General features: G+C 41.2%; 4 protein-coding genes across 11 annotated transcripts; 2 read left to right on the top strand and 2 right to left on the bottom strand.

The window, feature by feature from the left end:
• Positions 1-67,608: 67,608 nt before the first annotated feature.
• Positions 67,609-230,644, top strand: unc5a (unc-5 netrin receptor A). Of its 4 annotated transcripts, none has more exons than XM_033633372.2 (16): positions 67,609-68,245; positions 149,909-150,121; positions 182,109-182,252; positions 183,893-183,996; positions 185,253-185,433; positions 188,761-188,928; positions 196,740-196,904; positions 202,459-202,689; positions 203,432-203,731; positions 209,367-209,454; positions 209,925-210,093; positions 212,670-212,903; positions 222,160-222,309; positions 224,158-224,322; positions 224,467-224,645; positions 226,752-230,644. In XM_033633372.2, the coding sequence occupies exons 1-16, from the start codon at positions 68,167-68,169 to the stop codon at positions 226,915-226,917; spliced, it is 2,736 nt and encodes a 911-aa protein (XP_033489263.1). In that variant the 5' UTR covers positions 67,609-68,166; the 3' UTR covers positions 226,918-230,644. The 4 variants fall into 4 exon arrangements, with proteins under 4 accessions (XP_033489263.1, XP_033489264.1, XP_033489266.1 ...); XM_033633373.2 differs by having other exon boundaries at positions 67,610-68,245; positions 202,459-202,647; XM_033633375.2 differs by lacking the exon at positions 188,761-188,928 and having other exon boundaries at positions 67,610-68,245; positions 202,459-202,647.
• A 2,100-nt stretch (positions 230,645-232,744) lies between these two features.
• pdlim7 (PDZ and LIM domain 7) lies at positions 232,745-276,825 on the bottom strand. 3 transcript variants are annotated; one of them, XM_033633312.2, is made up of 11 exons: positions 276,640-276,825; positions 273,964-274,062; positions 263,736-263,887; positions 253,832-253,859; positions 252,724-252,920; positions 239,803-239,855; positions 239,294-239,537; positions 238,555-238,735; positions 238,266-238,386; positions 235,017-235,132; positions 232,745-234,661 (listed from the first exon to the last, which is right to left on the bottom strand). In XM_033633312.2, the coding sequence occupies exons 1-11, from the start codon at positions 276,667-276,669 to the stop codon at positions 234,575-234,577; spliced, it is 1,308 nt and encodes a 435-aa protein (XP_033489203.1). In that variant the 5' UTR covers positions 276,670-276,825; the 3' UTR covers positions 232,745-234,574. The 3 variants fall into 3 exon arrangements, with proteins under 3 accessions (XP_033489203.1, XP_033489204.1, XP_078025387.1); XM_033633313.2 differs by lacking the exon at positions 276,640-276,825 and adding an exon at positions 274,926-275,084; XM_078169261.1 differs by lacking the exons at positions 232,745-234,661; positions 235,017-235,132; positions 238,266-238,386; ... (2 more) ...; positions 239,803-239,855; positions 252,724-252,920 and adding exons at positions 244,290-245,021; positions 247,165-247,201; positions 247,667-247,821; positions 248,366-248,407; positions 249,591-249,607 and having other exon boundaries at positions 276,640-276,798.
• Positions 276,826-279,402: 2,577 nt separating this feature from the next.
• cltb (clathrin, light chain B) lies at positions 279,403-284,470 on the top strand. Of its 3 annotated transcripts, none has more exons than XM_033633314.2 (6): positions 279,403-279,844; positions 280,482-280,528; positions 280,742-280,859; positions 281,050-281,161; positions 282,950-283,003; positions 283,389-284,470. In XM_033633314.2, exons 1-6 carry the CDS (start codon positions 279,676-279,678, stop codon positions 283,558-283,560), a joined length of 672 nt encoding a protein of 223 aa, XP_033489205.1. In that variant the 5' UTR covers positions 279,403-279,675; the 3' UTR covers positions 283,561-284,470. The 3 variants fall into 3 exon arrangements, with proteins under 3 accessions (XP_033489205.1, XP_033489206.1, XP_033489207.1); XM_033633315.2 differs by lacking the exon at positions 282,950-283,003 and adding an exon at positions 282,480-282,500 and having other exon boundaries at positions 279,404-279,844; XM_033633316.2 differs by lacking the exon at positions 282,950-283,003 and having other exon boundaries at positions 279,406-279,844.
• A 571-nt stretch (positions 284,471-285,041) lies between these two features.
• On the bottom strand, positions 285,042-287,572 carry higd2a (HIG1 hypoxia inducible domain family, member 2A). The gene is made up of 2 exons (XM_033633317.2): positions 287,338-287,572; positions 285,042-285,630 (listed from the first exon to the last, which is right to left on the bottom strand). The coding sequence occupies exons 1-2, from the start codon at positions 287,522-287,524 to the stop codon at positions 285,464-285,466; spliced, it is 354 nt and encodes a 117-aa protein (XP_033489208.1). The 5' UTR covers positions 287,525-287,572; the 3' UTR covers positions 285,042-285,463.
• Between the last annotated feature and the right edge of the window lie 786 nt (positions 287,573-288,358).

Genomic DNA, 288,358 nt, shown 5'->3' with positions numbered 1-288,358 from the left:
GCTAATTTAACATGCAACTGATTGCTGTTGTTTATATCCACATGATTGTGCTTTACATTTCTATTATCATTGTGATGTTGCTACCAAGGGGATAGATTGTGTGTAAGAAGTGCAGAGAGTACACTTAAGTCAGGGGTTCTTTGAAAATTAGAACATTCATATAAAAGAATTTAAATCCTTTGTCAACGACTGTATTATTAATCCACTAACCCTTAAAATAATTTTTGTTTCCTTGATTTCAGCCTGATACACATCATTGTAGATGCTGTAGTATGTGTGTCATTACTGAAAAAGAGCATTCTCCTTCACTGTCATATCCTTTGACTAAAGTTCAGTCTCAGCAGATTTAGAGACTATATAAACACTATTTACTAGTCCATACCCATTGGTAGCTTTGTCACCTTCTACCTATGCCAATCCTCAATGCCTATGTGCAGTTTCACATAGATTGACCACGTCAGTGAGTAGAAAAACGTGGGACAGACAGAATGACTGACTGACAGAATGACACACTGAGAGTTTCCGTGATTATGTACAGCATACCATACCATGACTTAGTCATACCAAAAATTAGAAAAACAACAACATTCAGCCACAGGGGGAGCCACAGCAATCTGTCACATTTTAGCCATTTTTAAGCATTTTTCTGTTGTTATAGCGCCACCCAGTTGCCAATTAGAGTTAAATTTCTCCAGTCACCTTGAGGCATCCTGTTCTACATATCTACCAAGTTTAGTAAAAATCGATATGGCGGTTAGGCCTAGATAAGAAATTAGCTCTCTAGCGCCCCCATTTTGTTTGATGGGGTCAATAATGGAGGGGTCCCCTCAGACTATGTGTGGTCATAAGCCTACAAAGTTGCGTGGTGATCGGTGAAACCCTGAGATGTTATACACCTTTATGTGATGAGCCACGCCCTCCGCAATATTCATTGCCTTATAGAAGCTTAGTTTTAGTAAGTTTTCCAACTTTTGCCAAGAGGGAACTTTAGATATTGGTCCCTAGATTATGTTCACCCAGTTTCATGCAGATCGGTCAAACTTCCTAGGAAGAGATCGATTTTAAGTGTTTTTCAAAAAATTCAAAATGGCGGAAAATCTATATAACTGGAAGTTATGGGTTCTTGAGGCAAATTTGTTCCTCATGAGGAGAGGCATCTCTGTGCAAAGTTTCATGTCTCTACGACATACGGGGCATGAGATATGCCCATTCAAAGTTTGCAATTTCAATCGGTTGCTATAGCGCCCCCTTTGGCCAATTGATGTAATATTGCTTCATTCGCATCCCCCCATGACCCTCTACCACTGTGCCAAATTTCACATGGATTGACCAAGTCAGTGAGGAGAAAAACGTAGAACAGACACACACACACACACACACACACACACACACACACAGACAGAGTTTTCGTCATTATATAGTAAGATATGTAGTCATTTTTTCAGCCCTGAGTAGTTTATGCATGTCTTGCTTTTAGGCTTCTTATGGCCAGTGCTCTTAGAGGAAAGACAGCAGTGCCAGTACTCCCTTTATTCACATGTTAGAGTGTTGGCAGGAAAGGGGGTGTCCATGAAGCAAAAGAACAAGAGTTAATCCATGGGTCTATTTGTTAGTGGTGGGTGAACGAAACAACCCAGGTAAGTGTTCTCCTTGGGTTGCCGTTTGGGAGCCAGGCCAACATTATTGTGATGTAACGTTATTCCACTATCCACTCCCAACAGAGAAAAGCAGAGATTGGGAACAATATAGAGTTATGTTGTGCCCCCAGTTCATTTAGGGCCATTTTGAATCACCCAGAGAACCTGATATGGAGAGGACAAAACAGTACCAGCAGCTGAGGAGAAGTGCTGGTGCCATGGACGTCGGAACTATTTTCTGAGAGGGAGGGTGGGATTTTTGTTGGGAGGGGCGGGGGAAGCACGCACACTTATCAATGATTGAGGATTTGATTTGAAGTTATTTTATAATAACATGCAGTTATAAGAGAACTAGAATGGATGAACACGGCATCTTTATTGTTAAGAAAATGAAACTTTGATAACTAAATCAAGCCATTTAAAGAACATAACATTATTTGTAACCTTGAAAGAAAAAAAGAAAAGTCTGCGCTCCTGACTCAGGGCTTTCATGCATTTCCAAAAGTGGACCTTCTCTCAGTTGACCTACTGATGAAGATTTTAAGCAGGGTCGCGACATCGCTTTCATCCATAAGGTCACTGTGAGCGTTCATAATGGCCAAATGTGTTAGTCTCTCCTGCGTCATGGTGTTGCGCAGCCAGGTTTTCAGCCTGCGCAAGGCTGAGAAAAAGCACTCGGATGCCGCGACAGATATGGGCAGGGCCAGACAGAGCTTAATGAGATTCTCCACCTCCGACAGCATGGGGTGGGTTTGGGGCTGCAAGGTTTGCAGGATGGACACAACATCCTGGATGCCAAGGCTACTGTATGTAGTCAGGCAGGCTGCATATCACATCAAAAGCATAGATCTATGCATTAATGATATGAAAGAGATAAATGTAAATCAGACAAATTGAGTTTAAATTCAGATTCTTTATTTTTTTTTAAAGCGTAATGCAGTGGTTAGGGAGGCTGGGGTGCGGATGGGAGGGGGTGCGGCCGCACCCCCCGCACCCGTAGTTCCGACGTCTATGGCTGGTGCACAAGAAAAAGTCACGGCACACCAAAGAATAAAATGTAGAGATCTCGGTGCTGTGTAGCAGTGATTACAGAAACTGCTTATGGGCCAATCTCCATTAGTCACATGGTAAAGGCAGCATGTATACAGAATAGCCTGGGAGGTGAAACTAGAGTTGGGTACCAAAACCTAAACAACTGGTACCTACAGGACCGAATCACAACACAGTCTTGGTGCCAGATTGTGTGAGTAGTGAGTGTGCAATCCAAAGAGAAAGAGGGAGCATGTGTGTGACGGTGACTCCTGACAGTGAGGCTGTGGCGACTGGAGCAGAGAGTGTGAAGTTAAAATTAGCAGTGCAATATGTGGACAGTTTGGGCCATTTATCAGTGACTAAATGCTACAACTCCTCAAGACCCAAGCCAAGTTCCAGTATCTTGCTTAGGTCAGATTAGCCCTTAGGATAGCGAGTGAAGTTAGCCTCCCAGTGGAACCTAACCAGGGTCACTTAAAGCTGTAGTTGGTAACTTGATAAAAAAAAAATGCTGAAACTGTCACTATATTCACACAGCACTAAATGAGACAGATGATCTGTGAAAAAACATATTCCTCTGTCTACTCTGTATCCATGTAGCACTTCTAATGGCATTACTGCATGTGAATGACAACAACCAGTCAGAGCCGAAGAGTCTCTTACGCAGCTGTCAATCAAACTAGGCAGCATTGATCAAATATAACTTAAGATTCTCTCACTGCGTCCCCGAATGTTTTCAGAAACATATTTTAGTGTACTGTTTACCTGTAAAATGAGAATGTTGAGATGAGAATCCGGCTGCCGAGTTTGACAGTTTGACCGCAGTTCATGAGCAGTGATTAATGCTGTGTTCCAGGCAAGTTTCTGAGCCCATAAATCACCACTTCAAGTCACGACTTCATAGCGTTCCAGGCAAGTCACGCCAAACTGTCAAAGCAACATGGCGGACCGTATACTTTTTATTATACGTTATCTGTGTGTTTGGAAACATATTTTGTATTGATGTATTCTTGCACTGGAAACAAGCTGTTAGAACGGCTGCCAATAATGCGTTAACATTAGGGTTATTTTTTGTCTATTTCTCACCGTGTATCATCGCATCAACACTGCATCCATAGGGGCTTACCTGATTTTGACCAACTGGATCTGGATGAGCCATTTGAATTTGATGACCACCCGTATTTATTTGTACACAGACGTACACGGATGCAGAGCTCATTGAAATTGAAGAGCGGATGAGGAGAGAGAGGGAGCAGCAACAGGCAGAGGTAACCAAAGACGTTCATTTCTCCTTTCCGTTATGTCGTCGGATAATTATACTAACAATCCGAGCCTATCTGTGAGAAAAAATGCACTTTTAGTGGACGTATTTTGACGTTGTTTGTTGCTGTCTGAGTGCCCTATTCTTTAATATAGCGCGCGTTCATGACTGCAGGCAGGTCAGCCCTAGCTTCGTACTGGAGAAATGTCACATATTGAACACCCTATCACTGATTTAGACAAAAGTAGATCGGAAAATAGGGCCCAGGTTGAAAAAAAAAAAAAAAACATTAGTTCCCCTTTATTTTATTGCAGTTGGGATATGTTTTATTTTTTGATTTATATTTATAGTGTTGTGTTTATCTATATATTTAAGTGTAATTTAAACTGTTAAGAGTTAATAAGTTAATTTCACGCTCAAATTTGCCTAGGCAAAAACAAAAAGCTGCTCTTCAGTGTCTTTGACGGCCGTTTTGTGTGTTAGTTGTTTTTTTAAAGTATCGACACAAACTGTTTAGGCACTGTTACCATTTTAAGTATCAGTCCAGCATCGGTATCAGAAAGAAAAAACAAATTATACCGAACCCTAGGTGAAACCCAGGGCCAAAAGCATCTGTAAACAACCTAGATGAGCAAATTGACATTTTTACCAATTTCGAGCTTCTCTCATCCAGATTGTGACAAAGGAAGCTTTTTGGAGACTGACAGGGACAAAAGTGCCCCACTAGTGGAAATTGCGCCCTTAGTTCGAGCAAGGTTACAAGCCTTCTCACTGTTTTGTCATCTGACTCCCATTTTCCGACGCATCTCTTGCAATTAACCCCACAAAACATCCTTGTGCACCTGTTGTAATTGAGGAAAAATTAAAGCAATTTTGCTCATGATTAGAGAAATCACATGATAATAGTTTGTCAAAATGTGGCTGCTTCCTCAGTATCGCACCTAAATTACTGTGAAGAGATGGGTTTAAATTGTATTACAGCCTTGATACTGAAGGACAAACTGTGCAGAAGCCCCGGAGCATAAAGGGAGAGTGAAGTGTTAGTTGCTTTTTGCACCTTTTTTGTTGTTGTGTGAACACAACCTCGGCGCCTGAAAACACAAAACCTGCTCCTGTAGACACTTTGAATGCTGGGACTTTGATCAGACCTGAAGGGTAATGCTGATGTTATCCAGGTTTGGATGCGCTGTGTGGAAAGGAAGGTGACTTAAGTGGTGGAAGAGCAGCAACTGAGCAGGGGAAGAAGTGACCTGAACTTTAACAGGATGGAGCCAATTCCCTGAGGAGTAAACATTCAGTAAAAGCTGAGCAGCCCATATCTGTGGAGTAAATGGGCAGTAGAGTGGAGCATGTTCTTCCCTAACAGGGCCAAGGTACACTGCCAGGGGATCTGAACTTGTAATTCCCTTTCGCTGTTGCTTGACTCATCAGCAAGTGTACCGGCAACTTTTTTTTGCTGCCAGAAAATAAGGCCATGACTCTGGTGGGGATATCCATTATCGAGATTAAAAATATGACCGTAACATAGCAGTAATATGAGAGTAGAGAAAGTATTTCAGCTCTGGCTGAGTGATGCTGCCATGGAATACATGTGAAATTGGACTGAAATAATATCAGATCCACGTAGTATCACAACCAGAGGCTATTTACTGGTAAATCAGACGCTTATGTTCATTGCTAACTTGACATTAAAGCTTTTACAGTTTGCCCTGTCTGATGTGTTACAAATTTGCTCCACTGAAGCTAAAATAAACTTTTTATTGAGCAACTTGATTCAATATTAAACCCCTCTCTCGTAGGTGTACGCTGGGGAGCTGCCTTTTTGTTGCTGTTGTTGTTATCTGACACATGTTTGAGTTATTGCCCGGCATTAATTCCTCTAAAGAGTGGGAATATAAAGCTATGCACCTCTTGATAATTGCAATCCTCTCAGGGAAGCTGAGGGCAGCCATCTGTGAATGGATGAAGAAATAATGGCATGGTTAAGAGCTGCCTGGGGGGAACCAAACACATTTATTTGTGTGAAGTGCCATGTTTTGAAAGGCAGAAATGAATCAGGGACCTTTCTCATGTACGCCTCTGTTTGGCATTCAGGTAACAAGACGAAGCAGGTGAGATGTTTTTGTTTAAAAATAGTAGTTCATCTATTTCGGAGGGTTAAATACAGTCAGCGAAAAAGCAGCAGGATGCTCTCTGCATGTAATGATGGAACTGTCCACAGTTGCAGAGTGCAGGATGCGGGGGTGTCTCTCTGTTTTGGAGCTGGAGAATTTCCACCTGCCGTATACGTGACACTCTGACAGTACCAATCCCGCCTTATCTGTCCTCCGTTTCCTTTGCCTCTTCCCCCCACTCACTCCCCTTTTTTTCCCCCCCCAACACACACCTTTCCCTTCCATCATCCCTGTCTGCGCCACTTTCAAAACCCTGCTTGTGATAAGCGTGCTGAATGAAAATGATTTCCTTTTAATTACTTTCCATATTAAGTGCAATCCGAAGCGCATGCATTATATATGTACTCCACTCTGTATGAGGATTAAACTGTTGTGGGTGAACCTTGCCTCAGGGCAAAATACACAATGCAATTAAATTAATTTTGATGGAAAAAAAAAACACTTTTTCTCACAGTTTTGGAGAAAGGGAAAAAAAGCAAACAAACCTGTCCTCCGTGTGAGAATGTGAAGTTCATTATTCTACAAATAATGAGTAGAAAATCACTCTTCGCTTTAATTAGGGTGAAGTTGTTTTGTACCTGTGCTTACAAGTGTCCTAAAAGGAATATAAGCCAGCTGAGAATAGCTATATACTGTGATTGCTCCACAGTTGCTGCAGCAGCATATGGAAACATTTGGCCGTCTTGTTTCATATTTCATTTTATGACAAATTAGCATGCAGGTCAGTTTCCTCTGAGGAATGAGCTGACTGTGGTGCTTAACAAGAATCACCTGTATAGCTTACAGTGTTCACTGCATATCAGGCTCATACTGTGTGCTGAATTTCTGCTGCTAAATCACATGTCCTTTTATATCCTTAAAGCGCAGATCAATAATGTGTCTTTGGCTGTCAAGAGACTGGCAGACAAATAGATAAGAAAGTAAATGGAACAGAGACCAATTACAGCAGGCAGATCTTATGTGTGTTGAGAGGTCAGTAAGCTCACCTACACACACCTGCCACTCCAGGCCCACGCAGCCTCGCCAGAGCTGCAGCAGCACAATCAAAGGCGCACTACTTGAACTTGAAACTTGAATTGCCCATCCTCAACCCGAGAGACATTTGTGTCTTTCAGAAACCTGAAGGGAAGAGAGTCAATCCACACATGGGGGCCTTGATGACCCACAAGGCATAACATGAATTTACCCTCCCCTCTCTGTCATGCTCTGTTTAGAGAGGAAAGACACAAAGAGAACCTGATGTGTATGGATTTTCTTTTAACGGTAATAAGACTGTCAGGGGGGCTGTACAGCTTGTGTGAGGATTTGGAGCCGTAGACAGCGGTAATTGAAACTGACAGCGGGTTGAGCACAATGACTCTGTGGATAACAACAATCATAACCCCCATAATCATCACAGCAGCACTGCATGCAGACAAAGTTCTTAGGTAAACAAAATTACCCAGCTGACACCAACCATCTTATTTCCCCATCCTCATCGATTGTCTGAGCTTCCCTGGCGTGAGGGCCCCTGAGCCATCGTGTCATCTGGAGGCACCCAAAGGCTCTGTGCCAAGGGTGTTGCATGTTTTGGAGTGCCTTCATCTTCAAACCCCTCTGGTCAGCGGTGCCACTCAGGTATTCTGGCTTCTATGTGTTGACAGACGCGTCATCTATGGTGCAGTGGTTAGAGTTTGTTCAGTAACCAAAGTTCCAGAACAAATTTCGCTGTCAATATATACTTTATTTTCAATTCGTTTTTATAGTGCACAGTTTTGGATTTTTTTTTTTATTTATTCATTTAAATGTATGACCTCGGGATTATTAGGTTCTATGAGTGGTTTTGAGCTCCCTTTTGTTGAAAATAAGGTTTTGTAGATTAGATTTCAGATTTCTAATTTTAAAAACTAATTTCCTCACTCTGCTAAGGTTTTATGAAATCAGCAATTTTCTTGGGTAAAAAAAAACCCAGACTGTATAGTTAGTTTGTTTTGAATTAATTCCTGAAAGATGTGATTTTTTTATTTGGCGAAGGCAAATGAAAAACATTTTTGATTTAGACATGCGGTCACATCAAGATTTTCACTGACTTAAACTTTAATTGATATACAGTACAAACAAATTCTAATTACAATGCAATTTAAAATGATATAAAGACGGGGTGTCTACTTACAATGTCTATTGTCTACAATTGTCTTAACTACGACAAACAATTTAGCTAATTTCATCAAAAGTCATTTTTAATGTTACAAATATTAGAAAAACTGTAATTTTACTGAATACTTGCGCTTACCTCCTGGCGAAATGTAAACTGACTTAACTCACTCTAATAACCATATTCCTACATAACACATACTTATGCACAAGACCACATATATGCTACTTGTCTACAATGCTTACCTGCAATGCTTAAAATAGGTAGAACATGATTTGTCCAAAAATCTGTCCTAAATTTGGTTAAAAGGTGTCTTGAACGAGTCACAAAAAGCATTAAATTTAACCGTCTGATACATGTAGACACCCTGAAAGAACGTTTCACTCCTTGAATATTTGTTGGTTTGCTCATGTTAATTGTTAATTTATCTCAGATTCCTAAATATTACAGGTTTGACTTAACTACTGCCATCTTCAAAGTAATGACAGTAACTTAAGTTAATAATAATATTCTTATTTATGCTAACAATCATTAGCATTAGCTGTGTAATCAACATGAGCAGGCTAGCTGTTTAGCATTGTAGTTAATGGTGAAAATCTGCTGTTTGAAAAATTTAAAAAAGTTTTTTTTTTTTAAATGATAACATTTATATCTGTATGATTCATGTCTTTAATAAAGTCATACATTTTTAGGTTTAAAACTCAAAAATGGTTCAGAAAGGAGACTTTAGAGCAGGGTTCTGCAGGGGTCTGATTTTTAAGGCCCACTCCTCAACCGTAACCACGATGTGCAATACAGCACCCGACCCACCATCTGCTCATGTGACCAGTCAATGTCATAACCCAATTCAACCCACCAACACAAGATGTGCTGCCCACCCCCAAACTGCCATAATAACAATTCAATTAGGCAGCATGTTTAAAATTACCATTTTAGGACATTTCATACAAGTGAAACTAAGATATTATATATTAAAATGAAGGCAGTACAATCTGAAGTAATATTATTTTGCTTATTCTCATATTACTGAGCAGCACATCGCCATAGTTAAATAGTTATAGTTATAAGTGTCTAGTTATAATAGTAACGTGACTGCAATACACCTAATTAAAGTGGCTCTCATATTCCAGCTGGTGCAGAGGACAGAGCTGACACACAAAGTCAGCAATCAGAGGGCTAGAAAGTTTAAACATTTTATTATCATTATTATGATTTTAATTTTTTTTTATTTTAATAGACAAAATACTATGTACATATTACCTTTTTTGTGGGTCACCTTCCAGGCACCCGTAGGTACCCCGACTTCCTGTATCTATTTCACATTGGTTTCGCCACTGTCCCATCCCTTTAGGAGATTAGTGACAGGTTCTGAGTCTCTTGACTCCAATGGGAGAAGTGAACATGAGCACAGATTGTTTCCTATTGTTTCACCCCATAGTCACTAAAATGAATACTGGACCCATTTTTGCAAGCCACATATCTTCAGAATATTCTGACACTAAAATGGCATTTTTTTAGAAAGACAAATAGGAACGAAATGACCTTTGTTTGAGACCTGTCTCTGTCTCGGCAGGAAATTCTCGCAAGATCTGGCAAAACCTTGATAGGGTCATGTACTCGGTTGTTATCAGATTTTAAGCTAGCAGATAAAAATGAGGCAAATAATGAGCAAACATTCAATTTTTACTGTATAGAGTGTTTGAATCTGCTTTCTTCCATCCACACGATATTCACAACACTTCAAAATGAGGTTGGGGAGACGCAAGCGAGAGAAGAACACACTCACTTAGGAGACAGAAAGACATACCAGGAGACGTACTATTGTCGCAGCTTGTAATGTGCTGTTTCTTGTTTAGGAGCATCTTTGTCAAGAGAATTGACACAGTAACGAGGAAGAACTTGATTGGCTCTCTTGTGAGCATTATGAGCTCTGATTGGTGCTTTGCAGGAGGAACAGATTCCAGAATATCCTCAGAGACGGCACCTTGTCTTGTGTACATAAAACGCTCCTTTTTCAAATCTTAGGGTCATTAAGTCGTAAAAGTCTAAACAAACTTACACAAAATGTGATAATTCTAACATCATGAATTGCATGTTTAATATGCAAACTCATCTGGTTACACTAATTTCGGTAATTATAGCTGTTGCATCTTGGTTCATTCAAAGCACATGCAGTAGCATTTATAAAGAGGAGACCTTTCAAACCAAATTAATTCATGGGAAAGATGGACTGTGTAAAGGAGTCAGTCATGCCTGCCTACCATTATGTCAAAGATACACACAGCGCTTATAAGAAGAAAACAATCTTTTTTCCACATTTCACTTTCAATTAATTTCTCGTTTTCATGAAGTCAAAACCTAATTGCATGTGAGTCAGAGCAAACATCTGTCCTCATCATTTTCAATAAGTGGAAGCTGTCAGGCATGTAATCAGAAAATCATGTGCTGTCAGTCATTTTCCATTACAGTCAATGCGGCTCAATTTTTTGTCAAGATGAAGGTTTTTGAATATTTCCTTGCGTGAGCAGACGGAAAAACTTCCTGACTTCTGTGTCTGCTATCAACAGCTGTTGATGTCCTGTGGCAATTGCAAGAAAAGATATCAAGCAGATATTTTTTTTTGCTGCTCAAGGGGTATCTGTTATCTCTGTTTTGCATGTCGTTTTATTCAATCAAATTACAGATTTCTCTTTTTCTTAAGATCCCAGCCTATTTACATTTGATGTGGGACTGCACAGATGTGAAATACTTTTGATGCAGAGTTGAACACATCCTATCTGAAATAACCAGAATCTGTATTCCCTGTTTACATTATGTTTTACTTCTAAACAAAGATTCAGTCACTGATCTGAGAGGAGACGTCTACTGTAAGGTCTAAGAGACACCAAAAAGTCATTGATATTAAATGTCCAGTACAAAGGATTGAGAGGTATCTGTTGGTAGAAACTGAAAAGATATTGATAACCATGTTTTCATTAGTGTACTGTATAATCAACTGAAAATAAGAACTGTGTTTTCATTACCTTAGAATGAGCTGTTATATTGTGGTCTGAACTTCAAAGCCAGTTCAACTTACCCATATCTTTTTGTTTTCTGGCTTGACTAACCCTAACATTGACCCTTTGGATAACAGGTACTACAAAGCTGGTTATCAACTAGTTCAGTCAACTCTGGGTTTTCCTATCTAGCAACGAGTGCGTTCATGCAAGAGGCAGGGCTGTTAAAGCTAAGGTCTACGTTTAGAAAGACGATGAGAAAGATTTGAAAAAAGCACACACCCTTCCCTCTGTGCTCCCTGATCCCTCATCTCCGAGCTCGAGCCCCCCATCCCTCGGAGCCTCCTAAAGACACACCCAGCCACGACAGCCAGCATTGGCATACAGTTATCTATGTCACAACATCCACAATAAAAACGAAATATTACCTGTTCAACAAAAACTCTGCTGTATCAGCATCACTTTTCAGGCCCACATCTTGCCAGAGCTTTCTCCATTGGTCAAAGGATGACCCAATGTTTACTCTGCTTTGAGCCCTGAATTTGTCGCATTTCTTCTTTGTTTCTGCCTTTTCAGAGGCAGACTTACGCCTTCTTTCGGCCTTTGCTGGTGGGCAAGCAGAGGCCGCTTGCTGCTGTCGCTCTCTTTATTTTCCATATCGAAACTCGTGTAGCTGAATCGCTCAGGGCCTTACAAACAGCTTGTACTTTCAAATGTGGAGGGGGGTTGGGACGAGGCGGGACAAGGAGCAGAGGAGTGTCAAAATGGAGCGAGGGGATTGGACGGAGGGTAAGAGAAAGAGTGCAAATTTGAGCAAGGAGTAACTCCCATGCGGACTGGATAGCTGTGATTGGTCAATTTCTTTGCAGGCCTGCAGCCGCCAGAGAGAATGGATTTTTTTGGTTCCTTTTGCTCTTCACATTGTGTAGCTAGCACTATTGGGCCATAACCACCATCTAAATGATGTTAATAATAATGATCAATCTTTCTAAGCGTAGACCATAGCTTTAATTACGAGCAACATCACCAGAACCATGAATGAAGTACTAGGCTACTTCATATGACGAGATGAAACAATGTAAACAATACTCTGTGATCTTATATCGGGAAATGTAGAAATATTAAAAATACTACCCAAAAATTCACAGTTGGTATCACTGGGCTATATGTGACATTAGTATAGAGTATTTTTTGCTCTTTAGTTGAAAGATGGTGAAACTGCTCTGAATATGTCCCATGAAACACTTTTAAGTAACACCAGCCTGTTTCTGCTACTGAAGTAAAGAGTGGGAAAGTAGCCTATAGTTAAAGACTGATGAGGTCTGTCTGACTGAAATGTTGCATTTATAATAACAGGAGCCAATTAACAGTGTGTGGATGATTTTTCTAATAAAACATTATCTTTTATTCCTAGTTCTCATCACACAGGTGTCTCCTGTTATTTTGAGCTGCAGTGAGGAATCAGAGTGTGAAATAGCAACACTGTCACTGTCGACTAAAAACAATCTTTGCATAAGTTAGAATCTTGCTAAAATCATGTGTTTAGTGTGTAAACGATCTCTCTGTTTGAAGTTTTTTGAAATCAGTGGACGACTTGGACTCTTCTGACCAGGGCTATAACAATATACATGCTACCTTTTTTACCTGAGACTCCAGACTTTCGTCCATGGATACTTTTTTCTTTAGTAATCTGATTGGTCAGAGGTGTTGACAGGCTCTGAACATAACTGGCTCCGGAGCAGCTGTTCAGCATAAGTTACCATGTTGATTTACACCAGTAGAAAGAGAACCAGCTTCGTAGTACTGAAAACCCAAAGTTAACCCTGAGGTTACCTCGTTAAATCCAAATCCTGCTTCGTAGTACAGGCCTTAGGTCCTCTCTCGCCATGTTGTTTCTACAGTAGCCCATAACAGACAAACCAAACACTGGCTCTAGAGAGGGCCATTCACTTTTCGTGTCAGCCACTGACATTCTCCTACTCACTTGCCCATAGGAGAAGTTTCAGTTTTGCAACCTCAATGCTAGATGCCACCAATTCCTACCCATTGGACGTTTACGCTGGAAGCCTCATAAAATTAACCTGGAAATCCAGATGCCCCGCCCCTAGCAAATTCAGATTTGCTCTGCACGGGGATCTGGCCCCGACGAGCAGAGCTAGCTGAATCGCCATCGGACCAATCAGATCAGTCTATCTGACGGAGGCGGGCTCTGGGCGGGCGTAACATGGTGACGGCAGTGCTGTTTTTAGGAGTTTAAAAGTAAACAGCCAAGATGGCAGCTGCCGAAGGACTGCATCCATTCAGTTTAGCTTTGGAAGAAATGCTAAGCCAACTACACTTATCTTTTTCCTTGAGAGAGGAACAGAAGACTGCCCTAGAAGCCTTCGCTTTCAGGAAGGACGCTTTTGCTGTTTTGCCGACGGGATACGGCAAAAGCATAATATATCAGTTAGCCCCACTGGTCGGCAAACAAATGGTGCTTAGTGCAATGAATACGTCACCTTGTTTTTTGCTCTGATTGGCCATCGTGCTATCCAGTTGAGTACGGCAGCATTTGAAATGCCTCAGTTAGTGCCGTCCCTTGGTAGGAAGGGTGTATCAGTGAGGGCCAGACTCAATATCTTTCTAGATTTGAGTCTGGATTTCCAGGCTACCATAAACTTAGATTTCTCAATGGTAAAAGTTACATTAAGTTATATAAACCAGGCTGTGACATAATATCTGTGACTGTATATGTGTTTATACCATTACCAAAGTATTGTTTATATTGTCTTCATTGTTTCCCTGTGGGGGGAACAGACTTTTTTTTACATTAAGAGATGTTTATTTTATTCATTTATTTATTATTATTTAATTCTCTCTTTTTTTACTTTATATAAATACAGGGTTTCCCACCTAATCACTTATTAGCACGATATTAGCATTTGCCTGTGTCACCCATGTGCTATCCAGGGTGGGGGACAGGAAAGGGAAAATTTTAATGACTGGAGGGACAAATAAAATTGTTTGGCAGTTTAATAATGTCACAACATACGCTATGTTACTTATATTTGATCAAACAAAAAAAGTAAAAATCCACAAGCAGCTGTTGTGCAAATGACTCTGACTTGCAACAGTGTTCAGCAGGAAACAAAGTTAGCCTCACAGCTTGGTGCTGATAGATGAAAGAGATGGTGAAGTGTTATTATGGCTGGAGTGTACTCAACGGAATGCAATGGATGGCCACTCTAGGGTCAACTCTGCTCACTCTGCCCTGAGGGAGAAAGTCTCCAGCTGAAGTATCACCTGCTTTGATATTGGGATGCTTGTAGAGCTTCTACCTTTTGCCTCTTACACACACATAAACACCAAAGACATGGGGAACGGTGTGCATGCATGTGTGAACGTGCACAGCTTTGCATGAGCATTAATCTAGTTATTATATATATGCATGTATGTGCATTATTCTGCTAGTTTAGCACAATTAAAATGACGTGTGGATGAATGCTAAGAAACCTACATAACACGCATTAATATTCAGCAGATCAGAGTATCGTGCATTTATTACATGTGTTTACTACAGTGCATTATGCAGATGAAGTAAGATTCTTAAGAAACGTGGTAGTTTTTGAATTTCCTGAGTCAGTAAAGTTGACTGCCGGGCAAAAAAAAAAAAAAAAATACAAGCCAGTCGGTGCTCCCAAGTTCTTCTAGTTTCTTCTTTCTGTGGTTGGTGACAGACTTCCAGCTCCCAAACAGCCCCCCCACCGGCTCTCTCTGGCTCTCATTAGCCAGAGCAGGGGTGTAGACAAATGGTGAGAAATGAAATGGATATGCTTTAAAGTCTCCGTAATGGGTTCATGCAATGCCATGAACACAGCTAATTAAGGTCAGGGGAGCTCTCATCACAGACAGTCCTACGGTTGTGTATGTTTTTATCAAGGGCATTTATTATGCATCTCTGACGAGGGCTGGGCTGCCTTGCTTCACCAGAGTGAGGAAAAGGGTGTCGCCCCCCCTGCATGCCCAGAATAATTATCTTCTACCTACAGTATTACCAATTTCCTTCAAATGGTGCTTAGGCTGTCCTGGGCTGAACAGCCATAATGCCTGATTAAATCTCTTCATTGTCCACTGTATTTTCTACAATATGTGTTTTTTTTAAAGCAAATTAGAACCTGGACAAGGCTGCAAATTATACTGAACAGCAGCGATTGTTGCAGGACAACCTGTGAGTTTATCTGTAATGCGTGTTTGTATAGACAAAGACATCGGCTGTAATTAGTTAAACAAATGGCCCACTGGTCATTTAGGAAAATGCTCCCTAAAAATGCTTAATAGTTCAGGTGACTAACAGCCCACAATAGCATACATTAGACCATACATCTATAATTTCTGACTGCCTTAATAACAGAAAGATGAGACTTTAAGACCTGGGCGATTACTGCAGAGGCATTTAAAAATTTGGACTCATCTCAGGGTTGCCATCATTTAATAAATGTTACAAAAGTTTGCAGTAAAATCGGGAGAGGTTAATGTCATTGCTATAGATGCTGCAGTTGTTTACTTGCCTTTAATTATTCAAAATAGGTATTAGAGAAGCACATGCTGACAGCACAATAACTTAATTGAACTATTCCTCTTAAACGTTGCAGTTAATGGTGGCAGTGTGTCCGAATAAAAAGCAGTAAGTAAATCATACATGCATAATTTGCACATAAACCATAAAAATTTCATATTCAAGCCAAAACTGTGATAGCTTCGTACTTGGCTACAGGTCAGATGCACTAAATGTGTTGACATCCGTTCACAAATCTTTTAGTGAATTTGTGAAATAAACTTAAAATGAACTTAACTGTTGATGCTATACACTGAAAACGTCTTCGGCATTATTGGTTGCATTGTTGTGCTCCAAACAGGAAGTTTTGTTCATCAGTCAACACATATCTGTGCTGGTTTCAGACATAATGTGCACAGTTGGAGTCTTTACATCTGTTCAGGCAGTAAGGTGTGAGTTAATAGTTTTACTATGGATTTCTGTAGCTCTTTTATGTTTCTACACAGACGAATAAGATGGTAGCCACAAAGCACTAAAGTGTTAAAGGAAGAATTGACATTTTGGAAAATACACTCATTTGTTTTCATGGTGATACTTAGATGAGAAGATCAATACCACTACTATTTGTAGGGTTGCCACTGCGCTGTGTTCAACTGGTGCGTTATCCAAGATGCATGTTTCCATGTAAAGAAGTGAGTGCGACCCTCTGTTCCTCATATGAAGATCAATACCACTCTCATGTCTGTACATATGTAGCTGGAGCCAGCAGAACATTTGCAAGATATACAGGGTTTTCTGTAACTGCTGGCTGTTGGCCGAATGGCCAGACATTAAAGTATTTCCAGCTGACTACTTCACCGTCACTTTTTAGATCTTGATCATTTTTAACTTAATCTTCCAACAGGATGAAGGATTTTCATCACTGGATGGATGTGTGGATCTTAAGTTGTTAGAAAAACATGCTGAGTTAACTATAGTGATAGATCTGCTCACAGTTCCCCTCAATCCACCCTCAATATGTTCCATGTGTGAATTAGTCTGGAACTTGAAAATTGAAAAGTTCCTTTTCAATTTTCAGAGGATGTAACTGGATAAACTTACAACTAAATAGAGCAACAAAATGTGACCTACAACATAGCAGAGCAATGAAACCTGTGGCGTAGTTGGGGCAGTGCTTGGTCTGTTTTCAGAATGGCCATCTGGTTATGAAGTTTCTCCAATTACAGCTAAATAGCACACTAAGGGTGCTTTCAGACCTAGAGTTCACTTGCTTTGGTCCGAATGAGGGACTAATTTTGTTACAAGAGTTGGTTTGTGTTCTCCCAGCAGCATTTACAAGCGGACCAGATCAAATGCCAGTATGAGAAAGCTACTCTTGATTGGTCAGAATCAATCCAGGAAGTAAACAAAAGATTGAAGAAGAGTACACTTGCAAGATAAATGCAACACTTTCTAATGTCACAATGGAGGGACAACTACGCAGGTTGATTTTAGCGCTGCTCATCGTGGACTATATTGCTGTCATTGTTCATTTTAGTCAAACCATACAGTTTGAAAACGAGGCGCGGCTCCAGCTAGAAAACAATGTTTTGACGCATTGGATGTGCTGAATGTGAATATTAAGGCAGTATAGGAGGAGATACACATTAATAATCCTCCAGGACTGTAACATGCTCATGTTTAACCCAAACAATGTGTCATGTGACTGCAGTTGGTTTGGATCGAGGTCGGAACACGTTGTCACCCCAAACAAACCGCACCAGAGTTCAGCTATAATGGGACTGAGACCACCCCTTCAAGAAGGTTTCTGTCAGGTTGTGTTAGTGCTCACCTGAGTGCGATTGCTGTGTTCACACCTGTCCAAGCAAACCTCACTTAGGGGCAAATGAACTTGAGTTCGATTGAACCAAACAGGGCAGGTGTGGAAGCACCCTAAAATGTATTTCTTAAAACATTTGAGGCCGGAAGTAGGCAAGGCAGTAAGAGAATCTTAATTCATATTTGATCAGCGCTGCCTAGTTGACAGAATGCACACAATCAGAACATACTGCTTCCTCATAACATTAGGCCCTGAACTTTGACCCTCTCACTTATATGTCCGTTACCATGGAGATAAAACAAAATGCCATTCACCAAGCTTGCCACAGACCGAGGTCAACCTGAACAGTTCTGGTGTTGTTATTTTGCAGCAAGTAATGACTGCATACATTGCAGATTCTAACATATTATATACACAATAATAAAATTACATTACTCTGTCATTGTTATTTAGTACTTATGCCCTTTTGTTGTTGGTTATATTTATGGTTATTTTAATCAATTAAACAATGAATATTCCTAATATTACTAATCAACTGGTCATCAGTCAGCTGAATGTGCTGTCATCCGTCATTAGGACTTCTGACAGTTGATGTGACGTATCGTTCACTAAGCATAGGATTGTGGGTAAGAACAGCCAGAAAATCATGCTAGCTTGCACACTGCGAGATCTGACCAGATGTAATAGAACATCCTTGTATTTTTGGCAGACTGTATTTGACATACTCTGACCAAAGACATACTAAATCTTTTTCTTGCATACCACATAATACGATAGTAAAGGTATTGGAACATGCAGATTTGTCTGGTTCCTGGGCTGCTAGCGGCCGAAATTCTGCATTGAAGCCTCCCAAATCAGTAAAGTCCATGTATTTTCATTTCTATTGTCATGCTCTCAGATGTGTCATTTCTTTTCCTGTAAGCTACTTTTCCTGAACAAAACAACGTATATACATTTGATTGACAGGTGAGAACAGGTGTTCTCACCAGGAATGCATATAATTCAATAGCGCAAAGTGTGGTAAAATCGCCTCGAGCCATTCGGAATTATCCATGCGCTGGGTAGACTATAATTTTGCCTTGTCTATGAAAATTTCAAGGAAAGAAATTGCCCCTTATTGTATTGCCAATTACAGTATGTAACGAGGGATACGTTGACCTCCACAGTTTCATAAGCCATGTTCATAGTACCTGTTTAGTAGTCACACCCTTAAGGCTTGATCTGTGAATGATTCCTTCTACATAGCTTCTGTTTTGATTACATCACACATAATTATTCATAGTTACTTTCACTGACACCAGAATACAGATGGTAGATGAAACATCTGCACTATGAATGAAGGCTACTGAGCACAATGAAGCCTTTGTTGCATCAAGTAAGCAGGACTCCTAATTATTTGATGGATTGTTGTGTTAAGACACAAACAGATTTAAAAAAAGCGGAACATCATACAGCTACCATCCCTCTAGATCTGGTCTTAAACTTCACTTCTGTTATTACACATATCAGTTTAACACTCTGATTATCACAGATATTATTTTTTGCCATCTTGTAGCTCTCAGTCTCCTAGTGATAAGTATCAGAGTGACTTATTTTCATGTTCACAATCAAGGATTGTATTACTGTCTAATCTCACGCTCTAAGAAGCAAAGCTAGATGAAGATCTGGGAGATTTTCACTTCCAGACTGTTTTCAAATCAACCATTAAGATCTCCGTCTTTGGTAATCCTTTGAATGTCATTCACTTCTGATTTTTAACGCTTTTCTGAGCTCGGAGGCAGTGCAGCAGGAAAAGCTGGGCTCTGAGTGTGCATTAGTTCATTTTGAGCCAGCCATGTGCAGTGCTTAGAGGACTTATAATAAAGGAAATACAACATGCACTCATACATTAGGCAGTATGGTAGCAGGTGTACAGTAGATTCACATACCAGGAAGTAGCTTAGTGATTTTCTCACAGAACCGACTGAGTCAACACATGAATTAAATATTTTGCTTAGCAATTCTCTTGGTTGCAACAACACTCTGCTACCGCAGCACTTTAAAACCTTTCTTTTTGTTATAAAGGTGAAGTTTATAAAGTCAGCACTCACCCTGCGCACCTACTGTGGAAAGCACATTTGTTCTCGGAGGGGATTTGAGTCAATCTGACAAGCATCCATTGATGTGAGGTTATTTTTCAAAAATAAAGCTATCATTAGGTCACATCACAGTCAGCTGCTGCCTTTTTCATGCTGTTAAATACAAATCCAGTATATTTTCCTGTTTCTTATTCTGTCTAACATGTAATATGTTCTTCATGTGTACTCACTGTGGTGGAAAGTAACTAATAGTACATTTTTCAGATACATGTCATTCTATTTTACAATACTTTCTGAGCCATTTATTTCATTTTTTGCTCCGATACATTTATTTGACAGCTTTAGTTACTAGTTGCTTTACAGATTTAGATCAGCAATATGAAATATGATCAACAAATGAATTATGATGTGGTTACCAGCTGCAACATTAAAGGTTGTATGTGACATTCAGAGCATTAAATTACAGCAAACATTACTTGCTATGTAAAGATATACTGAAGTAATGGCGTCGAAAGCAGAGAAAGAAATCATGCTCCCTGTTGTAATCAGAGCTTCTCTGTGGTTTGTTGTGGTAAGCCGGTCCTGCTGTGTATGCATGTGATTGTGTGTATTCCACTAGCAAGCTAATTGTCACCGCTTTGCACTGTGCTCATACGGCAGTTACTGCTGGCATCAGGAAGGCGTTGTCGTGGAAGCGTAGTACCCAACCTCCGGTTATTATTATGGAGTGGGCCATTCTGCATTATGAGTACTTTTTCTTTTGGTACTTACTGTAAAACCTAAATTAAAAGCCTAGTCCCAATTAAACACCCAGATCCTTTGACTAGCCCGGAGCTACACATTTAGACAAATAAAGGCCTGTCTCAATTAGACGCCTGGTCTGGTTGCCAAGCAGTTCATTTTTATAGAAGTTCGTGGATGCGTAAAAGCAGGTTGTTGACTACACACTTGAGCTATCGTTAGTTAGCTGCTTCGATTGTGCATACAGCTATAATCATGAACACCAAAGAGAACAGTAATTCCCTCAGATATACTGGCATGGTATACAACAGAGACCAAAAAAAGGTGGTGACTCCCTTGTTATGAGGCTGTCATAAAGTCAGAATATGTGTCCGTTCCTCGATTACCCTGTAAGTTATTCATATTCCATTAGTTCGTAAGCGTCCACCAAACAAAAGAATCAAATTAATCCAAATGAGTGTTGTTTTAAAATGATGAAGTGGTGTTGTGTTGGTATGCTGGGTGCCGGGACCCTCAGGTGCCGTTAAACGAGTGTCGTAACTCTCTCTGATGTGCTGTCTGTTAGAGCTAGATCAAATGAATGATTCATAATTAATATGCTATTTGAAGCCTAATTTTCATACAAGTAATATTCATTCTGGTTTGTATAAACAATTTGAGTGTATTTCCCATCTTTGCTGAGCAATAAAAAGTGTGAAAGGAATTAAAGGCCTGTCCGAAATATAGACCTGTTGAGTTCAGTGATTTACGCAATGAATAGCCCAGGCTAGTAACTGAAGTTTCACGGTACTTGATTCTAATACTTTTCCACCAGTCACCAAAGGAAATCATTGGCATTGTACATTTCTACAAACTACAGATGTTAGATTTGTACATAGGAGGAGGTGGGGATGATGGATCCTGTGACATGTACAGCATCAGACCACTGTTCAACACCAACAAACAAGGCCAGCCATTTTTTTAACAAGACGTTGGAAAATTTCCAGCCATGTTTATGGCAACCATACTGTTTATTTTAAGCCAAAACATTTTTTTTCTTAACCCTAACCAAGTAGTTTTGTTTCTAAATCTCACCACGTGTTGATCGCAGCATTGTGACAATATAAAATTGGAAACTGAAACGTTAAGAAAGGTTGAGTTTCAACGTGTCTGCTACATGTGAAATGTGCCATGGCAACATTTATTCTGGTGATTGGGTAAAAGTTTGACTGCATGACTTTCACATGTACACTACAGGCCAAAAGTTTGGACACACCTTCTCATTCAATGCGTTTTCTTTATTTTCATGACTATTTACATTGTAGATTCTCACTGAAGGCATCAAAACTATGAATGAACACATGTGGAGTTATGTACTTAACAAAAAAAAGTGAAATAACTGAAAACATGTTTTATATTCTAGTTTCTTCAAAATAGCCGCCCTTTGCTCTGATTACTGCTTTGCACACTCTTGGCATTCTATCGATGAGCTTCAAGAGGTAGTCACCTGAAATGGTTTTCCAACAGTCTTGAAGGAGTTCCCAGAGGTGTTTAGCACTTGTTGGCCCCTTTGCCTTCACTCTGCGGTCCAGCTCACCCCAAACCATCTCGATTGGGTTCAGGTCCGGTGACTGTGGAGGCCAGGTCATCTGCCGCAGCACTCCATCACTCTCCTTCTTGGTCAAATAGGCCTTACACAGCCTGGAGGTGTGTTTGGGGTCATTGTCCTGTTGAAAAATAAATGATCGTCCAACTAAACGCCAACCGGATGGGATGGCATGTCGCTGCAGGATGCTGTGGTAGCCATGCTGGTTCAGTGTGCCTTCAATTTTGAATAAATCCCCAACAGTGTCACCAGCAAAACACCCCCACACCATCACACCTCCTCCTCCATGCTTCACAGTGGGAACCAGGCATGTGGAATCCATCCGTTCACCTTTTCTGCGTCTCACAAAGACACGGCGGTTGGAACCAAAGATCTCAAATTTGGACTCATGAGACCAAAGCACAGATTTCCACTGGTCTAATGTCCATTCCTTGTGTTTCTTGGTCCAAACAAATCTCTTCTGCTTGTTGCCTCTCCTTAGCAGTGGTTTCCTAGCAGCTATTTGACCATGAAGGCCTGATTCGTCTCCTCTTAACAGTTGTTCTAGAGATGGGTCTGCTGCTAGAACTCTGTGTGGCATTCATCTGGTCTCTGATCTGAGCTGCTGTTAACTTGCGATTTCTGAGGCTGGTGACTCGGATGAACTTATCCTCAGAAGCAGAGGTGACTCTTGGTCTTCCTTTCCTGGGTCGGTCCTCATGTGTGCCAGTTTCATTGTAGCGCTTGATGGTTTTTGCGACTCCACTTGGGGACACATTTAAAGTTTTTGCAATTTTCCGGACTGACTGACCTTCATTTCTTAAAGTAATGATGGCCACTCGTTTTTCTTTAGTTAGCTGATTGGTTCTTGCCATAATATGAATTTTAACAGTTGTCCAATAGGGCTGTCGGCTGTGTATTAACCTGACTTCTGCACAACACAACTGATGGTCCCAACCCCATTGATAAAGCAAGAAATACCACTAATTAACCCTGATAAGGCACACCTGTGAAGTGGAAACCATTTCAGGTGACTACCTCTTGAAGCTCATGGAGAGAATGCCAAGAGTGTGCAAAGCAGTAATCAGAGCAAAGGGTGGCTATTTTGAAGAAACTAGAATATAAAACATGTTTTCAGTTATTTCACCTTTTTTTGTTAAGTACATAACTCCACATGTGTTCATTCATAGTTTTGATGCCTTCAGTGAGAATCTACAATGTAAATAGTCATGAAAATAAAGAAAACGCATTGAATGAGAAGGTGTGTCCAAACTTTTGGCCTGTACTGTATATATTCATGTACTGTTGCTATTTTTATTCAAGCAAAAGATTTGAGTGCTTCTGAGACCACTGATACTCGCTGTACTGAACAAACCCACTGTTTATCATGTGTATTCTCATTTATTATAGGAAAGCCTGCTGAATATATTGACAAGATACATAAGCATATTTTTTTTCTGTTGTTGCTTATCATTCATTTTTATATTTCATTTTTAATATTCTCTTTAATCAAGATTCACAGTGTCAACCCTGAGGCTATAAAATGAAGATCACTGGTGAAACACTTTTAATCCAAAAGTCATATTTTCAAATGAGCATGAAAACTGTGGCTAACAATGTTCACCAGAGTTTGCAAATATCTATTTACAAATATCATCGCGTTGTTCATGTTTGCAATATTAAAGGATATAAAAAAGGCTTAATATGGGTTCAGTTTGTGACTCGTGCTCATGCAGAACCTGCTGTGCTTTGAAGCCTTCGTGGTGATAAAAAGATGAACAGACAGGGTGTAATCAGTTCATGAAAATGCTCTGGCACCCAGCGGTTCAAGATTAAATAGATAGGGGCCACCCACAGATAATGCCAAAATAAATAAACTTTATTCTACCAGTCTATAGTAGAAAATAGCCAAGAGGAACGGACCAGGAGAGTAAACAAAAGATAAGAAATATCTACAGTAGAGGTGTAAAGAAACATTGGTGCATCAATATGAGGATGTAGCCAACAGCATTGATTTGAAAAGATGGTGAAGCAATTAGATTCAGTCAATAGCAAATTAAGTAAATTAAGGTGTTTCTTTTCATTGAATTACTTGCACAGAATGCTTTAAAAAGTTTTTATCCAGCATACAAAGACTCAGAACAAAGGCTGGGATGCCTTTTGATTTTCAGCGATGAGTAAAACTTGTTAAACAGTTGTCTCACATTAAATGATCATGAATATGTAGTCAGCTGCAGAGCATAGACTACAACATTGCATTAGAGGCAAATTATATTAATAAATAAATCCTAAAGACCTTGTAGAAATAGTTTTACATGCAGCATGCGTGTGTGTGAGATCACAGTGTAGCAAGAATCATGTGAACAAGATAAATCAAATTCAGTTATAACAAAGAGGGTTCTGTCTTGATTTGAAATACGTGCCGATTTTAAATATTGTAATAAAGTCGTTGGTTGTCTTTACCAATTCACATCTACCGCCCCAGATCACAATGCTAATAATATTTCAAATTTTTAAATGAGTACAGTGCAGGATGGATGTGTGTTAATGATCGCAGTATGTAAATGAACCTTTTCACATCTTTGCATCACATCTCTTTGTTTTTCTGCATGCCCCGTGCTCAGCAGTGGCAATGACCATGAGACTTCCCACAATGAGGAAAAATCTGGGCATGTTTTGGAACTCCACTGTCAGTGCTGAAAGGTATCTTACCAGGGGGGCTTTCTAATTAAACTGGTGCCCAAACCAAGGCTGTGGGAGACAGTACATCTGCTATGCAAAGTTCCTAGAAATCTTCCAGCTGCCCATCTGTAAAACTTTTCATCTAGCCTCCATCGAAGAAGGAGGTTTGGGAAAATGCCTTTATTTTTCATAATCCCCCCTCTCTCTCCTACTTTATCCATATTTCATGAAGAGCTCTGGAGGTATGAAATTGTCTGAAACTAATCCACTACTGGATATTTAGTCCCAGATTAAAATCACTCGCTTCACTGCCTCATAATTCTGCTCCTATTGATTGGCTGGGTCCAAATATAAGTCAAGGATGTACAGAACATTTTTCCCGGGACTTTCTGAAATTGTATCAATGCGACTTCTCTGCAATGAATCCATGCAAATGGTGCCATGCAGAGTGGGTATTTGTCAGGCTTTTGCACTGGCTCAGCACTGCACGAGGTTTGTTTAGGCTCATGTTTATATCGCCAAGACATTGTCAACATTGTCAACTAAAAGCCACAGCCGCACACCTACGCATGATTTAAACAGAATTAACAGAAAACTGAAAACAGCCCCCTGTGATCAAGATAGACAGCTGGAGATACTTGGAGTCTTTACTGTTGTGTAAAGATGGCAAAGGGGGGTCATGTGAGCATGATGACATGTTGGTGACACTCGGGGGCAGATCAATCCAATGTTGCCTGAGGTAAAAGTGCAAGTATCTTCCCACTAGTCTGTAAAAGGGGCCCGTCTGTCAAAAATGCATAATAACAACAAGGGCCTCAGATCCTACATGAATTGCAAAAAAAAAAAAAAAAAAGGCACAGGTAGTGAAATGCTTTAGAGAATAAATACAGTATATGCTGACAATGCTGCATATAAAGTACAGTTTAAAATGTATCCCCAGGCGATTTCCATTTGTTACCAATGCTGCGTGTCACTGTCATTTGGTCCAATTGTCACACCAGGCGGCAAATTCAATACAAGCTGACAGCCACAGTCTGACATTAACAGAGAGAAGCACGATGAAAAGAAAACACCAGAGTGATGCTCACAAATAAACACAAAACAGCAGAAGTCACTGGAAAGCTTCTTTCAGTGGATAACTCTGGCAAAATTCTATATTTTTCTTATTGTTAGAAAACCACTTACCAACTCCATCAGAACCACTAAAGTGTCTCACTGTACTGTCTGACTTCCCTGACTGCTATTCTGTGGCACTCAGCCTCAAGCCCTAATATGTGGTAACGGCAAGGAACTCCCTTAAAACTTGGTATTTGACCTGTATGAGTGTGGTTTTGCAGGACGCAGCAGTGGACACTTTGGTGAGCTCCATGACAGTCTCAGCCGGTGCTCCAACTGCATGGTCATACTTTATAAGAGAACCTGCACCTTTGTAAAAATGTGTAACAAAAATGCTGAATTTGATAAAAACATTGGACCGAGTAACAAAGTCTGGGCTAGTTTTACCTGTAGAGCTTGGATAATGTGGCAAACTGTGGCTGAATACTAAACACCTACAATATGAGACCAGTTTATTGTCAAGTATGAAGACTTATAGAATACACTATTGATGTTTTCTTTTAATTTGTGTATTTGGTCTCACATCTATGTACATGGAAATTGAAAGACTGCCTTGTAAACCCATTTGGGCTGGGCATATATATTGATGGAAGATACTACACCAGATATATGCCCAGCCCAAATGGGCTTACAAGGCAGTTTGGGCTGGGCATATATATCTGGTGTAGTATTGGGCATATATTGATGGAAGACACTACACCAGATATCAGAATACAGGCCCTCCCATCTGAGTGGATTCTTGTTGTTATGCCTCAGCGCCTGCAACAGCCATAGTTGGAGGCGTTACGATTTTGGGTTGTCTGTTTGTATGTATGTACTAATGTCCCATCCTCGTGAATGCAATATCTCAAGAATAGTCCGAGGGAATTTCTTCAGATTTGGCATAAACATCCACTTTGACTCGATGGTAAACTGATTAGGTTTTGATGGTCAAAGGTATAGGTCACTGTGACCTCATAAAACAAAGAATTCTTACTCCGACCTCATCACATATCAATGTTAGGTCATGGACTTTCCACGTCCACATACAGCGTGAAAGGCACCCTGGGTGCGTTGGTTGTTGACGTTCTGGGACACTGTGTCAAGTTCTGCCTGTTAAGTGCATTGTCTTCTTTCAAAATACACAGGTTTAGAAAAAAGAACAGGATTTGGCTTTAGAATCTTACTGGACGCAAACTCTCTCGGGTGGAAGTTGGTGTTTGTTGGACCCATCCACCACCCCTCCCAACCATCCTACTCAGACTTTCGCTGCCTTAACTTTCATCCTTGTCCCATTCTCCGGATGCCGCTTTGCGCCATTAAACTATAACGACAGCCAGCCGCATATCATGCCGACATTGAAGGAATCCTTTTATTTGTTGGTTTCTGACGCCACAAGTCACTGCCAAAGCACTGGATTTCGATGACTTTGGAGTGAGACTGGGCTCCATAAAACATGTTATTGGCCATAACTAAAGAATTTTTTTGCTAGTTATGAAAGCATTTAACACAAAAGTCTCATAGGATAAAACAACAACCTAAAAGGTTAAAAGTCAACTTCACTGTGACATAGTAACGTTCTGCAAAAACGCATGTCTGGTCATTACTCAGTGTCACAATCCAAGAACAGAAGGGGAGACATTTGGTAGGATGCTGAATTGGTAACACTAATTTTGGGTGTCCACCTTTCAGTGTGCTCATTGTTTAGATCTTCTTAGCTTGATGATTGGAAGCATTGTCTACTGTCATGGCTACAAATGAGTCTGGACAGACATGGATGCAAACTGTAACAGCGACTTTAATTGTTTGTGGAGCCATACAACTGCGAGGTGGTAATTTAGTATATCCATCTATATATATTTTAGCACTATTTAGGTGTACATATTTCACTATAACCTTATGATGGTCAATGATGGAGAATTTATTAGCAGTCAGGTAAAACTCGTGAAAATCTGCAGGGAAGTCTAGCCAGCAGCAAAAGGAGCAAAGATCTTGTTGTATCTTTGTAAATCGATAATCACAATGAAAAATATAAAAAATATCTCCATTTGAAATAACTGTTAGGCGGGAGGTCTAATCTTGGGTTTTAAACAAAAATAAGGCTCATAAAAAACTTTTTAGGTTTTGCTAGCTTTTCCACAAAGTGAGACACGACGCAATGTAACTGAACGAGAAGGTGCACCAGGCACACAAAACTAAAGCAGGAAGTAAGGCACTGCCACAGGGTGAAATACCAAGTTCTTAGTGAGGGACCATTTACAGAAGCAGGGTTATTATTGGTTGAGGATTGAATCAATAGTTTTGGGACAACAATAGAGATCTATGGCTCAGAGAAAGAAGTTATATATCAGTGTTTGGATACACAGACAGCACTTGTTAGCAGGAGAAATTAATGGTTTGTTTGGATCTTTTCACGGAATTTGTTTACAATAAGAAAAATAGCATATTGTCAGTTTTCTGCTTTGAACAGTGATATCTGATATTTGGAACAAAAAAAGGTGGTAAAATGCATAGACTGGGTTAGCAAATTACAGCAGCTAACTGTTAACTTACTGACACCTAAACATGAATGGATTTCAGTTTATTTGGTTTCATTTAGCCATAGTCTTATTGTGATCCAGAAACCTTCAGACACATGAAGTCATATTTGTTAGGTAAGGGAAAAAAAGTCTGTCAACATCAAATTAAGAATATGCAAACAGCTCTCCTACAACTTGAAATTGGCTCACTGGCAGTCATTTGTTAGTGGTCTGTTAAAACCAATTAAATTTTATCATGTATTAGTGATAATTGATAATTCTAAATTAAAGCAAAGCTCCTCTTGTTCTGGTGTGAAAGTGGCTGGAAAGCGATGCATACAGGTGTTAATGATGTGATAACTAGAGGTTTTATTCAAGCTCTATTCAAGGCATGATGTAACCTATACTCCCAATTTGTGTTGCTGACATAGTGTATCATATAGGAACATCTCTCCTTAATGTTTTCATGATATTTGAGCAGAGCTGCCTGGAGAAACAACAGGAGAGCCCTCTCAAGACAAGCTGCAGGGGTGGAGGCCCCTTCAGATTTGCGTTGGTGCCGTTTTCCTGCAGGGTGCTCTCCAGCACACCATCCATGAGACTCAATCGTCACAAAGCTAAAGATGGAGATGTGTTGATGCATGCCTGCCAGAAAATCACAGCTCAACTATTTGGTGCCAAAAGCCTCACAGGCATGGCAGGTGAGAAACTGAATGAAACTCTGAAACTCTGCAGGAGAACGACAGGGCGAGGGAGTAATAAGCACCAGTCTGTCACTGAGTCACTGTTTGTTCTTCAAAATCCTGTCTGAGAGATGTTAAAAAAGAGAATTTCACAAGAAGTTTGAATTGAAAACATGTGCGGCAGAGTTGAACCAAGTATGATTTATGGAAACTGAACCAATATGTTGCTTGAGTCAGTCAGTAAACCTTGGGATAATCATTTTAAAAGCTACATGTGATAAATAATTAGAAATGCTGGGTTACGCTTATGTGTGGCAACGACAGGGTGCATTCAATGTACTGTAAGATACCAGCTGAAATTGAAATTCTGCAGCAACAGCAACAACCAGCAGCTTATCTTTGTCTACAAGGAAAATGGCGAAGCACTTCCATGTGCACTTGATTAATTATGGAAATAAGTGTTTGTTTGTTTTCTCTGACTCTTTGGCGCAATAATCTGGCTGCAGATTGATTTTTACCAGGCGCTAGCTAGAGTATCATGTCTGGAATAGTACAAGCCCTCTTGTCTCCAAAGATTATTCCATCTATGAAGAGTCTGGCAAGTAAACAAAAGAACAGGTGGTTGGCTGCAAAAGAGGCAAAGGAATAATAACACGTCCGCGGTACATGGATCTGTGTCTGTTTGTTGTTCTGAGCTCCCGAGCTCTCGAGTCTCTGACTGTGAACATGGGCCTAATGACAGTGTTTAGTCATCTCCTCAACTTCAAAACCATCTGAAAGCTTTGACAATAGTGCTTTTACTGTGGTCATAAATTGTGTTTTATTTTCCTGTTCTTTCCTCCACAGTGGGTTGCATGGTTACACAGCAGCTGCAGATCTAAAACTATCTTTTACAGAGTACAGTACCTATCTCAGATTCCTAAAGGAACAGTTTGACATTTTGGGAAATACAGTTACCAGAGTTTGATGAGAGACTCGATACCACTCTCACATCTGCTTGTTGGATTTGAAGCTGGAGTCAGGCGACAGTTAGCTTAGCTCACCATAACTTGTTTCTACACTCTGGATTCTGTTTGAATTACATACAATGTAAATGCAATATAACATGCTAATTAGTGAGCGTCGGAGGTGCTGGGTGATCTGATTTCTTTACTGCTGAACAGAGTGGAGCTAGCTGTTTACACCTGCTTAAAGTCTTTATGCTAAGCTAAACTAACAAGCTGCTGGCTCCAGCTCCATTTCTAACAGATGTTCAAGTTGTATCAATTATGTAAGTAAGTAAGTAAGTAAGTAAAGTTTATTTATATAGCACCTTTCACAGATACTAGATCACAAAGTGCTTTCCAGTAGACAAAACAAGTACAACAATATAACACAACATTAAACAGAGCACAAAACAAAGCATTAAAAACAAAGCAAGGCAAAAGACAAGGTGTCTGCAAAGTGCAAAATGTAAATAAAACATTAGATAAAAGAAAAATAGTAAGAGATTGATGGGTTGACGTAACTCACTACGGTGGCCCTGAGAGGCCAAACACACTGCAATTTAACAAAACACATGCATACACACTAGGTCTGGAATTTCGTCATTTTAGGGGCAAGGCCTTTCGTATTGTCATTTTTTTGAGGGCACAAAGGCCAAAAGCCAGGGCAGCAAGGCCATACAATAAAGATTTTAAGTCCACGTCCATAATGAATTTAATTTAAGGACTAAGGATGTGAAATGAATAAATAAAATGAGCTCAAGTAATAATAATGAGTATAATAAGTAATAATGTGATTTAGTTAACAGCACTAATAAACCCAATGTGTTTTAAATATAGAACAACCAGGTTCATGTATTTATAAGCAAACAATCTTAAATATTAGGTCTAAATATTTTTTGAGTGTACATGATAAACTGATTCACTGAACAAGACTGGCTTACAATTATTTTTGATGTGTTGTTAGATAGCTAACAAACAAACAAACAAACTACAGCAGGGCTATTCAATTACTCTTTCAACTGGGCCGCATTTCAAAACCAGATCATGTCGACGGGCCACATTTTTAGCAGCGAGCAACCGATCCACTTTTTTTTGCATACATATATATATTTATATATACTGGCATGGCCCTCCTCAACATGATGCAGAAACAGAATAAAGAAGAGCTATCACTGCACAGAAGCATAATAAGTGACATTAACAGTATCTAATAACACACACACTATCTCTCTACCAGCATCTCCCTCTCTCCTCTCCTCCACACACACACACACACACATGCACACACCTCACCTCCTGATGCTTTCCTTATAGGTCAGTTACACAGGATATAGTTTTATACAGTCCATGGCAGCAACAGTCATGTTTACAACAACAAAGTCACTATTTAAAACCCAATAATATCTGACTGGAATATAAATATTCCTCCTGACATCACAATACTGAGTGAAGAAAGTCACCTTATCTCAGCATGAAGATAAACATCAGTATCAGTCATTCATCCTGTCCCCCCTCTACTGAGGACACTCACTGTCTGCAGGTCGGCTGCCTCAGGTGCATCTTCAGATAAAGTGTTAGCCTACATACAGACAGCTTTCATTTTAGTTTGTCGTTAACAGTTTGCTGTTAGCACCGCAAGCGCGATGTGCTTGTGTTGACCGCGATCATAAATCATAATAGCGGTGAATGACAGAATTAGGCTATATTTATATAAATATGGCTTTCTACATGCTGATCGCATGTATTGATAAAGTAGGCTGCTAGAGGTTTTATCGCACTTACTCACAGTAACAAGTGTAGTTGTCGTCAACTAGAGTCATCTTGAGGTTATGTTCCCTTCGTCTGCACCGCGGCCTCTCTGCTGTTGAGTCTGTGTGTCTGTGCGTGTGTGCGCACGCGCTGTGAGGGGTGACATGCAGAGAGCAGGAGAGAGGCTGCGGCATGATGATGAAACCGAAACTTTAAAAAGTAACGCCGATAATGGCGGAGCTTACTATTATTACGGTGTTGATTAAACGTGCCTTGGGTTGTTTAATACCAGGTCTCGGTACCGATCCCTGCCCAGGCGTTTGATGAAGTCTCCTGTCCGAGCGGTTCATGCCAGGCTCAAACCCACCACTGGTGATGTAGGCTACGCATGGGCTCATTTGATGTTGCCCAATAAGAATCCAGAATGTCATCAAAAGATGCATTTTTTTCTCAAAAACACACAGGTGTCAAAGCCGTGTTGACAGGAAAGGGGCAGAGGAGGAAACCGCAAAATCACCTGGGGCAATGCGGGCGGGGCATCAAGGCCACTGTGGCCTTAGGGCAGATATTTTTTTCAAGGGCACAGGGCCAAATTGGGAGGGCACGAGAGCCATGGCCCTCATGGCCCTTGTGAAATTCCTGCCCTGATACACACAAAACACAAACAAATTAAGAAAACATCTTCATCAATTTGACAACACATGTGCAGCATAAATAAAAACGTTCTCCAAATCCCACAACACAACACATTAAGAGAAAACACATGCAAATTAAAAAAAAACACAACACATCACATTGTCATGTAAACTTGAAATATGCAGTTTCTCTGAGACTTTTCGCACATGCACATAACGGTTCCAGTCACTAGGCATGCACAAGAAAGTTGACTATCACAACAACAATGGTGGACTCCCGAGCTCTGTTTGTGCTGCTCACCCTGTTGAATTTATCAACGCTTAGAAAACTGTAGATTTACTGTAGCAACTCCACCTCGTCGTCCGTGTAGAGAAACGTTTGTGCGGCTGCCATTTTGTTTGTTTTTACATCACCACTCTGTTGAAGGAAGCGCATGTGTGCAGGTGCGTGGTGTTTCATTACAAAGTTACACCACCAACTACTGGCCTGGCATGTATACTACAGCGGTTTTGGTCATTTTTGGGGATCCGTGTGCACCATGATTGTTATCAAAACATTGTCGTCTGAATGGAAACAGAAATGAGAAACAATTTCATTTTCAGCAGATCGTTTTCGTGCAAACATGGCCATAGGCGTATGCAGCGAGTTGATTGTGGGTATGTCTAATGAGCGTGTAAGGTTAGAAAGAGCTAACAGTTTACTTACCCGCAAATGCCTTCAAAGTGAGTGTTTTATAATGTATGGCTTTCGAACGATGAATGTAATGCGTGACTGAGGTATGAGAGAGGCAGACTCCACCCGCGCTGGATGTAAGCTCTACACCTAAATGCTGGATGTTGGCAGCACGGGGGAAACTGCTCTGGTCGGCCATGCTAAAGGGAAAAGGCTTTAAGACAACCAGAAGGCCCCTCAATAGACTGTCAGCGTCGACACATATTTCACGCTTGCTGTAACCAGGCCAGATATCGTTACCACTTTGTGTCGACTGTATGTTTAGACACAAAGGCATTTCATTCTGTATTCCATGCTGCGTTTTTGATACAGTGCCTGATGTAGGGCAAAGCACACTGGTGAAGGAGCCCAGTTGCACCCAGCTATTGCGCCCGGTGATTGCTACATAGGCCTAATATTACCTTTTTTAAACTACTTAAATAAAGTTGTGGAAATGGGGTAAAATATTCTGGAAAAGATTTAAAAATTTATGTGTGGGAACACTGTGTAGCAGTAAATAACTACAGGATTCCTAAAGAATTACATTGTATGAAAGGAGGATAGGATTAGACACTCCTGTGTGATCATGGTGATTTCTTTATCATGGTGTTAAAGCATTGGCTGTTTTCCTTATAACCAATCATATTACTGATTAGTTTGCCTTGCTCCATTAACATATTGTTAAATTTAACAAAGCCAATTGCTTGTGGTAAACATCTACTCCTTCTAAAAGATGATTTAAGATTTCCTCCGACCCACAAACAAACATGAACTCATTCAGCGAACATTTAACATAATTAGGTATTAATCTAAGCTACATGTAAAGTCAATAAATGTGATGTTCCAGATAATGCTCCACTTGTCAGCCTCAACAACACAGTTTAATGTTATATATTATTATAACTGCTGATTTAGTTGGTGTTCCACTAAGTTAAACATGACGCCAAACTTAGCAGATGACCCAGGGATTATCAGTTATATAAATTGGTTGTAATATAAATATCTTCAAGATGGAAGAAGTACGGCAAATCAGTAACACCTTCTCAGTTTCGGTTGAAATGTAAACAAACCCTGCACCCAGCCATTTGTGCAATGTCCGTGGGCTTCAAGTATTTATAGTTTCTGAACTGTTCACGGGTATATGCACTTACACTGTAAACAAGAAAGCTGGTAATATCTAAGTGCGAAGTTGGAGGCAGTAACGAGGGGTCAGCGCTCCAACTCTTTATCAGGTGGATCAGTGTTGTTAATGGATAATAAGTCAGCCAAACAAGCTCCTAGCATCCTTGCTGAGTTTGTCTCAATATGGTCTTCTCATTGTTTGCTTCTCCTTCTCCAGTTTTGTGATTTAATGGATTATTTCTGATTTAATGGATTACTTTTTAATGTGGTTTACTCTATCGCTCACTGTAGCTATACCTTGAAAATGGCACCTCAGTAACCTCACAGATAATACAAATATGTGACTGACTTGTGCTATTTTTGGCCAAAGCAGGAAGCTGTTTTTTGCAAAAGTGATAAAAACTCACTGTATGCCACCAGCCTAGAAAAGCAAAGTTAGCAAATACAGAGAGTTAGCAGCTAGCTGGTATACAGAAGAAGAAGATATACTGTATTTATCCCTGTTTTCACTCTGTTGTCATGTACACACAGGCCCAAAATACACACATATGCACAAACAAGACCTATACATGCATTAAATGGAGAGATGTCAGAGCGAGGGGGCTGCCCATGGTCGAGTGCCTTGAGTGGTTGGGGGTTGGGTGCTTTGCTCTAGGGTATCTGAACCGGTGACCTAACCCAGGTCCCTATGGTCTAAGCTACTGCTACCACAAGTGAAGTATTTTGCAGCTAAAGATTTTGCTACTTCCAGGGAAGAGGGAGGGTTCATTCTGATGCTAGAAAACAACCTAACACTGTGTCCTGGCTGCTGAATCAACCTATAGGTTTTTTATGCTGTGGCCTCCGTGCACAGTGTTCAAACTCATCAGGCACTGAGTACTTTACACATCCACATGCTGGTAGAAAATACTCGATAAAATTCTTTATAAGCTGCAGCAGCACATGTTGTCTACATACCAAAATGTCTCTGTGGTCTGGTTTATGTTGGACAAACCAAAAGAGCTTTGAAGACTCTTATATCTGAACACAAATCTGCAATACACACACAAAACATGGACTGTACTATTGCCCAGCACTATGCACAGGCTAGCCGTAGCTCTGCAGCACCGTGAAGGTTCTGGGGAATAGGGGGTGGCAACATTGTCAACTCACTCAGTAAGGCATACTGGATTCGTAGTCTTAACACAGCAGAGCCCTTTGGCTTAAATTACCTTTTATATTTTGTTCTTTTAAGAGCTACTTGTGTTTCTTTGCTCCTGCTGAGATTGTGGTGCATATGGTGTGGCACTGACAATGGCAACTCCCACTTGTGGATTGTGCGATAGATTTGAAATTCCATTCAACCAATTATCCAGTGTGGACTGCTCACCTGTTGTACGTTGACTACATATGAATGTGCCTGTTTGTCTTTGCTCTCTTTGACTCTGATGAAGACACATTGGTGGTGAAACATTCGTCTATTTGCACTATTAAAGGCTGAATTAAATTGATCAGTGTGCTCCAGTCCCTTCTTCTGCCTTGGAAAGACTCTGTCCTTTAGCTGAGAAGCACCTAATTTGGCTGCATGCTGTTGGATGATGCACAGGGAACGCTTTTTCAACTTAGATATTTCCCTCAGAGGCTGGTGGACACTGAAACCAAAGCTAAGGGAAGAGTGAATGCTGGACTTAAACTGATCAGGTGGCCAGAAGCACGACTTCAAATGAATGCTAATGTTGCTCCATATGCTTGCTTGCTAATAAGATCACCATATGAACTTAAATGGTGATAATAATGTCAGTGCTGTGTTCACAGCTTGTTTTCCCTGCTCCCAAGTGTCCAAGAAATCAGTTAATGCAGATTTAAAATATGAATTTTAATAGATCATTAACCATCTAAAGATTTTGAACCCACACTATATTGATATCTTTGGTAGTATTCTCCCATACTTTACGTGGCACTTCAGCCACGAGACAAGCCAACAAGGATCCATTTACTGTGGATACTTGCCGTGAGTGCCGCTGCTGTAATGATGATACTTAGGCTGCACAACAACTGTAAATCAAGACAGAAACATAACTTGCCTCTCATATTGGGTCAGGTTTGTGGGTCAACCATTTATATAACTCACAGCAAAAGACATCAGAGCCAAAACTCATCTTGTTTGCTGGCAAGCCACTTCACTTTATGTTCATTTATTGCAAATATAAAGCACAGCAGACCTGATTAGCTCTGAGAAGCGTTGCAAAGTGCATTTCCTGGCACTGCTGGTGAAGTCATCTCCTAATGACCAGGCCTAAATATTCCAGGGGCTCCAAACTGCTGCAGCATGTAACACTGACTTCAGATTGGAGAGCAAATAGCTCGCTGTATGTTCTTGTTGATTCCCTGAAGTGGAATGTTTTTTAATGAGCCCCCCTGTGATGACTTCCAGTCTCAAGGCCCTACTATACATGGATCCCGGATTTTTTTTGAGGCCAATCATTTTACCTTCATATTGGAAATTCCCCAGACGGCCGTGACTCTTCGTGAACCTGTACTTCGCTGAAAACATTACACTTCCCCTGCCACCAGATTTCAGGGGGGAAAACTCATCTGAATTTGAAAAACTGCGCCTTGTGAGAGCAGAATTCCCAGGTGCGGCGAGCGTGCCCTGGAATTCAGATTTATCAGGTTCTACTCCGAAAACAAGCGGTATCAAAGAGGGAGTGAGGATCATTCGGCAAATAGTGGGAAGAAGGTTACAATTCCATAGAGTTGTAAAATGCCTCTAAAGTCTCACAAAATAAAAAAGAGAGACTCAAAATAAGGTCAAAAATCTTTCAGGAAGACTTCCTTCAAAGGAGACTTAACAGCCCCTCCCTCCATGTTCCTTAGAAAAAAAATCCCTTTTATCCATTACACACTTCAATAATATAGTAAAACAGTGTAAACAATTTATTGACTGCCTCATTTTCATTCGTTCTTGCACATAGTCAGCCTGAATTGACAGCCACGTTAAACAAGGGAAAACACACACTTGTGAAACATCAGTTACTTCAGAGCTAAACAGTAAATTTTGGCAGCTGTCTCTGCTGCTTTACTTATCTTTCATATTCCTTTGATAAAAATGCCTGTGGATGCAAAAAAAAAAATAACGCATGCCTAGGGAAATTTACCATGACAGGACTTATAAGGAGCTAAGTTGAAGGTACTTTCAAAGGTCATCTTCTTATGACTTATTTTGCCTCAGGGTTGTGTGAGTTTGAGTTTCTCAGAGGAAATGTCTGGTTATTTTCTATGTGGACCTAATGTTCTTATTTTTTTGCCAAGTGTGTCAGCATAAGGGAATCCCCTGATGGCAGCAGGATTTTAAATAAATTCTGATGACTTTGTGGGCAGGAACCGTGAGACACGTTTCAAGCGAAGGCAGCAACATAAACAAGGACACGTGTGGGAAACAGTAAAAGTCACAGCATTTTAGAGCGACTGCCATGTGAGAGTTTTATGAGTGGAAAGGACACTTTTGCAGTGCTTTTTTGTTGGTGGTTGTGCTGGCCCCTGTGGGTGTGTGTTGGAGAGTGGCTCTGCCAGCGAACTGGAGGGATGTAAAGCTCAGCAATTTGGCAATTATGACATGTTGGGCACAATTCATTTTTATGATAGTGAGAACTAGGAGGAAGAAAGCCAAGGATAACAACAATTGGATTAATCTTGGGGATGTTATGAGTAAACACCAAAGGGACAATAGTTAATTTAGATTTTTGATGGTGTGGTTTTCTTGTTTGCACACCAGCCAAGACGACATCAGTGATGGACTGCAGATGAACTTTTAATTTTAGGTAATTTTAGCACTGTTTTAGCACTCTATTTTTCAATGGAAAGAAGATTTAAGGAGTTAAATTATGCTCCCATGACCAACATGTGTTTCCATTATGATTGCATTGGACCTGCAGCTGACTCACCTGGGCCAGACACAAGTCTTTGTTTGTCTGATTTGTTTGTGCCTCCAGATTCGCCAGGCGGTGGAATCCACCAGAACATCCAAACGGCCCATCCAAGTCTGGATGACATGATGTCAGGCTGAAATATTTCTAGTGCAGCAGCAGTCCATGTAATTCTACATTCATCCAATGCCAGGGCTTTGGTTGATGTTTGATCATAAAGAGGAAGAGGTATGAATTTATAAGCTGGTGGCAGTGAAGACCTCTGTCAACCCAGAATTTTCAGCTTTAAATGTTAGCATGAGGCTCACTAAAGCCAACAGTGCTGTTGTTTATATATCTGAAGGGTTTTCCACAAAATGAAGATCACTGTAATATCAACTGGTGTCAAGAAAAGCAAAAGTGATGGATAAATAGAGTTTGTTGTCACAAAAAATCTCATACACTGAGTTCTGACAATCTAACCCTGAGCTTTGGGCTTCAAGTGCGAAAGTTTAACCTTCAGTTTAATGTATGGCTACTGTATAAACTCTGGGCTCTCCAGTGCTAAAGTTTAGGTTAGCCCATGGGCTTAGAAGATGCCAGTGTCAAAAGCCTCAGACCCAGAGTTCAATCTAAAAGACACATGAGCTGTCTGAGATTTTGCTATGGATTTGTTGGTTGTCTCTCGTACTTAAGCTAGAAGAGGATAGTGGACTGTGGGCTGAATCTGGCCTTTCGCTAAAATTATTGATGTCTGGAATTTTCCCTTTTCAGCTCACAGCTCAAAACAGAATATTTCATTAAACTGTGCTGGCTAAAAATATAAATTTAAGGCCCTGTTTAATTTATCATCTGGTTTTGGTGATCAATACCTTTATTGTGAAGAGATTCAGGCAAACCAAGCCTGAGCTGCATTCTTCACCAGACTGTGAACAGCTCCTACTGAATGAGGTCTTGTAAACAGACTACATGAATACCACCTGAATAATATAACAGCTTTACTGAATAAAACTAAACCAGATCTCTAAAAATCAAACACAATTTTGACATTATTTTACCATACAGTAGAGAGACTGTACTTTTTTTGCCAGTGCCAGTCACAGTTAAGACAAACACACACTTTTATTGTTCATTCTTATTTGAAACTCCAGTTTTCGTGATACTTTTAAGTTTGATCAATCACAGAGATCATGTCTGATCCCTCCACATCTGTCAGAATGATATTGTGATGGCTACATATCTAAGCTGCAGAAACCAGGGCAGCTGAAGCTTCAATATCAAGCAAAATCAACCAAACAGTCGTATAAATCAAATTTATTTGCAGAAGAATATTTAGGCAGCCTAAAGTGGTCTGTTGTCTGCAGCTGTAAATCTGTGTTGTTATTGCCTGTTATTCAGTGGAAATATAAATAGATGCCAATTTCAAATTGGATCATCAAATGTTTTTGGAATGGATACCAAGCTTGAGGGTTTTTTTTGAAGACTTGCCTCAAGAAATAGAAAGATGCAATCAGAATAAACCAAGCTTCTACTAATTGCTGAAATCCCTTTATCATAAATTGTCTGGCATTTGTCTTTTTCATGTTATAATCAACAGGTTAAACAAAAATGTTTTGCCACAGGTTATTAAAAAGCGATAAATGGGAACACTGACAGCTTAAGGCCAAATACCCAACGGTACTAAGCCATGGTATCAGTGGAGATCCTGTTTTTGGTTTGGGTATAATTACACATGTTGTCTTGGACTTAAGGGTTGTCCAATATAACCGAAACCAGTCTTTGGTTACATTCACATTACAAGCAAATGTAGCCCAAATCCTTCTTTTTTTTCCTTTTTTTTTTCAATCAGATTAAGACATCTTTTATATGTGGGCCTAAATCCATAATGGCATATCTGATCACTGGTCATGGGATCGTTTTGAAAACAGTCATATTGGAAGTGTGTTTTCCCCCATACGTCCATGGTTTTTCCACATTGTACTTACTATGCAGATGCAGATAAGACTGACATTACAAATTGAAACCACAGAAGGCTGTTGTAGCCATACTGCTGATGCAATAGGCTGCTAGTTGCAAGCCAATAGAACCCGACTACCAGCTTTCTGACGGAGACAGCTTTCCTACATGCTGTGACACAACACTCGTCTTCCATGCGGAAGGTCTGGGGTCGCAAGAAGTTCCCACCGCCAAATCAAATGGGATCAGATTCCTTTAGGAGGCTTCAGGATAAGAGAGTAAATCCGGAATCTGAGCCAAGTCCTCAGTGAGGGTGCATCTCAAGCCTATTGTAGACGGGAGGTTCCAGACGTAAAAGTGGATTCTTTGTGACAGCGTTGTTGTGAGGCACCGACAGAGATTTTGGAATGTAGCCTCGGACATCCTAAAGTTTTGGAGAAACTATTTCTTCGTGAACCCTCCACATTGCAGCCCCACCACTCCTGACTCCTCTCCTGGCCACACCCACAACCCCTCTCCACATAGCTGCTAGCAATAACGGCTAATAGAGCTAGTGGACCAAAAGCCCATTTGTAAGACAGGCCAAAAACAAACGCCCAGTCTTTGAAGAGCCATTTCTCCAAAAAATAGCTTCACCCTCTCCCAGAGAAAAGCGCATGTCTACCCACTATGTAGAATGACGTCATCAGACTTACTATGGTGATCATTGGGTAGATGAAGCTTGTCCTGTTTTGCAAATGTGGCATTTCTTTGGTTGTTCCGAGCTGTATTTGTGTGACGTTATGGGTTGCATGTGAGGTGCTCCACTAATGTGAGATATGGGTCATTTCAAGCATGTGTTGTGAACAGCCTAGGCACGAAAGTAGGATCTGGGAGAATAATCAGAATTAAGCATTAAGCCTTGTTATGTGAATATATCTATACTGTCAAAATTGAAGCAGCCTGTTTGCACATATGCCACAGTGTTTGTACTTTAGACAACAATGTGTGGTCTATAATACACCAACATAAATCCTGAAATGTATGCACTAATATAAAAAGTGAGTGTTTACCAGCAATTTACTGCAGGTCTTGAACAGCAGCTAAACACGCTGGTTGCTAAGTGACACCTGCTGTAAGTCATGCTCAAACTCTTCCAGTCAGTGCAGTAATATTTAAATTAGCTGCTGTGTGATGTATGACAGGTGCTAAAACAGAACTATCCCATTATACACACTGTGTGGCACCGCTATTCCTGGCTGCTACAGGGTTAACAGGGTTAATGCAAAAAGTGCTGGCTTTTGTCCTGAAGGGAAAATGAGTTTTTCTGGTGAAACATCACACAAAAAACTAAAAAGATCAAGTGATAGTCGTCTGACCAGCTTTGCAGCCTGATTTCCAGCACCGAGTTTAGCATCGAAGCCTAATCAGGTTATTTATTGTAACGCTGGTAATGAGTAAAACAAATCCTTTAATGTGAGGCATCATACTGTGAATACTAAAAAGCAGTTTACCTCTGGGACTTGTCAGTGAGGTGTGCATAACAACCGACTGATGGATGTCTGCCGTTATTGATGGCCTCAAAAAGCTAACCTGTTTGTTCTAATGGCACCACGGTCTGATGAATACATATCCAGTAATAGAATGTGCTTGTGTGTGTGTGTGCGTCTGTGAGATCACATGGCTCATGAGAAATCCTCCATAGGGATAGGTTCCAGCAGATTGGGCTGCCGTTAGGGGGAAAGCACCGCCACATCCAAGAATTTAGTTCTGAGCCTCTAGTTTCCTCTCTGGGCGTGCGGCGGTGTTTGTTTTTCCTAAACATTGTTGACTTTCTGGGGTGTGTGTGTGTGAGTGTGTATGCACATTTGTGTTTATATTAGTTTTTCATAGATCTGACACTAAAACTGGGTGCCTGACAGTAATAAAAATTAAATCCCTGTCGGCTTCTATTCCATGAAAAATAGATTATCCCCTCGGTGGCTGACTGACAAGGTTTGTGTCAGGTCTTTTTATTTCAGGTAATGTCTACAATGACACAACTGATAGTGCCGACTATAAATAGCATGAATACTAAAGCCAACACTACTTCCTTCACTGTGAAGTGCAGTAATTAATAAGATCCAACATCATGTGTCTTTATATCATGTCACGAGTCAAGTAGAAGATGTTAGCCAATCAGGTAAAGCCAATTAGGCCGAGGTCAAAAGGCCATTTGAGGTTATTTATGTATGCGGCTGTGCCCAGCTCTGTTTATTCACTCTTTCAAATATTTGTTTTTCAAAGACTAGCCTCTTTCCCTGCACTTAATGCGACTTTCTTCTTTGGCCTCATCAGCAAATATGAAAAAAAAAAAAATCAGGCCCGCTGGGTATGAAGTAGGTCAAACTGTTAGTAGTTAATTTGGGCTTGGCTCAGACGGGCTTGAAACAGCACTTATTTTTCTGTTCACTTAACTCCCTCTCTCTCTGGATAATAGATGATGCTGTCCAAAGCCCTTAATCTTGTAACTTTGCAATATTCCAAACTTATATATTTTTTCGAAACCATAATTTCATGCTCCTGGTTAATATGAAGAGCAATTATTTGTACTGTGCGGCGCGATAAAAACACTTTGTTCTCTGCTTCATTAACTCGGGATGGTGTAATCTGGCATATGAAATGGTGTGTCGCAGACACTGAGGGCTCCGAGTGTTGTCACTGCCATTACACATGCATTGTTGATGTTGTTTCCAACCTGTCCTGCTGTGTGCGCAGCACTTGTCACTCACTTGTCATGGCATTTCAGACTCAATATCCAATCACTTCTACCACCAGGACACTTCAGTCATATCTCCCTGTCTGACGTCATTCAGTATGTGAACTATGAAATGAATGATAAGGGAGAGCAGGATCCTGGACTTCACTATGTAAATGATGAGGGACAAGTTAAATAGGTTTTTGTTTTTTTTTTTTTTTCTTTTGTAGCTTACAGCCTCACACTCATGCTGCTGACCTCTCTGCCCCCCGCATTGATAACACAGTGGCTCATTAACAGGACTTTGCTCTTCATCAGCACGGCAGGTTGATATGTCTAACGTAAGATAACTGCAGTTTTTTGTGTCATGACTTGATGAAAACATTATCACTCATGTAGTATGTATTTCATGGTCAGAATACACAAATTGTTGTGTATTCAGGTTGCCCCGGATAATCCACAGACCTTGTTGTGAGTGGTTTATATAGGAACTATTTTCTTTCTACCAGACTACACCCAAAAAATTGTTATCACCACCAGGGGTGTGCCATATCATGTCGTTCACAATAATACTGGCATAATACTTAATATAATATGAAAAACTCATATCGTGATACTTGAGATATTTCAACTTGTTGACATATTACGTCATACTGTTACCCACGGCAACAACAAGCATGGCTGAAAGCGAAATTATTACCGACTCTGCGGTGGTTCCAAAAAGAGGAGCAGCTTCAGTAGCGTGTAATAAACTGTGGTGTTCTGAATGCTTTATGAACAGCCCTGGACCTCTCAGACTCTTTTAGTGACTTACCACTCAGAGGGAACTCATTCAGCGGCTCCTCTGGCAGCAGCACAGCGTCTCTCCCTCTGCTTTCTCGATGTGCACACACAGGATTTGGGGTCTTCAAGTGATTTTGTTTGTGGTAGATTTTATTTTGTTGAACTATTTATACTGTATACAGAATCTGAATCTCACTCTGAGTTACTGTTTACAAACAGTATTTACAAACTAAAGAAATGAGAGATCATTTTTATTTAGTTTTTACAGAATATTTGAAGGCAAACTGTAAAACTATATCACTTATTTTGTTGCAATGCTATTTTTTTTAAAATTATTAATAGAATATGTTCTTTTGCTAATTTGTTATATCCTTAAGAATATCATTATTGCAAAAATATCCCAAAATATAGTTATTAGGGATGTCCCGATCCGATATTCGGATCGGTATCGGCCGCTGATATTAGCAAAAAATGTGCATCGGATCGGACTGCATGGAAAAATGCCGATCCAAGAACTCAAGAATTCAAGCAGTCCATTCCAGTGATCCGCTCCAGCTCTTACTATCAATCCACCAGGCCAGCATGCAGACACACATGGAGGGAAGGGTAGGAAGAGTAGCGGTCAACTTAGTTAACTGACTATTTGTTTTCTGCTCTGGTTTTTTGAGAGTGATATTTTTATTTGGTTTACAATCGTACTGTTTAAATAAAGAGCACTGATGGCATTGTTTCGTGAAATTGGAGCCATGGAGGGACTATTGCTTGTTTAAACAGTTGTACAATATTGTGTGTGGTTTTTTGTCCCCTCTGTTGGTCCCAGGAAACAGCAACAGTAGGCTGGCACCACTGTTGCCAACTCCTCAGTAAGAAAAGTAGCTATTGGCTGTCCTAAAAGTCGCTAGAAGTCGCTAAATGACGTCATCACCTAATTTGCATAATTGTCCATATGCATGTAATTGTAATGGCTGCTGTAGGAGAGAGGAATGATGTCGTGGGAGAGATAAAAACTGAGTAAAAAAACACCCTGAATATGTTTAGAACTACAAATGAACCTTCTTTCAGTGATTTATATTAGACAAAGAAAATTTTACATTTACATCCCGCCCTGACTGTAAACCAGGTCGGGATCAGAGCGATAGATCAGCCAGCGGCGGTTCCGCGCATGCGCGATTCACTTGCAGTCTGGATGTATAGGGGTTAACATCTCCTGCTCTGACTGCTGCTGGGAGGGAGGACTGGGCCGTCTGTGAGTGCTTTGGGGCGAGAGAGGAGCCCACGGCAGCATCCGCTGCTCGTTGAGAAGAATAAGAATGATACGTGCTCTCACAACAGAGTCTCCAGAAGTCTTCAATAACATCAGAAAAAGTCGCTAGATTTGTCGCTAGTCGCTTTTTTGAAAAAGAGTCGCTAGAGGGGTCTGAAAAGTCCCTAAATATAGTGACAAAGTCGCTAAGTTGGCAACACTGGCTGGCACTGACACTCCTAAAATAACTGAAAAGGAAAGGCTGCATTGCTTGTTAAATGTCAACAATGTCTTGTGGTGTTAATCTATTTTTTATTTATTAAGGGGCCAAAGCAGCCAAAGCAAACCAGCTATATTTTTTATTTAGTGTTAATGTTCAAATTTAAAGTTTGTTTATTAAACCCTGTTCATAATAAACAGGTCAGTTTCTCATACCAATTGCTGTGGATCATTCTAACTAACCTGATTAAGTAGTTGTTCTTGTTAGAGTGATATCGCTTGATCAAACCTTTTCTAACATGACTGACAACAAAATAAGTGAATATGTATAATACATGCTTGGATTGGATCAGTATCGGCCAAAACTCAAGGCTGTAATATTGGTATCGGATTGGAAGTGAAAAAGCTGGATCGGGACATCCCTAAGAGTTATATTATTTTAGGGCCATATTGCCCACCCTGCATCTACTCATGGACCAGAGGTTCGTAGCAGTGCAAGATATTAACACTAATGGCGTTCTCCTTGGCTGAGCTGTAATGTTAGCTAGCTGGTGTGCTATGTGAGCTAACCGTAGATGCACGCTTTGGTAGAAAGAATAATTCGGAATGAAACGGCTCGTAACAAGGTCTGTAGATTAACTTTAGCAACAGAGTCATATCTGGAAAGAGACATTGCTGACCACTTTTCAAATGTATTTTTTGGGCACTTTGAGCACCACAAGCTGAGTGCCATTTAGTTCCATTATATATGAGAGAAGGCAGACATCTCTACGGCTGATATCTCCAACACTCGGCAACTCACCTCAAAACAATCTAGACTGTCACACTACAGGTAAGAAAATTTGTACTTTTGATTTTGGGGAACTGTTCCTTTAAGGTGCTAACTTTAACTAATACCCAACAATCTACATGTTTAACCCTATGGGCCCAAACGATGCATTGTGCGTCCAAATTCACACATATTCTTCTCTACTGATTTTCTCCGTGACCATGCGTCATAGCGAGAAGCCACGCATATCACGTGAAACAGCGAAATTGTAGCTTTCCGAGAAGATCAAGCACTTGTCGGTAGTCCAATGTTTTCATAGTGAAAAAAAAATGATAAAGTTACACTAAAATCATGAATAACAGAGCTTTCATACAGCTCTGCATACACATTACTCTTGGATGGATTACTCGCGAATGCAGGCTCGCACAGAAATGCCACGCATATCACATGAAAGTGCAGGAGCAGAGCTTTCCAGCGATGCCACACACATCATTGTGCTGTCATCCCATCATGCTATAAATCCAGATTTATTGTCTACAAAATAAAAACCTGATGAATTTCTTCAAAATCCATTATACAGATCTTGTTATCAGTCACTTCATATAGTGAGGAATATCATATCTTACCACGTCTTAGGCTTGCGTGTGTTTCTCCCTGTCTATCCACATTTTTAGTCCGGCTTTCAAGATGCAAATATCTCCATATTGTCCAGTTGACACTCCATCAAACTTTGTATGACAAGACCAGCCACTTCACCTTTGCGCACCCAGACAACTGCAGCCTAATTATGCATGCATGACAGAGCTGTAGTCACCATATACATTGAGGGGGACATGTGCCCCCCCCCCAATGCCCAAAATGCCCCCCCAATATATAACTGAAACTGAAAAACAACAACAAACTTTGTTTACTGCAAACAAAGTGGCAAATATTATCTTGGAGGACATCATTGCACTTGGTTGACTATTTTTCTATGATCTTAGATGTAAATATTGCATGTTTCCTTCAGATAAAACACATTTTTGACTTGTGAATGAGTCAATGGAATTTCTTGCAATAATGAAAAAATACTGGCAATCATTTTCCGCCTGGCACAAACCACATGTTTTGGACAACTGTGAAGTGACAGAATGTCCCACCATCATGGTTCTTATATTGCCAGATTCCAGAGAGTCTCCCCTCTTCGTATATGGCAGAATATGTCTTCTTCCAACTTGCTATGGTGAGATACATGTAAAAATGTAAGAATTTAGTCACACGGATTTGTTTTTTTCATTGATATAAAAATTAATATAAAATACAGGCACATAGAAGGACATGAAATGATGGCAAATGATCTGGTTAGCCCTGACTGACCTGAAAAAAACAAGATATAGCATGTGTATGTATGACGGTGATATGAGCTTATTAGCATAGGGTTAATATAGCTGTAATTTTCTATATATTTAATTGGTTGTATTATGTTATTTGTAACCCAATTGGTGTTATAAATGGGTGAGGCTGCATGTTAAAACATTTCAGTCTATATTCATGCTCATGACATGAGACTGCAGAGAATGCCTACTGCCTAACTTCTGATCAAGTTGGGTGATACCACAACATTAAGTTTACTTTCCATTGTTTAAATCATGCAAATTAAATCATGATGTTGTTTATTTGTGTTACATAAGGAACTCAAATTAAAATGTGTTACATGATATATAGTTGTAAAGGTAATTACAGTCATTTAATACAGTTCAGTAAAACTAATTTGACCTTAGAACAAAGATTACATGTTTACTAAACAATCTTAATAGGACGTTCATGAATATCACAGTGTAGCTTCCATTTGCATATTTTAGTTATTTTCAGTCTGAAAAAAAATCATAAACTGATACAGTTCATGTTTTGTTGTGCAAGGGACACTGTGCACTGTGGACAGAATTAACTTTTGATTAACAAAAACAGACAACCATTACAATAATCACGACAGTAACAATTTTTCAAACACAAAATATGAAAAATAAGATCACTGTGAGTCACAAAAATTAAAAGCTACACAGGCGACAGTCTTTGAGGTGATAGATTACCTCACTCAGAGATGATTCAGAAATGAAACAGCTAGAACCTGAGGCTATAGGAATGAAAATGAAAATGAAAATATCATATTTTAAGACTGAATTAAAACCAAATAGAGCATTTCTCACAGTCACTTTGGGTTTTATAGTATCAGTGGTTGGCTGTCAGTAACACTGTTTGGATTGTCTAGCATCGCTGTTATGCATTAAATTAGACATTTAATCAGGCTTTACTGGCCAATTTGATGCTTTGCTACTCATTATATAACCATAAGCCTGAATGTAGAAAGCAGTGTTTTATAGTGTTAACACCATCTTCCCATTAAAAGTTAACCAGTTAAAGTTAAACTTTTCATTTATTTTAACTACTATATTTTAAAAACCAAAGGGGAGCAACACAATACAGTGTGATACATGCACAATACACGTAAAGTAACTCTTGCACCAGACTGTTCTCAGTATCACCCACATGATTCATGGTGATATGTAGCCCACACAATAAAGATTGAATCAGCCCTTAAATTTGTCAGTTGCATTAAATTCAGAAGAGTATTGACGTGATTTATGAGATCCCAAGTTAATGCAGGCAACAGGGATGCCACACAGATGGGCTGTAACTTAGGCACTAAGTGGCATATATTGGTTTTAATAGACTGAGAACTGTCACTAACGGTTGAATCCTTTGATTTAGAGCCTTTTACAGCTCCAGGTCTCAGGTGTTGCTTTGCTCACAGTCAACATTGCTGGAGATGAATTCAACCTTTATTTCTTTTTTTCTTTTTTCTACTGTCACATTAAGGCTGATGTGTAAAAACAACCATATAATATCTATCTGGTTAAAAGGTGAGGTATTTTATTTTCTATATCAAAACAACCTGCATGTATTACCAAGCTTATACAGTACCATAGCTAAATACTGTATGAATAGAAAGGAAGCAGCTAATTAAAGGAATAGTTCGCCCACAGAATGATTATTTGTATATCAGTTACTTACCCCATGTTACCTTGAATTTGTGAAGAAAACTTTGTCTCACATGCCTCCACAATGAACAGAGTATCGAGAAACCAGAAAACTGTTAATGAATTGAAGTAAAAGGGGTCCACCTTAAACGTGCATTCGTGCAATATGTAATTTTCTGCCGCTAGGGGTCTCAAACCAAAACAATAACAGAAGACTGAGTTGGATGACGTCACGAAGTAGCGTGGGATCATGGGAGTTGTAGTTACATAACAGATACAGATCTAATGTTCCTCACTCCGTGTAACTGAAACCGACCGTGGCAGTTTTTTTGGCAGAGCAAGCTTCAGCAGCAGAGAAATGCTCATGGACGAGGTATATTACTGAAGTTATATTCACTTTATGTTTCACTTTATGCAAATGGGGTCCGTCGGCCGGTGTAGCAGCCCGAGCCTATCTGGTACCTGCACTGGATCGTCAAACTCTGATCTAACTATCAGTAGTAACGTTACTTAGGCTGACCAAACGTCCTCTTTTGCCCGGACATGTCCACTTTTCACGTCCCGTCTGGGGTGTCTGGGGATTTTTTATAAACTGATTATAATGTCCGGTTTTCCGTGTGTTAAAGTCATGGTTCTCTTTTTTTAGCGACTATCTCGCTAACCTCAGTTATTTACATTCTATTCAGAAATGCTACTTACTTTAGCTGAGTGGTTAGCAATCTGCTAATTATTTGAGCAATCTGCTAGTTACTTAGCTTTACAGTTAGCGATGGCTTCTCCCTCTCTGCTGCTCTCTCTTGCTCAGTGCGTCTTATGTTTAGCTATTCCTCTGCCTGTTTTATAAATGCAGTTCATTTACCGGCATCAGCTCAGCATTATAGAAACCTCATCTCGTCTCGCTGTCCTCCGCTTATCCGGGTCCGGGTCGCGGGGGCAGCAGCCTCAGCAAAGAAGGCCAGACAGTCCTCTCCCTAGCCACCTCCGTCAGCTCTTCCGAGGGAACCCCGAGGCGTTCCCAGGCCAGCCCCCAGGTCTCCTCCCGGTTGGACATGCCCAAAATACCTCCCAAGGGAGGCGTCCGGGAGGCATCCTTACCAGATGCCCGAACCACCTCAACTGGCTCCTCTCGATGTGGAGGAGCAGCGGCTCTACTCCGAGTCCCTCCCGGATGTCCAAGCTCCTGGCCCTATCTCTAAGGCTGAGCCCAGCCACCCTGCGGAGGAAACTCATTTCGGCTGCTTGTACTTGCGATCTCGTTCTTTCAGTCATAGAAACCTATCGTTAGATGTTGTGGTTAGCCAGCCTCCGCTCCACACTGCTCCGCAGCGCTGGTGCCTCGGCGGGCAGCAGTGCTTGCAATACACTGGTGAAAATGATTAATATTTTGATAACATCAGCCAGATGTTTGCTTACCTGTCTAGTAGAACACACGCAAGGTCGGCGTCAAATTGTAGTCCTAGATTTTCACGAAGCTCTCTCCATCTCGGAAAGGCAACACCAATATTTATCCTGGATTTAGCTCTCTTCTTATCCCAAATTCTTCTGGGATCGCTAGGTTGACCAGTACGTTTCCGTTTTACCGGGTTGTTTACCGGGACAGCTTCGGTGTCAGAAGGTGCAGCAACAGTCAATGCATAACCATGATCCATGATGAGTTAGCTTAGCCTAGCAACAGTAACATTCATTCTCTGACGTCTCAGCCGGTCTGCTTCTTCTTCTTCTCCTTCATTTAATGTCTATGGTAACTGGAGTTACGCCACCATTGCGACCTAATGACACGGTCCGTAACTGTTATTAATATTTCATATTTATCTGGGTTTGAAAAATTGTTGGAAACATTTCTGATAATCAAAGTACACAACTAAACAAAATATATAATATCGGTTTAGTTGTTTTTAGAAATTTTTATGTGGAAAAACTACATATTATACCTTTAAACAACAGCAAACCTACATCAAAACATCAGTTTACAAACTCACTCACACACTCAGTATAATCCAAGTCTCAGTCAGCTAGTCGTATGCTCAGCACTTCCCAAACACATAATTTTCACCAGAACTATACTATTTAAAACTGCTGCACATGAGTAGCATGCCTGTGCGAGCGTGTGCATTTGAACTCTGCTTGTGCTTTCTATTAAATAGAGTTCAAACGCAGTTTCTTTCCCAGGCATGCTACTCATCTGTGCATGAGACTGCTACGTGGAGATGTTTTTAATAGGCCTAGTAATGTTTTCCTGAAAATGCATGAGTTTGGGAAGTACTGAGCTTCCGACTGCATTAATGACACTTGGATTACACTGCACGAGTTGCGTTAGAGTTTGTGAACTGATGTTTTGACATAGTTTTGCTGTTTGCTTTCGTCCAATTCGTCAAGAATTTCCTCCATTTTTTTAAAAATTTTTCATTCACTGTGGAAGCACGCTAGAAAGACTGCTCATTGACCATTTTGTGGGTTAAATATTCCTTTAAGTTAAACCAGTGAGTTAGCTGATTGACACAGATAATATGTATGACATGTAAAAACTGGAATGTTGCTAATGTTAAGTGCAATGTGATATTAGCTGCATGCAGATTTAGAGAAATGGTTAAGCCGTTGACCAATCAGAAACAAGTATTTTCTGTTGCCATGGTACATTGAGTGATCAGAACATGTACTACTGTTTGATACAAAATGCATAACAGATCTTCAGTTGAATACTACTTTACTTGTTTTATGAGACATTTTGGCAATGTCATTTACATATATGGAAAAGAAAACAAATAATAGACACACCAGTATTAGACTTACTGATTTTATTATTTTGTTGGTAAATTGTCAATAAGGTATTAATAAGATCAGCTTTTGGGTTGCCAGGTTGTGAAAAAAAAAACTTTCTGGCTGTTGAATTACTGATGAAATCAAGTCATCAACAGTCATCAGTAAAGGGTAATCAACCAGCATGTTGTTTGTTAATAGCAGTAGCATAGTATTTTTCTTGAGAGGAAAAACGGTGGCAGGGTGGCAAGGCGTTGGGGAGCGCTTCATCCCAGCTCTTCATAAAAAAAGCTCTCCAAGCACTCTTTAAAATAATGCACTACATGTGGGTTTTGTTTCTATGACAACAATATCTTGACATTAATGTTAGCTAAAGTCAATGGTAACAGAGATTGACTGTGCAGTTAGCAACAAACTTACAATGAGTACAGTGATTAAAGCATAACACTTGCCAGTGTCCGGCTGAGCTGCTCCCACGAATGGGCTTTACTCTTTTTGTTGTGATAGTTTGTCCTACAGCTCAATGTAGACAGTAGCTTAAGGAGCAGCAATGAAAAACCAGTGATACTCAGTTTACGGCCCATGGGCCAAATCTGGCCCCCTGATGGATTGCTAGGTGGGTCCCCAACCATTTTTTAATTCACAAAGAAAATAAAATGATTCACACTTGGTTTTTTTGTACTTCTACTGTAATTAAGGTACTGGAGTGCATTAAAAAACACCAAAGTACAGCTTAATTATTTAAACAAACAGTGCCAAGTGGGTTCCCTTGGACCCCCTGACTAAGGTCTGGGCTAAGCCCTGAATGTCTTAAAGTCCTAGAAATGCCACTGCATACACCTGACCTGTGAGGGGCCACTGCGACTGGCCCTTGGCTTTCTGTCATTTTGCAAAAGTGGCCCCTGGGCAATGCAAGTTGATTATTCCTGCCATAGACTGTAAAAATAATGGACATAGCTATCAAGACGTCACCCATTGGTTTGTCGAATCTTGTTATGAAGTCAGCATCTCAGCCATCCCCATCTTTTTTGGAGCCAGAAGTTACCATATATTTGGGCGAGAGGCTGGGACAGTGGAGGAGCGTGGGGTGGATCTGACTTAGAGGCCGAGGACACTATAGGGCAGACAGCCTGCCACTGAAAATGGACCACCCTTAATTATGCATAACTTTAAGCCAGGGTTTGGCAACCTTTACTATCAAAAGAGCCATTTTTGGCCTAAAATAATAAAAACAAGATCTGTATGGAGCCACAAAATATATTTTAGCATCATAATGAAGGTTACACAGACTATTAAATCTACATTAGCCAGTCAACATTAGCAGTAGGTCTAAATGAGCATTCATTAATAGGTTTTACCACAAGGTGGCTATTCTGCAGTGGGCAATTTATGATTATTTGGAACTTTAACTTTGCAGAGTTGGCGGTAAAAGCAAATTAAGCTATCCTCACACTGTTAGATTCTCTATTCTCCTCAGAGACTTTATTTTTTTGGATTTGGATTCCATAGGTAGCCTGGTTAGGAAGCCACCGCCCTTGAGGTTTGACAAAATTTGGAGTTGACGTAATGTTTAAACTTTTTTTTTTTTTTTTTTGGTGCACAGGTGCATAATTTCTTTAGGCCTACAACAATGATAAACAAAGATTATTATTCATTTCCATTTGATTTTTTTTTTTATTGGCAAAGCCACAGGGAGCATCTGAAGAAGGGCTAAAGAGCTACATGTGGCTCCAGAGTCACAGGTTGCCTCTCCCTGCTTTAAGCCTTAATCAAAAGTAAACCGATGAGTTATTTAAAAATTCACCCCATGTGCAGTTGACATGGGTTGGGAAATCAGCCATAGAGATCAAAACTGTTTCTTGTACCAGGCTGTAAACATGTTTATTTCTGCTGTAAAGTTGGGCATTTTAACATGGGGGTCTATGGGCATGGACTGGCTGCTGGAGCCAGCCTCAAGTGGCCATTTAAAGAACTGCAGGTTTTGCCACTTTTGCGTAGGCGTCATTTTTCAGCCCTGGAGGTTTCCGCTTGGACGAAACCAGCGCCTCTCTGAGAAGTTCAGAAATTTTAAACAGGAAGCACATGGAGCCACCGCATGGAAAAGCAGGCGCGTTCTGAAAAAAGACACTGGGTGTGGTGCTTTTTCTTGAGACAGCTGCATGCGGATACATATGCTTTCCTTTCATTGTGAAATTCTGAAAGTGACATCACTTAACTGTAATGCAGCCTTTAAAACCAGGAAAAGAAAACACTAACGATAATTTCATATCCAAAATCAAACATGATATCTAGTCTCATATCACAGTATTCGTATAATACTGATACATTGCCCATCCCTATTATAAACCATTTATTACGTAGTTAGTAATACAATACAGCATGCAGACAAACTTTTGTATCAGATAGGGTCACCTATGTGACTCAGAGATATGCAGCCCACACAATAAAATAAGTCTAAGTTAAAAATATCCAATGTATCATATAGGAGAGATGCAGAAAATGTCACCGACAAATTGTATGGACACAAAGTCAGAGCCCTGAGTCAAGTTTGTGCCATGTCATATAGTGAAATAACAAGTTTTATAAAGCAATTTTTACTGTTTTTTGGATTGTGTCACACTGTCTGTGTACAGGTATTTGTTTATACCCATTACAGCAGCCAACCACCTATTTTTTCTTTTTCTTTTTTAATTAGCTTAGTCTCACTGCACTGCACTGCACTGTCGTCTAGACCTTAAACACACCCACACAGATACACACACACACAAAGCCTTTGTCTGGTCTGTGTTTGCTTATATGCAATATAAAATACCACTGTTACTTATGTCCTCATATGTCATCCAGTCTCATAAATCCCCCAGTCCTATAAAGGGGGTGCGGAGCAGACGCATGAGGGAGAAAAATGAACTCCATCAGGAAGCTGGATAAAATTTCTCTGACACATACAACCTTGGTCCAGTAAGAATATCTCCGTATCCTGCTGACATGTGATCTTCTGAATCTATTTGGGACAGCTTGTCTCGCTGAACTCTAAACAAGTCCTTTCAAGCTGCATCATTCATCAATTTCAGCCCCGTTTGTGGGCTACAGATGATACCCCACAAGCTCAATAGCTGGCAGACATTTAACAATATGTCACACAGGCATTCTCAGACAACCTACACTTAAGGCTTTTACTAATCCAACGCTCCAGGTGATGACAACATGAAACGCTTAAGGCGTCGAGCAAAGCTGATCACATACTATTGTTACCATGACAGCACTTAATCAACATCCATCGCGGGTGAATTTTGCAGAATTGTCATTACCGTTCCTGGCGAGTGAGTATGTAACTCTGCCGGTGAAGGCACAGGTTTTTTTGTTTTTGTTTTTTTCCCTTCTTTTTAGGCTAAATCTGTCTTTGTTTGTGATGATGGTACAGTGCCGCCGAAGCACTTTTCTGCTGATGGAGAGGTTCAGCAGATAAATGATGAAAGGGATTTTCTGAGAACTGCTGTTATGGCTCTTTGAACTATTTTTACTGCCTTATTTTTCATGATTGCTGGGAGGTCCAAGTCTTCTAAGACAACCTCTCTGCACAGGCTTACAGAAAATTGTGAAGCTTGTTTACTTCTGGATGAAGATGTGGTACGGTGAAGTAATTGAGGGGCTGAATTAGTTGTCCCGGAGTTTTCTGATTCTCTGCTGTAAACCATATTTACTGAGAAGCCCTATTCTCAGATGCACGCTCGGTTAATCTGTTGATGGGTCCTATTTTATGAACAAAATTACTTTAATTGTAGTGAAACTATGGTTTGATGGGGTAACCTGCTTAGGATGTTTTCCTCCCTCGGAAAAAAAGTCAATTTATTATGTGTTGAATGAGAAATTAATTTATATTTTGATTCAACAATAATACATTTGTGTTAATGCATCCATACACTGACTGCAAATGAAGTTTGAGCCTGTTTTTTCCTGTTTCTACCTTTTTATTATATTTTTTCATTATTTAATTTTCAAATGTTTTCCAGAACTATTAGAGATAACCAAGCAAGTGCAACATGAATTAAATGGGTTCCTCAGAGCCTGGAGCAAATATGCTTGGCCATGACAGACACTTAAATATAATGTTTATATAACGTTCACTCTCTGCATGTTCTTATACAGAAGAATACACAACTATATGTTTTACTACTCTTCTAATGGTGCTGGAAAATTAGGAAAGTAAAGCAACAATAAGAGAAAAGAGTATATTTATCAGACATGCTCTTCCTCCTAATCAAGGAGCAGACATTGGGCTGGTTGCAGCAGCTGTAAACTCTAAGTCATTGGAAAAGTCTGTCGATCTAGTATGGAATGGGCATTGCAAAGAAAATCTTTCTACAGGTCTGGAACAAAGAGATATTCCGATGTTCTGAAACCCGGCTCACAGAGTTCTTTACTTTATATACAGAGAAAATACAATATGAAATGTCAGGGAGAGCAAGTTGGTTTAAACAGATATGGGAACCCTCAGTGACTTATATTTTTAGTTACACATTAGTCTTTATATACTTATCAAAATACAATGTATTAATAAACAGATGACAGTATAAACCTATGAAAATAAGTACACTAATTTGTGTTTTGTTTTTTCTTTTCTCTCCCATACATCTGTATGGAGGGCTGGGGGAGGGCGGCTAATGTTCCTTATTTAACCACTGTAATGTTTTGTCTCTTTTCTTTACACAAAAGTTTTAAGTAATAGTTTGTTTTTTTTTGTTTTTTTTTTATTTTAAAATGAAAGTCCATTTCTAGCAGATTACTTTCTTTTTACTTCCTCATTGTTTGGGGTCCTACAGAATAAGTGCAAAGTTAACTATTTTTCTTATTTTTCTGAAGCACTATTAAAATTCAATTAAAAGGCGTGGCTACACATTTTGACAAATAAACGCCTGTCTCAATTAGATGCACAGTCTGGTTGCCAAGAACTTCATTTTTATAGAAGTTCTTTGTATGAATAAAACAGGTTGCTTGAGCTAACATTAGTTAGCCGCTTAGCTCGCACTTACAAATGTAAATGTTTAAACTTTTGAAGATGCTACGTATCGTTAGCTCAGTTAGATTCTCAGTCCAGTCGTTCAGTTCATTTTACTGGAGCCATGAGCAGCAAAAAAGGCAGGAATTCACTGAGATTTACCTGCCGGGTAAACAAGAAAAAAAAAAAAAAAAAGTGGTGACTCCCTACCTCTGAAGCAATCATATAGTCAGAACATGTGTCCATTCCTCCATTACCGAGGAAGATGTTCATATTCCTTCATATTCCATCAAAAGAATCAAAAGGGTTTTTCATGAAAATGAATCCAAATTATAAGTATTGGTGTTGTGTCGGTATGCCTGGTGCCGTAAAACAAGGCACTCTCTCTCTGCTGCACTGTCTCTCAAATGAATGATTAATAATTGATATGTTACTCGAAGCCTACTTTTTATACAAGTAATATTCATACTGGTTTTAATAAAACAGTTTCATTGTATTTCCTGTCTTTGATAAGCAACAGTTTTGTGTCAAATGAATTAAAGGCCTGTCCTAATAGATGCCTGTTGAGTGTAGTGATATAAGCAGTTAATAGCCTGGGCTGCTAATTGAAGTTTTAATCATTCTTTAAATGGCCAAGTAGTCAATCACAGACAAAGACCAGAATGTTATCTAAATGTGACGTTACCTGTTTTGGATCACTTGCTGTTAGACCTCTAAAGAACACACTCGTATAAAACTCCAATAACATTCAATCATTTCAGATACCTTTTGGGGATTTGGAAAGGATAAAAACTATTGTCAACATTTAATAACAGATAAAAAGCAGATGGAAAAAATATTTAACCATGTTTTTGTGTCTGTGAGGCCCTAAATAGAAGTAATGAGTCATTCTTTTTTGTAGTTAACTCATGAAACACGTTATCAGATCAAAATCGTGTTTATATGCATGTTTGTTTTTGTGCTGTTTAAAAGGGACATAAAAAGAACCTTTGAATTAATTTTCATTAATCTAATTTTTACAAAATGTTCCTTTTTATATATTTTATGTGCTCCTTGAAACAATGGGAAAAAAGCATCTTAATTTCTTTCGTCTGCAGACCAAACTGAATCTGTTATGTACAGCACTCTGTCTCAGTGGAGCACCATACTGTATGAGGGCATAATAGAGCAGAAATATGATCCACCATCCAACTCAAGAATGTGCTGTTGAAACGGCTTAATCGGTAAGGCTGCCATCTATTACAGTGACATGGAGAGGACTCACACCAGGAGAGACTCGCCCCAAAAGGAGGCTCAAGTATTTCCTTTGATGAACGAGGTCTGTAACATCAGTGCCTGTTGACCTGCACCATGTGGTTAAGCTCTTCGGCTGGGGTCAGCGTTTCCAATTTCCATTAATATTCTGATGTGATGTATTCAGTTTAAGAGTTGTGAGTGCTGTGTTCAGTTTGTAATGGCTCGGAGAAACTCATTATCTCAGCTAGAAATCCCCCAATGTCAATATTAAGTGGGATGTGAGGCATTTTCAGCGGCAGAATTTATGTGATCTGTGCGAGTTCACCTTCTGTGATACTATTCAGAATAATTTAATTCATGTTTATATTCACATCCGGGAGCTGAGGATACAAACTGTGTTAATATCCTCTGCAAAATATAACCTTATGAAAGAAGTGTGAGTGTGTTCGTGGAGATAACAGAGGAAGAAGAAGTCAGGTAAGCCTCTCGTCTACCTTTACCACTATCCTGCATCAAATTCAAGGCTGCTTCTTTTTTTTTTTTTTTTGAATTGGCTTGATGAGTAATGCAGCCATCTGTCATTTTGGCAGGTACAGTACAGGACTCATGAGCGCAGCACTCAAAAGGAATCCGTCGTTATTTTTATGAAAGACGTCATCCGCTCAAAGTTAGCAGCACCTGTAAAACTTGCTATGTAGGATGAAAATAATCACATGGCCTTGGGTACATCCTACAGTGTGTTCTGTTTTTTTTTTCTTCACACCACAGCAATGCCATGAAAACGTGGTTTGTGTTAAAAGAGGAAATGGAGATCAAATCTTTACACAGAGCTCAGCTAAGTTAAAGATGAACGTTAAATTCTCCACTGAGACATATGTAATGTGCATTTGAAGTTTATATGCTCAGTTAAAATTTAAGCACAGTGCAAGTCATTTTCTTATCTCAGGTAAATCTTTTATATACACAGATATATAATAAATGTTTCAATTATACTACATTCATTGTATTACAGACAATACTTCTGGTTCCTCTGACACTTTTCCTTTAGTTGAAAACACGACTTCATATTTCCTCTGTGGTGTTTCTTTTAGCCGGTGAGGTTATTTGCTGTAAATGTCACCTGGGACGCTGAGTGACAAAATAATGACAACCTTTTTTGAGGCAGAGCAATTTCCCAGAATTGAATGAGCAGGATGTGTGCAGAGTGAACAATATGTGCACTCGCCTCCCGATTGGTCTCTGTCAATACCGCTCTGACATCTCTCCAAGAATGTGTTCAGACAAATAGATTGGACGTCTCACAAACAGACGCTGAGAGGCAAAATAGAGATTTAAACACATACGTGCGTTGTCCACTGGCCCCTGTTTATTTTGAAACTCCCCTTAGATGAATGCAGTCAGAGGCAGAAATGGATCACATTAAGGCAATGTCAAAATATGTTGAACCGGGTTTCTGAGAAATGCATTTCTGCTGGAATATACTGTAATTGCAGCATAAATCAGAACAGAGAGCTTGCTCATACAGCACCTACGCATTCAGAAAATATTAGTTAATTAAAGTGTCATTGAATCAGGTGGGTTGTGTGACAGAAAAATCCATTCATTCCATTAACATAGTAACTGTATCTATTTGCATGTCAAATGTCCAGGAGAGTATTGAGTTGTGATGTGACAAATACATGTCTCACTTATTCCTGTTATATGACACTTTTTACCCATGTAGTCAGTGAAGGTCGTTACATATAGGCATTTAATCCCAATTTATATATTTTGAGTCCATACGTTTGCACCATTCTTTTTTACATTATGTTATTTGTAGAAGTGTAATCTATCATGTTTTTTTTTTTAAACGACTTCCTCACCCAGATATTTCTTGGAGGCTTGAACATGTGCTAGTGAAGGCAGGTGTGTTTGTACATCTCTGGTGTTAATTAAATGGTTCACCAGATTTGAAAATGAATTTAAGAAGTGACACTCAGGATTTTTAAAAACTGTGTAAAATGTTACAAAATGATTACTGCTGTGAAAGGAGAGCACATTAGCAGACATCTCTCAAGTTGTTAGCAATGTTTTAAGATTATACTGTAAAACAAGCACATTTGCAACATAAGTGTACAGAGATCTAATCTTCATGAATACAGTATATTTACCACCTGCTCCCAGGAAGGTTAGGTACATTAACGTTACAGTGGTTAAAGGTATTGTGGTGCAAGTTCAGTAATGGCCAGTGGTATAAGTAATATACATATTCTTTTGAATAAAACAATGAACCTGTGAACAAACTTTGCGGCAAGTAAAAGTCCTGTATTTAAAATGTTACTTAAACTGGCAAGAGAAAAGTTTATTTGCTTTAATAAATCGTTATGAAGTAAATGTTAATTGCAGAATAGAATAGCTGTAGCATATTGGTGTTTAGATTGGTTCCCTACAAGCCTCACTTTTACTTTGCAATTCTATCTGCCACTTAGTACGAAATCTCACGGGAAAATGTAAGCTGACTGGTGATCCAGTCAGGCTGGGCACCACTTCAATCTGCTTTCATGTCATCATAATGGGCTAATTGAATGAATTAACTCACACTTTTGTCCTGCTTTGTTGGTAGTTGTAGGAAAACTGAGAGCGATCCAGTTGTCTTTGCGACAGCGGTGTCAAAGATAATACCAGTTGGAGACAATAGGGGTAGTTGGCTGTTTCTACACTACACAAAATTTTGACGATTGCTCCTTTTCGGAGAATTTGGTTTTCCCCTGCCTGGTTTAACAGTGCTGTCTATGGTCATGTGTGAACCTGTCCTAAAACCACCCTTAATGTTTGTTTTCAAAGCCATGAAACTCACCGAGTGGTCAGTGGTGTTCATTGACGTTCTGTCATAAAAATTGTAGCAAACTGTGGTTTCCGTGATGATTTATTTGACATTTTGTGTAATCCATTGGTTTTCTATAGAAGCCTCATTGTCCGTTGGTAGTAATCCGCCACCGGAAACGTAAAGGGGGTTGTTTATGACAAGGTTGTAGTCATTGTAGTCTTTTAGCTCAGCGAATGGGCCGGCTCAACAGTGCTGTGTGCGCTCCTGGAGGAAGAACGAGAACGAACAAAAAAGTTTTGTAATAAGTTTAAACAACTGCACGATGGATTACTTGCTTGTAAACAACCTTCGCAGTACGATGCCTTTGAACACAACGCCAGCCTTCTTCTTCTGCTTCTTTTCTGTGTCCCATTACACTGCAATGGTTTCCTGCCGGTTGGCGACACCCACGTAAAGGAGCATTATCGCCATCAAGTGGGCTGGAGAGTGTAGCGCTTCAGGGTTAAATGAACGATCAAGCGGAAGTTTACACACGGGTGTGAGGCAGCTGAAAAAATAGTTCCACAATCAAGATGAATAGCGAGAACACAGATGGAAACCATAGTTTGCTACGGTTGTTATGTCAGAACATCAACGAACACCACTGACCACTTGGTGAGTTTCATGGCTTTGAAAACAAACGTTTAGGGTGGTTTTAGGACAGGTTCACACATGGCCATAGGCAGCAGTGTTAAGCCAGGCAGGGGAAAGAAAATGAGGATTCATCACTCTATTTCATCATAAACAACACAGAAATGGGGCTCAGTGTGCAAAATACCACGCTTCTCCTTTAAGGTTCTAAATGATAGTACTCACTGACTGTAGGCCCTGATCACACAGAAAGCATTTTTTAGGTTGAAACATCAGGCACAGTACACTGCCTTTTTTTTATACATATATATATAATTGAATGCCACTAGTAAAAAACACTTGCTGGGCCTTTTTATTGTTGCCAGGCAACCACCCATTACCTCTTAACACTAACCTTATCGTAATCAATCTATTGTTTATTTTTTCACATTAATTGCTACTAGAATGAACAGGCAGAGGGTACCTGCTGTAGCTCTGGTGGAGGGTGAGAGGCTGTCAGCGAATAGTTTGTTGGGCACAGAGAAATGGAGATCTGTGTGGGTACGTGAGACCCTATAAAAGAGAGTGGATCACAGGGAGTACCACCAGTTGGTCCAGGAGCTTCACCCCTATGATGACCATTTCCGGGCATATTTGAGGATGACTCTGGGGCAGTTTGACAACCTGTCATCTTTCATCGGGCCATATAGCTCTGGATATCCAGCAACTGCTACCACCAGTCTCTCATCCATTGTTTACCAACTGTAAACTTGTTGTCATGACCACCACAGAGGGCAAGCCTCTCAAATCATCAGATTGGACAATGGGAAAAGAGATGACGTGGGCCGCTTTTCCTTACGCAGGCAGAACAGCCTTTGTCAATGTTGTTGTATTTTCTTATATCATTAGCGTCTTATCACTGATGCATTAAAGGTCCAGTGTGTAGTATTAAGTGGCATCTAGTGGTGAAGTTGCAGATTGCAACCAACTGAAACTTCTCCTGTATGCCAAGCCTGCAGAGTGGCCAACGTGAAAACTCAAAAATCCAAATGGCCCAGTTTAGAGCTAGTGTTTGGTTTGTCCATTCTGGGCTACTGTAGAACAATATGGTGGTCTCCTTGGGAGAGAATCTGCTCCTTGTGTAGATATAAATGGCTCCCTCTAAGTTAAAGAAAACCTAGTGTTAGGTGATTAAATACTATTGAAAACACGGTTGTCAATTTTATTTTTCATTTCTGCCAATACACGTCCCTTAATTGATTAATTATTTTTTCAACAGAAGAGCAAACCATTCTCTGGTGGCAGCTTCTATGTTGTGATGATTTACCGCCTTTCTTTGTTTCATATCATTGCAAACTGATCTTTGAGCTTTGGATTGTTGATCAGACAAGGGAATACATTTGAAGTTGTTGCTTTGGACTCCAGGAAATTACAATGGATATTTTTCACTATTTCATGATGTCTGATTAAACAAATGATACTTTACTAAGTCAGAAAGGGATTAACAGAATAATGGACAATGAAAAAAATAATTTATAATATCACTTCATCTTTGATATATATAAAAAATAAAGCTATACTACACTGGAATTGTTGGTTACTGTTTGTTAAGAGTATCACCAGCGATAGCCAACCCCAGATTCACTTCCATTTGCTATATTTGCGTTTTTCGGTGCTGTCCACATTTTTCGTAGGTTCATCTTGGATGCCTGTTGTTTTCGGTCTGTCTCCTGGTCGCTGTCTTTTAATAAAGTCCTGACCTCGCCTGTGTGCTGTGCTCAGGAACATCCCGACTGCAGCAAAACAAGAGGAAAATAGGAAAATACAGGCAGAGGGCAGAGTCTCTGCAGATCAATACACCGACACACACTTCCTATAGGTCATAAGTAATGACTTGGAGGGATTACTTTTGTATGAGGCCATTGTTTGTTAGGAAAATCCAGCATATTGTACCTTTAATAATGTAACAACCATAAAAAAAGTTCTATATTTGCCTCTGAAATAGTGAAAGTACCTCACATTGTAGCTGTGTACAGTTGAGTATATGTATGTTGCTGGTAATGGCAAATAGTCTATCTCTCCTTGAAATAAACAGTATATGTTCGTAGCTGAGTGGATGGCTGATGACAGATTGGCAAAATGTAAAAGAGATGAGGAAAATTAGGTAATAAAAAAAGTATTATGGATGAAATTCTTTGGTTTTTATCCCAGAATCAATGTGCAGCATTTAGAAGTAAAACTCTTTTCAAGTATTCCTTTTTTTTAAGAGATTGATCTCAAGTAATACATTTCAGGTAACATTTTCCCGAGGTTGATACATGGCATTTTGAAATGAAGCTCCTCAAATGTTAAGTGCAGCTAGCCTATGTGTTACTCGCACGCTGTCAGATCCAGCAGCTGTAGATGAGGTTCTCCTATCAGAGTCTCAGAGCAGCACTGGGAAGAACTGACACAAAAGCAGGGAGTCATAAAACATTCAACATCATTCAAAGTCTCCTCTCCCATGCACGCTTAGACAATGTGACATTCAAAACAACAAGAGGATGTCGGCCCAGGAAGCATATTTCAGGAAACCTTTTTCTTTTTTCGAGAATAATAAAATGTAGAGGAGGTGGAAAAAGAAACTCGTGGGGAAAAAATGGTTTGGCTTGACACTTTTTTACTGTCACCCATTGTCTCGTGGAGAGGTATGTTAAGCGGCATGTTCACGTTTCCAAGTTGGCTCCAGTAAAGTCATAATATTATTCTTTGTCAGGCATACAGGATTTTGAATTAATAGGCTCCCATTCGAGAAGGGGAAAGGAATGCAAATGCTGTTTTTATACTGAATCTTCACTGAGAAAATCACACATCATTTAGATGTGATTAGATACTGCTAGAGTTTGTCTCTCTTTGAGTTTTCTTGACATTTACATTCAAAATGGTAAACAAAATGTATTCCATGTGCAAATGCATCTCCTCAGAATTAAAGTTTGCATTGAAATGTGACATTTGCGGAGTTCATTTTCCTTCTTTATTTCATTGTTTTATGAGGTCTTTAAAATGTAAGTGCTCCTTTTTCTTCCTCCTCACCTATTAGCGAACACAGCTGTGAGGCAATTCTGTGGGAGAGGAGAAAAAAAAATCAGGTTACCATGTGTTGAACTGTTTAAGCGCTAAGCAGCGGGTTTGATGAATTACAAGTCAGTTAGTCCATTTTGCTGACAGAATGCAAATTTATTTATGACCCTGAGACTGGGAGAAAATGAAATCATCATATATTTCCACATGCAGTGTTTTAGATTAGGGGAATCTATTTGGGATGGAAACACATTCTATGAATAAATTGTTTGAATTCCCTTTTCGAAACAACTCTCAGAGCACTGCACTCCAACATTGCCTGGGCCCCTTTCAACAGTCAAGCTCTTGAACTCTCAAAGAATGTGAAGAATCTGCGTGAAAGTAAAAATCTTAATTTAAGGGCGCAACAGGACACACTGTCTTCCTCCGAGTCAGGAGAGTTGTTACTTTTGAATCAAAAACACTAAATCAAGTTTAATTTTTAGAGTGTCTGCTTTTGATTTATAGCCATGGAATAAAACGCGGCCCATTTCATATGATTTGGTGGTTATCCCATTTTACATTTTCATCAAACCACATTCTCGGGCCATATCTGTAAAATTGAGAAATCATCAGAGCTGAAGTAGTGGGATATTGGAAGTTCAGCTTCATCAGCAGTCTGTGCTGCTGAAATGAGGGACCTTCATCCTCACCCACCCTCCCCTCCGCTTTCTTCCTCTCTGTTTTTTAAACTCTCCATCTCTCGCACTCTCATTTGAGTTTGCTCCTCACTCAACTGCACAAGATGTGGTGAGATCACACTAAGGCTATTTTATCTCTGCTTGTGTGAAATAATTTAATTAAACAAAGTCACAGCTATGCATAGCCTATCCAGATCATAACATTTTTATTGGTGTATTGAGAGCTCCAGCGACGGATACAATGATCTGGAGTAAAAGCCTAAGTGTATTACTAATGTAGTGATGATGCTGGCTTTTATAGTACTTATAGATAACGCGCTTTAACATTGTTATCGTGAATCCTGAGTGAGGCGTATATATATATATATATATATATATATATATATATATATATTCAGTGTCATTTCACAGAGAGTGGAGGACGTGGGTCCCCTATCCATTATAATCTACAATAGAGAGTGAAGGGCCCACTGGAGATGTTATAATGTTAAAGTAATACCTTCTCATCCGACTTAACTGGGATTTGTTTGGCTCCCAATTAATTTCCCCAACCCCATATCAATAATATTTAATTAAATTGATACACTATTGATCATCACACAGTCATTTTGCATGGTAATTAATGGCCAAAATGCTGCGGCATGCAAATCTGAACCTCAATTTCATTCTCATTGGACTGCATCCTCATAAGTGGTTTGCAATGTAATATGCAATCCACTGATGGCTTATTAAGATCTTTACAGTCATTTAATCTGAGACTGTGGTCAATTATATCTCTCTGGAGTAGCATTGCAGTTTAATTTGATATAAACAAAACAATAAGCTGTGAAGCTGTGGTCATGGTGGAAGTTGATACACCCTCTCTCTGTGTCTCTGAGTCTGTGCTGGAATGCAGATGGTCGGAGGCTGCACTGCTTCCTCCTCGAGGGACCCTCAGTGTTGTTTGTAAACAATAAATAATATTAATTTCATGCTGGACACCTTCATTGGATCGATGCTTATCGACCAGGCGAATCAGTTGTCTTTATAGGCTGCATATGCTGAGGGTGTAATTGCGCCGTTTATGGAAGGAGCCCAGACATGGCAACAATCCGTAACATACAAATGAGCCTCATGTTTTCTTAATACTTATCGGTCACCGAGTCTGGTCTCTTTGGATTATAGCTGCCGTGAATAATTCAAGATGATACAAGAGAAATGGTGGTTCTGTCTTGGTTCAGTGATTGATTGCAGGAGAACAAGCCGCTTCAAGTCTCAGGATATTGTAACTCAAACCAATGACGGAGAGAAAATTAATTACAACGCCACAAATCGATGAACAACTAAATGTGTCAACTCCCCAAAGAGCTGTGATTGTTCATTGTCGTCTGATTGAGGCAGCGAAGGGGGTCAGGATGCCGGACCCAGAAGAATCAGCAGAAGAAAAAGGTTATGGGAGAGGTTGAGCCCTGCCTTGACTCAGCAAACACATCACAGGCAGAAAACACACTCTAATAATTCCTTTAAAAACAGCTGAAGCTGAACTTGCTCCCTGTAAGAGGATAATACAACTGACTATGCATTTATACAAACATACTCAGAGTATGCATTTATACATACACATTCTCACATCCTCATTTGAAATGCATGTAGTTTGGGGTGCTTTTTCAGGCACACACTGTGACTGGAAGAGACGCACTCCAGCTTGCACCGCCTGATAGGACACAGAGCAGATTAGCAGAATGAGAGAGATCATTACGAGCAACCTCACAAGTGACCAAGGCTGAGTCATTCTGTTGCATTTAGCTGCTGTGCCGCTTCCTTCCTCCCCACCCCTCCACATTCACAGTGCCCATCAGGATTTGATCGTAAACTATATGGCTGTTGGGGTTGTGTGTGTGTTTGTGTGTGTTTCTTTCTGCATGTATGCGTCTTGTGCTTTGTGCTGTCATTCTGACTGCGACTTTGACCTTTAGCAAGGGATGCTGGATGGAGAGAAGGCTTAATGAGTTTGTATAATAGCTGAGCTCTATCTGAGGAATCATCCATCTACATGAGCCCCATAATTAGCTGGTAAGACAGTGGTCCAGCTCTGTGCTTCCACTTATTATTCTGCTGACTATTATGTGGGAGGGGAGAAATGGATAAACAAAGACACAAAACCCCCATCTGAAGTGTATTAATAATCTGCTGTCGATTCTGGCAGCGTTGTAAAAAAGGCACGGCTGAACAGTCTGAAAATCACTCCACTGACACCCCCAAGAAAATAAGGAAAAGCTATCTGGAACATAAGTCACATCCTGGTCTGAGTTTGCTGACAGGTGTACACTCTCATGGGAGCGCTAATCCTCCTGCTTCTTCATCTGTGTTTGTCCGTCACTGATGTACTGCAGCACACACACACACACACACACACACACACACACACACACACACAGAAAACCTTAAGACAAAGCAGAGGCATATGCAATTGAAACCCAATAACATGCAGATGTGATCTGTGTAAATCTGTATGCAAAGCACCGCTGTGATTCCTATCATACAGGGCTGGATGTCATATCCATCATTTTCATGTAAGGCAGGAGATATGAAAAGCACACTTTGCAAGGATGCGGATGAAATAATTTCCATTCTGTCGTGCATTGCCAATATGTGGTTAGTTATGCTTATTCAAGATATGTAAATGTTTGCTTAAGAAGAAGGAGAAAAAAAGAGGATATAACAGCAGGGCGCGCTCAGGACGCTCCATTCCCAGCGAGCACGCAGGATCCGCTCCTGGTTTTGCTGCTCCGCTCATCGCAGCGTACACCTTCCCTGACTCCTCAACAGTCCAGCATTGCTGTGCAAGCAGATGTTCTTCCTCTGATGCCAATTCTTACCGTTTTCGCATTTTTTGGAGAGGGTATTCTTTTTCGCGCGAGGTGCTGCAAAGTGACAGCAAGCAACAGAGAACTGACTCCCTCCTCGGCTCAGTGACAGAGACGGGGAGAGTTGTGAACGGATAGCTGCTTTGGAGACGTACATCACAGTGCAAGAAGAAAAAAAAAACCCGCGGCGGAGAGAGCAAGGCAGCAGTTCATTTACCACACCTGTGATGCGTTGTTCTGAGCAACGAAGACGCACGACCGGGATACAGATGGCCACGGTACGGCAGGAGGATATGTGTTAAGGAAAAGAAAAGGACTTGGGCGTTGTGAACAAGTGCTACAGAGGACACTCTCCGGACCTTAAAAAAAAGCCCTTTGTGCTGGTGTTTCTTCTTTCTGCCTTTTGAAACTTAGGTGATAAAAACCCACGAAGATGCCCTTACTTCTGGGCCCCTTTGTCCGCGCCACGCTCCTTGCGCTCTGGCTCGTCTTTGCTGGCTTCACCTGCACTGGTGAGTTTCACTATTATCATATATTCCCCCTTTTAATTATGCTGTTTAAACATATGTGTCGCGAGGAAAAAAAAAACACACTGTGAGCTGCACGTGACAAGTTGTTTGCTTTTTCCTCCTCGAAATGCTGCCGCGCGTGACGGCGCACGTTGTTGGCAGTCGTTATTGTTCTAATTTGCTTGCACTAACACTCATCAATTAGCCTGCACCTTCAAGGTTACGCAGGAGAGTGTGTGTGTGTGTGTGTGTGTGTGTGTGTGTGTGTGTGTGTGTGTGTGTGTGTGTGTTGCCTCACACATGTCAGCCAAGGTTAAAACTTGAGGCAAATGTCAACTATCATTGTCATATATTTTTATGCTGGTAATATCTTTATTATAAGCAGCGCCGCGCAGTGTGGAGCGTGGATTTTAAACCCACTGTCGTGACTGTAAGGGAAGTTGGAGCTACACCTGCTTGAAAGGAGCAAACCTGCACTATAATGTTTTAACACACGGGCCCGTGAACAATAAAATGCGGTGCTCAGTAACATTGCGCTCCTTTCACACTGCCACATAAATAACCTTCAGTGCGTTTTTGCGAGTCTCCCTCCAATAGAAGAAGAACATCACCTCGCTAATCATTTAGTTATTAAATCTTTGTGTGGCTGCAGAGCGCACCGGGCAAACCGTATATCCACAGCCTGTATTCATCCATCTGACTGGCTGCAAACAGGATCATTCAACTCCACGTTTCTCCCCGGCCAGGACTCGTTCCTGCTGCATTTGCAGTATGGTGACAGCTTTACGGAGTTGGTAGACGACCTACTCGCACTGATGAGTTACATTTTATGATGTAGCCTCTTGGCCAGACACTCCCGATTGCATGCAAATGTGCTTGGATGTACAAAACAATCACCAACAGTGGGGGTGAGCTCAAGTGCTCTGACTGGGGGATAAGTTTCCCTCAGCAGCCTGTTTGTAAAGAGAGTGTGCAGTTTCACATTTCATTTCTGCTCAGATTTTTCATTTCAAAAATCAAATATGCTCATAGACAAGAGTCAACAACACTTTCGCAGATGGCATTTAATTTTTATGACACCCCAACATGACAGAATGCTCGCCATTGACCCTTAATATAACAGGTCAGTCTGTAGTGCCCAGGCAAGCCAGTCAAATCAATACAATCAACTGCCCTGTTGCCCATAATGCACCATTTCACAGTTCAGCCCTTTTTTTTTTTTAAAAGAACACTTTCTTTACTCACTCTCCCTGGCGCTAAAAATCATCCAAACATGCCAAACAGCTGGAAGCAGCTGGTAAGTATATCCAAAACACGAGAGTTTTCACACATCATTTGCCTCGCGCTTGTTTCCGAACTGTTAACCTTGCTTTGGACAGAAGGCAAATATGTTAAAGTTGGTGTAATTGTGTCTCTTGCTCCAGGACACTGAGATGATGAATTAAGAGGGCTTTTCTCTTGCATTAATTAGTGTATAATTATGAATATATTAGGATTAAATAAACAGTCATGCTCCAGGGACCTCATATATCAAGCTAAGTAAGTGGCAGTGCGGTGGTATTTACAAGTCGTTTTATGATGCATGTTGAAACTGATATATTTTGATTGGGTGGCTGGGTTATATGGATGGCATCGTGGTTCAGTAGGGCGTCATCGCCTCACAGCGTGAAGTTACTCTGTGCCTTGGTTCATGTGGGGATTGCTTGTTCTTCTTGTGTTTATATGGGTTTTCTTCCACAGTCTGAAGCTTTATGTTGGGATTCTAAATTCCCATATCTTTGATAATATGTCTGTTTCTTTGTTTGCTCTGTGATAGACTTGTGTTTCTCTGCCTTTCGCTCAGTGCATGCTGGGATAGGCTCCCAGCCCCTCTGTGACCCTGACTAGAGCGAGCCAGTTAATAAAACAGATAAATACAGGGATATAGGTAAAATCTCCTTTTATTCTCTTCTGTCCTCTGTATCACATTTCCAAGCAGACCCCTCTCTCTTTTTCACTCACTCTATCGTATATTAGGTCAGTGCAAGCGTCCTTATGAGCTCCCATCACGGCTTACAGGCTACTTTTATAGGACAGCGTGAGTTCCAGAAATGGATCGGAAGGTAATTTGGTAGCCAATTCTTTTGACATCAGGGCTGGGACAGTCTCAGCTGAGATCAGTCGAGCTATCCTCTGTAGAGAGGCAAGGCGCTGACTCGGCATTCGTCTGTATCAAAAGCCGACTTGTCTTTTTTGCAGGGAAACATAACTCAGTCAGTAATAAAGGTAGGCCTGTCAATCTAGATTTGAGCTAGCCGAGCACTTTCCCTTTCACTGTGTTGTGAGTGATCTGACGGGCCGGACGGAGGGGGTAGGTACGCTTTCAGCCTCTGGAACAAAGAACTGTACTGCTTTGCCTGTGTGTGTGCACAGCACTTGATGTTTTCAGTATGCAAAGCGCATGTCCGTGTGTGTGTGTGTGTGTGTGTGTGTGTGTGTGTGTGTGTGTGTGTGTGTGTGTGTGTGTATGTGTGAGTGAGTGAGAGAGGGTGTTTCCACAAGGATTTGCATGTGTGCATTTCTGCTGCATGTGTTAGGTGTACGTCTGCAGATTATTCCATCTCCTGTTGCTGCGGTTGTTTGCCATTTATTTAAACTTGCCTGTTAGTCAGTTTCCTGTTTTTAGTCCCTTGTTACTTTCTCCAGAAAAGATCATCAAAAAGCCAGCTATCCATGCAGAGGGAATAAATCCTGTTTTTTTTCTTTGTTTTTCCCTCTGCCCAATGAGAGTGTTGCCAAGCAATTGTTGTCTGGTTCAGCAAGGGAGCATGGGATTTGGTATCAGGTACCTTCCTACTTGTGTGAGCAGTCACCTCGAGCAATTTCCATGGGGTGTAAACCTTGTGATGATGCAAGGAGATGGCCATTAAATGACAACGAGCAGAAATCTATTGCATAATGCGGTGATTTGCGAGTCCCCATTTATTTGTACAGTAATATAAGGGATTCTTTTGCCAGAAGTCTCTCATCATTCTAATGTGAATCATCCCAGAGTTGTCTTTCTGGCAGCCAGTTTTGTCTCTCCTCATTGACTCACTAAAGAATGCGATAAGGAGAGCGAAAGCTGAAATTAACATAATTTATTGGGGGAAATTGCCTTCTGGTCAAAGGAATTTAAAACCACTTCGTTTCTGTCCCATAGCTAATGCATGGCAAATGATCGCCATGTATTTGCAGGGATATGGTCTTATACAGGGAAGTGATAATTTACTACCAGAAAGAGTTTTTGTTCCCTCTAGTCATGGGAGATGAATTCAAATGACACAGACAACGGGAAGACTTGTGCACTGGGGGAGGGAATTTTTATATAGAATTATTTATTTTCTCAACTGCTTATACTCACCCAGTAAATTAGCATGATGTACAAAATGCAGAATATATCGTGCAAGGAAGCAATTACACTTCAGGGAAAAAAAAAGCAGGGTAAAAAAATTAAAATGATTTCACTCCTCAGGAGTACAAATGCTTGTTATGGATATGATGCCGCTTACAGAATTTGAATCGGACAATATGACAATGAAAAAGAGAGTCTGGATTGCTTATTTGCGGCACAGAGCTGATCGAATGTACTGCTTTTTTTAAATTCACTTTCCATCATGTTAATTTGTCAGAAAGAGAAAACACAGACGAACTGAATAATCGTCTTCCTGTCCAAGTTTTGCTAAATGTAATTTCTTCAGTTTGAGTTGCTGTGATTAATGGAGGCAGAGATAATAGTTCAGCATAAATGAATAAAAGGTAAACAGTGCATGTCAACACAGGTCGGCTTTAAACAATGGAGGAGCATGCTCCATTTGGTGACAAATGCCCAGGCGCCTTATCTTCCAGAAGGCTATGTCCCTGCGCTTATCATTTGCAAATGGCAATCTTGAGGAGTAAAGGAAGGACACAGGCGTTGCCGAGGACACATGGAGGATGAACCTTGCAGAGGGGAGGAGTTAGGTGTTATTTTCTGCAGTCTGTGCAGAGGCCCTGCGAAGGCACTATATCTCTGTCAAACTCTGCCCTTTTGTTTCAATTACCCCATTTCTATGATTCAGGTCTATGTGAGAGCGCTTAGGGGTTGAAGTTGGGCTGTTTCCCTCCTGAAATGTGGTGCACCGTAGTCACTATCTGTGCTTTTCTATCTAGGCAGCATAAAATTGACCTTTCACCTCTGATGTTGGATGGTATTACCCTATGTTTCGATGGGAAACTGGACCATAATTCACAGAAGGCCATAGAGGCTGACAAAGTATCAGCAGTTGGGAGATTGCCCTCAATCTCTACTGTTGTGTTTCTGTCACTGCTAACCATCGTGTGCCAGCACTCATATAGCCTCATATATCCAAGTGCCACCAATGAGAAGTCGGGATGAGCTTGTTGAACTGAGTACTGAGTCTTTTCTCTGGAGGGTCTAATCGAGTGTTCTTTTTCCTTGGTCATCTCTTTCCCTCTTTCTCTCTCGCTGAGAGAAAGAACATGCGATGATGACCTTGATCCTTGGATACCACTCTGTTCTCCTGCTGGGGAAAAAAAAATCACCTCAGCAAAAAAACGTGATGTGAAGGTCGATGTCATAGAAGTCAGTCATAATAAAAGATACTAAAACTGCCAACAATCACTTTGCTGTAGTTTCCTTCTGTAGAATCTCTTGGCCGTAATTTTGCCAATGTTTGTTGGCCAAAAAGAAAAGTATTGCAGACAGTTTGATGTGTGCTAGCCTTACGCTAGTGGGTATAGCTGCGGCTAGAGCAGCTATAGGGCCGGGCGATATAACGACTACGTATGATATATCGATATTTTTTCAAGCAAGATATCGAATTAGACAGTACTGTTTATATCGATACAGCCGTTCTTCCAAAAAGCCATGCCGGTGTGCATCTCTCCTTTCACCGTCTCCGCACAGCTCCACCCCACTCACTCACAAGTTCTCAAGCAACACAAAGAGAGACACAGTGCTCCTAGTCTGTTTAATCCATCTGTTAATTAGTCTGTAGTGCACCATTGGTCCATATGTTGCACATGCTACACTAAATCAGGCTGTAAGGTGAATTAAATGACCGCAGTATGAGTGCAGTACAGCGCTGCGCTGCATGTGTGGGAGACAGAGCAGCTTGATTGTGTCAGGTGCGGGTTTGTTTGCTAGTTTGTGTGTGAGGTGGATCACAGCGCATCTCCAGTCTTCATGGTAGTTTTAGTCTATTGTGTGACACTGGGACAGCACCTGGATGCAGGTGACAGATGTATTTAGAAAAAAATGCAGCAACACTGACATTTCATATACAAGATGTATATAATTTGGACAGTGTCTCATGTCCCTTCCCTCCCTGGCCATCTCTGGTGATGCTCTGTGCATGAATAAGATTAATAGCCTAAATAAATGAAAATATTTTAGTTATTTTCCAGTACTGGATCCATTTGAAAGGCCAATAAAAATGACTTTCTAACTCACTCTCACTAAGAGTTTTACTTGTTTCAGACTACAATGGATTTAGGCCTACTTGATACCTTTATACTCATGTTATAGTTTTATGGCCTCTGTAGCTCTAGTTCTATGTGCAAAAAGTTAACGTACAGTCCTGCTATTTATTTTATATCATTTTTCATTTACATGTTGTACAGCTGTATATTTTCAAACACGTCTTTGCATTTTATTTTGATCACAGCCTGTTTTTGATAAAAGTGCCTATTACATCTCAAATGTGGCTTTGACATGCAACTGAACATGCAGCCCATTTCCTAGAAAATACCCATATATATCATGTATCGTCATCCAGCCTGAAGATACGGAGATACAAATTTTTGTGCATATTGCCCAGCCCAGAGCAGCTCCATGACTTGACCATCAGCAATATGGCTCAGCCACCATACCTACACAGCTCCGTTAGCTCCTTCAGCACAAGCCGTGAAGAAAATGCTAAGTTAACATTAGCTATAAAGTGTTATAAAGTTTAAAAGAGAGGCAGTTAAGGCCAGGTAAGGTTGCATCTTGTTACTTATTAGGTGAATCATGTCTTAATGTATAATGAAAAGTAAATAAATTGGGTGGATTATTGTTACGTTTGGCCCCATGTATTCACTACAATGTCATGTTGTAGCAGGATTCATAAAACCATTGCATTGGTGGCTTTGTCTTGGACTGGTTGTGGGCGTGGTTTGTAGGGATGTGTCATGTATAGGCTTCAAACAGAATCTGGCTGCAGCTATACATGTCTTGCCTTTTGCCTCGTTTCCGCACTGTTTCGTTTTGTGCCCGTATTTCTGTACCTTTTACAGAGTACACCCCTAGTGGTCAATGCAAGGAAATGCATCTCTTAGAGATAGATAGAAATGCCATTGCAGAAAAGGCGCAGAAGTTCATTTTGTGTGGTTTTCATTTTATAAGATTGTGGAATATGCGCATGGAGCAGTACAAAGACAAAAACCGTACCAATAATGCATGGTGATAAGTAAGTGTGGAGGTCAGCCTGTCAAGTGTGTCGTCAAATTTGTGAAATATTTTGTTAAGACATATGATCCAATATGCATGCACTCTATACATTACACAGCTAGCATGCTGCCAATGTTAGCTAGCTAAACATGCCGTCAAAATTTTCACTCAGATAAACAGAGCTGCATAATCTGCTGAAAAAGTTCAAGTTTTTCAACATACTCGAGATGAATTCCAGACTGAAGTTTAGCAACCACATCACAGAGGTTCCCACAGGAATGAATGGACTTGTAGTTGACTCACATACGTACACAGAGGTACGCGGAAATGAGACGTTTGATGCAGTATTTGTGTGGAAGGCCTGTCTTTTTTTCTTTTTGATAATGTTTGTTTTTAGTATACATGATGTGCTGTCTGGCTGCTCACTTTGTACAGTGAGAATAGCAGTGTGTTAGGAGATGTTTCCAGAATCCTTTCCTGTTCTCTCAGTGATCAATACTCTTCTCCAAATGGTTAATTGGCCATCAGTCACTGTCAGAGGAAGCGCTTAGAAACCCAGAGGTGTCTTGGTGCAGCTCATAATAAGAGAGTGTCCAGTCCTCTGGGTCCTCTCCTGGCCTTTACTTCAGGCCAGGTGGTGGCTGGGGAAAGCGGATCTGAATGCAATATGGAGAGCCATAGATTAATAGTTCCTTAGTAAGGCCACCAGGGAGCGATGTGAAAGCCACTTCCACTTCATCATATAGTGGACTGGATGGAAAGTCAACAGAGCATGCGATGGGAAAGGAACTTTAAAATGGTGTGAAGGTCATGTGATGTGGACTGACATTTTGTGGATTTTAGCAGAGTTATATTGCGTAAAAATCCTTATTTTTCATCATTAATGATCTACAGTAACATTTTCATGTAATATTCAGGACAAATGATCCCATTTGAATTTTCACAAGGCTACTTTTCAGCAGCTTGTAGTTTAAAGTTATAAGATAATGACACTTTTGTCTGCTACTTCAACCTTGAAGAGAAAACACACCTCCAACCAAATGTATGGCTCATTGTTATGCTTATGCCGTTTAGCATGGCATGTAAAATACATAATTAGAAATCACCTAAGGCTACTCTCACAGCCCTGCTGGCGCTTGATTGGCAGGGTATCTGAGGGAGGTCTGGCTCAGCCGGAGCCAGAATTTGTCATCTTGAAGTGATTTTGTTGACAAGACAGGAGGCACAGTGACCTTTCCTAATTATGTGTATGTGTCCAGGCACTGATGCCTTAGGCAAGCAATTCAACTGAGTCAACAGAGCGCTGACTCTCAGAGCACATTCAAGCCCAGACAGCATGTTGTGTGATGTAAGGTTAGAATATGCTGGGTTTAGCAGCAAGCCTGTTAATAATTTAGTATTGATACAACATTACTAATGTCATTTATGTCACCTTTTGCTCATGGATGTGTAAAGAATCAAACTGAAAGATCAGATCAGATCAGGCGCCTTCTTTTTGTCGCCTCTGTCTTTGACTTGTACCTGAAAGCATCACCAAAAACCATCCTGATGTTATGCAACTCAAGTTGATTTCCACAAAACATGAACCATTTATCATGCACCCTAAATGTGTGTAGTGAGAGAACAGCCTCTCTGATCTATGTAGGTCCCTCTGTTATTGTTTTTCCCAAACAAACCATTTCCTGATGTGAAATGAGGTCTGAACATTACAGATTCAAAGCTTAAAGCTAAGCAGCAGATTTTCTTGGCAAGGCCATCAGGAACACCAGGCTCACGGAAAACACATTCAAGTCCTTACTCCAATAGAATTAATCATGACAACACAGCCACCATTGAGGCTAGACGCTCCCTCTTTTTACAGCATGCCTTGCTCTTGATTATGGCTGCTATGGATTTAAATGTCCAGTGACAATGCATTCATGTTGAATCAAAGTGCGTTTTCATACCTGCAGTTTCTTGTCTCCAGTGCTTGGATTTCAAAAGATGAGTACAGAGCAGCTCTGCTCTGGCATTGTTTTTGTTAATTAGCCGCTGATTTACAATCCTGTGTTTCAGGCACAATTAATATTGATGAATAGTGATATTCAAGGAATGGAGTATTATTCAAAGTAATCAATTACAGGAGAAATGACACTGATTTCAGTCTTAAAATGTCAAAGAGCAAAGGGCATTTTAGTCTGCATTATATGGAACATACAGTCTGGTTTATAGCCAGAGCTAACTGCTATGTGACTAATGTATACTATATTATATTTTACAGGAAATATTTACAATAGAGCCTTCATACGTTGTAATCTTTTAGATGTTATGCTGTCTCAAATGGTGATTCTGAGCACTCTCAATTTTTTTGTAACTCTATCTCAGACATGAGCTCTAGCTCTATCCCAGAAATATTTCATGGGGTGGTGTGTTGGGGCCACTGAAAATCTTGAGTGACACACCTAAACCAAAAGCTGTTACTGAATTTCAGGAATGCAGTTGAAAACTACGTCAATATGAAAAATGAGAACCAAGACATACTTTGGTATCTTATTTTACAGTTGACTAATACCAATACAGTTCCAAAACAATCCTGTTTTAATGTGTTAGGCGATTCATAATCAATAAGGCTCGGCTGTCAAATAGGCTGGTTGTCTGTTTTTCTATAAAAGACAAATATACAGCTTTAATTTGAGGGAGTAAATTGATTGTAAGGAGTAAAACATGTACTTGGAACAAGCCTAGTCAAGTTGAAGATTAACACCACACAGAGGCCTCCAGTTATTTCTGATTTTTTTTTTTTTTTTGACGGGAAGCCAGGGCGGGGCCGTGATTTCAGGGCAACCGTGGCCTCCCACTGGCCACCCTTCGGCGGCACCACTGTGTACCACCCTTGCAAACATGTAAAGTTTTCTTTCTCCCCGTGGTTGTCAGTGGGCCAGTTTAGTAAGTATTGGCCTACTGTAAGCACTATTTACCGAATCATTAGAAACTCATATTGGATTTGTTCAATTAAAAGCTGGCAGGCAACTAGATCCAATATGTACTATTCTCTTGGAGAGAACATCTTGCCATAATCCACTTTTAAAAACTGACAGTGGTGAATGTTTGATCGAGCCTACGGGAGCAACTTCTGAACCAACTGTCGAAATTAAAAATTTGTTGAAATTAAATGCTCCTCTGTCAATTGCTGGTGTGCCTAGTTTTCCAGTATTTTTCTGGGTATGTTAACACTGGGTTTACTAACCAAACGTTTCACACTGGTCTCCATCCTTTCACTAGTTTTACATTGTGTTTATTTATGTACAGTAAGTATTACTTTATATTGGCGTATTGATGTTTAACTTAATTCTTTGTTTCTGCTTGCTTATTTATTTATTTATTTATTTATTATTTTATTTTTGTTATTATTTTGCCTGAAGGTAGACTGGCAATTAAGAATTTCATTGTATGGTGTAAACCACTGTGTTTTTACTGTGCATATGACAATCATCTTCTCAAATCTTGGATCTTGAATCTCTTTTCTCCCCTGTGAGTTCATATTTAAACACATCTAAAGCCCTAATTGCACGGGACTAGTATCACCAGGGGACCTCATGTGATTTAGAAATTACCCCCCAATAGTATACGTTTTGTGTGGCTCATTCGCACGGGATGAGCGAAGTCTTTGTATTACTCAAATTTACTGGCATTATCCCCTGAATATGATGTGCACAATCATTTGTAACTTCATGTCACACAACACAAACACTACACATGAACACTAACAGTGATGTCGAGAGTTAAAATCCCTTTTTTTTTCTCCTTTTATTTAAAAATGGTAGTTAAACAGAGTCAATTCTGTCATCCTTCTCATCTTTTGAGATTTTGCTCTCCTGATGGATTTGAGCTTGCTCTTTCTGCGAATGGGTCTCCATGCTGTGTAGCGAGATGAGCCTCCTGCACCCAAAATGCTGTCAAAACTTTCTTTTATAATTGCAATGCCGCCTCCATAATTCCCAACTGGGAAAGAGGCAGAAAAGAGGCAGGGAGAAAACAGAGGACTTTTAATATGACCCCAAATCACCAGGATGCTGATTTTAAGTAGGACTAATATTATCACATGACCTCTGATTGGCGAAATATAGCAGGTAACTTGTGGTTTGACTATTTACTTACAGATAGCAGAGTGTGGGATTAAGATCACAGATGACCCCTGCAATTATTACAAATTGCCAGAGGTCCCCAGTTAAGGCTGCAACTAAAGATTATTTTCATTGTCGACTAATCTGTCGATTATTTCTTTGATTAGTCGACTAATCATTTCATCGAAAAATGTGTTAAAATGTTGAAAAATGTCGGTCTGTCTTGCCCAAACCCTAAAATTATGTCATCTAATGTTTTGTTTCGTACCCATGCCAAAGGGTTTTAGTTCACCGTCATGGGAGAGTGTGTAAAGCTGCCAATATTTGAACGTAAGAAGCTGAGGTAAGAGTATTTTGGGGTACTTTTATAGTACTCTTCTATGAAAAATGACTCAAACCGATTTAGACTCACAAGTCAGTCTTTAGACGCTTTGCTTAACTAAAGACTGACGTCTTTCTCCCCGATGTTGTGTTTAGATGGGCGGATACAATTTCAGAGTTTAAAAAAACTCCCTACGTTGCAGAACCAATAGTAAATCCACAGGGCGGTCATTCGGTGGATTGCTGAACTCTTGTGCTCGTAAACATAGTCCGACTGCGTTAAAAGTTTTAAACAAAGTTGCTGTAAGTCCTTCATTTCCACAATCTTGCGGACTAAGCACACGTTTGATAAAACAAGAAAAGGGGGAGCGCACATTTCTGGGAGGGCATGTCCTTTTCAAAAATGCAAGAGGCGTTGCTTTGTTGCCGGCCGTTTTCTCCGGTGTGTTAAACACACTTTAGAAAGGAGTGTCCCCAGACTGTCAGAAGGTGGAGATCTCTGATTGTCTGGTGGCGAGACTAAACCGATTAGTCGACTACTAAAATAGTCACCGATTATTTTAATAGTCGATTAATCATTGATTAGTCGACTAATCGTTGCAGCCCTATCTCCAGGTAATATTGGTCCAATGGGAACATGTCCTAATTGTATTGTCTTGACAAAAATCAAGCATTTTCCAGAACGTTCCACTGCATCTCAAGGTTTTTAACAGCTAAAGGAGTTTGCTTCATTGTCATTGAGATGGCTCCGTTGTTGTTTGGTAAACCTCGGCATGGAATATCTGTCAAATTACAACAGTTGGTCATATTAGGATGGGTAATTGTAACCTTGTCTCTATTCAAGGGTGGTCTTTGGCACTGGATGTGAATAATTAATGTTTTTGTGTGTGTAAATTCCAACATGCAGGCTTGTGTCTGCCAGCATACAGTCTGATCTGATAGGAGATACAAAGCATTGCTCATTAGGAAAGACATTCACATGTTCACAGGCAAAACTAAACTTTGTGTCTCATTTATTTTTAATTAAGCCTCAGTCATGTACACAGTATGCTGGTATACCTTTCATTAGTGCACAACAAGTCCAGGGTTTAGTCTGCCGGGTGCAGTCATTTGACAGATATACACTGACATCAGCAAGAAATTTGGTGTGGGTGGATGGAAGATATATTGCCGTTCTTGTTAGTGTTTAAGCCTCCTCTGTCAAAAAGACAGTATGATGTCACCATACTGTAGTGCTTCCACTCTGGCCTAGCAGATGCTACTTTAGCTTAATTGGACACTGAATAATGTGTATTTGCTGGTATGCTGTTTATAGACTTGAGAGTGCTTTTACAGATTATTGATTGTAATTTTGCCGTTGCTTCTTTTGGGAGTTGGCACTGTTCAACTCATTCAGTAAAAACAACAAAGCTCAGTTCAATTTGTTCATTTAATTAGTTTGCCTAACACGCAGTCGGGGCGGGCCGACATCTGGTGACCAATAAACAAGAATATAAGGAGTTATTTGTTCGATGTGGCTGTCATTTAATGAATGTGAGCTGGTGTCCGTTTTCAAGCAGTGACTGACTGTGCACTGGCCTCTGACCCATCTCAGTTCGTACAATATTGTTAACAGCTCCTCTAAGTTTATTCATCCTTTATCTCTGAGTAACTGTGGCAGATATTTTCCCCCAATTCAGATCATCTCATAACTCATAAAAAGATGATGCTTTTGAGGATTAACGATTCCAGATTTGACAATCTAACTGGAGCTGAAGAATCAATTGGTATGAACCAGGTATAACTCAGTGAAAAATTATTTGGTACATTGAAGGGCTTGTGGATTTGGTTTTAAATATCCTAATAAACTCGTAGACTGATCTTAGCTTAATATGAAATATTTCTGATGTTTGCAGCATGTTCGGGCATATGCACACAAACAAGTCCTGTGGGGATCACAGATTCATCCCAAGAGTTGTCACAGTGTCGCCAGATGTCTATCTGTGCTTGATCTAATGGTGGTGCTTTTAATCATGAATACTGAGCAGCACTGTAAGTCACTCCAGATAAAAGTGTCTGCCAAATGTAAGTGTAATTGTGATGACAATAGCCGATGGAGTTTACAGGGAGGTGGAGCAAACCGCGTCTAGCTGTTTTCCCTCTACAACTGTGTTTTCATTGGTGTCAGGACATTAAATCTTTGCTCCTGATGTTAGTGACATGTCAAGAGTCAGCAGGATACGGTCATTTTTCCATTTTATCCCAACCACATGTAACTACACGAGACTCTGTCCTTGCTTATAAGAATCCAATGTGAGGACATGTAGACAACAGGCAGTTTGGATTTCAGTTTCAATTGCAAAGGTCCTCTATTGTTTCCCCAGATGTACTCTAACAAACAGGGACATATCAGCCTGTTTCTGTGGAATCAGAAACAACAGGCCAGTCAAACCAAAATCCCCTTATCTTTACTGGAGTATTTCCATCAGACAGACTCACTCGCGCCCACGCTTAAGTCAACAGATGGTTGTTCTTGATGTCTGACAAATTTTGCAATCATCAGCCTTTAAAATTAATATGACGATTAATCCTAAAAAAATAGTTCGTTTAATCTTGTTGTCTCTACTACTATAATTAATTGATTTTTTTAATTTTATTTTAGCTTCTGATATAATAGATAAAAACTTTATTATAAAGCACTTTTCAAAACAAAGTTACAAAGTTATTTAAATGGTTGAACCAGGATTAAAACACCTCGAGATTTGGACAACGAAAATCAGACAAATTAAGTAATGAGTAAATAATAATAAGTGTATTGTTGCATAAATGCCATTTTTCTGTAACCACTTTTCCTCTTAAGGGTTTTTGGCTGGAGTGGATCCCAGCTGACACTGGGCAAGAGACACAGAAATATTCATATTCACCCCTATAGGCAGTTAGGAGGGAGGAAGCTGGAGAAATCCCACACTAACACGGGGAGTACTTCAGCCTCCACACATAAGGGCCCCAGCCAGCCAGCCGGCTCGAACCCAGAACTCTCTTGCTGTGATGCAACAGTGCTATTCACTGCACCACTGTGCTGCACAGAGAGTAAAAAAGACAATTAAGATAAATACTAACAGTAAAACAAATATGTGATGTTGGCAATAAACTGCCCAGAGGACTGAGGTAAAAAAACAAACAATTAAAGTAACACACAAAAAAAGTGATTTTTAAGATGTCACCGATTCTTTAAACTTCAGACCCTCAGGCTGGACGTTCCAGGGCTCAGGGGCCGGCTAACCTTCAGTTTTGAGCTGGGGCTGAGGAACAGCCAGCAGAGCCTTGCCTGAGGATCTGAGGCTGCGCTCAGCTCATAAGGGAACAGCAATCCAGCAATTTAGCTGAGGGTTGTACCATGAAGTGCTTTAAAGGTGATCAGTGAAATCTTAATCAACTCTAAATATGACCCTTGGACTTCCAGCTTGGCTCTCGCAGAGATTTTTGGTGGCACGCTTTTTTTGTCCAGCCTTCGTGGCACCAGGGGGCTCCACTGTGCCAGAGTGATGTGGTGCGGCATCGAGAGGGAGGGAGGATCAGGCCCCCTTAATCTCTATCAGACATGACAACTTTATAAAGGCGCATTAATCCACAATGAACAGGCTCTCTCTGGAGGGTTCGGGGGCGTTTTTTTGATTGGGAAGCAATGTCCGACTTACATTGGGGCTGCACCCTCCCAAGGGTCGGGGGAAGGCGATCCCTCTTCTTCTTTCTATATTAGTGTCTAATGAGGAAATGGAAAGAGGGAAACTAATAAATTACAACACTAAAGAAAACAGATAAAGAAGGAGGAGAGAAAGGGAAGGAAAGTGAAAAGTGTTTTTTCCTTTTCTCTTTAGGGTTGATCTGAATAGGCCAACCTAGCTGCCCCATTCTAGGATCATCACCTCCCCACCCACTTGTACCAGCTGCTGAGCCTCACTTCATTTACCTCCAGAGCCCTACCTTTGTATTTGGTAGCATATCAACACATCCACATCCACAGAACAGCTAATTATTAGACATTACTGCGTATACAGATTGTTACATAAACTGTACTCAACGTCTCTTACGGTTTACATTTACATATTTAAACCACTGTAATAGTTTTGTGCCTTTGACACATCAAATGAGTGTATGACCCATATATACTTGAGTGATGTAGTAAATATGCAGTGTGTTGCAGTGTGTGTACTTGTGTACACAAAGTGGCTTCATGATTGTCACTAAAGGAAAAAGACTTCGTTAATATGTGTTAGACTGTCTGTGACTGAGTAACCTTTTCCTTTGTTGCTGCTGGTCCTCAGTTGGAATCTCAAGTGTTGTTATGAATCATCTCATTTTCTATCGTTCACGAGTTCCCGGAGCCAGACTTCAGACCACGTCCCTGAATCACCCCCGTAATGTGTGATGGAAGTGCCACTGTGAGAACTGGGAGATTGGACAGTCCATACTTAGCTATTTAAAATCATATTTCTGGTTTTTAAATTACTCGACTGAAAACTTGGACAGATTGGTTTCAGGCTGAATCATCACAAAGCCAAATGCAATTTGGCTTATTTTCTAATTTCTTGGTCTGCAACATACACTGCATGTGGCTTTGCTCTGTCATTTTCACGAAAGTAATGATTAAATAATAACTTTTCTGGCTGAGTCAGATTGTTGTTGGAAATGTCACTATTAAACTTTTTTTTCTCTTAGATATTTTATTTATTTATTTTCCCGCAGAAACGTTACACTGTGAAATCCTAAGCTTTTTACTCACAAGAGCGGAGGAAGTTTTAAGAAGATCATTTGCTACACACAAAAAAAGTATTTTATCTTGGTGCACTGTGCTACAAAAGTCTTCAAGTCCCTGTCCAGATTTGAAAGAGAGGATTTGTCCCACTCGTGTTCAAAGGATCAAGATAAAATTGTGAAACAAACCAGTCCCATGTATAAAAAAAAGGACTTCCTTACTTGGATAACATTTCTAAGATCTCACAAAGGCGCTTTTCTCTTGCCTGGCAGCCTTCAGCTCTCCTTTTATCAAGCTTGTCTTACCTTTCAGATTCCATTATATTAATCAACAGCATACCTTAGCTCTCCTCACTCATTAGAGGACACAGAGCATCAGACAGTAGATCATTTGGAAATAGGATTTTTGTCTGCTCTTCCATATCTCTGTAAAACTATAACTCAGACTTCAAATGGTAAAAGCACATTTCCAGCACTGAGCAAAGTAGCACTCTTTGGTTTGGATTCACGTGTCGACCTTTTTCCAACATAAACTCGAGCATTATCTGTGCCCATCCTCTGTAACAGGCTGCCATTTTGTGTTAAGCCAGCACTGATGCATATAGCCTCCACAGCCTGGTGGAAATTGCCAGTGCCTAAAGCAAACAGTAGGGCCTGAGGTCCCACAAGTACGAAGCAGCCAAGTAAACCCATTAACTGCCTATAGAGTGGTTTGTGGTGTTGTCTCCACGTGACGTTATCCACAAATGAACCACAAGCTGATTTACTTTGTTTGTTTGGCTGTGTTAAATAACCACAGAGGAATCAAGACAACACTTCTCATTCTGTATCTGCTGGTGGAGGAAATAAAATGTGTTCGCATTATGTAACCATTGTGATGGATGGAGCTGGGAAAAGTTCTCTGCAGTCGTACTTAATTTATAGTGTGAAAAAACGTGTTGTGTATTACACAGTAATGCTGGTAAATCACAGCATAAGCATTTCACTTGGAAGATATAATTTGACAAGTCTGCAGCATTTCATTTTGGGGCACTGAGGCATGATACTTCCTTACACTGAATTCTTCTCTCCCCTCTCAACATATGATGCCCAACTGTACAAATTATTTGAATCGCCAGAAGGTGTTTGATTTATGCTGAGTCTGAGTTATCAGCTCCAAACAGGCCATGTAGCTCCTCTCTTATCATCCTGCCCAGCCGCTCGCAGAGTTTCTGCATGTTTTTTTGAGCTGAGCCCTAAATGTGATGACAATAGTCATGAACAGAACACAAAGACAAAAAGTGCCACTTGCAGCAAAATGAGAGCCTCCCCCTCTCGCCTAATTTTTGTGTCGGATTCTCCTGCAGTATGTTTGACAAGAAGGGCTGGCAGCTTTACGCAGTGGCACAACTCAGGCTGTCGTGGGTGCTGCCCACCCCGACCCCTGTCACACAATTAGCTTCCTGCTTTTCAGATAGCTAGAACAAAGGTGAACCCTGGGAGCCGAGGCTGTGTTCAGTCAGGGCAGAGGGGTGTGTGTGACACTCTGATGACTCCGGGGCACTTTCTTGACCAGAGGAGTCGTTGGCTGTCACTAAACATCACTGTCTCCCTCCCCACTAATGGCATCTCCAGATTGTACTATGAAGAACAAAGGCTGGTTGTATGAGATACTGAGGAAAAAATAGAGCGACCCCATTTGGGCTGCAGGCTGTGGTTAGTGACAGCGGCTGTAGACCTATAGAAGTGTCATGACAGATATGAACCAAGGAACAATTATAGGGCCATGTGCTTGAAGCTAAGCTGGCGGTTCCTTCAACAAAAGGGAGGAAAAAAGTGTCAAATGAATAGCACAAACACATGCACACAGACACACACACATACACACACACACGTACAGACAGTATATTCACGTGTGTGTGACTGTCATTTTTCATCTTGCTAGGCTGTTAAAACTATTAAAATTAAGCAACGATAAAGAGGGAAATCAAATGTTAGTGTTATGTTTCTCCCCTTTTCTGTGTTATTTTATTCATGAGGTTAAATTCAGAAGGTGAGCGTGTTAACAAAACAAAACCATATGCAGAATAACAACTAAATGAAATGTTATGAAGAATAATTTGTAATTTTCCTGTGGCTACGGGAAATAAATAAATTTAATCGACAGAGCTGAATATTTTTCCTGATAATCGCTCGCTTCTGAATTAATTTTTATTATATGCAAATTTGCATTATCCTGCCAGTAATCAATCTAAAATGGCTTCTTTTTTTTTGTAACACTGTCAACAGTAAAATATGAGTTAAACAGCAGGAGTGTATTGACTTGATCTTCATTCAATCTTAGTTGCTGTCACGGAGTCACTGGGAGGCAAACTAAATGTGTTTAACAACAGATAGAGAATTTTTCTGGTGTGGGCACTAAACACTTTAAGACTGTGATGAAGCATAACAGCATTAAGAGCATTTTTAAACTACAGTTGCTAATTATGAATCCATAAACTTAATCATAAACAGCTTTTTGCTATCTCTGTGGTCCTGTCTTTTTTGCAGTCCTAATACTAAGAATTATCATTGCCTGTTGGATCCAAAGCTAATTGGATTAAAAGACAAGCTCATTTGCCAAAATTGTTCCATAAAAGTGTTCATTCTCGGTATTTTAAACAGCACATATAGCCCCAAACTAACAGGAGAAACTGTGATTGACAGTAATGCACCAGTGCAGCTGTCAGTCTCTGCAGGAAGTAGTCGAACTCGGCGTTCTACCGCCTTTGGTAAAGTATCTCTTGTTTTTGTCCAAGGTTGACTCATGAAACAAAAAGCATTCTCCAGTGTAGTCCCTCTTTGAGAAATGCCATCTCTCTGTTCCTTTTTATTTTGAGTGGTAATGTTATTTTTCCACATTGCTAATTCAAGTCGGGGAATATTGTGTGCAAAGTCTGAATGTTGAATGTGCCATGTTTCTGCAAACCATTGCAGGAGTACAACACTTGGCATCAGCGTTGTCACACTAAATCTCCGTCTCCATGACACTTGGAGTCAAAACACGAGCCTGGAAATGCAAGCCCTCCCAGTGTCAAGAAATATTTCTCATTTCTGGGCTGGAATATCTCATAATTCTGACAGAATTTTAAGTTATTTGATCATTAAATTATGTGTTATCAGAAAAGAAAGGATTGCCGATAGAACCACAAAGTTCGACCTGTTATTTTTCCCTTCAAAGGCAGAGTCTTATCCCGTCACTCTCTCTTTCCTAGGTCACAGCATGTATGGCGGTCCATGTGTCTAAGTTTCCCTATGGAAGCTGCAGAGTCCCACTGGTTTAGCTGTAATACCCTGGTTAATTCCCCCTGCATGTCGGGTTATTGCCGTCAAAGCTCCTGTGTCAGTTTATCCTCAATTCTGGCTTATTCTTTCATTTTCACTGATGGCTTTATTACTCTGTGATACCATGAATGCCCCACCCATCAACACACATGCAGAGATACAAACAGATCTATTTGACAGTGTCTGGTCCTGTTCATTTATTTCTTTCAGTCTCTGAGTCGAGATGCAAAATGCTTCCAGCAAGACAAGAAAGTTTGAATCCCTCTCTGTGTTTCTCAGTGCACAGTGGTGTTCATGATATGTTTATAGAAGCAGAATTGTTCACACAGTCCCCACCCACACACCCACACATTTTGTTATTCACCATGAGCAGTTGGTAGCGCAGCGGTAGAAATTGAGGTTTCTGAGTTAAAATTTTCACCCCAGTTGGCAGAGTTTGTCATGGAGTTTGTGGGTTTAAATAGCAACTGATGCTCAGTTAAGCGTCTCATTTATAATTTCCACAGTGTGAGGGCTGAAATTCCATCTTACCCAAAGTGGTGTACACTGAAGAGATGTAGCATGTTCGTTAAAAACACAAGGAACTAAATCATACATGTTCACTTGCACAGTCTCTACATTATGTGTCTGCTTTAGTTTTCCCATAAATGGTGCGACAATGTCATGATTGTATTGACTTAAAAGAATCAAAATCTTCCATCGTCATTAGTGACAATTAGAACATAGATAATGAAAGTGGTATTTATAACATCACAGTGGTTATAAACACAACCCTCTCCACCGCCTCTGTGTATAAATGCCACCCAGTGATAACGGAGAGGAGCAGGCATCGCTGATATGACTTCATTAAATAAACCCTTGACCCCTGAGATGCTGGATTGATCTATTTCCTCTAAGTCCCTTTACTCCACCAGAGAATGAAGATCCCGAGCACAGATTGTGGCTGCACTATCTCCCTATCTTTAATTTAGAAATGCAGGATGACTGCACATGGGTAAGATGGTTATCCGCACTCACTGTCTGCCTTGTCACTTCATGCATGTTAGCTCTGCAAAAGCCTCCTTTGGGACCACATAACTGTCTGTGTTGCAGTGCTCTAAAATAGTTTTCTTTGTCTGTCCTTTCCCTAATGACCGCTGATAGTGGTGATGATGTCAGAGATCCTTTCTGAAGATTTCCATCTTGGTTCTGAGGCCTCAGAGACCAGACAGCGGAGGCTAACTAGTCAAGAGAACAGCTCTAGTGTTGTAAAAGAGGAGTTCAGTGCACTGACATGAGCAGTGCTGTGTTAAAATTAGCTTTTTATGCCTTTTTCCTCCGGAGAGCTGCATGTTTGCATTGCAGCAAAGGGGTGAACACACAGGAGCAGCTCCCCTGTAGCTGCGTCTTGATCAAGGACACTTCTGCAGGGGTGTTGGTATATCAAAGCAGAGATGGTCTCTTACCACAGGGCCTCCCCAGCCTCTAGAATTATGTAGGTGGATTAAGGGAGGGTGATGGTCCTCATTCTGGGTGACGGGGAACTTTAACTTTAACAGACTCAAATGCTGTTGGTCACAGCAAAAACGCATTTCACCACATATTTGACATCCGTTTGAAATCCCTTTTTAATGGAATAGCACATACTGTACCCATGATCTTATCAAGCCTTGAAAATTATTGCAGTTTTTACATAATCTGAGTCAATTATATGCTACATCATAAGCCTGATTGGCCAATTTATTCACTGAATATGATAATTCACCAGCTTTTTCTCAATGCTGATGAATGTCTTTAAATGCAGCTCGGTGTTGGTTCTGCAGAAGGCTCTGTCTGTAGCTAAAGTTGATACAAAGTCTGCCTGTCACGGAGCATTGACGATGATGTCTCCAGGGGTTTCATCTTTGCTCTTTACATTTGCCTTCCAAACAACTGAAAGGCAGAGAAAACAGCGCAATTTGTCTAAAAGGAAGCGACTCCGATCGATAGGATTTTCATTACAGTTATGTTTTCATACTGCAGCAGAGGCAGGGTGCCGAGCTCTGATGAATGATACATTAACGTTCCCATCCCCTCTCTCCCCTGTGTCAGGCCTTGGCTCCTGAGTCCTGTCACTGCGATGATGCGGGAGCGCCGGGATGAGTTTGTGCGCTGGGACCTGATTCTCCTCAATGCCACGTCCCCAGTCAACAGCTGTCAGTTTTGTCATTGTAGATTTCAGGCGGTGTCGTGGCTTTGCAGGGGAGGGGGGGGGATACCAGAAGCCATGATCTTTCTGAGAGTTGCACGTTATTGAATTATCCCTCACTCTGTAGTCCCACTTTGAGAGGTGGAGTTAAGCAGCTTACCTGTGGCCCTGAAAAATACGTGACTGCAGTGTTCATAGTCCAGCAAGGAATTGAGTTTCCCTCCTGGTAATAAAATTCATATTCATTATGCACTTTGTGAGCTACAGGTACTAGATGACCAAAAGAGTTTGGACACTCCTGTTGACACATGTTTGTACTTTTTGTCTGAGGCAGTTTTGCTAAGCCCTTTCGTTCCAATTAAGAGAATCATAATGCTGCAGCATCCAGTAATACTTCAGACCAGTGGTTCCCAACTGGTGGGTCGCAGCTCCATTCTGAATGGACTACATGTCGAATTTGTAAAAACCACTTTATTTTGTAGTACAGTGAATTTCCAGCATATAGCTTTTATTTTGAAGTGTCGTTTCCTGCTGTAGAGTGAGTGACTAATAGACTGCTACTTGACAGAGACAGCAAACTAGCTTGACGACATGGTATGACGCTCAATATGCTTTAGACCATTGGTCCCCAACCTTTATGTCTTGTGGCCCCTTAAAGTAGTGGTGGTGGTATTGGTTTAATGTAGATGGTTTATACCAGGCAAAAACAAAAAGAGGCAAGAGGAGATCAGATCATCCAGTAATTCACAAGCAGACCCTCAGGTTGGGAACCACTGCCATAGACAATAGTACGCTTCCAACTTTGCACTTCCTGCACAAAGTGAGATCCAAAAAAAGAAATTGTTTTCAAAGTTTGGTGGTGAAGAGCTTTGCTGGCCTGTACAGAGCCCAGAATTTAACCACACACTATCCTCATACAAGGGTATGATATCTAACTAATTAGCACCCCAGAAATGCATTATTGCAGTACATACTTAATGTAAAGTAACATATAGTAGGTTAGGTTCAAGAAAACAATCATGGTTGGGTGTCCTCACGTTATGTACTTAACATGATGTTACGTAGGTTGGGTTTAGGAAAAGACACATGGTGACAATATTCCTTAAAATAACTCAGTGTCACATGGGATACGAACACCAGTCTCCTGGGGGAAAGTCCAGGGTTTGTTTGACACATCCACCACCCCAACCTGCCTCCTTATGACGACTCCTTAGACTCCTTCCTTTTTTACTTCTGTCAGTGCATTTGTCACATGATTCCAACCTTCATGATGACATAGGTTATATACATATTCTGGTGCATTACTTTTCATAGGTATATGTATGAATGAATGAATTAGACTGCTTTACATCAATAGCAGACCTTGCTAGTGCTCTTGTGGCTGAATGGGGGCAAATCCCTGTAGCCTAGTTCTAAAATACTGCTGTGATTTTGTAATAATACTTTCAACAGACACACTTAGGTGTAATTTAATTTACTGTCCACATACTTTTGGCCATGTGGTGCATTTGAGTATTTCGTCTAATAATAGGGTAACAGGCCCTGGCGTGCCCCTTTTTATTTTTGTTAGGTCCCCACTCATCACCTACATTAATTTGCTAACCACTACATCGTCGCATTAACATCAGCATGTACTGTCACAGCAGGCAGGTTTTAAAATGAGACACTGGAGAGGACACTGTGGTAACACCACATAGGAAATGCTGATCAGCACCCATGACAGCAGAAGGTGTAGGTGTAAACCGCAACAGCCCAGTCTCTAAATCCAATAAACCTCCCGGTGATACAGCTGTGACAGGTCAGCCAGATAATGCAACACAAAGGGCAAAACAAACCAGGCTTACTCACACAGGGTGCCTATTGCTCATTACGCCCTTGGCAATCACAAAACAAATGACCACAGGCCTACAGGTGCGACCGATACACTCTCTTGGCATATAGTCATTTACATTATCCTCATTTATCACGCGTGGTGTGGCAGCCTAATATATTGGTTAGTGTTTGGTCTGCATTTTATGTATGCACATCGCAAAACAAGGGGATATTGCACTCTCACATCTCACTTTATGGACCACCACACTGGTTTTGTTGCTGTCAATAGCGAGCAAGCAGCAGCTGTGAAAAATTGTCCAGCTTAGAGTTTGCTGTTTCCTCCTCCTGCTCTCGCCACTGTGCATCTGTGCACCACTTGTGTTTTAGGTTTAATTGTAATTTATTATTATTTTTCTGCAGCTGTATGTGTTTAACTATCCAGCCAGTGATTAACGATCCAGCTTTGAACTTGTGCTTTTCTGACTCGTGCGCATAAAATCTGAAGTGGGCTAATTAGGTTGTATTTTTACACAGAACAGGAGGCAGACACGATTGACCGCCGACATGCTTATAAAAAATGTATTTATGTCAGTAGATTGTTCGGAGCTGATCCAATAGTGTAGAGGAATTAGTGAAGCATTCCGTAGAAAACAAATCGTTGTGAGTTAACCATTAAGACAACAAAGAGAATTCTAGAAATCTGTAAATTAAAGAAAAGTGAAAAAGTGCTGGGGATTTAAAGTTCAACCTTGAGAACCTGTTCATAACTGGAACCAGTTCCAAATTTTAAAAAAAAAACTTGCATATGTCAAGAAACATTTTTGGTTCCCTAATACATTCCTGAGAGCAATGTTTGACCCACAGAGCTTTCATGGACATTTTGAGGTTACCCAATCATCAACATGCACGTACAGTGTAGCTAAAAAGATGATAGTTTGGTTTTTCATCAAAATGTAGCACAAATTTTAGCCACATTTTCAGAAAATTGGCAAAAGAAAGAGCAAGTTTACACGCTTTTTCATCCAACAACTGCTATGCAAATGGAAAGAATACATGAACTTGAGGCACTCGTGCATGGAGCAGGTACAAATGCACTTGAATTAAGTCAAAAAACATGGCTGCTTACATTAAAACACCGACCAGTTTTGAGCCAAAGGTCTTCATCACGGAGCAAAAGGGTGGACAGAAGTCAATCATTTTATAAACTTGTTATGCAAATATTGGGAAATGGCTTATCGAGATGAGCAATACGTGGCGCTAATTCTCCAGTCAGAAGCCTGCAGAAGAAGGCACAACAAAATGTCGTACTTGGCACCAGTATAACGAGTGAAAACAGTGGATGTAAAATAACCACAAGCACACTGGACAATGGAAATAGAGGGTTTTGAACAACTGATATTACAGGTCTGTGCTCTTGGAGGAGTTCTGGTAACAGCCCTGTGTGCATTTAAGCAGGGTAAAAGCCATCCAGAGATGCAAAAGAGAGCTTGCAATGGCCAGTGCAATTACAGCACATTGTGATGGTATTTCACAACCATTTCACCAACACTTCTCCACCTCCCTAAAGCATAAAAACTTCTTTGTTTGCAGTAATTAGAATTTTTTTTTTTTTTAATTTTTGGTGTTTCCACTCAGGTTTTTTTTTGTGCACTAATTGATAATTTGTATAACAAAGGGTGGATGGAGACGCACATAATATGCCAAGAATTTAAACTAAACCAGAAGAATAGTCAAATTGAAAAATCTAAGTAATATTCAGCACCAACAACAAGCTAAATGGAGATAGAAATAAAGTGGAACTATTTCTCTTGGAGGAAATAGAGCTGCTGTATTTATTCTCATATGGACAAACACAAAAAGTATCATGACACATTTGCAAGGTCAAAGAAAAGTACAGCGAGAGACTTTTGAAGCCTGTAGTTTGACCGCTCATCGTCATCTTGCTATTTGGAGCTAGAGGACCTAAATTTAGGCAGAGGGGTGACACAACCAGGATGGAGCTGAGGTAGCAACAGCAACCACGGCCAAGTGTGAATACCTGAGAAAACTGCCAACTAGGCAAACACCCCAGAATATAGATGGGTTTTCCAGCGGCCGTGCCCATTTGTGCTCTTGTAACTAGGGATCAAGTCATTTCTCATCACATCCAAGAACTCACTTATGGTGCAATCTTGGTTACATTGTTGCTGCTCTTAGCAGTAATTTCTCACATGAGTGCCCATGTCATGTTAGCACGAACCATCAGTCATCGATCAACCCGTCGTGTTGTTAAAAGGTTGTGGGAAAGTGAGGTTGCGTCCCATACAAATTTACATTGTTTTCGAGTAAGGTGGTGCTGAAAACAGATTCATCATTTATTAATCATTAAAGTAAGTGTTTGTTGCAGCACTAACCATGACAACCACAGTGTTTTTCATGCATCCGTGAATGGTTGTGAGGCTGTCTCAAGCTACACTGTTGCCAGTAATTGAACATCTGCTGGCAACAATTGATAGCATCAGAAATACAGTAATTTCCTATGTAATATATTTTTTTGCATTATACCAAAAGTGGTTCCTCTGAGGCAATCAGATACCCCTTAGATCTCTTTTCTCTGGTCAATAACTCAACCAGCTCTTATCCTTAATGATCAAAAAGGAGAAGCTGTGCTTAGAAAGTGTGATCCACCATTGTCTCCTGGATGGTATCCTGCTCTGATGGGTTGTAGTCCATAAGTGATAGACAGTTCTGTTGCAGCAATCTTTCATTTCTACCTTCATTTTAAAGACAGGTGAGGCAGTGAGCTGATGGAAACGCACTTTTTTCATTACTGTCTCACGGTGCAGTTTCCCTGTCTCGGCTCATTGCTGGCAGGACATGAACCCAACTTCTATGAGATCTGAGTCGTTTAGTTCATAAGCTCTCTCAGTTTTTGTCCTTTTCTTGACATCGTTTGTCAAATAGTTTGATGAATCCTAAACTTTTATAATTCTGGTTTCCTTTTTTTTGTTTCTTACCCTTAACCTCCATGTAGGACTGCAGCAGAAGGTGTTTTTTCAAACAAGTTTCCCTCTCCCTACGACTACAAACACACTCCGAGTGTTCCTGATAAATTCTGAAAGCAACAATTGCCTGCTGTGGAAGAGATTAGGCCAAAGTACAGTATGCTAACATCTAATCTGTGATGATTTATGATTCTTGTTTATTATTTCCATTGAAGTCCGGTTTTCTTATCATGGTGGTTCTAGAGTAAAAATGCGCGTTGCTTTTTTCTGATAAGCTTAACTTCTGCTTTTCCTTTTTATTGCCCTCATCACTTATTTATTTACCTTTATTGTGGTGACTTGTGTTGTCCTCACTGGAGGTAAATGGCAATAAGAGGCATAACCACATCTACAAGGATCCAGAGCATAACTCATTTCAGAGAGGTTACAGGGTTTATTTTGCCTTTCCACTGTGATCTTATCACCGGCCCTGTGACTGTTTTTTCTTTTGACCTTATTTGAATTCTGAGATAAGCATCCCTCCAGCAAAATTGGACCAAATTAGTCTTTTATCTGGTGTGTTTTAAGGGAATGCTTTGTCACCATGCCTGTCTGCTGAATACAGGCTTGTACAATGTAGATGTGCTCAGCTGCTGGCTCGTCTGATTTGCCCAAATTCGTTTTAGTGGCTGTCTGTACTTATTCAGGTCACACGAGTGAACTGACCTTAGTCTGAATGTCTTTTAATGCTTTATCACACCGAGCAGAGAAACACCAACAAATTCTATTTTGCTTGAAAGGGATTCCAACACATTACAATGTGGAAACAAACAGTAGGATTTGTTGAGAAGTGTGTAAAAGCTTAGTATACTCCGGCATTACATTATCTCATTTATCCAAATCTGTCAGGAATTTGTTTTTTCCTTGGCTGCATAAAATATTCAGAAGCCTGAAATGTATTGAAATTATGAGCTGATGCTCAGTAGGAATGACTTACAGTACATATCATTTAAATTCTCTTAGATGCACAAATAGGGAATTTCATAGCAATTATGCACATAATCAGGATGTGTTTTGACATTGCCATGTCTCATTAACAGAGTTGTGATCAGTAAACTTAAGATTAGATTAGTTCGTGAGGTGCATTGCTCTTAATTTGAGACTTGTACATCTCCCAACATAAAAATGTCTGTCCAGTGTTCCTTTAAAATTAATGGCAATAATCAATGTGTTGTGTTTAAACTTTAAAGTTATTTAATTCAAAGAGCATTGGGCCTCATCAACCAACCATTCTCAAGAATACATTTTATTCTTGAATTCACTCACGCAATTTTCATAAAGATTCTGACATTCTCCAATGTATTCTTATTTGGGATTTGTTCTTGGTAAAAACACAATCTATGCAGACTTGAGTGCACTCACACACATTTTGTGCAAAATAATTAGGTGTTGCATTTTAAATAATTCTGTTGTTTAATATTATACAGTTTAAATTACAATAATTTTCATACTTAATAATCATTTTTTAATAATTACTTTGATTAATCTTACAACAAGCAGTACAGTCTTTTAAACAGACACTACTCCGACACTTCAGACCACATCAGTTATGCTAATGGGAACTGTGGCATCTAATAATTAGTGATTGATCATGTTAGAAAATATCATGGGTGGTGCGGGCCGAATAACAAACAAACAAACATTGCATTAAATAGTCCACCTTCACCTTCTTCACCTTCCTCTGTCTCTCTGTAAAGACACACACACTTCGGAGAGCGCCGTGACACTCGTCTCTGTCCTCAGGCCAGACATTGTGTTGCTATAATGCATAAAGTTGGCAGGTCAGGTTCAGGTGGTTGATTAACGTGTATTCTTAACATCCCATGCATCTTTGTTTGTGTTACTGTATATCCACTACTGACGTCACTACATGTGACATTATTTGGCATTCACTTCCCGCAAAAGTACTTCCAGAACTATTGATTTTTTTTGTTTGTTTGGAGTTCAGTGCTCCGTCTGCATTCTAGACTTGATTCTCTCAACTTTTCCTCCTTTTCTTCTATTTCAATTCAATTTAGTTCAGTTCAGTTCAGTTCAGTTCAATTCAATTCAGTTCAATAGAACTTTATTTATCCCCAAGGACATTCTTGTGCCAGAGAGTGCTTCAAATTACAGTAATAGTAAGTACAGTAACCACCACAATTTTAACAATTCACAACTAGTAACAACCAGACAACCAGTGGGTTCCCCTGGTCAGGGTCACTCATTGGGCCCAGCTTTATAACAATAGAGTATTAACAACAGAGTATTTCTGTGTGTGCAATGCTAAGTAGGATCAACCGGCACATGCTTTCAGCTTACAAGGACAAAGGGATTCATCAGCATAGGAGCATAGGCGCAAACTGTTCTGCCGTTTAAGAACATGTGGACTTATCTTAGAAACTTTCTTAAGAAAAAATAAGAAAAAAAACGGGAAGATAGAGGTAAATAAGGCGGAGTGATCTTATGCTTTATATCATTTTGGGTCAAGTGGGATCAAGAAACGTCAGGCTGTACAATAGATTTCCACAAAGGCTGAAATGACTAGTTGAGGATATGAAAAATACAGCAAGAAAATAACAATAGTAGTTGTCCTTTTTTCCAAACTATTGATCATTAATGGAAACAGTAATTGCAGCAATTATTTACCCTCGTTTCTGCCCTGTATATAAATTGAAAAATCTAAGTAATATTCAACACCAACAACAAGCTAAATGGAGATAGAAATAAAGTGGAACTATTTCTCTTGGAGGAAATAGAGCTGTTGTATTTATTCTCATATGGACAAACACCAGTCCTTATTATTTCCTGTTTCAGCAGTTCTGTGGCATTACATAATGGTGGTGGTTCTGTTACAGAAATGTTGAAGTTCCACTCGAGTATGACATCATTCTACTGGCAAAAGGCCCGCGACGCTGATGTGAGACAAGCTGCGAGGCGAGCCACCACCTTGTGCCGAGCACTTTCCGAGTTATCTGGTGCTGAGGCATGGAATGAGCAGATAAAACAATTCTAAAGGGGAAATGATTCTGTCCGTAATCAGATTTATTTACGTAGCCCACTGAGGAAGATTGATGTCTTATCTGTGGCTGCGGATTTCAATTCTCTATGCTACGATGCAGATAAACAATCAGTCTGCTGTCTCCAGAGCTTTTTTAATTGTGTGTGCGTGCGTGTGTGTGTGTGTGTGTGTGTGTGTGTGTGTGTGCCTATTAGCATGTTTTGTCTATCAGCATGTTTTTGACAACCGAGACAGTGATGTTTCAGAATAAAGTCACCGTCTCTGTCTCCCCAGCTTCTTCCATGACTATTTTTCATGGCTGTTAAATGCCAGACATATGCTCTTACATCTTTGTGACTAGCAATTGAAAAGTGGAGCTCAAGCAGAGATCAAACCACCGCTGTTGCTCCTGTCTAGCTGGGAGACATGTTTTCTCCTTTCTCGTGAGTATGAAAGGAGTAAGCCACCATTTTGACTCTGTTGTATGTCGAAATCCATGTTGTACTTTTCTTACAGTTTGTAGCGCAGTTGTATTCAGCATCCTGAGTTCCTGTGTCTCTTTGGTTAGAGCGAAATGTTAAAATGTTTTTTCCTACACAGTGACTAAGTGATCTGCTAATATGGTTTGTCAGAGAACAACAGCAGAGCACAGTATATCTGTTCACTAAGGGATGAGGAGCTCATTGCTTGCATGTAGGCCTATTATTCATTTTGCACATTATGTTAATGACTGTGCCAGGGATATAGACTATTTTAGTGTTTTTACTATCATCTAGTTATGTGGTATATTGATACTCAAGTTCAGGATAGTTTCCATGGTAGCCACTATATTCGATGGCGGTGGCTGCAGTCTGTTGCATTGGGATTTACGATGTTGTATTGGGAATTAGGAGGGGAAAGCTCTCCACATCTTAAAATAGGCCAGTCAAGGAAGGTGTGAAAAGCAAAAAACTTGGCATTACCTGCACTGACTGTTGCTCAGAAGTGAACAAATTGCACAAGCACACCTTTCCCCCCCTCATCTCTCACTCAAAGTGTAAATGTTGACAGACAGCTCTCACATTTTTTTGGGAATAAAAGATTTTGTTCCTTGCTATTAAGTTGAATTCTTATTCCTGAGGAATAAACTACAACAGAGCGGTAAGCGAGATCTGAGAAAGATTGCCCACCCACCCCTCCCCACTAAGACAGCTCGTCTTATTATCTCCTGAAATGGCAAGGTTACAGTACCTACAGGTACAGAGGAAGGTGAGTGTGTTAGCTTTTTATCTTTAAACCAGTCAACCCTAACAGAGAAGCACAGCCACTGAAGTCTCATCAGACTCGGCGAGGAATAAACATTCTCTTATGTACAAGTTTTGCATTTCAGCTGAGCTACTTAGATGGAGAAATGGGAGAATGTTGAAATATATTAGGTGTGTTTAATGGACCTGGAGAAATACTGGGAAAAACAACCTTGGTTACCTCTGGCATTAATATAAAATTTATGAGAAGGATTTAGGCAGATCTCCTGCAGAGCCTTGAGAAGACGTTGCTTTGTCAGTCAGCACACGTTTAGCATAAATCTCTCACTTCTCCTTTTTCTGCAGCCACCTTGAATCTCCCAGCATTCACTCCTTCCTGCTGCTGGACGTGGCTCGGGTTGTCACCATTTTCTTTTCTGTCGAGGTTTTAGAAGTGTTATGTCTCGTGTCTTTTTATCTATTCTTCAAATCAGATTTTTTTTGTCTGATATCTAGATGACCATGGGGAAAGTGATCCAAATGTTCATTTACCTCATTTGACATAATATTTTCTTAATTCATTACTGTCTGTGATATTATTCACCGAGTGCAGATTTTTTATAACAAAGTAACAAGTTAATTGCAGAAGCGATTATGTTGTCGTTTTGTTTGACACATTTTTCAGATTTCTAAAAAGCCCTGTTAGATTGCTGCTTTCCTATACTTAATGCACTGTATGTGATTATTATCATTTATTTAGATTTAATTAATTTGCATCCTTAAATGAATACTATGCAAGATTGTCAGTTACTGTTTATAATCACACGCTAGCAAAAGCCAACCCCAGATTCACTTGTTTGGCATTTCACCCTGCCTTTCGAGTGATTACGTCTGTATGAGTCTATACATTGTTTTTTCTGGTGTATCTTTAATATTTGCTTTCATTATATTAATGCTTGTGACTTTGTCTTTTGCCATTTATTATTAACGACGTGTCAAAAATTGGACGTATTGATTGAGCCCCATTTGTATTCACATGAAGGCGGTAATAAATTGAGCCATTTTCCTTAGTACAATAGTTAGGCTATCTGCCTGTTAATAGGAGGGACCTTTTTACAGGTGAGGCAACTGTCGTCTGTCTTAATGTGATTCATGGCTTTTGTGAATGGTCTCTAATGAGCAGCATATTTCAATCAGCTCAAGGATCAGGAGCAGGGCCCTCTCTCCCTCCTGCTGCTTTTGATGGTAATGGAAATTACCAAGCAAATGGTGTGGTACATTCCTTTCTTAAAAAGTTCACAAAGCCACTTTCACAACTATCAAAGAGGAGTTTTTCAGTCCAATTACCTTTTAGTGACCTCCATAAATAAGAGCTGGTGGAAGGCCTTCACATGTGACTCTGGTTTTCAGAGCCATCATTTACTCATGGACTGTAAATGCCCATATCTTGTATATGTCTACACATTGCTTTAAAGAAACTGTATGCTTTTATTGCGTTTTACTGTATTTAAAAATGCACTCAATGAAATTCCAGTTCTAACACACTGAGCTTTAAGCTACAGTCTTTGTGGGCCAGAATTCAGCCATGAGAGAAATGCAGAGCTATAAATGTAACACGATTAGATATTCTTGTTTAGTCAGTCTTGGCATGAGATGACCAACAACATACATCATCAGTGTCGAACAATTCCACCAGAGAATCTGGCAATTAAATCACGGGAATAGCACCGCATGTGCTGTAGAAATGTATTGATTTATTGATGCTTCTTGTGTCTCCGCTGGTTATGCAAGCATTTGAAAAGACACATCAGAGAGGCAGGGGTGATAATATTTAATAGAGAACCATGTAGTCCCTCTAATGAGTTCACCGTGCTATTTATACATATATTCTGAACTTAGCAAAGGCAAGCCTTTTGCTCCTTAGTAGTCATAAATGGTTCATCCTACTCACTTTATCACCACTGGTGCATATTATCCAGAGCTCAAAATGGCTGCTGTCGGAGGCTTTGTTTGCACGCCGCCTGTGCTGCATGTAATTGCGCTCAATAGGTAGTAAATCCAGCCTCGTAAATCAGAGACCCCTCCACGGTTATGAATATGATCCAGCTCGGCCTCTGTGAACAAACATTTACCCAGGTCTTGTGGACCATGATGCACCTGTCCCACAGAGACAAGCCGGGGATCAGGACCCGCGATGGGGTTGCTCTGTGCTGCTGGAACTGGTTCAAGGGTTTGAGCTTAAAGCTATTATTAGGACAAGGTATGCTCTGTGGATTTGTTTTTACTTGGACTCTCAATTGACCACTAACACCCACTAATCCCAGTGTTTAGCTAAAATGTTTTTTATCAGCAGGCAGGCTGATATTAATGGGAGGACACAGTGTTTCCAGTGCTGGCCTAACACCAAACGACTTTTCAGGCAATTTCACAGTCACAGACAAATTTCCAAAGTCAGAATAAACAGTGGGACGCATGCGGACACATGAGGAATTGTTAATGTCATAATAAGAGAGTTTGGCATAATATTTTACACCAGGGGCAGGATGGGGAATAATCTCAAAAGGAATCTTGCTGAGTTTTCAAATAGTGACCCTGCAAGATCTCAAGTGTTTGCAAAATCTCACAGTGTGGGACTAAAAGCTCACATTGTCTTAAGATGTGAAAGGGTGCCAGACTTTAGACTTTTTAATGTCTCCTAGTGGATGGAAGCATCACAGTAACAGAAGCGGAGCCTTATTCAGTCTCAGGGTTTCAAGGTCAACTCTCAACTGGCTTAACAGCAATTCTACTTTTAATATGTTTACTGTTATTTCACCTCATCAGTATGCATGTATAATTGCTAACACCATCTCGTAATATTTACCATCTCCCACAATGCTTTTTTTTTATTTAATTAGACAAATTGCACTCAGTCAGTCGGAGAAAGCAAATGGTATAAAACAGAAGTAAAGTTAATTGCTTCAGAATAAAGCCAGATCTTTTAATTAACCTCTTTGATGAAGGCAGTCACATTGGAGTTGAAGGAGACATATGTCAAGAGCAAACCATCAGGTTAAGAACAGAAAAAAATGGAACGAAAAACTGATTTGATATCACAAGCTTCTCGATATTAAAAGCATTCAGCCACTTCTGTGTAATGCTGCTATTCATTCTGAGCATCGAGCGAGCATCCACGAGAGGCAGCCGTGATTAATTTACATCCGTTAGAGCTGGAAAGAGCCAACAAACACCAGGCAAGAGCCTTTTCTTTTGCACTGAGGAATGGTTTCCTAATGCCTCTTAATGCACATAGGTCAACCACGTAAAAGAAAATATCATAAATCAAAATTGCCACCATATATCTTATATTCAGGCCCTCGGGTAAATGCTGTGCATCATAATCTTCTCATAGCCGCACTTTCGCCTGAGGGATGTTGCTTCCAGAAGTCATATCACCCCGTTTGTAGAATTCACTTCAGGATTTACGGCTCCTGATAAGAGTCCACTTTCCTGGTTTGCAAGAAATGACATTTACTCTATATACAGAGGTGGACACAATGACATGAAAAAAAGGACAAATGCACACTAAGTTTCACTTTATAATAAAATGCAACAGTTTAGTATGGTGAAGGGTTGCAATTAGACTGTTTCCATGATTCATTAATCTGATAAAAATGAATGTAATAGTATTAATTGTTTGATTAATCATTTGGTCTATATAAAGTGTCACAGAGTAAGACACACTACCCTCATAATTTCCTAAAGCCGAAGGTGATGTCATCAAATTACTCGATTTTTATGACCATCGAAAAATATTCAGTCTGTAGCCACGTAAAACAAAGAAAAGCAGCAAATACTCACAGCTGAATTACTGAAATGTTGGGGATGTATTTTCTACTATCCATAAATCTGATAATTGTTTTACCACTTAATTGTTTAAAATTAGTGAGAAAGGTCCAACTTTGCTTGTTTTTTTTCCCCCGAAACAGTTGAAAATCAAATATGGTAAATGGATTTGCATTTGTATTGCGTCTTTCTAGTCCTCTGACCACTCAAAGCACTTTTACAGTACATGTAACATTCACCCATTCATCTCACATTCACACACCGGTGGCCAAAGCTAATGTATACGATGCCACAGGCCACTCAGTTAACCATTCACATACACTCCCACACTGATGGAGGACTGGAGGAACTGGGGATTAAACGGATTTCCAACCCTGAGCCACAGCCGGCATTTAAATACAATGGAAACAGCTTGGATCTAAAAGCTTTGGACTGAATCATTCCTATACAAACACTTAAATAATTCCCTTATAGTAATCAAATAGTCCATTTACACTGTTCATTTTGGGTCTTCTCATACATGACAACATATGGGGAAAAAAATATAAACTACAGTAATAGTCATGGCTGGTAGTGATGGAGACAGGAAACGACGCAAACAGGGAAATCACCTGTGGTTCAAGCCGCCCTTGTGAAGTGGATTTATAATGCAAGGTCACGTAGTGCCCCTCATTACTTTATATTCATGTAATATATAATTATTACAATGAATTATATATGATTACATGCATCAATAAGTATACAGATTTTAATTAGATTGAATCGGCGCAAGAAAAATAAAGAAAAAGAAAAAAAAAATTCTGTTATAGTGTACATCTGTTCATAGAGATCAATTTAACCTGGATAGACATGATCATTATAAGAGGTTTCACTGTATATTCAATTTACAATGAGGTAAAATAGCAAAACGCAGCAAATTGTCACACTGCAGAAGCTGAAACAAGGAATTTTCACTTGAAAACCAACTTAAATGATTGATTGATTAAAAATATTTGATGATTATTTTTCTGCTGAGTCACTAATTGATGAACTGTTTAATCATTTCTAGTCTCTATCAAGGCACTTTTTAAAATTTGTCCAACTTGCGGGTGTCATATTTTCACCGTACGTCTATAAAACAAACACCAATGAGTGAATATTAGTATAACTGCTGTTATAAACGCTGGTATGATCCCACAGTCCCAACATCTATCTACGTTGACCGGGACTCACCCTGCTGACCGAATGACTGAAAGACTAATGAGATGGACAAGACTGAAAGCATAATGATGTCCTTAGAACCCGATGAGGCTGATGATACAGCTGACTTGAAATCGCAGTAAAGCCAGCAGGTGAATATTCATGCTGTCTCGGTTTCCATATGAAACGTCCTGAATTCCCAAGAGAAATATCAACGCAGTTCTTCAAAAGGTTGAACTTGGTTGCACTGCTCCAACCTTCCAAGTATCTTATCAAATAGCGAAGATAATAAATTGAGTCTGGCCCGGGAGGGGGAAGCAAGCGGGACCTTTCTGTATTATTAAAAAAGTAATTTCTATAATTCACAAGTTTCTGGAGGTTAAAGAGAGTGAAATATGATTGACATGACTTTTTTTCTGCAAATTTCATGGAAGAGCAGTCAGAAAAGACAAAACCATTGTCAGTCTATGAAATAACCGTCTGCTCATTCCAATAGCTGCTTAGTTGGAATGGAGGCAATGAGAAAACAAGTCATAAAGCAGGGAGAATCCCTCCTAAGGCTGTTCCAGTTGTGACGCTGTGCTGTGTACACCTGTTTCTTGAGGATTTGAGGAAGAAATTGTTTCTGGTTTAATATGCTTTGAGAAAATTTTGTTGAGTTGCTGAACAGGATACTCATTACAATATTTACTGTCTTGTTAAAATTTGCCAAGAGTTTGAGAGGAGCACTAAAACTTGTGTGTTAAAGGGACAGTTCACCCCAAAATCAAAAACACACATTTTTCCTTTTAACAAGATAGTTTTGGTGTAAGTTGCATCTACTCCTGGATAAGAGGCTCATGACTTAATGAGATGTAAACATAATGGCATCCTCCTCGGCTGAACTGTATTGTTAGCTAACTCAGTGGTGCAGGTGAGCGAGCAGTAAATGCATGCTTCCTTCTGTGCAGTAATTACGGTTGTCAGGTGTAGTTCAGTAGAAAGAAAGTGGTTCCTGCGTGAAAGTGTTCACAGCAGGGTCTGTGGATTATCTTGAATTGTAATTTTGTCAAAGAAACATTGCTGTTGAGTTTTTCAAACGTATTTTTGGGTGCTTTGAGTTGATTGTCATCTAGTTCCACTACATACGAGAGAAGGCAGACATCTCTACGACCAATATCTCCAACACTCGGTAACGCACACCAGAACAATCTAATCCAAAGAAAATTTTGGTCAACTGAAATTCTACCTACTCTTTAACCTATCAATTGGTTGATGGGAAAAAAGTCTACAAGTTATCTCTAGATTAACTAAATTGGCCACTGTGCACAGAGTGCACTCTACCTGGTGGCACTGTGTCCACTAAAGCATTTTTCTTTACTGTCACACAGTGCTACATTAACACTTCCCCTGGGCAAGTAAACTCTGTCTTCAGGCATGTGGAATGCCTCAAGAGAAAAATAAACGTGATGTCCATTGTAATATTATCTGCAAAGTGAGTGCTGTAATGCTGGGAGTGTCAAGCTGAGCATTCAACAGGACTGATGAAAAATATGGAATACCAGGCACTATAGAAGGTAACTCGGGGGCTGACAATGTCATATACAACATAACTTTACTAACGTGAAATACCTCTGTAAACACTGCATGCAAGACATTTACTAATTCCTTCCACTGAAAGATTTTTAATCCAACCTTGAACTGCAATGTCTTTATGGAGACTTAGAAATATAAAGTTATAATGGTAACTCTGACACTGAATGTCCTCTGTGATTTATCTGTTTTTCCAATTTGAAAGGGTTGAAGCATGTTCAGTTGTGAGTAAAATGCTGTGCCCGTCAATGTCACCGGCCATTCAGTCACAGTGGAGAAGGGGTGAGGCAAATACAACAGAGATGAGCTGTCACATAGGACCTACAAGGTCTACAAGTGCTGAACAACAACTGCCATTTTCAGCTGTGAGAAGAAACACTTTGGTGGACACATGCCTTATTAAAGATTGACCAACCAATCAACTAGCTAACCAGAGTATGACAGCCCTACAATCTAGATTGATTAATAGCACTACAGGTAAGGGGGAAAATATGTATTTTTGATTTTTGAGGTGAACTGTCCCTTTAATTTAATTGCAAATTCACTCAGTGGGCACTCCTACTTTTTCACCTACTTATCTCAGGAAGTCTACCAAAACCTAGGAAGGTATGAAAGAAAAAAAAAAAGAGTGAAGGTGACAACAAATAAAATGATGGCAGAGTGGTCAGAATAGTGGATGGCTGAATAGCTTCAAGGTTAAGTGACATTTTTTGTCGCAACAAGAGAAAATGGCTTTTCTAGATAATCCAGTTTATGTAATCGACAACACAATCTGGGTCATGTAGTTTTATGATCCAGTTCTGGTTCTCCAGATACAAGCATAAATCTCTCGTCAAGTCCATATCCTCTCCTTACAAAATACAATGTTTAGGCTGCACAGAAAAGCTCTTCATACTGAGGTCAGCTTCAAAGGTTTACAAGAAAGCAAACTTTTGAGATGCTATTTATGAACTGTGTTCCTCCCACATGAATATCCCGCAGAGTTCTGTCACAGGCAGATTAAAGACATTGATTCACAATGGAGGAGAAGGGTAAAAATAAATGCATCACATAATATTAAGTCAGGGGTGGTGCAAGAATCACTGCGCGAGAGCATATTTGCTTTGTTCATCACATCTTGTTTCACTCCATGGGCCCAATCTGTCCCCCTGCAGATGGCTCGAGCAGAGGTTTGCCCGGGTGAACGGGTGCACAGGGCAGGTGGATTCAATCAAGCCATTTAATGGAATGTAAATCTAAAAGGCACCAGGACCCAGGGATCACGTCCTGCATTTAGTCATGCCCTTCGCATGGTGGCTAAGTGCAGGTGCACATCAGACGACACCCCAGTGACACAGGGGGTGAGGGAGCGATCATCTGCATGCAGAATTCAACAATCGAGCCAGAGAGACTAGAGGGTGGTGAGATCATAGTCGGGGTTATCCAAAGCTTGTGTGAGCTGGTGCATGAAAAAAAAAAGCTTACTGCTTTAGTGTGCCACGTCCCTCCAAACTGTGGGTTCTTCGTTATTGTTCTTTGAGGTGAAATGTAATTACGCACACTTTGGCATGGAGGCTTCAAGTGATCCAGAGGTGGAAGTAAGCCAGCTCAATGTGGATCAGGCACACCAGCCCCAAGGAGGCCTTCGCCGACTTCAGCCTTTATGCGCTACTGAATATTCCTGCCCACTTCAATACCCCAGGGTTGTATCTGTTTATCCTGCAATGCTGATAGCACAGCATCAGAGGGAGTGAGCGCAAGACAGAATGGATGCCTCTGTGATGTTGAAATGTCTTCGTAGAAATGTCTACATTTAAGGTGGTGTATCTGTGGCACAGAGCACCTAATGTGGCATGGATGGAGTGCTTAGCTGCATAGCTAAGCACACATATCAAGTGGGGTAAGAGGCGGAAGCTGAGCCTGCAAGACATTTACAAGATAAATATTACATTCAAGACAAGAACTCTGCATTCCTAAGACGTAGGCGGCACAGAATGTTTTCGTAGTGGCATTTCTGTCAGAAGAATGCCGAGGTCGTTATACATCTCCACAACCACGCTGACACGGGTTGTCCTGTTTCTGGAAGAGGAAGATTCGCTGTATTGGAGATCTTTAGTTCTGACTAAATCTCAGCCACAATGAAGTGATGGAGAGACATTGTTAGCCAGCAATATGTATCTATGGATTTACTCCCCCAGTTGCACTCTGCTGCAAACCACTTTACTGTGGGGACATCCTTGGTTGTACAGTAGCACACTCTGCTACCTCCTATTGTATTTGGTATCCCGATCACAGTGTCAGTTTTGCAGTGAAAATTCTTGACTTCTGAAAAAGAGGCATGAACACATCACAGATGGGATATACAAGAGCAACAAATGAAATTTGTCTCCTAATGTTTTATTAACTAGTCCATACCCATTGGGTGCACAGTTGCCCACGTACAGTTTCACGTGGTCTGTGTTTGGGATACTGACAGTTCCCGTGATTATGTACAGCATACCATACCATGACTTAGTCATACCAAAAATTAGAAAAAACAACAACATTCAGCCACAGGGGGAGCCACAGCGATCGGTCACATTTTAGCCATTTTTAAGCATTTTTCTGTTGTTATAGCGCCACCCAGTTGCCAATTAGAGTTAAATTTCTCCAGTCACCTTGAGGCGTCCTGTTCTACATATCTACCAAGTTTAGTAAAAATCAATATGGCGGTTAGGCCTAGATAAGAAATTAGCTCTCTAGCGCCCCCATTTTGTTTGATGGGGTCAATAATGGAGGGGTCCCCTCAGATTATGTGTGGTCATATGCCTACAAAGTTGTGTGGTGATCAGTGAAACCCTTGAGATGTTATACACCTTTATGTGATGAGCCACGCCCTCCGCAATATTCATTGCCTTATAGAAGCTCAGTTTTAGTAAGTTTTCCAACTTTTGCCAAGAGGGAACTTTAGATATTGGTCCCTAGATTATGTTCACCGAGTTTCATGCAGATCGGTCAAACTTCCTAGGAAGAGATCGATTTGAAGTGTTTTTCAAAAAACTCAAAATGGCGGAAAATCTATAAACCGGAAGTTATGGGTTCTGAGGCAAATTTGTTCCTCATGAGGAGAGGCATGTCTGTGCAAAGTTTCATGTCTCTACGACATACGGGGCATGAGAGATGCCCATTCAAAGTTTGCAATTTCAGTCGGCTGCTATAGCGCCCCCCTTTGGCCAATTGATGTAATATTGCTTCATTCGCATCCTCCCATGATCCTCTACCACTGTGCCAAATTTCACATGGATTGACCAAGTCAGTGAGGAGAAAAACGTGGAACAGACACACAGAGTTTTCGTCATTATATAGTAAGATTCTGTATTGAGATATATGCTAAAGATGATATCTTTGAAGAAATATTGCACAAATAATATTTAACAGTATCTGTTTTAGTTCTAGTTGGCTAAAGTCGATATTTTGTAATGAGCTTCAATGCTTTCTTTTTGAGCTTAGTGATTTCATAGCAGTCCCACCTCTAAACTTATATGGTCAGCTTCACTGGCAGAGTGTGTCTGGAGGGCAGCACCAGTCGCAGTCAAGGAGCTGACAGCATAACATTGATGCCCTAGTAAAAGCAATGGTGAATGCAAGATTGTGGCTGCAAAGTGAATGAAAGAATCTCTGCATATTTTTGCTTTTTTTTCTCAGTGAATAAGGACCATTTCTAAAATGAGAATATGAACTTTCACCGGTCTAATCAAGATGTTGCGTTAACTGAATATTTTTGTCATTGTTTGAATTATTTTATCAGGGATGGAAAAAAAAAATCTGAAGGCCATCTGTCATATTGACAGATTAACCAATACTTTAAGTAAGTCACACCCTTGTCCAGCTGTGGGCGTGTGCATATTAATTAAAGTTGTTGTCTACTCTTGTCTTTGATCTCATATACATGACCTCATTCTCTAGCAAGCTGGTAGCTATATCACTAAGTACCAATGAAAATATCAAGGCAGCTGAGTGTCTGAAGTTTCTTTACACGGTCGGTGTCTCTGTTCATCTTGTCTCTCGATGTCCTCATAAAAAGGAGTGTAGCAGTGCTGCAGCTCACCAAAACAATGCTCCACCACTTTTTTCACCATGTGAGGGAACAGAATATTTGCACTTCTTATAATCCTGAAATTCATATACATTTTTGAGCTCTTACATCACTAAAGCGTATGTTGTTGTTGTTGGTAGCTGCTGGCAGTAACTCTATAGCTAGCTATAGACTGAGAAGAAGTAAAGATGAAAAGGCACCAAAACATCCTTTAATTTTCTGGCAATAGTTGACTAATGTTGAAAATGGATGAATCAAATTAAATGCTATCAAATATGTCTCATTATTATTATTATTCAAACATAAAAATTCAAATGACAGGTAATAATAAATTATGACAGTTTTTATGACTCTGTCCATCAAAATGATGGATAATGAGAAAGTCTGACACAACCTCTGGTCTAATCTCTCTTCAGCTGTATTTTCGTGAGAATATTGTGATCAAGTACCGTACTAATGTTCAGTTAAAACTTAAGTCACCCACAAAGAGCTGCTGACCGCAGAGTTATTGCTGTCATAATAAGCTGATCGGGGTTTCAGTGAAGGCCTCTTAGTTAAAGGCAGTTACTCGTGTTAGTCATGTTGCTTCCCTGCATTACCACCCTGCATTTGGAAGAAGTTAGTATTACGTCTCCTTGAGCTTGTGCATTTATGTCCTCATGTCTGTGCTAGCAGAGCATGAGAGGATAAAGATACAGGGCCTACAGCGGCTCCACTGGTCAAAAACTCTGTAGTGTACCTTTAAAGTTTTTAAGGTCATTTAGAAATACGGGAGATATTTATATTTTTAAGACTTTGTTGTGGTTCAGACTTTGATAGCAGCTGTAATGTTTCCGACTCAACACTGTCACTCTAAAGCTCGTTCATTTATTTTTAGTTAAGTGCGCTGTCACTCTCTACTATGTGTCAATTAAGTGGAGTGTCCACAAACGACCTTGGCTAACATCCAGTTTCTTTAGCTGTCCAGTCTGAGCTGGCACCGTGCCAGCCTCCTGTGCTCGTTGTCCAACCAGAACCAGGCAGTGCGTCAGGTAGGCCAGTCCCAACACACAGTCTGAGAGCCAGCAGGCTACCAGCAGCCTATGTTAATGTCCATATGTTCATGATTGCACTCGGCTCTTATCTCCCCTGGACACGGAGCTGCTATTCAGTCATGTGTCATCCAATAGCCATCAAAAGTTAGCGGGGCCAGTTGGGACTGTTACAACACCCTGCAGGATATGGCAAGGTGTTTACACTCGTGTTCAGTCGAGAAACTTAAAAGTATATCTTGAATCAACCAATTTCAGTTATGCGATGGCACATTTACTGTGCAATCGGTCACTGGCCCTCCTTCAAAGAATACTTCACCCACAAAACGATCATTTGTTAATCAATTAGTACTGCTGTGCTACTTTTAATTCATGAAGAAATTATTTTTCTTGCATGCCTCCAGAGAAAATGGTGATCTGTATCATAACAAGCGTTTACAGACTCTCACACAACTCGTGTAGTATAATCCAAGTCTCTTTCATGTAGTCATATGCTCAGTACTTCTCAAATGCGTGCATTTTTGCAGAAAAAAAAGATAATCATTGAAGTCTGGCCTTGAAGAGAGCATAGATAAATAAAGCAAGCATAAGCAAAAATGCATGTTTGTGAAGTATTGAACACACAACTGGAGAAATGAGACTTTGATTATACTTCATGAGCTGTGTGAGAGTTTGTATAAGGATGTTTTGATAAAGTTTTGCTGCTGTGGTCCCCAATCAATCAATAAATCAATGTGTTTGCCATTTTCAGTGGAGGCGTGTGAGAAAAACAAAAGTTTTATTCACAAAGTCAAGGTAACACAGCATGACTAATTGATTTACAAATGGTGAATTTGTGTTTGAAGTTCTCCTTTAAATTCTGTATTTTTCGTTTCACCGTTTCCCCCGTTTTTACTTATTCACTGTTCCAGTTTCATCAGCCCCTCAGTCTTCAGTCAAGAGGCTAATTTTAGAAAAGTTGATTGCATGTGTGTAGTAGTCTATGTAAAACACATTCTGAAGGCTCGGAAAAGGATAATGAGGTCCAATGAAAAGACGGTGTGTAATTGGCAGTTTATTCGCTGTGCCATGAAAAGGCATGGATAGCTAACGCATGAACGTCTGGTCCAGCAGCTGCCTTATCCACTTTGATCGTCCTTTACTTCTAATGTTGCATGTTTTTTCTTCTTTTTTTACATTATGGTAAATAGCCACAAAGCATAATTCTGCCATTTATGTTATTTCATAAGCCTCCTACATGTACTTTGATGTCTCTTTAGCTACTGTTCAGCAGGCAGGTTGATGCGGTCGTATTGTAGCTGGATGGATTGCTCTTCGGTTGATTGCTGAGCTATTATGATTTGATACATTTGAGTGTTTCATGTTCCAAGTTATTTAACTGAATGCCTCCTCTTGGTCTTTCTGCAACTTTGATACGGATGCATTTTATGATTTGCCAGGTTCTGGCGCAATGATTTTTGGAGAGCCAACAAACGTGGATGTGCTTTGAAATGCAGAAAAAGTGTGTTTTGTGATGAAGTATTGTGTGTAATTACTCATAAAAGCTACTCAGTTACCGTAATGCTTGTAAATGTGATTTGTTTCTTCTACTCTGTGTGTGTGTGTGTGTGTGTGTGTGGGTGGGTGTGTGTGTACAAGCAAGATTCCTGCCACAGGTTGGGTATGAGTAAACAGCCCTCAAGGGGAAACATTTAATTTCTTGGGGAAAGAGCCACATTTCTCTGCTCACATATCATATGGCTTCTCTGTACGTATCACTCCCAGTGGCCCAAACAAAGCAGGTAAGCACATTCAGACCCACACCTTCACAATGTTTGATAATGGGCGTGATCACAGAACCGCACACTGATATTCTGTGCTGTTTTTTTCCCTTCAGACCAAGTTTATTCACTCTATACTTTACTCTGTTGTAAAGTGGTGTCCATAAAGATCACAAACACACCCACGCAGTGCCCATCCTTGGGTGATAAATGCCTATCATTGATCTCCATCGCAGTGTAACTCGGTGCCCATTGGAGCTGATCCCTCACTGTTATTCTTACAGCGGCAGCCATATGGTTAGCACTTAGTGCCACCTGCCTCTGGTTCTAACCAGGGGAGATGGGGAATATGATGCAGGGGTGGGGGGAAGAGGGATTGGCAGGTTTGGCTGCCATGAGAGCAGGAAATCACAAAGTCTCCAAACTGACTTAATGGACTTCCTCTGGTGGGCTGTGCCATACCACATGAGGGCTTTGGCTTCAACAGCAGCCTTTTAGCAGTGGAACCGGGGTCTGCAGCAACATTAGCAGGGTTATGTTATTCGCTGTGCCTCTGTGTAATGCTGCCGCACACTACTATTATTTAGCGTACCTTTGGCTCTCTTTTATCCCATCCTTGCCCCTAGCCACATGAAAAGCAAACAATTATAATACCCTTAAAGTACTGTATAAACACAGAGCACTTAAAAATGAATCATACTTATTTGCACTTCAGCTTCTTAGCATACAATTATTTTTACCAAGTGGTGTCTGGTATAAAAGTCATCTCCTATCTTGGCATATTAAATCTTCACTTACAGCAGGTGTATTTTGTTTACTTGTTAAAAAACAACAGGATTCTTATCTTGAAACAACATCAGTCAGCAGAAGATGTGTTGAAAATGTGTTCTCTTCTTTTATTATGTAATCAGATAAGCTACAGTATAGTAGCATACGTTTCCATATCTTTAAATGATTCTGTTGTTTTTTTCCCAGTCTTTAAATGAAGATAAATCATGCTGTCTGTGTACGCTGTGAATTTCGCTGCAGAAGAGTAAAAATATACTGTTATCTTTGCCTCACATTTAAAAATCCCTTCTCTTAACTCCCATTGTGCACACTTTCCTTATCAGGCTCGGTCATCTTTACAATAACAGTCCCTATCTTGGCTTCCTGACTGTATTAGAACTGGATTTTGACCCTGTGCAACAGCGTCGCATCTCGAAATGTGAGCTGAATCAATACTGGAGGCAGCGAGCTGTCAGTCAAAAGACAATATCACTTCTGATGCATTAGTGTGCGTCAACTCCTTCACTGGTTATCAGCATCATATTGACAAATCACATCTGAAAAGACAATACTGAATGTCAAATCAAAGACGCTTTCTATTCACAAACGGCTTCCCGGTGCACACACGGAGAGGGCTGCTCATCAAGTGGTGACGCCACTACAGTAACGTTGTGTCATTAAAGCAGCGATTGCCGGACAATTTCTCTTTTATTCAGTTTGAATGATATAAACCAACATCTAATAGGCATCTCTGGAATCTCATGGCCGCAGATGTGTGTTACAGGACAATGCTCGATAGTATGCTGCAGTAATGAGCAGAGACTCCTGGCCTCCTAATTGCTTGCTGGGCCTGTGCATGGCTCATCAGAGAGGGGCTTAATTGGCCATCACTACCCAGGCAAGCATGAGGCTAAGGCTAGCCCTGTTCGTCCCTGCTCGCTTTTACCAAGATGCTTGCAGAATAAGTAAGCAGCTCCATTTATTCTGCATTGCTGCCACTAATGAACACAGTTTAGCCCGGAGGTCTTGATCATTGTGTCGCACTCCATCTTGGTCTTAGTGTGTTTGGTGTGTTTGTAACCGCAGTTTGCTGGTGTTGTTCCAGTGTTTGGTCTTTTTTTCCTTACTGTTAAGCATCAACGTAATGAAGTGCTTCCCGGTTTTGGTATTGGGGTCTCTAGTGCAAAGCTGACTCGCTGGGAGATAAGTGTCTTCAGCTGCTGGCAATCAATTTATTTGCCCTCTAATGTTGAATACGTGTGCGGAATGAATACTGAAAGACATGGAAAGATGGAAGAGGGAAAGGGTGTTGAATTTGCTGTCTATGTGCGTTCCTGTTCTCTCTGAGAAATGATCCTTTCAGAGGGACTACACAACTCTTCATGGGCCATTACGCTATCCTGAAAAATACAATCACACATGAACATGGAGCCTATTTCAATAGATGCTCAGTTATGTTAAAACATCAACAAAGAAATGACATGATTTTTTCATTTCCACACTCGAGCAATTATGCATTGTTATTACTTTTTGCTCCGCCCTGATAAGCCAGATATTGTAACCTGTGAAAAAGTTTGATTGTTACAGGAAGATATGGTCTGAGTGTGTTTCACCCCACACAGGCATGTGTCAGTGTTGATTTTTAGAGGGGAAAGACATTCCTGAGCCTGTCCTTGGAGAAGTTGCCACATCCCTGAAAGAAAAAAGACACCCACACATAATGCAGTATTGATTGGTGCTTAAATCAGTTTGATAACAGCTTTGTCAAATCAGCTCTTTTAACAATCAGATTAGAGCTTTTAGTACAATCGATCGGGGAGGGATTTCAAATCTTCAAGATGACAGTTACAGAGAAGCGCATAGCTAGAGCCTGGCCACCCATGAAAGGGATCTAAGCCTGCATCCACTGTTCACAATCACTTTTCTTCTACTGTGCTGCTACTATACAGAAAGACAATCTGAAAGCAATTGCTGGAACAGAGGGAATATAGCGAGGAATTATAACCCGCCTTGTGACCTGAAACAGCAGTAGCTGCTCCAGTAACAAACTCCAAAGATTCTCTACAGTACATCACACAGATGTGGCAGCCTCATCTGCACACATCAGAAGATGAAAGTAACATTATTTTACTCTCTGCTCCCAGACAATAGAGGGCATGCAACAGGGATCAACTTGTCAGTTCACCACGTGTCTCCCAGAACAATACCATGATATCGATTCTTGCAGCTGAATTTGAATTAATGTCATGCGGCGTGACATCCAGATGAAACAAATGCCACTTGAAATGCCACGTATTGTAAATAAGGACAACCCCACAGCGGCCAAATCATTACAGAATAAAACTCAGTCCGCCGAGGTTGCTACCATTTACACTTAAAGCACAAGGTGTTGTGCTGCTGCATCCATTGTCTCAGTATGCAGGGTTAGCATGCACCTGGGATAAATTAAAAGTAGCTTTATGAGTCACCACATCAGTTGGCAAAATGGAGCAAGAGAATGGAGGTATTCACTGGTAATTGCTGGTATTCTCTATATTCGATGTTGAAAGGTGCTCTCTTGAGCTATAATTCTGGTTGCCAAGTCAGCGAGAGGCGACTGTGAGACTGTGCTAGCTTGTCTCTCGGGCTTCTTAATTGGCTTTGTTATTGCAGACCTGTGCAGGGTGAAGGCAGCAAGAGAGATTCTGGGCTTTGGTTTATAAGATACAGAGCTTTCGACTGTGACCCTCCTCCCAGGGGCAGAGTGTTCACAGCTGCTCTCTCTGGAGAAGGTGACCTGGCTTTGGATCCCTCTCTGTGCTTCTCCCAACGGACCAACCCCCCCCCCCCCCTCTTCTCCGCCCTTCCCACCCATCCTCTACCGCCCCTTTTGTTTGCTCCTCTCCTCTCAGAGGTCATCTTCTACACCATCATTGAGTTTCTCCTGCACCCCCCCCCACCCCCTTTTTCTCAGCACCCGTTCGCTTGGCCCAGCAGGGAGTCGCTAATTCTCTCCGCTCTGCAAATTTCCACACTTTTCCGGCGTGGGATGCCAACACCTCTTCAGCACCTCACTCTGGCATCGCCACCCCTCCCACCAACACACTCACACACACACACACACTAATGCATATAAGACAAAATTCTCCACACTGGCTCGACCCCGCACTCACTGGGCTTTTAGAAGTGAGAGAACACGAGTGGCGTACGTGACAGTCATAACAGAATAGCCCTGTATTATTTTGGGTCCTGCCACCGAGGCATTTGACATATTTACTAACAGTGATGTTCACTGAGCAATTCTTCTGCTGACCACTCCTTTCAAAAGCTTAAGAATAAATGACTCTCTGGCACTAGCAGCGAGCTCTCAGTGAATGATGAGGGAGCATGTATCAGTGTGTGTGTGTCTGTAGTGTTTGAGTGTACAAGAGAGAGGAAGCACAAAGTGGGTGGTTTACTATGTTAGGGCAATGCAAAAACATGTGCAATCAAATCCCTATTGTAAGTTCATCTTGACCTATTTTCTGTTACAGCTTATTATCATTAGCAGCCATGAAGCTTTCATTTCACTGTGTACCGCTGTGTTTCCTTGTGTGTGACTCATACAATATATGTAGGCATGAGAAAAAACCCCACATAAGATACATTTTTAATTGAACTTTGCAATGACATGGGCTTCTAAAGAGCTTTCAAGTAGACATTAGTGTGCATGTGACTTGATTATGCAGCATTAGTCTATTTATTACGAGGAAACTGCTTTTGAGCTGTCACAGCTAAGGCTGTCTCGCTCCTTGTAAACACAGCTTTGGAGTCCATTTGTGGAATTAAAGTTGCAAATGAGCATTCCTAGAACAGACCAAGACAGGGGTGTCGGAAGCAAGATAGTCATTGCACCATATATTAATACTTCTCGTACGAGGTATTAAGAGATCTTGATGTCTTGTTCAGTTTAAGCCACCCAGCATAAAATACAGTTAAATTCCAAAAGATGAGAAGCGCTAAATTATGCTACAGAGATTAATGGTCTTATTTATGAAGGATTTAGTTAAAGGAGCTGTATAGGACATCCAGAACATTAATTTAGCAGCAAACAACTAGTTCTTATGTAAAAATATAGTGGAGTAATGGCAATGGCAGTGGAGCAGGGAATGAAGTCATGCTTCCTATGTGTGCATTGTAATAAGAGCTTTCTCTGTTGTTTGTTTTGGTAGCCAGTCTGGCTGCACGTGCATGTTCATGCACGTGAGTCCCTCCATTCATGTCCTAGTGGCCACCTAATCACCACTGCTCTGCACTTCACTATGATGGTTACCGCCAATAACACAGTCTCAACACCCGCCCTCCACTTCCCCCCCAGGTTAACACTGTTAGTACTGTCAGCACTGTTGCTGTTGTTAGCACTGTTAGCACCATTAGTATGGCTAGATCTACTAGCCAGCATTTCAGTTCAGCCAAATCCATGTTTGCTTGTCACGTCAGAGGTGAGAGCCATGTGAGGGAAATCACTCATTCTGTGAATGTAAGTCACACATGTGCAAGTTACAAGGAAGTATCAAGTCTTACGCCTCTACCTAACATACAGTGAGTAAGCAAACCCTGGTGGATGGAGCGTTTAGAATAGTCCACATATACCACAGGAGACATCGACATTCAGGGATTTTATCAAACCCTGATCGAGCCTAAAGAACAGCTTGCTGTTAATCTAAAAATAGGTTGAAGGTGTGCAAAGCTACCTAAAAATAGAGCCAGGGCGAGCGGTTTTTCATGCAAGCGACAACATAGCTTGGCCTGTTACCTGACGCACAGAGCAGGTTAGGACATTTTCATTGGGAAAAGCTGAAACAATCTGATGTTTGCTTGTTCCTATGGCATCAAGATGTCAACCTTTTAAGTTTCAAGCAACTCCCAAGTTAATCTGGTGAGAATCAAGCTAGTCAAGTCGAGTCCCTGCCTGCAAGCAAGATATGTCATGTCATTACTCAGGTCAAGCAAGTCATGAGTCAAGTCATATAAAATTCTGGTGATGCAAATGTTAACTTTTTAGCTAACCTTTGACCAACCAAAGACACATTCACGTACCTTTGTTTTTAGTTTTGCTAGTGATGGATGAAGTTGGATGTTTTGGTGGTTGTGTAACTTAATTTTTTAGCTACAGACCTTACTCATCGCTGTTCTTCTCTTGCTGTTATCGACAACATAATCTTTGAATCCAATTTTGTTATTTTTGGACTACCCCCCCTCCATGACAAAAACATATCTGAGTATCTAGCAGAATGCTAATATTTAGTTAGGGTTAGGGTTAGTCAAGTCCTTTTCTGTCATCTGTTTCAAGTCCACATCAAGTTTCAAGTCATGAATACAAGTCAAAGTCAAGTCTTTTGTAAGTATTAGTTAAGCAAGTGTCAAGGCCTTAAATTTGTGACTCTAGTCTGACTCCAGTCAAGTCTGCCTTTAAGACAGAATACTAAATATATAAAATAAGAACACGAACTCCCCATAAACCCACACATTGTTCCTTTTACATTTATGTGTACGGATTAAAATGTGTTACCTTTAGAGGTGCTTGTACTTTGAAAAGAGCCAGGTTAGCTGTCTCCCCCCTGCTTTCAGTCTTTACACTGAATTTAGCTAATCACTAATCTGGCTTTAAACATAACACACAAGCATGAGAGTGGTATTAATCCACTCTCAACAAGAAAACAAAGACGTGCACTATTTCCCAAAATGTCAACAAGTCCTTTAAATGCTATAATGCAACATCAGATTTCAATTTTAAAAAAAAAGATTTTTGTTTAACTTCAACCACATGTAACACAAGGTTTTAAAAACCAAACTCGCCAGAAAGAAAACCTCCATTAAAAACTGAAGAAAAGCCGCCGATTGAAGTGGTAGAAGCTGTAATTACTGTACATACTGGTGACAATAAACTCAGAGTGATGGGCACAGAGAGTATGGTTGCAAATGGATGTCAGCATTGATATCTTGCCTCTAGTGAATACTACTGATGTGCATCAGCAGTAACATCTGCAGAGTCTGAATACAGCTAGATTTCGGCTGAAAGGCGTCTCTGAATGTTTGGCTTTTCAGCTGTTTAGGCCTCTTGTTGCAGGCTGATAAAGAATCGGAACCCTTTTTATAAGGTCTTGGTTGTTCATTTGGTGGAGTTTTGGTACATGCTGGTGTGGTTACAAAATATGAAACCTTGTTTAACAGGCGTCAGGTATTTAAATGCTGAAGTGTTTCAAGCTTTTGGTCGCGCGATCGAATGTACAATCCATGAAATATCACACATTTAAAACTACTGAGTACATCTTACTCTAAAAAACCCCCGAAAAATCTCTGTTCGTTTTTACATCTCCTGCATTCTCTCTGTCTAACATTTCAAAAAATCCTTTTGTAATTAGGTTCCTGCGCTAGAGTTCCCCTTTGTTCTCCATTTCTACAGTGGCTTCCTCCTGCCACACCAGTGAAACCAACCACAGAGGTGAAAGCAATCATCTGAAAAGCACTCAGCGAGGCCAGAAACTTGATCATGTAGGACACATTCATTACAAAGGCAGCATAAGTCTTCATTAATGAGCTGGAAAATGGCAAGCAATCAAATCTGTGCAACATATGGAAAGAAGAGCTAAGGTAGGACTGATTAGCTGAGTATAGGGCAAGAGGGGGGTGGAGGGTGGGAGGAGTTTCAGTAGAGGAAACCATTGGTTTAAGGCCTTTGAGCTTCTGTCCTGTGTTAATCATGACCTCACATTAGCACGTTGTAATTCACTTTCACAGTGTCCCCTGAACAAGAGAAGCTCCTCCATTAGACGTGCGCACCGCCAGACAATAGGCCTGTTGAATGGTTTTCAGAATCACACTACAAAATTCCTTTAAATTTCTCGAGCAGTGCTTCAAGCGCTTATTGAATGCAACGCTCTCATCCAGAGAATCGCCTTTGTGCCCACCCTATTGTGTGAGGCCGATATTTAGAGCAGGCTGGCCTAAAGAATCAATATCCACTGTCACCAGAAGAATGACATGTCTTTACTGAATATGCCAAATAGAGCAGTGCCAGATAACAATTTGAGCCCAATTGTTTGGTTAAGAGGACTGATCGATGTAAGTGGTGTAAGGTTTTAGTATTTGACTCCTCAAACAGATGTTGTGTTATGTGTTGTTGAATACGGGTGTGAAGTGTTGGTAATTTTTGTACGTTTTATTTTTTTTAATGAATATATTTGATTAAAACATGAATGACTATACAGTAATGCAATGCATATAACAACATATCAGGGCTTTGAGCATATTAATTATGTAATGTTTGACTAAATACATTTATAATAGTGGCATTACATTTTGTGCCGGCTTACCTCTGCACTTGAGAGGTAAGTAATGGATCTAGATGACACTTGTCTTGTGGTACCCAAAGCACCAAACAGTACATTTGAAAAACTCAACAGCAATGTCTGTTTACAGAAATCATGACCCGGTTACTTGAGATAATCTTGTTGTGAGCAGTTTGATGTAGGAGCTATTTTATTTCTACTGAACTACAACTGCCAACCCAGTCTTAATTTCGTTGTCGAAAACTATGATGAAATTTTTTCTGCAACGACCTTTTTTCCATGACGAAAATGAGACTTTGTCAAAAACTAAAAACTATGCTTCGTTTTCATTGATGAGATGAGACGTGATGAGAATGTTTGTGGTGGAATATCGGACATTGAAAGCCAAGAACGTCTGTGTTTACGATTGTCTTCAAATGCCGCCTGAGCGTCAGGCTGGTAAACTCCAGTAAATAGTCTGTGCTAGGATGTTTCGCTAGCCAGCACCTTGACTCTAATTTCGGATACATGAATTAGACCTACTGGATTAGTTCAAAGATAAAAATCATATGGAAAACATGATGACTAAAAGTTGACTAAAATGTCATGAATTTTCGTCAACTAAAACATTTTGAGTTTTCGTTAACTAAAACTATGAAGGATTAAAATTACTATAATGTGACTAAAACTCGGTTGGGGTAGAGTTACTGCCTCAGGCAAGAGAGTTCAAGTATCTCGCAGTCTTGTTCACGAGTGAGGGTAAAATGGAGCGTGAGATGGACCGGCAGTTCAGTGCGGCTTCCACAGTGATGCAGATGCTGTGCCGGACGACAAAGCTTTCGATTTACTGGTCCATCCGCGTCCCAACCCTCACCTATGGTCATGAGCTCTGGGTCGTGACCGAAAGAATGAGATCGAGGATACAAGTGTTGGAAATGAGTTTCCTCCGTGGGGTGGACGCTGCTTCTTCCTGTCGAAAGGGGTCAGTTGAGGTGGTTCGGGCATCTGACCAGAATGCCTCCTGGGCGCCTCTCGCTGGAGGTGTCCCATGCACGTCCCACTGGTAGGAGGCCTTGGGGTAGACATAGAACGCACTGGAGGGATTGCATATCTCATCTGGCCTGGGAACACCTCAGGGTCCCCCAGGAGGAGCTGGAAAGCGTAGCTGGGGATAGGGATGTCTGGGGTGCTCTGCTCGGCCTGCTGCCCCCGTGACCCGGCCCTGGATAAGCGTATGAAAATGGATGGTTGGATGGACGAAAACTGATGAGCATTTTCATCTCAAGACTAAGACTAAATCAAAAATAGCTGTCAAAATTAACACTGCACCAACTGTATCACTGCACAAAAGGAAGCATGCATCTACTGCTAGCTCACCAAGCACCACTGAGCTAGCTGGAGGAGGACACTATTAATGTTTACATCTCGCTCTGTCTTTAACATGAGCCTCTTGTCCATGAATAGATGCACGATAGTTACTAAATAAAACTGCTCACAACAAGTTGTGTGGATTATCTTGAGTAACTGGGTCATGATTTCTGGAAAGCGACATTGCTGTTGAGTTTTTAAAATGTATTTTTGATGCTTTAAGCACCACGAGCTGAGTGCCGTTTAGTTCCATTATATTCAAGAGAGGGCATGTTTACGGTCGATACCTCCAACACCAAAACAATCTAGATTGATAAAAAGCATTACAGGTAAGAGGACAAATAGGTATTTTTGATTTTGGGGTGAACTGTCCTTTTAAGTGTCAAAATGTTCAAGTGTGTAACTAGATGTTGTTAAAGTAAAATGCACGTGTGTCATTCCAAATAAAGAGCAATTATTGAGAGATAAAGTTAAATGTTAAGTGGTGTCTTTGACACACACACTTGAGGCAAAAGTGATTCAATCGTGTTTTGCAACTGTACTCGTCGTAGACAGCACTACCCTTCATCATGAATAATCAAGAGGATTTTTACATGGGCTTTTGTAATCCACTCAAATGAGAAATTAAATATTCCATTTTCTTTGAGAGAATCTCCTGCATATATTTGTTATGCAGAAAGTAAATTGGTGTGCATATCAGCTCCCAGCTGTGTTGTTGTCCATGTCTGTTCAGAGAAATCACAGCAGGAGACCCCATCAACATCATGGTACTAATTTGATTTATGGCATAGTGTATGCTAATGCATTGTTTGAAGGGGGCGTATTTTTCAACAAAAAGACAAAAAATGCTGAGAGAATAAATTCACTTTGCATTTTGAAAACAACTCGGGATGATTAAGCGTTTTAGTTCTATTCGAAATGCGCAACACAAACACTGTACACATCAGGCAACATCAAAACACTTTTCTTTTCCTAATGCTGCAGACAGTAGGTATGACCGTTCTAGCCTGCAGTAATCACGTCTGTAGGGAAGATGGTTAGTATGCAGAACATGTGAAGACTGATTGCATTCTTATGCAGTGAAGCACATTACCCAACCTTTGCCTTCCCCTCAGAAGCTATTCATATCCCTGTTTTGATTGTTAAATTCATGTCAGGGTTTTGTTTTTTTCCACAAAGCTGAGGCCATTTACTCTCAATAAGATTCAATTTTTCCTACGCCTGAAGATGCACAGAAAGCCTCCAGGCACCACCCCTGTCAGACGCTTGTGGAGGTATCCAGCGTTTTGCCAATCTAAGTACAGACATGTATTCTTGCTTTAGTGCTGCTGCTGGTTCCTAACACATGTATACTTTAATTCGCCGCAGCTGTTTATCTTAAGAGGTATTACTGCTCAACATGTTCGGGTTGGTTATGTTTTGCACAGAAGTTAGAGAGTTGGTGCAAAAGCTGCATATGGACACAGATTTATTCCAGTAGTAAAACTAATCAATACTGTGTCAGCTAAAGTGCATCCCTGCAGTTTAATAATAGTGTTTCTTGCATTAAATTGTTATTTTTTGGTGGTATTCTCCATAAAAGTCGAGATCAAAGTTCTGGGTCTCGTATTTTAATGATACATGGTGTGAATGTACAGTCAAAGTGGAGCAGAAGAGCTGATCTTTTGAACTTTTAAACAACTAATTATCTTTTTCTCTGACACTACACAGTCATTGTTCTTAATAAGCTATATTGTGCAGGGGAGCTTGTTAGGAGCTGATGTTGTTGCTAAAACAAACATTATCAGATCATTTGTAGCATTCATACAGATCATTAGGAAGTATGAAGCATTACGTGATGTAAAGTACAGCCATAAAGTAGGTGCAACTGAATTAGTCAGAAACTCATCTCCCACACATACTAACCTTTTTAATAGGTTAACCAAAAGAGGAAAGGAATTACTTTTGTCCTACTTTTAGTTTCTGTGCAAGAATAATTGCATAAGTCTTATTTGAACATGTCTATAAATAGCGGTGCATTGATTAGTTTTGCCGGATTTAAACTCAAGGTTTAAACAGAGTAAATATGACAAGCTGGAGTTTGGAATACTAAAGTTATTCTGCACATAATCTGCCATTTGTTTCAGACTAGTGCTGAATTTCAATAGTAGTTCAATACATACTGGAGATCTAGCAGGATTTGAATTTTATGAGAAAATGCTTGTGGAACTGGGAGTTGATGGACTTGTTCAGACTGTCAGCCCAAATCTGTTTTTTAGCATAACCAGATTGCATCCAGATCGATTTTAGAAAGTCTGGACAGCAAAAAAAACACATGCATTTTTTTGCAAATCAGATCCAAACCACATTTGGAGGTGGTTTGAGATGTGGTTCCAATCAGATTTCTACAGATGCATCTCAGTCTGGCCACTCAAATGGGATTTCCAAGTGTCTTTTGTATCACTTGCAAAATAACACACAACCAAGACATCAAATCTAACGTTCCGCAAGTGCTAGGCAGAATCCATGCTGCTGCTCGAGTGTTTGGAGGACAACATGGAGAACAACAGTTCTTGGATAGATGGCTAGATATTAATATCATATCAGAAATTGTTTGGGAGAAAATGATGTACCTTCATTTCTCATGCTTGTACATTGGAGAGCATGAATAATAGACTAGAAAAAAACAGCTAGATAGTCATGCCTATGTTGTTACCACAGCAACCCTTGCAGATAGGTTGGTGATGTCTGGACACAAAAATCTGATCACTTGCAAACAACAGTGCAGACGGTCTTTCTTAAGGATCTGATCTGAGAAACAAACCTGATTAGCCTGCAGTCTGAACGTAGCCAATATTTGGAAGTTTTAATGATGGATCTGAAATATTAACAGTACCATGCTGCAATTTTTCATAACCTTTGCAAGTTCACAGATTCCTGCTTTTCCTGATGCACTTCCCACACAGCCACGTTATCCACGCCTTTCGCAATCCCATCATTTCCTGTGCGGCATTTCACAGCTCCGTAGATTATGAAATGGCAAGGAGGCGATGTCGTATACCACACTGTGACTAAAAAGCATCTGGTGAGGCTGCTCACGAGGAGCGCCGCGCTACATTTGTTACTTGTTTTCCCTTTTATCAAAACAGCTCAACATTTAAATGATGGACACGCCGTAGATGGTGTCGCAGGAGGGGTTCACGTGAAGTATAGTGAAGGCAAGAAGTTGCACATTTAATTTGGCGCATTGACTTTGTAGCAGGAAAAGATTGCAACATGAAAGCACAATCTCTCTGAGTGATCGCACCAAGACAAAGGTGCTCTTAGTTCTGGGCTGTCGATACCGTCGTGCTCAGCTGAAAGATAAGTTCCTTCATGATGGAGCTGCATGCTCTGTGCTCCTCCGCTCGCTGGGCGGTGGGGCTGTTTCAGGACAGTGTCAGTGAGTAATACCGCATGCTGGCTCTCATTGCAGCCGATTACTTATCTATTGATTGAAGCCAGCGTTGTGCAGATGGATGCCTTTGGAGTGTGACAAGTGCTTTAACAACCCCGGAACCTAATGCTCCTTAACGTCACTCTGGGTCCATGTTAAATAATGTCCCATCTCTAAGTCACCAGGATTCACTCACGGTCAATCCCAGCAACGGAAAAAGGAATCCATCTTGATTGGTTGTCTTCAGGCCAAAAGATCTATGGCCGCAATTACATGTAGCCACTCCTCGCTGCAGCTGTGTGAGATGTAATAAATAGCATTAAGGACTGTGAAAATCCTTTAAATACACTTTCCTCCTTCTCTTCCTGCTTGACAGTTAGAAAGAGCAATGAATTCCCAGCGATCGTTGGAAGCAGCCTGTGAGAAGCAGAACGCTGTTTCTACTGCTTATCACTTTCACTTAAGCTGCTCGGGAGATTCAGTCTCGCACGTACTCAGATGTGTACACTCACCCACACACACACACACACACACACACACACACACACACACACACACACCCCATAACGCAGTGCCAGCCTTTTTATTGTTCATACCGGGCTGGGGATAAACCACAGTGCAGTGCAGCACCCGGCTCTTTGTCCTGTTGACGGTTTCTCTCACATGGAAATGTACCTCAAGACAGCTGAGTGCTTTACTTACCGATGTGCTTCTGCATTTGGACATTTTCAACCAAATGTTTTCTTTGCTTCCTCCTGTCAGGTTCTGGCATAGGTCCATCACAGCTCCCTAACAAGTAGCCCGGGGCCAGCCAAGTCAATCAGTTGTATAATCTGTAAATGTTAAAGGCTGACACAGCTCGACGGATGTTTTAAAGTGAGTCACGACTCATCTGAAACATCAGGCTTAATATGTTTTTAAGTCAAATTGTAAAGCAGCCTGAAATTCTGGCAGCCGATATTTTATTTGCGGGAGCCATTACTGATGTTTGTGCAGTTTGCACCAACAGAGCTTCTATCAAGTTTATTTTTCAGATATCGGCAGAATTTCAAACATAATCATCAAAGGCCGGATGACCCCGCTGCCTGCATTTTTCATGTGTTGTCTGAGAAAACAAATCATGAGTCTTCTCGTTTATAGCTCTAAGTTGACCTTTTTTTCTTCACCATGCTTTACATAGATAGATGAAAACAGACCGGATAACAAAGCAGAAGCCGAGAAGGGGCCCGTTATCTTCTCCAGTGCTGTAGCCTCTAAAAAACATTTCCATACCAAGGGCATCCACACCCAGAGCAAGGAAGTTTTTCTGTTTCTTGTCGTCAGCAGCACCACAGACAGACACTTAATTCTCCAGTCTGCAACTTCTGTCATTGCTTAATGTGTTGCTCTCACTAATGTTTGTAATTTGACATCTGACAAAGAAATGTTTTGATTAATTGGAGTCCCCTGGCACAAATTGATTTTGCTGTTTGAAACGCACATGTAATGCCAGACTAGGTATGCGTTGTCCTGTAAAAGCGTCTTTTCTCCTCACCAAACTGCACAGATCAAACTGTCATTGTATTTGAATAATTGTTACTGCAGCGTGGAAGATGCACTTTTATAAATAACAGGTGTTTATTTCCCAATGAAGATGTCAAATCTGTGGAACAAGGGAAAGGCTGTTGTGTATTTTTACTGAACTGGCTTTGCGCTGTTAGCCCTTTTATTAAATCTTCTAATTCAAGCATTATTAATTTTCAAACAATTCTTACAGGGATTCAGAGAAGGAGGATATATTTTTTTTTTAATCAAACATCAAAGCAGCTCATTTTCATAGAGCAACCCTTTGGCGTAGAACCCACAATAGGATTTCTGTGTTAGTTCAGAATGTTATTGCTTTCTTGTCTCATTTTTATTTTTGGCAAGATGACAATTTCTTTCAAACTCTTTTCTCACACAATTTTTGCTCACTCGAGGGTGCTTTCCATTTGCACTTTAGCAAAGCGCAGGAACAAACTTCCTCTGAGTGTGACTGGTCTTCACTTAACCACAAGCTTGAAAATAGCTGGACGCCGTGGCCTGTCTATAAAAGAATACAGTGATAACTGAATATCCTGCTGAACTAGACCATTTGCCATCTCCACTCTCTCATTTACCAAAGATTCGCCTTGATGATTTCCGCCTGAAAATCAATGATTCACTCACTTTCAGAATAGCGGCTCCTCGGAGGGTGTTGGCTATAGGTTCTCCCAGTGGCAATGATTTCAATCAAGAGCAGTGTGAATTCTCGGGCCTCTCACAATAGAATGGAGCACTGTAATAAATTGGACAAATAAGTAATTTCTGCGGAGAAGATGGATTTAAATTGATTCATGTTGCGACCTCTCAGCGCGCATGCTTTCTAACACACATGCAGCATGTAGACGGATGTACAAACACTGTGCATGCACACATATTTGCTCACCGGCTCTGCAGGTGCAATTGCTGGCAACATTTTCCTTTCTGCTTACATTAGTTCAGAATACTGAGAGGCTGAGACTCTCCGCACCAGAATAAGGTGGTGTTACTAAAGGCTATTCCCACATACATTTCATACAGGCGCCTAACAATGTTGACCTTTATCAACTTCAGGACTGCATTTGCAATACTTGCAGCTCATAGCGTCAGAGGGAGAGAAATGAAAGGAAGGGAGAGCAACAGCAAGAAATCCGGCAACCTTCAGAGACTGTAGGAGAAGGTGGGCTATGTAAAAGCTGCTGCTGTAAATCTGCCAGAGAGGTTGGAATGGTTTTCTGCAGTGGTGCACTGTTTTACTTAAAATTATTCATCCCTTTAGAAAAGTAATCACATTACCATTCACTAAACGTTCTGATTTTTGACATATCACATTACTTTACTGTAATGAATTTATAAAAGTCATGATCACAAGATATTGCCAAAAGTAAAACTACTTTTGTTGGTTAGACCTCAGGCCGTCTGGGTATATTAATCTGTCCACGATTATTTGATTTCTATTTTTAATGACTTAAAGGTCCAGTGTGTAGGATTTAGTGGCATCTAATGGGGAGGGTACAAACTGCAGCCAACTGAATCTTCTTCCAAAGTACGGTGGCTGATGGGCAATAGCTACTGACTACATTTACACACATTTGTATTCCACTATAATTCTGAATGACAATATTCTGAATTGAATACATGTTACAAAAACAGCATTCTCCATTTGGATATTCTGAATAAGGCCTTACTCTGAATTTAGCATTTTCTGATTAAGACGTGGGATTTGCTGGTATTATGTGGGTTTTAATAGCATGTAAATAACTCATTGGGAACGTGCATCTCAACTTGAGGTTTTACTGCAGTTTGCGACATACAGCCTCTTTCCTGTTACAGTCAGATCGGTGTTGTCATGGATACTTTGTACCCTAACCAACTCGCCAGCAGTGTGCAAAGCTGGGGTGGAGATGCATGCTCCAAAGAAAAGCCCATTTCTGGTTGCAAGAAGAAACACACCTACTTTTTACAAGTATGAAAGACTTATTGGCCCGTTTTTGGATATGTGCAAATGTCACTATGCTGACCTTTTCAAGAAGGTGGTTGAAGGAATGAAAGAGGGAGGCTGTGTTCACTAGAAACTTTGAAAAAATCCTGTTTTGATGCAAAGAAGCAAAATGACAAGCAGCTTCCGCCATCTACTTTCTTTATTTTGACAGGATAAACAACATGTCAGTGCACGTTAATCGAAGTATTCATGAGACTATTCACGAAACAATTTAATTGGCCATGTAAACATCTAAGTAGGAATATTGTCTTTCTTAAATGAGGGCAAAAAGGGAAATATTTTGTGCATGTATGAACCAGTGCACTCAAGTGATGTCTGCGTTGTGTTGATATAAAGAGGCCCAGACTGTGGATATCTTTGGGTGGCGATCTCTGTTTATTCCTGACAACAAGTTGAAAAACAAAATCCTCCGTCAATCACAACCATACAAACTTGAGCCCCTACACAATTTAAGTGACACAAGATTATGTGCATAACAGTGCTACAAAACAGAAATTACTATGAGAGCAATGCCGACAGCAAAAGGGGAGAAGCAAGGTGCGAGACACCCCTTTGTAGGTGGGGTACACCCAAAGGTGAAGGTAAGGGCACAAAAACTGAGAATCAAGCGTCTACACATTGATTACCGAGGCCTAAGCGTGTCAGGTAATAACAACTGAAACAAATTTTATGTAATTACAATATTTGATATTACGAATGTACACATATTACTGCTGCACAATTGACCTTGTTAAATGTACATATAGTCAGTGTTTGGTTTGTCCATTCTGGTCTACTGTAGAACAACATGAGCAACTTGGTGGAAGAGGACATGCTCTGTAGGTAGATATGAACAGCTCACCCAAATTTCATAAAAACAAACAAACAAACAAACAAAATGGGCCTTAGTTTCAAGTGATTATAAAGTAATGAAAACATAGTATGAATAGTATACACCATTTCTGACAATTGATGCCCCTAAATCCCACATACTGGACCCTTAACAATGTCATGAGCCTCCATAATATAAAAAAAAATGCCAAAGTCTCCTCAGAACACCTTAATGTAACATGTCAGCATGAGCCTTATGTCAGAAGCCATTGGTATTGTTTTCAAGTCAGTCGTCTGACATGTTTGTCTAAAGGGCAAATTTGTACAATTAATTTGACAGCTAAGGGATGCCATGTAATGGCGCTTTAATCCCGTGAAACCACTGAGAACTGCTGGCAATTTTAATCCCATATTACCATTCAAATAAGAATGTGTTATCCAGCAGGACTAATCTTCAATCGTAACCAACAACGTGTCCAGCAAATGTCTAAAAAGCTAAAGCCTGGACGGGGCTTGATTGGACTGTTGCTTTCCTTCCCTGCTGAGATGACAGAAATCTTGCAATATGACTAGCACAGGCATGTGAATGTGGACAAGGATTAGCAGTGCAAGTGGCCCTGAATTGTTGAATAGAATCACAGTGAGAGGCAAAGGGAGCTCTAATGTCTTGATGTGTTATAAGCAAAATGAGAGCTGTCCATGACTCCCAGTTTTTACCAAATAGGTCATGCAGTCTTAAAAGTGCATCTAAGCCCGTAGTCTTTGGCTGTGCAGAAATCTTGTTGCAAGCCGTTTTTTTTTTTTTATTAATGGAGGACTTGCTGCTCCTAGCCAGGTGGAAGCAGAGCAGTAATAAATGTGGCCCAATATATCATCCGCAGCACATTACAGGGGAGCTGGGGGTGATTATTCATGCCGGCAGGGGCATGAACAGACCTTTCAGGGGTTCATGGGCTCAAACTTTGAAAAGGGCGTCTCCCTCATCTTTCTCAACAGGGTAGGTAGAGTCTTCCCATGTCTCTAGTGTTGTTGGCTCGACTTATGTCGTAATGAATGCGGCGAAATCCGCAAGACTTGGTTAGTGGGAAATGTGTGTTTTTTTGTTTGTTTTTTCAGCTGATTACTTGATGAGTCTGGATTGGTTTTCACATGTATTTATCAAGGTCTTTTGTTTTCATGCACTTACCATAATCATCATTGAATTCTTTAACCTTAATCATCAGTGTCAAACACAGCAGCATGCAATTTGTAGTGTTTATGTTGCATTGTTAACTCTTCGCACGGCGTTCGTGCAGACCATTCTATTAAGACTCACTGAATCTTAAATCCTAGAATTAGCTTCTCAGATGGGTGCAATCAAGACTGCAATTACCGTACTCGCAGTGAATCAACTTTTCCCCCCATCAGCCACGTTCTTGGACTCAATTAAAGCCGGCACTTCTACAGTCATTTAGTCAGAGGCCAGGAAATGATGGCATTGTGAGCAGCGGGACACGGGGTGAAGGTAGATGGGGCGTTATGTTTGGAGCAGCCTGTGTTTACCGTCTGTTTGTGGCTATCAGGGCACACACAGAGACAGATGAGGGACAACAGCTGGCCCTAATGCGTGTTGGGTAGGATCAGCCCGGCCCAGTCACAGCACATCAATAGACCCATACGTTAGCTGACAGGGAGAGCACTAAACTGTGCTCGTCTAGCAGGTGTCATGGGCCCAGCCCCAGCATAGGTGATAGAAAAATAGGCAATCTGTCTTCCCACTGGAGGGGTACAGGCAGGGGGGTTGGGTTGCCACCGGACATCAGATCTCTGATCCTTCACGACACACACACACATGCACAAAAAAACAAAAGGACTGTTTTACACAATGACAAACATTCATAACCTCGACCAGCAGCACTTCCCTCAAATAACTGCAGGGACTAGCCAGGTGGTTGCCGTGCCTCAATGTCAGGCAGGATGTGCAACCCAGTCCCCACAATCAGTGTTGGCATTGTATTTTTCTGCAACGAGGGATATGTTACATTTGTACATTTCAGACATAGAAGATAGGTTAAAACTAGGGATGTCAGCAGTTAACCGTTCGGTTAACCACCAAGAATATTTTTGATTGGTAGTGCATGTCTGTCATGTTCAGTTTTTGATTTTAAGATCAAGATCAGGATTAACTTAACTGTCCCACATAGTGGTAAATTTATCTTGGGACCTACACCCATACTGCACCCATAAAAATACCCAACGTATATCTCTTGAGATGACAATTTTCGTGACATTCATGTTAGCTAGGTAGTTAGCGCAATGCTGCGTTAAAAGAGGGTTGACTACACAGTGTAGCAACAAGCTTACACTGGTATGGCCATAAAAGCACAACACTTACCAGCAACATCCAGTGTCCACAAGTCAATGCCAGTCCTTGCGATAGCAATAATTAACGCAAATTCAACGAAAGTCCGCAATATTTGCAGGGGCTTGCAATTTTTCAAAAGTCCCGTGATTCTTCGGCGTTTTCCGACTGACCGTCATCAGACATGCCATCAAATGCACTAATGGCATTGCAGTATGGAGAAACGCTGCATACTGACATAAGAATTTGCACTGTTTAAATGCATACAATATGTGTTGAATTTATAAAAATGTTATCTTTACAGAAGATGTAGCTTACATGTTGTTTTACAGTCACATTGTCTGCTTTGAGAGCTACAATATTCACTCAGGATTTTTTGCAACATTATTGGAGTCCTTATTTGGAGACTTATTTTTTGGAGGTAGTAATTTAAAAAAAATCATGTTTTTGTCTCCTTTGTCATTTGCCACAATTTCCCGCAAAAAAATCACATAAAAATTCCACAATTTGTATCGCAATTTTTGACAAAATTGGCCACAAATTCAAGTTTTTTTTGCTGCGAGATCCTGAAGGGACTGGTCAGTTTGCTCTCATAAATGTGCTTTTCTGTTCTTGTTGTGACAGTCACCTAGCTACAGAAGTGGTTGTGACGTCACCAGCGCCTTTCTGAAAAGTTCAGTGATTTAAAACCAGAAGCGCATGGAGCAGCCAGAAAGCCAGAACACTCAGCGCATTCACTTGGCGGCTGCGAGTAGATGCATATGCTCACTCCTTATTGGGAACAATTGAAAACAAGATTCTGTAGCTGAGAAAAAATAAATGCTGTGTGGACACAGGCCCTTAAGAAAACATGTTTTGGTGTAAAATCCCCAGTTTGGTCACCATGGTGGTCTGCTGCTTGTCAGCTGTCTCACCTAGGTGTCATGCCGTCCACCATCCCCTCCTCCCCCTGATGAAAATCAGCTCATATACATGTAATCTGAAATGTGTCACTGTAGAAATGTTTATGATTTGTATGAATTGTACAGATGTCTCCTCATGTTATAGCTATATTGTATGTTGCAATCTAGATGTCTAACTGTTTCATGAAGCCTGTCTTTTACTACTTAGTCTGGTGTCACCATTTAGGTTTAAAGCATCTTGTTCCCGCAGATGACCTTGTATATCATGACGTACAGTGACAGCCTATAATTTGATCAGAATGGAACAAAGAAGGATTTTTTTAATGGCATTGTCGGGAGCATTGTTTGTTTTGAAAGCTCCATAATACTGGAAATTACAAGTTATACTGACTTGTTATTTGTCCTCAAAAAATGAAACCTGTTGAGGAGGAGGGAGCCATTACAATTTAAATTTTATGAAAGTGACTTTTAACAGATGATTACATCCTCTGATGTGATTATTTTTTCAACTACAGGTTACTAATATCTTCAAAATTACTAGTTCACGCATAATGATAATAATAACAATAGTATGCATACTTGCACTGTTTTAATGGGGTAGTAGATCTAATGCTCTTGCCATTTACCCCGGACACAAATTTATGCAGCTCAGACAGGATAATAACCACAGTACATTTATTACAAATGTGGATTTAATTACAGAACTAAAGCAGCAAAGCACTGAGTAGATCGTACCACTGTATTTCTCTATCGGTGAGGTTTCATCATTAATTTTGGAAAGAAATAAAGAGTCTCTGATCCTAAAATCTGAGAACAGTGGATACAATCAGCTTTTATCTGCTGAGACATGGTGACAAGTGCTTTAACAATTCAGTCATTTGTCCAGAGGATCTTAGATATTGTGGAAATAACATGACAGTGCTGTCTGTGAAACATAATTCTGTCTGAAATATCTGTATTTTGCACTTTGTTGTTTACCACTCCTCCTTTCCTTTGTGTGTGTGTGTGTATGTGTGTGTGTGTGTGTGTGTGTATGTGTGTGTGTGTGTCAGTTAATTTACAGTTTTTATAATAATAATATAAGAGTTCATTTTATTTACAATGCACAAGAAATGCAGGAATTTGTCTTGATCACATTAATTAGCTTCACAGGTAAAAATAATTTGGAGTATGTGCTGACACCGACACTCTTTACCCTCCACATCTCAACATATATCTTCCAGTTGGCTAATGATGACGCTCAGAGATTTTTTTTGGTGACATTTTCCACCACAAGCACCCGAATGCAACATCAAGACAGATTTTTTTCCAGCTGCGATCTGGTCTCGACTGTATTAACCACATAATGCTGATGAGAACTTGTCAAAAACACGTGCTGTTTACTTTTTAAAGGAGATGAAAAATGGGTGATGAGCCACAGTCCACACTCACGGCGCACTTTTGAAAAGACAAAGTGCCACTTACCATCCACAAAACCAAACTCGGAGCTGCTTGTCTTCTTGTGGAGTGACTGTGCAGACTCCTCAGCGCCAGGTGTAATAGATGAAAACATTTCTTTTTTAGTGAGCACAATAAAATCACTTCATTTGCACTCTATCAATTAATTTGCACTCGGTAACGTTTGGCAGCAGCACTGTAGCCCAGAGGTACTGTTTGTTATTTCAGTTTTTTTTCCTCCCTTTTCAATAGTGTTAATCTCTTTTATTGTTACTTTTATGGATTTATTGGTGGTTTTTAATCTGTCCATTGTCTTATACGTCTGTTCTTGTGTTTTTGTGATGTTGCAAACCAAATTCCAGTATAGGACAGTGATGAATTGGGTTGGGGGAAGAAAGAAAGAATCCTTAGTTTTGTAGCTAATGAGATACATGTAAGTAAGGCAGATTTGGAGTTGATGGAAGGCATATTTCTTTACCACCAGAAATAGGCTAACAGTTTCCCCTTGTTCAGTCTCTGAGCTAAGCTAAGATGAACATACACTCTGGTCTTTAACCATTTTATTACAATGCGTTCAAAACGTTTGCCTTGTTAAAGAAGACACTTCATGTTTTACCCTGCTTGTTTTGTGGATAATGACAAAGGGGAAATACAGAAAAATGGCCTCCTGATGATTTAACTGAAAGACTGGGGGCTCAATCAGATCATTTAAGGTATCTGCAATTATTCATGTCAATGCACGGATACCAAGCAATTTAATAACAAACTTTAGAACCCCCCCCCCCATGGTCGGTGATGTTGTATTTGAGATTGAAGTACTATATTTACTATTTGTGAATATCTCCGTATATGCTGCAGTCTACAATTTTACTTTTTTTTTTTTTTTTTTTTTGCTTCTTGACATGGAATTGGGTTAGTAGTATACAGCAATGGCATTGACTCAGTACTCACTATGGGCCAATATGCAAACTCAGATACCAGACTCAGTATCCAAAAGCAAAAAATGGTATTTAAACATGGAAATGCTAGGGAGGGTAAAGTAGACAAGATGTCTGTTTCCACTTAAAACTCAAAATGAAGTCGACAGCTCTACTGGCTGATTTTAGTTTTTGGTACAATATTTGCAACAGTGCAGTGGTAAATATTTAAAAATGAATAAATAAATATCTTTGCAGGAGTGTTGGCCCATATTTTAGTTTTGTCTGTTCTGGTTTCCTCACTGTCTTAAATCCTCGTCTTCACTCCTGCCTCACTTGACAACGACTGGCAGTGGTCCGCCCACGTTGTCTCTAATGTGTGGGTAGGCGGTTACCTGGAAGCCAAACAATGTCCTGCTGCATAGGCTGAAGTGGCCCATTATTTAGACAGAGTGTATCTTGAAGTGAAATAAGGCCTGTCACGCTACATTTAGTCTGACTAACATTTCCCCTTTTCAAATTCCAAGCTGGCATTAAAACCAAATTCAACGGGTGGTTCCTGCGCACAAGGCCTGTCAGAGTCGTCACCTGCCTTGCATTTCAAAGCAGCTCCCCAAAAAATACCTTGAGTGCCACTCCATTATCCAAATGACATTCAAATGCTCTCAGAGTGAGCCTATAGTTTGAGACTCCCATTTCCCTGCTAGTTTTACAGTCAAACAAGAAAAGCCCTAATTGCAGTTCGTCACAAGGACTCTTTTCTATATCGCACGCAAGAAAGAACAAGGTGACATGCTGACTCAATTTATAAAAAGCGTTCTTATTAATTTAGATAATGATCTTTTCTGCCGTTAAAGCACTCCCCCTTCTCATTCTTTACACTTTCATACACATTGGTCGACAGCCCTGATAAGATGTCGCCACAAGACTCATGGCTTGGATTGTATTGGTATATTTTCCTGGAGCAAAGTGGCTCTTTTCAGATATTTATTTCCAGTCACCTAATGCTTTGCTATTGTTCATGCACATTATTGGGTTGGATGTAGAAGCCATTTCTGTCCCTGTAATGTAGAGCGTGGCCATGGAGGCTCTTTATGGATTTGGAAAGGCAGGGAGGAGGAAAAACCCAGACCAGCTATTGTTGCCATTGTTGAAGGAACTCAGGAGAAAGGTCTACTGTGCTCAACATGTACACTATAATAACAAACGTGCTGACTTTGTCCTCTTGATGTTTTTTTTAGTATTCATTGTATACATGGATGACAGATTGAAAGGCGCAAGTCTCAATGGGAAGATCTCAAGGACAGCTTGAAGAATTTGTGTATTGTGCATAAAGCCTTAACCCAACTGGAAATGTGTGTGAGGGGGACAAGAGGAAGCTGACCATTGTGTCGATAAATTCAATTTCCCTCGGTGTCAGATGAGCCCACTGCAGCTAGGCCTCTGTGTTACAACTGCGCTGACAACTTTGTTGCACTGACGGTGACTTCAAAACAATTCATTTACAACCGAAATGGGAGTACTCAGGTGCTTACCATCCAGAAAAACACATTTATGGTGATTTTTTTTTTCCAGGTGGATTTTATTGACTGTAGCAGAAAGGCACAGTCTGTGGAGCAGATTTAACTGTTAGCGGCATCACAGTCACCTGCTTTACTCTGCTGTAATTGTAGTTTGTCTATTTCCGACTAAAGTTTGGAAATGTTATTACATTCTTTCATATTAAGCAAACTGCACGGTAAATGATTTTCAGTTTCCGCCACTGCACAAGCTTAGTATGATGAATTTTTAAATGTCATTTCAAATTTACTACAGAACTGAAGCATTTTAAGTATCTTAAGTAGGGTCACAAGAGCAATCATGTCAAAATGTCACGCCATATTGTTGACCTAACTTAACACTTTACATGTCCACTACTCAATTTCAAATGGGATTCTCAAAATTATTAAATAAAATTAGATAAGAGTGCAGAGTAGAATGTAAGATGAGAGATGAAGATTAAAATTCACAGCACCTCCCGTACAATGAGAGCAGCTCCCTTGTTATCAGACGGTGCATGTCTTCAGCCCTTATTTGTGGTGAGGTGTTATTAGCAGCGTAGCGGCGCTGTCCCACCTCATCACATCATCTGTCAGAAGATCATCAGTTGCTGCAACAGCCCAGGAGGAGGGTTCCTGTGTGCTGCTTATCTGCCTCAGACACACGCAGCCTCTCGTCCCTGAGAGAGCAGGAAAGTAACGAAGCATATTACTCAAAAAGTAGAGTGAGTTTGATGTACTGGCACTTTGATGAGTATTTGAGTATCTCCATTGTTTGAGTCGCTACACTGGGTGCGTTTACATGGACATTAATAACCTGTTTGTGATTGGGTTTTTGGAGTATCCTGCTTGTGTGAATATAGCCTCATAAACAGGTTACTAATGTCAATGTAATCAAGGGCTGTCCTAACCTTAGAATTTTCCTAGTCGACCAGTAGTCGTCATTTAGGGCCATTAGTTTAGTACTTGCCCACATGTTTACAATACTAATCCAAGCATTAAATGATATCTTTTGGACGGGGCAACACAATGGTTCGATTTCAAGGTGTGAGAAAGAATAGTGTCAGTAACATTGTTAATGACGCTGTCGGCAAAGCAGTAATGATTGTGCTAAGTGGCTAATGGACATGTAGCTACTTACATGTTTCAGATGATACGCCATGTTTGTAATCGACCGATAAAGATGAGTTTACATATCACCTTGGGTTCGTCCTTCACCTTCTCAAAATGATCCCACACTTTGGATTTCCTGCCCAACATGTTTTTAACTGGTTTGTGGAATAACCGCAGGTCGGCTGTGATTGGTTTGTAGAGTGACTCCTGTCTAACTGCTGAGCGTGGCAACTTCCTGTGTCTGTCCTTTCAAATTAAATTCCCACATGTTCCAGTCGTATCGGTTTCAATTTAATTAGACAAGGTAGCTCCCAAATAGTTTCATGTTTGTTTGTTGTTGTTTATTCTGTGACTAAGCGACCAATGAAATCTTGCAAACTAATGACCTTTCTGGTCGACAAACCTTCGGCCGACTATTAGGGGGCAGCCCTAATGTAATCACACTCAATGTCATTCTGTTATCTTTCCAAGAGAATCATTGTATTCTTTTGCATTACGAGTTTTCACACTACTCACTCTGCAAAGAGTTTACATACAACATATATATAAAAACACATAAATATGATGCATTGTAAGAGTCTTAAACTACCCAACAGTACAGTATATGAAGCAGTTAGCCCAAGCACCACCAGGACCAGCTACAACACTAGAGTGCTTCTGGCATGTTAAATCAATAATTAAACATCATAAAAAACAGGGCCATTGTTTACTTTTGATATAAATATTTTATCATATGTTTACCTTTGATAAAGTACTGGGGCACTGAAAGGATTTTAAGGTCTAGTGTAAAGGATTTAGGGGCATCTATTGGCAAAAATTAAATGTTATATTTATAGCTTTGTTTTCCTTTGTGTATAATCACCTCAAAATCAGAATTGTTGTGTTTTTGTTAGCCTAGAATGAGTCATTTATCTACACACAGAGCCACAGAGAGGAAGGGGATGTCAGACAATATTGAGAGACTAACACATTGTTTGCTTTGGTCTTTTTGAGTAATTGTTAAGAATTATAGAATATCACCAGGCTTATCCTTTAAATACACTCTCACCATTGGGAAATAAACAGTATATCTGTGACTGACTAAATTCTATTGCTCCTCCTGCTAATCACAATTTCTTATTGCCCTTAATTTCCCTCCAGATTTAAAGCATTAAAATGTTATAAACCCACCGACATGCTATTTATTGTCGAACACTTTGTCTTCAGGTATCTCTTAAAAGGAAATTGATGAGGTAAAATAATCCATTTACTTTCTGGAGACAAAGTGTTAGGAAATGTCGGTCACAGGTGTGGGGAATTACACCGTGTAGGCATCAGCAGTCAGAGCCTAAAGTAGCTTAAAGCCTATAACATTACATCTGATCTGCAGGGTTAAGGCAGAACAAGCGCTGTGCTCGAGTGTGGCACCATCTCTCCCTCTTCCTCTCTTTTATACCAGCTTCAATGTTGTTAAAGCAAAAGAAATTGGACTGTCTGGCTGTCTGGGAGAAAAACAAGTAGCAACATCAGCTCCATTTTAGAAGAGGTTATTTTATTAGGGCCGCGTGGTGAGCAGCTGGTCCTCCTCTTATCCTGCTACCTTTTTTTTTTTTTTTTTTTTTTAATAAATCGTATGTGCTGTTTATTTCATTTTCACCTCGTTGACGTCTACAGTGACTGCACATCAGCCTGCATCATAATTATTGTTATTATTCACTTACTGGTGCACAGGGTTTGATGTTCTAAGGGTGCTATTTAATTTTCATCATGTGTACTCTAAGTACACGACTAGGTGAGAAGTCATGTACATATTAAAGGAGTGATTACCAATGCACAGATAAAGTAACATGAGTCATTCTCAAGTGAGGAGGCTAAGCTGTTGAACCAGCTGCCGTCACTGGGATTTTAACGGGACATTATCCGGATCAGTGTTGTTGTTTTTTTTTTTACATTAGCTGGTGTGAATGTACCATGAGGCTGCTGTCACACACTTGGAGCTTCATTTAATTCCAGAGTCAGTGCTTCAGGTGTAGTTCTACTTCCTTAAATTGGCTAAGAAAACCCATTCATTCTTGGAGGTAGATTAACCTGAAATGGAGGAGGAGGTGTGTTTCCAGTAATGAAAGATGTGCTCCTTCCAAAACCGATTTGTATTCATGCATTGCTAAATCACAGACGCCCGTGTGTCTTTGCTTTTGGGTCGTGATGTCAGGAGGACTGTAAGGAGCCAAAAATAAAAAATTTAAAAAAAATAAGCACGGAGAGAATAATCACAAAGCTGTTCAAGTTGAAATGAGTTCCGTCCTCTTCTCGCTGCTTCTGTATTTTACTGCTACACTAAACACACGTGGAGTTCAGATGTGCTTTGGTTTGCTTTGCAGGGATAGTCAAATCAGATAACCAGCTGTCTTTTATTTACAGTCAGGTTCATACTTGCATAATTCCCGGTTATATTTCTCTCTCACATCCGCAGGCTCTTGATCCGAGTCCTTGCCACTCGTGAACATGTGACATTGTGGTACACTTTTGTCTTTTGATAGTAAAGCTGCCACATGTCTTCATTTCCTACAGCTGCAGCATCCTTTATTCTCATCATATTCATGGATTATAGGAGCTGGTGTTGGCATTTGATGTCAGTCTCTGGAATATGGATGTAGGAAATGAGAGATGTTGCAGATGACATATGGATTTGTGTTTCCATGCCTCATTAAGTGAGCAAAAACAATTTTTAGCCATGCTAGCGGCATTGTTCGAGGCATGACGGTGTCCGCCGGTTGGGTGGTCCACCAATTTGGTCCAGGCTGAAAAATCTGCTGTTGGATGGATTGCCATGAAATTTTGTACAAACATTCACGGGTCCCAGAGAATTGATGCTTTGGTGTTCCCCGACTTTTCCTCCAGTGCCATCATTGGTTGTAAAATTTGGTTTGTACCCTCAGAACCCATCAACTAGCAGTACAAGAAAAATTTATATATATATATATATATATATATATATATATATATATATATATATAAATATATATAAATATATATATATATATATAAATATATATAAATTTATATATTTTTATAATTTATTTATACCCTTGAATATCGGGATATTGTGATTTGTGGGAACAATTTGTGGGAACAATTCTCAAAAACACATTATCCATTTTGGTAACACTTTACTTGAAGGTATCTACATAAGGGTGACATGACACTGTCATAACTATGACATGATGTTGTCATGAACTTGTCATAATCATTATGTACATGTCATAAATGTTTATGACTGCTGTCATTAAGAGTCATTTGTTTTTTGTAATGACAAGTTGACACTGTTTGGGTTGTCTTGATTATGACAACTTGACATTGATTAAAGTGACATTACCAGAAGTTGTCTTTGTCATAACAAGTTGATGTTAAATTTGTTTGTCCTGGGATGTCCTTATAATGACAACTTGACATTAACATAAAGGCATCTTCTGGTAATGTCATCCTGGTTAATGTCAAGTTGTCATTATAAGGACATCCCAAACAAATTTAATGTCAACTTGTCATGACAAAGACAACTTCTGGTAATGTCACTTTGATTAATGTCAAGTTGTCATAATCAAGACAACCCAAATAATGTCAACTTGTCATTACAAAAACCGAATGACACTTAATGACAGCAGTCATGAACGTTTAAGACATGTACATAATGTTCATGACAGGTTCATGACTGTCATGTCATAGTTATGACACTATTATGTAGATACCTTCAAGTAAAGTGTTACCTCAATGGTTCTATATTTTCTTAATTTGTTTGCTTAAAGAATACTACAAGCACAGTTATTTAACATTTTTGATATAGACAAATGTTAATTCCTTTGCTAAGACTGCACAAGATGTGATGAAGACAGGGCTGAGCAGTATATTGATATTAAATCAATATCTCGATATGAGACTAGATATCATCTTAGATTTTGGATATTATAATACCCTAAGTGTTGTCTTAGTTTTAAAGGCTACATTACATTTAAGTGATGTAATTTTACGTACTAGCTGTCTATTATTTTCCCACTCAGTCATCTCATTGTATAAATATTTTGTGAAAGCAACTATAGTCAACTCTTCAATATGGTCTCGATATTACATTACAAGTATTTGGTCCAGAATTTTGTGATTGATTTTCTCCACATTGCCCAACACTGCATAAAAGTATTTTTTAGTGCATATGTTGGTGTGTTCTTCATAATATGACAGTTTTCCTAAAATTAGATTTTAAAAAAAAGCAATATATGGCCTTGCTTACAGTATTGCAGTGTAATGAATCAAAATCCCTGTATTGTGATACAAAAGGTCAGACTCTTACCAATACACACCCCTGTATCAGCCTCCACCACTCTCTGGATTTCATGATAATTAGCCAACATTAGCACACTTAGATGGTTAATATAATCTGTAGACTCTAAAGGCCTCATTTATATATCTTGCATTAACATGTGATCTCTATCCAGATGAATTATCTGAATAATGGTATGTCATATAAACCTTTTATCATTAAACATTTTCATTATCACAATCTAGCCGACACTGTGATCATCTCAATGCGCAAATTAGTCAAGTGGGGCTAACCGACTTGTTAACAGCCACGGCACGTCTCAAGTTGAGGAAGGCAACAGGTCTTTTAGAGCATACTGTAGAAAAAACATGGGAAAACAAAGCCAACAGGCATAGGGCATCACATGTAACAGTGGCCACACAGTCAGTGTGTTGTTGAGAGGATATATAAATGTATACCCCAAAGAAGAAACATACACAGCAAGGTGCCTAATCTGAAAAAAGAATTCCAGTACAGGGTCCAAAATCTTATCAAACATAACACCGTTATCCTCATTTGAGAATCTCAGTCTCTCCAGATGTAATGTGTCGGCCATTTCATTTAACCATGGGAACAGAGTCCGTCTTCCACACTTCTTTGCAATCACCATTCCAAATAAAACAGCCATTTTTAAGGGGCTAGTTGCTCCAAGGATAGCTGTGAGTTGATCAGGTTCCCTAAATTTCCCAAAAGCCTCAGAGAAACAGGAGAAAAATCTTCTTTCAATATGTATACAATTTACTGCATGACCAGAAAGCATGTGCTAAACTGCCATTTGTAGATTTACAGCAGTTGCAGACAGGTGAAACGACAACAGGTGCTTTTTAAAGGTAACTCTTGCTAGATACCATATCAAAATATATATTTCAGTGCAACTGCATCTCTTCATGCAAATTCTTAACCCGTGACAACTGCACTTAAGCATGTGTTTGCATGATCTTTACACTAGACTGTGAGTGAACCGGGGAGCATAGTGTGCATCACCACTACAGTAAGTGCTGGTGGCTTGTTAAATTGCAAAGTTGGTGCTGGCATACTGTTACAGTAATTAGAGTTGAACAGGTGATGCTTTATCTCCGCCTTGTTATGGATCATATCTTCGTGTTGTGTTCTAATTCTCTGTCTGATGCTGAGGAGCCTCCATGCTCCGTCACACTAATTAGATAGCGCGAGTCATCATCTCCCCGTTTCTTTCCACCCGCGTCTTTACTGGGAGGAGGGTAAGTGATGAGACGAGGAGGAGGAGGACGAGGAAGGAATAGGCAGGTTGACAAGTGTCGCAGGGGGCCCTCACGTTTACAACGCTTTGTGTCAAAAGCTTTTGGAGCAGGCTGAATAACTTCTGCCGATATCAGCAGTTACACACTCTGCTGGTTTGTCATTGTGCCAGACTGAACCTGTGTTGTTTTTTCGGACGGTCTCAAAACTGGTGTATTTTCTGTGTAGACGTTTGGCATATTGTGCACTGCAAGGCCGGCTGAAAGTGTTTTATCTAATTGTAAAGCTCTCAAAGTAACAATTGCAATTTGTAGTGTTTTGTTCAGTTTTTCCAACATAATAAACCATATAGATTACCAGCGATACTGACATTCCATTATTTTAAGGTTTACGGCTCTAGATCATTATGGCAGCCTGCCTCGCTTTCTGCAGTTGGAATGGTTCTACAATGCAGTGTGTGAAACCTCTCATTTTAGCTTGAGGCATATCCGGTAATTAAAGGATTAACTTGGTAATCTAAATTGTCTCTTGTCTTTTGCTTCCTCCTTCTTCCCATTATTTCCTAACATCCATTTCAAAGATTTAAGAATGCCTCTTTCCCCTCTCCGTCTGCGTTTCTGTTTCTTCCCATGCCGGCACTGAGTTCTGTAATCAACTTGCTTCTGGATAACCTCGTTTCCGGCTAAGCGTAAGGGGACGACAAATCCGGGAGCGTGTGGGTGCCTCGGATGGCAAAGACTGTGACTGCGTCTGCCCCTCCTGACAGCTCAGGATGCCTTCAGTTCCTTTGAGGATTGCGTGTAGTTATTAAGTCAAAATGTGTTCAAATCTCTGTGACTCTTGTGGAGTAACATGCACTGAACTGCCAAACAGGTGAAGCTTTGAAGATTCTGAGCACATTCACACCCCGAGTTATGCGACGGCGAGGCATTTTGAATCTACCTCTAAAATGAGCTAAATCTATCAAGTGTTTCTCATGTCTGCGCAGGCTTTACAGAGCTTTGTGAATTTCTTAAAACATTCTGTGGCCTCTTGAATTTACTTTTAAGGACTTCAGCAGAGGGATCTTTGATTTTTTTCTTTTTTCAATGTCTTGCTTGGTTGAAGTGACCTTATACACAAACATTAAATAGCTAAACTACAACTTCACAAAGCACAGACGATTATGCAAGTTTCTGAATGATTTATCCTCTGCCTGTATTATGCTGCTTTAAAGACCAGTTAATTTTTTTCCCAACTCTTTTACAGTCAAAGAGGAGCACATTAAACTGATAATGCAACTTGATCTTTGCCACGCTCTGGGTTGTGAATCATGCATTTTTAGTTTAAACTAAGCTCTTCATCTCTTGAGGAGATGCTATTTAATATGAGGGCATGATCAAAAGTTTATTCTTCATAAAGCGGCTAAATGCTCTCATACTTAATTTGGAATGCTGTAAAATTTGTAATGAAGGAGGATAGCGCACACACAGTATGTAACTTGAGAAAAAATCCCCAAGCTTGTGTTGTCGCTGAATTATGCAGTGCAGGATTCAGAGTTTATTGGAGAGTCGCAGCCAGTGATTAAACCTCTGCTTTAGGAAACTGATTGTTTAAGAGGCTGATTCAGCCGTGAAACCGGATTGTCCGTGGAAACATCTGGAAGTGGATGGTGACAAAGCATCAGCTGTGGCACTTGAGCGATGAATATGAATATTTCTCCCATTCTTAGTCCGCACAGTGTTAATGATGCTGCCAAGAATAGTAATGTGGTTTCTGAATCACAGGTCTCAGCATATAACGGTTTTAAATCGGAAAGATAAACGTCTCCCGTGTTAGCGCTCTTGCTGTTATGTACACAAATTCAGGCTCCCAGCTGTTGATCTTGTTAAACATCACTTTCAGCCATTTACTCACACACATTTGCACAAACATGCACATTTGCACAGACAAATATACTCACACACATGCGGTCTCTGTCATTTAAGCACAGTTCTCAAAATGTCAGCTCTTTTACCTTGACAGGAGCTTAAAACGGTCTCATAGGTTTCAAGGCAAAGCGCGCCTTTCAAGACGGCATCGGCTTGAAAGGCGAACGAAGCGAAGGTGCCGGGGAGTGTCAGCGCTGGTGCCAAAGGTAGACGGAACAAAGTTGCTTCAAATAGATGATGGGAAAAATTAATAAATAAAAATCAACAAACCAGAATCAGCAGATGTGTGAGCTCCTGTTCAAAGGTGTAAGGCTCATTAATGGTGTTGCTATGCACCGTGTTTACACAACTATCAGCGCTAACTTTTTTTTTTCTTTTGTTTAACGACATCACTCAGGGGGAAAAAAAAAAAAAAAAACAGCATTTAATCATTCAAAGTGCTGCCTGTTTGAGTAGGGATGATTTATGTCGCCAGCGTTTGATGGCAATTCTCAAAGTTGACGATGTGACCCGAGCTTCAGGAACGCATCTCTCATGGAAATATTCTCATCAGGGAACAGAGTAGGCAGCGTGTTATTAGTATCCTGAATTAATGTATGCACACAGATGTACAGGCCTGCATCGATGTACATTCTTAGCAGCCAATTTTCTATTCATTTGAATAGGCAAAGATTGCAATAACGTCATGTGTGGCATGTGTGAGACTGATTTACTTACTCACCTCCCGTCCTCCCAGCCCCCACCTCTCCTTCTGTCCTTCATTCCTTCATTTTTTTTTTCTTAAGCCTCTCTGCATCCTTCACCACTGATGCAAACGTGATGTGATGAAGTTTGGGTTGCCATGGGTGCCATCTCTCCTGCATGTTTATTTATTACATCTGAGCCCGTCTCTGCCGTATATTTTCTTCTGCCAGTGATTGATTGTTTTCCGGAACGACGTTAATAAGCATGGACATTGTATGGAATCTGGCTTTGTTGACTGTTTGAGCATTTCTGCGTAAACCTGCATTTTTGGTTTGCATGCATAATTCTGTGTCTCATTGATTGAGAGGAAGACGGAGCTGTTTGTGAGCAGCTTTCCTTTTGTTGCACGCTTACGGTCTATATTTTGCGTACGTGTGCATGTTTTTTAACTTTCAGCTCCCTGAATGTGTATGCGCATGAACAATATACAGGAGAGTGTGTGTGTGTTTGACAGAGTGTGTGTGGTTGAAGGAGTGCTTGTTGAGGCATGGTTGTCTCATTGAAAAATTTATCCTGAATCCCAGACATGTGGAGGAGTAAATATTTGTCATCTGGGGACAAACATACATCAGTCAGCCGTGCTCCAGATTATATATGATGCTGGATATTTTTTCCAGCACATCCCATTTCTGCTCCTTTCCCTGTGTTTGATCACTGCCAACAGTAATGTTGTCTGAGGCTTATTGAAAGTAACCATTCATGAGCAATGCTCCTGTTCCCAGAAACATAAGTTTATATTTAAAGCGATTACCAAATAAAGATACTCAGTGGTATAAAAGTATCCAGGAAGCCACTTGAGCACTCCGAAGAAGAACACATCAAGCAACAAAGTGGTTGTGACAAATTTGATGTGGGCTTTGTTGTTAATGGCAGCTAAACATGAAATGGTTTAATAATCTGGATAGTGATTTTAATTGAATTAATTTCAGAGGACATTGTAAGGTGCTGATGGTGTCATAAAACACTTGTTATAGCTGCTGTTCATCACTGTGATGTAAATTATGCCCAGTGATTGCTCAATGATGCTTTCCATTGGGGACATGACGTTGTTAAAAAAAAAAAAAAAAAAAATTGTAATTGGCTCCAAAGGGCACACGATGTGTTGGTGCCATGAGGGAGAAACACAAAAGAGGGTTATTTTCTCTCCAGCTATGGTTTTTTTCCTCCCTGCTGACATGCTCACACTGCGGTGCATTCAGCAATTCTGTTCTTCGAGTAGATAATAAGGAGTGAAATTAAAAAAATAAATGCTTATTTCACAAATGGCGATAAAGCAAGTCGACAGTATGGGGCACGCTGACATGAGCAGAGCAGAAGTGTGAAGAATTTGACTTCAAAATAAGACTTGAGATTTGTGTGTATCCAAAAGAAAAAAAAAAAGATACCTACTCCTGGAAAGTGATACAGTAAAAATCATTATGAAATATTGAAGATAGATGGTAATAAAAGACGTTTACAAAGCTGCAACACTTTGAAAATCTAATCCTGCGTGCTTTTTAAAATGCAGTGGTGTGTGCATATATAGTTACAGCGTTTACAGGAATTTAATTTTTTTTCTAGGTTTTTTAAATATATATTTTGAGCATCTCTGACTGCATTATAACTTCATCATCTCCTCCTCTTGTGGATGTGCTCGATCCCTGACTTGGGAGTTGACGTGGTCAGCTGGACACATGAGACACTGGGGTCTGTGTGCAGCAGGAAATCTGCCCTGGACATCATGGCTCAGCACACTGACAGCTGGTGCACCCTCGTTGTGTTTGTGTGTACGTGTGCATGCGTGCGGGCCTGTTTTAGGTCAGTCGAATTGTCTCTCGAGAGAATAGCAGCTGCAGACAAATATCAGGGTCACAACCTGATGTGTTTCTTTTTAAAAAAGTACAAGTATCTAAATTCCTGTGGATTCTTCTCATGGCGATGTTTGAAGCGGCGCATGGATGACTAATGTAATGGTTACTGGGCCCTAGCAACACATGCAGCATGATGTATCAATTAAATCATCTTCATTGGCTGAATGATCAGCAAGGGAGGCGTTGAGCATCCTGTGTTTGTTGTTTGTGTGTGTACTAAATGATCTGGCAATGGATTCAAATGCATGTGGCAATTAATGGCGGCTTTAGCCAATCACATTCAGTAGAATCTAATGCAGTGCCCATAGTGCTGCTGCTGCTGTGTGTCTATTTGATTTGTGCATTGACCTGCAACAAGTCTGTTAAGTGGCTGATACTCCCTGTGCGCGTGTGCATGTGTGTGTGCACGTTGACTTTGAAGTACATTGTGTCGTGACAATAATCTAAGCCAATTTACTACGCATCAGCCCTCCATTATGGGTTTGATATAAAGCGGTGCGTGACTAGAATGCCCTCCCATAAAATGACAATTTACTTCTCTGAAGAAATTACGTGTTTAACCTCATTAACCTAAAGTGCATGTAGTAAAATGGAGGACTAACCCCCACCCCTTGTGACAAACACACACAAACACACGCACACAAATTGGAAACATCATTAAAAGTTGAGAGGTCATGTTGAATGTGACCCCCGCAAATGAGCAGCCAGCGGTGAGTTAACAGCATCAGGAGCTCATCAAGGCGTTCGCACGACTTGTCAGCGTCTCAGGTGGCTTTTGTTTCATTCTCTGTTTCAACATCACCTGTCCTCTATGAGATGATTAACCTGGCAGGTGTGAGGTGAGTCTCGCCCACTGTTTTAGTGAGCTGTCGTCTTCTGTCTGCAGGGAGTACAGAGGGTCAGCCCGGCCGGCTAATGGCTGTGGTCACAAAGCTGGAAGCCAGCCCATTAGAAGGAGCCGCCGTCATTAGGACCAACACACTTTCAAACAACCTGACCTACTGGTCCCGCACTGTTTATTAGCAAAGTTTGGGCTCTCGGTTAGAGCAATTATACTCGCCATTCATGATGAACTGTGGCCTTTTCCTCAACACCATGAGACAAGAAACACACACTCACATACATAGTAAATAATGTCAGGCGGCCGTGTTGTCCTGAATAGGGAGCTGCCATATTAATGACATTTTCTTCTCTGCAAATGTGTTGCAAAACGAAAATGTGCTTGGGAAAGGGGAAAGTGTCAGCAAGTGATGTATGTCGTTCATTGGACACAGAACATTTAGTTTTCATTAAGAGTTAAACATGTACACGAAACATTAATGGGGTTCAGCGGCAGCAGCAGTGGCGTGCTTCACTATCTCATCCTGATAAATTAGCAACTCAGCACACAGGGGTAAAAGAAAAATAGGAGAAGAAAGAGAGACATTAATATAATGTGTAGTGGGGGAGGAACTGACAGATAATGTCTTTATCCAAAGATTGGTGTTTTATGACGCAACGTAATATTATCCCTGACCCGGGCATCAGCAGGCTGCAAGGATGAACGGAGGCTGGGCGAGGGAGGAGAGGAAGACAGGAGAGAAAGGTCAGCGTGAGTGTTGCCGTTTCATTATGAGAGATGTGGACTCCCATCCTCTCCTGCTGCACAGGGAGTGATGGAGAAGGTTGTTAATGCCTGGTCTGTCAGCCATATTGGATTCAGGGCAGTAAATTAATATTACACTCCTTTTAAAGGGGTTTTATTTTGGGATTTGCTGGTCTCCCCTGAGTGTCGGCGGTGTAAAGAGGTTATTTCCCTCTTTCTGCTCCGCGCTGTGTCCTCGCTATCTCTCGAGCAAAGCTAATATGTTTAGAGAGAGGGAGACTGTGTTCATGAAGGAAGGATGTGTGCGCTGTAGGCTCCTTTGTGTCATTCAGCGTTTGTGTTGAACATTTTTCAGGGAGCGTAAAAGTTTGCTGTAAATCGTAGCATTGTCCCCCTGAAGGACAGCTCCCATATCTCTGCTCACTGGAGATGTATCTCCCCTCTTTTTTTCCTTTGCATCACCTATATACTGTAAGATTCAAGGGGAATAAAACAGCCTCTACTGTATATAGGAGGTGACTTTACGTTAACTGGCTGTCTAGCTTGTCAGTCATCTTTAACCTCCCCTGCCTCTTGCCCTCTTGCTTAATGCGGATAGAGTTAGAGTCCCGGTTGAAGAGCCGTATAACACAGTGTGAAGTGGCCTAGTCGCTGAGACGGGATTTATGGCCACCAGTCCATCAGCGCTGATGTTAAAGGGCTGTGATTAAGAGCTGGAGTAAAGACCTGGACTCCTCTACCACCCCCCATCCCCACCCACCCCCCGGCCCAGCCAAGAGCACACAAGGCCGAGCTCTGTCACTGCCAGCTCTCCTCCGTACAGTCCTGTCTCTCTTTTTCACCCCGTCTGTCCATCTGTCTTCTTCTGCCTCCTTTCATATGCATGATATGTATGAGTCCCAAATCACCAAGGACACTGAATCTCCGCGTTAGATATCTGGTGTCTGCTGATTCCATGACAACTTGAAGACTTGAAAGCGTTTTTTATTTTGGCATCCCTCTAAAATCTCTGCTTCTCTCTCCTTTTTTTTTTTTTTTTTAATTCCTGGAAGGTTCCGAGCACGCCACAGCAACGCTTCCTGCCTCCTTCTCGGACCTGTTACCTCACTTCTTGGTGGAGCCGGAGGATGAGTTCATTGTGAAGAACAAGCCGGTGACGCTGACCTGCCGCTCCACCCCTGCCACGCAGATATACTTCAAGTGCAATGGCGAGTGGGTTCACCAGGACGACCACTTGATCGAGCGGACTGTTGACCCAGCCACAGGTACATGCAAAAACATGTCTCCTATATAAATAATGAAGTTCTCTTTAAATTTTCACTCAAACATTTGTGTTATGCAGTGTTTTCACTTGTTGTCGGTAACCTGCGCCATCCTGTGGCACCACGGTGCTTCATCCAACTTGTATTGCATTAGTAATAAGCCATAGAACAACATGATAAACATAGTATTAGGTTTAAACGTTGTAAACAGACTAACGGAGCCACTAGTGTCTAACAGGCCGTGTGCAATTTACTGCTGAGCACTGGCAACATGAAGGACATAACATTTCAATATCGGTGGGGGGTGACAAGACGAGGCATGGCAGAGTTAGTCTCTCAAGAAAACAAAAACTACACCAATATGGCAACATTTTACATGTGAAGCTCACGAAAGTGGTGTCCTAAATGGTAGCAACGTAGCACTGTCGGTTTGAGTTGAACTTTTGCCAGACGTCATGTTTCTATTTACTCCATCGCTCGCCTTGAAAGCACTGCAGGGGATGAGGAACGGCTGATTCATGAAGTTCAAATGTGGAGTTATCCTAGTGGTTCTGAACTGGTGGGTCACGGTGCAATAGTGGGTTGAAGGTCCATTCTGAATGGACCGCGAGTGACTTGCCAATGTGTCATGTTTGTAAAAAAGACACTTTATTTCTAAGTACAGTGAATTTCTGGCACAGAGCTTTTATTTTAAAGTGCTGTTTCCTGCTGCAGAGTGAGTGGGTAATGGACAGCTACTGGACAGAGACAGCGAGCTAGTTTGATGATGCTGAATGTATTAAAACTGTGTTGACCTCAGTGTTGGGTAGTAACGTGTTACAGTAACGCCGTTAGTTTTGGCACTAACTAATACTCTAACGCATTAGTTTTTAAATTCAGTAACTCAGTTACTGTTACCAAACGGTGCGTTACTCTGTTATTTTTGGCCAGGTTTTAAAACGGCGCGCAGCATGCAGTATTCCTTCACAAACTGAAGTTCCCTTTCACTAAAACATTTTAGCCCTAAACAATAAAAGATAGTCAAGTCAGATAGAGGTATATGAACAATTCTTACCAGAGCATCTTAATGAAACACGTCTCTCACCAAGTCACTGTCGACCTGCTGGCCTCACCACAGTGCTGTAACGTTACATTAAGTGGTAGAGCTTCTGTAGATTTAGTCCCAGTAGCGTTATATCCAGTGACGTGATATCCATTGTTATCTCGAGGAAGCTTTTGTTGTGGACAGACAGTGTCTGCGGTGGGTGACAGACTCGACATCATCATGTAGCTCTTCAAATGTTCTCTTTAGTTCATTTTCCATATTTGTATCCGAGTACCGTAGTTGTAAAACATTTAGCTGCCTGACAGTGAGTGACTCCATTGTAGAAGACGGTTGCATGTTTCCTATACCGTTAAACTGTTTTGTCAAGTTGTTGTCTAATAGTCCCTTGGTTAAACTCCATCCGCTGTCGCTTAGGCGATGTAACGTTAGCTACGAGCCAGTACAGTTAAGAAATGTTTTGGGCTGCAGGGCTGAATTTCCCAAAACATGATCCTTCTTAGCAACGTTGTCTTCTTTGTGGCTTAGAAAAACTACACTGCAATTAAGAAAAGCATCTAGCGCCCTCTAGCGTCCCCACTCAGTCATCTTCAGCCAGGACGTACTCAGAGTATAGATGACACTACTGTGCGTGCGTCAAGGTTACTTTTTGGTTTAAGTAACTGAGTTACTTTTTAATGAAATAAATAGTAACGGTAACTAGTTACTATTTTTCAGTAACTAGCACAACACTGGTTGACCTCTAACTAATGGCTAAGGAGAAATCTGGACCCCATGGCTAAACCAGTTTTGAACTACTGATCTATACAATACCTTCATATTTCACAACAGAAACATAAGGTCTCATTAGGGAGCTGAAGGTTTCTGGTAAGGTAAATTACCATAGCTAATAACAAGGGATATTGTATTTGTGTTGTCATTTCCAGTAAATATCCCAATATAAATTGTGTGTTTTCTGTTTAAAGTAACATTACAAATGGAGGAAGATAGAAAGTAGGCTCCTCACCCATCTATTAAGTGATTATGTCGTCAGTCTGATCTCAAGCACACAGCTGATATTGACAAGATTTGTTTTCATGACTTAACAAAAGTGCATATTAAATAGCTTTGGTGTGGACAGAGAGCTCAGATGTTGCGTGATGCGACATGATAGTCAGATGTTGATTTGATGTTGGGACACAATGTCATTATGTTCCACTGGGGAGCTGCTGCTACTGCTGAGTCAAGTGCGACTAGATCTATTGGTAAAGTACAGTATTCCAGTCTGAGTCAGTGTTTGGTTTGGTTTGGTTTGTTTAATATAAAACCAGTTTGAAAATTTTTACACCGACCCAACCCTAGATGCATTAAGTATTTGTGCACAGAAACAAAGGTTTGTAGTTCGCCACTGATTACTGTGCTCCATCAGGCTCTTGGCTCATCCTCCAGCCTATTTAGCCTGCCAGTCTCATAATAAGCACATTGGTTTCAGTCTCAGAAATCTTCTCGATCACCTTGGAGACCTGTTTGTTTTTCTCTCTGTTGTGCTGCAATCCCCCGCCTCCGCCATCAGTGTCATAAACATGTATGACACTGATGTGGTGTGATTCAGCAGCGATCTGCAAATTCAAACCACCCATTCACAGCCTGACAACTGATTGGGAAGGAGAAACATAGAAATGACAGGTTTTTGGGGGGGGGCAGGAACGCGCACACACATGCAAATGCGCACTCTGATTTGTAGCCAAACATAACAAACACATGCATAAAACAGTTAATGGACACGACAAGTGAGAACTACACAGAGGCAGACACACAACCATCAGTGTCTGCACACAAACACACACAGAAAACAAAGGGAAAGGTGTTTAAAGCAGGAGCATCTGAAGGGGAATTTAAGCAGAGGTGTATCAATTCACATGCACACTTTGCCTCTTTGTTTTTTAGATAAAGAGCTCATTGTGCTCACATTTTATCCATCTGGTCTTCAGGGTTTGGAATTAAAATGCAGCAGCTCGGCAAATGCAGGAATAAATTGTAAAATGTCACGGGGGGAACTCATAAGGCCCGTTTCCACTGCAGGAACTTCGGGGTAATTTTACGGGGCCGGGGCTGTTGGTGTGTGTCTCCACCGCAGGAACCACCCCTGAAGGACAGAGTTCCGGAACTTTTACAGGGGCTAAACAAGTCCCTGCCTCGGAGTAGGTACTCAGAACGGCCCAGAGAAACTCCTGGCTGGGGCTTGGGGATTACTTGGTGCTGATTGGATATACTCAAGGCAGGATGTGACATTTTGTAAATAACAACATGGTTATCGTAGATTAGTTGGACTAACCGTTAGCTGTTAGCAGTGTCTGTAATAACTCAATAAACGGTCTGTGAAAAAAATATTTTTTCCAGCGGATATCTTAGTTACAACATGATTGAGCTAGCAAAGCAGTTTTGTGTTGCTATGTGTGGTATTTATTCAGTTTTGGGAAATCACGATGTCTAGAAAGCATCAGCTGACAGGGACAGCTAACAGCAGCAGCAAAGCTAACATCAGGACGTCATCTGTTAAAAGCCTCCCGTTGTCGGATACGACATGAAACTACTCCAGTTAGCTCAATCATGTTGTAACTAAGACATCCGCTGGAAAAAATATTTTTTTCACAGACCGTGACCGGAGTTATTACAGACACCGCTAATGGTTAACGGCATCCCTACTCCCCTACATCGCCCCGGTCAAAATGGTCGCGCAACGATTAAGTCACATCCAGAGCCCGTAACTTTACAGGAACCTTCCTCCTACTCCGCTCTCTCAGTGGAGACGCGGCGGTTGAGAGGGCCGAGCGAGAGGACGTTCCTGTAGTAGTTCCTGTCCCCCAAATACTACCAGGAACTTCTTCAGTGGAAACGGGCCTTTAGTGTCGATTCACTCTGACACTTTTGTAGGTGAGGATTTCTGACCTAGTTTACAGATGAACACAAATATTGCTCCGTAGTGAGGCTTAGATTGGTGTGTGTGCTGACTCCTGCGTCTGCTCTTTTTTTCATACTAAACAAAACATATGATTTTTTAAATTCTCTGCCTTGTGAGTGTGAGGCACAGTGAGTGATTTAAACTTGTCTGCTGTACGGGAGCTGTGTCCTTGTACAAGTTAAAAGAGAGAAATGTGGTTGTATTTCCACTGTTGGCCTGTTTTACCTTGTGTGTAAGCCACAGTTGTAGAAGCCAGAGACATTTTTAAACTCTGCTAGATAGCAGCAATAAAATAGTTAATTTGTGTTTCCTGTTTTGTGAATAGGAAGTGTAAACAGAAGGGAGCACTTGTGGATTTGGATCATTAAGAAGAAATTGTCAGTGAGTCAACACTGATAAAATTTGACCAGATCCCAACACTGTCTTCCATCTTGTGTTGTTTCATTAACAGTTCTACTCTCAGTTTCTCACAGTTGTTGAGGGGAGTGAGAGAAATTAAGTGTTGCCAATAACAGTCCTTCTAGGAATAAAGCCTTTTTGACTATTGATTTTTTTTAACAACAGGTCAAAGTCTACCAGCCACAAGTAAATGTAAATCCTTGGCAAGCCATGATCACGTATGGGAAACATACATATTTATTTTATTACTTTTCTGTGAGCACACCTTTCTTTTATTACAGTGTGTACATTTACATGCACTTAAGTGACCAGGTTGCCGTGTGCTTCCTCCTGCAAGCTGAGTTCTTTAACATCATGTAAACAAGAAACCTGGTTTCAGTAATCAGGGTAGGGAATTTGGCAATTCTGAAGTCTCCAGGTAGATTTCTCATGAAGACCACCAAATTATCTCCCGACTCCAACAGGTCCTCCAACCCATACGACCACACATGATGTTTCTTTTCAACCCTCTAAAAGTCCCAAAGAGGCGTTTCATAAATTAGTGCCTTTACTAGTTAGCTTAGGTTTAGGAAAAGAATCATGGTTGGGCATTGTGCGTTAGACACCAAATGCTATGACACAATGTGACATGACAGTGTGATGTTAAATTTGTAACTTCAAATAACGCAACACTAATTTTTAGTTTCACAGGGAAACAAACAGTGGGCAGCGGCATGAAAGTCCTGTGTTTGTTACAACCATCCACCACCTCAACCACGTCCTTAGCGGACTTTGTCTGACCTATACGTCACCTGACGTCCGTCTTTGCTCCTGTCACTATTACTATAGCAGTGGCAAATGCTGGTCTTTCAAACAGGGGAAGCTCAATTTAAGTTTAAATCATAAGATTTGTCATATTGTAGCGAGGCAGTAACTTATAAAAGAAACATTTGATTAAAGCGGTTTTTCAACTGAGCTTGAAATGCAAAGCGCTGTCAGTCACAAAGGGGTTCAGCCTTTTAGACAATTCCTCCAATCATCATGCATACACCGAGCGTCCTCTCCCTGCCTGCCGCTCCATTAGGTCCCAGGGAAGCTGAGCCTCCCTGAAAGTGACGATTTTGTCGCATTTATCCAATGACCGTCTCGCTTTGCTGCATGAAAAAAACCTGCTCAGCGCTGTCTCATAGGAATGCTTGGAGGCTCTGCGTCCCCCGTGCTGACACGAGAATGTATGACAGGGAGGTCGCGTTTAACATCATGACGCATCCTAGCGCACGTTTAATGCAATGTAAATTCTTATTTTAATGTAAATTCAATAGTGCATATTTGACCATTTCTTCTATGAAATTTTAGGGGAAGTTCAGCCTCCCTTGTTGTCTCAGAGCAATCGCTCCTGTACTATAGCCACCAAAGGTTGCTGCCTAACAATAAATTTAAACATCAGTCATAAGAAGCTGCTTGTACAAATGACCTGTAGCAGTGGCCCCCAACTGATCCAGCCAACCAGATTTCTCCTTAGTCATTAGTTCAAGGTCCACACAGTTTAATACATTCAGCATCATACTTGTGTTTGGCCATGTCATTGAGCTAGTTTGTAGTCCGAGTTAAGTCACTGTCTCTTATTCACTCACTCAACAGCAGAAAATGGCACTTCAGAACAAAAGCTCTGTGCCTGAAATTCACTGTACTTTAAAATAAAGTGTGCTTTTTACAAACTTGACACATTTGTGAGTCACTTGCGGTCCATTCAGAATGAACCTGTGAGCCACCAGTTGGGAACCACTGACCTATAGTGTTGTTTTTTTGTCTCTATCTGCCGTGTGTACGTGTCACAGGGTTTCTGATCGGCTTTTTACATGTGCAGGAAAACAGGGAGCGATGCATCACCGTATTTAAAATCCCTTAAATTGATATTAACAGAAAGTAACCTGAGTGTGAGTAACTGTGTCCACTGCTGCTGAACATTTGACCATTTTTTAAATTCAGAAATATTCACAGTGTGAGGGAAAGTTCCTTTCTACCTGTTCTCTCACTTCGCTGTCTGCTCCACACAGACACACAACAAAAGGAAAAAGACAAAAAAAAAGGCAGTGTCTTGGGAGCAGGGGAGAAAACTGATTACTGACCTGCTGCAGAAACTGGTCACTACAGTGAATCTAAATGCGTTGTCTAAATGACCTGGTTTCCCTTAGCAACCATTGTATTAAATACATGTAAATGAATTGATTGTATGATACACATGTTATTTGTGGCACGGGACGTAAAGGGGTGACATTGTGGAGTCGGCTGCCTAACTTTGATACGATGAATTGCGTTTAGTCAGTAGCTAAAGAACACGCTGTGCCCCATAAACTGCAGAGTTTATGGGAACATCACATTACCAATGCAATGTTGCTGTGCCAACATTTAATGATGATGGGCCATTTGCCATGTGGTTATGAGCCGTTATAGTCAGCATTTATTTGTCTGTGAAACAAATCTGTCGTGCCGGGTGCCACGGACCCCTGCAGCAGCAGCGAGGGGCTCCGTCTCGAGAAACCCTGTGAAGTTCCAAGGCTTCCTCCCCCGGCTGCCCGCATCACTTCGGGGTCCCGCTGCCTTTGATGATAAATGTGTCATATGTGAAGCTGTGCGGTTATGAAGGACATGTGGTTGTCCAGAGGTATGGCTGCTCCAAGGTACCCACATCGATCTCTCAAACACTCGTGCTGTTTAATGTCAGCACTGCCCTGAGGAGTTTACTGATGGCTCCCTCTAATCCCCCTCCTGCAAGAAACATGTGAGGCACACACATTCAACCGCGGTAAAGCTCTGTGTGTGTGTGTGTGTGTGTGTACGTGTGCAGTACAGGCTTGTCAGGCTCTCACCCTGGTCGTCACAGTCACACCGGACTCTAAACTTGTACCTGTTGCCAAGCAACCAGGACTTCTGTCACACAAGAAGCTGCCCGATATCAACATCACGCCTTGAGAAAGGAGGAATGAGGAGTTTGGACACATACCCAAGTTGACAAAAATTGATTGACAATTTATACCCAGTGTAACAGTGACAAATCACCCTCTCAAAAATAACCCATTTCTCTAACTTTGAGAAATGTCCTACCTGACTGCGAGCGGTCGTCTCCGCCCACGCTTTGCGCCGAGCAGAGTCCACGCTTGTTCCCTCCATTAACAAAGACAGAGATGTAAATACTATGCACCCATGTGACCAGCCAACACAAAGTCTCCTGAGACTTCAGCCCCAGTTTCATTGGCTGGCGTGTTCACACTGATTGGGATTCTCATCAAGGATCCTCATCCCTTTGTTATGTAAATTAAAGTCGAGCCGCGGATAGAGTTAATGCTCTTAATTCCAACAGTAAAATAATGGAAATAACATGTAGACACATCAGAGTCAAGCACCACTGCTGGAGATGGTTTTTACATTTGTTCTGCTGTTCCCTTTTCAACATGGTAATCTTTTTTTCCCACTCTTTGATGGATGAGTGGCCCATCAACAATGGAGTGCGCATACAGATATCTGAAAATATCATTAATATTGTATTGGTATGTAATAAGCAATCTTACAGATATGTAAATATTGGGCTATTGGTTCGCCAATGCATGTGTGAGAGTTTATTTTTTCATTAACAAAGAATCACAGTCTTGCTGTTAGCTCCACAAGTGATCTCAAGTTTGCTTAATTGCTTTTGAAAATGTTTCGCAAACCCTGGAGTTGCAGGATTTGCTCAACCCTTAAAGTTGCTTGATAACCATCAACTAAAAATGTCAGTAGTTTACTTATATTAAATATTTGAATTATCCGGAAGGGCCTTATTGAGATTCATTTTTCAGAGCGCTGCGGAAAATATGAGTTACAACATAAGACAGATAACACAAAATATGCCACAAAATCAGAATAAAACAGACATGCAATTATAAAATCATGAATAAACGCTTCTAATACAACCATGCAAAAGACCTTAAATCAACCCAAGAGCTGTCCAGACCCATAAAAATTACTAAGACCAATACAAAACAATAACCGAGGCCAACACATGGGGATTCTCAAATACCCCCAGAACGCCAGCAGCCAGAAGACAGCACCAAGTTTCTGCAGCAATGATTTGAATTCACAAAGGGAAACCAAATTTAGCAATTTTAGATCTACAGTAACTGCAAAGGGTTTCAGGCAGATGGAGCCGCATACAGAAAAGCTCTCTTACCCACTTCAAGATGCTTACAGTATCAAAGATAAAGATGAGTCACAGCTATAGCATGGGGCAGCTTAAGGTTACATTTGACCAAGATGAAAAGAAATAGTGTTACAGCTCTAAATAGGACCGAGCGGCGTCATGATATACTATGAGATGATATGAATTTGTCTACCATATCATTTATACCAAGGGAGCTCTCCCGTTAACACCTGTGTGTGTATTAGACTTGTGTAATTGCTCTCCCTCAATCCGCTTCTATACTCTTTGTGTCTGCGGCAGGTATACAAAAATGAGGAAGTGCAATCTGCTGTTCGAGCAACAGCCCAGGAGGATTTTTGCTGGCTAAATGAGCAGGGAGATCTGAGCGCTGGCAAGACGGAGGGAGGCTTACCATAGTTCATTTACACACACTACAACCAAGCTATTGTTATGATACAAAGCTGAAACAGGAAAGTATCCATTTAAGTAACAGTAATGATATGATTATCTAAATGATTATAAAAATTGCTTCATCTAATAGTCTTTTGTGTTAGAAATGTGAAAAGAAATGAGAATTGACAGAATGAAAGTTGAACTAGACAGCTTGTTTCCAAATGCGCGCCTGATCACCGGTGCGCTTGAAGCAACCTTTTCGTCAGACGCTGTGATATCTGCGCCGAGAATGTCGAGGGATTCCCACAGTCCTAATGACTGCTGTGCATGTTTTCATCAGTAAAGGATATCAAATGGGAAAACAAACTGATCAAAGGGAGCGGAAGCCATAATCGATAATCCCTTGACCTCCGCGCAGCGGAACTGAGTTGAAGTAATATCAGAAATGTGTCTTTTTCAGAGATTAACTGGCATGGCCCAGCACAGCAGAGGCAATATTCAGCAAACCTCATCCATGTTCACTCCCAGCAGACTCAGACAAACATCAGAGCAACTGGAAAGGGTTTGAATTAATAACTGACCCAGGTCTGAAGTGCAGACGTGTTTCCGTCAGACTGCTCAGTATTCAAAGTTCAGGAGGTAGAAAACAGGACATGCGGATAACCATCTACAGCAGACGTGACCTCTGCCCTCATCAGACAGGTCTGTTTATTGAATCTGATTCAGTGCAGGAAAGACAAAGGAGCTGCTCCAGTTGACTGTGTGTACTGCACAGTTACAGTTAGAGCTACTGACGCCCCCTTTGTATTCTGTGAACGCTTTGGACCCCTCTCTCACACACACACACACACACACACACATGCGCCAATATCCCCACACACACACACTTACACACAGGGCTCACAACACACTTACACAATTGTCTCAGGAGCTCCTTTGAACATGGGAAAGGAAAGAGATGTCACAATTTGTCCTTCCTCTCCTGGTATCAATGTCCGATATCGATCCATCCCAGAGTCTATCGGTTCTCATTACCTGTCCTCAGTAACTTATCTGAATTGTTATGGCTGTGACTGCTTCCAAAGCCCCGTCCGGCTGTGTGTCTTTCCCAGGTCATCCTTTATAGAACGGGAGAAAGAGACGTCTGGCGAGTCCTAATAAAGACATATCCCCTCCGAACAAATCAATGCTGACAGTGCAGTGTTTGCATAGATTAGGAGATTCTCCCACACTATGATTTCTCATCAGACACATGATGAGGAGAAGGGAGATTGGCATTTGAGCGGAGGATTGTTGTATAGGCCAGACTGATTTGATTGTGTTTGCATTTCATCTGCCAGCATTGATGGAAACGATTTTGATCCACGCGTCGCATTGTCACCCCTGCAGCAAACCCTCTCAGGTGGAAAATACATGCATTTCACATTGCTATTTCAATAAACCTCGGCAACTGCCTTATAAAGATGCGGGGAGATTATATTTTCTTTGTTGATTGAACCGGATGTCGACAAGGCTTCTACAATAAAAGCAGAAGATGATGGAGAAAATAATCACACGCTACACATTTGCCTTGTACCTTGTGAAGGTGATTTTTTTTTTTCAGGGTTTACAGTGGAAACATAAACACAATATTAATAAACAGTTTGATATTCCTTTTTTAATACTTCACATATGATTTCAGAGCCCTATAAGGGGTTATTATTATTATTAGTATTATGAGTGGTAGTTGAATTATATTGCTGCTGCTGCTAAATGGCTATCTTTACATATGTATATATAAATCTCTTATTGGGCTGGTTCCTTCCTATCAGTGTACTTCAGGGCAGGTACCAGGATGAAACGACAGGTTAGTTCATCGGTTTAACCATGCAACAGCCTCAGAAAGACAAGATAATGTCATAAGGGTAGGCTGCTGTTTCAAAATCAAAGAATACATTAATCAATCAGAGCACTCACGTAACAACTTGCTCTAGCAAAGAGGTGAATATATTCTAAATTCATGAATGATTCCATCAGATTCTCTGAACTAAGTGATGTGTTCTGTCTGTCTATCGATCTCCACCACTCCGTCTCAGTACTACACAGAGACAGGTCTGACTGCGGCCACAGCAGGGGGTTCCTTGTGCGCATGTTAGGATTGCCCACATGGATCACTGGTTTACATAGGACAGGAGCGCTGATGAGCGTGATATTGACAGAAAATTTTGGGGGGAAATGCTATCAAATTTATCTTTATCTTTGTTCACTGTACGTTTCGTCTCTTTTTTGGCAAATGAATTACACTCAAGTGATGAGTGTAAGGAGGTGGAAGAGTCTGCATAACTGTACAAAAGTATGCAAAAAGAGCAATCAACCAGATGGCACTGGGGGGGAGAGACAAACTAAGAAAGAAGAGAGACAGAAATGATTAAGGAGCACTGGATAAAGTGCCCCAGAAATTAGTCCTAAAACACGGAAATGAGTTAGCATTTCAGCACTCCCAGTTCCCTCATCTCAAAGTCAGTGGGCTTTGTGAATGTGTTTTTGGTTAGATGCCTAAAATAAAGTCTGTGGTTAACACAAGCAGAAGAGACTTTGTTTTGTTCTGCAACATAAAGTGTGTCAGTAAACACCCCACTCATTTACTTCGAAGCTTTTATGTGTCTTAAGAAGGCGGTTGCTAACAAGTTACTGAACGAGACTACAGACTGTCATTGTACCGAGCACAGCTCTACAGCCTTGATGTGGTAGAGTTATTAAATCATACGACCTTGGTGTATTTAGTTTAAAGCCTAACGATAGCTTTCTTCTTTTGGTGATTGCATTTAGGTTCTTTTATGAAGAATATATTTCTAAACAAAACGTGTAAGTATCATAAACATTTGTTTGCCACAGATCTTATTCTTCACAATAATCCAAAATCCAACGGAAAAATCTGATAGGCTCTTTGATAGGGAAAGCAGGGTGTAGCTAACTTCCGCTTCGGCCTGCAGAAAAAGGTCGTCCCTGGATCACACTATTTACACAGTATTATTAAATGTGTATTATTAACATGATAGCAATATTGCATTTTTAAATATCACGCTTATTGGCAGCAGTTGAAGCACACCTATTCCAAGCAAGCTAACACTAAACATTTTGTTACTAACATTACATAATTTGCATCAGTGGATGTTGAATTGCTTGCCAGAAGCTAGCTAGCTAGCAATATAGCTACACGTTAGCTAGCTTTGTTAAGAGTGAGTTGGTACAAATTACTTACGTTAATGTAGTACTAAGGAATTGCTAGTTTGCCGCATTTGTTTTGTCAAAGTCAGATATTGGTAAAATTATTAGCATTTGGCAAAAAGTGAGCTAAACCAAATAACCAAACGCATAGCTATGGATTTCATGAACGGGACAATAGAGTCCGCCAAGAAGGAGTCCTAAAACCTGGAAATGAGTTAGCGTTTTACCACTCCTGGTTCCCTCATATTAAAGTCAATAGGTTTTATGAATGTGTTACATGCCTGAAATAAGTTCTGGGAGACTTTCGCGTTTTGTTCTCCAACATAAAATATGTGTCTATGTGTCTTTAAAAAGGTGGTCGCTAACAAGTGGCTAAAGGAGTCCTACAGAAAGTCATCACATTGAGCCATGCCGAACATGGCTTTAGAGTCTTGTTATGGTGGTGATGTTGGGTCGTGTGACTGTAGTGTATTTGTTTATATACTAATATTAGCTTTTTACTTTTGGCGATTGCAATTAGGTTTCAATAACCATGAAAATGGTCTTCATTTATGAAGATTATCTTGCTGAACAAAACGTGTAAGCTAAGTATGAAACGTTTGTTTGCCACAGAGCTTATTTTCGGCAAAAATCCCTTCGGCTGTTTGACAAGGGAACCAGTGTGATGCTTGCCTCTGCGTCGCCCTACAGAAAAATGTCATCCCTGGTGGACTCTATAGCAGTCAGTAAACTTACTAGGCAAAAACAAACAAACAAACAAACAAAAAGCGGCAGTCAGCAGCTACTGGGCCTTCCTATCACACGTAAACCAATGATTTATGTGGGCGTCCTTGTCCTGTGTGACACGAACGCCCCACAGCAGCTGCACTCAGACTCTACTGCAGACTCTTTTTTGTTAGACAAAACAAACAGCACTGTCCATTACTCCAAAACAACAGCTAAGTGATAGTCACATGTATCTCAGCCAATTTCTATAGATACATAAATCTTAAACAGAGGGCGGCAAAATAGAATTGAGTGGGCTAAGCCCCCTTAAGCGTCCGTTTAAAAACCAAAATCAATATGACCTGCACTCTTAAAGCTCTTAAATACGCTGCCTTTTCTTCCTGGAATAATGCAGGAGGACCTAAAATTGTCAGAGATGATTATTGTGGTGGAATTTAAGTCAATTTTAAGTGATTGAGAAAATAGCACTGTTGGTCAATGTGATTGCTCCTAATCATTTTAGGAAACTGTGCCTGCGTTTGCATCATTAAAGCTTTTTGTCCTCGACTTTGTGTTGCACATTAACTGGATATGTGTTCACTCACATCTGTAGTGTGTGATAGCTGTATTTATCTGTTTGAATTGTTTGTGTTGACTGATGTAACAATGTTTATGCTGCCCTCTTGGCCAGGTCAATAGTGAAAAAGAGTCTCAAATGAGACTTTTACCTGGTTGAATGAAATGTGTGTATATTCCACTTCCCATAACCTCCAGGTTTATCAGCAGCAGCTCCTGTCCTCTGTCAATCCTTTGAGGTCTAAATACCAAATATGACGTAGTCAGTAAATCTCTTAAAACCATCTATCGCTTTCTGAATAGAACTAATAATGTGTTACGGCACCATGGGGCTAACCCCTGCATCTGCAAACCAGCGAGGATTCATTTGTATAAAATATGTATTTTCTGATTGACTAGATCCTGGATTGTAATGTGATGACATATTTAATTTCTGATCTAAGGGGGAGATAAGCTAGGCTTAGCTGAAACGATCTGTAACCTTTATTTTAATACCTCAATACTTATCCGTGGTATTATAGCAGCCAATCAGCTCCCTGACTCGGACTTCCACCCACTCCCCCCCCCCCGCGTCCCTGTATTACACATTTTTTTCTTCTCTCTTTCTCAGTCCTGTATAGGTCAACAACATGGATGCTGATAAATACCTTTACAGGAGACTTACAGGAGGTCCCTTTACATGGATGGCATTTAGTAAGACGAGGACGTAGCAAGCAGCTCCCTGTCACTCTGTTGTTGTCAAAATTGAGGTGAATTCAGGACATAGTCTCCCTAATAGTGCTGGGGCCTCACAACAGTGATTAAACATGATCTTTAATGGAATATTGAAGAACAGCCCCGCTGCAATTTAAGCAAAACCTGATAGGCCTGTAAGCCAGGATCTAATGAACAGAAGGAAATAAGAGAATCAGGGGGGAAGAGGACAATATAGTCCTAAATGAACAAAATGGCCTTGAACCACCTGCTAAGCATCGATCAGTAGCCAAGGGGACTAATTGATAATGCATTATTAGCTGCTTCCCCATAATGGGACTTGTATTTCATCCTGCCCTTGATTGCGGGACGGAGGGGGAAGGATTTGGCGATGAAGCTGCGAAAAACAGATGGCAAGGTGAATTGTTCCCGTGACACATCTGCCAACGTGTTCTATTAGGCTTCTCAGGCAGGTCAGCACAGTGTCTGCGTCCGTGTGCGTGTGTGTTTATGTGCACGGAGGCCTTCTCAAAGCGAGGCAACACACTTCAGAGCGAGAAGGGAGTCAAAGTAGATTTAATTGAAGCCTGTGTTTGTCTGGCCTTGAGACAACTGCAAGTGTGTTTGGAGCAGCGGGAGTAAAGTGAGGCAGGCAGAATTAAGAATGAACCAGCTGTGTTGATTGATCTTGCCGATAGACTTGTACAAAGGCCACACTTCTTAGTGTCCCCGACTTTGTGTAAGTTTTTATTATGAAATCTGAAATAGGTACGGTCTGTTCCTTTGAAGTCGGTCTTGACATGCAGGAATAATGAATTTCAAAATTAACTGCAATTAGTGGAACAAAAGTGAAAAAAAAAAGATAATTACCATTTGTCAAACAACAACGCCGGCGTTCCAATCTCCCACGCGCACAGCCTTTGTCCTCCCAGCAAAACATATCCCGCGTCAGCCCCGCGCTTTGCTTTCTCTAGTAAGTAATTTTGTGTTTGTCAGTCTCACAAAAGCTGTGCCCTTGCTGGAAGTTGGAATGCATTCAGCACTCTTAGTGGTTCTGTCTTACAACTGTCCAAGTTATTTGTTTACCCCATTTGGTAAAGACAGGCATGTTATCAATACAGTCCTTCAAGTCTGTGTTTGTAGTCTGTGTGTGCGGAGCATGGAATGCTCTGTGCAGCAAAAAGCATTTAAAAGTGATGATGTTGAATTCATAATTTTTAAATAATGATAGATTGCTGATTATTTTCTGCTGCACAATATTTCAGCTTTGCAGAAGGAATAACAAATTGTGAATGTTCAACTACATTTCCAAAGGCACACAGTGGTCTGTGTACCTTTGTGCAAAGCATTTTGGTCCTCAGAGCGACATGGAAATATTCGCTCGGATCGGTCTAACCGTAGTTCTAAGCTTTCTGTGCCCTAACCGAGACATCTGAATAAAATGTGTTCTGTGTGCTGCAATGAAATGCAGCACATGCATTACCCAGGCCACTTGTACTGCCCTTGTGCTGAGCAAATAGAGGCCAAAGTTGCAAATGTGCTTGGATTCCACAATGTGCCTCAAAATGTGCCGTTTTAACACGGTTAGATTCAGAATGGAGCGGAGAGGAGCCGGTAAACTTCCTCCCTGCCTTGCTATTTTGATTATAAGCAATGAACTTTGATTTTTTTTTTTCTTTTTTTTTTTTTTTTTTCATTTTACATTTTTTAACTCCAATACAATTTTATCTTTCAACTTACCTCCGCATCCCTTGGAAATGAAAGACGTGAGCGTTCTGCTGACAGAGAGAGACAGAGTGGGAGTTTGTGGTGTCAATCAACACCTGCTCCGCTCAAATTCGTTTAAAAATAGTGGAGCTGGGAGGTGTAGTGAGGGAGCTGACAGCTAAATAGTCCATGGAGATTTTTGATAGGCAGAGGAACTCAGTTGCTGACAGTTAATGCTTTGTGTGTTTGGCCCCAAGGAGACTTTCAGTATAGGTATTTTACACACTCCTCGAACAAACAGCAACTCACCGTTCTCTTTTCAAACTAGAAGCTGCAGGGTGTCCTGGGTATGGGATAGTGGTGGCATTGTGAAAGGACTATTTTATGCTGCGAGGGAAGAAGAATGGCTTCGATGTCCTCATGAAGTGCTGTGTAAAATATGAAAAAGTGCTTTTTCTCTGGAAGCATCACAAATAACAGGTTGGATGCTGCTTCTATAACCAAAAGCATCTAAACCGTGTATGGTCTATACTTTAAATAGCACTTTCAATTTTCTGCACAGTCTCAAGTAAGCATACAGTGAGGGGGACTATGTGTACATGCAGCCTGCTGCACTCTGGGTCAGGTGGGTAGCAGGCAAATATGTTCTGCCTCGTGTTTCAGGGAATAAAAACCTAAGTCAATTATCAGCATGTTCCCGCCCGCATATAACACTTCTGGAGTCGGTATCGTGTGGTTACTGCGTTGACCACAAACACACTAGAAAGAAAATGCAGAGGCGACGCTGCACGAATGAAACCTTTTCAGCGGAGCGGGTGTTCAATGAGGCATGCTGACAAAAAAAGTAGCGCTCCTGGTCTAGAAGCCATCAGGAAGCAATCTTGAGGATTTTATGTGATTCAGATTAATAATGCATTCATTCTCGTTGTTTTAGACCCAGAGTTTGTTTTCTTAAGATGTTATTTTTTCTCTCTTCTGTTGTTCAGGAGATCTCAAAGCTACATGTATTTAAAGGGCAGTCAAAGGGCAGGGATTTGCTTCTCTGTATTCAATCACAGGACAATTCACACAGTACATGTTTGAAAATTGAATGACAAAGAAGCAAGTTTAGGAAATAATATTGGCATGTTGTTTGTGTCCAGTCTTTTCCCTCTGATTTAGTTACACCCCCTTGTGTCAGAAAATTAATGGAGTCACTTTGAGAAAAAGTGGCGACTTTTCATTGGGTACAGCTTATCAGATGTATTCATATGCTGATTTTCTTTGTTTTTATGAAAGCATATCAGGTGTCTTGAATGATTTTCAGGCCAAAGACTCCTTTAGCCGAAAGAAAGACGGAGCAGGGATCACCCACTACATATATTGTGTAAAACTGAGTTGCACTTGAGATAATTCTTTCAGTATTTTTTGGATCTTTTCTGTTTGCACTTACTTGTAGCTGCTAAGTTACACACAGTAATGTCTGTACACTTGAAATAATGATAAAACTATAGGCTTGGGCGTCGTACCCTCCTGACTTTTCATCGGCGTATACGGTGTATGACAGTAGCGGTGTGCTATGATGGTATTAATATGCTGTTTATTGGTTTCTCTCTCTGCTGATGCTTGTCTACTGTTTACAGTCCTGTCGTTATCCCTACCCCCCTCCACTCAGAGTTGTAATGTCCGTCAGCTCAGCTGCCTGTTCCACCAGTAGAGACTGGAGACTGACCTCTGGTGGCACATGATGTGCACTACATACAGTAATTCAGTAGAGATGAGCGCCTGTATTTTTGACAGCATTAAAAATCATACCTTTGGGTTTTCGAAATACAGTGGTATACCACAGTACTGTGAAACCGCCCAAGCCTAACAGCTAATTGGCTAATTTGTTTCACTTGTACGTAACTGTTTTGTAACTAGGTCACCTCATGGTTTCGGATGAGTGGCGCTAATATGTTAGATTCATGTTAATGTGTATTTTCAAGCATATTTTAATTTTTGAAAAACAAAAAACAAAACAACAACAAAAAACACTGAAGTTAAAATTTGAATTATCAAATAATAATTTGGCAGCACCCCTGCAGTAACTCTACGGACCCCCTAGGGTTCACGGACCCCCTGTTGAAGGCCTCGGCTGTGTGTCTTTAGGCTATGGTTTGGACAAAGCAGTGCTAATTTGTCATCTTGAGCTCTAGGGTATATTTCAACATTTTCTGACATTTCATATGCTAATAAATCAGTGGTAGGCAACCCGCCACGTGTCTCTTTAATCCCTCTGCAGTAACTCCCTTTGACTTTACACTAATATATAGAAATGAATAGTGGTTACCATTTTCATTTTTATTTATTATTGTTGGGGGCCTGAAATGATTCTTACACTCTACAGCTGTTAAAATATGTAGCCTATACACTGAATAAAATAATGTGTTAACATTTCATCAACTAAAATGTGCATCATACTTTTACCGCTTGGCACCTTTTCCTCTAAACTCTGCCGAACCTCAATAGTGATGGCTAGTCTTGAGTCTCCTAGCTAGGTTAGCTATGGATTCCGAACCCACAAAAGGAAAGTCTCGGAGGACAATAGAAAATTTAGCAGTTTGTGGAAAGATTTGTCTGCTTAAAGTAATTATTCTGGTACGTCTGATATCAAACCAAGCTCAGGGGTTCCCTTTGTACTTTCACTCCATTTTCTCAATTTTCAGCGTCAGGTTATTTATGAAGTTCACAATACTCTGTCTTGCATCTACTGTTTTAATAATTAATACAGTCACATTTGAACAAAGAAATTAATATTTAAAGGCTCAGTCCGTGTTCGGTCTGCAGCACTTCATCCCCTCATGCGTCACACAGTCGTTGATTCCCGACTCAACAACACCGTCCACACTGGAATGAGAACCATGTGGACTCAACACCATGTGACCACTAGGGCAAGTGGGAGATTGAAACAGATTACAGATTAAGGCTGTGAACATTTTCCTGGTATTATTGTTTTAAGATCTATAGCCATTCTTCCATCTCCCACACCACAGGATGTGCTGCATACAGTAAAACATTTCCTTTGATGTTCTTTTGCCTTTCTTCCTTTCTTCAACTTGATTCTTAAGGGGGAAAAAACGTGTATCTTTCTGAGGCTGTACTGTGAAACCTTTTTTTATCAGAAAATGCTGCTTTATTTTCACTGTTAAGTGTGGCTGCGTAGTACAGCCCATTTCAGCTGCTGTGTGCTTGTGTGTCATGGTGCGAGGGTGGTAGGCAAGACTTGAGGGTATAACTTTATCCTACACATCTTCAAGAAAGATCGATCCTGAGACAAACAGTAGTTCTCTATCTACATCACAGCACAATGTTGACACTGACTCCCTGGAGGTTTCTCCTGATGCTTAAAGCTGGTGATTTTCATGCCATGACATTACAAACTGTCCACATATCGTAAAGCAGCCTGGCTTTGACTTTTCTTCATCAGCCTCAGCTATAAGCCTTGTTTCTCCAGTACTTGTGAGGCAGGAAGGCTGCACAGTGGTTAGGTGCCAAATTATGAATTTTTAGCAAAGGCAAGAACTTGAGTTCGAAGTATAACTGGAAGGTACTTGCTAAAATATTCTGAGATTCTGCAGAAATTTAAAAAAGAAATCTGAATATTATCACTTGATGTTCACTAGATGATTCCTGCCTGTCAGAAGGTGTTCAAAATGACACCATTTATAAACACCTGATGAACAGGCTATTGGTTAAATCACAGGTACAAGAAAGAAAGTGAAACAATGAGAGACAATATGTTCATTTAGTTTAAGTTTCAATATGAGTCATTATCCACAACAAGCGTATGTTATTATGAGAACAAACGTGAACTTCAGCACTTCAGAAATGTAGAAAACAAATTGTCGAGTTTTGTGGAAAGACTTTCGTAGCCTCTGTGTTCCCCTAGGCTGTTTACTGAATGCTGTTTGTTGTTGTGCTGAATATTTACATTCGCCCACACACCTTCATTGGATTACCAAAAAACCTCTGCCTTCTAACTCAGACAGCACTGCTGGCCACAGGCCCAAGAGGGACCAACCAATCATGGGGAGGGAGGGGGAAACCCTAATGCAATTTGTATGGCACAGAGCACTCGGCAACCAGATGGGAGCCAGGCTGACTTACCTGAAGCAGTTTTCCTTATTTACTTCAGCGCCCAAGGCCATGTCAGACAAGAGGGAGAGAAACATGTTAGCCCGAGCAAATTATCAGGGCTTTCATGTGGGTAACGTTCTATCAGATCCTCCCACTCTGCAGAATGTAATGGAAGCAGAAGCAAAGTGCTCAAGGCCTTCACCTCCGACGTGTTCTCATTCGAGGTAGGACAAGGTGTGTGTGGGAGATAAAGGAGCAGGTCCCAGTCCCTCCCAGCCTGAAGACTGTGGCATATAGAACATCCAGCTCTTGCCAATCATCGGGGTCAGGATATTGGATGGAGAGTAATTACAGCAAGGGCACTTTGGTAAGGGCACTGTGGTAAATCACGGCCCTGCCTCTGTGTGTGTGTGTGTGTGTGTGTGTATATGTTTGCTATTAAGGAAAGGTTAGGCAAAGTAATTATGGCGGGATAGTGTAAATAGAAAAATCCATTGCTTTTAATTAATGTTCATTTGATGTAATCTGTTGTGGCTTTTCTAAAGTGGCAGATATAAATGTGAAACATGCCAGTGATTCTAATGTCTGGCGTGTGTTGTGTACACCCGGTGACATGAGAGAGCTATTCTGAAGTTTTGTGCATCAATTCATTATCACGTTCCAAACCTGCGAACACCTGTGCAACTAAAACATGTATGTACACAGTGCTGTGCATTGTTGTGACATCCTGTGTGTGTACTTAGTGTGGTGTTGCGCCAGTGACAAATGTGGCGGTGAAATATCTTGCGGAGTGAAGATCTCACTCTCATGGGGCATGCAAAGTGTGTACATCATTATTCATCATTACTACTGAGCTCAAATGATTTCCACTCACTTCTTAGCCCTTTAGATATTGCTGTGCACATTTGAAGTCTGAATAAGCTGACTGTTAACCCTTAAATTATCTCCTCTTGCTGGTAGAGCACATCTTTGAGGCATGATATTTTGTTTAAAATGTAGGTGTTCTTACCTGAAAGGAATACGTCAGTAACCAAATTATAGTCTGTACATCACTTACTCACACCGTGTTACGTCAAATGTAGAAAATAAAACGTTTCTTTTCTTGTATACCTCCACAGTGAACGAAGAATCCAAAAAGTGATAAAATTCTTGATGAATTGAAGTCATAGGGGGCCGTCTTTAACAACAGCAAAACTGAATTACAGCACTCAACTCGTCTCAGACTCATTTATCCAGTCTTTTGCTCAGTATTTCCCAGAGACGTGCATTTTCACTGAATCATTACTATTTAAAACACATCTGCATAAAAAGTCAGTCATAAACAGGCACCCACAAATGGTGTCCCTGCACTTTCTGTTTGGAAATATTTTGAATATGTTGTTTTTATTCACAATGTATGTGTTTAGAAAGTTCTCAGCATATGACTGGATAAATGAGACTTGGATTAAACTGCATGAGATGTGTCAGGGTTTGTAAACAGATGTTTTGATATAGTTTTGCGGCCCCCTATGACTTAAATTCACCAAGAATTTTTTGGATTCTTTGTTCACTGCGGAGGCATCTGAGAACAACAACTTTATCTTCCTGAATTCAATGTGACACAGCTTGAGAAACTGATATACAAAATGATCATTCAGGGGGGTGAAGTATTCCTTTAAACTGATGAAGCCATCTCAGCACTTGGTTGAAGTGTTAGGTGACAGGTTCCCCAAAATTCCCAGGAAGCACTTAAAGCACCCAAAAATGTTTTAGAGTCCTCACAACACTTGCGGAGATCCAAGGGGAGAAGGGGTAGCAACACAACTTGGATCACTACGGACGAGCAGTATGGAGATATTTTGTGGTTTCAATTATGTGTTTTTGGACGTTTGAATCTGGGGCGCCGTAAGCCTCCATTAGGTGGATCTCCGCAAGTGTTGTGAGGACTCTAAAACTTAACCTGAGCCTCCATCGGCATATGGGTGAGTAGATAATAGGTGAATTTTCATTTTTGGGTGCACTATCCCTTTAAGCGGAACCAAACCTTTTCAGGTGGCACCTCTTCAGGAACCTAACTGCAGAAACTGGCATCTCTTGAGTTCCTGTTTACAGTTTCGGTTTCATTGGTAAGCATTTTGTTTTTGGTTAGTTTTAGACCCTCAAAAAAGAGTGATGACTTTAGAAGTTTAAAAAAAAACAGGCTGTGCAGCTTCTGCCAAAAGTATGTGTCAAGATTGAAGTGTTAACACAGGTCAGCAATGGTTTGTAGAAACCCACAAGAAGAGAATCTGTCATCTTAAAAAAACTGCTGTGCTGCTGCACAACCACACAAGTCTGATCTAGTTCTGAAAAAAAATAACTGCAGATTACAGCCTATGACTTTTTGTTTTTTTCATTTCATTTTTCATTTCATCTTTAAAAAATCCTTCATATTTATGTTATATGTTAAAAAAAAGTTTAAGTTTGGTTGGGCTTATAATTAAAAAAAAAATTCTGGATGTGACCATTAGATGGTTAAAGAGACCTGCGCCTTTATTCACTCAGTAACAGAAGCAGAATTTCAAAACAGGCATGTTAGTCCATGACTTTCATTAGTGTTTCTTTAGTCCTGCACCATTTACTCTTCTCACCCCGCCGCCGAGGCTCCACCTGAGTCTCCTTGGAGTGGCATTGGGCTGAACCTAGCCGGATTGATTGGAGCGCTACCTGCTCGCCTGTTTGTCAGCCATGAATAATCTGTAACGACATTCAGAGCATCAGCAGGGGCCTTGCAGCGTGCATTCATTGTGGAAAATGGACAGCTCAATCAAAAGAAGCTCTTGAAAAGCTGGCCATAACCGGAGGCAGAGCCTTGACCCAGAACGCTGTCCCACTGACTCGAGTCGCAACCTCACCAACAGCCCTGAATGGGAGGCCTGACTGCTGCATTCCCAGTGAGCTCAGGGCTGCTTTTCGCCTCTCCCCCTCTCCTGTTCCCGTCTGTCTTGCTGTTTAATAGAGCCATGCTTCACCCAGAAGGCCACGTTATCCTTGTTAAGAGACAGATGCTTATGGCGCCACCTGCCATTCTCGGCTCTCCCCGTCAGGTAGCATGGGCCACCCATCATGGCACTGCTTTACATGGTAATGAAAGTCTGAAGACTTGACGATAAAGCAGTTATGCCCTTGGCTCTGTGACCTGGGGTTAACTTTGTATTATTTACACATGGAAATGCTGTGCAGGTTGGCATGTACCTGTGTTATTAGACTGACTTCAACAGGCTGTTAAGCTCCAGAGTTGTGTTTTGACAGCCTGGCTCGGTATCAGGATTTGGTCAGGATGTAGAAAAGGTAAAGTAATTGGTCTGGGGAAGAGTGAATTGCAGGTCCCTTGAAAAGAAGCTCTGGACGCTCATGGTGCTGATGATGACACTGATGCCATCCTGTACAAAGACGAACCACAGGAGGAAATGAAACACTTAGGGCCTGCTTTTGACTGGTTGCCAGGATGTGCAGACAGTGCATTCTTAAAAGCGTTCATCTGTGATGTCTCCCCTCAACCATTGTGAACTCTCTCCTTTGAAATGGTGCATTCCCCTGATGTAGAGTCACCCAACCCTAATCCCCCTATATCCACTGATGAATCCCAGCGACACACACAGTAGGGATGCTGCCTAATTGAATTTCCTTGGTCACAATGAACACACACTCAAGACCTGCAAGTTCCAGTCCTTGCCTTTGATAAGCAAATGACCCCTATGGAATTGAGGTCACAGCCTGCGAAAACAAGAGTGAGAGAGAGAGAAAAATAAAGTCCCGCACTCAGACAAGCCCAATATCGACTCACCCGGGATTGAGTCCAATGATGTTTACCCTGTGTGTGTTGAGCCCCTGTTGGCTCAGGGGGAAATTCATCCTACACACACATGCACGCACACACAAAGATGTCTGAGCTCTTGCCTCTCACAGTGTGACTTGTCCCTTTTTGTCACTGTAAGTGTGACTGTTCTTCCTGAATGGGCTACATGTGTAAATAGTCTTATCTTTGCCATGGATTATAATAAAGCAGAGTAGTGTAAATGTTTGCGTGTCCTATGTGTGTGTGTGTGTGTGTGTGTGTGTGTGTGTGTGTGTGTGCCAGTAGATCTAGTAATATCTTTTGTTGTACTCCGTTGCCTCAAGACTGTTCAACAAGCTCCATCATACAATGGTAGGGTCAGTTAATTCATGAACTCAGCCACTCTGCATCTCCTCCACTCTTTTTTTATTCTTTCCGTTTCATTTGTTAAAACTCAGGAAGTCTTGAGGCAGAACACTGTGTTTGCTTTCGTGTCTCGAAGAGTGCACAGCCTAGATGCTTTTATAGATGCTCCTTTTAGATAAGAGCCCGGCATGCTCTCTGTCCGCTTCACACACAGACTGTTGATTAACAGAACCATGTATGTTCAGGCGAGCTGAATCACAGGACATCAAGGGAGTCGTTTTCAAATTGGGAATGAGGTGGAGGTGTGTGTCACCTGCACTTCTTACCCCACACTTTTACTGCGTCAGTCAGTGTGATTTACTCACTAAAATGTCTTTTAACATTATCTACTGATTGTCCAGTCTTCAGTTATTACTCTGCACTTATAGCGGCTCAGCTTTACAGCACTGAGCACTGAGTGATTTGTAGGCTTTTTGTTATCTAATTGCTGGAGGCTGTTGGGGATGTATGCGAGCACGACTGAGAGGGGCTGAAAAGAGCACTGCCACCTTCCATGTATGTTTTTTTAGGTTAATATAAAAAGGCATGTGATCTGTTTTTATTTAAGGGTATCACTCCTAAAAAGATGCTAGAATCACCTATCACTCAATGGACAGGAACAGTGCTCTTTATTTTTTCTTAAAGGCCATTCACACTAAGAACAATAACAATGGCTTCAGTATCCACACTGATGAACAATAACATTCTGTAAACAGTGATGCCAAGGACGCGCTGCATGCTCCAGCTGTGACGTCTTCTCATTTCCGTTAATAATGATAAAAAAATAAAACACTTAGCACTGATTCGAAGAGAGCCTGATTGCATCCCAGATGTCCCCCTTCTCTATAGTGTCCTCATAAAGACTGTTTGTTTTATCAAACAGCGTAGGTTTTTTTTTTTTTTTTTTTTTAAACCTCAGTGATGAGTCTCTAAGCAATGTCATCCACCATGTTGAACATGACGCCCTGCGAATATGGATGGATTTTGAATGGCTGTCAGTTGACTTGTTGACTGTTGGTGTTTCTGTTGTTCATCAAATCCCTTTGAGAGTGATCCCAACAATACTGATCGCTAGGGTTATAAATCACCAGTTTCATCATGATACGATATTATATTGATTCTTTGGACAACGAGAAGATATTTTCATTACAAAGTCTGCCACAATATACTGTAATTTCAAATTGATGTGATTTAGGGGTCTACAATCAATATGATATTATATGCCCATTTAACCCAAGCGGTTACAGAAGAAGCTGCCACCTTTTTCTCTTTTGCTTTTGGCCATAAAAGTTAAAAGCAATAATGTAAATAATTATACCTATTAAGTGGTGTAAAGTTTACTTTAAACTGACTCTACTAGCACATAAAACAGTAAATGGGACAAGTTAACCTTCTGCCAGAGAGCCCTTTCTGGAAAAAATCTTTTAACGTTGAATTTAACATAAACCATCATCTGTTTCCTAAAACTTCAGGTCTATCTGGCAATAAATCATATACCATTGGAAAGCCTCTTTATTTCCCTTTTAAATGGTGCCAAACAGCTTTTTTTGCTGTTGCTAGTGACTCTTGTTTTGAGCTTCTGGCACCCCCAGGTGCTCACAATCAGGTGCCTGATTGGCACCTGATTGTGAGCACCTGTTAGCATGGGCCCTGCTGCAGTGGTCAGTTGGTGTCTGCTCCAAGAATCGGCATGCCACGTTTCACTGATCTGGATAGGGCCCGTGTGAAAGGGCAACTTAAAGCTGGTGTACCGCAAAACCAAGTTGGCATTATTTGGAGTGAGCCCTAGTACCATCTTAAGGCCAAGTTCCATATCACGGGGGATGTCAGAGACAGGCTGCAAAGTAGGCGTCCCAAGAAGACAGTTTCCTCATCCTGTCGGCGCTTAGGAACCATAGGCAGTCTTCTACAGATTTACAGTCATGGTTTGCAGGACGATATGGCCGACAGCTCTCTGCACAGACAATCTGGAACAGACTGCACGCAGGGGTCTCATAGGGCTGCCAGGAGGCCTGCCATGACTGCCCTCCACCGTCAGGCCCTACAACGCTCACCCCCACAGAGCGGGGTTTATCAGAAACTACCTCCAGAATTTGGGAGTGGAGACGAGGGAATGGCCTGCCAGCAGTCCTGACCTCAACCCCATTGAACACTTGTGGGATCAGCTTGGGCATGCTGTTAGTGCCCGAGTGACCAACACAACCACGTTGGCTGGCTTGTGACGAATGCTGGTTGAAGAATGCGATGCCATCTCACAGCAGTGTGTCACCAGGCTGGTGACCAGCATGAGGAGGAGGTGCCAGGCTGTTGTGGCTGTGTATGGTTCTTCCACATGCTACTGAGGCTCCTGTTTGTTAAATGCATAAATTGTTAAATTGCCAATATGTCTTGTTTCTTCAGACTTCAATCATCCAATCCACCAAACAAGAGTCAACAGCAAAAAATAGCTGTAATAAAGATTTGGCAAATTTTTCATGGGCGCAACCCACATACTTAGCTCTGCTGTTCATCCCACAAATGCATGTTCCTTACAAATGTGGCACCATTTAAAAGGGAAATAAACAGGCATTCCAGCGGTATAAGATTTATTGCCAAGAAGCATTGTTACAACAAAGAAACACAAATGTCCTTACTTTTTGTGCTTAGTTGAGATAGATTTTTTTGCTTTACATCTGTGGCACTGGATTGTTGATCATTAAATCAATATTGCTCCAAATCGATGGATTGTTACACCCCTACCGATCGCCACTGCCATTGTCATTATAGTTGTGGTGTGGACTCCACTATCCACTTGAGTTAGAACAATTTTTTAAACCGATACATTCATAGTTACAGTTATTGAAAATACTGCATTGTTTATCACAAAGTATCTGTTCTTTGTCAAGGGAAGGAAACATGATTTTAAGTAGGGTTAATGCATTAATAAAACCTGGAAACCTGGAGGACCAAAAATGAGCTTAACTTGGGGGTGGAGACTTAAGATGTTGCCATGGGTGACAACGCAGAGACCTTGTTCCACAGGGGACAGAAAGGATTCATTTAATTCATAATGCAGCAGGTTACATAGCCTAACTTTGTTTACAGTGCTACAATGTGAAGCACTTTCCATCACTTTAACTTCAGTCTGTCCTCCACACCTCAGACACCAAACCTACACCTTCGCAGAACATGAGTCATCCAAACCTACATTCACAACCATGCTCCTGACCGTAGCTCGACAAGGTTCAGCAAGTTAAAAAACTTTTCTTTGTCATAAGTTAACACAGATGTTTCTAGTTCAATGTAGTGATCCTGCACTCAGTACTCTGAGTGCAGGATCACTACATTGTTCCTATAAAAATATTACAGTACAGGATTACCGTAACCCTATAGTTGGTATTGACAGTGATAATAAACCATAAATTATGTTTGTTTCAGTCTTGGAGATACTAGTTTTTCTTGAGCTATCAACGACCAGCACAAACATTGCGGTGACCACTTTAACTTGATTTTATCTACACAAGAGTTGATGTAATTCTTTGGCTTCATGCTGATGAGTGTGTATGTGGGACTGCAGGTGCAAAGCCAGGTCTTCTGTAGGCAGCACGAACCAGGAGTTAACATGTAACTGCCATCTGGTATCAGCGTGTTAAAGAACATGTTATGCATATTTATCAAGCCCTGTCAAACAGGGAGTTTGGGTGTGAAGTGTGATTTACTGCCAAAAGACAGGAGCTGATTTTATTGGTATTGGCACAGTTATGACTGTGCGTGAATGATACGTTCTGTGTGCAAGCATGCATTACCTCTTCATTTCGGTGCAATGTTACAAAGCTTCAGTGATGTGTATTTTCCAAATATTATGGGTAAGTACAGCCGAGTAAGTTGCCCCATTGCACTCCAATAAAAATAAACTCACCAGGGTTCCAGCTGTAAGCCCAGAATTCACACAGTGTCAATCACATAATCACCCTTTAAAATTTTAATTTCACTGAGGTTTGGGATATGAGCTAATTTATAAATGGGCCGCAGATCAAACCGAAGGCTGGGGGAATCGTGTCATGTTTTAATTATCGTTTAACAGGAATGTTAAGTGCACGTTCAGACTCTTGCAAGGAAAGGAAGTGTAAATTTCTTCTTACCCTCTTTAGTTCCTCACACCTTGGAAGCAGCTGAGCATACTTTTATGAATCGATATTGATATAATTGAGTCATAAGCGTGTCAGTTTTCAGGAAGACAAAGCTTTCTATGAATCGGTGGTGTAGTTGCTGTATCAGTCATCTGTGAGTGATGTTCATAAAGTTTTGTTTTGCTCGCAGCCCTCCCAGCGAAACAGACTTTGAAAAAACAACAGTAAACAGCAGCCTGTTCAATCATTATTAACTGCTATAAAATTACAGTCCTATTTTGTTCACAAAGTGATGAGATTATTGTGTCCTACTTATTAATTGGAGTGAAATTGGACAGAGTGACTCACAGCAGTGTTACTGGAAGGTGTCAGACACAGAAAGCAGGTAATTATGGAGACAGGAAGAGATAAGGAAACAGAATGCAATTACCCTGGCAAGCAGAGCTTCAAATTGCTCCTCTTAGGATTTCTCACTTCAGGTTGCTATTGTTCATTCTTTGCATCTCCATACTGATCTATTCCTTTCACCCTCTAGCTCAAAGAAGAGGGAAGGTTTGCATTAATCAAATGAATTTCTACCTTAAGTAGAGCCATACAAAGCACTGAACACGTCTTATTGACGAATTTTAAATTTATGTATTCAATTTTTTTTTCCTCCGAATCATTTTGTGCACATAAACTGCTGAGCTCGGTCTAAATCAGGGCCATCAGATGTTCCCATTGTTCTTCACATCCAAGGTTGTGACAGTGTCTCAGAGTTTAGTTCCATTTAGCATTCAAGTTTGAGGTTGTGTTTCAGATTAATCTTCCCTCTCTGTCTGTGACACTACAAGCGTATTTTAAGGGGTTGTGGGGGGGCTGGAGCCTATCCCAGCTGACATTGCGCAAGAGGCCGGGTACACCCTGGACAGGTTGCCAGACTATTGCAGCTAACACAAAGAGACAGACAACCATTCATGCTCACATTCACACCAACAGGCAGTTTAGAGTCTGTGGAAGGAAGCTGGAGAACCTAAAGAGAGCCCACGCTGACACAGGGAGAGAACATTCAAACTCCGCACAAAGGGGCTCCCCCACCCTAGGGTTTGAATCCTCTACCCTGGATTCGAACAGGGAACCCTCTTGCTGTGAGGCGACAATGCTAACCACTGCCCCCAGTATCCTTAAAGCGGTAGAGAAACGTCTTTTTCTACTTAATTCAATATCCATCATTTGAATGGAAGCACTCAGTTGCATACAATGCCCCCACCATTCCTCCCCATCCAAACGATTTTCACACAAATACATTTTGAAAGTGTTCAAATTACTAAAACATTGATTAAATAACTGTACAAAACTGTACACGCTGAACTGCCAGCTCCGTCAATACACTGCACTTGACTTTACCACACCACAGACTGTATCAGTTGAAGCTGTTGCGGTCACACAGTGCATTAAATCAAAGAAAGTCTGCAGTGATTGGCTGCAAGCAAAACCAGAAAGTTGTTTTTTTCTAGATCGGGGAACAAAAAGGATCGAATGCAGGTATTGTTTGACTGAAGAAGTTGTGATACTGCTTGGTACAGGGATATTTCAGTCCATACTTTAAGGGTATTGAGTCCCGATACCCAGCCCTAATATCAAGCACACATGTATAACAAAATATAACAACCCCCCCTCCCTAATCCCTCCCTAGTATTCAAGATGTAAATTGCACTTTGCAGCATGTACTATAAAAAGTGTATATGTAACCAACAAAAAAAAAATGCTGCTCCTGCTGCATTAGGCCTAATTTCATTTTTTTCTGTTGGTGCTGTGGCTGACTGTTTGGAATACAAAATGCAGCTGTGAGAATAACCATTGTTCTCAGATTGCATATATAGAGATTGTGAATGCTGTTCTTGTTGTATAAGGTACCTGTTTTTTTATTTCTTCCGTTCGAAGGGGAAAGCTAAATGCTGCCCTGCTGCTGATTCAGAGGAAGAAGAAGAAGAGTTTCTTCTGCTCTATTTCTTCATTCTCTGCAGTGCCCATTTTGTTGCTTTAGCCATTTGTTTTAGCATTTAGGTGCTCTCTCAGCCTGTGCCCCGCACTGTCTCTGCAGACACACACACACACACACACACACATATACACACACACTGACAGAGGAGCTTGAGAGAGAGAAAGAAAGTCAGCAAATGAGAGTGAACTCCGCAGCCCAGCCTTTTATTTCAAACTTTTTTGACAGTTCTTTGGCTGAATTATTAAAGCCAATATGAACATACAAATATCACTTTTTCTCCTTTTTGCAGAGACGGGCATGTTGGTGAAATCCTGCATGCAGCACAGGGTGTTGTTGACGCTCAGAGTGGCGCTCCAGGGCTGGATTCACTGCACACGTACTCACATTTACTGTGATCGCATATAGCAAAATCTCCCGCATTTAGACACTAATACATGGGGGGGGGGGTCCGCCAGTGACCCTTATAGCTACTTATCATCGTGTGGCTGCCGGCAATGAAGCCACTCTGCTATTCTTCCTGACAGCTCATGTCACAGCCGGGCCAGCCTGCACTCACACAAGCCTTCACAGATCCATACACAGTTTGCCTCGCGTTGTTTACGAAAAATCCCCCGTTATTGGTTTGATGAGCACTCCGTATCGGCACCAGTGCTTTCTGTAATTGCTGTATAGGTTTGATGGCCTGATAGGTGCCACTTAGCCAAACTTCAGTCAGCTTCAGTCTGGAGCTGGGAATGATCACTGCAGACGGATCAAGTGTGCGAGGGGAGTGTAAGAGTGTCACAAAGTGCTTTTATGTAAATGGAAGTTGAAAAGCTGCTCTCCATTGAGACTTAAATATACAGCATTGTATATGCTACTCTGTCAGTCTTGGGGATGTGTCCGCTTTGACAGTAAAATGTTCTGTGTTCATATAAAAGGTTCAACACCACTCTCTCCAGAAGACCCCAGAGAGAAAAGATGAGAGGGAGCGAGAGCCTGAAGCTGGGGGAAAAACACGGCAATCTCTTCATCAGAGTGAAGAGAAAGTAGGACACGTGGAAGGGATCAAGGTCCTAGCTCAATATATCAGAGATACGTGTGGGTTACAGGTCCACATGAAAGGTCAAAGGAAAATGAAATGAAGGATTACTTCTCAAATATCAAAAAAAAAGACAGACAACGCGATATTGTTTGGACGGTTTAGCAGAATGAACTTTGTCCCATTGTTCCTTTGTTTAGAGAAGCGTTGTCTTTACTTTCTTCTTGAAAAGCAATAAAGCTATTTTTGCCCTGCGTTACAGCAGCATCACTGATATATCAACACTGTTGTGGAAATGCTCCATAGAATGTGAACTCTCCCCCCCTCCTGGATTTAATAATAGAGAAGCAGGTCGTGCTGAGTATTTTTGTTTGTAGAGTGTTTGTTTAGCGCTTCCTTGTTCCTTCCCAACTGTTGGTGTTTTAACGCCTTCCAAATTACACCAAGGATAGCTGTGAGGCTCTCTTCTCATTTTCCTCGGTTAACAAGCACTCTGTTTATATATGATTATGGTTCTCCGCTTGTTTATTCTGCCTGGCTTTTTTTTAAATTACTTTGCCAGTTTAGTTCAAGGTACAAAATGCAGGAAAGGATTCAGTTGAGCTCATTTGTTTTTCTGCAGAGAAATATTTATGGTCATTTCATTCTTCGTCGCCGTCAAACGATCTGATGGCGGGGATAAACCTGCGCTCACTCAGCCCCCCCGCCCCCTTCCCATTCAGCATTTTGACAAAAATTTTCCTGTGTTTGCTTTGCAGCGCTGCCAATCATGCAGGTGACAATTGACATTACCAGACAGCAGGTGGAGAAGATCTTCGGTCTGGATGAGTACTGGTGTCAGTGTGTCGCCTGGAGCACCACCGGGACTCAGAAGAGCCAAAAAGCGTACATCAGGATCGCTTGTGAGTTCACTTTAACACGTTCACTGTATCATTACAGATGCACACGCTGCCTAACAAGGTGCTTACATATCGCATGTCACTTTGTAATAAGAGGATATTAGCACAATTTTTTTTTTCTCACTTTGGGTGGTTGGGGAGGGAACTTTCATTTAACAGTTAGCCCAGAGGCCATTATGATCTGTGCACCACAGTGCATTACTGTGATTACAATTTAGTTAAATCATCTTCCTGCAATTCTCCTTACAAGAAGTAAATATTCGACCCTGGCAGGAAGAAACAGAGAGTAATGCATCTGCTTGAAGGCAGTTTTGGAAGGAGAAAAAAAAAGTGGAACACTGAATTTGAGTATTCATGAGCGTATTTTTCACTGGATACAGTATATCAGCAATGATCCCTATGAAAGTAACTGGAATAAAAACAGATTTGAAATTTATTGCTGTGCAGCAATCATAAATCTGTCTGGGGAACACAGACACATCCCTCGCTGCAGCCTCAAAAGCTTTATTAGAAGAAGCCATTTTACATTTGAGTATTTTAAAGCATTCTGCCTATTAATTCCCACATAAATATGCATTATTCCAGACAGAGCCCGACGCTGCGCTGTCTCCAAGCCACCAGACGTTTTGAAAACACACATTCATTATCCAACCTTGTTTGAGAGCTCAACAAAGTCAGTTAGATGTGAGATAAGGACACACACATGCTTCAATACGTGTGTGCGTACAGGTTCACATTCACGTTCGCACCAATACACACTCATACATGTGAGCCTTCCAGGACCGTTACATCTTAAGTCTCCTCCAGTCCCATTGTATCAGCTTTAATTAAATTGAATGTCGTGAAACTCTCCACTTGTCTTAATGTTCCTCTTACTATGATTGGTCAGGACAGGCTCAACATCTGTTTAAAGGAATTCACCGGCGGCTCGCAACCGCACCCTCGGCCCCTCGCAACACAAGAACACATTGCTCCGCTTTGAGTCAAAACCCGGGGTGAGCGCATCAAATTTGCGCCAACCTGCCAGCTATCAGCATCCTGTCTGACTCATCAGCTACAAAGAGCTTTGCTTTTATTTATTATTTTAAGAAATAAGCATTGCCAGCTTTACCTGTGTAATCCGCAGCCTGGGCTCGCAGACAAATGTATGGCAGGGCTTGGTGCAACAGTAAGAGTATCCAATGAGATGTAATGTGAAGCCCCATGCAGTCAGCCAGGCTTGCAGGAGCTCTTGTCCAGGCGCCTCGGGGCTGTGTTTTTGTGTGGCTGCTCCAAGCCCTCATACAGATGGAAACCTGGAGGCTGGCGGATGCTGGAGAGAGAGTGGGTGGTAGGGGAGGAGTGAGGGGTAATGCAATTGCTTTTGCTTGATGCCGGGCCCCTCTGGCAGCAGACAAGCATCTCTGAACCAGCCAGGCAGCCTGTAATAAGCAACATGGTTGGTGCCACCAATCCCTGTGTGGCTTAGGGGCCAACTGGAGTGCGACATGCGCAGCGAGGACATGGGTGGACGTTTCAAGAATGAGGAAAATTTAGAAGCGTCGCCTAGCCAAGTTTTGTGGATAGGAGCATTTAATGTAAATCTTCCACGCTCTCACAAATATCATAATTGGTTGCGTTTCTCCCCGTCTCTTTCCCCATAGACCTGAGAAAGAACTTTGAGGAGGAGCCGCAGGGTAAAGAGGTGGCATTGGACCAGGAGGTGTTACTGCGCTGCCATCCCCCCGAGGGAGTGCCACAAGCCGAGGTGAGACACGGATACAGAAGATATTTATAGGCCCACATCTAGCATCCATTTACCCTTTCCTCACCAGGAGGACAAAGAGCAAAAAGTAGCCCGGGATCAGCTCCCCTGCATCTCTCCCTTGCTCCACCAGGGAACAGACAACCCTGTACGGATAAATTACACCTCTAATTATTCCCCATTATTGATTTATTATCTCTCTTACATCTCTGAGAAGCCGTATATCACAGCGTCTCGTCACATCACTCAGGATAGGCTTGGAGGCTTCACTCCCCGTTTGACATCTCTAAAGACCTATCCATAATTAATGGGTCTATTTGCCTCTCTCTTTCTCTCCCTATCCCATTCTCCATCTCTCTGCATGTACTGTGTCTCTCATACACTCTTGTTGTGCTTAGCTCTCTCTCTCTTCTCCTAGCATCTCTCAGTGGTGTGTGTCTGTGTTTAGAGGACCAGACTGGGGCCAGCTGTTTCACCTCGTCTGCTGCATCCTCCCGGTCCCAGATAGGCACTAACCGCTCTAATAACAACACAAGAGGAGGTTAGGCCAGCCACTCAGACAGCCCAGAGACCAGGAGCAGCAGACTAGCCAATCACAGCTTGACAGTGTAGGGACAGTTTGCAGAGAAATGGGAAGGAAGGTGCCAACCGCAGTTCAACAGAAAAGAACATCAGAGCAGAAGTCACCACGGGAGAAAACAGGGATAGCGCACAAGAGGAAGAAAGCCCAATTATATACGGCATCGCAACTGGCAGTAATACCGACAACAATGCCGCCGCACCGTAGCTACTCTTGAGACGGCGCGAGGTCAAGTGAGAGCAAGAAAACAAGCAAACCAATCTGAGAGTACACCAAAATAGGAATAACATCAGTTTTTGGCTTCTGCGAGAGGGCACAGAAACTACACAAAGCATGATCAGTTTCACTCTCAGACCACCAGCAGCTACAGAGATCTCCAGCAGCTACAAAATAAAAGCTGCATTTCCCACACAAAGAGAATGAATATTAAAAGTCCGTGGGGTGTATAGATAAATTAATTTCATCTCGGTATCACTTTCATACCAAGCTGCATTTGTTCTTTTTTTTGTCTGTTTGATTGCATCAAAAACAGAAGTACCTCACAGCTTTTCCTATCCATGTAGAAATGTGTAATCCACAGCACGTGTGGTCACTGTAGAGCTGCTAGGATGGCGGCGGGGGAGTGGGGGACAATTTTATTAAGTTGGAGTGAATTTTGACCCATGAAACGTATTTTCAGGTGGAGTGGCAGAGAAACGAGGATGTGATCAACCCAGCAAGCGACCCCAATTATTTCATCACAACCGACCATAATCTCGTCATCAAAAAGGCCCGGCTGGCGGACACGGGCAACTACACCTGTGTGGCCAAAAACATCGTCGCTCGCCGCAAAAGCACCTCTGCCACGGTCCTAGTCTATGGTAGGTGATAACTTCTCTCGACAGATGTCAGAGCTGTTCACACGGAGGGTAATGAGAGGTCTGGGGGTGAACGATCCCCGGCTTCAAACTCTACAAACAGCTTTAATGAATCATGTATTGCTTGCATGTTGCTTGTGTTATCCCGTATGTCCACATTAACCTCTGCATGTTCTCTTGCATGGATGATACCTGGGAGCACTTCTTCTATCAAGTGGTTGTAATATTACTCTCAGATTCTACAGTGCAGTTTTAATAACAATATGCTGTGTTACACATTTGTAACATATGGTGACAACTTGCGTAAGTCAGCGTTATTTTTCAGCAAACAATAAATTGCCGTATCATAAATAACGACATAAAGACATAGTGGTGTATCCGCACATTAATTAGCACAACTTAAAATGTTACTGGCAGACATTCTGCCAAAGCTGGCAGTCTCCAATCTCTGGGCTGCCATCTTCCTCCTTCTCTGTAGTGAATCCAATACAAGATGAGGAATTGAATTAACAGCAAACTGTAAATAATGACTTGGCTTGATAAGCAGACTGATCTTTATTAAAATTCAGAGGAACAGCATATTTTCAATCACAGAGGGTTCCTTGGGTACTGGCACTAGTTTTGCATACGTTACAGCCACAGTTAATTCTCAGCAACATGCAAACGGGAGATGGTAATCATGTGGGGAATGCATCATGAAAGCAACTTTGGTGCATATAAAAAATGTATGATCTGGCACAATGTCTGACACAGGGTCCGTTTTTTTGATGAGGCTGCCAGTAGGAGATGAGGCTATGATGAGCTGCAGAGTCAGAAAAAGAGTTCTTGTGTATTATCTAACACGGCGGCAGAGAAAACATATGCCACAAATATACAGCACTATGTAGGAGTATGCACACCTCTTCAGTTTTTGCAGCATTTCTTCTACTATGAAATGATTTTAAGATGCAACTGTTTCTAGTTTTTTTGCATGAGATCCACATATATTTTCCGCAAGACTAAATATAAAAGAAAATTCAGATTATTTTAAGGAAATTAATACATTTATAAAACAGGGGGTGCACTGTGAGTATGCATATCCCTTGTGAAATCAGGGTGTCAGTGGGTATTATTTGATCAAAATCTAATGCATTGTGCAGTTCTCAAATTCAGGTTTAAGCTGCTTGAATTATAATTGAATTAATTTCCTTTTAATACTGTAGTTTCTCTGCCTAACAAATACTCCCAGTGGAATCTCAATGGATTTTAAGGTGTAGGATGAATTTAAATTAGGAAAACATGGTCATAATGTGAGAGTCACTTTGAGAGTTTATGCAACAAGGACAAAAATCTTCACTGTACTATAGCAAAAAAAACATACACGTCTATAGTTTAGATAGATGAACTAGAGTGAGAACACATCTGCATGTATTTCTAAATAAAGTAATACATGCAGATGTGAGAACACATCTGCATGTATTACTTTATTTAGAAATGTCATTATCAAATCGATATTTACCAGAGAAGATGAAATAGATTGTAAGAGAGATCACTATATATCAGATCTCTGACAAAACACTTTATGTAATTTCCTTTTAGACTGATTTTTATAATTCAGCAAACTGTGCAGACCCTGTAGGGGTTTCAAACATTTAGATAGCGCTGTGTGACTGTAAGTATAGCTGAAAAATGAGGCATGTGCACTTCTACGGTGAACGGTTTCAAATGAAATGTGTTAATTTGGAGCATGCAGTCAAAACACACATTCTCATGCACTCCTCCAAGCCTCCAGCGTAAAAACTGGGGGGAGAAAATCCCAATTATTCCTCCTGTTGATTATAATTGATTAGCTTGTTGTTGAAAGACTTGCTCTGCAGATGAAGAAATGTAGAGTTGAAATGACTGTGGAGGCAGGAGCATTCACATTCCTATTGTTTGCCTTTCTCGTATTGTCAAACAATTTTTTTTTTTTTTCGTTCTCAGACCATGACAAATTGTGAACAAATTGCCGGGGTGCTTGCATGTGCAATTTTATTTCTTCACATCACTCTGTGTGCTTGACAAGATGACAAATGTATTACCATTGTAGTAATATTTGAGGTTAAATCAAAATAGAAGTGATCTTGTTCAAAAGAAAGCAAAGAAAAATGCACTTACCTGAGAGCATCACAGTCCAACATGCTAGCTGATCTAGCTAGCCGTACCAAGTCATAATAACTGCTACTTTTCAAAGGGGGTTCAACGGGGGGCCAGAGATGCATTTTAACAAGGCCTGGCTGGTGTGACTGCACTCTGTGCTAAGAGGTAATCAGGGGCCGAGTTGCCTGGCAATTTACCTCGCCGTGGCGGGCAATCAATCGCATAGAGAGGGCAAGGAAATGATTCAGCCGCGACAAGCACAGGAGAGAGTTAGGGGGGAAATTAGGAGAGGGAGTATGTACAGAGAGGGAACGACAGCACCGTTCAAGCCGATGAATCAGGATTCTCTGTATCTCGTAAGCTGAGGCAAACACAGGATATACAGGAAGAAGCTGATTAGAATTAAGCCAGCGTGATTTGATGTAATCACCTGCTGCAATCCAGCAATATAACAACAATTATATGTCAATAGACGGTTAAGGTTCAGCACACAGGCACTGGCTTTTAAAGTGCCTGAACTCTGAGTTTCAGATCTAAAAGAGGAATAAATGATAGTGTTGTTTTCTGCAATCCAAAGAATACTTGAGTTGAACAATGACGTGTGAAATCAGCGGTGGATGTGTGAAGGACACAATCTGAATTACTGGAACAGCCACAATATATGTATTTTTCAGTAGTGTGTTGGCATTTCCAAGGAGTAGACGTTGATTTCTTTCTTTTTTATGCATTTATGACCATGAGCATTTTGCTGTAAATGGCAGTCCTTTACAGTGATTATATTCCGACTGTATTATGAGTGTTTTGTGTAATGTCTTGCATTAGCTCGGTGAAATGTGGAGGGATTTTTAAAATGTCCACTAGTTACTTTGCAGAAACTGTGTCTTCCTCAGAGATAAGGTCAAAGATGGCAAGCTGTCATGTTATTTTCCGCTCCCTGTTGAAGCCATTTTGTTTTCACTGCAGTTGGCTGTAATTCCAACTCGGACACAGGAAGCAGCCCCCTTTTGCTCTTGCTCTTCCATTAGTTCACCTTGCAGTGCCGAACCAAAGAGTGTAACAGCAGTCACGATTATTCTAGCGCAACACACCTCTTTTCCTTGGTGCATGTCGGGTAATCCTGGCTGCTCTGTCCCTTCATCCATCCATCCCTCCCTCCCAACCTACCCCCCCCTTCCCTCACCCACTCAACCACCCCCGGCGCCGGTCTGACAGTCAACGGCGGCTGGTCCACGTGGACCACCTGGTCGTCCTGCAGTGCTGTGTGTGGGCGTGGCTGGCAGAAGAGGAGTCGGAGCTGCACCAACCCCACGCCACTGAATGGAGGCACATCCTGTGAGGGGCAGAACGTCCAGAAAAGTGCCTGCGTGGCCACCTGTCCAGGTAACTCCCAGGCAACCCCGTTTGTCCTGTGGCGCTTGGCTTCCTGTGGCTTCCTTTTTGCATTTTTTTGCATCTAGAAGTCATCAATTCATCTTTATTTTGGCTGCCTTTTGTACCTGCGCCCAGGTCTTTCCTTAGATGTCAGTGCTTCTGTTGTTTCCTGCAATTAGCCTGCTTCCACAGCAATGTCAGAGTCTATTAGTCTTCACAGTAAGGCCTCATCCTGAAAGAGATTTATTATTATCACTCTTTGTTCACATCTCTCTTTATCTGCTGTGCTGTACGCAGACCCTGCTTTTATTTCAGAGACCTGTCTGTTTTAAGAGACATGGTCCCAGCCATGGCACTGTGTCAGACCAGCGAGTACATTTGTTATTGTTTGCTGCTCAAGCTATGTAGTAAATACGGGCAATAAAAAGCTGAATTATGGCGGCCTGTGTGCCATGTTTACGTGTGAGGAGTTGAGGGCGTTTCATCTGCCCGTTCTCCCTTGTGAGAGCGTCGGAGAGGCAGAGAGTGTCCTGCCTGATACTGAGCAACACATATCGATCTCCGGTAGCCTGAGATGGAAGTCAAGCTGCTTCATTTGCAGTCCCACATTAGCCCCCTGACAGAGGCAGAGATAGCGAGGGAGTGGGAGCAGGATAGGAAAAAGGAGGTGTAAGGTGAAATCAGGGATAGAGACAGATGGAATCAGATACAGTGTAAGGAAGGCATGAACAAAGCCAAGAGTGAGAGAGAGGAGAGGAAAACTGAGAAAGAAGCAGAAAAGGCCCCGAGTGTTTGTACAAGAGCTTGCTGTTTAGCTGCCAGCAGATGAGTCTGCGGACGTATAGCCGGGGCTCTGCAGCCATGCTGACCGCAGGAGAAACCTCCCACGCTCGGTAAATAGCAGAGAGGGAAATCCAACACCTCTGGCAGTGGCAGCCTCTCCGTGCCTAAAACAGAGGTTATCTTCCTCAGTGAATCAGGGTGTTGTGTTACACGTCTACCATGTAAAGACATCACTAGATGTCAAGCGTGAGTGTAAGTAACATGGCCCACTGGAATACAGCAGGAGGAGGAAGACAAAGGAAACACAGCAATGCATGACACTCCATCAGGACACTATCGGGATGGATTTGGAATTATTAGCGCTGGAGCAACGTGTAATGGAATTAGAGGGGTGTCCAGGGATGCTTGACATTCCCCCACAGCAAAGCAGGATACTGACCTCCATGAGCTTAAAGAGATTAATGTCAGTCCAAGCTGCTATTGTTAGACCAGACCCCGCCCTCCTCTATCGTTCTCTTGCCCCACAAGGAGAAAGTGTGTAATTTCAACCCTTAGGGTGCTGTGACAGAAATTGCATTGTGCCCTGTGAACACAGTTTGCAGACACTTTGGAAAAGAAAGAACTTCTGTTTTTTTCTCTTGATGAGAGACGCTACAGCGACGTGACCTCGCTTGCACCTCTATCAGTCCTGTTGTTTGGCAACAGAGAGTAGTCTCTGCCTCCTTCCCTCAGTCGTTACCCATCTCAGGCAGAACATCAGTGGGACAGACAGCCCCGGCTGTCAGACCCCGGAGAGGGTTCCTCTCAAGGCCCAAGTCCACCACGGCGGAGCCTCGGGATGATGGGCTGTTGTTTCCATCCACAAATTGTACCGCGGCTCTTTTGTGTACTCTGAGACATGCCTCTGAAGTCCCCCCAGATAAACTGACCGCTCCCATCATTTGTCACCCAGCACACACACACACACACACACACAATCCAGCAATGACAACCCCCAAATACATCTGAATCCCCACTTTGATTCATCAAACACATGATTAACACATGTTTGAATCATCACCCTGAATACTTGAATAGATGTTCTCATAGAGTCACGTTCAGCGAGGGGGAACAGATGAGACCAGCCTAGCAGAGAGCATCCTTACATACTGGATAACAACTTTAATTATCACTTTGCTTAAAGCCTTTGCAGGCCTAATCCATTGCACTCACAGTAGATGGTGATTTTAGCCCATTTCAGAATAAAGAGACTTGGGAAGAATAAATTACATGGGGAGCTGTAATGCTGCAGATAGACATCATGTTATTTATTTAGACATGGCTGACATTTGGATTCAGAGGGAGTGTTTTTTTTTTTTTAAGTCAGCCTTGAGAGGCATTTTTTCCTCAGTGCCTTTGTTTTTGAGTTGCATTTTTAAAAATTACATGATTTAATTCAGGTCTTGTTTCAAGAGCTCATTAATTATCTAGACTCAGATTATTTGTTGATTATAAGCTCTCTAGTGCATTTAACTTGCAGCATTAGATCTTTGAAATGAGTTACAGGAAAAATACATTTTGTTTTTTAGCCGCTTATTCTTTTAATTTGTTGTTGCAGTCTGTTTTGTCCAAAACACATCGATGGCCTCACAGATTTGCTGTGCGCCTCCTTTGGGGATAAAGAGATGCTGTCAACTGAATGAATATTTGCTGGAAACAAATCTATTTAAATTTGGAACCAACAACATGCAAAGGCCATAATATGTCCCTGCATTGCCCGGCTAAGTCTATATATATTTCTCGTTGAAATGCCGATGGCCATGTGTTGTTCCACATTCAAAAAGTAGCAGAGCAGTTCAGCCACAGAGGGACATTTCAACACGCATGCTTCATATGAGCTTCAACAGACCGACACCATCTACACCGGCCTGTTCGTAACAGAAGTCTCCGCATGTCTTTTCACAATGACTCTTGTATCTGAATGCGAGCTCCCACCTCTCATCTGGAGAGTGAGAAACTAGGAAGGCTCATCTGTATTTTTGTCGAAGTCTCCAAAGTGTTTAATGAGAGTTGGCGGAGGCCTGTGTGGCAGATCAGATGGGCTCCATGCTGGGAGAGACACGGGGAGCTGTGGAGGAGGAGGAGGCTGAGGCTAAAGCCTGAGGCTCAGAGCAGAGCAGATCAACACTTGAGACAGCGAGTAGCCAAACTATGTGAGAGCTTATCTCCATTTCTCTTTCCGCTCCCTGCCTTCTCCTTTTCCTTTTGTCTCCATCTCATTGTATCCTGCTCAAGTATCCCACATAAATCTGCAGTCCATTCCTCACCCTCTGGTTGACTCTGCCCCCGCACGGACTTGTGGTCAGAGCCAACAGTCATGGCAAAATGTCAGATCACGGCAGTATTTCCAACAAAGACGCACTACCTGAGCCAACAGCAAATAGTTAGTCCCCAGTTTTGGAAGTGACACAGTGGCAACTGCCCCACTCAAATGAATTAGAAGTGTTGCTGATGTGTTCGAGAACAGCAAACAACCTGAAGAGATTTCTAACTCGCGTGAATTATTTAAATATCGTACTGATCCCTCAGGCTTGCCAGAGGAGCCGTGAGATTTCTACTAGATGGAAAATAAACAGACTTGGGGCTGGTGTATTTGTGCATGCGTACTTGTAAGCGTGTGTTTGTGCATGTTCGTGTTGCACACATGCAAGTTAGCGCCCATATGTCTACTGTCTGCACTGCAGGCGAATGTCTAAGTCTAATTTGAAAGTAAGCATTTGCATGTCTCTGGATATTATCAGAGAGTGTTCTGGAGACTCCATATTTTATCCAAGGGAAAAAAATAAGGGCTATGGCTAATAAATGTGAGAGAAAAACACTTTAGTTCAAAAGACGGTGGCCATCTGGTGACAGTCTCGCATCGGCGCTGTTTTTAATCATTCTGTGCCATTGGTTTTGGCTCACCCTCGTCATATCTCATTCTGTCTCATTTCGGTGTGTTCTGGCGGTTCAGTCAACATAAGGGAGTACACTCAGCTTTGTACAGTTAACGATGATATACTACATCACAACCACTAACACAACTCGAACTTTTAGATATATGAAATGTGTCAGAAATACAGAATAAGGTTTGGTTATTAATCTGTGCTGCATCATCCACTTCTTTGGCTCAGATATCAACCCCCTCCATTGGCCTGTGGTTTTCTGCGGCTTTTTTTCATCAGCCTTTGAACACTAGGATTAAGGGTGGTTATTGTGCGCACATGTGTGCTGACAGGACAGTGGGAGCAGAGGGGTGGCCTGCTGGTCTCAGTGGTACTTGTCTACCTCCTCAGGTTCCCCTCAAGGACACAGAAACCATAGGTGTCCGATGATCTCGGACCGTGTCCATCAGCAGCCATTGTCATTTTGAACAGCAAAGCCTCAAACAGGCCCTCCTACCGACCTGTACAGAATGGTCGGGTTTCTTTTGCTTCTCCCCTCTACACCATGTCCAAATGGGGGCTTGCCACTGGGCTATTGTATTACTGTCCCTCCTGAGAGACCTGCCTGACCTAAAACCTGTGGTGCTGCATGATTGAAAATCAGCTGTGGTGCCTTTTGCAGTAGAGCTAACAATCTCTTTCTGGGGATTTGATAAGGAGAACTGTGGTTGTGGACAACAATTTTCTTATGTGGATTCTGAGAAAGTAAAGGGATGAGGTTTGGTTCTGATTTCAGCCTTAAATTTGAAAGAAGGAAATCAAGGCAAGTGTCAGTTTTCTTGCTTCAGTGCATTTATTTTAACGACTTGCTATCTTCCCACTTCCTTTTATGCGGTCCAAGCACTTCTCCGGTCTCGACTCCTGCAGAATATTTCTGAAATGTTTGCAACATGTGTCAGAGTCAGACAAGCTATCAAGAACTGTTTATGCATCTTCATCTCCCTTTGATTTTTCCCCAGCTTGGGTCGCGGTGCTTGTGTCCCATCCTCATTCTTGTGAGCAGCACCCTGTTTCCACTCCAGTCTCCTTGTTTGAAAATGGTATTTGCATGGCCATTAGTCTTGCTTTGTGGTGGAAAAGAGCAGTAGAATTTCATCACCTCATCAGGGCAGATGTTGATCTCATCTCTTTATTTCACAGTGGTGTGGATAAACTGAGGGGCGACATAATATATTCATTAGGATGTAATTCGCTATTCAATCAATCTCGTTCCCAGCCTGGATAATCAGCCCACTGGCCCACGGATGGGTCCACTCGATGCCAAACAAGGACAATTATCTGATTGGTTCTGCTCTCTCTGCCAAATGGATCTGACTGCAAAGAGGCCCAAGCTGTGTCAGCATCCCGTCACACACACACACACACAAAAACACTCACATTCTCCGGCAATCATTTGAGGACACAAACGGACTAACATGCAGACTTGTGTGGGAGCAGGGTCGAGTTCACACACCTGTGCTCTCTGGCCTCTGGCTCTTTTTATCTTGTTTTGCAGTTGGCTGTAAAACCAAATATCATTACTTGGTGGAGTTATGCAATAACAGGCATCCCAACCTGAGTAACTCTCACACTTGTGTTTTATTAAGTAAAGCCTCTGACCTGCAGCGGGCCAGACCTGCTCTCTTTGGGTCGCGCCCCCTGCACTATTTATTGCTAGGATTAATGAGCGCTAAGGTTTCCTTGCCCTTAGGTCAGTCAGGAGGAGGGTTACTGCTGTCATAGAGGTGTGCTTGTACTCTGTGTGTGTGTGTGTGTGTGTGTGTGTGTGTGTGTGCGCGCGCGCGCGCTGCTCTGGTGATTCTTGTCTGGTCCTCCTCACCCTTACATTTGGGAGAGAGAACGAGCGAGACAGTGGCGTTTTTCCCCCATGAGAGCTCATTACTGCTCTTTTTCCCATTAGCCCTATGATAACCTTCCCCAGGCCTGGCGCTGTGTCATTCGCAATATCACTCCCAGCCACCACCAATACCCTCTCCCCCCTACCCCCGCCACATTGCCAAATTACCCCCACCTTCGCGAAATGGCCTTCCTCTCTGCGTGTGGTAAAGCTGCTGATATTTCTTACAGCAGGGCTCGCTCAGAACAATTACCGGCCCATTTCCATTTGTTTCGTTTTGCGCGTGCTGATGGCGGTGTGTTTGAAGTTGCGGTAGATAGAAATAGGCTGCAGGTGTAATGTACATTCGTCTCTGTTCCAAGTAATACCACCTGTATCGTGTCTTGCATTCAAATGCACTGCAGGCGACGCTCGTGTTGCTACAGTAACGGCTTGTTTGACAGAGAAAATAGACCAAGGCAGATTTGTTTCCTCTCACTAATGTTAATTTAAGAGAACTTTTAAAACATATGAGCACATATAATTTGCATATTTGTGTGTACACCTACGGCGTAGTCCGCATGTACATGGGTCTTTCGTCCACACACAAGCTGTATTTGCTTGTAAAACATTTAGTGTGAAAATTTTCAGAAACTCTATTTTAAATGTTGACTTGTCAACAGAGAGCTACGTTTTTGGCTTGTAACATCAGAATGTGCGTTGTTATTCCTTTCGTGAGGCATCACAAATGAGACAGCATCTCGTACAATGGTGAACGTCACCAAAGTAGTGCTGGCTCTAACCTTGCTTGCAGGACTTTATACGTTTTTACACTATAGATTGTGTGATAAAGATGGACAACATGACAACTCCCCAAAGGTGAAGCCAAAACATCTGGATCGCCCCCTGGTGGCTGGCTGCAGTACAGCTCAAAAACCCTGCCCCCTCCATGTTAGTGGATGGGACATGGGCCAGACTAAAAGATCAAAGTACACATCAAATTAATGTTTCCCAAAGATGGTTTTTGTCATTTTAGGTAGCTCTTATCACTCTACTGTATAGTCAGGGCTTTGTTTTTCTGGTAAGTTTGCTTTTAATTAGTTATTTGATGATTAAAAAAAAGGGGGGGGTTTTGACGTCATGACTGACAGCTGTGCATGCCGATCAGTGTGATGGGGATCAGTGGCACTGCCTGCGATTTGGTCTGACAGCAGGAAGTCGATACCCTGGGGAGATCACTTGGCAAGATGGCAGTGGTCGTGTCCTAGATATTTTAGCTTCAGTTTTGTACAGTGGGAGGAAGTGGAGACATGTTGTCCATCTCCATATACAGTCATTTTGGTTTACATGTAAATGAACAGTTACTCCTCCACCATATTCAGAAACAGAGGCGTCAAAATGCGCTACAGAAGCCAGAGCTGCAGGTAGCCTTTCGGTGATAGCTTTTGTTGGGTTTCTGATTGGCCAGCATCATCTTCTTCTGCTTTGCATGGCTTTAGTATTGAGATTATATCGCCACCTGTTGGTTTAGCAGTTGTGTTTTGTGTTTTCATTTAGATGGAGTATTTCTTATAAAAGTGCTTGTATGGACATGTTTTTTCTTTTGATTGAACAATAAAAAAAAAATTCAGTTTTCAATAATACCTATGTACATGTAAACTTGGCCCTGACGGTATTACCCAAGGGTCAATTTCCTCTCCCTGTACAGATTTAGTTTGTTGACAGCTGGGCCTACCAGGCCACAACACCTTCCACAGCACACTCATACCATTGGGGTTTAGCGTAGTTGCATCTGATTTCCATGTTAAAAATAAACAAAGAAAGCAGAATAGAGACAATATGGCTCTCCTCAGCAGTTTTACACGCTTTGGTTTCCCTGTGCATCTGCTGGATTTGAGTGTGTGCAAGTGGATTTGCATGTCTTTATAATGCTTTCCCAACCAGGTTTCCATTTTAGAGCGAGTGGATTTGCACAGGATGGCAACAGAGTATTCTACCAGTTGTTCTCATCTCACACGCAAATACACCACTGCTTTTACACCGCTGCTGCATCTGAACTTCACCGTGTAGAGTTTTAACAATTCACTCTGTTTGTAAGGAGTTACAGCTTGTTTTATCGAAACTGTTCAGCATGTTTTCCGATCAATAGTTTTTCCAGTGAACTAAGATGTAAGTGTTTGAAGTGAATCAGTTGGAGTTTTTGCTGCTGCATGTGTGTTTGCGCTCACCCGTGTTTTTTTTTTTATGTGTGTTTGTAGTGGACGGAGGCTGGAGCGAGTGGAGCAAGTGGTCAGCATGTGGTTCAGACTGCTCGATGTGGAGAAGCAGGGAGTGCACCCAGCCCTCACCTGGCACCGGGGGCAAAGACTGCCAGGGGCTCGACCTCCAGTCTCTCAACTGCACCAGCGAGCAGTGCCCACAGAGTGAGTGCACTCACCACCCACATACTGCAAACCATACTCTCAACTTTCAACTCAGCAGAACAATAGAAAAGATGCCGTCGCACAAGGTATTTTTTTAACCACTTTTCTGCAACAGAATCAGTAGAATACGGCTTACTTATATATTTAGTTATTATAGCAGAGCTGATGAGAGGCAAATGAACATTTTTGATTCAATAAATGGACTCAAAACAACATTTGAGATCAGCTGCCATAAAGTGCACCACTGATCTGATAGTGAAAAAGAAGCATGACATTATCAAGGCCAAAGTGGAAAATGTATTCAAAAAATAAAAAGCATGACGGTTCAGTCTTGCAGCCTTCATCAAATACAAGTAGATCACAAACAATACACGGAGAACAGGTGCATAGAATTAGCATCAATTAGCCCCTGAACTAAGGCAGGTACAGAGGATGGGGAGAGAGAGGCTTTTCCCTTCACGCTTCTTGTTTTTGAATACGCTTTCCTCTTTGGCATGAGGAGCGAGAGTGTTCTCCTCCTCTTTTTATTAGATCAAATAAACATTTTATGCCTCCTTATGGCATCAGCTTCTTGTGATAGATTGAGGGAAAGATGTCCATTTCATAAGACTCTTGTACCGACAGCGGAATTGTCTGCAGACCATTACTGGCTTGTCCCCACCTGCGTGACCTTTTTAGACGATCATTTCTAATAAACGCTGGTATGACACCCGTTGCTAAGATAATATACAACCTTTTCACCTGCATCAATGCTGTGATGCTCTCTGAACTATTAATAGAGCTGAGAATTAAACCATCTCTCTTCTGATTAAAACACAACCTGCCAGATAAAGTGCCACAGGTCAAATCACCGGTGAAAACACACACACGGTCGATGTGCAGGTGCGCTGTGATTAGTGTTAATGTTGTGTGTTTATATAGCTACACAGCTAATGTGTATTTTTGTTTTTTGTAAGGCCGCCAGTTATGTGTTCCCACTCTCCGTGTGTCATTAATAGGGCATGTGCGTACTGTCAGGATCAGAAACCGCAAAGCACGGCAGCTGAGTGAAAGTGGCACCACAGGGTCCACTGCTGACCAGATGGACATGAAGGGGGAGCGCTGTCGCTCCCTACAGATATCAAAGACAGAAAGATATTACCGCTTCCCATCCAGAAATGATGAGTCTCAGGGTGGCGTCTCATAAGAAAATGTTATAAATAGCCCGCTCTTTGGATGATCTGCATGATAAACACTGGGTTTTAATGGGGATTCAGTTAACACGGGCCAGTGAATTAATAAACTGAATTATGTATCTTGCACCGTTTGACGTGATCAGACAGACTGATGCATGGAAAGCGGGGGGTGGATAGAGCTACTGTATGTTGCATTGTGTATGTGTGTCAGCGTAATGTGTGTCAGTATGTGTGCGTGCATGTGCGTGTGTCAACCGAATATTGGCTGGTGCAGTGAACCAGGGAGCTCAGTCGGCCCATCATCAAAGGTCAGCAGCTCCTCCTCAGAGAGGCAAGATATATACACAAAGATGCCAGTCATTGTTCTTCACACACACACACACACACACACACACACTGAGTCACTCAGTATTTACACTGACAGTGCAGAGCGGAGCGCTGGCCTCTGAAGAATGCCTGTCCCAATCTGTTCCCAGCAGATGTGTTTCCATAGACAACGGCTGTGTGAAGTATTATAATAAGCAAAATAGCAAGATGGTTTTGGCTTGTCAGCAACTCCCATACTTCAACCATGTCTGCAGGCTATTAGCTGAGATGGAAAACTTCCCCCTGAAACAAAAGGCACCCTTCTCTTCTCCAGTGTAATCGAACAATACAGCTGCAGAGTGAGCCGGAGTTACTCCGCCACAAAAGACGTCCTCTGTCTGAGGACCTCACAAACACCTCTAATCTCCCTCATTAGGCCAGGGATGGCATACGTTAGATGAGGTTATTGTTTTGGGTATTGCATATATGAGCATCAACGTGCAGCAGCGAGCTTTGTGTTACAGCTCAAAAATAAACAGATCTGACCCAGGCAGGATCATTTTCATAAAGCAAACAAGTGAAGCCCAAGATGGAGCTAGACGAAATCTGTGCAGGGAAAATAATAAATACGCTGGCTGGCTGCCAGAGCCAAAATGGCAGACAGGTGTTAGAGGGCACAAAAAGGATAGTGGGGAAAAATGATACTGCTCGTATTCTCAGGCACATGAAATTAGGATAACATAAAAACAATTATTCGGCTTAATGTGTGTAATGAAGGTAATGAACTTTATTTGCAGCAGCGTCCCATTTTGGGGGTGTCTCAAATAATTGTGCAAAAACAAATTAATCCGTCTTCAGTCTGTTTTTAAATTTGGGAGCTAATTTGGCGGCGAAGGAGCTGAATGTTTTTGTCATGGGTTTGTTTGTCAGAGCGGGGTCACGGGCTGTGTGAGGAATGGCTGAACATTTATTTTGGGCCATATTTCACCAGGACCCGCTGAGGGATGGGACGACTGTATTGTGGAGATAGTAATGGTCACGTTCACTTTGAGAGTTTTAGTAGCCATATTTCCCTGACCTTAAGAACTCTTGTGTTATTCATCTTCAGGCGAGTGACTAGGATTGGCCATGGGATGAAATATATTCTCAGGTCGCTTGATAAATGCCCAGGGAGGAGGCACAGGAGGCTGCAAAGCTTTTATTTATCAATGCTGGGGAGAGAAAGGAGCAGGTAGAGAGAGTTGAGGACTATCAGGTGCAGACATTGTGCTGACTGCCAATGCAGCAAGAGTCCAAACTTCAACAGGATCCAGGTACATCGCCCCAGAGGAGATGAATTATAAGTCCATGCTGGCCCATCTCAAGTCAGAAACTGATCCCTAACCAGCCAGCCCTGGAGCGGGTCTGAGGAGCTGAACTGAAAGCTCAGGGAGAGGGGAACAAACAGAGATTGGCCCAGGGTCAACTCTGAAAACAGCTCATCACATGCACAGATTATCCGCAGGCGGGTGTCAATCATAAAGAGAGGTCACACACAAAGAGAATCAAAAGTTCTTCGCCAGCAATTACGTCAAGTGGAAATGAGCAATGGAGCACCGGGCAGCAGAGAGGAAGAGAGGTAAATTGGTGGAGTGTGTGTGTGCAGAAAGAGGGAGAGAGAGGGCGCGCTAGAGGGGGGACTAGAGTAAAGCCCATCCAATTATAAAACCTGATTAGCTATGTCAATTAAAGTGTGATGGATGTCCTTTCAATTATTGGCTGGCATCATGAAAATCAATGCACGAGGCCAGGAGGAGCTGAGAGCAGTTGCTGGTCAGGGTTGTAGTGAGCATCGGGATCGTTTCACTGTGACACCTGGTGGGTCAGATAAAACTTCACTCAGCGATGCTCCGATAAGCCACCAGAGATTACAGACAGAATAGAGGGAGAGAGGGAGGAAGAAAGAGGGAGAGAGAGTTGTCTGATTGACTGATTTTTTTTTATTGTCTGGGTGCAATAATGGTGTGCGCAAGGGGAAAAGGAAGAGTAGAGATACTGGATCTTTGCATCAGAGGTTAGCCAGGTGCCTTTGGTTTGCCCTTAGAAAGTAAACAGCAACTGGCCAATCTAAAGCTATGTTTATCCAATCAGCACAACCCGGTTGGCCTGTCTCCTCGCTGAAGGGTGTTGTTTTGTCTTTAGTCAGACTACACATCTCTCTGTAGACTGCAGCGCTAGGAGTCCAAATATCACAGCCTCGTCTGGCCTTTGACTCACCGAGACAATTGGATTCGGGTACTTTAATGAGAGGTCCAGCCATAGTCTCTCCTCCTTTTTTGGAGCTTATTGTTGAAGGTGGAAGGTTTAGCCCGGCTGCTTACAGTTAAGCACCTCAATGCTTCCCTGAGGAGTCAGAGGAGAGAGGCAGGTAAATGGACAAGATGAGAGGTGGAGGAAGGGTGTATATGTATCCTGTAGGACTCTTCATGTCGTTCGTTTGGTGTGTGCACATGCGCTACGAAATGTCAAGAGCAAAACACATGATCTTGTGTTTATCTTCAGCCAGTCATTCACAATTGATTGCATGTCAAGAGATCTCTGGCATTACAACGGGCCGCTGTAGAGCCCGGCTGCATATAATCCCGCTACTTAAGGTATCAGATTGTACTGAGATAATCACCCATGAAATAGATTCTGGCATTTTTCTTAAAGACTTGGGTATGTCAGGCGGCTTTGTCCGGCGAAATGGATTTTTCAAAGCAAAAGGAGAAGGCAAGGACAAACGGATGAAAGCGATGAATAGAGATGAGAGTGAGACACAGAGAAAAAATACTTTTTGGACCATTTTCTCTCTTTTTTTTTCAAACTTGACTGTTAGCACTCTGGTAATTTAATTGTGCCATTCTCATATCACAGATTTACTAACACCAATTAAAACTTGTCAAATCGGTGTTTCCAAGGTTGAGCATGGTTCCTGTTGAGCGGTAGATTACACAGTGGTGGAAAAGCACCATGACAGTCTGTAGATATTCATCAAAATATGTCATATCTAATGTAAATAAGGTCGGTTTTGACACCAACCTTTTGGACGTGTTGTTGCCGCTCGTGCTGAAATGTAAATCGCACATGCTGTCAGTAACAGGCACATGCTGTCTCCCCTGTTCGTCGTTATTTTTGTCCTTCTTTATTTCTAATTTGCAGTGTTGTACACTTGCTCTCCTCCTCCCGCTTCCGTCCTCCTTTTGTTGTCGACTCACCACACGCCAGCCTGCAGCACTTTAACCTTTGCCGTTGTTCTCCATCCCTCAAAGCTGCAGAGCTCAATGCGTCCCCTCCTTGACTGTGTTCAGCTGACAGCGCTACGCCCCCATGGCTCCCAGGGACAATGGCCCTCCACAAAGGCCCCAGGAGCATCCTCCACCTCCGCCACCAAATTCCCCCAGCCCTGGGAGACAGCCGTAGCAAATCCCATTCTCCTGCAAAACACACACGCACAATGCATACACACAAATGCAGGCACACGTTGTTTGTCTGGGCTTAGCTGTCATCTTCATACTGTACTTTTGGGAGAAAGACGCTCCCGCTCCTCTCTCATGCTTTTGAGAGAGAGAGAGACATTCAATAAGAGGTGCTAGAATTTCATAAGCAAATCCTTCATTTTTGCACTGTCTCTCTGGAGCATGTTGTGTGCTTAGAGAGAAAGAGACAGGGGAGAGAAAAAACATGTGAATGTAAGATATATATATCCGGTGCAGAGATGAGGAAAGGTAGTGCTGCAAACTGGCTTGAGAAACTGGTTCTTTCTCCTCTTCCATTGTCCACAGGTTGACATTGAAGTTTTAGGAATTCAAAAAGTTATTAAAATCAAGTTGGTTTTGCCAATGCTGGCTCTCTTAACCCTGCAACAAACAGCCAAGGACAAGGTCAAGCAGTGAGATGGCAAGCAAGGAATGTGGACCATGCTATTAAACGGTTTGAAGTGAAACCTTTTCGCAGAGGATTTTAAAAGATGTTCAAGCAGCACACATTGGTATTTGTCATTTAACATGTCAGTTGTGATTAATGATTTCTTTTCTTTTGTCCTCCCCTTGCAGCCGTGAATGGTGCAGAGGACGTGGCGCTCTACGTGGGCATGGTAGCGGTGGCCCTGTGTCTGACTCTGCTGCTCATCGTGGTGGTCCTGGTCTACCGGCGCAAGAAGGAGGGCCTGGACGCCGACGTGGCGGACTCCTCCATCCTCACCACTGGCTTCCAGCCCATGGGCATCAAGCCCAGCAAGCCAGGTGTGTGGGCACCGCGGCCACGCAGGCCTCCCCCCCACAGCAGTAGGACACTGTTCTTTGTTCTACCCTCCTCTGTGCGTCCGTCGGTCTGTCCGTCTGCCCACTGTGACAGTGCAGCACCCATCTACATGTTCCACTGATCCTGTGTTTGTATGTGGTTGTGGAGGTGGTGTGAATGTGTTTACAGTGGTTTTCGGTCTGATCAAGATGTATTATGTTGTGCGTTTGTGTGTGTGTTGTGCACGAGCTGTTTATTTGCCTGCCTGACACATTATGTTTCGCCACCACCTCATTGTCAGGAAATGTACCCACTCTGTTTACTGCCTGTGCGGAGCCTCTGAGGTTTACCAGCGAGTAATAGAAATACAACTGTCTGAGTTGGATGGAGATGGGGAACTGGGTTGCAGTGCCTGTGATTCACCGTTAAAAAAAGTCTTTTATACATTCTGGGTGCTAAGCTGTATCTGAGTTCTGTTTGGAATTGATTGTGTGGTTGCTAAACAGACAGACAGAGATAGAGGGAGAGAGAGAGAGAGAGAGGGGATGGGAATTGACTGGCTTTGGGTGGAATTTGTGTTTGTGGATTGTCAAGAGTATGTGAGTCTTCTGTTTTCAGCACCATGTGTCTTTCCTGTGTTTGTTTCAGTTTTCGTTGTGTGTTGCAACAGCTTGAGAGAGTGTGAGGTCTGTCTCTGTGATGTACAACACCCCCCATTCCTCTCCTGTCACTCATGGAGTTTCACACATTTGCTTTTGTCTGTTATCTTTTTTAATATTTAAACAGAGAATTCCCATTTGCTCACCATCCAGCCCGATTTAACCACTACCACCACCAGTTACCAAGGCACCCTGCGCTCTCGCCACGACGCCACTGGGAAGTTTTCAATGACAAACGGGCCTCTGCTGGACCCGCTTCCCAACGGCTCGCACACTCTGCACAACGGGAAGCTTAACTCAGACCCTGCTGAGTTTGTGAGCAGGCTGTCCACTCAGAGCTACTTTAAAACGCTGCCCCGCGATGTAGCAAACACCTCCTACGGGACCTTCAACTTCCTGGGAGGGAGGCTAACGATTCCCAACACAGGTGGGTTCTTGGTTTATTTTAATAGGGTTCATAGATTTATGTCTCAAAGGGGGCTTTCACACATAAAGTTCAGTTCAATTTGTTTGGAAGAAGAAAATAGATTGTTGCCTTTTTAGTTTTGGTCCAGTTCGTTTTCTCACTAACTGTTTTTAAATTAACTAAGAGCTGTAAACATAAAGTCATATGGACTGCCAGGTAGGATTGTGCAGTTTTGGTGATGTCGTCCTGCTTCATAATGGACCTATATGAGAAATCAAATGACAGCAATCATGAACAAGCAGCAACCTCCGAGGCTGAAAAATGAAACCGACACAGATGTGCCAAAAACTGCAGTTCCTCTAATGACCACTTGAGGCTGGCTCTAAAAAGGAGGCAATCCCCAAAGACCCTCAGCTTTACAGCAGAAATAAACATGTTTACAGCCTGGTACAAAAACAATTTTGGTCTGTAGCTAATTTCAACATTCATGTCAACTGTACAGGGGGTGAATTTTTAGATTACTCACTCGTAAAAATTACACGTAACTAAGGGTGTGGCCGCTTCGAGTGACAAGCTGTCTGCAAGGTGTCACCACAATATGTGTCATATCCACCCCTCACTCCTCTACAGCTCCACCCACTCATCCAAATTTGGTCACTTCTCGCTCCAAAAATCCAAGATGTTGACAGCCAAAAAGCCAACTCGAGGCTTCAAAATGCGAGTCCACAAACTAATGGGTGACACCATGGTGGCTACATTCATTATTTTCATACGGTCTGTAATCATGGAGCACTTTACTGCTCCTTATGTGTATTATGTGAGCTTTTTCTGACTGGGTTCTCTGGGGGTCATAGAGAGTTCAGTTTATTAGTTGAGACTGCACTTTGCACATCAAAAAGAGATTAAAACAGGACCAAAAAAAGCATTTTCTACCTTAAGAGTGGGGTTGTGGTCTCTACATTTCCCTTAATCTTAATGTCAAACTGCTAAAATGCAAACACACTTCTGAACTCCTTTCACTCTCCGACCTATTAGGAAAAATCCCTACACTCACATGATGACATGCCTACATGTTATGTAATGGTTATCAAATGGTCTTCTATTAACATCGGCTGTACATTGATTTGATACACATCAGGAATCGCTTTTTTAACAGATTTAGATCAGCTTCTGAGATGATGCTGTATGATCAAGACAAGCCTCGTTTTTGTCCTGTTTCATTTAATGATACATGAGGTATAGTTGCACTTTCAAGTAATCATGCTCCTAAAGATGCCTGAGAACTCTTCATGACATTCAAGAAGACTAAAAACAAAGACGGTGCAGTAAAGTGCAGCATAAATTGGTATCAGTCCATGGAGCACTAATGATGTTGGAGGACAGTCCCCAAAACTGTTCAAACGATGAGTTACCTGCCAAAAGCCCGGTCAAACAAATGGGTCAGAAATCTACTTGCCCAAAATAAAAAACTTTTGCCCCTATACAAATTGTTTTAGTTATTAAATAGGAGTTGGAATCACCAGAGGACCCATGATACAATATTATCATATTGTACTTAGGTCACAATACGATATTATTGCGATATGTTGAGTATTGCAATAAAATATATTGTGTTTATATTGATATTTATTACCTTTTTTCCAACTGAAAATTATTTTCCCAAAGGAAAACTTAGTCAACATCAGTTTTACCTCATAAAATAAAGTTTTCACTCTGTTCATCTGACTTAAATCATTTTTATTGCAGCAAAATATGTTGCAAAGCAGACAGACTGACCAACAGCGTCATAAAACCTGTCAGAAATGCTGCATACACCTGACAAACTGAACTGTTGGAAGATTTAACGCCCTCTGCAAGGCCAGATTAAGCACTTGAGCGAAACACTTCACATGCAGGTATCCGCTAACTGAATGGTAACACCCACCTTAGAAGCGTTGTCTGTTACAGCGACAAGGTTTTGGTCTGCAATCCCCCATTCTTGCATTGCATTTTGCAGGAGGTCTGCAATGTTTGCTCCGGTGTGACTTTCCTGTACAGCTCTAGTTTGGAGAACAAGAGACAGCAGTCGCCAGTTCCTGCTGTACTCAAAGATTCCTCAACGTCATACTTAATTTCTCTGTAGAGCTTTGGTACGGCTTTGTTGGTGAAAAAACATCGGGACGGAGTCACATATCTGGGTTCCAGTGTATTTAGCATGTAACAAAAGCCTTCGATTTAAACAACGCTGTATGGATTTAGATCTTTGCTTTGCTTTGATGGACTGTGTTTTTCTTCGCTCCCTCAGAGTTGGTAGTTTTGTCAAGCTAAGTTCGTCCAGTGTTGGTTGATTTTTTGACAGAGCAGGTTTAGCATTAGCTTGGCTATTAGTGGCTAACCCTACCTGTGGACAGTGTGTGAAGTGAGCCCTCATTCTCGCAGTATTACCAGAGTATTTTTATATGACACTGCTTGTTAATCGCACCTGTCATATCCAAGTCCTTCTTTCCTCCTGTGTTAAAAAATCCAAAAGAAGTCCCAACGGTTGATTTAAACGCTGACAGTGCATTTCTGATTTCTTTCCCTGGTGCCTCCCTCTTTGTTTTGATGAACTTCCTGCCAAATGCCGCTGACTGAAAAAAAACAGCACCATCTAGTGGACCAAAAAAGCAATTGATTTTTTCATTTTAGTACCAAACGTTGTATAAAAATGTGTACTTGTAAAAACTAATAATGTATACAATAAAAGAGCAGTACTTGGCATCTGTGTATCAGTACAATATTGCCACGCAAAATATTGCGATACTATGCTGTATCATTTTTTTACTCACCCCTATTTTTAAATAACAACAAAGACTACAGTGAATTGTCACATTTAATCAGAAACTTGACGTGCCTTTGACGACCCCATGTTATCCGCCTTGCTCTCAGACTTGTGGGAAACTGCAATGCCTAGTTTGAGGTTCCCCTACATCCTCGTCATCCAGCTAACCTCCTGCTTCCAGGATAATTGAAAGGCTCACTTGCGCTTCAGCAACTTTGTCTTTGCAAGTGGCTGATCAGTACTGCGCATCTGCAGCTCTCAACAGAGATGAAAAGAAAGCAAGATTTCTCACTCTTGTCATCAGCTCTGGAAAAATACAATGTGTTTATTTCTGTTGAGTTGCTAGATTTACTAGCCTGCATGGCATTTTACTTGCCCTGGGCAATTGGGCAATCCTTATAATTGAGCCCTGCGTAAGTCTTTATGATTACAGCTCTTGGTTCATTTTAATAAATTGATGTAAACAGAAAATGGGCCCAAAGTAAAAGGCAACAATGTGGGTTTTTTTCTAGGTCCGGACCAGTTTGCCGCTTCCAGCTGTAATCCTTAAATGTGATTCATGAAAACTCCAAGGCAATGAATAGAAACTAAATCTGATTCTAAAGTTGCAAAGTAAAAGCAGAGAACTTTTCACTCAGGTATTGTTTGAGTAGACACAGCATTGTAAGTCTGTGTTGTGTAAGGAAAAGGAGATTTCTGTAATCCTCTGTAGGATGTTGTGTTTGCTGCTACACATCAAACAAACAAGAAAAGTTCCACCTAAACAATGTAACATCTGCTACTACATGTAGAAATACTATGGGAACAAGTTGGTTTTTTATTTGCATTGCACATTTCACACAGTGTCACGTCTTGTACATAAATAACAACATTTACAGAAACTTTATTACACCTGCATAAATAACACAGTGTTTCTGGCTGGACATTAACAAGGAACATTTATCAGTAACAGTCCCATAAATGTCTCACTGTCTCATTGAAACTTACCCCGATCATTCAGCCTTTAAATCTTGTGCATGTGGGCTTCCTAATGGGTTTGTACCAGAAAAACACACATAAAAGTGTTTGAGCGCTTCATACAAAACAGCTTAGTGCACAGGCTGTGTTTCTCTCTGTGATACAAATGGGTTTTTAACTGATCTAAGGAAAAAGACGAGACACCAGCAACGCACATGAAAAGTTTCCTTGTTTAACTAAAAAGTGGACAAACAAAGAAAAGTCCGCACACTTCAGCTCCCTTTTTAGGTCCATTTATTCCATCATCATGGAGTGACGTTTCGGGCCACAGGTGCCCTTCTTCAGACCGAGTCTGAGTCTGAAGAAGGGCACCTGTGGCCCGAAACGTCACTCCATGATGATGGAATAAATGGACCTAAAAAGGGAGCTGAAGTGTGCGGACTTTTCTTTGTTTGTTTAGTTTAATTCTTTTAGTCCAGCACCTTCTTCACTTTTTGGATGTGCGCGGCTGCTCTTTTTATATGAACTAAAAAGTGGCTAATCCCGAAGTTAAGTCATACAAAAAAAGCAAGGTCTTATTATGTGTGATTGAGTAAAATGTTTTGTCAATAACACAGTTGCAGAGTACAAATAGTCTGCGCTCAGAACAGTGACAAGATGATGAACTGTAAAATAAAGAGTCCTCTCCTCTGAAAGATTCTTGGAATAAAACCTTGAGCAAATTATTCCAATTAGGCCCCTCTCTTCTTACAGAGCTGGTTGAATGTGTAGCTGATGTCCACAAGTGTCACTTGTGTGCTACGTGCATGGACAGAGGAATAGAGATAGTCCATTAAAGATAAGTCTGATGAAAGATTTTTAAAAAAAAGCCCACCATCATTAGTCCCCTATTTTGCCTCTCGTCTTCACATTAGCTGAGTACAGAGCTTATATAATTATACTGGAAGACAGTGTTTTCACTTGGCTCATTGTAGGCTGTCCAGATTAGCCGATGACAGTGCCAGTGAGCCAGCATCTTGCGGGAGAAAAGGTCTTTTCTTCTTGTGTTTTCCTTGCCATCACTCTCTATCTCTCCCTTACTCTTTTCTCTGCCTCTCTGCCGCTCTCTTACAGATATTTTATGCATGGATTAACACAAAGCCATGTAGACTATACCACGCATTGGCACCCGTCTTCTCATTGGGACGCAGAAAAACAAAAAATCAGCACTTGTATCCACTCAGAGGAGATATGCTGTCATTTAGCACAGTTTCAAAGCGAGCACAGAGAAGACAGTTTATAGGTTCAGACAAGGCTGTGAGTATTCAAAGCACCTTCGCCTTATTCAAACAGATGTTTTTATGGTAAACAGACCCAGTTTACAATCCCGAGACTGTTAAGACTGTGTCACACAGTCACTGTTTGTACCACATCTTAAATAGGATTCTAAGTGGATGATTTTGGCGTGAGAATCACAACACTATTGCCACAACACTCAAACTACCTCAATAGCTCTCTCTATTCTCCAAGGTGCATTCCCACACTCTCCTGGGGAAGTGTAATTTTCCTGGAGTAGTCTGTTCCATGGTCTCAATTATCTACTTGGTGGCAGACGGAGGACATTTAAACTGCGATGCAGTGTGTGCTTTTGTCTCAGCTAATTGTTGACCGCGGGGACGCGTGCCGCCTGGGCTGCCAGTGCAGAGATTTGCATCTACTGTACCTGACGGAGGCTGCCTCTGACCTTCAGAATAGATTTGTTTTTTTTTTTTCCTCTGCAGCCGTACAGTTTTGTTGAGTGGGCTGGCTTCCTTTTGTGAGATGACAAAAGCGTTGTTCAGTCAGAACAAATGAGCCTGTCCCCCTCTTCCTCACCACCACCTCTCTCTCTCTCTCTCCCTTTGTTGTTATTTGCATTAGGAATCAGTCTGCTCATTCCTCCCGAGGCCATCCCCAGAGGAAAGATCTATGAGATTTATCTCACTGTTCAGAGGAAGGAAGATTTAAGGTGGGTCTCTTTAACACTGCTTAACTGGCAGTCTTCCCTGGATGCTACTAGGCTGTTTGTTTTGATGCTCTACTGTTCCATTAGGAAAGGCTTAAGAGTCTGTGCCAGTGCTGTGGAGGAGGGATGTAAATAAATAACGTAGCCTTTTACCGGGGTGTGCACCATTTAAGTTAAATGAATTGTTTGGAAAACACTGTTTATCTGGCTTGCTGCGCTCAGTCTCAGAAGGCACAGTCATTGTAGCATGCTGTGATAGTGTTATGTTATCACTCAGTCATCACAACTAGGTCCAACCAGTCAGTAAGTCCAGCACGCTTTTTATTATTCTCCGTTACAGCTGCTGGATCATTTGCAGAGCTGACAGTATCACATCCTGCTTAGAAGAGACCAGTAAATTCTCACTAATAACTTGATGAGTAAAAGCACTTCATCTGAAGTCATTTCACCTCCCTCTCTCTCTCCTGGTGTAGGTTACCCCTGGCCGGCTGCCAGACTCTGCTCAGCCCCGTTGTGAGTTGTGGCCCTCCAGGGGTGGTCCTGAGCCGGCCAGTTATCCTCAGCATGGACCACTGCTCTGACGCATGCCTCGATAACTGGGCCGTCCGCCTCAAGAAGCAGAACTATGAGGGCACTTGGGAGGTGAGACAGCACTATAACTCCAGCACAAATCCTCCATAGAAAGACAAAGTTGCCACCCAGTGAATTTGTTAAGTCTTACTCAACTCACTGAGAGCTTTCTTTGAAAAAGTACAAACTTGCTCTGCAGTGACTTGAAACTGGCACTCAGTGCTGCATAGAGGCAGTAGCTCTGGCCCAGCACTCATCCACTCTATAGAGTTTAAATTATATTGACCATCAGGTGTTTTCTCATTGGAACAAAAGCCTAGAAGCAGTGGCGCTCTCCAGCTCAAGGGTTGCTAGGCAACATGTTTCTCAAAACAGAAATTCTCTAAGCAAATTACTGATCCTCAAAGTACTCTCCTGAGTGCTCCTTGACCATTTTTGACCGCTGCTTCCAATTACAGAGTTCCCTCCCCGTTTTTTCTATCCATGGAATTTTAAAGTAACCAGAACTGCCAGGCTCCAATAGGATAGAGTTGGAAAGAGTGTTGGTGTCTATACACACACACACACACACACACACACACACATTCTTGTGCAAACAAATGCGGTTAGAGGCAGTATACACATCTTCGCAATCCGTAGAGATTGGAAAGGGTGCTGGTGGGCTTCGGAGTGTTAGTAGGTCTTCTTTCATGTTCGATATTGTGCATAAATTATTCAGCCTCCCCGTGTGTGGCAGCGGTAGGGTGTCTGTGGGATGGATTGGCCTGTCTGCAGCAGAGGTTAGACCAGCACTTTTAATCATCAGCCGGACCAAATATAGCCCAACGGCCTGACTGCGTGTCCACCAAAGGAAAAAAAAGTGCCAGGTGGACAAGAGAATGAGAGTGAAAGCAACCACAGAGAGTGTGAAGAGGAGGAAAATGAAAGAAAGGAGGCAAAGAAGGGAAAGGCACAGTGGACAAGCAGGTAATGTATATGTGGAGGAATGATTAGGAGGAGTGGAGGACTGGAAATATGGCCCGGGAAAGAAGAGAGAGGCATAAAGAGATGGTGAAAATGGACATGCAGAAGGAGTAGGAGAAATTAATTGCTCTTAGAGTGAGCGCTCAGTGGTGTAATCGAGCCACCCCACTCTCTGCTCCACTTGGAAGAAATATTAAGATGATGAAAAAGTGAGACTCCATTGTGGTTGCATAGCAAATGAATTGTGTCAATACTAATTCTATTGATGTAGATGGTGTCTGGTTGAATCGATCCTAGAGGGGCTTGCTGGGCATTTGGCAGGCAGAATGCTCTCTTCAGCTTGATTGGGTAATGAGAAGAGTCAGTCAACTGGCATGATGGGATTTCAGAGAAAATGTTGTCACCTTGGGTCCAATTTGTCCCCATCAAATTAGCCCGGAGAGCAGTGGAATTATCTCATAAAACCATCGCGTACTGTGATGGGATGGGATGTTTTCGCAAGTCTGTCATCTTTATTAGAGATTCAGTTGTGATATGGCACTTCGGCTCTGTAACAAAGCGAGAAAAATGCAAGATGTTGCTTCTCCAACATGTTTAAATCTGTCTTTATTTTTTTTTCTACTTGGCAAATTAAAGTACCAATTAATTCTTGTACTGCCTGTTGATGTTTTTTTTTTTTAAATGCTTTTCGCCATCAGGCAAGAGTGTTGTTTTGCAGATAAATTGGCTAAGTTGTTTTCACCTTCCTTGACAAATCTCAAAGGCTGAAGGAAATTCCGGAAATCCCAACAATCCGATATTTACTGCACCTCCACCGTTTTTTCTTTCCTCCAGCACCATCTATTCTTGCCAGGAATCTATTTGAGTCTCCTTTCATGTCAATTGAGTACCTCGTTCATGCATTATTAAGTAAATTGATGGTTTTCTATAGGATGTGTGTCTTTTTATGAGGCAATGTGTGGCTTCATGTCAGTATGGGGTAGGTGTACTGCAGTGAAAAGGGAATCTGAAGCAAGAACAAAGGTTTTTTTTTTTTCCTGATCTAAACGGTTATTCAAAAGTTATGTAATATTACCTCTAAGAAATACTTCAGCCCCAGATTAGCATTTGTACATCAGCCATTTGCCTTGTGTTACATTGACTGCATGGCAAATACTTATTTTTTCTTGCATGCCTCAACGGTCAATGAAAAATCCAAACAGAGGAAATTCTTGATGAACTAAAATTATGGGTGTCCAGTCGTATCTTCAGTACGTCAGCTAATCTATGCTTTCTTCAAACCCAAACTCCAGCTGCTGTAAAACGCGCACCCCTTTTACTTCATCAAGAATTTTCTTCGTTTTTGGATTCTTCGTTCACCGTAGGGGCATGCGAGATAAACAGCATTTCCTTCACAAATTCAACAGAATGCAGGATGAGTAATTGATATACCAGTGATCATTTGGAGGTGAAGTATTCTTTCAAAGACCTTTGGCTAAAGCATTACTCTGTCACACAGCAGAGTTTGAGGCCTTGCTACTGCACCAAACTACCTTCCAAACAACCCATTTACAAACACACACCCACACACAAAGACATCAGGTACCCAGGCAAACACATTACCCTTGCCTCCTACATAAATTGGGTGCTTGACCTTCCATCCACACCTTGTTGTTTTTTTTTTTTCTCCCACTCGCCTCCTCCAGGACGTCCTGCTGATGGGGGAGGAGCTGGTGTCGGAGCCCTATTATTGCCAGCTCGAGGCAGAAACTTGCCGGCTTTTCACGGAGCAACTGGGCACCCTCGCCCTGGTGGGAGAGTCCCTGCACATGGGTGCTGCCAAGCGCCTAAGGCTGGTGCTCTTCTCCGATGCATACTGCTCCACGCTGGAGTACAACATCAGGGTCTACTGCATGGACGACACACAAGACGTCTTTAAGGTAAATTGTGACAAATGTAGCGCTGCCTGTTATTCTGTTTGGCTGGCGGTTTCTCAGCCTGAGATCGCATGGTTGATGGGTTCTGCATCACCTGAGTGATAGGTAGGCTATTATGTGTAATAGCATTGTCTGTCACATTGGAAGGTTAGTAGAAATCAGCGCATGCATATAGGAGTTAGGCGTAGCCACGGTAAATTGAACAATACTGCAGGCCTTATTACACTATGTGCAGTTCAAGGGTGTGTGATCTGTGGTGGTGATGTCTCCCCCTGAGTCTATTGAAACAATGCATATGTCCAGGTTAATCATGGTATATAGTACAATCTCTGAGTGTGTTTTGTGTGCATGCCTACAGAGATGTTTAATTCCTTTCATGCTGTCAGTAGTTCCGCTCGGCTGCCGTGGGCCAAGAAGTTTCCCATCACTTTGTTCAACAGCATATTCCGCTTCTCGTTTTTGCTCTCCACATGGACAGAGTATAATCAAGCACTAATGCCTTCCTCTCTCCCCCGAGGACTGCCTCTGAGTAGCCTGTTAAGATTTCATTTGCATGGTTAATTAGTAAATTAAAAGGAGAGCCTGCCCCAATCTTTTCCCAGCAACCCCTGTGCTCTCGCTCTTTCTCTCCGCACCTCTCTTTCTCTCTCCAAGCTGTTTCTCTTCGTCTGACACCACCCACAGCCACAAGAGCCACTTCCCACTCGAGTCCACTTTTGCCAGGTGTAATGGCTGACCTCCTTGTGCAGAGGTTCGCCACTGGCACAATCTATGGATGGCTGTGGGACATAAACAATGGGAGGCGGTGGGGGCTCAAGCTGAAATTAGCACTCTCACATTCAGGGAGCTGAAGATGAGATGAGAACTGTGCACAGGCTCTAGCTGTGGGGTGAGAATTACCAAAACCTCTCCTAGCTTACATCTGTCTTTTAGTGGCTCAATTCTGCCCCTGCTGCTATCTTTCTCTGTTTCTGACAGCTATTGCATGATAGCAGGCGCGCTCAGGGAAATTGCTGGCTGACATTCAACTGTGTTCTTACGTAGGAATAAATGTAAAATGTAGCATGCAGGAGCTACAGCCTGTGCTGTGGGTTTTTTTTTACAGATAGATATCAACCCCTTTTGTTTACTAGCTATCAAAGCAGTTGTAATGATATGGTTGTCTTTATATATTCAGATCATCGGGTGACCCAGTGGTGTTTTGCTGCAGTATGACTGTTGAAATGACCTTGCACGTCCTGTGTTGGATGCAGGAAGGCTGCTGGTGCACAAAAACTCTTTCTGTATGTGTGTGTGTGTGTGTGTGTGTGTGTGTGTCTCCCTCTGGCTAGCTCTTGTTCTGCTATTCTCCCGATCTCTTAGCCAGGAAAAGGACATCTGAGCTTGTTGACTCCAGCACTTGTGCTGCCATACTCTGCAGCTCCCTCGACACCCTTGAGTGCATTAGCTCCCTGTCTCTCACACAACCTGGTCCTGTGGTAAGCCACGGCGTCTCCAGGGTTTTGTAGTTTTTAGTGAGTGATTTAGAACGTGGCCCACACTGTTTAGTAATCTCGACTTCACACTGCTCTTGATGCTATTATGGAGGGAGCAGTTCATTTAGCAAGTACATTAACCACTTTGAGTGGAGATTAAACTTCCCTGGAGAGGTTCAGCCTAATCACTAATCACTATCTTTAAAATGCACCATTTATGATTACACTTTCACTATGGCTACCATTAGACTTAATTGTGGTGTGCAGCGGTGTTGGAGTAACAGTAGGTGGTACGGTGGAGTGGCACAGCAGCATTCTTTATGTTTGAGTTGATGTACAGTGCACCTTCAGTACATGTGAATTTTACGACAGCATTTGCAGCCTGCGAAGGAACTGCGCCCCGCTTTTCAGACAAGAAGTCGACTTTCCATGCATTAAACAGGCTGTACTTTTGATGGGAGATGAAAAAAAAGCAGAACAGAAAAGGCATTTCTCTGCCTTTTCTGTTGGCTGTTCAGTGGCAGGAAGAACTGTAGAAACCAAAAGGGATACTGAGGTTTTCTCTCCGCTCCCCTGGCTGGCTGTCAGTCTTCGCTGACAAGCCTCCATCAGTAAGAATGACATATTCGCACACCCACAAACACATGCGCACACATGCATGCAGGCTACACTTATGCACGCTGTACCATGCAATCTCTTATCTCCCAATTACAGCAGATTAGAACCAATGTTATTGTCTTTGATCCTAAGTGTGCGGGGGCTCTGGGGAAACAGTGACATTTCCGTCTGATGCTTGCCATATGTTAGCAGGGCTCTGCCGGGACCAATTAAGTTAATATTTAATGTGTGTCCCACTCTTGATGGGCCCAGCCAAGGCTGGCGCAGCAGCAGAGGAGACATGATCAGCGTTTGGTAGCGCCCTCACTGTGCACTCAGTTGTTCCCAGCTAGACCTGTGGGAGAGCTTCACTGATGTTCTGCCATCCCACAACTGATTGAAACACCTGCAGTGAACCAAGCCTCCAACTCGGTACAGAGATAGACCTAACACCGTCATGTAATTAAACTGGAAGGGTGCCGACCAAGGTGTCTTTTTAGGATCGGAATACGGTGCTGCTAGTTTTTTTTTTTTTTTTTTACATTAAGCTGCGATATTCAGAAGCTGTCAGCTTTTGGTGTGGGGGATAAAATGTTCAGTATGTTTACCACTGAGCATAATCCACGTTTGAATAGTGGAACAATAACAAAATATCCCGGTGTTTATTGATAACCAAATGTTCTCCCTTTACACCCACTTGTCTGTGTTTTGTGAGGCCAGTGTTGTTGTACAGTATAAAAAAAACATGACAAATGATTTATAAACCACCCACTTTCTGTCAGATTTATTTTTTACAGAGGTTGAAGCACAAGTCAGTTTTTCTGTATTGAGTGCTAGACTTTTTTGAGGGACCACCAGAAATACTAATCCACTAGATTTTGCAGTGAATACCTAGATATTTTTTCCTGTGTTGCCAAAACTCTATGGATGGCAATGTTGATCTGGACAGAATATCTCAGCAACTATTGGATGGATTCCCATTAAATTTTGCTTTGACATTTATATCCCCCAGAGGATGAATCATACTGTCTTTTGTGATCCCTTAATCTCGCATAGCCAGACCTATCTCAAGCTGTGTGGGTTGTGTGTATCTCTTTAAACCAATCACAATTGTCAAGGGCGTTGCCAAGCCTAGATGCAGCAACGGTGCCCTTCCCAAATACTTTTGCAGGTGTGAACACTAAACTCCTGAGAAAGACAAAACACATGAAACATTAAAAGACATTTGAGCGTGTTTGCTGCTAGCTCGGATATTGTTTCACACACAGCGTCTGGCTATGTGAGACTAGTTTCACGCATCAATGGGGATTTTGAAAGCAGAGGCTTGTTACTATCCGAGAGGGGAGGCCAATGACATGCTTTGTACCCACAGTCTACATCCTGTGAGCCAGACTAGTGACGCCCTGACTTTACCTCTAAAAGAGCGATGCCAATGACTCTGAAAACCTTGGAATGAGTTTGCACTTTTGCACTTCTGATTCCCTTGACTTTAAGTTAGTGTTTTTTTAATGTGTTTTTGGTTAGATGCTTGAAATAAGGTCTGTGGTTAACACAAGCTTAAGAGACTTTCAGGTTTTGTTCTACAACATAAAATATGTCAGTAAATACCGCACTTGTAATTTCTAAAGCTTTTACATGCTTTAAAAAAGGCAGTTAACAAGTGGCAAAAGTAGACTATAACAGGCTTATTGTGATGGTGATGATGAAGTTGTGATCATGGTGTAGTTTTTTTTTATAGCTTTACTTATGCTTTTTACTTCTGGCAACAGCATGTGCACTTAAAAAATCATGAAATTGGTGTTCATTTGTGAGGATTATCTTGTTGAACAAAACAAGTAAGTGTCATAAAGCATCTTGTTTGCTACCAGGGTTGCAGCAGTATACTGGTTTAAAGATATACTGAGGTATGACAACTGATGGTTATCATACCTTGTACTTTTCTGCAGTATTGGAAAAAAATGCAACTGGACAGAGAATTTCACCAGCATATGCGCATCTCCTTCCCTCCTTGACTGCATGTCAAACTTAGAGTTTCAGTTATGATAAATAATTTAATCAACCAAAAAAATCCTATTTTTATCATTTCCTTATGGTTGCTGTTACTGATAATAACCACAATAATTGTGTACCATATACCATGATACTATTGTTGCCTCACAGCAAGAGGGTTCCTAGTTTGAACCCAGGTGGGGGGATTGAACTTCAGGGTGGGGGAGCCCTTATGTGTGGAGTTTACATGTTCTCCCCGTGTCAGCGTTGGTTTCCTCCGGGTACTCCAGCTTCCTCCCACAGTCCAAAGACATGCAGGTTAATTGGTGACTCTAAATTGTCCATAGGTGTGAATGTGAGTGTGAATGGTTGTCTGTCTCTATGTGTCAGCCCTGTGATAGTCAGGCGACCTGCCTCTCGCCCAATGTCAGCTGGGATAGGCTCCAGCCCCCCCGCGACCCGTAACATGATAAGTGGTTATGGTAAATGAATGAATACCGTGAAACTTTTCAACCATGGTATTTTCTAAGACAGTTATCATACAGTTCAATCTCAAACTGTTGTAACCCTTTATGCCACAGAGCTTCATTTCTGCAATAATCCAGAATCCAATGGAAAAATCCTGCTGGCTTCTTTGTCAAGGGAACCAGTGCAATGTAAATTTCTGGGATGGCCTTCAAAATAGCATCACTGCAACACCCACTCACCAAATAACACTCCCATCAGCTTTACTTTAGGGCTATTTAGCTAATGATGCTAACACACTAAACTCAGACAATTAACACGGTATACCTGTTTAACATCAGCATGTCAGCACTGTCACTGTGAGCAATGAGCATGGGAGCATGCTGAGGTTAGCATTTAGCTCAAAGCAGTGCTGTGCCTGAGAGTGGAGTCTCACAGAGCCTCTAGCACGGCTGTAGACCCTTTAATCATCATTGTAGTGAATTTAAATGACATTTAACAGCCATAAAATTCCCCAAATGGTGAAAAAAACTGTTTGAGTTGACTCCGTTTGTACTCCCAGTATTGTATTTCAGACTACAGAATTTACGCTTTCATCAATATTCATGTAATGAGGCCGATACATTCAGCTTTTTGTCTCTTGATTGTAAAAATGTATGTACTGGTGTTAAATGGCTGTTTAATTGATGTCCAACTGGTTAAACAGTGGCTCCTGGAGTCTTTTATACAGTGTTTGACCTCAAGCTATTATTCTTATTTGCGTATAAAAGGGCTCATAAACAGTTTATGTGCTCCCTTCCACTATCGCATTCCCCTCCTGAGCTCCTGAGGAGCAGGCTACATTTGAGCTGAAACTTTTTTTGCTTTAATGTATCAGAGGAGAGAGACCCAGCATTTAGAGAGTGTAATATAAACCGTTTTTCTGATCCCTCCATCAGAATAGTAACTGGCAAGGAATTCTAGGAAAAAAAAAAACAAGAGCATAGCCCAGTAATTGCTGGCATTAAGTTAAACAAGACAGTCAGCTTTATCACTGAGCCCAGCAGAGAAATTGTTTCCATATTATATTTCTGTGTTCCTGTGTGCTGTTTTTTTTCCCCCCATCCTGCTCTGTGATTTATCAGGCAGAATGTGCATCTTTTCCCTAGCAAACACAGTCCCCATTTATAACTGAGCAGACAAGTCCCTTCTATTTGTAGTTATTAATCAGAGTTGACTGTAGCGGGCACGGCCACTGGAGCTCAGACTGATAGACTCTCAGTCAGAGAGGAAAAGCCTGTCACATCCTGCTGACAAATACACAGATTTATGGAGCCCACATAGCCAGGCTACTCTCTATAAACAAATGCATTTGCCTGAAAAGAGCAGCTCTGAAAACGGATCGTCAGCTATGAATGCACACTTTTAAGCACATGAGGACACAACATTGCAAAGAGCAGGGGGGCAGGGGGGTGAGGACGAGTTTATGAGGATATTAAAGGTTGTGTATCTCTCTGTGTTTCGGATGACATGTGGCTTCACTAATTAACTGATCAAACGTTACTTATAATCCCCATCAGAGCTAGTTATTGTAAGTTAATCGGTTTATTACAACCAATCCAGAACAATAGCAGCAGCAATAGTAGCAGCATGACCTTGCTGTGCGGAAAGTAGCCTGTTTTAATCTGGAGCTTTGAACCAGTCCAGTTCTTTTCATGTGTCTATCTATATATATAGGCCGCTGCTAATACTTTGATTTGTTTAGACTGTGTTTCTCTCCTGCATCCGATGGCTGGCTGTTTTTGTTGCAAGAGAGAGTTTGGTGCAGCCGCTAACCTCTTTCTGTCAGCACCAGCCCGAAGAGATTAGCTGTATGAGTGTCTCTTGTTTCCCAGTGGAGCCCAGCCCCAGTCCATCACAGTCCCAGCTCTGGTCCAAGCTGAGAGGATGAGGGGATGGGTGAGGAGCGTGGTGGGAGATGAGTGAGGGTGGGAAGGGGGTTGAAGTCATAGAAAAACTGTGGCCATGATTGCAGTAATCCTGTTATCTCTCCTGCTAAAGCTGGCCACTCTAGTGACCTGGAGACACAAATGTTAAGCTGCCTCTGTCTCTCTTCTCTCTTGCTCCTACTCTTTTCACTCCTCCCTGCTCTATCTCACTCTCTTTAGCCAGCCTCATTGAATGTCAGGGGGTGGTCTTGGCTCTGCCTGACTCTAAATTCACAGTCTTCACACACACCACAGGCTATCTCGAATTCCGTCAGAACAAAAGGGGTTTTTCTCCTGCAGTACTTGAACTTCTCGCCCATCTCATGCATCTTAATGGTGCCACAGTTGTACAGGGTCAGGGTGTCTTAAGGAGAAACCGCTCTCCTTATCTCCACTAAATGGAAACACAATTTAGCTGCGAGTTGATTAAAATGTGATTTGATAAACTTGTTCAAAACCTTGCATTGTTTTCCCTCAGAAAGAGTAAATAATATGGTCAAATTTAGCTTCTCATCTATTAGCTCGCTCACACTGTCATTTGTTAACAGGATAATGGGGCGTAAAGAGGGCCATTATTCTCTCAGTCCAGAACATATGCTGAAACCCTGCACAAAAACACACTCTAATACACACACTCAGACACACATAAACAACGTACAAGCGAGGCAGTTGAAAGCGAGGACATGTCCACACTTTAAAGTATCACCTTGTGTTGTGTATTTTCCCTCAGTGAGCTCAGTGTCCCTGTCAGGCAGCAGGAGTGCCATGCCCTAGACCCTGTTTGATTGTAATCCTGCCATGTCAGCCTTGAACCTGACAAAGTGCTAGACAGACGAGTTAGTATTCATTCTAGTAGCTATATGTTGATAATTAGATAATTGGCATGCTGCACGCCTCCTCTTGCTAGCAGGCCTAAAGATCTGCTGCTATAGGTCAAAGACCTGATCAAAGTCCACCCGCCCCAATTTGCAATGCTAATCACCCCCAACAAATAATTGTGCTTAAGAACTCTGTTAAATGAACCTCTCTGGAAGCCCTCAAAATGTGCCTTTTGTCTGCGTAAGAGACATAATAACAGAGGGCTTTTAATTCTGCACAGAATGCACTGCCCCCTGTTATTAACTCATTAGACCTCGACGCTTTGATTCAGAGCCATTGTCTGACCTTCCCTCTCTGAGTAAGTGGGCTGGGTAACATCACAAGGCTCCGGCGTGGCAGCACAGTGAGGAGAATATTCCAGCAAGCTACATACAGTCAGATCATTACACATCTTTAATGTGCTGTGGCATTTTGGTTGAAAGAAATAAAGCAGTGTAAATGCAGGAATGGAGATGGATAATCACAGGGGGCATAATATTCGTGTTAACAAGAAGATAAGCAGTAAGCAAACATGGAAATTAGCAATGCGCTGAGCAAACATGGAAATGCAATTCTCAGGCCGAGCCTGAAAAAGTGCTCATTCAGTGAAGGAGGGAGCACATCAAATAACAAAAGCAGGTAGAGATTCCAAATGGATAATTAACAGCTTCCTTTCCATTATAATTGGAATCAGTCTAGCCCATTCCTGGGAAAGAGGGCAGAAAATTGAATCTGTGTTGTGCAGATCGAAATTACTGCCATTCTCCACCTTAATTAGATGTCTTTGCTGAAATCATACCATGGGCAACCATGCTGGCATGCAGCGCTCAACATATGGCCATTATCTATACGCACATCTCCCTCTTGGAGCCTTTGTCTTTGAGATATGTCTCCTAGCCTCCGAGGCGCATTCTGGCTGCCTGTTTTCCCTCTGCTGCCATCTTGTTTCCCTCTTCAGACAGATTAAAAGAGCATATCTTATTTCTGAGGTCTTTTCACACTACTAATTTTGGAGGTCTGTTTGTTGTTGTTGTAATATGCTCCTCTGATTGGAGGTAGCGCATGTGAACACCATCCAAAGTGTCGGATTCTTACAGACTTGTTCAGCACAAAGCATCCCGCTCAAAATGAATTGATAGATCAGAGGAAAATGCAGCGGATATTATCATCCCATTCCAGATGGTCATTTGGATGGCAACAAATGGTCCACTGAGCAAGTCCCACAGAGATTAAAATATTAAGCATGCATTTACAAATCTCTCCTGGCACAAAAACAAAAATGAAATTAAGGAGATTCGCCATGCGAGAACAATGAGCAGTTGACTAATGGCTCGTTCACTTACTTCATCACAGCCCAGGTAGCTAGTAGGCCGGGATGGTTGCAGTATTTGCATGCTAATGCAGTTGCTGGAAGCTGGGCGCGTGCACACACACACACACACACACACACACACACACACACACACTGAGGCAGGGGATCAACCTTGTGGTGACATTAAAGCGCTGTGGAGACAAGTCGGTCCAGCCCGCTGCGGCCGCATGCAGGGACACTATCTTCCTGTCCTAAGATGTGCCGTACCCCCGCCTCATGCTCGTGCTGTTTGTGTTGCAGTGTGTGTGAGGAAGCAAGCCTTTGTGTGTAAGTGTGTGTGTATGTATGAGTGTGTTCCCACCATTACCTTCTTTTGTATGACTTTGTATTTCTCCCAGTGTGTATATGCAGACAAATTTTGTTCCTAACTGTACAGCTTTGTGTGAGTGAGGCACCATAAAACGTGTAAACAGGAAACCTACACAGTTATGGATTGTTTTGCACATTTTCACTTACCTCTGTGACTGTGATGGTAAATGTGTTTCCTCTGAGCCCTGACGCCTCTCCTCTCCCCGCTTCTCTCCCTCTTTCATCAGGAGGTGATGCAGATGGAGCGGCAGCTCGGGGGTCGGCTGATTGACGAGCCCCACGTCCTGCTTTTCAAAGACAGCTACCACAACCTGCGTCTGTCCATCCATGACATGCCCCAGGCGCACTGGAGGAGCAAGCTGCTAGCCGGCTACCAGGTGTGTTGGGGCGGCCCTCGGGGGCCGCAGGGGCAGGGAGTCACTCCAGATCAGAGCGGGAGCACGGAGATGTAATAGAAGTGCCTGACCGAATCTGTCAAATTTGTGTGTCAGCGGTTACAGGGCTCTCTAATGTGTTTGTTTCTACTCTCAATTTAAAATCCATGTTGTCTCGAGTTATTTTAAATTAGCCATCCAGAGAAATTAAAGAAGAATGGACTACGTGTCGGCAAAAGCAGTGTTACTGAGTAATCAAAAGTTCTTCAGAAATAACTTTTTATTGTTAATGAGGGTCTCTCTGGAAAGTTGTTTTAATTTTAGTCGGTTCGGAGTTTTAATTAAGTATGTTTTGGTTTGGCTTCAGCAGATCACTTTAAAGATTCACACAGAGGAGTGTTTTTGGGTCTGTTACTGCAGGACTCCTCTGTCCAATAACCTTTCCATTCTTGGCACTGTGTGCAACTTTAAGTCATTTGCTGGAGTCGAGGGAACGTTCTTTGTGTGTGTGTGTGTGTGTGTGTGTGTGAGTGTGTGTGTGTGTGAGTGTGCATGATTGTGTCCGCTTGTGTTTCTGCGTGAGGTGTGTATGTGTGCATAATGGAGCTGGTTTGTGTGCACTAACCCAGAGCTGCCAGCTGATTGATTATCCTGGCTGTCGCTCTCTCAAAGGGAGCTCAGATGAAATATAGAGCAGTATGTAAATATCTGAAACTTCCCAACCTGAATCTTGGAACCTCTGCTGCACTCCCCACACCTGCGTGGCGGCCCACTGCACTGCAGCCCAGCGACGACATGAGACATGAGGGCTGTTTAAAGAACTAGAAAATGCTCTGGCTGTAACTCTGTAAGCACTGAGCACCAGGTCCCCATAGAGAACACACAGGCTGTGCCAAGCAAGCAGCGGCAGCAACAATGCACCCAGAACAGAGGCTTATTCCTCTGGACTGTGCCTGTTCATTTGGAAGTGTTATTCCCCTCTCAGCAGTGCGGTCAAAAAAGGCCTTTAGTCTCCCTGGGGCCCCTGTGAAGACTTTTGTGCGTTTCACCCTGCTCCCTCCGTCACCCGTCTGCCTGGGTAACAGTGCCCCCGTTTGGTTAGCAGCATGATCTGCAGCCCTGCTCCCCTCTCAGACTGAGTTCTTGTCAGCTGTTGAACCCAGGGTGATGTGAGAAGTTGGTGTGCCCTGCTTCTCTCTTTTTTTTTTTTTTTTCAGGGTTACCACTTTGCTTCTCTTGGGATATGCAAATGAGGCATGAATATGGAGCAACAGAGAGAAAGATGTAGAAATTGTCAGCCTTGAATAAATTCTGGCAAACACTCCCTGGTAGACAGAAGCTAGTGCTGTTCAGCGGTACTACTCGAAGCCATTATGCATGCATATACATCTCTATGTCACATGATGTGTTTTAGATTCAAAGAGGAGCTGTGATGTTTCAGCTTGGACACCATTAGCATCGTTTGTAGCTCTGCCCAGAATTGCACACACAGCACATACAAAGAGAGGCTGAAAAATAAACAGAGAATGTTTCTCGTGCCAGAGATGAAGACATGTCATGCTGTCTCTTAAAATACGACTGTTTACTTGTGTAATCAGCTCAGACAGATAGGAACTCCTTCCCTCAAAAACGGCCCATTATTCCCTTTAACTTACCTGTCTGTTGTCAGTCTGTTCCCTTCAACATATTTAGCCATTCTCACCTAATGATGACAGCTGATGTCAGTGTAATTAATGATGATCTCAGTGTAGTCTAGGCAGGCGGTCCTGTTACGCCGTGTTTCAGACATGCAGTTCTAACTGTGCCACTGTGTTGCCGTTTGTGTGTGCTGCATGTTTTTTTTTTCTGCAGGAGATCCCGTTCTATCACATCTGGAACGGTTCCCAGCGGTACCTGCACTGCACGTTCACTCTGGAGCGGCTCAGCCTAAGCACCTGTGAGCTCACCTGCCAGCTGTGCGTGTGGCAGGTGGAGGGGGAGGGACAGAGCTTTAGCCTCGACTTTAACATTGCCAAGGTAACGTTCAGCATAACTACTTGCTTGGAGGCAGCAGTTTGATTATGTAGCCGCCATTATTCATCATTTTCATTAGCCACGGAGGGATTGTTTCTATACTGTGCTTTTCTGAAGGCTGTGCTTTACGGCTGTCATTCCTACCAGGACACCCGAGCTGTGGACTCTGAGTTCCTGTTAATGGACAGTAATGCCACAGCTCTGGCAGGGCCCAGCGCCTTCCAGATCCCGTACCTCATCAGGCAGAAGATCTGCAGCAGCCTGGACGCCCCCTGTCCCAACGGAGCCGACTGGAGAATGCTAGCACAAAGACTTAAACTTGAGAGGTAAATACAGACTGCACAATACCATAATGCCTTATCTGATCGCTAATCAGCGGAGAGGCAGCTTACACAAAGGCTCTCAAGAAATGCAGCAGAGCCTCATTTATCCAGACCCTTGGAGAACAGAGGTTGCACAGAAGTATACGCACAACACTCAGCACACAGCTTGTTTAAAATAATGTAATCACACTGATTGTAAGGGGCCACACAGTTAGCATGTCACTATGACCAAAGTGCATCACTGCAGTTGAGTGTTTTCCCTAAAGTTCAGGTAAACAAAGTTCTGCCTAAGCAAACTAATCCTCATTTGACACAGCTAACGTTATAGGATTAATGTGGACTTGATGGATACAGCTATCACTTCTGGGGGAAAACATGACACCCTTTTTTTTTCTCCTCAGGAACAGGTAAGCTGCTTAAAGTCTGCAGCTAAACTTGTACCTGCTACATTCTGCTTAGCAGTTGTAATTGGAAAGGTAGCAAGCTAGCTGCCCATCAGCGGCAAAAAAACACGACAGAATGGGTTTGGATCTGTGCCGACCTCAATTCGTTCTCACAGTTACTGTACTTTATCACCGGTGCACCTGTAGCCGAGAGGAGCCAGGCATTGATCCCTTATCTTCCACCAATTTAATTTCTACCTTGTAATGAAATCAAATAGGTACACTTAATTTGTCCAATCAACTTTATTTAGCCCAATTAATCACAAATTGAATTGATGCACTACAGGTTTAATTAGCAATGTTTTGCTCAACATAATCAATTCTCATTTAGGACTCAGGAAGGAACAACTGCTCCGTTGTTTGATCTGTCCTTAACAATATGTTTTCCCAAAAAAAAAGCAGCAGCTCCTTGGCGCTCCGTCATGCTGTATTTCTGTGTTTGTTTCTGTGGGTATAAAGCGTTGAGACCGAGCGGAACGGGACCAATCAATAAAACTTAAAATGCCAAGAACCTTTTATTTGATCTTTCTCTCCTAAGACTGAGCAAACGGCTGTGTCTGAGCCATACAAGATAAGCTCGTGTTTCACACAGCGAGGTGAATAAGCGGGGCTGACACATCGGACGCTAAGCTCTGTCTTTTTTATCTGAATAATGACACAGAGGTTCGTTTCCCAGACAATTTTTTTTTGACCAACACTCTTCTTTGTTGTGCTCTCTCGACGCAGAGGGAAGGCTGTGCGCGCTATAAAAATCCAATTGACTGAAAATAGCAGAGTGGCACTGTGTTCTCAGTGCTAGTGTGCACTGCCAAAGCAGCCACATGTTTATAACCATCACAGAACGCTTCACTAGGCAGACAGAAGATACGAGGAAGTAATGGACTCTGACCTTTCTCAAGGTGAAAATGGTGTTGTGGGCTTCTTGTCTCACCTCTCTCCAACCCCGCAAAAAACACTCACACAACACAATTCCCCTTTGTGCAAAGAGTTTACACTGTTCTCCTTTTTTTTTTAATGCCATGTGTGCTCTACATAACTGTTAAGGCCCCAGACATTTGGAGAACAGAAAAAGGCCATTAAATCAAACAAGCATCTTCAGGTACCGCGGGGATCAGGTCCCACTCAACATCAAATATACAGCTGGCCGGGGCCACTGCTTTGTTGTCATTGATTGGGTTTGATCGTAAAGGTTCTGCTCCTAAAATGGAAAAGGTCACTTCCGACTTAACTGTGAAAAGTCTATATAGGATTTACTATATGGGATTTAGGGCCAATTTCAACATCAAATAAAGAGGAATGAGGCTTATGCTGTTAAGCTTCAAATGAAAATTGCCTCAGATTCTGTATTTGATGGCAGTTTCAGCAGCCAGACTGTGTTCTTATACCTTTTATCATTTTTTTACTTAGTGCTCCAACACAGCATATCGGGATGTGGCAATATAACACACAATAAAACCTGACATTGACGGAGTTACAAGAAGCATTGGCGCTATAAAATACCAGCTGAAAAGGTTTTCCTAAGACTCTGTTATTGTAGAGAAAATGAGAGACTGTCCGTTTTGATATGTGCACATCGCTTGATTTAATAGAAGAAAAAAAAGTCTCATTGTTCCCTCACTGTTATTTTTGTCTCCTCCTCCTGTCTGTGCTCCTCTCCTCTCTGCAGACACATGAGTTTCTTTGCATCCAAAGCGAGCCCAACCTCTGTGATCCTGGACCTGTGGGAGGCACAACATTTCCACAGCGGCAACATCAACCAGCTGGCCACGGTCATGGCTGACATTGGCAAACAAGAAGCCATGATATTCCTGGTCTCTGATGGCGAGTGCTAACCCAGAAAAGGGGGAGAGACTGGTGCAGAGGAAAAAAAAAAACAACAAAAAAAAGTACAGAACACAACAACAAAACACACAAAAACAACAATTACAGCAGCAGGAATCGAAGAGCAGAGCTGTCCCCATGTCCCTCTTCTTCACTTTAGAAGGCAGTAAAGGGTTTATGTAGGATCGAGTCCCTATATCCCATGGAACACAGTGAAAATCTTTAAAAGACAGACCAAATGAGAGTTTGGGTGTGTGGGGAAATGTATTCATGAAGTCAGTAAAGAAACTACCCTTTATTTTCCATCAAGTTTAATTAGCCCACACCCTGCTTTAAAGACATCGTTAAATTAACTTAATGCCTTTTATATAAATAGGCCATTTATGGCTAATAAGGAGCAATATGCAAACGTAATGCTACTACCGATGGCCAATACTGCAGATTAAAAAACTTTGATTCTGAAATATTAAATATTGAATAAAAGGGATGTGACAAAAGGTGCCAGGCATTTCAGGTTAAAAAGAACAGGCGACATATGCAATTGGCAGGTTTGTTATATGACATTATCTCAGATACTTTCATCAAGGTCATCAGGGTCTGTGAACGTCCCCTCCCGAGCCCAGCGACACTCTGTAGGTGCACACCTCATATGTGTCGTTATCTGTTTCTAAAAACACACACAGACAGCTTGTAGCACATCCTGGACTCGCAGGTTTAAAATAGATTGTATGTCAGGGGCCCAAAAACCCATCTCATCTTGTTTGTGTTTTAGTTCAGCCGGTATCACTACTGTGAATGTAACATCTTGACATCTTGATTCAGCGAGACGCTTCGCAGCTTCCCTGCTTCTGAATCAATATATGTGGGGTTTGGGTGCTTTGAACTTTTTTTTTTTTTTTTTGAGGGAGGAGTGAGTAATATCTTCACTAAAGTCATATTTCAGAAACCATTTCTATTCAAAGCTCGTGATTTTGATCCGTGCAGTTTATCTCACATCTCGCATTAACCCCCCAATCGTTCATCGTGGCGTTTTTCTGTTTCAAATTCCACCGCTAATGAAGGAGCCATAGGGCCGAAAGGCGTTCCAGCTGCATATATGTGAACACTGAATGTCGTCAAAACTCATTTCTGAAATGACATTTTCCCCCTGATTACATTAATTCTGTAGCAGAACATAAAAATATAGCCAAAAGGGATATTATCCTGCATGAATAATGCAGAACGGTCTCCCCGCAGAAAAAAACAATCTGACAACAAATTCTTCAAAATCTTCACCAGATTACTCACGACGAAAGGGTCGTTGTGCAGCTTTGTTTTTATAATTCATAAAGCAATGTTGGTGGGAATTCTATATGTGCTGTTTGGCAAACAGTATTTCCACATCAAAGAAACGCCTGTCTCTCAGAGAAAGTTAAGAGCTGCTTATTCATAATGTCACGCCTCTGCTCACAAAAGATGCTTTGAAAGGATTTTTTTCCCTTTTAGTTATTTCCAGCCAGGATGGACAAAAATGATCCAGCAGATTCATGCAACAAACTGCAGATTTGCTTTGTTATATTATGCCACTTTGCATTAATTTACACAGTTCTTCTTCTTATTTTTTTTATTAATGGATGTGTCAGGTCTGGCAACACAGAAACACAGAGTATCTTTAAAGTCCACTGTTTCAGTAATTATGCTTTGAAAAAGGTGTGAGCAATCCCAGATTAGCCATAGTTCTCTCTCCGTCTGCCTCAGGGTTGCATGTGAAGTTGTCTGTTAAAGTTCTAAAGAGAGCCCTTTTCATTAAGTCCCTTCTTATTCAAACAGCTAGCACAGCCCATCCTACCAGCTCCTGTGGCTTCAACCTTTAACACTAACTGGAGCCTCTTTTATGATTGTCAGATATTTGGAATGTACATTTATGTTTCCTTGTAGTGGGGAAAAAGTACGTCTCCTTTTTTAAGAAATTACTTTGTTTTTTCGTGCGGCATCTCGGCACCTGTTAGCTCTTTTTCATCCTGATATTAAACACGCCTCCTCTTGACCAACAAGTTTTTACAAGCCCCTGTACGATTTGATGCAGAGATGCCATAAAATAAAAATTTACCTTTTTTATTACCTTTTAAAAAAAACAACCTGGGATCAAGCCCCCTTTCAGACAAAATGGCGATTATCACCTTAATCAAGTCTTTTCATGTTGAAATGGATCATCGTCACATGTAATATGTAAATACTTTTTCTATACCAGCCGTGTGCTGTCACTTTGCATACTGTATATCAGCAGAATTGGTAACCAAAGTTTTATGAGTATCAGTTGAGGCCACTACATCCTCATATTGTATCCACTGAATATTGTTTCAGCATTGTTTTTACTTGCAGCTAGTATAGAATAAGTCAGAGTTGCTGTCTCTTCTAAACTGCGGGGCTTAAAAAGTCTGAATCGTTTCTTTCTCTCATTTCTTCGCTTTTGTCTTTGAGGCAAGTTGAAGCTGTTTGTTTGAGCAGTAATATGTGTCAGTTCATCACTTTGTAAAGAAATGTAAATTATATTTTAATATAAAGCCAAAAAAAAAAGACACTTAACTGGCGCAGCATTTGTCAAGTCTAAACCGTGACGTGTTTGCCTATATACTGTTCTTTGGCGATCTAGCAGTGAAGACTTTTTGCAGTGTTAAGGGTTTAGAGACTGTTTTACAGGAAGTTTCTATACATATTTTGTTCGTCCTTACTCTGCATATGTCTACCTGATTATTTCTCTAACTGTAAGCATTTAAATACAAGGTGGAAATAGTCACTAATGCTTAGTGAATCACTACACTGGGACTGTGCGGAGGCTAATTGGAGAAGGAGGACATCAGTTCTTGGACACTGACAAGCCAGTGTTGACACAGCACGTTTAGATGAGCCATGGCAGTTGTACAGTCAGACTGTGTGTGTGTGAAATTTTATCACCCCCGTCATTGTCTTGGATGTGTTGTCTAAGCACATTTCAGTAATGTAATTCACCAGCCGCCAGGATGCTCAGCATCTATCTTCACATCTAACTTGTCCAACAAATCTGCAATTACTGCGTGTGTGATGAATACAGTTCCCTTCATGACGAAGTCCGGGCCTGATAGTTGTGTACGACTCGTGTCGGTAACACACATGCGCTTCGTTCAAGGGTTTATATGTTTATCCCTGAGTTATGGGGGAAAATTGTTACATCTCACAACTGTACTTTTTATGTCACTCATTACTATTCAGTGTCAAGGACGTGTGTGTGTGTGTGAGTTAGACTGGGTGTGTGCGTAACTCCCTGTCACTCTGACTGAATGGTTTTCTTTTGAACCAAGAACAATAGACTTATGTACTTGTGAATGGTTTTTCTATTTAGTTCCTTGATTCAATGTTCCTTGCCTTTCTGCAAGTCAAAAATGCTGTATTTATTACATGCCACAGCGCTTATGCAATTGTATAATCCTTTTATTGTTTGTTTTTTTTCTTCTGTTTGTTTTTTTAACCTTTTGTGTTCCTTATTGTCAATGTAAATTGTTGTCAAAACTTTTGTGGCAATGGAAAAACTTCTGCTAAAGGAGATTTTCTGTACTTTTTGGACAATGATATGGATTTGTGGGTAGAATTTTGGAAATTCGTTTCTAAGTGCTTTCAAGTATTTACTTGGCCTTATGTATATATATCTATCTATGACATTTCAGAAAGGTATGTATAGTAATTCAACCTGAAATTGTTGTAAATAAATTATATATTGTTAAATCAAGGACTGGATCTTTCACTTGAAACATTAAGTGGTGTTGTTAAGGGTTTGATTTTAAGGGACCAGACAGGTGCTACTAAATGTTAATAGGTCACTGGTTTGTTTTATATTGTCAGGCTTCAAAGACTCGCTATCACTCAGACTATAAAATGTTTAGTTTAAGGGAATACTTTGACATTTTGGAAAACACTTAATCACTTTTTTGGTTAGAGTTTGATCAAAATGTTGCATTAAGTGATAAGTATTTATTTAATTTGGTTAACATTTGGAGTAAAAAAAAAATATTTGAGATGACAGTGTTTCCAAATGGTAGTATTGTTAGCGCCTCTGTCACAAAGACAGCAGCATTGCTTTCCACTTTCCTCAGAGCCTAGTAACTGCTAACAACAAAAGGACACACTGCCTTTTGTTTTCTATATTTGCATTGGTTGTTCACCATTTCTGCTACTGGAGATAGTAGCTGCAAAGAACTTGCACGGATACTCTGGTCACCGGGGTTAGCTACCATTAGCTACCAGGGAAAACAAAAGTGCTATCCCCTTCCTGTTTTGGTTGTGCACTGGGATGGGATGTAGCTTTGCAGAGATAATCTAAAGAAAGAAACGTTAGTCCAAATCTGACTCATGATATTTCATTTCGTCTTAAAATGATATCAGCACCCAACCCATCTGTCCTTTTCCAGATTTCTTTATCTGACATTAAGGCAACTTCTCTTGATGTAGGTTAGCTAGCATTTTGCTAAAATTTGCAAACTTAAAAATGGAAACTTTGGTGCTTTTGAACCTGAACACTATTTCCCCACATTTTGTCATTACTAAATGACCAATGGAGACAACAATTTTAAAATCATTCCACTACTGAGAGAGTGTTGCAGCCACATCAGAAAAACAGGCTGCAGTGTAACCCCTGCCGGCAATTGTGCACTCACTTTTCGGTCTTTATAGCACGTTGTTTTTGTGACCGACAGGCTCAGATGGTCATTTTAAGTGTCTGACAACATTATGTGTAACCAAGTCTTCACCCAAGGAGAAGTCTCATTCTGAAATCTTGCATTCAGCCATGAAACAAAGTATTTTAGACAACACTAAGCCACGCTGTCCGTACTCCAACAACAACCAGCACTTCCTGGTACTCCTCTCTCCAACTCCACCATTGTTTTCCTGCAAGAAGTCACCTCTTGCGAGATTTCAGAAAGAGCCTTCTTTCTGAGGGAGACTTCATTACAATGATAAATAGACCAGCGAAAGGTAAGGAACTTTGCATTACTCTGTAGGGTCTTTTCTGTAATGTTGTCAGTCACTTCAAATAACAATCTGAGCCTGTCAGAGGCAAAAACAAGCACTTCAAATGGACTTAAATTGACAATGCACAATTGCTGCAAAGGATTAGATTGCAGTCTGTGTTACCAGGGGATCTGACAGCTACCAAGCTTACTCAAATGTTATTAGAACAAAAGAAAAAGGGCCGGCTTTAGGAAAGGTCAATTGCAAAGTTAGACCAAGGCTTATAGGGAACCAATCTAAATCTAAAGTTTTGCTCCAGGTGGTATTTTGTTTCTGCTCGACTGTTTCCAACCTGCCAGTCAGGTCACAAACTCTCATTTTACAGCTTAACAGTCCACTAAAATATCTTTCGGACTGCATATATGGTGAGAAATAAGTTACAGTTACAGAATCTTGATTCATATTTGATTGGCGTTGTCTAGTTTTTTTCAGAGATTATCCGTCTCATTTAGTGCTTTGTGAATATAGTGAGTTTTCGCAAATATGATGTATCAAATTATTTTTTTATAAAAAGTTACCAACTAACAGCTTTAAAGCAAAAAATGTGTCTGTCCACTTTAATGACTGGCTATTATAAAATTATTAACATCCACATGGAGAACATTGTACTTAGGTCTGTTACAGCAGCAAAGCTGTTTAAGTTATGTTAAAAAAAAACAAACACTTATTGTACTCACAAAAAACAGAGCAAAAACATTAGAAAGTCCATTGTCCTCTTGTTGGGGAGCAGGTGTTGGTGAAGGCAAAGACAGCCAAAACCTCAATCAGTACAAACTCTTACAGATGGGTTCACCTCAAAAGAACACTTCAGCCCAGTGTTTTGCCCCAGCGCTTGGCATTACTGAATTTTTTTTATTTGAAATGTCCAACAGCTCTAAAAACAACACTTACAGGCCCATTCTGAAGCAATATAAATACATATTCAACCATGACATGAAAGTACTCTAAGGAAATATCACAATATCATTGTAACATGAGGGACAAAATCATCTGAGGTTTCTTTTCTTACATTACAATAAATCCAATAAATGCTGATAATCTCAAAAGACTTATCTCCTTATCTTAGGAGTGAAACATTTAAAAACAAGAACAGCATTTCCTTTCTGTCACCCACATTGGATTATTAAAATTGGATCGACTGAGGATTGTTAAATGACTCAAAATTACAGTTATTAACTGCTTCTCACGTTGGCTCTGGCAAATCAGAGCTCATACTGCAGTTAGTGCTTCTGCGGAGAGGTGAAGGGGTCCAGTCAAGCAGAAATGGGACACCCCCCTTTATGCTTGACTGGACCCCATTACGTTAATAGGCACTGCAGTAAGAGTCAGTGAGTGGGCCAGGGTCTTGAATTGGGCCACCACTTCCCCACACTTAGTACAGCAGCAGTGGCAGATCATTACTGCAATATGTGAGATTATTAAAGGCTAAATGACTCCTTCAACTTGTAAGATACTGACTTGATCTCACTTCAGACTGAACAAGGCTGAGATTAGTAGAGTCGTGAGAATTCGTCACTTACTGCTACAATTAAATCTAGATGAACTGCAGCTGCACTTTTTAATGTCTTATCTAAAAAAAATTACTTGAGAGTCAAAAAGTTAGTGATGACATGAAACAATTCCTTGACTACTTCCAGTTATACAACACAGCATCTGGTATTACAGGCAGTAACATGTGAACTGTCCTTTTCACACAGGAAACTAACAGTACGTGAAGCTAACATTAAAGGGACAGTTCACTCCAAAATCAAAAGTACATGTTTTTCCTTTTGCCTGCAGTGCTATCAGTCTAGATTATTTTGAGGTGAGTTGCAGAGTGTTTGAGATATCGGTTGTCTGCTGACTTCCCTCTTGAATGTAGATGGCCAAAAAATACATTTGAAAACCTCAACAGCAATGTCTCTTTTCAGAAATCATGACCTGGTTACTCAAGACCTTGTTAAGTTCAGTTTCATGTAGGAACTATTTTCTTTCTACCAAACTACGCCTGCCAACTGTATCACCATGCAGAAGGAAGCATGCATCCACTGCTAGCTCACCTGGCAACACTGAGCTAACTTATGTTAGAGCTGAGCCGAGGATCTGTGTACATCTTGCGCTTTTACAAGCATAAGCCTCTATAAGCGCTTCTTTCTGCACAATGATTCAGATGGTGGTTGTAGTCTAGTGGAAAGGAAATAGTTCTGACATGAAACTGCTCACAACAAGGTCTGTGGATTGTCTTGAGTAACTGGGTCATGATCTCCAGAAAGAGACATTGGGGTTGAGTTTTCAAATGTTTTTTTTTCTGTTGCTTTGAGCACCACAAGCCGAGTGCTGTCTAGTTCCATTATATCTGAGAGAGAGCAGACATCTCTATGGCTGATATCGCAAACACTCAGCAACTCACACCAAAACAATCCAGACTGATAAACAGCTCTATAAGTAACGGAAAAAATATGTATTTTTGATTTGGGGTTGAATTGTCTCTCTGAGCCTCAAATGTAGAAACAAAGGATAGAAAAAAAGAAAAACGGAGTGTAACTAGGTGTGTGGTTGGTGAAGAGAAGAGATGTAGAGTGTGTACGAGTGTGCCGGAGGGCGGAGTGGGGTAAAGAGGAGGGAGAGAGAGAAGTGTTGCTTCCTCTGAAGATGAAGCTCGCTCTCTCACACTGGAGCAAAGGCATGGCCTTTGCACAGGGGCTTATCCTTCTTCGAGTAGAACGTCTTCCCCTCCAGGTTGATTTGGCAGAGCTTTAAAGATGAAAGGAGACAGACAGACAGAGAGAGACAGATTGAGAAACCAGGGCAGACTTGATATCACACCCCAACATTGCCAATGTGAATTTACACTGTTTCCTACTGACCACAGCGGGTGCAGAGTATTTACTCAACTGCATTTACGTTCAGTTTTCTTTACAGAATGACAGAGAGATGGAGAGAAGTGATAGACTGCAGGTGACAGGGTGAAAGAGAGAGACGAAAAGGAAAGCTCGAGGTCCAGAGATGGAGGTGGATTTTTTTTTCCAGGTGGCATTGTGCTGGGACAGCCAGAAGAGATGGGGCAAAGAGAGCCCCACAGGGAGCCATATCAATCAAAATGACTTACAGCACAGACGAAGCACGTATCGTGCCAGCTGTAGCCCAAGGCCTCCAGAAAGCGATCCCCGGCATCAATCTTAAAGTCGCAGCCATGGCATTTGGTGCCAAACATCTTCTCATAGTCTAGAAGAGAGAAAATATGAGAGGAGGAGAGGTGGTGAGCAGCGGAGATATGCTAGATAGCCGTCAGAATAAAAAAAAAATAAAACAAATTCAAAAGAGCTTTTATCGTCCTCCGGATCAGGTCAAGCATCCGCCATGGCCTCCACAATCACCATATGTAAACATCACTTAACCTTTATAGGATGTTGTTGAGCAGAGTGTGAAATAGGTTTCCACCTCTTTCATCTTTTAAAAGAACTGGAGGCTTTTACTCTTGTAGAGAACTAATATCCCACCACACACACACATTTGAGGACGGGAATGGCGGCAATAGAGATGGATGAAGCTGTTTCGAAGCCAAATGTTGGCGCCTCTCCTCATTGGGCACCTGATACTTTGCTGTTTATGTTATTTTGTCCACCCTGTGTACCTCAGTGCCTTTCCAGAGTGTAAGGGAGGGATTAGGATGAGGGGAAATTGCTCCAGATACTTAACTGGATTTGCCAGTCTCTTTCATCACAAGGACTCTGGGGAAAGTGTCAGGTTATAATGCTGCTTCTCAAGAGTGAGTGTGTGAGAGCTGCCGCACAATCCCTGAAAGATGCTGAGGCAGCAGAATGTTTATCAGAGCTAAAGGCATTATTCAGAGCATGAGTACTCAGGTTCTGGCTTCGCCTCTGATAGAGCAGCGATCCACGTCAGAGCCTCAGTAGTGAGCGAGAAGCACGCCGCCCTGCTAAATCATTTACAGCATAATAGAAGAGCACACACCATTCATAAAATCCAACAAAGAAATGTATGAAGTAAACTGGAGCTAAATAGATTACAGCAGATGAAAACATCACACTTTATGATTGACTGTGGTATGCGCCAAAAAGATTCATGATGTCGGCCCACGCCAAACCCCACAGCAATAATACAACAACGCAATGTTTTACAAATAGCTTTATGAAATAAAATATAAAATGGCTCAAGCAAAACAGGAGAAGGGACGCCCTGCAGTGAGCTATTTTTTTTGTCTTTTTCAAAAGAACTTTATCACAAAATGCACTCGGCGAGACCTGTGAATCACCCAGTGGCTGCTTCTCTGTTTTCCTACCCCAGCTTTTGTTGTGTACCTTGAACTACACTGTACGTCGCTACGACATCCATTTAAAGTAAAAGGATGAAACATTTTTCATCAAATAAGCTCGATCACAAACTTAATGCTGCGTGGCGGGGTGTCAGTTCTCCCTCTGTTCATCCGTGTACTCCTAAGACAGATTTACGATAAATATGTAAGGCTTGATCCATGTGTTAACTTACAGGGGGTCTTACATGGGTTGAGATGTTCTCAGTTGGCAGTGAAACCAATCAATCTGCACACTGGGGACTTTGAGGTTCCTTTTTTTTTCACTTTTGCCAGTGTTTCATATTTTCTGCCCTTTGAAAACCGCCAGCCTTTTATTCAGGTTTGCATTTTCTGTTAAAGCTGCGGTTTGTTCAGCCATGGTGGTGAGTGCTGCAAGTTTTTTCTTAAATTCTTCTCTTAGAAACCACATCAATATGATGTTTCCCTTTGTTTCCAGCGGAGGATTTTTCACCATGGAGATTCCTTCATCTCTTTTATGAAGCCTCAAGGATGTGTGACAGGGAACGTTGTATTATTATGAAAGAGAGGAAGGACATTCAAACTAACATTCAGTGAGGTTATTGTTTGTTTTAAAGACATACTAAGTAGTATTTTCCTGAAAAAAAAAAAAAAAAAAAAAAAAACGGTTTACAGACTCATACAATAGTAATCCCTCTCAATTATTATTTATGATACAATACAAGTATGTGGCTGTGTTTTTATTTGTAGAGACTCTGCCCTCTGCCTGTATTTTAGTTATGGGTGTGTACCCCCCCACAGCACTCAGGTGAGGCCGGGGCTTTATAGAAAGGTAGCAACCAGCTGCCAGACCGTAAGCCATAATTACTGTCACAGCAGCCTGATGTTTTTACATTATTATTAATACTTACAGGTATTGTTTTCCACCAGATACATGTGATGGGAGCACTTCACAGTTTGCTGTTGAGTACAGCTGAAAAGGACAATTTAAATGGACTGATTATAAGCATCAGATTACACGAGTACGGGAGGGGCTGGAGCCAATTGCGGCTGAATATGGGTGACAGGCGGTGTACACCCTGGACAGGTCGCCAGACACAGAGACAGACAACCATTCACACTCACATTCACACCTACGGGCAAGTTAGAGTCACCGATTAACCTGCATGTGTTTGGACTGTGGGAGAAGGTTGGAACACGTGGAGAAAAACCACGCTGACACAGGGAGAACATGCAAACTCTGCACAGAAGGGCCCCGTCTAGCCAGCGAGTCCGAACCTGGAACCCTAATGCTGTAAGCCAGACTAACTACTGTGCCACCATGACGTCCATAATGTATTTATCAAGTTAATTTAGAAGCACACACGAACTGTATAAAAGAAATGAACAAAAAGTGAAGTCGATGCTTAAGTGCTTCAAACCTGCAGTCTTTCTAATGGCCAGCAGGGGGCGGCTCCACTGGCTGCAAAATGAAGTCTGATTGTGTATAAGTCAATGAGACTTGATTTATGACCTCGGTAAACACTTTCCTATTAGGTTTATGGTCTTGATCGCTAGTTTTAGGTCTTCTTCAATACAGCATGATGTTCATTGTGTAAATTATGGTCCTATTATTAGTAAAATGGACAATAAGGCAGGGTATGCTTCAGGGCATGGCTACGTTGTGACTGATGACCTGTCAATCAGGATAGAGACGTAGCAATGTAGAGTCTCTTCCCAAGCTCCACCCTCTTGTCTAAATATGGTCACTTCTGGTTCCAAAAAAACCAAGATGGCAACAGCCAAAATGCCAAATAACGCTTTAAAACATAAGTCCGATAACCAATGGGTGATGTCCACAGAGAGTATTGCTGGTATCATTGACACAAAACAGCAGAACTGGATATAAATAATCTGTGTCTTTAATACATTTAAGTGTGTAACCATCTTGTCCTAGAATTTCTGGAAAGAGATATACATTTCTTTAAAGACCATTTTATATCATTTTTGGTACCTATTTTCAATTGTTATACAAGAAAAGGCCAAAGAACAGTCAGGTTAGGGAGCAAGAGTTCAGTCTCTTACCTTTCTCACAGTAGGGTTCGCCCTCCTCCATGTAGAAGGCTTGATTCCTGATGGGAGTCTTGCATGCTGCACACTTGAAACACTCGACATGGTAGGTCATCTTCAGGGCGTGCATGATTTCCTGATGAAAGGAGACAAGGTTGTGCATTTTTTATTTTCAGCTCAGCTGGTGTTGCTGGAGTACAGTGGAGGAGACATCCATATATTCTCATACAAAGAAAAAGAAAAAACCTTTCATGTTTTTGGGTTTGTGTTTTGATTTTGTTCAACACAGCACTGCGGTTCTCACCCCTGTGATCTTCTTTTTGCACTTGGCACAGTTCGGAGCATATCGGTTATCGTGGCACTTGGTACAGTAGACAGACCCTCTCTCCTCGAAGAAGCCCCCCTCATCCAGGACCGCCTTGCACTGTGAACAAGTAAACTCCTCTGGGTGCCAAGAACGCCCCAGCGCTACCAGGTACCGACCTCTGGAAAACACACACACACACACACACACACACACACATTAACAGCACATCAGAGGCATTGAAATCTGCTGAATCACTTTCCAGATTAACAGGGAAAACAAGGACAGCTCCGTTGGAAATGTCAGCACATGAATAACAACACACAGGAAAAGCACACTGGTCCCTCTTTGTGAAACATCAACAAAAACTAGAGACGTGTTTTTTAGCTCTACTCAGAACTTTGCACCTTCATTTATTGAGAAACACTTCTTCTGTTTTCTTGTAATAGTGACCAGAATAAGAACTAAGGTTTCCCTGTTATCTGTGAAATGTGTGAAATGAGATTTAAATTATTTCAAAGTCAGCATAATGCTTGTCTCCAGTGATAACACCATGTCTCCAAACTGTGTTAATTATGCTGACTGACTAAATTTGCTGCAGACATACAGTCTGTCATTGTGTACCTCAACTGTGTTAAGTGATGTGTCACTTCTCTAACAGGACTTTGAAAGGAGCAAACAAGTATTAACTGGTAAAATTATTCTAACTGTCACTGCAGACGTGGCGGTGCGGTCTCACCTTATGATTTTGTTGCATGCACCGCATACCGGGGTCCTCCCGCTGTCTTCGGGTGCCTGCTGCGCTGCCTGCAGGATGGAGCTGCGGTTCTCCATCGGCGTCGGCTGGACCGGCTGCTGGTGCTGGGTCACGACGGTGCTAGTCTTGTCAGGGCGGAAGCGGTCGGCGAAAGTGGGGTCAGTGACCCACGGTGGTCGACAGGAAGGACCTGAACGGCCTGCTGCTGCAGCTGCAGTCTTGGAGCCTGAGCCAGAAAAAAAAAAGGAGATTTGTTTTTGGAAATGCAGCACTTAGAAAAACTTGGCTGTGACTTTGAATAATTTCACAATGGGAGGGAGCCACTTTTCTATAATGTGCGTGCTCCCTTCAGATGTATGTTGTGACAGGTTTGCATGTCGTGTTGTTGCTGCTGATGCTCATGTACTGACACTTAATAAGAATCTATTAGCACAACCTCTACTGGATGCTGCTGGGGTTCTTTATACGCATCAGCAGGAGCAGAAACTCACCATCTGGTTTATCTGCTGCCTGGGCCTTGGCAGGTGAGGGAGTTGGCTCAAGGCTGTGGGGAGAAAATGACTAATTAGAAGAGGCACACACACACATACACACACCTCAGTAACCATGGTTACTACTCAACGAACGTCATGTTTGGAATCAGCAGCCATGGCTGTCACCATAGTGTTGTGCCACAGATTACTTTCTGTGTGAACGATCATAAGCATCCTCATCATTAATATTAATCAGCATCAACAAGATTAGCATGGGTTCCTAACCTGTTGTGGCAAGATGAGCTGGTTGAGCAGATCCAGGTGGATGTTAAAGAAAATACACTGTAACAGAACTGGAATTGATTTGCAGGCTGTTTCACATGATAACACAGGTCATTATGACACAAAATCAATCACCTAATTCAACTGATCGATGCTGAACAACAGATACCATGGTGTGCATCCAGTAAAGACATTATAGCTCTGCATCGAGATGGTTCAAGAGCCGCTACTCTAATGAGAGCAATCAGACACCTGAACGTCTCAGATTGATTGACATCACTCACAGGCAAAAGTTAAAGAACGAGAAACTCAAGACGCGTTGTGCTGTCAGATGTGGATGCAGACGAGTTTCGCTTCAAGCCTGCATGTGCAGAAGTATTGAAATAAAGAGTTGTTTCTACATTTCAAAGTTCTGTTACCCGCAGCAAGCGTCACTATATTCAGAAAATCTTCAAACCATGACTGAGAAGGAAAAACAACTTCTGAGCCAAGACAGTGAGCTCTGGAGACGTCTTATCTTGGGAAAAAATATAACACCGCCTTAGGCATCCATCATGTTTACATCATCAACTGTGCCATCTACAATACACTAATGAAAGATGATGAAATCGTTTCTCATTTGCAAAGTAAAAGAAAATGTGAAATGAATTACCCTGCGACAGCCTTGTACTATAGCATCGCCTGTATCAGGTTAAGTCTGCCTATCAATTATACTCCTTGTGTAGCCAAACAACTAAACACAAGAATTTACAGAGGCAGGAGAAGTTAAAGATTTACAGCTGGGAGCCATCTAGCAAGGAGGAGAATAAAAACAGTCTGCTATTTTCCAGCAGAATACTCTGAATAATAAAAGGACATTAAATCCCATTGCAATAGCAGGGAGATGGCTTGCAGGGCTGGTGACAGAGAGGAAGTTAAATCTTTCTAAATTAAGGAAGGTAAGACCCCCTTCTTACCAGGAGATTTTTGAAAAGAAACTACAGCACAACAGAGTCAAAGTAGAGAGGAGGCTGGCTGAGAAGGATCACTGGCGGCTGGGTCAAGCAAAGGACAGGACAATCCTGTTTCAGCCTGTTTGACACACAGACCCTGGGTCAGCTGCCCTTCGCCCCACACAGTGGCAAGCCTGCCTTCAGGGACCCCACCGAACAACTCGCAAAACACATCCTGGGCTACACAGCAGCCCCGGCTACACTCCCTTGTCGTGCTGCCCTACATGACAACAGGCCAGTGGATCTGACTCCTCAAATACCTTTGAGATGTTTGTTTGGCTGCATCTCACTCTGGTGAAGGTTGCAGGTGCAAATTGGAGAACATCCTCTACAGCTGCTTATTCCCACCTGGTGCAGCCTGGATCATGTTTTCTTGACATTTTCGCCGGTTTCAACATCCTCTTCCCCCGCCTGCTCAGTGAGATGCAGGGGCAAAATTCCTGCATCAAAGACCACGCAGACAGGAGGGTTTGTTTTTTCCTTCTACAGAGTTTTGGACATGCTGCAGAGCAGCACCCCAGTATTCCCATGGAACATTTCCTTGACATTTCCTGTTCACTCTTTACACCTCTGGTTTTAGATTCACCTGGGGTTTTTTTTTTTTGGCTTCCTCTCCCGTGGGATGCATCGACCTGAGCAATGAGGAAAGTAGGAGTTTGTTGGCAGCTCAACATCCGGCTGAGAAAGGAGCAGGTTTTGATTTTAGATGGAGCAAGAAGCCACTGACATCTGTCACCCACCACAGTGTGGAGGTAAAAGTGATGCAGCTCTGCAAGAACTCGAATGTGACAACTGACAAAATGTGAAACAAGGGTGACACACGTCTGAGAGGGCAGAGAGAGGCAAAGCTTTTCTACAGGCTGCTTTTTATGTTTCTGTCATCTCTAGCTCTTCATTTTTTACAAAGCATATAATGTCAAGAAAATGATTTTGCAGTTAATACAATAAGAGACGACACTGCAGGTGAAGAGAGGTTTTTCTATCACAAGTTTTCAGAAATTTTACATTTAAATATGCAAATGATGCATTATCTAATTAAGTATGTGTCTTTTGCATACATTTTCAGAAGAGAAATCTGAGCACTGAATAAAGCCAGTTTATGTTTCAATTTATTAACATATAAGAATCAAAGATTTTTTTTACAGGGGGTTTTGGACGATTCTTTTTATTAATCCATAAACCAGAAAATATTGTGAACACCCTTCAAAGAACAACATTTTTTGCCATTTTTTTAAGGAAAAAAGTCTTATGTCATCATTCATAGTCTGTATAAATCAGGCTATGAATACTATATGAACAAATCCCTCAGTAAAAACCTTCAGAATATAGATGGAAATGAAACTGCAAAGTCTGACATATGAAAGTGCTACTGATGTGGAGATTTCTGGCTCAGAGTATGACAAAATATCATTTTGAGAAAATGGCTTTTTATGAAATCTATTGTGAAATTCCATACATTCAAGACCAAAGATAAGATGCTACAGGTGAATAGGGTGAATGTGTTAATCAACAGATGTCACCATGACACTTCCCTAGTTAAATACTTCCATACATAGAATTATTTTTTTGTATTACAAGTTTTCTGAAATGTTATGCATTATCTAATTTAATATGCGCTATATCTAAATGTGTAGTTTGCAAGTGGTTTTCCCACTAGTCTGAAAGACGACATGTTATGGTGGCAAAATTGCCCAAAATCACAAAACTGACCAAAGCATGTTTTTACCTGTAGCGTCTCCCTTTAACTGAGAGACTATATTTGTTTTTTTGTTGTTGTTTTGTTACATGTGGCATGTCTACCTATTACACACTTTGTTTCCCACTCTCCTGCTACTGTTGTCTGCTGTGATTCCTCCACATGCTTTTGTTGGCTGACTCCTCCTGACTTAACAAATTTGACATTAAGTGCATGACAAAGCCGCCTGCCTGCTGTCTTGATCCCCTTATTGGCACAGACATGATAGTTAAGTGTTTGTCACTTTATATAGTCACTTGTTTATTTGGTAATACTGTCAAGAATGATTTAATTACCACTGACAAAATTATAGCTGAACCTTAATATCCATTTTCTGTGTGTGAAAACCCCCCAAAAATATTTCCCTTTTTTTAATATAACCTACTGTTTTCTTCTTTAAAATAGCACAACTATCCTGTTTCCTGCTGCCATTATATTCTTTGTTTCTTTAAACTGTGCAAGGCCAAGCACTATTATTCACATGTTTTTATCACAAACCATTAGGCAGTATCGCTTCAACCCTCCCACATTTTTCTCCTGGCCACCGAAAGGACAAAGTACGTTTTGTGCCTTGTCTGACAAACATGGTTTTAATAGTTTCCAGTTGTTTTCCTAAACGTTATCAGGGGTAATGCATGGTACATAACCACCAAAACATTAAGTCAAAGTCTTGAGTGCAACTTGCTATTAGATATTGCGTTAACTCTTTATTTAGATAGTCCGCCTACAGATAGTAGTATTTGTAACACTTTAAAATTTTATTAGTTGAGGTTTAACTGTTTTGCTTAGTCTGCGACAATTCATGAGCATACCTACATATTCTCTGAATAATTCAGTCGAATTTGAACCATTTACTCAACCTATGCAGCCACTTAAGTGAATACTTAAATTTCAACTAAATTATTCTGAGAATATGTATTGAATCCTCACATATACTGCAAAAATGAACATCTAGAGAATAAAGAGAAACTGTTGAATTGTTAAATCTCAACTAATAAGCCATTGAAATGTTACAAATACTCCATAAACCATCTGTAGGCGGACTCTCCAAACAAAGTGGTGCCGGTATTTTCTCTCTGATAAAGGCCACTGCACTACTGAAGCAATTACTCGGCTGAACTCTAGCTATGATAATGTTGTTCTTTTTATGAGGTTTTAAATACTCTTGGATATTTCTTATTCAGGACTAAAGGCTGCAATTCCTCACCGTGCACCTCTTCACTGTTTTTATACCTGACTGCACAACAATTTTCTCTCTGAGGCAATAAAAGTAAACCTTGAACCCCCATCTTTGAGAAGGAACACCATTAATTCAGATCTGCATACATACAGAGGAAACCCCGCCTTCTACATAATCATCTCAGTATAATAGGTAAAGACGCTGTTGTGATTCAGCAAAAGAAAGAAGTCGGACATCACAGATTTATCCTTCTAAGCTGGAATAGTGAATAAACAAGAAGAAAGGAAACACAGAAGAAAGGACAGGGAAGCGAGAGTTGCTTTTTTTTTCCAGATGTTTTATATTTTTGATGACAGCAGAAAAAAAAAAATACAGATTTATCTTCCTTTTCTTTAATGGTTGGAGAAGCCTACAAGATGAGGGGATCACAAATGAAAACTCTAAAGAATGAATGGAAACAGGCAGAGAGAGTGAGATAGAGAGACAGACAGAGATCAAAGGAGGGTCTGAACTTCACATTCAAAAAGAAGAATAACGAACAGAAAGGTGCTTCCCACCGCTGAGACCCCCCTTCCCACCTTCCCACAGCTCAACTCCAAGTAACGCAGTGTGAAATGGAAAACAGGGCCGCAGACACAGTGGTCCACAGTGTTGTCAACAATCATCAAGTCAGAGATTCAGAAGGAGATCTTACACTTAGGCTCAGTATGCAAGGTTCCACTTTAGGCTTTGTCATCTAGGCTATGTTTCTTCTATTTTTGGTTTGCTTTTCTTTTCTTTTTTTTCCCTCAAAACTTCTTTTTTCACCCCATCTGTATCTGAAAGGTGAATTTGTTAACTGCCATTGGACGGTCGGCTATCTTCGTCGTCTTTGTCACGTAGTTGTTGTTTTGTGGCTATCGCTAGCAGGCTCTTTCTGGGCTCTGCATCCCATGGCGTCTAGGATGTCGCTCAGGATTTGATATTGAGGGCGCGAGCAGACCTGTCGTGGTGCCAATCCCTCAGACGGGCATAGCGGGGACTCTGAATCTCAGTGAGGAACTTTTCCCTGACCGCCAGCAACAGAGATATGAAACAGAGATAGACAGGAAGGAAATAAATTGTAGGGGAGAGAATAAATAAGAAAGGGAGCATGAGGGAGCAGAAAGTGGAGCAAAGTGCACAAAAGGTGAAAAAGTAGCAGATAAATGAAACAGGTGAACCAGCATACACAATAAGGATATGATAGGTCTGGAAGGCAAATGTTAAAGTGAAGGCATAGTTTCACATTTTGGGAGATATGCTTATTTACTTTCTTGCCAAGAGTTAGATGAGACGATTGAGTCTTATATCTGTTTGTTGAATACGAAGCTACAGCCAGCAGCCAGTTGCTTACTTTAGTACAAAGACTGGAAACGAGGGGAACAGCTGGCTCTGTCGGAAGGTAACAAAATCCACCCACCAGCAACTCTGAAGCTCATTTATTATAGTTATAACTTGTGTATTTAACCATACAAACAAGTGTAAAAATAACACTGGTTTCAAGGTGCATAACACCCTTTACCCAACATACAGTGAGCGAGCGAACTCTGGTGGATGGAGCGAAAACTTGTCTTGATATATGACGAGCGATGTCACAGCACAACTGTATGTAAAGACTGCATATCTTGTATATAACTTTATATCTTTACATACAGTCAATGATTTTGACCAGTGAAAATAGGCTGGGAGGGAAGCAAGTGCACAGAACTTTGCAAAAATAGAGCTAGGGTGAGTGGTTTTTCAAACAAGTGACATATTGCTTTGCTGTTCGCTGACGCATGGAGCAGGTTAGGACATCTACTTTGTGAAAAACTGAAACAATCGTAAGTTTGCTCGTTCACATCGCGTCCACTTCGATAGAGGTGTCACACTTAGCTGGGCACAGTCACTTCCCGAAGTCTCGGCTGGTTGACTGGCAACCTCATAGTAAAGACACCAGGAAGTTAATGCACTCGGCTCAGGGTTCCAGGAACACTGGTCAGCCTTGCAGCCAATATCCCCCAGTGGCCACTCGTGGTATTGCAATGAAAAATCCCCTGCAGACCAAAAAGCATTTACCCCATAGACAACCAACACCTCAAACTGCAACCAAGGTCAATTATGGCTCTTTCTATTATAAATTTTTGATACATGGAAGTTTAATATTTGTAATACTTTCCTCAAGTCAAGAAAAGCATTTTAAAAATCCACCACATCATCCTAATGTACAGTCTTTGAGCCAAGTGGGAACTCGCGGGCAGGGTCAGCAGCAGAAAAACTACTGCACCTATTCAGTGGGCTATATACCGCAAAGTAAACCTGGAAGGTACCAACTTTGGCATATGCGCCAGACAAGCAATTCCATTGGAATAGGTGCTATCTTCTATCATCTACCAAGAAATTATTATTATAAATCTATGGCTTGGCTGAGAAATAGTCAGGTCATTGGATTTTGGTCGGTTAGCAGCTTCCTGTTTCCAGTCTATGCTAAGCTTAGCTAACGGGTGGCTGGCTTATCGGCTAGACTGCAGACATGAGGATGGTATCAATCGTCCCATTTATGTCACAGCAAGACAGCAAATAAACACATTTCCCCAGTGTTGAACTATTCCTTAGAAGAAGCAGATTAAAGTCACTCTATGCAACATTCAGAGTCCTGAGCAGAGAATTACGTCACACTACGTTTGTGTACTGTAATCCGAGCTTCTCTGTTAGCGTTGTGGTAGACGATCTGGCTGTGCATGCGTGTTAATGTGATGTGGGTCCCTGTGCGTGTATTCCATTCTAGCTAATCGCCAGCGCTCTGCACTGCAGAGGTGTAACGCTAACCCCCGTGTTTCCCCCCTGGTAACAATGTTAGCTCTGTCAGCACTGTTGCCATTGTTAGTACTGTAAATAGAGTTAGCACCATTAGCTGCTAGCCAGCTCAGCTACCTCCATGTTCAGACAGTGTGCAGGCAATCACACCACAGACTCTGAGTCATAGATATGCTCTCAATGCCGCATACAACTCCTTAAATGTTCTAATAATACATGTAGAAATCACACCACACATGCTGGTATTTAAAGCAGCAAAATTCCAATAACATATGTAAGGGTTGATTTAAAGTTGATGCAATTTCAAATATATTTGCCAAACGGAAGCTTCCACACGTGAATGCGCAAACACTTGCAAAGGAGGAGGCCTTTACCTGGACCTCTTCATGATTTCATCATCTGGGTCCTGCACTGAGAGATCCAGGAGAGACACACATTAGCATGCCTTACTGATGAAGAAGCTGCTTTTCACAGACAAATAGATCAAACAGGTGATCATGTGCCAACCCAAACGCCTTAAGTAATGGTCTACATTAAACGGTGCTGTTCCTACACAGCCTCTGTTTAATAAATGTGTAGATCCATTTGTCAGGCTGGTTACAGTCATGACAAAATCTGCGTGACTGAAGACAGCAGCCACCTGACAGTTGAGGCCTACAGCTGAAAAATGGACAACCCTGTTATCCACCTTTCCTGTGTCGCTCACTCTGCTGTCACTCTCACCGATAGTCACTATGATCATATCACATCACAGCTCAACTGTTCAGTCACAGGCCTCCACCCACACTTCATCTTGACTACCAGAGAAGACCCCCCCCCCCATCACTCTGTGACGTCTCACTCTCCTGAGTATGCCAGGCCCAGTCCACGACTTACTGAAGTCGGTGCCCGTGAGCTGGGCCAGGATGCGGAAGGAGCGGGACTGGGTGGTGCCGGTGCGGGGCTGCCAGTCCTCAGTGTCCTGGATCAGCCTCTTCTTGCTGCGGTCGTTGGGGATGAAACAGGGCAGGGTCTCCATCCTGAGGCCGTGCCTGCACACACACCCAGCAGCAGCACACGGCAGGTGTGGTTAACACAATCCCATCTAGGGACTACCCACTCACACCAACCCAGCTAATCAGATGACCTTGAAAATAGAGGACATCCTGAACAGATCATGCAATACTTAATGCTCAGCATCACGGCCACGCAATAAGCGAGCTAATGGATATCCATTACCTAGATTTCTCATGGGCACACTGTAGACGCTCATAAATGGACATTACCACATTAGAGTTCGTATTTATAACTGTCATTAGAATCAATGGGAGAAAATCTGCCAGACTGAAGTACCCGGCCTAGTTTGTGGACATTACTCCATATTAGCTTTTATTTTGGACAACTCAAGAAGCAGCACAAAAAAAATCATTTTTAACTTATTGTTTCAACACGGTTGCAGGTCAACTGCAGCATGCATCTATCAACAAGCAAGGAGAGGATGAAAGATAGATGACTACTAAAGAACTGGCATCTCTCTTTGTTTGTTCTGTAAACCTAATAAGCTGACAAACCAGCATGCACACAGCTGCCCCTTACTTGGACGCTTGGTACGTATCATCATAGAAAGTTGCTTCACCCCTGTAGAACAGACCAAAGGTTGTATGAAGTTAACAGAGGAGAGACAGCAGAAATAGGGGATGTTTATAAAATGTAAGATATTTTAAAGAGCTTTTAGACATTGCATTTCTAGTTTTATCCTGATTGCAACTTAAAACTGTCCAATATAAAGAGTGGGACGGTAGATGATCCAGTGTAAGTGGTGAATTATAAGGAAATAGTTACATGGATTGTCGAAGAGCAGATAATAGATACATTTGAATATCGCAATATTATTTTGTGATACTGTATCAATTCTCAAAGACACTGTTTTGATTTTTAATTGTTTGCTATGTTGTATTTCCTTAATTTATTTACCTAAAGAGTCCTGTGAGGATTTTTTATTTTTGTTTTTTCACTGCTATAGTTAGATGTTAAATCCTTTGTCCAGACTACACAAAAAATAGTGCTATGTTGCTGAATGTTATGGGGACTGTGATAAAGACAAAAAAATATCTTGCTGTTCTGATTAATTAATTCCAAAAGGAGTGGTGATATAAACCTGATGATCAAGATATGTTTGTTTTTAGACTTTCCTTTAATCTTTGGCTTTTTCTTGTTATTCAAATATCTATTATTTTCTGAATCACAACTGCTTACAACCAGCAAGCATATGCAAACAAGCACACATTATTATCATACTTCTACCATTATTGTACACACATGATTGTCATTGTCACATGCATATACTAATATCTACATTATTATTATTTCATTATTACTAAAATCAATGTTATCATAGCTATTGTCATTAGTGCCTGCCCTGCATCTCTCTCTGTCTCTCCCACTCTTTTGGTGTCATTTTATCACATGGATCACTGTTAATTTATTATGTTGATCTGCTCTGTACACACAACATCTGTTGCACATCTGTCCGTCCTGGAAGAGAGATCCCTCCTCAGTTGCTCCTCCTGAGGTTTCTACCATTTTTTCCCTTTTAAAGGGTTTTTTGGCGAGTTTTTCCTTATCTGCTGTGAGAGTTTAAGGACAGAGGGTTTCCATATGCTCTAAAGCCCTCTGAGGCATATTGTGATTTGTGATATTGGGCTTTATAAATAAAATTGAGTTGAATTAAGCAAAGAAGCACAAAACAAAAAGTTGGGAACCACTATAATAAAGGATGGGAATTATTGTGACTGTTAATAAAAAAAAGAAATATACTAACTTTTCAGGAGCTTCCACCTGCAGCGTTAAAAGAAAAGAGAAAAACAGAAGTTGAGTAAAAGAATTCAGAGTTAAACAGAAAGAAAAGCAGAACATGTCAATGCGCGGCAGAGGTTGTGCACAAGTGAAGATCAAAAATGCTGAAGGATGCAACAAGCATGCAAGAGGTTTCCATGAGACATGCCGTGATTGTCAACAGGGTCTGTGAGAGAAAGACGGCATTGTTTGTCTGTCAAATCATCCATTGTCACCCTGACCCAAAATGACTCGGTAGATTTGGCACAAACCTTTGTCCAACGTTCCTCTTACTCATGTGCACAAATGCTTTACAGAGTTATTTAAATGGCTACAACATTTGCCAAAAAACAAAAGAAAAACCCTGATTCCTGAGCCTTCGCAGTAAGTCTTATTTTTCTCGAGCTCTGAAACCCCGTCAACAACGATAAATGCCAGAGCGGTGACGCATCATGATGTCAGGGTAAGCTCTGCACAAACAACATCACACAAAACCTGTTTCAATATGACAGGCCTGAACATATTAGACATATGCTGTTTGCATTGAACTGTTTACCGTCTGGAGAAATCCAACAATGTCTTCATCAAAAGTGGGCTGGCAGTTATAATCAGGCTCTACTCTTCTCAAAAATGGCCGGAGGAATGAGGTTCGGCCATCTGCAGAGAAACTTCACAACCATGTGAGCCCTCTCGAGACTAAGCAAGTATGGCTGCTTAAATAATCCAGCACCAGGGCAGTAAAAGCTGCTGAGAACACAGCAGAATTTATGAGTGGGGCTAAATACAGCGACAGGCCACATCTCAGCGATGGCTGCAGCCAGGCCATGCTACCACGAACATGACCCAAATTACAGGAACCACACTGGCCTATCCTTGAAGACCATTTCCAGCCATACTGCAACTTTCTGGATCATTTAAAAAATGCATCTGATCCATTTCTGGGATCCTTGTAAAGTCTGAAAGGTAATAATAAAAAAACTGAAGAATTCTGACTTTCATGCAATTATAGCAGCAAGAGTTCAGTCATGGGAGCGTTAACTTCATTTTTAATACACCGCAGGGATCATAGCAGCATTCCAACAGCTTCAAAATAGTCAGCTCTGCAACCAAGCTACTGTTTATTTCAATTATTTACCATAAAAAGCTCAGAGGCCAAATTGATCAATGAAGTTTTCAAGGAGAGAGAGTGAAGATTCACTTTTCCAACACAACAGATCGAATTTTTACTTGAGGGACAACGGGGCTCCGTCTTTGAGCTGGTTTAGCCGCTTTACCTTGGCCCATGAAATTTATTTCATTAATAAATTAAGTTCCTTCCAGGCTTTAAAAGCAAAGAGTAAACAGATGCTGTGTGATTGAGACTTCCTATCATTACTCCTGGTGACAAATAACTAGCTGTATGGCCTTGTCGCTGAAGTAAATGCAGAGAGAATCAATGGTTTGAAAATAAAACTATTAAAGAAGAGGAAGTTTAAACTGATATTTTGAACTGGGGGTGCTGCGATATACCAGTATTGACAATAACTGAACTTTAAAAATTAAATAAATATTAATTAAATATTGATATTATGGTAATAATACACATATCATAGCAATGTGTAAATAAGCCAGGACTTTTTAAATCATTTCCAAGTCTTTCTGTTCTTGCTTTGTCTCCAAATGATTGCCTTTTTATTATCCATCAAGTGTAACTGCACTTTTTGTACACTTGTGCACAGTTATGGTGACAAACTTTCTCATCACTCGTATTTTGAGTGTAATTTATTTTCCAAAAACAGATAAAACTCACAATAAAGATAAAGATATAAGATAAATTTGACTGACAGCATTATTATTAGTAGTATTTTTTCAAATTTTCTATAGATATCGAAATGAGCCGTTATCGTGAACATTTCTGGCAATGACAATATTGCAGTGAAAATCTAATACTGTGCCAGCCCTATATTTAAGCGTAATGTAAATAGAGAGATGTAATGTAATCTCTAGTGATAAAAAAGCGAGGACCATGACACACTGCTTTTAACAGCTGAGAAATACTGGACCTGAAAATCCAATCTGCCATTTCTCCACAGCACACCGCTGACTGGAGAAGCAAGATAGAAGTAATAATCACAGTCGGTCAATAACTCATCTGTTTAAATAGCAAATCAGTTTGGAGAGGTGGACTGTTTTACAAGAAATCATACATTACTCAAAGCTTCAAAAGTCTTACTTTCTGGTAGTTCTCCATCTCTTTCTTACACACACAAACACAAAGTGGGGATGATGGGAATAAAACAGGGTAAGATGGGAAAAAAATCTATTTGCACAAACATAAATCACAACGTCTACACTGGCCAAAAAAGCAAAACACCAGCTTTAAAAAACTGCGACTGATTATTGACACATCTCTCACTAATCTCTGTAAAGCTGTTTTCGTCGTCCAATAAAATCCACTGCAGAGGTCTTTCAGCTGGATGAGGAAGCCATCTTGAATTGCATACGTCAGCTAAATATCCCCTGCTAAGTGTTTGCTTTCATCTGGATGATAAAAGCCAACAAGATAATTTAGACGTGTTTCCAAAAAAAGATTTATGTTTCTTGAACTGTTGCTTTTATTTTTAATTTTATTTTCTCTTACTAAGTCTCTGTTATGCAGCAAAATGCCTCAGGAAATTCCTTGAATGTGAAAACCTACTTGGCAATAACCCAGATTCTGATTTGTCTTTTCCCCCAAAATTATTCTATGGCCAGAGTCTCTCAAGATGCAGTCTATAATGGCAGCTTATTACTGCTGGTGTTTTAAACAACAGCATAAGTTTACACAAAAGGCATTGTATGTTTGCCATCTTGTTTGTTACATTACTGGCAGTGGCAGACAATGGAGTAATTAAGAAGATCCCAGCAGTGAGTCAGCACACAATCCTTACGTTCATCTTCTCTGGAAGGTTTCTTAAAATCTGTGACGTGATTTTGCCAATGTTCTGAAATAAATTTGTAACACAATGCAATTTGGAAATCCCGACGGGGTTATTTTCTCTTTAGTGTAAAGCCAGAATAATGAGATGTCAGAAATACCATTAAATCCATATTAGTCACATTGTGGTTCCACAGGGAACAGTGTTTATTCATTCACCTACCCATTCTGTGGCTGCTGCATACTGGCACGGCCCTGTGAGCTTGGGGTGTTAAGTTTAGGAGAGTAGGCCACAGGTTTAATAGCAGGTCCTGAGTTGGCACTACCACCACCTGCTGCAAATGGCCTCGCCATCTTGTTAATGGTTGAGCTGGGGGCAAAGGAGTACTTTGGCAGAACAGAAGCCGCAGCGAGCGAGTCCTACGAGGGTGTGGGAGAGGGAGACAATGCAGCACAGCGCACAACATGCAGTTAGAGATTTCTGACACACACAGTGAAAGTTCCCTCTGCTTTTGCACAATCCCTAGCTTTATATTAAGTAAGCTTCCAGTGCAGACCGGTATTTTTTTTCATTGCAAATTATTACTCCGGGCTCTGTCAAAGCCCGCAGGCTTTTCTCTGTGCACGGAAGAAGTGCTTAAGAAGTGTGAACACAGCCATTTTATTTGTGTTGGCAGTCTGCCAAGGACTGGCCAAAGTAATCTGCTACTGCTGGTAAAAAGGAAAAATGCTCAAAGTGAAAAATTGTCATATTTGACTGACATGTCTCACTAATGAGATTTCTTACTGAGCATTACGTCTGGACTACAAAAGAACACCTACCAAAATAGAACATTGACTTTGTGGAAAGTATTATGTTCCTGGTGCTTTGCTGAAAACAGCGTGCAGCACAAAGCAGTTCGTGACACCGCTGTACTATTCACACCGTGATCAGCCGGGCAAGTAGCTCTCAAGAGGGCTGACAGTGAAACTAAATGCACCGGTATTACTCTGGCTTCAGGGATTGTGCAAGGCATCGCAAACTGAACCACAGGAAATTCCAAAAGCAATATTCACAACACTCCATCCAGCAAACAACTCATTTAGCAACTCAGTGATGCTTTGCTAATGCACAGTGCATGGACTCTGTGAGAGCTTGACAGGTGACTCGGGTGAATCAGATGAATTTAAACGCAAAGTGACAGAACACACTGTTAAGGCCAATCGTGAGCAACGATTAAAGGAAGTTTCAAATTCAATCATTGTCACTGTAGTCCAGTAGCAGACCATGCCAAAGCCTCTGAGTGTTCACACAGAGGTGAGCTCAGCGTTTCAGACAAATGCAGTCTTACCTTCTGGTTTTCGCCAGCTTTGAAGGCTCTGTGAAGACAGGGGCAAGTATTAGAACATATACTTACAACAAACTCACTCTCACACATTCAAGTTAACATACTGAACAGCCATTTTCAAATTTCTCAAAGTCTGCAATGTTTCTATCACAGGAAAAGTTGTGTTTGTGTCATTCTATCAAATTTAATTATTGATTCCAGACATTAGACTTTTTGCAGTATGATGTTGACATCTCACCAAATTAAAGATAACAATGTAAGTGGTTGTGTAATGTAATGCAAGTCTTGTTGTTGTAGCTTTGGCCATCTTTCCCATTAGTTAAGACAACATTCAGACTACAAGCTTAAGTGCTTCAACAGGAAGTTGGGGGGAACTCCGCTTGAGACCGTTTTACAAGGCGTGTTGCAAACAAGCGATCAGACAGCTTTTAATCAAGCTCAGTTTAACCCATTTATCTAAACCACTCACAGATGCCTGAATGAAAGAGAATGCACCCAAACTGTCCATTATTATGATCCAGTGCATCATACAACTACATGAGCACATGTGCGGCTGAAGCAAGACGTAGCCTTGCAGATTCTGCTGTTAGATTCAGGATGCTGGCAGTCTGGTCATAACTTAGTTTTGTTTTCATATCTTAACATGTGGTTTAGATAAGGGGGTTGAACTGTACTTGTTTGCTCATACTGCTTTTGTCTGTAATGCCAAATGGACTCCACTGCAATGCTGTCTCAAGCAGAGTCCCCCTACGTTCATATTTCAACAGCTAACCTAATCAAAAGATGGGAGAAGTGATAGATATGATATAACGAATACAAGATGCACTGGTACAGGGGTTGATATTCAATATACTGCAATATATTGCAATACTGTAAGCAAGGTGATACTTTGCAGTTTTTTCAATCTAATTTTGGAGACTGTCAGAGTATAAAAACACCATGCTATGCACAGGTTGCCCTGTTAAAAATGTAATAAGTATTTTAATTATTTTAACCACTTCACACTTGAGGTGATGTGCCTTATTATATTTGATTAGCTCCACCAGAAGAAGGCAATCCTGCATGGCAAAAAGATGCATATCTCCATGTCAACTACTTATCGAAAAGAATATATTTGGATATAGATTAAAACCTCTTTGTAATCCCCTTCATTTTAACAGTAACTGTAATTTAATTACATATTTTTTCCTCAGTAACTATAACTAAATACCATTGCATTTATTTTGTTATTTAATCCCATGTACATAATTACCCCCTAACACCATATGTGCTTAAAATGTAAACTTATTTTATGCAGTCAGGACCTGCATTTGTATTTATCACTGTCCCTGACATCCAACTTCATGGCACTATGCACTACTGTGCAGTCTGAGCAGAGGTATTAACATTTTCCTGTTGTTGTTTTTTTAAGCAATATCTATATCAATTTTCAAATACTTTATAAGAACTGGAAAGTGACTGCTTTCTCATCCATAAGAATGCTAAAAGCACAGAGATTATTGTCCAACAACAAAGTGAAGTATTCCCTTACATGTCAGACATTTTAAAGATTACAAAATGCAAACAATAATAATAATTGATTATACGTAATAAAATAAACCAATGAAAAAAAAGGTTGCCCTGTTTTCCAAAGAGGGTTCCCATATTGTTATATACATGTCATGCTTTCATTATTTGTACCTTGAATCAAACTGTAAGACATAGTTCACATGGAACACACCAGTACAATCAAGTATTACTGGAGTTGAATAATTCAGGCAACTGCAGAGGACCGCTACATGTACAACTCGTCCGCCACATTTGTCACAATACTTAAATCAGCAGTCTCCATATATTGTAGGAAAGGTCCCCAAATGTTTTTAAAGAGTGATTGTTTCCCTTTAATGATGCGTCATCTTCTCCGGAGGTAGAGTTATGGCTAACTCTTTAATCCAACTAATGGACTTCAGTTTACTGGACTTTTTCCAAGAGAGTGAGATAACATTTTCCTGTATAAGTAAAAATTAAAATAAAGGGCTTGAAGGAAAAAAACTTAATAAAAAAATGTAAACCATTAAAACAAAATTTATTGTGTTTCAGAATCAATACAGTATCACAAAACATAATACTGTGATACTCAAATGTATCAGTGTTTTCTTACCACCCTAGAAGTGATGAGAGAAAAGAACCAGGGTGTGAAATTCTGATATTTTTCCCTGCTGTGGCTTTTACAAACACCAACCCTTTCTTCACATAATCTTGGACTGTCCGCAGATTCACCCACTCAACTAAAAATACTGCGAGTGTCACAGTGTAGTACCCTTCTTAACTCTAATCCCAGGATTCACATTACTGCAGTGCCTTTGCTGACTGGAGCAACACGGCAGACGGTTCATTAAAATATCTTGACACGTTAAACATGGAGGCCCTCAGCCTTACATCGCTGCTGGCTCCTTCAATAAAAAAAGAAAAAAGAAAAACATAAACCACCACTATCCCCTGCCCAGTGTTTGCATGCTACACAAAGCTACAGCAGGGTTGAACCAGCCCTGCAGTCACCCTCATTGTCTCAGGCTACAGTCATACGCACACAAAACAATGGGCAGCGCTTCCTGCGACAATGAGAAATGAATAACGGCTCATGTCATTGCCTGCTCAGCTGCTGATAGAGCAATGTTAAAGACAGGATGACAACAGGGCTGTATAGATACCGAGAGGAGAGGAGCGAGGGGAAGGCATACCAACATGTCCGTGCGTGTCACACTTGTGGGAAGACAAATCAATGTGACATTCATAGCGCTTCAGCTCGCCTTAACCAACAATCAGATGAGACACACTTAAAGGCGGGGATACACAGGGAATGTGTGTGACAGCTGCCATGTACTGTATTCATTTCGGCAAACTGGCCTTAAATGAACAAATGTGGGGATGATTAAGTCACTGTTTCATGGAATATGTTAGTTCGCCTGGACCTGTGCTGAAACTAAATATGCACACTATGAGATCATTTCCTGCCTCATTTCACGGGTCACTTATCTTAACTGATGCATGCTTGGCTTTCAAGCTGATGTGAGAAAGTCACAGATTTCGCCACAGGAAAAAAAAAAAAAAAAAACCTCCCAAGATACCGTAATCACCACAACCACAACCCTCTGGGCCAATCACTGACAGAGAGCACTGAAATATGGACCTAGTGCGTCCCTGTAGCTGCTACGTGTCCTCCTCTCTTTGAAGCTGAGAATCTATTGCCCATATTTTTTGGATTTCCGCTCCCAAGAAAAGGCTCTGGGTACAGCCTAAACCTTCCCCATAAAAATGACACCAAATGATCATTGGTGTTGAACAAAATGAGGCACTAAACCAAACAATAGACCATATCTCATCACCGTGCAGCTGTCCTCCTCTCTTGACATAAAAGAAACCGTGGATGGCAGCCAAGATACGAATAAATAAAACTGACAATAGCTCCTCTCTGAGAAGCGTTTCGGGAAAACAATATTTGCTTGTCTTACAATATAATAACAATAGGAGAGGGCGAGATGAAGAGAGGAGACTGGGGATTCATGGGAAGGGAGTCATGGGTAAAAAGCAAAAAAAAACAAGAGCGGAAGAATGTGAAATGTTTACAATAGCTGGACTCCACATGGAGATGAGAAATAGAGGAGGCAAACCACAGAAAGCAGGAAAAAAGTATGGCTGATGTTAAGTAAACATGCCGGCTTATTACGGGCTTATCAAAACATTACACCACTCCCTGGGAGATAAAGGTAACACAGGAGAGCCTTGCTTTCATTAAAAAAGCTTCTAAAATGCACCGCAACAATATTTTCTGCCAACAACATTCTGTTTTAAATAATATTTCACACACAAAGCCACAGTTGGATTTGGTATATAATCCCTCTTAACACATGTCACACGTCAACATCCCGTCTTCATCTTCCTTCACAGGATAAAAAAATTCTCTAACCTACAGGGAAATAACTACAGCAAACTTTCGCTGCGATGAAGTGTGTTATGGTTACACAAAGAACATATTGTGACGAGCAAATCATCTTCTGTGTGTGAAATAGCAGAAATACCAGTGTATGTTTCCATAATTCATTTTCAGGCTTTGGAAGAGCAGATGCGCCAGAAAACAGCAAGGAGGCAAGCCTCACAGAAAAATCGCATCCCGGATTCAAAATATGTTTGTGGGCTACGTCATTAATAATCAAAGACTGAGTTTGAGGTCTGAATCTCTGTTGGACAGACAGGGGGCACATCAGGCTCATGGATGAAAACTAACCAGGGGTGGGCAGTTATTCATCACAAGTTAAGAATACGTAAAAAGTAGGAGGAGTGAATACTTTTCATGCTCTTTTTTAAACTGTGCTTATACTCTTTACTTTAAGGGTTAATTCATGAGCCAGTAATCATCTTTTTACTTCACAACATTTGCCATTCATCCCTTTGTTACAACTAGTCTGCTGTAAATGCAGGGATTGAGTGTAGGGAGAAAGCAAGGAGCACCTCAAGTTGCCAGCTACCTGAAGAAAAAGCAGCACCACCCGTCTTTTAAACACAATGTGATGATGACGGAGTAAAACCCAGAACAAGAGGCAGTTTCCATTGACAATCCCTCACCACACCTGACCACACTTGTCATACCATAATCTAATAAGACTAACAGCCAAAACACAGTGGGCACAGATGAAACATATCATGTAGGTGGAGGCGAGCAGGGTTTTTCACCTGCTATACCAACTTTGGGTGCGTTCTGAATCGCATACTTCTTTCTCTTTTTACTTTATGTAGGTGCTGAAGCTGCCCTTAAAATGTACGTACTGTTACATGGAGTATGCACACAATCTGAACATACTACTTCCTCATAACGTTATGCCCTGAACTTTGACCCTCTCACTCATATATCCGTTACCATGGAGATAAAACAAAATGCTGTTCACCAAGCTCGCCAGGGATGGAGGTCAACCCACAGAGCTCTAATGTTTTTATTCTGCAATAAGAAGACGTACATAGTAGATTCTAACATATCATAATAGTAAAATTACATAGGCTATCTGTTTATATTATTGGTTATATCTATGATCATTTGATTACTTCATTTAATTGAACAATTAACATCCCTATTATTACTAATCGACTGGTCAAAAGTCAGCTGAATGCACTGTCATACGTCATTAGGACTTCTGATAGTCGATGTGATGTATCTTTTGCTACGCAGAGGATTGTCAGAGAAGCATGCTGGCTTGCATACTGCAAAATCCGACCGGATGTAGTAGAACATCCCGGTATTTTTGACATACTATGGAACACTATGCAGTATCTTAGTATGGGTATTGGAACGCAAAGTTTGTCTTTGCAGCGTGCGGTTGGAGGCAGCTTCACTTTGTGTGTATTGAGTTTTGCCAATTGAAAACACAGTTGGTTATGCAAGGTTTGGAAGCATATAGGCTTTATTAACTGGTACTGAATTGATAAACTGGATTGCTTTAACTGCAGGATACATTGATTTGATTAATTTATTTCAATTATAAATGTAACGACACCAACAAGGTTGCTCTGCTGCTTTGCTTTTTCTCTGGTACAAGCAGGTATTCAATTTAATCTTTCTTTAATAAGACTGTACAGATTTTTTTTTTTTTTTTAATACACAGGTCTGTGTAGTCTTTACTACTGTTGGAGGGCCGCAGAGCCCCATGTGGAAAAAAATAAATACACCAGCCAAGTAAAATTATGGCTTCCATGGTCACTGTAACACTGCACGCCCACTATACGTGACCACATGTGACCAGAAATTTGCTCCCATTCATTGTGTATTGGAAGCCACTGATTCACTGCGATGCAGATCAAACTGGTGATGCAAAGAGGGAGCCTGACAATGTCCAAAATTCAAATGGTGCTCGATCAGCAGGACGGGGCAGACGCTCTGCTGAGTCAGACGTGTCATGCTGCAACCGTGTCCCATGTATTTTGGCCATAAGATGTCTGCTTCTACAAACTCTTCTTCTAACCTCTGCATGCATACTGAAGTAAGTGACACATACTGTAGGTGAAAATGTAGTTAGCTAGCTAAGGTTAGCTGTGTTCACTTCTTAGGTGTGACATTAATCTTTAGTGTTACGATACGAAAGAGAGGGGTAGAGAGGAAGAGATGGGTCATACCTCAGTTTTATAGGCTTTCCTTATCTGCTTGATTAACCTACCTGCTCTACTTCATTAAAAAAGTTTTATCAGCAATTCATCTTTTTTATTATTTGCCTGAATCATTTATTAACCAGGAACTATTTTACTTTTACTTGAGTAGATTTCTCAAATTTTCACATTTACTTGGGTGATTTTTTTATGGGAGTAATTGTACTTTTACTTAAGTATAGATTTACAGTACTCTACCCAGCGATGCAACTAACCCTCCTCCGCCCCTGTGCAGAGAGCATGACGTCTTATCCCCTCACCACAAAAGCCAACAAGATTCTCGATGTCTCTTTTCTAATTCTCCTTTCCTTTTCCATCTCACTGTGGAAAACCCCACCCATGATTCTACTGCTCTCTCTCCCTCACACTCCTTTTAAGGCATTTAGTAGGTCGAAGTGTAGGGTGTGTGTGTGTGTGTGTGTGTGTGTGTGTGTGTGTGTGTGTGTGTGTGTGTGTGTGTGTGTGACCTCTTTCTGCAGAAAAAAAAATACATGCAACATCAGCAATGTGTCTTGATGGCTGCATGGAAAAAGGAATTGCAGCCCTTTGTTAGCAACGATAGCATTATCTTTTATAACATCTCTGCAAGATACAGTAGCTCTCATCATCGCTGGGCACAATGTGACATAACCTGCTGCAATATTTACTAACACCACATACTACACACAAGATTGCAGCAGTGGTGACATTCAACAAAGCCTTGGCATCTTCCTCCCCACCTCAATCGTCTGCATTTGATCCCTCATGTTTAATAATGTCTGTACTCTGCTCAACCTCTACCTGCCGCTCCCCTCCTCATCTCTTCATCTTCCCTCCATTACTCTGTCTTCTTCTCTCTTTTAGTGTTTTCTCACCTCTTTTCAAGCTATATTCTCAGTAGCTTAATATCTGCTTTGCTATATTTGGCGATTCAGGATTATGTCTCAATATTCAAGTCAACACCACCACTATGTCTCGTGTTCACTGTTTGTATTAGGGCTGCAACTGATGATTATTTTCATTATAGATTTATCTGTTGATTACTTTTAAATGTCAAAAAATGAAGTGAAAAAAGGCTATTATTATTATTATTATCACAGCCTGAGTTTATTCCTCAAATGTCTTGTTTTGCCCGAATAACAGTCCAAAAACCATTCAGATTTTTATCATGTATGACAAAGAAAAGCAACATCCTCACATTTCAGAGGCTGGAGCCGACTCACATCTGGCATTTTTCCATAAAAAAAAAACAACTAATCAATCATATCAACTATTCACAGCAGCTGTGTTTTATGAAATTTTAACTTCCTGTCTCCAAATTTCATGTTGCGAAATCAATAAACCCATTTTAAAAAGGGAACACACAAACCGGTAAGCCCACTGGATTTAGTGATGTGAGCAGAGACATCTATATTGTATGAAAATGAGAGGAGTGAGGCGTAACATCCACAATGATCTCCACATCTGAAAGTATTATTTTATGTCCTGACTGTTTTCTTGTTGAAAGCCATAGGAATGACCCGCGGCTGTTCTGACGCTCAACAAACCTAAGTGGACAAAGACGATTTGTCAGAACTTACATGTAACAGCTGAGTCTCTTGGCAGGCAACAACAAAATGAACTAGATGTGAAAATAGCCGTCGTACAGCCGGGATCACAACCCCTTTACTTTTTGATTTTGGGATACTTAGAAGTGGTCCCATGATGCCAGCGAGGCTCATCTTTATTACTGAACAAGTCAGTACCTTCTCATTTCTGAGGGCTCTAGACTCTTGGGTGGTTACGTTCCATCTTTTTTTTTGGGAGAGAAATCTCTTTTTCTAATAATTAAGCTCCTGATGAAACATTTGGCTTGTACTCTACAGAGAGACTTTATCAGTCAGGAATTTCTGGCAGGAGTTGTGTGAGCAGGTATGAGAGCTGCCTGTTTGTGGGTTATCCGGTGCTAATTAAAATAATTGAAGCTAAATTAAGAAAAAAAATTGATTTTCCCTGGCTCATATGTAACAACAAAGTGTTTTAATTTGAAGAAAGAGTTTCACTAATTTCATTATAAAGCTGAGACATAATGTTAAATATCTGTGGCTCCTCTGAAAACGCTTTATTTCAGCCAAACAAAGGCCGGCGTATCCACCTGACGGTACTTGGCATGCATATCTGCTGCTGAGTGCAGACTGCTAACCCCGGCTCTTGATTCATTTGAATGATGAGGACAGATATTACCGTAACACTGAGACGGAAAGAATTCAGAGAGCATGTAGCTCCAAGACTGCACAATCCTCTCTTCACTTTAATAAATGGTTCGGAGCTAGAGGAGCTTTTTCATAGTCCTATGAACCGCCCTTTTAGTTGTGTCCGCAATGTAAGAACTAGAAACTCATAGTTCCTAGGACATCTTTTTGAGGGACTTTTCTAGCTCCTTGTTCACAATAGGTATTCTTCCGGCCCAAGAGGACCCACAAGCAACATAAGTGTACGTTGACTGGTTGAACACAGACAATGTAGCCACGGCAATCGTCATTTTTTAAAAACCTGTTAGCCGTTGAAACCACAGACAACACAAAACACAAACAGCAGCTCGTAACGTACCCGTCAGTGAAGTCCAGGATTAACTGAGCATATATGCGACAGTGGAACTGCAACACGAATTTGACTTGTCAAAGCTAAAGTGAGGCAGCTATACCAACCGCCAGCTGGCTTACAGTACGTCTCTTCTATTGGCAGTGGGAATGCAAACCAAAAACGCCCTTAAAAGGTTTGCACTTCTTGCGGGAGCTTCTCAGAACTGTTTGGTCTGAAAACACCTACTGATTAATGATAATGCTGAATTTTGGAAAATACCTAATTCCTGGTACCATAGACCTTGTACAAAAAAGTATGTCAAAGTTTGGGTTGATATGAGCACCTGTCTTATGACTGTGGTTGCGACTGCAGAATGCATTCATTAAATCTGCCAATTTATTTTAACTTGGCAATGCCAGCGATACCTTGGCAAACATTTGTAGGAAAACAGCATGGGATAAACATCAAAACCTAAATATGGATCACCTAAATATGCTGTGCACAGTAACAATTTTGTGGAGATTGGGTACAATTTGTGAAAGGAGTAATGAAAAAGCAGTGTGGGTGGAATTGGGCACACCTTTATGCAAAGATACAGGTTGGACCAAGAATCCAGGGAAATTGTTTTTTTTTCTGCTAAACCTCATGGTTCAGGATTAATGAGCAAAAACATAACATGCTTTACAAGTGCTATCCGTACCAAAACCAGGGTAGTTCTTTTTTTGGCTGATGAACTAACTTTTCATCGAAATCCACTGAAATCTGTTCAGCAGGTTTTCAAATATCCTACTGACTACTACAGGATTGAGAACTTAACCTCCACGGCAGAAATAATTAATTTTTTTGTCCTGATTAGCTTCTACTGTGACTTATGAGTAAAATTAAATTCAAGTCCAGGTCTAAACTTAAAACTAAGCCTTAAGGGAAATGAAATGATGGCATGTGTATGTGTGTGTGTGTGTGTGTGTGTGTGTGTGTGTGTGTGTGTGTGTATAACTTTAATACAAAGTGCTTTGCAACCATCTGTCATACTGAGTCAAATTTCAAGGACATAGGGGCATTTTTATCTCTCCACAGAATAAAAGGAGGATATGCGTTTTGTGGTGATTTATGCTGCTGTGTTTGACCGAGATAAAGTGCAGAGCGGGGCCATCATGTAGTGTTTTGTTGCATCATGCGTCGCCAGATGACTTACTTGCTGAGGGTGAGGGTGAGGGAGTCTGTTGCTGCTCTGATCTTGTTTTGTGCCTCCACATGGGTCATCTCCTCTGCATTGGTGTCACTGATGGACACCACCCAGTCTCCCACCCCGACGCCGGCCTGAGCTGCCTTTCCGCCCGGGGTCAGCTGGAAAAAAGAAAACACGGGAACAAAAACCAGACAGACGTTAGAGATACGTGAGGAGGAGGAGGAGATGAGGAGATGACAGCTATGTGGATGAAAACGTGTCCTAACAAAAGCGCTGTGGAAAGAATGCACATAAAAAAAAAAAAAAAAATCACACAGCTACTAATCTTTTAAGTGGACAAATATCTAAATATTAAGAACTTGACAACAGACACTTTAATTTAATGCTTTTAAAAACCTCATTTTTAACCAGATTTAAGTAAAAAAAAAATGCACTTGTATTTCAGTTTTAGTCTGGCTTCTGTTTACACTGTTTAAACATGAAATTATGAAGACCGGGAGTTAACTCACTAATTACACAGTTTTGGTGATTCCTATCCTGCATCATCAGGACCCACGTGATGAAATAAAATTCCAGTGACTGACAAAAGTTTATGCAGCACGTAAATGCTTCTGGTCTGCATATTTATGGTCTTTAGTGTCACAAAGATCTCATAAGGAAATAAACGATTATAAGCCTTTTTAATGATGTAAGATTGCAAACTGATCACATGTTATGAATAAAGACTTACAGGTAGTGATAGTACAAAAAGGATGAGTCTTGTATAGTAATTATTCGGGGCTTATTACTGTGGGATCACTGTCACAAACTTTTTAACAGGCTTAATGAACTGACAAAGTACAGAGTCGGATAAAGGCGAAGCAGTTTTAACAGCTCAGGGAAAATAACCACGCTGACATTCATACATGTAACCATGGTTACCAAATGATTTGCATAGTTTATAATCATAGCCTTATACAGATCAATTGTAAAACTGTAGACAGTTTTAGTCAAGCCGGTAGGTCTTGTCTCAAGAAAAAAAAATGTATATAGTACTTAAGTACTTGAAAATGCCATTGTGTTACTACACTACCTATCATTATGTTGTACAGACCAGCAGATCAAAGCAAAATGCAGGTAATCTAAACAAATAAAAAGTCATGTTCAGTTGACTTTGCTGCAGTATCTGTTAATAACACTTAATAATCAACCCGGGGAGTCAGTGTGTCTGGGTCTGACAAGCCAGATGAGATATTTCACTCATCACTACGGGAACAGGCATTATAGGTCATCATGATGTCATCAGTCATCAGCGTGTGATTTGCTGCAGATGTGACTCAAGACTATGAAAGGAACCCTTGAAAGCTGCAGACAGGGAGCATATGTTACAAATACTCACATCGTTTACTGGAAGAACCCATCGAAACAGGTAAGTCACTGACAAGTTTCACTGACAAAACAATGACATCATCCTCTCGGGCTGTCATGCAGCCTGCAGATACATTGAGTCAGAGCAAAGAGCTGGAGTCTTGTTACCAACAGGAAGAGCAAGACATAGTCTACATAGGTAGTGGGTTTTTTACATGTACGAAGTGGTAGGCAGTGTAGTCTAATTTATAGAGCACAGATGCCAAATCGTGTTTAGTAAGGGCTTAGTCAGCTTGCCCATGCGGCTTAATGAAACTCGAGACTTGTGTCAAAGACTCAGATAACTGGAGTACAAAGTGTTCAGCATCAGATAAGTGAGCGGGTGCCAGGATTTCTGGCAAAAAAAACCTATTAGGATTACTCTCTGATGTCATGGATCCCTGCAAATGTTAGCTCATCAAAAGCTCAGAGGACTCAGCGGTTCAATCAATAGTTTTCTGCCATGTTCAGCTAAGCTATCACACTCGCCGCTTTGATTCTGCACATTAAACATAAACACTTGTGCGAGCAGGGAGGTAATATGCTCTGTAAACTGATGACAGCTCAGGCTGAGAAACTACTCGGCACCCCGAGAAGACAACAAAGTTAAAGCCTGCCTCGAATCAAAACACAGCAAAGTTAAAAATAGGAAAGAAATGCATTCCTCAGGGGTAATCCAGGCTACACTTATTTTACAGCCGAGTTCAAACATCACTTTAATTGCCTTTGATTTGCACTCACTGGAAGCAATTAGAGGGGTTAAGAAAGAAATAATTTCTCCGGTTAGGAAGAACTTGAAAGAGACTGAACAGTGCACACTGGAGGAAAACAACTGTGACATGGACACAAGTGACATTTTGTGAAAAGGGGGCACAGCCTGGCATCATGCCACTGAGGTTCAGAGAGCCGCACAACACTTTTTGCTTCTACACTGCATTGTAAAACTTGAGCACAAAACAATGCTTTTATTAGCATTTAACAACAAAAAATCCCATGAGCGTTAGTCACAGAAGCACTGTCAAAGCCTCAAGGGAGCTGTAGTTGTTTAAATCTAACAAAATCTCTGTTAAAATAAAGACATGTTAAAACATTACTAGCCAGTGCGGCAATAGATACCAATGCAGCGCAGAACATGAACAGAAAACCCCATCATTGTGAGTCATCTTTTCAGAAAGAATAATAAAATAAAGAACTCCTTATGAGGATTAGATTGAGCAATGAAAGCTAATGCAAGCCAAGCCTGAAGTGGGGTGGGACTTTGGGTCTGTGCAAAGAGCTGAAAAGTTAGTCTATTTTTAATAGAATAACAGGGGAGATGCAGACAGGTGACGAATTAAAAAGGAAATCTATGAATAAATGAGGAATGCAAGAAAGAAAGGAATGCAAATGTTTTCATACAGAGCACAAAGGATCAGTGAGTAGCTTGATGAATATGAAAATAATGAAGCAAAGTTTCAGAGACTTGAGGAATCTAAATCAAGGAGCGTTAAAGCTGCTTTGGAGGCTCATGGTGGCCCAAAACCCACCGGTGCCCCCGGAAATGTTTAATAGGCGTGGCAAGATGGGGCCGATGAAAATCTTGGGGTGGCACACCAAAACCAAGGCTATTCAAGAGAAGGCTGAGACACGGGGTCAAACATGGGGGGATTGCACATGCGCAGTGTAACTTGAGCTGCGATGCTGGAGGGTGACAGCAGGGGCGCTGGATAAAAAGCGCAGGATCCGCTCAGGCAATCAAGGAGTGCGCTTGGTGCGGTCTGCTTGGACTTTTGGACGGCGGCTGCCTGAAGTTGTCAGAATTGCATCTCTGTCATTCTCACCCACAACGCAGGCCACCAGTGACAGTCCAGTAATAAGCTGTGAAAATGACATGCATGCACATCCCCTTTATTCCGCGGTCTCACGCCATCTACTGAGCCTTTGAGGAAGTGCAGACCAGATTTTACTGAGCATGTGCAATCCCCCCCATGTTTGACCCCGTGTCTCAGCCTTCTCTTGAATAGCCTTGACCAAAACCAAAAGCCCCAACTGAATTGTGATGCTATTTTAGCATGTAGGCTAATTAAAAACTATGTCGTTGTTGGTGTCCTTTTCCTTGAAAAGATAAACATACAGCTTTAATTTGAAGGAGTACATTGATCATGAGCAACAAAACACTTACTGGAGCCGAGCCTTCTCAAGATTAGGGGACACACATGGGTGTCCACAGAATCCATTTTCATTCAGATCCCTTGAGGTGAGGTACCCCTTTAAAAATGGCCATGCCAGTTGTTCCATTGCCAAAATTTAGCTTAACTCTGGAGCATTATTTAGCCCTTCCCAAAAAGCTATGCCAACATGGTTGGTACCAATGGATGCTATAGGTTGTCTAGTTTCACAGGATACCACTACCTTTGCACACTCTTGAAAATCTCTTCAACTATACGTTCAAACCAACAGTGACCAGGGCTTCCAAAACAGCCAAAGTCATTAATTGTCAATGAGAGCCCAGCGACTTGGGCGATCTGGTCGTCAGCCACGCGTCTGGGGCAACCAAAGCGGGTCCGGAGGGGAGTTAAAGCTCGTTTAACTTTATGGTAAAGAGCTCTGACACGGTTCGGCGACAACCACTTGGAATGCTGACGTGCTTCGTTGAAGCGGGTCCCAGAGAACAAGCCATATAACTTTGGTTCCAACAGCACACTTGTTCCGAGAATGAATATTGAGAAGTTTTTTACTTGCGTTCGCGCCCACTCAGTCCTTTATATTGTGTCGCTGTTCAATTACAGAGACCAAAATAAAAAGAATGAGGCTTGGGACCGCGTCGCGGCGGTAGTTGGTTGGTCTGGTGAGTTTTAAAATGTGTAATGTTAGTAATAGAGGAGAGAATTGCAGGCTAATGTTGCGATGCAGCATGCAAGTCTTCCTTGCTTGGTTTGAATGGGATGACATGCATTTTCTGTTTTCATTGACCAAACATAACTTTCTGTAGGCCAACTATGAGCTTTTTGACTGGACAACAGCAAGCAGCAACTACGCTGCTTTCAAGCCAGTAGTCCGCTTTGCGGCTCCTTTAAATTGACAAGCACGATCCAACGTTCAGTGATTCTCGTGATGAGCGACTAGAGCGACCAAAGCTGCCACAAATATTTTTGACAGTCGTGCTTCTTGGGCGTCCGCGAGAGACCTTGCCTCTTTGGAAGCTTCTTGTTTGTACGTACAATAAGACAGTAATGTCAATCCTCCAATAAATTTTACCTGTGAAGGCCCCCCTTCTTGGAGGCTCCACTCCTAAACCCTTACCCAGACATTTTATGTTGGATTTGCCTTCAATTTGTCGCCTGTCTGAAGGTAGTCTAAAATTAAATATCATTATCATCCAAGATTTTACCTTTATAGCTGACCTCCAAATGTAAAGGTGAGATCAAGAGAAAAAGAAGAGGTTATGAAGTCATACAGATTGCAGATTGTATTTGTATGTGCATGTGTGAGCTGAGTTACTGATGGACACAGACACCTGTGCTCCTGGCTCAGGTTCAGAGTGCAGCTGCTCCCTCACTTGAGAAGGCAGCAGTTAAAGTTGCTGCGCTCAGACCTTTGGATGGGAGGGGGCGAACAGGAAACCCTATACCCCCCCAGCAGTTTGTCAATACGATGAAGGACAGTGGAAAACATGTTTCTGACGGCTTCACACTGCACAGTACCACACAACAACCGGGGATCTAACTTGCTGTATGTACGATAACATCATGTAGCAGCTATACCACGAAGAAGGCTCTTTGATTTGAAGTATTCCTGTGATGCACGTAGCAAACGAAGAGGCAGACTCATCCTGTCATAAATGATTTGGTGTAAACATGACTGTAGCTCACTTCACACTAATGGCATGACATTAGTGCAACTGAAGGTATTCACAACCACCGAATTAGCCCAACAGTTAGCCTGTTTCAAGGCTTTTTGGCAGAGCAGAGCAGAGCAGCAGAGCAGTTTTGGTATGCTATCAAATTTCAAAGCATGAGCCAGCCTTTCAAAATGCAACGTCTTGAATTCACCTTTGAAGTGCTCCCCTTGACTGACCCTACAGGTGAGCCAGGACCTCATACTCACTCCAGGCTGGCCACACTCGTTTTTGGTTAAACTAATAATGCACTAAAGTTTATCTACAGCTGTAGATATACCGGCCGTGTAACTCTGCACCAGCGCACTTTTATTCTTTCCACGGCTATTTGGGGGCCGAGAGACAGTCTGTCCTTACATCATTCACACAGCACAGCTGATGCAAAGCCATAAATATCCCTCTGAGAAATGGAAAACCAAACCTGCAAGTATGTGGTCCCCCTGAAACGGCTGCAGTGGAACACCTAGCACTAACTCACCTTAAAACACTGCTGCACTGATCACAACATAAGACATTCACATCCAACTAGCCACACATGAAATGCCCCCCTGCGGGCGATCTATCAGCAACTACTGAATTATTAATTCACCCCTCTAACAAGGCCTCTTTTCCCTGAGTCTGTGTGTGTGTATGAGGAAGGGACGGTGTTTAAGAGTATAGAAGTGATAAAGCAACAGATGGCCTACGAGCCAGACAGAAACAGGAATAAAAGCACTCGATGACACATCCAGCTGTGGTGGTGGGGAGACATTCACATATCTCCTCACTCGCTTGTTGACTTGACATCATGTGCAATTTCCACCGAACATTTGATTTCAGTGTTGTGGCATGTGTTTGTCTATAGAAACCAGATGGTGCTCTGGAGGCTCCGTTATGGTATCATAATGTTTATGGAATCACGATGGCACGAGATCTGGGGCAGATATATGAAGGAACTCCTCAGAGGAGTTGCAGGGCTGCCACAAACTGGGGGTGGACTCAACTGGAACGGCAATGAAATGGTATTACGACATCATGCTTCCTAAATTTTATGCCTTTCCTTTTGAAAACAGGATGTCGGGGCAGACGTGGAGAGAGATATAATTTTACTTAAGTATACCTCAGTGTTCCCAAGGTCACGGAAGTCCAGAGAAATTAGAGAGAAACAGTTGGCACACGGGATGGTCAGAGAAAGTAAAGACACAGCACATTGTTTCTGGAGGCAGGACCAAACAACAACTCAACCGACTGTTGAAAGATTTTTTACAAATGTGCAGTGTGAAATTTAACTTTTGTAATGAAAAATACCATCAAATTGCTTTATGGGAAATGTAGGATCCAGTATTTTTTGGAGCTTGGCCCATACTAGGGACCGAAGTTGGGATATCTTGGCCTTTATGAAAGTACAATACTAATTTGTTGGAGGACCCCTTTAAATAACATTTGAATGCAAAGAACATTACATTACCAACCCTAATAGTCATGTCAGTGCACCAGTGCCAAGCAGCATCCAACTTATGTTCATCCCAGGCTGGGGGGAGAGTCTACTGACACACACAGCTGTGCCCAGTATCACTGTGTCTAGAGCTGCAACAATTAATCAATTACTTGTCAACTATCAAATTAATCGCCATCTAATGTGATAACTGATTAATCAGTTTGAGTTACCGCCTCATGGATACAGTTACAGTTTACATCCATGTCTGTGCAGACTCATATGTAGCCATGACATTAGACACAGCTTCAAATATGGATGCTGCTGCAAAGAAGCTACAAATTCTAAAATGCAATACACATCTTCAGCCCGGCAACGCAGAACATCTATACAATCACCACAGTTTTAGTGTGGGCACCCAAGATCAGTGTCACCAAGTCAGTATCTGACCAAAAGTCTCCCTTTCTGTTTCTAAATTGTGATGTTAAATTACAGCCAGAGAAGTGTTTTCGCAGAATATTGTGATGTCACAGCTAAGTTCAACTTGGACCTGTTGGGTATGAAATGTCGTCACATTGTCATTTCATCCTATTAGATATGTATGTGAAATCTTGCCATAATTAGGGTATGAATTCTTGAGTTATGGCCAAAAGCATGACCTCTGTGGTCACTTCAACGACCAATATCTCATCAGTTCATCCCTCAGGTGGACGTTTGTGCCAAATTTGATGAAATTCACTCAATACATTCTTAAAATATTGTGTTAAGAATGGGATAGATGGACGGACAGATGGATGGACAAACAACCTGAGGTCATAATCCCCATGCAACGGCACATAAAAAGTCAAAATTCTCTGATAAAAATCATTAGTTGTAGCCTTAACTGTGTCAGCTAATAAGGAATACAATAATAATTCAGTCTTTTTTTTCCCAAATGGGATGATTAAGAGTCACGATGAGTGCTCGGTGCTGATTTCACTGATTAGAAGTTTTCATACATCTAACACGAGGCTAAGAAAACAAAAAGTGTGATATTAATACTAAAGAGTCAAATAAAAGTTATGTACACATTTTTTTCAGCACATATTGTGCTAAGGTCAAAAAGTTATTTTTCCTTTCACAGTGACCTAACAGTTTGTCTTGGCATGGTCCCCTCATCTCTGATCTCACTGGAAAACTATTCCAGTGAGATTGTGGGAGTCCATCATACGCATTAGAATAAGTGAGTGTTGAAGACATATTAGACACAGAGGGAGACAAGAGGATTGTCTGTTGGCAGCGACTGGGTGGATACGAGAAAAATCCCAGGAATGCTGAGAAAGCATAGCTTTCCATACTCGCAGACAGAGGAGGAAGGAAACAAGAGCATTCATAGAGCATGGAAACATATATACCACCTCACTCACACACAGGAGGTTACAAGTCACCCACAACTTTCCAAATTAATACAAAGATCTCCATTTATGGTCAAACAAAAAGAGGGGAAATGTTAAATATGAAGTTATTGATGCGAGTCATTAAGACCAAACCATATGAACTAAATAACCATGAGCTCTAAATAAATCTCAACAACACTGGCTGTCATCTAATCTGTACAAAAAACACTTAAACACGCTCATCTTCCAGGAGTTATCACTTGCAATCTTTTTGCCTTGCAGCGTTTAACTGAGCCCTTTTTTCCCCCGTCACTCCGCATGTTCCTCATTGTGTAAATCGCTTCTAAGCGACTGTCTGGGCTGAGATTCTTATCTCATCAGCTACAAACCAGCAAAGAAAGACCGCCCATTAAAATCATCCAATGTAAGCCAAGCGAGTGCAGGCCCCACTTGTCTTCCTGTTACTAAGGGATACTGTATATCTTTGAGGTTTACATCCCCTGGCTGGGTTGTTTTCATCCTCTGCGACTGTGTGATTCACTGTCCGTTCTTTTTATGACAATCGCGAGGAGAGCCAAGAAGTAAAGAGAGCAAACCTGTCACATCTTTATAACTCCTGTACCCTGAGGCCTGGTGGACTGCTGGAACAAGCCACAAACATATTAGCCACTGACCAGTCGTTAAGGCTCCAATCTTAGCAGTACTGTGGGGTTTGGTTTTTCATAGAATGGGAGCCATTATCAATTTCACACCAAGCTGCTTAGACGAACCTGGGTCTAACAAAATGTATGGAGAGACAGGCGGACTGCAATACAGAAAATGCAAGCCATATTTCTGTCAGCGAGGAAAATAATCAGCATGCGTAATGTACCTGGATTGCAGTCAAACTGGCCTCCTGCACCGGCTGATTAGTCAAGGTAATTCAACTATAACTACTGACGCACCCGCATGACATTCACCCCACAGTACGCCATGCCAGTCTACACTGAAAGTCAACACCTACATCCCACCAAGAATCCTTATTTTGTTTTGGGCAATTCATCAAATGGGGTTTTTACATCTGTTTGGTCTTTTATGGGTAGAAGAAAATGTTTCTTGTCATGAATCCAAGGGGAACATTGTGTTTCTGACTGTGTTGCCTGCCAGAACGCTGAAACAAGACATGTACTGACAAGGCTGGTGATAACTGCTGCCCTCGCCACAGGATTACGTCAACTCTACAGACACCTCAATGCGATGCTACTTACAACACACACTAGACTCTTTAGGCCGTGCTAATCAAAGCAGTGCAACACTCGTTTGCAGCTTTTCATTTTAATGTTACATTAAACCTAACTTTTTGGCAGCTACAAAGAAACAAAGCATTTAAAGTGTTTGAGAGGCTATGCGGAGTAACCTCATGAGACCTGACCCGTATATAATTACCTATTAACTCCTAATTATCTCTGAAATAAGAAACTGCACGTACTGAACATAATTGATGATTTAATAAATGTAAATCAGTCTAACACTTATATATCACCCCAGCCTCTAAGGTAGCAATATAACAACGTCAATGGGGAATGAATACATAATAGGAAGTTAGATCTGTGTGTGCAATAGCTGGCAGCAACGTAGGATTTTATGTGTGCGCATGCGTGCGTGGCTGCAAGTGTGAGTCTGTGTGTTTGTCAGGCAAAGCAGCAGTGCACTTATAAGGCCTGGAAAGTGGTTGCTGCTCTCTTCAATAGCAACAGTAGTTTATCGAGCTTTTAAAATTCATCGAGTGAAGCGGTAGGGACCAACCATGGAGAGCACAAAGCACTGAGAAACAAACAGCACGTCCTTGTGACCAATTAAAACTATTAATCCAAAAGGTACTGCATGTTGAGAGTGACTGGATGAAGGCTGGCATGTGCACCATAAAAGTGTGAGTGATATGAAAATGAACACCACAGTCTGCAGACAATCCTTCACTGAGGAGGCCTGATGAAAGATGACATGCATATGCTCAGGTAATGTGGAGACCTAGACTACTGAACAATAACAAAATCCTGTAAATAAGCTCTCATATAGAAGCATGGAGGAACACAAAATACTTAACAGGGTGATCCTCTGTGCAAACCTTCAAGTCGGGCGTAAATACATCGCTGATTACCGATGCAGAGAAGTACAAAACTCCAATAACAAACAGTTTCTTACCCTTGACACAGTGAGGGGCATGCTGAAGTCCTTGCCACCCTGCAGCCTGAAGCCCCAAGGCGCTGGGCCACTGAGGGTTACGGAGTATACGTTCATAGCCTTGGGGGAAGAGAAAGGAGGAAACGGTGTCTTAATTAGTCAGAATGCCCGGAAAAGGTTTTCGAGGCCACACGTCCTATTCTCCCTTATCCAAGCAGCTGAACTGCTGGTTGTTTCCAACACAAACATCCCAAACAGAAACTCACGCTGAAGTTGTTTTCTTTCACAGTATGTACTGTTAAATCTTTAAAAAGTTCTGTTTTAACAATAACTTTGGGTGGATATAATGAATTGTTCTATTTGAATAAGGCTATCTGCATTAACTTACAAAATGATAAAATACCAGATGTGCCGCTGGGACACAACATTCCTACATTCATCAACACATAGTTGCGTTATAATCTCAGGTGAGCACTCATATAGTGGCCCAGTTTAGAGTGTAAAGACTATACTATACTGCGACTGAGCATTAGAAATCGACTGGACAATTTGAACAATGGCAACAGTCAACAGTTATCCTCTGTCTTTCAAAGGGAATACAACCAACTCATTGTATATAAACTATTATGAAACACTGGAGCACTTCCCCACAGCATACAAACTTGCCTTAACATTTTTGAATATTTTACATAATTTGTACAGCTGTGGAACCAAGACAACAGTGTCAAACAACTTCCCCAGAACTAATTAGTGACATACAATGGCAGGGTCACAAAATAACCAGGTAATTTTAAGAACCAAACGCAACTTGAGACACTGGGCTATGTCACTTGCTCTGCTCTGCTCTTCCTTGCAAGCTACAGCTGCACCACTGACCTCTGTACCTGCACCCCTTAACACACCTCCTGCCTCACCCCTACCAGGTGTCATCGCTTTTGGTGACACACACCTAGCTTCCTGAGATGCCACCATGCAAAACCTACCTTGTCCTCAAGGGCTGGCCTGTCGCCCAAAACCTGGGAGAAAGCTAAAGAGTCAGTCAGCTAGGGCAAGCAGATTCTCTCCCTGTTGGCAAACCCTACCCCCGACACTGTCTGCGACACAGGCAAGCCCTCGCCTCTGCTCACTCCTCAGAGGCTATATAAGGAATGTAAAACTACACCAAACTATTTCAGCCCAACACCCACATGAGTCACAGAGAGGGAGAGAGGGAGAGAGAGAGAGAGAGAGAGAGAGAGAGAGAGAGAGAGAGAGAGAGAGAGAGAGAGAGAGAGAGAGAGAGAGAGAGAGAGAGAGAGAGAGGGTAGAGGAGGACGGAGAGAGGTAACGTCAACTACCCCTATATTCTGGTAAAAGCCTACTTACATCAAAGTCAATGGATTTTTTTCTTTTAAAGTGTACTTGAGAAGCAGCAGACGGCCACAACTGAGGCAAAGCTTAGGGAATTCTACATTCCTTCTGGAGGGCATGAAGCCCAGTGCCACCAAACCGGCAATTATATTTAAAGTTCTTAAAGCAACAGAGGAGCTCACATATATATATATATATATATATATATATATATATATATATATATATATATATATATATATACACATATATATATATATATATATATATATATATATATATATATATATATATATATACACATATATATATATATATATATATATATATATATATAGTAAAAACTGAAACAGGGCTAATTGATAAGAGAAAAAACAATGGCAGTACAGTCCTTATCTTACTATAAAGCAACCGAAATACCTCAACCCACAAAACCTCCTAATTAGAAAAGTGAAATTCTTTAAAAAGTTTCAATTTGCACAAGACTGTCTAACTAAATGCACTTCCTAAATGACAAACAGCCTTAATTACCAAAACTTGGATAAGTTAACTGTCACTTTTCTCGTATTTATACCTCCTACAAATAAGTCTAAGAAAAGCTATTATAATAGCAATTATGAGACAGACAGCTTGTGACAATAACTGCAAAGACCCACAGCAGCAACAGGTAATGGAGGTTAGATTGTTCTTGTGTTAACAGCACAATGCAAATTGATTTAGTTGCTTTTAAAAGGATTATAATAAAACAGTAAAAGCAAGAGCGTGAATCTGGAGGCATTTCAGTTAATTAAATACTACTCATTATATTAAAGTGGAGAGAAATCATTTACCAAAGCCAATGAATATGCTTGTAATGCCTGTGGTACTCATTCAAGTGGGTGCCCCTGTTTATGGTGTTGCTATTTATAATCTATGGTGTCACTATAATATATCTATAGGATCTTGCTGTACAGTAATACACTGAATTAAAGGCTTTTTTTCTTACATAGTACATACTTATGACTTTATATATCTTACTTTAATTGAGTTCAGTGACAATCATTTGCAACAGGTAATGAAAGACTGCAGGCTGGTTGTGCCACTACAGTGCAGACCTTGCAATGAACATTCACAATGGAAGGAGCAGGAAGAGACACGAAAACCTCAAGTAAAGCAAAGTACTTTGCAACCGCTACAGACCGACAGTGTTTCGCAGCAGCTAAGCCAAACTGTGTGGGGGCACACACAGCCCATACAATAAGTTGTACTGTGAAGAAGTTGGCGTCACAAAGTTACTCCACACACACACATACACACACATACACGAAGGAATGCATTCAAATGTGTGGATATAATGAATCAGCTTACCTCCTGGCCCTCGCTGTGTTCGCCAGACATCACGAGTCGGTCTACCGGATAAGAAGAAGTCAATCGGTAAGAAGGCTAAAGTTTCGGACTTCCTTAAAGCGGACGTCAGGAAGCCACCGTGGATCCCCTTGGTGAGCTGCAGGATCATTCCCTCAAATTCTTTTTAGTAGGACTCGGCTGAAACGTCAGAAGTCACATGGGCCGCTGCTTCATTTCATGCTCGGGCTGTAAACCAGAAGAGGCCGTGCTCTGTCTGCAGACATTATCAATCATGATGGCTTTAATGCCACTTTGAAAACCAGTTCAGTGTTCTTTGTATTGGAAAAAGACAACAATAAATCACTGCACAAAACAACCCAACAAATACCTAATATAGATGTTTTATTTTTCAGCAACAATAAGCTTTTTAATAGAAACTCCAGCACTGGTGTTGAGTGATATCTCAAGAGCGGTTGTTAAATGTGTTTATAATAATTACTGAGTGGCCACAGGTGTGTGCAATCAACCACTGATTAGGCAAATAAGGGATTAAAAATCTGGATGTATGTTTTGTTTGCTTGTTTTATTGTTCTACATTCATATGATTGCTGTTACTGTTACTTTTAAGAGCAATATTTTACACGCAGAACATATAATGTGCTTAAAAACATGTAATGCATAGTACTACACTACAAAATAGCTCCACCCCACCTCCACCAGCAACATTGCACAGATGTTTTGTAGCACTTCCTGTGAAGGCATAGGCCTACATTATAAAGGGTTTAAATTATAACATGGTTTTGCTTATATTTATTAAATAATAACAATTAAAAAAAAATCATTGTTCTTTGGTATGAAAAGCTTTAAGGTTGCCTCCTTGTAAAGATAAATCCACTTGGCTAGTGTCTTTCTTTCCAAGGAGTCATTCTGCATAACTGCTTTGATTTTAATTGCCAGACTTTTCTCAACTCAAATGTATTTATAAAGCACATTTAAAAACAACTCATGCTGACCAAAGTGCTGTACAAAAGGAATAAAGTGCTAAAAGTGCTAAAAATGCATACATGAGAGGCAACATAACTGTCAGGTACACCACTCACACATTTGGAGAGCCAACACACACAGGCACGCGTCAGGAAAAACCACATCAGGAGGACTCAAATGCTAATGAAGTAGATTTTGAACCTGGACTTAAATGAGTCAATGGTGGAGGCAGATTTGATTGGGAGGGGGTGCTGTTCCACAGTCTGGAGGCAGTAACAGCAAGGCACAATCACCCCTGAGCTTAAGTGTGGAGTGTGGGACAGCCAGGAGCCCCAGGTCAACTGACCTAAGGGACCTGGGTGTAGAATAGGGGGTTAGAAGGTCTGCGATGTAGGATGGGGCCAGACCATTAAGGGTCTGTACACAAACAAGAGAACTGATCCAACCACGGGTCCGGATTTCTCCCTAGTCATTAGTTCAAGGTCCACACAGTTTGATACATTCAGTGTCATACTTGCATTTGACCATGTCGTTGAGCTAGTTTGCTATCTCTATCAAGTAGCTGTTGGTTAGTCACTCACTCAACAGGAGAAAACGGCGCTACAAAATAAAAGTTCTGTGCTGGAAATTTACTGTACTTAAAAATAGCGTGTTTATTTTACAAACTTGACATGTTTGCGAGTCCCTTATGGTCAGAAAGGGTCCACGAGCCACCAGTTGGAAACCACTAGGTGATGGGTCTATAGCCTATACTTCTTCAATACTGTTACTAAATTCTAAATAGTTTGTCCTCTATTTCTCTATCACATCAGAACTATACTTAATTTTTATTAACAAAAGTATTTCTCAGATGGCACACAGTAACATGTCCCATCCACTTTTACATATTAATGAATATGAATCAGGGAGGACATATGTGTTATTTTAACACACAGGCTACAACTGTTATTTAATATTTTAACTGTTGTTCAAATTGTCTGCTGAGTTTTTTGCATAGGCCTATGATATGTGCTACATCACACTTAGCTCAGTTTATGGAATCTGGCTCCCAATAGAGTGCTGGGTGCACCCTCCAACTAGGGGTGCACAATTACTCAAAATATTATTGACATCGCAATATGGTCAGGTGCAATATTCAAATCGTAGGAGCTGCAATTTTTGATGAAGATAAAATATGTCACAACATACCATTACGAATGAAGCATTGTAATGCTACAGAGACACCCCGGCCTTGGTACGGACCCCAGCAAAGATCACATCATCATCATTTTTGAAAACCAAATGCAAAAATGACCATTCCCACTAAAGATACAACTCATATCAAAATCCCAATATCTCTCAGAATAATCGCAATATGATTGTTTTTGCATATCATACAGCTCTATCACCAACTATTTTCTAATTCACAGTGGAAATGACTTGATTCACACGGGGGGACTTTTTCATACTTTTAATATACTTATGCCAAAGTGCATAAAAAAGCATTAAAATAGAGCTTGTTTATTAACACGTACATGTGCAGGGCTGCTGACTGGCCCCTGACCTCCTGTCATTCTGCAAAAGTGGCCCCCAGGCAATGCAAGTTGAGTATCACTGGCTTAACCTGTTCTCGTTACTACAGGTGCAAGTAACAGTAACATTTGAAACATCACTTTGAAATGATACTGCAGCCATATACTACAGTAGGCCTAGTGTATAGCTTTTGATGAAATGAACCTAAGGACCTGGTAAAGCGATGCAGCAGCCGGCCAGCAGATGGAGACAAACTGCAACAAAAGGCAATGGTACCCTCAGGGTGCTGCCCTGCTCCATCATCACAGTAGCTGGAGCAAGTCAAGAAATCATGAATCATCAGTAACGGCCTTAAGTCGAAGCTCAGATTGTTCATTTCATACGGTTTAATCGTTTGCCTTGTGGTTACTCTAGTCTACCTGGACTAGATTATATTCGAGGATTTTTTTAAAAGTTGTTTGTATTAACGTTGCAGAACCGGTGGCCTAATTTTGTGTCTTTGACGTTAAGCTAGCTCAACCAACCCAAGCTCAGTTAAACTTGTAAACACTTTTGTGAAAGATGGCTGACAACGGCGCACACCCGACCGAAGAGGACCCAGCCGCTGCTTTCCTGGCCCAACAGGAGAGTGAGATAGCGGGGATAGAGAACGACGGTGACGGCGAAGGCTTCGGGGCGCTGGAAGGTGCGGAGAACGAACAGCTGTCTCAACCGGCACCGGACAACTATGGCAAGTTTGGGACTAAGCTAATGTCAGCGTCGGCTAGCAAGCAAACAAGCTAACTAAAGCTAGCTAATGTGCCTACCGGTACTTGGACTGGACTGGTAGTAGTTAGGGAACAATGACCCCATCGTTACACGTCAACATTAGCATCAGTTAGCTTATACAGTCAGCTAGTCTACAGTTAAACTAAAAGGAAAAGTTAGCTTATTAGCTTAGCTAACGTTAGCTGACCGTGGTGCGTTTGTTTGCACACCACCAACGTACGTTAGTAATTCACAGCACTTCCTCCTGAGGTTGAAAGGTTAGAAATGTCAAACTGTGCAACAAAACGTTTTAGCAAACACTGATTTCGATCAAGTGAGTACTTCTAGCTATATATAGTAACGTTATGGGGCTAACTGTTGATACTTTTCCGGAAAAACCTGTCCGGTTAACTGACAAAGCTGCGTGGACAACACAAGAGCCCAAACAGGTGCTGCTGCATTTCTCAGGTCTTACTGTAACGTTTATCTTAAGAATGAAGTGACTCTGCCACAGTCTCAGTGAACATAAGTTAATCCAGGTGACGAGGAAAGGCAGCTAAGTGGAGAAATCAAAGAGGTTTGATTTAATATTAAACTTTGTTTTCTTGTCACAATGTTAGACGGTTTCGAAGAGGAGCCTGCCACAGTGAATGGGGACCTGTTTCAGGTGAGCTTAACAGATGTCTTCAGCCTTATTCTTAAATTATATTTATATTATGCAAAGTATGTTTGTGTGTTTGGTTTGGTTCAAATCATTTAACAAACATATTTTTTGTACTGGTAGTCTTGCATGTCATGTTTATAACTTGCCATCTACCAAGTATCTGGATCAAATAGGTAGTTGTTAATAATATGGTTACTATTTTATGTCCTCCAACAGGAGTCCAATGGCCCAACAGACAACTATGCAGCCATCGCTCAGGTGGATATTCAGAGACAAGAGCCAGAGAGTTTACGCAAATGGAGGGAGGAGCAGAAGACACGCCTTGAAGCATTAGGTGAGCAAAGACATCATACTTCATCATACATTTCCTAGTTTTCAGCTGTAATGAATGACTTTGATTTGGCATTTTGCAGTTTACCTTTAAGACAAATTACGCATCATCTAATCTATCTAATCATGTCACGCTGGTACCCAATTTAGAGGCCTCTCTGATAATATTTCTGTGATGTTGCTCCCTAACAAAGACTCAGCATCCAAGGCAGCAGAGGCAGAGTGGAGAGAGAAAGCCAAAAAGGAGCTGGAGGACTGGCACGTACACCAGAATGAGCAGATGGAGAAGAACAAGGCCAACAACAGGTTAGTGTCTGACATGTCCCCTGTTAATGTGCAGGGAAGTAACAGTTGGTTTGTCATTATGATGCGATGATGCTGTAATCGCTACACTGGACACATTTTATTCAGATTAACAGCTCAAGTGTTGTATTGGCAGATTGTAGTTTTTCTTGGAAGAGCCTATTTAAATTTACTGCACATGTCAAGTCAGATCCAGCGTGTGGCAACAGGAACAATAGTAATAAGACTTTATTATATTAGCTGGAGTTGTAGATATTTTGTAATTGATTTTTTAAAATAAGTGATGTGGAAAATTGAAGCACTTGTGTCTGACTATGCACCAAGGGATTAAATGTTGGTACAATTGGTGTAGCATTTTCACGTTTAAAAGTGTTGCTCATCAAATGTGTTTATTGCGTATATAAAAAGTCAGTCTTTCTTCTGCTTAAAGCTGTCACTGGTAACTTTTATAAAAAATAAACTGTTGCCATACTTACTGAAACTGTCACTACATTCAACAGCACTAAATGAGACAGATAATCTGTGAAAAATATTATATTCCTCTGCCTACACTTCTGATGGCACTCCCTCACATAAATGAGAACAATCAGTCTGAGTTGAGGAGTCTTTAATGCAGCTGTCAATCATGTCAAACACTGCTCATGAGCTGCTGTCATAGGGTCAAACTAGGTAGCACTGATCAAATATGAATCATGCTTCTGTCACTGCATTACCTATTTCTCACCTCAAATGTTTTCAGAATATAATCTAGTGTCCTGTTGAGCTGTAAAATGAGAACATTTGCGACCCAGCCACCATGTTAGCAACAATCAAGGTGAGACAAAACACCAGCCAGACCACCTTTCTCATGTTACAGCTAAACAGTACACTAAAATGTGTTTCTGAAAACATTTGAGGTGAGAAATAGGCACTGCAGCAACAGAATCTTGATTCATATTTGATCAGTTCTGCCTAGTTTGACCACAGTTCACGAGCACTGATTCACACGACAGACAGCCGCGTTAGAGACTCTTCGGCTCTGATTGGTTGTTTCCGGTGAGCCGCGACCGATTCTAGCAAATGCCATTAGAAGCAGAAAGAAGAGGAGGAGGAATGTGATTTTCTTCACAGATTGTCTCATGTACGTCTTTCAGAATATATTGACAGTTTCAGCAAATATGACCAAAAAAATATATTTTCATAGAAGTGACCAGCTGTAGCTTTAAAGATTGTTAGTTTAGTCTGGTCGCAGTCAGGGTGGTTCCTTATACTTACAAAAACAATACAGCCTTTCCTTTTCTTGACCGAGCTAACCCCGTTCTTCTCTCACACTTTCCAACAGACTCTGTCCAAGTCTGGCACGGTATCACTCGGCATCTGTGGCTCTAGCTTTGGCCAGTTTCTTCTCCCTGTGTCTGTGAAAGCGCTGAGAGGCAATCCTCTGATGAGATACTAGTCTAAAGCTGTGTGTCCAGTGTGCCTGGAAAACAAAACAGGAAGCTGGCTGGCTTAGAAGGAATGCAAACAGCAGAGATCAAATGTCACAGTTTTCATCCGCAAAACAGCGGAGCAGCAAAGCCGTCTGCAGTTGCCGTTGTGAAAGCTTGTTGATTGGCAACAGTGTAGTACAGCAGACGGAAAGACTGTATTCAGTCCGTCCTGAACCTTTTTATTTCCACCCTCATTAGAACTGTTTCTCAGTCGCTTACATAATCTTGTTAATGCAGACTAACTTTTCGCTGCTTGTTGTTTGACACTGAAACTGTTCTCCTCTCTCTTTTTCCTGCTTTCCTGGCCTTGCCTGCGGTCTAGGATTGCTGACAAGGCTTTCTACAAACAGCCTAACTCTGATGTTATAGGCTTTGTGTAGGTTTAGAACTCTTATGCTTTTTAATGTTGTATGCCCCACCCCAGGAATTACCACTAGTTGATTTAGACCCGATGCATGCCCCAAACACTACAACTAAAAGTCTGTTTTTTTTGAAGGCCTAATTTGGTATTTCTTGCATTTATTTGTTACATTAGCCATAGGTTGTCATAAATATTAAACATGTCTCCAGCAAAGTGTTTGATTGATATTGATATAAAGAAACGCATGAAGTTATTGTGTATGATGTGCATGGTGCTGTTCATGTGATTGAACTGTGTGGTTGAGCACCATGTTTGGCTCAGACGGGTTTGCCGTTATGGAAACTGCTCCGAAATCCCTCTATCACTGCGACTCATTCATATCTTTCCCTCCCACCTGCAGAGCATCAGAGGAGGCTTTCCTGGCAGAGAGCGATGGCGACAGCCCAGGATCCGAATGGGAGAGAGTAGCCCGCCTCTGCGACTTCAATCCGAAAACCAACAAACAGGCAAAGGATGTTTCTCGAATGCGCTCTGTCCTCATCTCTCTCAAACAGACACCTCTAGTGCGCTAGGGGGAGAATTTTGTTCTAGAAGCATTGCCTTTATTCAGTTTTAACCTCACGTCGCATCAGAAGAGTTTGTACGCCCTTTTCCATAGAATCCTGGTATGTTTATAACCTTTGAAAAACTTCCCGCCTTTCTCGATGCCTATTATATTGAAATAATATACTTAACCCACACTCTCTTGTGAGAAGATGGACTGCTCTATTGTTACGACTTCCTTTGGCTGGTCAGTTTTGTCACAGCTGTACTTAAGAAAATATTGTTACTGTAAGTTAAACATTTTCCTTCCCCTTTAACTTATAAATTGTTATTAGGTCAGTTTTATCGCATGCCTCTGCCAATATTTTGGATGCACAATTTTTAGTTGTTTTATAAATTAGCATTTTGGTCGATGTCCAACACTTTTTAAGCACTATTGCATATTAGATTGTAACCACTTGCCTCTCATCGGTGTAGAATTATCAACACGAAGTCTGTTCACATCTGTTGCATTATATCCCTTATCACCATATTTAACGTAGCTCGCATATTTTTTCTCTTTTAAACACATAAGCTTGTGGCCTTTTTGATGTAGCTCTTACTCCAGTTTGAGTATTCAGCCAGATGGATTTCCTCTTCAATTAGGCAAAAAATTAAAAATTCACAACCAAAGATTTCTGAAACATCATCTAAATTTTCGGAGTTCACGTGATTAACATTTGTGCGATTTATCATTTCACTGATTTTCTTGCACCATGTTCCATGTTACACCAATATGTTTTAAATTTTTTTTAAACGGTAATCAATAAGGTGTTAATTTCAATGGTAATGTCTGCACATTGTTTCACATGTTGCCTATTTGGACATATTGAATACAGAAACAAGTGAATGTTAAAAGGGAACTGGAAAATAAAAGCAAGTGGAGTATGATCACCGAAATTAATTTGTCCTCACGTATTTCCAAGCTAAGACTGTTGCTATCTAAATGCCCGGGACATAATCACTTGAATTTGAGTTTGTCCAGTTGATGTGTGAGGATCTTAAATCATGTGTGGCCCAGTGCAAACATCCACCTTTGCATACTCTGACACACATTTGCTGAAGGCTGTGCTATGGTGATACTGGTGTTTGAGGGATTCACCCACAGTTTAAAGCATTTAAATGTTACACACAGGCAACATAAGAAGTCCAAGAAGCAAGAGGTGCATGGCCACCATGCTTCACAAAGTGCTGTTACATTCCTAATATTTGGAGCCCTCATGTTTGAGAATTGAAGTGAAATGGAAAGTATGTTTTTTGTCAAAGGTGGACATTTAGACTGGGCCTGTTTTGTGTCTGAAAGCCTCCTTCCATCTAGATCTACTCACCCAGGCCATTAATATAAAAACTGTGTTGGATTTCCCCACTGATTTTTTAAAATAACCTGTTAAATAAAGGTTGGATAAGGAGGAGTAGATGTCCCCTGAACACAGTTGTGGGTGTGATGCTTTATCACAGTACAGACGAGACATCAGCTTCAAATTAAAGTTTATAACCAGTCAGGTGATGCATTTATCATTTCAGTGACGACACATGGGAACATTCGAAATCTGACCTTCCTGAAGAGCATACACTTTATATTTATCAGCATTTTACTTCAGTGCCATTTTAGCACATTAAAAGTGAAATCCAGCTTGCTTACCCAGGCTGGTAAGGAGCTGATTATACTTAGTTGTTCCATAGTGCTACTCTGAAGCTAAATATTTAACAACCATGAGCAGTTCACATATTCAAACAATAAATAGCGTTGGCATTAACAAAGGTATCTGAACAATGCTAGAAACATAACACATTATTCAGTTCATTCAGATAACAATCAGTCCAAGTCCAAGTTGGATCTGGTCTGATTCCAAGTTGAATGGGCGGCGGTTGAGGTGTGGGGTTGGTCCCTTTTCACTGCTTGGGTCTCACAGCTGTGGTGAAGACGCCAACAATAATGGCAACTACAGTGAAGCCTTGAGCAAAGATACGCCCCCTCATCAGCAGCTGTGACTGTCTGGTTTTCCCTTGATGGAAGGCACGGAGACCATACATCAGCGCTCCTGCTGTTCCCAAACAACCTGGAGAACACAAGGGAAATTATTAATACAACTTGTAGACTGTCTGACAGAATAACACCCAAGTGCTGGACATGCTGACTTTGACCAGGAAAGCAATGTAGAAGTGATGAACAGATGTTATATTTGATGTCATAGACACTCTCAATACTCCTTTGATAGACAAATAAGTACAGAAAAACCTCAATTAAAAGCCTAGTCCCAATTAAACACCCACTCTCTTTTACTAGCCTGGTGTAGCTTCACATTTTGACAAATAAAGGCCTGTCTCAATTAGATGCCTGGTCTGGTTGCCAAGCACTAAAATTTTATAGATGTTCTTTGACGTACAAAACTGGATTGTTCCCTACCCACCTGAGATAACATTAGCTGGCTGTTTAGATAGCACATACAAATAATACATGTTTAAACCATGTCATTATGGAGATGCTACACATTGTTACCTAGGTTAATTTTATTGAAACCATGAGCACCAGAGAAGACTGTAAGTCATTCAGGTTTACCAGCATGACCAAAAACACAAGTGGTGACTCTCTTCTTCTGAAGCCGTCATAAAGTCATATTAGTCATTCTTCGATTACCCGGTAAGTATTTATATCCTTAAACCCACAAGGGTCCACCAATAAAAATAATCTTAAGTGTTTTTATTAAAAATAATCAAAGTTAGGACAAAGTGGTGTTGCGTCGGTGTGCCAGGTGCCATTATCCTTGAGTGCAGAGAAACAAGCGTCATAGCATAACACATAACTGATGGTATTCGAAGCCTAATTTCTATACAAGTAATATTCATACTGGTCCAAATAAACAATTTGATTGTGTTTCTCATCTTTGCTGAGCAAGACTTTTGTGTGAAAGAAATTAAAGGCCTGTCCCATATAGACACCTGTCCCTAATATAAGTCTGTTGAGTTCAGTGATTTAGGCAAATAATAGCCTGGGCTACTAACTGAAGTATTACAGTATTAAGATGGAGGATACCATGAAGACACTGGGGCACTCACAGCAGTCAAAGCACAATATTAAAGGGTAAGTTCACCCAAATCAGAGGGGGGGGGAAACGTTCTCAATCTCAACCTCTTGTAGTGTTCATATTGTCATGCAGTTCGGGTTGTTAGACCAATTAGAAATTCATCGACCTCAAATTTTACATCACAAAAGGAGGACTTTTACCACTATGTGTGTATATAAAGGGTTGCAGCACAAATGTCAGAGATGGATAATGTTATATCTAATACCGTGAAACCAACAATGCACAAGTACAAACTACCAAGAGTGAGATTTTTATTTATGTGTTTTATTCGAGTTATCTGAATCGATAGAACCTTGAGAGCATTGCACCAAGGGCAACACAGCTTCAATACGTTTTTCAAAATAAAGTAAGGTCAAACTACACAAAAATAAGTTTGACAGTTGTTGGCAATTGTTGTCAAAGTCATGCATTGACGACACTCAGGTGACAACAAGGTGTTTTTGGTGACGCTGATGACAAACGCAAACCGACACATACAACAAGTTAGCTACTTTTCCTCTGACGTTAGCATACGCAGTTACTACTTGCTAGCATGCTACAGTCGGCTCCGTTACGTTGAAATGTAAATGCCTCCGAAAATATAATTTGACCACCTTTTTTAAATAAAGGACGAGTTGTACCGACTCGGAGCAGCACTTGTGTAACTCCCCTCAGCTGTGTTGCCACTCTTGTATAACTCACCTATTGGGACAAACGGGTTCTCCTTTGTTTTCCTCATGAACTTCTCTTTGAACGTCTCATCTTTGGCTTTCGGCAGAGGGTTGAAGCCTTCGATAACAGGAGGCTGAGATAAGTCAAACGGCAAAGCTGCTGGCGGCGATGATTTAGGCGTCTGGTCTGGGACCACTGGTGCTGTACTTGCCGCCATGCCTACTTTACACAAACCCCGCAACCAGCTGAAGAACTACACTTCCGGTTACACTTTGACCCTGGATTTCACAATAAAAGCTCAGATGTTTCAAACGTCAGAGGAAGGTGTGTCAGTGCCTCCTCCTGGTGTCTGCTGCCTGCTCTACATACATTGTGCACACATTGCACAACTAAATTTGTGTTAAATTTCAGTGTGTAATAAAGTGCACCTCCCTTTACATAAAAAATATGGGTCAACACTCATTAACTTGCTTTAGGGTATAACAATTTCAAAATGTAAAAACTTTAATATGGTTTTAAACATGATTTATTTATAGCAACTGCTGCTGCTAACTAAATTCAATATATTACACAGCCCTACTATCAACTAACCATTTGGCATTTGTCAGTTAAGGAGGTAGTGACATATTGAAGTGTAAACTGGGGCCTACAGGCTCAGGTAAGCTTAATGCAACTATACAAATTAAAAATATGTGGCAATGAATTAACCATTGTAAGAAACTGCAATCTATGGTGAGATAGGGCCACATTTTGTTTGATCATGACTTTGCTATTGATAGCAAAATTACTACTAGTACTGTAATAGTATAACTGGTAAAAATGTTTGCCAGTCTCTTTTTTAGGACCCCCACTCTTACCACTGAGTGGCAGTATAATGGGTACAGTTCAGTGTTCCAACATCACCTAATCTCAGATACCATAAAGGTCTGAAGTAAGTAGTAATGATGTTGTATTTTGGGGTTGGAAACAGGTAGTTATGCCTCCAATTTATTTCTTCAATACCCCTGCAAGTTTCCCCATGTAGTCCAAGGTCAAACTCCAGCAAAGCATG

Source organism: Epinephelus lanceolatus, chromosome 7 (genome assembly GCF_041903045.1).
Source record: "Epinephelus lanceolatus isolate andai-2023 chromosome 7, ASM4190304v1, whole genome shotgun sequence".
Taxonomy (NCBI): Eukaryota; Metazoa; Chordata; class Actinopteri; order Perciformes; family Serranidae; genus Epinephelus; species Epinephelus lanceolatus.
The sequence above is the reverse complement of the archived record's forward strand: the minus strand, read 5'-3'. Positions and strand labels throughout refer to the sequence as shown.

What these genes read in the sequence shown, in the direction of transcription:
- cltb (XM_033633314.2), top strand. Translation starts at nt 279,676, where the DNA reads ATGGCTGACAACGGCGCACACCCGACCGAAGAGGACCCAGCCGCTGCT. An exon ending in GACACGCCTTGAAGCATTAG is followed by an intron (nt 280,860 to 281,049) that starts GTGAGCAAAGAC and finishes TCCCTAACAAAG; the next exon opens with ACTCAGCATCCAAGGCAGCA. An exon ending in AAGAACAAGGCCAACAACAG is followed by an intron (nt 281,162 to 282,949) that starts GTTAGTGTCTGA and finishes CCTGCGGTCTAG; the next exon opens with GATTGCTGACAAGGCTTTCT.
- higd2a (XM_033633317.2), bottom strand. Translation starts at nt 287,524, where the DNA reads ATGGCGGCAAGTACAGCACCAGTGGTCCCAGACCAGACGCCTAAATCA. An exon ending in GAACCCGTTTGTCCCAATAG is followed by an intron (nt 285,631 to 287,337) that starts GTGAGTTATACA and finishes TGTGTTCTCCAG; the next exon opens with GTTGTTTGGGAACAGCAGGA.
- pdlim7 (XM_033633312.2), bottom strand. Translation starts at nt 276,669, where the DNA reads ATGTCTGGCGAACACAGCGAGGGCCAGGAG. An exon ending in AAGCTGGCGAAAACCAGAAG is followed by an intron (nt 252,921 to 253,831) that starts GTAAGACTGCAT and finishes ACACCCTCGTAG; the next exon opens with GACTCGCTCGCTGCGGCTTC. An exon ending in GGCAGCAGATAAACCAGATG is followed by an intron (nt 239,538 to 239,802) that starts GTGAGTTTCTGC and finishes TTTCTGGCTCAG; the next exon opens with GCTCCAAGACTGCAGCTGCA.
- unc5a (XM_033633372.2), top strand. Translation starts at nt 68,167, where the DNA reads ATGCCCTTACTTCTGGGCCCCTTTGTCCGCGCCACGCTCCTTGCGCTC. An exon ending in TGCTGGCTTCACCTGCACTG is followed by an intron (nt 68,246 to 149,908) that starts GTGAGTTTCACT and finishes AATTCCTGGAAG; the next exon opens with GTTCCGAGCACGCCACAGCA. An exon ending in AGCTGCTAGCCGGCTACCAG is followed by an intron (nt 222,310 to 224,157) that starts GTGTGTTGGGGC and finishes TTTTTTCTGCAG; the next exon opens with GAGATCCCGTTCTATCACAT.